The sequence below is a fragment of the Natrix helvetica genome (assembly GCF_964273705.1).
Source record: "Natrix helvetica genome assembly, chromosome: 14".
In the NCBI taxonomy this organism is placed as follows: Eukaryota; Metazoa; Chordata; class Lepidosauria; order Squamata; family Natricidae; genus Natrix; species Natrix helvetica.
The window spans coordinates 5,160,716-5,433,215 of record NC_138564.1 but is presented as its reverse complement, the minus strand read 5'-3'; the positions used below and the strand labels follow the sequence as shown (position 1 = coordinate 5,433,215).

At 44.6% G+C, this 272,500-nt stretch overlaps 6 protein-coding genes across 11 annotated transcripts in view; 2 read left to right on the top strand and 4 right to left on the bottom strand.

Annotated features, from left to right (window-relative positions):
* The window catches only part of ADGRD1 (adhesion G protein-coupled receptor D1), a 158,862-nt gene extending 116,235 nt beyond the window's left edge, over positions 1 to 42,627 (bottom strand). Inside the window, exons 1-15 of one of the 2 annotated variants that reach the window (XM_081966884.1) lie at positions 42,542 to 42,627; positions 37,452 to 37,676; positions 37,291 to 37,327; positions 34,394 to 34,477; positions 31,241 to 31,336; positions 29,561 to 29,683; positions 27,382 to 27,558; positions 22,950 to 23,204; positions 21,525 to 21,589; positions 19,748 to 19,903; positions 15,406 to 15,465; positions 15,190 to 15,307; positions 13,791 to 13,901; positions 12,294 to 12,369; positions 6,839 to 6,980 (exon numbers count right to left, since the gene is read on the bottom strand). In XM_081966884.1, coding sequence (XP_081823010.1) covers positions 6,839 to 6,980; positions 12,294 to 12,369; positions 13,791 to 13,901; positions 15,190 to 15,307; positions 15,406 to 15,465; positions 19,748 to 19,903; positions 21,525 to 21,589; positions 22,950 to 23,204; positions 27,382 to 27,558; positions 29,561 to 29,683; positions 31,241 to 31,336; positions 34,394 to 34,477; positions 37,291 to 37,327; positions 37,452 to 37,505 — 1,554 coding nt within the window. In that variant the 5' untranslated portion in view covers positions 37,506 to 37,676; positions 42,542 to 42,627. Of the gene's footprint in view, positions 1 to 6,838; positions 6,981 to 12,293; positions 12,370 to 13,790; positions 13,902 to 15,189; positions 15,308 to 15,405; positions 15,466 to 19,747; positions 19,904 to 21,524; positions 21,590 to 22,949; positions 23,205 to 27,381; positions 27,559 to 29,560; positions 29,684 to 31,240; positions 31,337 to 34,393; positions 34,478 to 37,290; positions 37,328 to 37,451; positions 38,159 to 42,541 lie in introns of those variants that run through there. The other variant, XM_081966885.1, reaches the window with a different exon arrangement.
* Positions 42,628 to 56,123: 13,496 nt separating this feature from the next.
* Positions 56,124 to 62,091, bottom strand: RAN (RAN, member RAS oncogene family). Of its 2 annotated transcripts, none has more exons than XM_081966706.1 (7): positions 61,851 to 62,091; positions 59,941 to 59,986; positions 58,598 to 58,682; positions 58,081 to 58,206; positions 57,509 to 57,696; positions 56,629 to 56,799; positions 56,124 to 56,532 (listed from the first exon to the last, which is right to left on the bottom strand). In XM_081966706.1, exons 2-7 carry the CDS (start codon positions 59,977 to 59,979, stop codon positions 56,488 to 56,490), a joined length of 654 nt encoding a protein of 217 aa, XP_081822832.1. In that variant the 5' UTR covers positions 59,980 to 59,986; positions 61,851 to 62,091; the 3' UTR covers positions 56,124 to 56,487. The 2 variants fall into 2 exon arrangements, with proteins under 2 accessions (XP_081822832.1, XP_081822831.1); XM_081966705.1 differs by lacking the exon at positions 61,851 to 62,091 and adding an exon at positions 61,504 to 61,573.
* Positions 62,092 to 65,866: 3,775 nt separating this feature from the next.
* Positions 65,867 to 91,687, top strand: STX2 (syntaxin 2). 2 transcript variants are annotated; one of them, XM_081966660.1, is made up of 11 exons: positions 65,875 to 66,163; positions 70,709 to 70,783; positions 73,749 to 73,848; positions 78,072 to 78,146; positions 79,115 to 79,188; positions 81,237 to 81,345; positions 81,494 to 81,567; positions 82,579 to 82,716; positions 86,462 to 86,572; positions 87,676 to 87,803; positions 89,211 to 91,687. In XM_081966660.1, exons 1-10 carry the CDS (start codon positions 66,134 to 66,136, stop codon positions 87,757 to 87,759), a joined length of 870 nt encoding a protein of 289 aa, XP_081822786.1. In that variant the 5' UTR covers positions 65,875 to 66,133; the 3' UTR covers positions 87,760 to 87,803; positions 89,211 to 91,687. The 2 variants fall into 2 exon arrangements, with proteins under 2 accessions (XP_081822787.1, XP_081822786.1); XM_081966661.1 differs by lacking the exon at positions 87,676 to 87,803 and having other exon boundaries at positions 65,867 to 66,163.
* An 11,068-nt stretch (positions 91,688 to 102,755) lies between these two features.
* Positions 102,756 to 207,510, top strand: RIMBP2 (RIMS binding protein 2). Of its 2 annotated transcripts, XM_081966847.1 has the most exons (24): positions 102,756 to 102,843; positions 123,289 to 123,423; positions 157,629 to 157,700; positions 159,367 to 159,489; positions 160,890 to 160,994; positions 164,822 to 164,872; positions 166,635 to 166,655; positions 169,581 to 169,785; positions 175,070 to 175,221; positions 177,707 to 177,783; positions 178,773 to 178,882; positions 180,121 to 180,930; positions 182,983 to 183,134; positions 184,697 to 185,155; positions 186,691 to 186,837; positions 188,080 to 188,238; positions 191,393 to 192,103; positions 193,949 to 194,066; positions 198,037 to 198,218; positions 199,164 to 199,332; positions 200,575 to 200,678; positions 201,465 to 201,536; positions 202,681 to 202,818; positions 205,671 to 207,510. In XM_081966847.1, the coding sequence occupies exons 5-24, from the start codon at positions 160,893 to 160,895 to the stop codon at positions 205,860 to 205,862; spliced, it is 4,131 nt and encodes a 1,376-aa protein (XP_081822973.1). In that variant the 5' UTR covers positions 102,756 to 102,843; positions 123,289 to 123,423; positions 157,629 to 157,700; positions 159,367 to 159,489; positions 160,890 to 160,892; the 3' UTR covers positions 205,863 to 207,510. The 2 variants fall into 2 exon arrangements, with proteins under 2 accessions (XP_081822973.1, XP_081822974.1); XM_081966848.1 differs by lacking the exon at positions 191,393 to 192,103.
* Positions 207,511 to 208,569: 1,059 nt separating this feature from the next.
* PIWIL1 (piwi like RNA-mediated gene silencing 1) lies at positions 208,570 to 230,084 on the bottom strand. Of its 2 annotated transcripts, none has more exons than XM_081966887.1 (21): positions 229,998 to 230,084; positions 226,856 to 226,940; positions 226,507 to 226,630; positions 225,659 to 225,784; positions 224,040 to 224,254; positions 223,494 to 223,615; positions 222,113 to 222,193; positions 221,492 to 221,689; positions 220,469 to 220,580; positions 219,777 to 219,903; positions 219,288 to 219,405; positions 219,011 to 219,125; positions 218,228 to 218,415; positions 217,020 to 217,092; positions 215,446 to 215,646; positions 214,192 to 214,295; positions 213,358 to 213,428; positions 213,010 to 213,163; positions 211,109 to 211,234; positions 209,941 to 210,088; positions 208,570 to 209,094 (listed from the first exon to the last, which is right to left on the bottom strand). In XM_081966887.1, the coding sequence occupies exons 2-21, from the start codon at positions 226,931 to 226,933 to the stop codon at positions 208,978 to 208,980; spliced, it is 2,598 nt and encodes an 865-aa protein (XP_081823013.1). In that variant the 5' UTR covers positions 226,934 to 226,940; positions 229,998 to 230,084; the 3' UTR covers positions 208,570 to 208,977. The 2 variants fall into 2 exon arrangements, with proteins under 2 accessions (XP_081823013.1, XP_081823012.1); XM_081966886.1 differs by having other exon boundaries at positions 229,902 to 230,053.
* A 27,214-nt stretch (positions 230,085 to 257,298) lies between these two features.
* On the bottom strand, positions 257,299 to 259,960 carry FZD10 (frizzled class receptor 10; the record flags this gene model as incomplete). The annotated part of the gene is made up of 1 exon (XM_081966801.1): positions 257,299 to 259,960. One exon carries the CDS (start codon positions 259,958 to 259,960, stop codon positions 258,197 to 258,199), a length of 1,764 nt encoding a protein of 587 aa, XP_081822927.1. The 3' UTR covers positions 257,299 to 258,196.
* Between the last annotated feature and the right edge of the window lie 12,540 nt (positions 259,961 to 272,500).

The following is a 272,500-nucleotide window of genomic DNA, read 5'->3' as shown; positions in this document are numbered from 1 at the left end:
AAGGAAGGAAGGAAGGAAGGAGAGAAAGAGAAAAAAGAAAGGAAGGAAGAAAGAGAAAAAAGAAAAGAAAGATAGGAAGGAAGGAGAGAAAGAGAGAGGAAAAAAGGAAGGAAGGAAGGAAGGAAGAATGAACTGGGAAACCCTTGGCCTAATTATTGAGGCGATGTTGGCGTGATAGAAACATCTCCCTCAGCTCCATGTGGCTGCAGGCAGCGGAGAAATTTATTTTTATAAGCGCTGTAAATACTCCTTATACTTAAGTCCATCCTGATGGGCTTCTTTTTCTTCCCCTGTCAAATGTCTCCTTACAGGTGGGGAGACAGAAGGCCCCATTTTCCTCCGTGAGAAAATCGACAGGATTTATTATTTGTTCATCAAAAGAAGACCTTGTAGCGAGTGCTTCAGACGGCATTCATACATCACCATGAGCCAGGAGATACAAGCTGGTTTGCTTTGGGTAGAGTGATGAAGCCCTTCTAGACAGATCCAGATTTTCTCCCGGCTCTGCCTGTAAGTTGGGGTGGGGTGGGGTGCAAAGCCTCCATTACAGAGGTTGAGGTGCCCTTGGGGTGGGAAAAGGTTGCATACGGCATCCCAAAAAGTAATTGGCCATATTTGTTTATTGTATGTCCAAGTGTCCTCTGTATTGAGTTCCAGAACAAATCATGAATCCTACTCCAATCAGTCTGTCTGTCTGTCTGTCTGTCTGTCTGTCTGTCTGTCTGTCTGTCTGTCTGTCTGTCTGTCTGTCTGTCTGTCTGTCTGTCTGTCTGTCTGTCTGTCTGTCTGTCTGTCTGTCTATCTATCTATCTATCTATCTATCTATCTATCTATCTATGGTGGGTTCCAGATCCCGGTGCAATCGGTACGGTGCAACGGGGCCGGGCGTCCACCACATGAACGCATGCAGCACACACATACGTACTTACCACCCATGATGTTCTGTGACGCCTCCGTGACGTTCCAGCTGCTCGGTGGAGCACTGCACAGGTGCTGTACGCTCCGTGCGCGGAAGCCCCCAAAACCTCAAATACCAGTAAGGAACACGGACGGACGGGTGGGCCCTCCGGAGCACCGTACCATAACGGTACCTGGTGCTCCCAGCAGGAACAGGTACGCCCATACAGAGGCGTGCCGGTCGTAACCCACCACTGCTATCAATCTATCTATCTATAAATAAATGGGTGTATGTGTGTGTGTATTCCAGCATAACTCTGGAACGCCTTGAGCAATTTCAACCAAACTTGGTACACAGATGACTTAATCTCTGGAAACAAATAATGTGGGGGGTAAGACACTCTTAAACTCCTGGGGGGGGGGGTGTTCTGTTAAGATACAGCCTGTTGTGCCTCAAAATGGCTTCTACCATACTGCCGTAAAATGGATTATACTGTACAGCGCTGTGGAGTTGCCATTGTAACAGCTTCACGGGTAGCCAGAGCGCATGTGTGCACTGGAAACGGGAAAATCATCTTCCTGTGCATGCGTACCGGGCAGCTGCTCTTCTGGTTCCCGGCACTCCCGCACATGTGAAGACGAGCTGGCTGGTGTGCCAGAACCCAGATGAGCAACAGGCAATAGCTCACGTGCCTGGAGAGAGGGCTCTGCGTGCCACTTCCAGCATGCATGCCATCGGTTCGCCATCAAGGCACTGTAACATTTTAGACAAATGGCTGTCAACTATCTTCTAAAAGCCTCCAGTGATGGAGCATTCACAACTTCTGGAGGCAAGTCGTTCCGCTGATTAATTGTTCTCACTGTTAGAAAGTTTCTCCTTAGTTCCAGGTTGCTTCTCTCCTTGATTAGTTTCCACCCGTTGCTTCTTGTCCTGCCCTCAGGTGCTTTGGACAATAGCTTGACTCCCTCTTCTTTGTGGCAACCCCTGAGATATTGGAAGACTGCTATCATGCCTCCCCTAGTCCTTCTTTATATTAAACAGGAACCGAGCAGAAAGTTTCCCAGTCACAAACTGAAGTGCTACTTCTAAAAAAAAAAAGGCATAACGTGGAATTAGAAAGAAGATGACGGGGCCAGACTGCCAGTTCAGCAGAAACAACCTATACTTAGATGAGGCAGGAATGGGGTCAGACAAAGGACGAGGGTTTGGAATCCATCTAGACGATTATGTCTATGTTTTCGGAGGGTCAACAAATCAAGAGTGGTGTTAGGCTAATGAGGAGTGACATCCAGAAGCAGGACTCGGAAGCTGTGCTTTGCCCCAGAGGCACAGATTCTCAAGGAATTCATAGCACCCAGCCTGTGCCAACCCAAAACCTCCTTCCCTTCTAGACCTGCCAGGAAGAAGTCTATCTAGGCTGCTGAAGTGATCTTTAATCAAGAGGGAGAAAGGAAGGAAGGAAGGAAGGAAGGAAGGAAGGAAGGAAGGAAGGAAGGAAGGAAGGAAGGAAGGAAGGAAGGAAGGGTTCACAATGCTTTTACAGCCCTCTCTAAGGGGTTTACAGAGTCAGCCTTTTGCCCCCAACAATCTGGCTCCTCATTTTACTGACCTCGGAAGGATGGAAGGCTGAGTCAACCTTGAGCCAGTCAGAATTGAACTGCTGGCAGTGGGCAGAATTAGCCTGCAATACTGCATTATAATCACTGTACAAGGAAGGAGGGAGGGAGGGAGGGAGGGAGGGTGGGAGGGAGGGAGGGAAGGAAGGAAGGAAGGAAGGAAGGAAGGAAGGAAGGAAGGAAGGAAGGAAGGAAAGAAGGAGGGAGGGAGGGAGGAAGGAAGGAAGGAAGGAAGGAAGGAAGGAAGGAAGAATATAGATTATAAGCCAGAAACAGTAACAGAGAAGTATGATAAATAGAATATATATTTAATGTTACATGTTTTGACAGCAGCAAGAATCGTATTTGGACAGCAGTGCGAAAATGAAGAAGATGTAATTTAAAAAATTATAGACTGCGCAGATATGGACAGATTGACATTAAAGATGAAAAAAAAGAATATTTTCAAACATGGGACTTGTTTTACCATGGTTGGATAATAGAGGTAGAAATTAGTAACTGGAAAAGGACTATTATGTAAGCAAACTGATTCAGGCAATACACTATTCACAAAGCATGCTTGTAAAGAGTAAATTTTGTAAAGAGAAAATGTATAAATAAATTGTTAAAAAAGGAAGGAAGGAAGGAAGGAAGGAAGGAAGGAAGGAAGGAAGGAAGGAAGGAAGGAAGGAAGGAAGGAAGGAAGGAAGGAAGGAAGGAATACAGATATAAATTAACAGAGTTGGAAGCAGAGGTAATATTCTGCCAGTTCGCCCAGATAGCTCATTCTAGCTCAGAACATCAGTACATTCCTCCATTATCAGAAAAATAACTGGCCGCCTCCCTTGTTTATCAAATATTTTCACCATGGGAATTCAGAAATCCCCCCCACCAACCGAGAGAGAAAGTGCAGAAGCATCAAATAGCTGAGATATCTGTAAGAGAATCCCTTTTTCCTGTTGATAAATCTGACCACGGTCCTCCGTTTGTGGTCCTCCGTTTTCCAAGAGGATGAGAGGATGAGTCTGTCAGGGGACGTTCCACCCTGAACTAATGAGGTGTGGATCGTTGGCTTTCCAAGCAGTATATTTCCGAATAAGCAGAAAATAAAACCCGAAAACATATTCTAATAAAAAAACTTTAATATAAAATAAAATAGAATACAAATCTTGCTAATTCAATTAACTACATTTTTGCAGAGTTAGGTCGCCCACCCTCTTGGCAGGTGAACGGAAGATCAGAAGGAAAGGTAAAGAATGGGTGACGTATTATGAGACATGCACATCAATCATTGTCAGATAAGAAACAATTCAGTCTACTGTATAACTCAGAATATAAGCACAAGTTGGCAAACCAATTAACGCAGTGACAGAGTCAACCTTGAACCTGGTGAGATTTGAACTGCCAAATTGCAGGCAGCCGGCAGTCACAGAAGTAGTCTGCAGTACTGCTCTCTAACCACTGCCACACCAAGGCACCGAGCAACAAAAGGAAAACAAGATCTGAAGCAAAAGGTGCGAAAGTTACATATTGAAAGCATTCCCAAATCCCTCCCCCCCCCCCGGCCAGGACCCAGCTGAATGTCCAATCCCCAACCCATATCATCAAAATGTCATCAAAAATGCACAACAAAGAATGTTCTTTCTGCGCCAACTCAGAAAGCTCAAACTGCCCTAAGAGCTGCTGATTCTGTTCTACAGAGGAATGATTGAGTCTGTCCTCTACATCTCCATAACTGTCTGGTTTGGGGACCTGCACACTGCACAAGTCAAAAAGAGGGCTGTGAAAATATCTACAGACCCCTCGCATCCTGGACATAAATTGTTTCATCTCCTACCCCCAAAATGACATTATAGGGCACTGCACACCAGGACAACTAGACACAAGGACAGTTTTTCCCCGAACGCCATCACTCTGCTAAACAACTAATTCCCTCAATACTGTCAAATTATTTACTAAGACTGCATTACTATTATTCTTCTCTTCCTTCCTTTATTTGTTTCCTAGTATAATTTGATTGTTTATTAGTAACGTATGACTATCCCTAAGTGTTGCATCATATGATTCTTGATGAATGTATTCTATTTTTCTTTATGTACACTGAGAGCATATGCACCAAAGACAAATTCCTTGTGTGTCCAATCACACTTGGCCAATAAAGAATTCTATTCTGTTCTGTTCTGTTTACTTATTCATTCTATATTCTATTCTATTCTATTCTATTCTATTCTATTCTATTCCATTCCACTCCACTCCATTCCATTCTATTCTATTCCATGTTCTGTTTTCTTCTCTTCTCTTCTCATCTAGTCTAGTCTAGTCTAGTCTATTCCATTCCATTCCATTCTATATGGTGTCAAAACTAGGACTGACGCCTGATAGCAAGCAAGCATCAAACAGGCTGACCAGTTGACTTATCCAAGACAAGAACTCGGCAACGGAGTTGTGCAGATGTTATGCCCTTTGAGCTGGTTAAAAAGGCATGCTGAGATGCCATTCATTTAAAAAAAAAAGCCTCCCATGCAATCACAAGGCAAGGAAGGGAGAACAACCACAAAAAATTAAAATCAATATCTGTGTTCTTAATTTACCCCCCTCCCATCTGAGAGTCAGCATCTGCAGCAAATCAATTAGTAATCCTATTATATTGCAGATGACAGAAAATATGTCTATTGAACCAGATGCCAACAACTTCTCCTCCCATAACAAAGCAGAGATGATACTGGAGGCCTTGTTTCTACTAACACAGCCTCTTGCCAAGATCAGAGGATTTGTAAGTTAACAACTGTGTTACTTAGAGCACTATTTTTATCAATAAATCTCTCTCTTTCTCCCTTTTTCTTTCTCTTTATCTCACTCCTGTTCTCTCTCCCTCTCTCTCTCTTCTCTTTTCTCTATCTCTCTCTCTCGTTTTCTCTTTTTGCTCTCTTTTTCTTTCATTTTTTCTTTTTCTTTCCCTTTTTTCTATATCTGTCTCTCTTTCTTTCTCTGTCTTTGTCTCCTTTTGTCTCCCTTCTTTTTTCTCTCTTTTTTCTCTTCCCTTTTTGCTCTCTCTCTCTCTCTTTCGTTTTTTCTTTTTTTCTTTCTCTTTCCCTCTTTATCTCTATCTGTTTCTTTCTGTCTGCTTCCCTTTTTCTCTCTTCTCTTTTTGCTCTCTCTTTCATTTATTCTTTCTTTCTCTTTCCCTCTTTCTCTGTCTCTGTCTCTCACTTTCTCTTCCTCTCCCTTTTTGCTCTCTCTTTTTCTCTTCTCTTTATTCTCTCTCTCTCTCGTTCATTTTTTTCTTTTTCTTTCTTTCTCTTTCCCTCTTGCTCCCTCCCTCTCTCTCTTTCTCTCTCTTTCACTCTGCCTTTGTCTCTCTTTTTCTCTCTCTCTCTTTCTCTCTCTATGTCCCTCTCCCTCCCTCTCTCTGTATTTTAATTGAATATTTCCAGAAGCCCACATTCTTTTTCAGACAAATATTCAAAAACCAAAAGGGAGAACAATTAAATTTTGATCAGAGAAAAATGGGCACTGTTTGACTTCATTCAAACATCCTAAATTGACTTTGATAGGTTTTGGAAATTGGCTTCTACAGAAATACAATCCAAGCTCTTTTAAAAAAAAAAAAAACATACCCAACTCTCCTTATGCTGCATTAAATTAAACATGTATTGAAACATTTAACGCTTAAGTCCAATTTCATCTTTGATATTTCTATAGTTGTCAAGCACTTGATCGCTGCCTAAAACTGATTTTTCAAAAAATGATTCTCATGGTCTACATACCGTACTTTTCAGAGTATAAGACGCCCTTTTTTGCCCCGCTAAGAGGATGGAAATATTGGTGCATCTTATACACCGAATACAGCCATTTTTGGCCTCCGAAAACGCTGCCTCATGCTTCCTGTTTTCACCAAAACAGATTTGTTTTTCACAAAAATGGGGTCTGCAGAGTGCTCCTGGGGGCCGGGGAGGGCAAAAAAATTGTTTTCTTATTTAACTCTTCCAAATCTTGGTGCATCTTATACTCCGGTGCGTCTTATTGTCTGAAAAATACGGTATTTAGCAAGATTGATTAAGGTAGGGTTTCAAGAATTTCACCAACTCAGTTCTTTTCCCTTTGCAACTAACAGCTACATATATGAGGGTAGAGGGTTCCTTGACTTTTTCACAGCTTACCTGTGAAACCTGTGAGAATTAAGGAATTTGCAAACGACGGTTTGTAGAATAAGCTCCTGAGTTTTATTTTATTGTATTTTTTTGTCGGTTGGAGAATCACACTTCATGGAAACATAGAGTGACCCCCTGCAGTTTTTTTGTCACTGACAGGAGGGTGGAATACTGAAAGATTAATCATCACTTACCAGTTGATGCTTCATATGGATGGTGATGAGGGGAGAGCTTGACAGATTGTGAGACAGAGTTGGGGGTGGCTCCATTGTCAAGGAGATAAGATAGCTGGTAGCAAAAATCGTACACTCCTTGCAGGCAGCAGCTTCAGGAATTCTGGGAAATTAAAGCAACAACTTATTAGTGACCTGTTACTTATTTTGTTTCATCAGACACCCATCATTATTTGGGGAAGGAGGGAGGAAAGACAATGGGAAGGAAGAAATGAAGATGGGAGATGAGAATGGGAGGGAGGGAGGGAGGGAGGGAGGAAAGAAGGAAGGAAGGGAAGATGTGAATGGGAGGGGGAAGTAGAGAGGGAGGAGATGAGAATGGGAGGAAAGAAGGAAGGAAGGAAGGAAGGAAGGAAGGAAGGAAGGAAGGAAGGAAGGAAGGATGCGAATGGGAGGGAGGGAAGTAGAGAGCAAGGAGATGAGAATGGGAGGGAGGGAGGAAAGAAGGAAGGAAAGACAATGGGAAAGAAGAAAGGAAGGAAGGAGATGAGAATGGGAGAGAGGGAGGGAGGAAAGAAGGAAGGAAGAAAAAAGATGAGAATGGGAGGAAGGGAGGAAGGAAGAACAATGGGAACGAAGGAAGGAAGGAAGGAAGGAAGGAAGGAAGGAACAGAATGGGAGGGAGGGAGGGAAGTAAGAAGGAAGGAAAGACAATGGGAAAGAAGAAAGGAAGGAAGGAGATGAGAATGGGAGAGAGGGAAGGAGGAGAGAAGGAAGAAAAAGATGAGAATGGGAGGAAGGGAGGAAGGAAGAACAATGGGAGGGAAGGAAGGAAGGAAGAAGATGAGAATGGGAGGGAGGGAGGGAGATGAGAATGGGAGGGAGGGAGAGGGGAGATGAAAATGAGAGGGAGGGAGGAGGAAGGGAGGGAGGGGCAGGGCAAGGCAGGGAAGGGAAGAGAAGGGAAGAGAACATCTCCAAAACATGTAGGTATGACAGCACATGCAAATCACAGAGCTAGACATATGGCAAATCTAGACAGCATCCTAAAAAGCAGAGACATCACCCTGCCAACAAAAGTGCATCTAGTCAAGGCTGTGGTTTTCCCAGTTGCAATGGATGGCTGCGAAAGTTGGACCCTAAGAAAGGCTGAGCGCCAAAGAATGAGGCCTTTGAACTCTGGTGCTGGAGAAGACTCCTGCATTGAGTCCCTTGGACTGCAAGGCCATCCAACCGGTCAGTCCTAGAGGAGATCAACCCTGAGTGCTCTTTAGAAGGCCAGATCATGAAGAAGAAACTCAAATGCTTTGGCCACCTAATGAGAAGGAAGGACTCCCTGGAGAAGAGCCTAATGCTGGGAACGATGGAGGGCAAAAGAAGAAGAAGGGGACGCAGAGAAGGAGGTGGCTGGATGGAGTCACCGAAGCAGAAGGCGTGAGCTTAAACGGACTCCAGGGGATGGTAGAGGACAGGAAGGCCTGAAGGAACATTGCCCATGGGGTTGCAATGGGTCAAACACAACTTTGCAACTAACAACAACAACAACACCTAGTCATCGTACGGTTTAGCTCTAGTCCCCTAATCGTCTTTGTTGCTCTTCTCTCTTTTCTTCTCTGCTCTTCTCTGCTCTTTCTAGAGTCTCCACATCTTTTCTTATCCCAGTGACCAGAACTGGACACAGTCTTCCAAATGTAGTCGCACGAGTGCAGAAGAGAATGGTACTACCACGATGAAATGGCACTTGATTCTTGATGGCTTCAAGAACTATCCACAAAGTTTTCTTGGTGATCTCATGGAAATGGTCCTCGCAGAGATGGGTTTCAACATCCTGCCCTATCTTAATCTTAGTCATCTACAGATGACTTCCCATCCACAGGCCAACCATGCTCAACTCTGCTTAGCAAACCACTTTCTGCCAAGACAGCTACATAAACATGACTCAACGGAGATTTCATGATTAGTTTTAATTAACGCATTGCTCTAATGCATATATATATTTTTTTTGACGAGCCATCCTGGCTCTCTTCCCTTCTTGTGACTAGCTAGCATTCCTTAGATAGTTGGGTGTGCTGTGTGTGTGTGTGTGTGTGTGTGTGTGTGTGTATTCACGCATGGTATAAAGCCAAACATTTTTATTTTTATGTTTTGGAATTATGAGGGCGGGTTTTTTTCTCTCCAAAGAACTGAATTTAACAGCTGGCGTTTGCCAAATACATCAGAAGCAACACTGCTATTTGATTAAGGGAATCTAAGGGGAGACTTAAATGATTGTTAACAGGGAAGAGTTGTTGCTAAGCCTTTTTTTATATAATGCAGGCGTTCGTTTCTGGGTTTTGCCGCGCACAAAAAAAAAATAGATTTCCCTATGGAGAAGTGGATTGTGGGTGCAATTAAAGTTTACCAGTTTCAGGATTTTTGAAGGAAGCCAGATGTTTCCATTTAAAAGTGGGAAAGAAGAACACACTCTGAGCTTCCTTGTTTTCCTGCAGATGTTTCATTACCCATGCTAAGTAAAACCATCAGGGTTTCCATTGTATACTATAGCATATAGCATAATATACTTGCAATACTCATAATTATATAATAATGGCTGTGTGTGTAAGTTCCAGCATAACTATGGAATACCTCGAGCAATTTCAACCAAACTTACTGTCTGGAGAAAAATACTGTGGGGGGTAAGACACCCCTAACACCCCTCGGGGTGTGTGTGTTCTGTTACGATATAGCCTGTTGTGCCTTCAAACGGATTCTACTGTACTGCCGTAAAATGGATTCTACTGTACAGTGCAGTGGAGTTGCCATGGTAACAGCTTCACAGTACTCCACAAGGGGGCTCCCTCTAGTAAGGGGGAAAACTCAACATTAGAAATTACGTTTGGTCCAGACTTTTTCCCCCTATAAATAAATACCCGGGTAATGCCAGGTTATCAGCTAGTAACTTATAAAAAGAAGATTGGGAAGTGACTTCTTATATTTTTTGTTTTTCTCTTTACTTTTCCTTTCTGGCACTTTTAGCTTTCTCTTTACTCCCCGTTTCCTTTTCCTATTCTCCCTTTATATTAATATGCATTAGTTTTTAATTTTCCTTTCTCGTAAAAAAAAGAAGCAACCATAATAAAAACTGCATTTAAAACAAATAATTCTCAGGAAAGGCGATACTGGCAAAAGAATTCTGAGATAAGAAGTCCAGACCTCTGAAATGTAGTCCAAGTTGCGAAAGACACATATTCCAAGTTACAAAGGTGCTTTTTCAAAAAGCAACTGGATAACCATTTATCTGAAGTAGTGTAGGCTTTCCTGCCTGAGCAGTGGGTTGGACTAGAAGACCTCCAAGGTCCCTTCCAATTCTGTTTATATTCTATATAAGAATAGAATAACAGAGTTGGAAGGGACCTTGGAGGTCTTCTAGTTCAATCCCCTGCCTAGGCAGGAAACCTTATACCGTTTCAGACAAATGGTTATCCAACATCTTCTTAAAAACTTCCAGTGTTGGAGCATTCACAACTTCTGGAGGCAATTTGTTGCACTGATTAATTGTTTTCACTGTCAGGAAATTTTTCCTTAGTTCTAAATTGTTTCTCTCTTTGATTAGTTTCCATCCATTGCTTCTTGTCCTGCCTTCAGGTGTTTTGAAGAATAGCTTCACTCCCTCTTCTTTGTGGAAGCCCCTGAGGTATTGGAAGACTGCTATCATGTCTCCCCTAGTCCTTCTTTTCATTAAACTAGACATACCCAGTTCCTGCAACCATTCTTCATATGTTTTAGTCTCCAGTCCCCTAATCCTCTTGGTTGCTCTTCTCTGCACTCTTTCCAGAGTCTCCACATCTTTTCTACATCGTGGCGACCAAAACCGAATGCAGTATTCCAAGTGTGGCCTTACCAAGGCCTTATAAAGTGGTATTAACACTTCAGGTGATCTTGATTCTATAGAACATTCTATATTCTATATTCTTTGTTTATTTCCTTGAAGACTTTTCAATTCTCATCCAAAGAAGCTTCTTCAGTTCCGTTCTTCGGTACTTCAGTTCTCCAGAACTGAAGAAGCTGCCTGCATGAGAAGCGAAATGTCTTCAAGGGACAAACAAAGAAAATCCGGTTGCCTTTTGGAAAAGGTCCTTTGGGTCAACCAGGACCTGGGTGACTGAGAATCTCCACAGACAACCCAAGTTACCTTTGGCCTATTCAACACGCAGAACAGGTCTACCCTCTTTAAAGAAACTTCTCTAGAACTTGTAGGTGAAGCCACAGCAGTGCAGGGAAAAATTCACCACTCCCTACGTGTGTTTCATTCAATAGCGATTGCTTCCATAAATAAATCGGTTTTGACAATTAATGTGGGTGGAAGATACCTTATTGAATAGGCTTGGAAATTTCCCAGGTCAGGGAAGAATTTGAGTGATATATTGCTCAACCTTTCCATAATTATTCCATAAATGCATGGTCAGTTTGCAAAAAGCAAACAGATTCTAAGGCCATTATCAGCTTTTGGCGAGGTGTAAATTAGACCTGAGCTTCTGGGGGGAAAGCGAAACAGGGAGGAGAGTCTATCTCGGAGTTAAATTAGCCTGAGCCCATCCCTTGATTTAAAGTTCAACCAGATAAAGCCTTTAAAAGGGAAGTGGAGAACCGGCTGAGGTTGGTGACGGAGCATTTCCAATGACAATCTTAGATTTCTTTTCGTTTGAGTGCCGTGCTGTCAGTCCAGATGATAATCAGCTTGGGAATATGGCTTAATCTAATTTCTCCCTCCCTCCCTTTGTCCCTTCCTCTCCTCTCCTCCCTTTCTCTTCTTTCACCCTTTCTTTTCCATCTTTTCCTCCCTCCTTTCCTCCCTTCCTTTGTCCCTTCCTCTCCTCTCCTTCTCTTCTTTCACTCTTTCCTTTCCCTCTTTTCCTCCCTCTGTTCCTCCGTTCCTCCCTTTGTACTTTCTCTCTCCTCTTCTTTCACTTTTTCCTTTCCCTCTTTTCCTCCCTTACTCCCTTTGTCCCTTCCTCTCCTCCCCTTGTCTTCTTTCACCCTTTCCTTTCCCTCTTTTTCCTCCTTCCTTTCCTCCCATACTCCCTTTGTCCCTTCCTCTCCTCCCCTTCTCTCCTTTCACCCTTTCCTTTCTCTCTTTTCCTTCCTCCCTCCCTTTGTCCCTTCCTCTTCTCTCCTCTCCTCCCCTTCTCTTCTTTCACCCTTTCCTTTCCCTCCATTCCTTTCCCTTTTCCTCCCTCCCTTCCTGCCTTTGTCCCTTCCTCTCCTCCCCTTCCCTTCTCTTCTTTCACTCTTTCCTTTCCCTCCTTCCCTCCCTCCTTTCCCTCCTTCCTTCCCTCCCTTCCTTCCTCCATACATCCGTCCATCTGGCAGGAAATTCTAGGAGTTCACACATTTTAAAATTGTTGAAGCTGAGAAACACTGCGTGAAGCCAAGCAAACCCATCCACTCTCGTATTCAGGAAAGCTACATGCGTGTTTGTGCTTTTAAAGGAACTTACTTCGTGTCCAATGGTTTGATGCTATGGAAATACTGATGCATGGAACGGTAGAAGAGACCCACAATTGTAATCCATGCTGTAAAAGAAGGCAAAAAAAATTGTCGCTGTCAGGATTGCAGTGATGCAAGAGACAAAATCCACAATTTAAAGTCCCTTTGGGTGCCAATAGCTTTATCCTTGTTCATCCTTCATCACTTCTGCTCTACCTGTTTGTAAGCCACCTGGGGTCCCTTGAATAGTCTGATGATATATATAAATTTAATAAGATCAATAAATAAATCATACCAAAGTTTGACTCTGAGGAGAGCCTCCTTTGTGGAAAAGAGGTTGAAAAAAATAGGAAGGATTGCTGTGAATTTGTCAACCAGTTGGAACAATCGAAAGAAGCTAAAATGCTCAATAATTCATTCCGCTGTTGGGAGATCTAGATTGGAGCTGCACAAATCATGATGGCCACTAGATGGCAAAGCAGTATGGGGGAAAAGCTAAGTCTTTGCCGCCTTCCAGTGGCCATGCCGATTTTTGCAACGCAGGGAACAACTCAGTTTCCCATTTCTTCTCCATTAACAGACTTCTCAGCAATCCAAACAGGGAAACCAGAGGTGGTATTCAGCAGGTTCTGACCAGTTCTGGAGAAGCGGTATTGGAAATTTTGAGTAGTTTGGAGAACCAATAAATACCACCTCTGACACGCCCCGCCCCCATCTATTCTCTGCCTCCTGAGTCCCAGATGATCAGGAGGGAATGGAGATTTTGCAGTATCCTTCTCCTGGAGTGTGGAGGGAATGGAGATTTTACAGTATCCTTCCCCTGGAGTGGGGAGAGAACGGGGATTTTGCAGTAACCTTCCCCTGGAGTGGGGAGGGAATGGAAATTTTACAGTATCCTTCCCCTGGAGGGGGGGAGGGAATGGAGATGTTACAGTATCCTTCCCTTGGAGTGGGGAGAGAACGGGGATTTTGCAGTAACCTTCCCCTGAAGTGGGGAGGGAATGGAGATTTTGCAGTATCCTTCCCCTGGAGGGGGGGAGGGAATGGAGATTTTACAGTATCCTTCCCTTGGAGTGGGGAGAGAACAAGGATTTTACAGTAACCTTCCCCTGGAGTGGGGAGGGAATGGGGATTTTGCAGTATCCTTCCCCCTGAAGTGGGGAGGGAATGGAGATTTTGCAGTATCCTTCCCCTGGAGTGGGGAGAGAACAGGGATTTTACAGTATCCTTCCCCTACCATGCCCACCATGCCACGTCCACAGAACCTGTAGTAAAAAAAATTAAATCTCACCACTGAGGGAAACGTGTATTTGACCCAATGATCGGAAGAAGGACAATTCAGGGGGAAAAAAGGCTGATTTCTCCTGGCCTCTCCTTTGGCCTACCAGATGGGCTGGATGCTAATTCCCATAATCCCCAGCCATATGGTGGAAAACCTCGGCTGGCGGGAGAAAGCCAAGGGCAGCAGATTCAACCTTTCTTTTCTCCTAGTAAATTATTCCCTTACCTGAATGTTGGAATGCTTCTCCGGGTATAGAAATATAACTTTGTCCTTGTAATGGGAAGCGATACTGGGGGACGTCTGGGAGCTGGGGAGGCATTTTAACCAGGGAATAATCTGTAGAATAATGCAAACATGGATTAAAAAAAAAAAACCCCAAAGGAAAGGGAGAGCAAAGCCACCAGTTAGTCCCTTTTCCTCCCGCTTAAACGAAGGGGCTGTTCAGTTCCTGCTTATTGTTGAGCCCCAAGGTCTGTTCTTTTAACATTTTGAGAAATCACAGTCTTTTGAAGCAAACCAGTGGGGGGGGGATATGCTAGAGCTTTAAGCAGCAAAGAAGAGAGAACTTCGCCCTTTTGCAACAGGTAAAACATTTTTCAAAAGGGAACCGAAGAGAGAGAGAAATGTGGCTTTTTTTCCCCCCTCCCGGTTCTCTGAGGTTTTGTGCCAACCGGCAGAGATACTCATTCCAGCAGCGAGAGCTCAGAGGCTCACGTTTTGATCAACGCTGCCGAGCATGAACTTTTAATCTGCTTCCAGCACAAGGGGAAAAGATCTGGAAGAACCATGGCTGATGTTTGATGCTGCAGATCAGGGGTGTCAAACTTGAGTTCATTGAGGGCTGCATCAGGGCTGTATTTGACCTCAGGTGGGCATGGCCAGCTTGACTTCACTCGTGTCAGGGGCACCTGTGGTGGCCAAGTGCTGAGGCAGGACTTTCCTCAGATCCCTACCTCCCTCTCATTATAATCTCCTTCTCCTTCTTCCTTCCTTACCTTCTTTCCTTTTGTTCCTTTCCTTCCTTCTTCCTTCCTTCCTTTCCTCCCTTCCTTCTTCCTTCCTTCCCTCCTTTCCTTCCTTTCCTTTCCTTCCTTCATTCCTTTCTTTCTTTCCTTCATTCCTTCCTTCTTCATTCCTTCCTTTCCTTCCTCCTTCCTACCTTTCCTCCCTTCCTTCTTCCTTTCCTTCCTTCCTTCCTTTCCTTCCTTCTTCCTTCCTTCTTCCTTCCTTTCCTCCCTTCCTTCTTCCTTCCTTCCTTTCCTTCCTTTCCTTTCCTTTCCTTCCTTCATTCCTTTCTTTCTTTCCTTCATTCCTTCCTTCTTCCTTCCTTCTTCCTTCCTTCCTTTCCTGGCCACTCTCCAAGACTGATAAAGGTCGGTAATTGTGAACTCTCTTGAAAGACTGTGGGAGAGGAAAGACTTTGCTGGAGAGGAATTCACTGTCAATTCAATAAAAGGGGTTTATCGGGACGACAACATGGCTTCGTGCTGCTGGGGAAGCCCAGGTCAGAACAGAAAGGAAAAAAATTCATGTCAGCAAGCAAAAAGCCACAGAAGTGACTTTGCTCAGTTATTCATCACCAGTGTCGGAGACCAAAACTGGACAGAGACCCAATAAATCTCACCTGCCACAGGTGAACTGCCTTGGACTGTGATGATTGAAGGGCTTCCTCCCAGGTTGTGTGCGATGTGCCATGTCACACTGTCAATGGTGGACACCAGCTCTCCGGCAAGGGACGCTGCCTGAAAGCAGAAATGACTAAGCTGGAGTGATAAGCAAGCGACGGAGGCCTTGACTCCAAGAGAACACCAGATAAGGTCTGGGAAAATATTATCCTTACCTGGGTCATGCTGATCCAAATAGGTAGCTTAAGAACGCCTTCCACCACTTTAAAGAAAATCTAGAAAGAAACAGAGACAGGGGATTTCCTGGGATGTAATCACCACCATCTATCACCTAGTGGGATTCTCCTGAAAATGATGCATTCCCACCAGACACCAGGGACGACTCTGCTTTGGGTATTGTCCAGAGAGATTTGGTTGGGAGCCACCCAGAGTTCATTGTATAATATGGGTGGCTATATAAACATTGAAATAAATAAATTGGTAAATGGTAAATGGATGGAGAGAGGGAGACAGAAAGGGAGAGAAATGGAGAAAATATTAGATAGATGATAGATAGATAGATAGATAGATAGATAGATAGATAGATAGATAGATAGATAGATAGATAGATAGATAGATAGATAGATAGATAGATAGGCAGGCAGGCAGGCAGGCAGGCAGGCAGGCAGGCAGGCAGGCAGGCAGGCAGGCAGGCAGGCAGGCAGGCAGGCAGGCAGGCAGGCAGGCAGGCAGGCAGGCAGGCAGGCAGGCAGGCACACACACAGAGGCAGACAGGATGGGCAGATGGATGGATGTGGGGATGGAGAGATGGAGAGATATGGGAGAGACATGATAGATAGATAGATAGATAGATAGATAGATAGATAGATAGATAGATAGATAGATAGATAGATAGATAGATAGACACACAGACACACAGACAGACACACACAGAGGCAGACAGGATGGGCAGATGGATGGATGTGGGGATGGAGAGATGGAGAGATATGGGAGAGACATGATAGATAGATAGATAGATAGATAGATAGATAGATAGATGATAGGTAGGTAGGTAGGTAGGTAGGTAGGTAGGCAGGCAGGTAGGTAGGTAGGTAAAGGTAAAAGTTCCCCTTGCACATATTTGCTAGTCGTTCCTGACTCTAGGGGGCAGTGCCCATCTCCGTTTCAAAACCAAAGAGCCAGCGCTGTCCGAAGACGTCTCCGTGGTCATGTGGCCAGCATGACTCAATGCTGAAGGCGCACAGAACGCTGTTACCTTCCCACCAAAGGTGGTCCCTATTTTTCTACTTGCATTTTTTACATGCTTTTGAAATGCTAGGTTGGCAGAAGGTGGGACAAGAAACAGGAGCTCACTAGGGATTCGAACCACCGAAATGCCAACCTTTCTGATCGGCAAGCTCAGTGTTGTAGCCACTGAGCCACCATGTCCCGCTGTAGATAGATAGATAGATAGATAGATAGATAGATAGATAGATAGATAGATAGATAGATAGATGATAGATAGATAGATAGATAGATAGATAGATGATAGATAGATAGATAGATAGATAGATAGATAGATAGATAGATAGATAGATGATAGATAGATAGAAAGAGATATGAGAGGAAAATGAGAGAGACAGAGATGAGAAAGATGATAGCTAGATAGCTAGATAGATGATAGATGATAGATAGATAGATAGATAGATAGATAGATAGATAGATAGATAGATAGATAGATAGATGATAGATAGATGATAGATAGATAGATAGATAGATAGATAGATAGATAGATAGGTAGATAGATAGATGATAGATAGATAGATAGAAAGAGATATGAGAGGAAAATGAGAGAGACAGAGATGAGAAAGATGATAGCTAGATAGCTAGATAGCTAGATAGATGATAGATAGATAGATGATAGATAGATAGATAGATAGATAGATAGATAGATAGATAGATAGATAGATAGATAGATAGATGATTCTAGTGCCTACTTTCCCATGCTCCACTTCTGAGACCTACATAAGCTGAAACCAAACTTCCATAAGGATTTCAGGCCTCCTTATACCAAAGCCTTTTTAGAAAATTCAGCCGTACAGCAAGGGGGGAATTAAGTTTCACTTTTTCTTCATTAATGTAAAAATGTTTCATACTTTCTCTTTATGCGTAGCTGTGCCCACAAGACATGACTGCCACATTTCCATAAAGCCAGTTTGTAGCATCCCCCGGAAATACTCAAGCTCTTTTAAAAAGCTTTGAAGCATCAAGAATAGAATTATGCTTTATATTTCTCACATCAAAATATTTTTTAAACCCCTAAATCCGCTGACACTGCTTGCTAATGCATATTCACGTACCCCTTTCCCATTTCGCAATCTTCAGAAACGGTTTGAGATCTGTGGATTTCCTAACACCCTAAATTAAACCTAGAACTAAGGAGAAATCTCCTAACAGTGAGAACGATTAATCAGTGGAGGTAATTAATCGGCTTCCTTCAAAAGTTGTTACTGCTCCATCACTGGAGTTCCTCAAGAAGAAATTGGGCAATCTTTTATCTGAAATCGCATAGGGCCACTTTTCAGCCATTTTCAGTCCGTTTTGTGGGGGCATTTTAAGGCTGTTTGTTTGGCCATTTTTCAGGCCAAAATCAACCCAGAAAATGGCTTGAAAAGGGTCAAAAATGGCTTGAAAAGGGCCTGGAAATGGCCTGAAAAACAGTCCAAAATGGCCTGGGTTTTTTTGGCCATTTTCAGGCCATTTTCCAGCACTCCAGTGCCCACGAAGACCAGCTGGTGGCATGCGTGCCCCACAGCGTGGGTTCGGCATGCCACCTCTGGCATGAGTGGCATAGGTTTGCCATCACGGGCATAGAGTCTTCTGCTTGGGCAGAGGGTTGGAGTAGAAGACCTCCAAAGTAACAACTCTATTAAAACTGATTCTTAAGACGGTATCTTCAAGTTGTGATATGAAAGCCATGCATTAAATACATGAATTCATTTCATTTGGAATCCAGTTGGAGTACATGAACCAGTTGGAGGCTGGGGCTGCCTCCCACTCCTCGCATATGCCTGTGTCCAGAACACCATAAATTGTGTGAAAGAGATTCATTTATATATGAATCTTTTAGATATTTGTATACGTCAGTTCTAAGTTGGAAAGAATTCGCTTGCTGGAATTCTTGTATAATAGCAACAGCCCTTAGACTTATATACCACTTCACAGTGCTTTACATCCCTCTAGGTGGTTTGCAGAGTCCGCCTCTTGTCCCCCAACAATCTGGGTCCTCATTTTACCCACCTCGGAAGGATGGAAGGCTCAGTCAAACTTGAGCCGGTTCAGAATCGAACTGTTAGCAGTGGGCAGAGTTTGCTTGTAGTATTGCTTCTGACCACTGCATACCATGGATGGATGGATGGATGGATGGATGGATGGATGGATGGATGGATGGATGGAAGGAAGGAAGGAAGGAAGGAAGGAAAGAAGGGCAATAACAATAGCACTTAGACTTATATACCACTTTACAGTGCTTTACAGCTCTTTCTAAGTGGTTTACAGAGTCAGCCTCTTGCCCCAAATAATCTGGGTCCTCGTTTTACCCACTTTGGAAGGATGGAAGGATGAGTCAACCTTGAGCCTGGGGGAGATTCAAACTGCCAAATTGCAGGCAGGCAGCACAAGTAGCCTGCAGTACTGCATTCTAACGATTGCGCCATCACGGCTCATAAGCAGTATAAGGTACTGCTTTCCTCTTCACAAATCTCAATAAATAAAAATCTGTGAAAGTCAGGCTCAGAAATAACTTTCAATCCAGACAGCTATCAAAGATGAGAACCTAAACATGTCTTGATTTGCACAGCTGTTCTATGCATTTCCTCTATTAGATGAGGGATGGATGGATGGATAAATGGATGGATGGACTGTAGATGTGATAGGTAGATATCCTGCTTCATAAATTTGAAAGGTTGCATTGCAATTTATCCATGCCCTCTTTCTAGGTATCTGTAGAAGTCATGTTGTTCTCCAGCACATCATGATGTCATAGCTCAAATGACATGCATTTCGCTAATCAATGACCTCATAACACCAATGTTGTCAATCGTCCCCAGGCAGATGCTCAAGGTCTCTTGAATTCCTTTTTTGAATGGAATGGAATAAAGAAGAGAGCAGAGCAGAGTAGAGTAGAGTAGAGTAGAGTAGAGTAGAATACAAAAATAATAAGAATAGAGAAGAGAAGAGAAGAGAAGAGAAGAGAAGAGAAGAGAAGAGAAGAGAAGATTTTTATTGGCCAAGAGTGATTGACATATGAGGAAAATGTCACTAGTACCATTTTCTAAAAGGTAGAAATCAAAACATTTTATTTGACTAAAACAAGATGGAAACCTGCCTGCGGTGCACTGCCTAATAACGAAAGCATGCTTCCCTCTATAAATGGATCAATTACCTTAGTAAGCTGATTAACAGATGAAAGAAACTTACCTTAGTAAGGTTGATTTTTAAAAAAAAAATGGGGGGAAATTACCTCTGTAAATTAGGAAATGGCCTGAATAAGCGGATTAAGGGAGGAAGAAAAATTACCTCAGTAAGATTGTAGGCCGTATTTGCTGTGAGAGATTCATTAGGCATGGCGCTTGAAATGTTTTTCAGGTAGTCCAACATGACATAGGGGTCGTGAACACTACGTTTTCCCTCTGTGAGATTAATTATGATGGATTGGTAGGCATTTACGGAAAGCTGTAAGCATAAAATAACAAGGCACTGAAAGGCACTTCTTCTCCTCATGAGTGATCGTCAATGAAATAAAATGTCATTTTCTTCAACTATGACACTGACTCAACACTTTACCAAGGAAACGAGCTCTTCTTTGACCTAAAGATGCATTTACTAGATAATTATTGTTATTTTTATATTGTGCATCTTTATTCTGAGGGACGCCGTGGCTCAGTGGCTAAGATGCTGACCTCGTCGGCAGTTCGGCAGTTCGAATCCCTGCGCCACATAATGGAGTGAGCTCCCATGACTTGTCCCAGCTTCTGCCAACCTAGCAGTTCGAAAGCATGTTAAAAAATGCAAGTAGAAAAATAGGAACCACGTTTGGTGGGAAGGGAACAGCGTTCCGTGCGCCTTCGGTATTGAGTCATGCTGGCCACATGACCACGGCGACGTCTTTGGACAGCGCTGGCTCTTCGGCTTTGAAACGGAGATGAGCACCGCCCCCTAGAGTCGGGAACGACCAGCACACATGTGTGAGGGGAACCTTTACCATTACCTATTTTCAAGATCTGGGCTGACAAGGAAATTTATTCTGCCAAGAGGTCCTCTCTCCAAAATTCAACTTCCTGGATAATTCACTGTATTCCGTTTATTTTGCAAATATTCTATCAGGCCTTCTGAGCCATCAATAAAAATGTGACACTTTAAATGGAATAAAAATGCAATTCAGATGCTGAGGGGAACCCAATTTCTTAACTCAAACTTCAATTACAATTTTTCCTTTGAAGAGATTCCACTGCCAAATTAGCTCATTTCTCTGACTGTCCTAACTTGGAGGAAGGTTTTAATCTCATAATGTCCAATAGTTGCCTCTATTTTCCCTTCAGCTCCTATCTACAACTCTGTTACCTGGGCATCTCTGGAACAAATCCATCGCCTTAACTAAAGGTAAAGTTTCTCTTAGCACATATGTGCTAGTCGTTCCCAACTCTAGGGGGCAGTGCTCATCTCCGTTTCAAAGCCAAAGAGCCAGCACTGTCCAAAGACGTCTCTGCGGTCATGTGTCCAGCATGACTAAAAGCCAAAGGCGCACGGAGCGCTGTGACCTTCCCACCAAAGGTGGTTCCTATTTTTCTACTTGCAATTTTTAACGTGCTTTCGAACTGCTAGGTTGGCAGAAGCTGGGACAAGTCACGGGAGCTCGCTCCATTATGCGGGGCTAGGGATTCGAACCATTGAACTGCCGACCTTTCTGATCGACAAGCTCAACATCTTAGCAGCTGAGCCACCACGTCCCTTAACTACCACACTACAATATGTACAAATTGTGCATTTTAGAGAAAGTAGCATGCAGATATGGAAAGACCAAGTCAAACCAAATGTAGCACATTCAGATTTCGACGTATTCCCCCCCCCCCCAATTCATAGATGGATCCAGAAATGGAGTGGAACATAAATGGGAAATATAATTTGGCACAGATTTTGACCTCAAAATTAAGCTTTACACGAAGACCAAAGCTTGTAGGTTACGTTTCTCCTTCTTACTTCAAGCTGGCTGGAAACTTGGAATGATATCACTTTTTCCCCCTCTAACATAAGCAACTTGGCAATGCCATGGAAAGCATTTAAGGAATGCACCTACCACGGGAAGTGTGGCCGTTGTTTGCCATCCCCAGGGAGATGTTGAAGGAAGCAGAGACTGGTCACCTAGAAACCACAGGGAGAAGCATTAACCATGACTTTCCCCTTAAGTGCAGAGAACTGGGGTGGGGTGGGGGGACATAATCCAGGGTAAAATTTGGTGTTATCCGGAAGAAAAGTTGTGTGGCTGAAGGTGAGTCTAGCTAACATTCTCCCCTGTGGAGAACAAACGGATGAGGACACAACTAGCATATCTTTGATAACAAAGTACTGTCCTGTAGACTAAATTTTTCTCAATTTTGGCTTTTAGGAATTAACCTCAGTATGTGTTGAGGCCAGCGGTGAAATTCAAAAAAAAATACTCCCGTTTCTGTGGGTGTGTCTTGGTGGGTGTGGTGTGGCTTGCTGGGCATGGCAGGGGAAGGATACTGCCAAATCTCCATTCCCTTCTCACTCCAGGGGAAGGATACTGCAAAATCCCCATTCCCTTCTCACTCCAGGGGAAGGATACTGCAAAATCTCCATTCCCTCTTCACTCCAGGGGAAGGATACTGTAAAATCTCCATTCCCTCCTCACTCCAGAGGAAGGATACTGCAAAATCTCCATTCCCTTCTCACTCCAGGGGAAGGATACTGTAAAATCTCCATTCCCTCCTCACTCCAGAGGAAGGATACTGCAAAATCTCCATTCCCACTCCTCTCCAGGGGAAGGATACTGTAAAATCTCCATTCCCACTCCTCTCCAGGGGAAGGATACTGCAAAATCTCCATTCCCACTCCTCTCCAGGGGAAGGATACTGTAAAATCTCCATTCCCACTCCTCTCCAGGGGAAGGATACTGCAAAATCTCCATTCCCACTCCTCTCCAGGGGAAGGATACTGTAAAATCTCCATTCCCTCTTCACTCCAGGGGAAGGATACAGTAAAATCTCCATTCCCTCCTCACTCCAGGGGAAGGATACTGTAAAATCTCCATTCCCTCCCCACTCCAAGGGAAGGATACTACAAAATCCCCATTCCTGCCCAGCTCTGGGGCCAGCCAGAGGTTGCATTTGCTGGTTCTCTGAACTACCCAAAATTTCCATTACCGGTTCTCCAGAACCTGCTGGATTTTACCCCTGGTTGTGGCCCACCAGTGGCTAGTGAAGCTGGTGGCAGACTCAGACAGTGAGAAGGTCGTGGAGGAACATGGGCCAGTCCTGGAGTCTGGGGAAGGCTCTGATAAGGGCTCAGTGTCGGAAGCAGAGAGGGGGCCAGAACCGTCCGATAGTTAGCAGCTGCCTTCGGAGTCAGACATCAGTGGGGCAGAAGAACAGCTGGAGCCTGTTCCCAGGGTGCGCATGCACAATATCATTGAGGACTTCCCCATTCAAGGTTCAAGCAAGACAAGATATTCAACTGAAGCTTCACTTGGAGTGAATCTTACCGATAGCGGCTGTGAAATACTGCTTGATCTCATTGGCGGTGAGCACTTTTTCCCATATGATGAATTCGTCAAAGGCACCATGGATGTGGCGTTTCCCTTCACGGCCTTCGGAGCCCATCAGCAAGTTGGAATTGGAGTACCCATAGTTGTAGAAATCTTCCCCGCGGGGGTCAATGTTGTTCAAAGTCCCGTTGATGTAGACCTTCAGGCCCTCCTTAGACTTCCAGGTAAAGAGCACATGAGTCCAATGGGGACCTGGAAAACAATGGATATTGAGGTGATGGGCAGCTCTGTCTCCACTCGTACCTTTAAGTGATAAGCGTTCCTTGGCTCCATTGGTTGAGAAAGGTATTGTTCTGATCCAGCTCCCCAAACACAAGCCCTATGACATGAACTCAAAAGAATCCTTTATTAGGAATGCCGACAACCCCGGCAAAAAGCCCATCCACCAGAAGATGAATAGTTGTCTACCACACTTATTCATCTCCAGGCCTTTTATCCCCAAAGCTAGGGTGGGTCCTCGCTAGCAGCGGTGGCTCTTCTGTCCCAAGGACCGGCCCATAGATTTCAACTGCTCTCCTCTCCTCTGCCTTCTGCGCATCCACACATCAGGCACTGGACCCAGATGTTCCTCCTCTTCCTCATCAGCCACGTCTAGACCTGGGGGCTGTTGACTTTCCATCTGAGGACTGACAGATGGCCCAGGCTCCGCCCCTCTCTCTCTCTTTCTCTGACAGCTCCATTCCCTCTTCCCCGTTGGAGCTCTCAGGTTGCCTTGATGCTGACCCTCACACCCATGCTGTCTCCTCCTCCTCTGATTCAGCTGCTGGAGGAGTCAACGGCTGACAGCCCACAACAGGTTTAGTTAACTAAAGATCAAATGGATAACACTAAAGCAAAGCCAGAGCTGAGGTTTGGGTGCACCAAAACCTTAGGTTTAACTTTCCCTTTCTCGGACGGACACACCCACCATCCAATCAGCTTCGAAGAAGATGTTTTTGAAATGGCCTCTCAGAATGCAAGTTGTCTTGCAACTCCCTCTCACCAGGGAAATGGTCTTGAGAGACTTTCTCCAAGCAGTATAGTCCCAATCAACACTTTCCCTTTCCTCGAAAGTCTTCCTGCTCTCTCTTTCCCGCTCCCCCCAGGGTTTATGGCAAACTGGCACCATGTTGTGGCCCTCCAGCAGCCATCAGAGCTGGCGGCAGATTCAGAGAATGAGGACGTTGTGGAGGAACATAGGCCAGTCCTGGAGGCTGGGAAAGGCTCTGATGAGGGCTCTGTGTCGGAGGCAGAGAGGGGGCCAGAGCCGTATGCCAGTTATCAGCTGCCTTCGGAGTCAGACATCAGTGGGGCAGAAGAACAGCTGGAGCCTGTTCCCGATGTGTGCAGAGCTGCCAGAAGAAGGGAACAGCTAAGGAACAAGGGCCGACTCGGGAGTAAAGGAACATGTGGACAGTGAATGGCCCCTCCTATACGGAATAAAGAGGAGCGAAAAGGGAGTGGAGTCTGCAGGAGACAATTATTGAATCCATTAGGGGGAAGATCTGTTCCTGACTTCTTGCCAAGGAATTGCTGCTACAGCGTGGCGTTTGGAAGATATCGGCCTGGCAGCTTTCCAAGCCTGATAAAGGTCTGTGGTTGTGAAATCTCTTGAAAGACAGTTGGCCGGGACTGGAGAGGAATTCCCTTTCACCTCAATAAAGGAGGTTTTATCGGGATGAGGAGTCGGCTTCGTGTACTTGGGAAGCCTAGGTCACAACACGCCGAATGCAGGAAAGTGCAGGTGTGAGGTGACGGTTCTAACAGGTGATGTCATTGTAATAGTATGTGAGAATGACCTTGGCAAACAGGAGGAAGACCTCAAGGCTAGGCAATGGTCTAGATCAGAGGCAGCTGTATCAACAGAAGAAATAAGAGCGTGGGAATGTCCCAGGCGGGAGCCTGCCTAGTTTCTTGGCCTGCAAAGGAGAAGGGGGAAGAGACATTCTTTCAGACTTGCAAGATCCCCTCTTAATGTAACCTCACAATAAGTAGCCGAAACCAGCAGTGGGTTTCTTGTCTTCCCTAGTTAACGTTTTGGCTGACCTGAGTCATTTTGACAGCTCAATGACTTTTTGTTGTTTTTAAGACTATTGCTAATGCCTCCTGAATCAGGAGGCTCGGTTCTCCATAGATATATAACGATAATTACGTACAAATGATTATGAATTTGGCAGTTTTCCAAATGAGTCACTGCATTTATTTCCACCCACTTTCAATTAAGCTACTTAATTTTGCAGCTCTGGTGTTATATATTTTTTTTCTTTGCCAAGGATTTGTTTGCTTCCACAGTTTGAGCCGTGGAGCCCGCTGCCAAGTGTTCGATCCTGGTTGGCTTCCGAGGTCAGTAAAATGAGGACCCAGATTGTCGGGGGGCAATAGGCTGACTCTGTAAACTGCTTAGAGAGGGCTGCAAAGCACTGTGAAGTGGTATATAAATCTAAGTGGTATTGCTATTTAAAGGCTTTCTGTCTTTAAAATACATTTGCTTTTGATCATGTACCATAAATACATTTGCTTTTGATCATATACCATAAATGAATTTGCTTTTGATCATATACTCAAGGTTTCCCAGCCTTGGTGAGTGGACTTCGGCTCCCAGAATTCTCTAACAATCATGCTTGGTTGGGAAAATTTGGGAGTTGAAGTTCACTGCAGAAACACTTCCGTAGCTATTAAGTAATAGCTACTAATTAATAGCTATTCATTAAGCTATTAATAAACAAAGATGAGTCTTTAACACATAAGGAACGGTTGCAGGAATTGGGTAGGTCTAGTTTGATGAAAGGAAGGACTAGGGGAGACATGATAGCAGTGTTCCAATATCTCAGGGGTTGCCACAAAGAAGAGGGAGTCAAGCTATTCTCCAAGGCACCTGAGGGCAGGAGAAGAAGCAATGGATGGAAACTAATCAAGGAGAGAAGCAACTTAGAACTAAGGAGACATTTCCTGACAGTCAGAACAATCAATCAGTGGAACAGAAGTTGCCTCCAGAAGTTGTGAATGCCCCAATACTGGAAGTCTTTAAGAAGATGTTGGATAGCCATTTGTCTGAAATAGTATAGGGTTTCCTGCCTAGGCAGGGGGTTGGACTAGAACACCTCCAAGGTCCCTTCCAACTCTGCTATTGTATTATTGGATTGTATTATTGGATAACCATTTAAATAGGAGCCAGCTGTGTGCAGCAGCTATCAAAAAAGCCAACACAGTTCTAGGCTGCATAAACAGAGGGATGGAATCAAGATCACATGAAGTGTTAATACTACTTTATAATGCCTTGGTTAAGGCCACACTTGGAATATGGCATCCAGTTTTGTTCGCCACAGTGTAAAAATAAAGATGTGGAGACTCTAGAAAGAGTGCAGAGAAGAGCAACAAAGAGGATTAGGGGACTGGAGACTAAAACATATGAAGAACGGTTGCAGGAACTGGGTATTCCTAGCTTAATGAAAAGAAGGACCAGGGGAGACATGATAGCAGTCTTCCAATATCTCAGGGGCTGCCCCAAAGAAGAGGGAGTCAAGCTATTCTCCAAAGCACCTGAGGGCAGGAGAAGAAGCAATGGGTGGAAACTAATCAAGGACAGAAGCAACCTGGAACTAAGGAGACATTTCCTGACAGTCAGGACAATGAATCCGTGGAACAACTTGGGCACTCCCAGGCAGAAATCTTGGGCACTCCATCACTGGATGTTTTTAAGAAGAGTCTAGACCAGTGATGGTGCAGAAATGTCGCATGCACATGCTCATCAGGGTCATGCTCCGGCAAAGCCAAACTTCTAGCATGCAAGCGCCCCCGATGATCAGCTGGCCAGCACACATGTGCACACTGGTTTTCGACACTGCCACACACACGAAGGACAGCTGATCGTTGTGCAACTGGAAGACAAACAGGCAAGGCTGCATGTGCCGGGCAACATGGCTTCGCATGCTACTTTGAGCATGCATGCCATAGGTTTAGGCATCACAGATCTAGGCAGTCATGTATCTGAAACTGTATAGGTTTGCCTGCCTGAGCAGGGGGCTGGACTAGGAGACCTCCAAGTTCCTTCCAGCTTGTTCTATTCTATTCTATTCTATTCTATTCTATGTTCTATCATTCTATTCTATTCTTTCCTATTCTATTCTGTTCTATTTTCTATCATTCTATTCTATTCTTTCATATTCTATTCTGTTCTATTTTCTATCATTCTATTCTATTATTTCCTATTCCATTCTATTCTATTCTATTTACTGCTCTATTCCATTCCATTCTATCCTATCCCAACCCATCTTATTCTCTTCTTCTCTTCTCTTCTCTTCTCTTCTCTTCTCTTCTCTTCTCTTCTCTTCTCTTCTTTCTATTTCTATTTCTATTCTAAAGAATGCATGTGTTTTAGGAAGAAAAATACCTGGAGAGATAAAACTTGCTGCCCACTTCTTGGAGGTGCGATGATTGAAGAGTTCCACTGAGCCTTTGTGTTCACCGAAGAAGACTTTAAATCTATTAGAAAGCACCTGGTCCCCGTATGCCGGGACAGGCTTCAGCTGATACCCTTGAGTCTTCCAGAAAAAGGAAAAAGTCACACCTAACAGAAGCAAAACACACAAAACAAGGATTGCCAGCTGCATCTTTTAGACCGAGAGATAGATAGATAGATAGATAGATAGATAGATAGATAGATAGATAGATAGATAGATAGATAGATAGATAGATAGATAGATAGATAGATAGATAGATACCGTAGATAGGTAGACAGACAGATAGATAAATAGACAGAAGATATAGATACAGAGAGAGAGAGAGAGAGAGAGAGAGAGAGAGAGAGAGAGAGAGAGAGAGAGAGAGAGAGAGAGAGATGATAGATAGATAGATGATAGATAGATAGATAGATAGATAGATAGATAGATAGATAGATAGATAGATAGATGATGGATAGATGGATAGATGGATAGATGGATAGATAGACAGACAGACAGACAGACAGACAGACAGACAGACAGACAGACAGACAGACAGACAGAGACAGACGGACAGATAGATATCATACAAATTGAGAGAAATACATATAGGTAGTCCTTGATTTACAACCACAACTCAGCTCAACATTTCTCTTGCTAAGTGAGACATTTGTTAAGTGAGCTTGACCCCATTTTACGACCTTTCCTTTCCACCGTTGTTAAGTTAATCCACACCGTTGTTAAGTTAGTAACACAACTGTTCAGTGAGTCTGGCTTCCCCATTGACTTATCGGAAGAGATTCCATGATCCCAAGACACGGCAGCCACCATAAATATGAGTCAGTGGCCAAGCCTCTGAATTTCGATCCATGGGGATGCCGCAGAGGTCATAAGTGTGAAAAGGGGTCATAAGTCACTTTTTAAAGAGGTAACTGGAGTTTCTGATTTTTCTTTTGATTATTTTTTTTTGTCTTCTGGTTTTTCTTTCTTCCTTCCATGGTGCGCAGCGGTTAGAAGGCAACACTGCAGGCAAACTCTGCCCACTGCCAGCAGTTTGATTCTGAACCAGGCTCAAGGTTGACTCAGCCTCCCATCCTTCCAAGGTGGGTAAAATGAGGACCCAGATTGTTGGGGGCAAGAGGCTGACTCCGTAAACCGCTTAGAGAGGGCTGGAAAGCACTCTGAAGCAGTATATAAGCCTTAGGGCTAATGCTAGTGTTCTACCTTTTCCCCTTCCTTCCTTCCCTCCTCCCTCCCTCCCTCGGTGTACAGTGGTTAGAATGCAGTATTGCAGGCTAATTCCACTGACTGCCAGCAGTTCGATGCTGACCGGCTCAAGGTTGACTCAATCTTCCATCCTTCCGAGGTTGGTACAATGAGGACCCAGATTGTTGGGGGCAATACACTGACTTTATAAACTGCTTAGAGAGGGCTGTAAAGCAGTGTGAAGCGGTATATAAGTCTAAGTGCTATTAGAAGATTTCCAGTGGAGAGAAACTCCCTCCGTCGCCATCTCAGGAAGAATGCCATGGATTAACGAGGCTGCTTTAACTTTGAAAGCAGATTTACTGGCTGTTAGCCTGGATCTCGATAGAAATAAGTAAAATGCAGATCCTTAGAGATACCCCCATGCCCAGAGCCAGCCCTGTTCCTATCCAGCAAAGTTTATAACGTGGCCCGTAAACAAGATAAGATGGTCCTAAGGGGAAACGCCTTGATGATACATTAAGACAGATCCAAGGGGAAGAGATTACAGCCCACAGAGGGGAACTGCTAAACCAAACCATTAGCTGCAAACTCTGGATGGACTCTTATCTAGGGAATTCCCGATTTCTTAGGGGCATTATTTTAAGCCGGTGGTTAGCTGCGGTCGTAAACAAATATGCATAAGTTATTCAGCAGGCTGCTTTGCCATTTCCTAAGCAAATAATTTGGATGTAAACCCGTACGAACTATTTGCATAAGCGCTAATGCCTGGAAGAGATTTTACGATGCCCTTAAAATGAGCCTCAGAGAAACCTCCTCCTCCTCCCCCCACCCTTTCCAGTCACGCTGCTAGAATAAAATTAATGAAATAAAATACGAACGCCTATCAAAAAACCACAGCGACGGGGACAATCTGAGACTCACCTTCTGGCTCGCAGAATTCTTGGTTAATAATGCAAGAGTTTTGATAGTTTTCGAAAAGGAGAAAAGTTGCTCCCTTGATGTTTGGGATATAAGCCCCTTTGTTTACGATCCCTTCCACCATATCTGAGGAAGGAAAGGGGATGAAAAGACATTACAAGAGGCAGCTTTTAAGATTTTCCATCACCACAGAAGGATAACCAGAACAATTTTACTTATCTTTTTTTTCCCCACCCAACACCAGGAATCCTGTCAAGGATGCTTTTTTCAAAAGGCAACTGGAGAAGGAGGAGGAGGGGGAGATTGGATAGCCTCTTGTCTGAAATGGTATAGAGTCCTCTGCTTGAGCAGATGGTTCGACTAGAAGACCTCTAACGTGCCTGAATTGAAAAAGACGTTTCGCTTCTCATCAAGAAACTCCCCCAGTTTTGACTGAAAGTGAAGAAGAACTGATGAAGATTCTTGGATGAGAATCAAAACTTCTTCTTCCTCAAGGAAAAAGCAGTTCAGTTGCCTTTTGGAGAAAAAAAAAAGCACCTTTGAGACAAATATGACCTGGATGACTTTGAATCTCCATATACCCCAGGAATCCTCCTTCTTCTTCCAGCCATTCATGTGGAGCCGTTCCCGAACTGAGGGGGCAGAGTTTCCCCCTAAATTTAGCAGAAAGATACGAGGAAACACTCTCCCAGGGGTGGGTTCTGGCGGGCAATTTTTTAAAGTGCAATTCAAATTTTCCTGCACATGCGCAGAACTGAAAAACAAGATGGCGCTTCCAGTGACCCAGGCTGCCAAACCATTACAGGTTCAGCTGAACTGGTCCGAACCAGTAGGAGCCCAGCACTGGTTTCTTCCAAGAAACAGGCTGGCTGAAAGGAGAATGAAAGATTTCAAGTCAATACGGGAATATGAGCAAAATCACAAAGTTGGATTTTCTTTTGAGGTTGAAGTTCTTGAAGGAGCCATCATTTTAAAGCCTAAATCAGGAGCATAAACAAATAAAGGCCGTGTGTTTTATCATCTGAGAGGATTTTGACAAGCCGGCACTAACAGCAGCTATGACAACGCTAGGTAACGGTAAAGGTTCCCCTCGCACATATGTGCTAGTCGTTCCCGACTCTAGGGGTCGGCGCTCATCTCTGTTTCAAAGCCGAAGAGCCAGCGCTGTCCAAAGACGTCTCCGTGGTCATGTGGCTGGCATAACTCAATGCTGAAGGTGCACGGAACGCTGTTCCCTTCCCACCAAAGGTGGTTCCGATTTTTCTACTTGCATTTTTTACGTTCTTTCGAACTGCTAGGTTGGCAGAAGCTGGGACAAGTAATGGGAGCTCACTCCGTTACGCGGCGCTAGGGATTCGAACCGCTGAACTGCTGCCCTTTCTGATCAACAAGCTCAGCGTCTTAGCCACTGGGCCACCACGTCCCTCGTGACAACACTACCAGACCATCAAACAGGTTGATGGACTCAAGAGAGCTTCTGTAAGTTTTCCCTTGGGTTGTTTAGTTTCTGTTCTCCAAGAACCGCCCCAAAGCTTCTTTCAGCTCCGTGTTAAAGCAAGAAAAGAAGCTTATCTTTCGACCCAATTGGATTTCAAGATCCAAAGCCTCTTCACAGTGGCGTAGAGAACGCCAAAGTCATACCTAAAGCTTGACACATAGAATAAGTTTGTTTAGAATTCTCACCTACGGTTGCGGAGACGTTAGAGTAGGCAGAATCATTGGTATAAACAAAAGTAGAGTTATGATAATGAAGCAGAGTGGAGCTGTGGGATCTTAGCACTGCATGAGACAAGAAAGAAAACAAACAAACATGGAATGGAAAAGCAACACCACGAATACATGCAAGGTGGACACGAAATCAACCAGATCATGTCTCTCAATCAACATCATTGCAACGCGTTCCACCTTCCTGGGTTTAGAGCTAAAAAGGAGACCGCTCCAATGGAAAATTAAACTGTCCCGTCTGAGAAACAATGGCTCATTAAAAAAAGAAAAGACTCTCACACATGGACAAGGAGAACATAGGCTTAAGACAGGGGTGTCAAACTTTATTTCATGAGGGCCACATCAGGGGTTGTGTTTGACCTTGAAGGATCAGGCTGGGCATAGCCAGCATGATGTCACTTTTGTCAGGGGGCGCCTAGGGGCGCCCGAGAACTCTGCCAGCCAAAACAGGCCCCCAAGCTCCGTTTTCAATTGCAACGGCCTCCTGCAGCCCTCTGCCAGTGGAAAAAGAGTTTGGGGACTTGCTAGACGTCACTGTTGAAGGACATACTGATAACTATCCATTCTTCATCTCCAATGTAGACAATACTGATCTAGAACCCACTGGGAATTTGATTTGTCCTAAAACTTCTTAAGGTTTCTTCAATCCCCTCCCAATCTTAAGTAATACCATATTTTCCCTAAAATAAGACTGGATCTTATATTACTTTTTGCTTCAAAAGACGCATTCGGGCTTATTTTCTGGTTAGGTCTTATATTTGGGGAAATAGGGTACTAAATGCATCCATCTGACTGACAATCTTAACTGGGCTTATTTTTGGGGTAGGGCGTATATTACGAGCATCCTGAAAAAATCATGCTAGGACTTATTTTCCAGTTAGGTTTTACTTTTGGGGGGGGGGAAACAGGGTAATATCACAGGAAAAGCACGTCCTGAAATATCCTTCTTACGAAAAGAAAAATTACAGCTGGGTTTCTGACGCTGAAGATTGACGTGGAAATAATAAGCAGGTGTGAACCGTTTGTACGTGGGAAAATAAATACCATGGCCACCAAGCCATCAGCACCCATCCCTTAAGCCATCTGAAATAGAAGGATGGTTGCTAATAGATTCGGAATCTCCCATTTATGTTTCAATCATTGTTAAAGCCTTTTACAGTTTATGCTAACCCAAAAAAAAATCCTGTTCTGCAATTTTTCTCTTGCAGGAAACAGGATAACATGAGTATCGTACGAGGAATCTTGTCTGGAAGCCAAGTTGAAAATGCCAACTCACCGCCCCGAGTCCCTTCCTGGGAGAGGGGCGGTCTAAAAATCTAAGAAAATAATAATAATAAAATAAATAAATAATAATAACTTCTGCCAAAAAAAAAAATATGGCATGCCATTGAGAGAGACAGAACTGGAACTGGCTTTGTGAAAGTGCCAAACACAAACACACACAATGGATAAACATGGCGGGCAAAGTGGACAATGGTTCAAGGATCAATGAGTGACAGGAGTGAACGGCATGAATGCTTGACGGAAAGACGTGACAAGGATGGGAAGAAATACCAATGGATGGTGCCTCCCAAAGCTGTAGAGGATGCATAATTTGGAGGGCAATATCACAACTAGGGATGGGTAATCTCTGGTAAACAATGGACCAAATCTTCCTCATCTCTGGGGTCCACTTTTATTGTCAAAACACGGCATGCAGTCCCATCTCAAGACTGTTCAGAAATAACTCAAGTGGCTTCCATGGTGCACCACAACAGTCTTGGAACCATCTAACCTCAAGAGACATCTAAAGGAAAATAGTTACATGGAATACAACATATAGCTCTGTATAACACATATTGGAATCTAAATGGTCCCCGTTGGTCTTCCCTCTCCATCAGCCAATTTGTGATGTGATAGCTCAAAAAGAAAAGATAATGGCAAAATTTCTCAAGTCATTAATACACCAGACTGTGACGAGGCAATGATACTCTCTCAATACAGTTGCAGTTTTACCCTCTTAACTGAGCCAAGGAAAATCTAATTGTCTAGATCAGGGTTGTCAAACCTACCTAGGAGGAGGAGGAGAAGGAGGAGGAGAAAAGGAAGAGGAGAAGGAGAAGGGGGGAGAGGAAGAAGAGGAGGAGGAGGAGAAGAAGAGAAGAAGAAGAAGAAGAAGAAGAAGAAGAAGAAGAAGAAGAAGAAGAAGAGGAGGAGGAGGAGGAGGAGGAGGAGGAGGAGAGGAGAAGAAGAAGAAGAAGAAGAAAGAAGAAGAAGAAGAAGAAGAAGAAGAAGAAGAAGAAGAAGAGGAGGAGGAGGGAGGAGGAGGAGGAGGAGGAGGAGGAGGAGGAGGAGGAGAGGAGGAGAAGAAGAAGAAGAAGAAGAAGAAGAAGAAGAGGAGGAGGAGGAGGAGGAGGAGGAGGAGGAGGAGGAGGAGGAGGAGGAAGAGGAGGAGGAGGAGGAGGAGGAGGAGGAGGAGGAGGAGGAGGAGGAGGAGGAGGAGAAGAAGAAGAAGAAGAAGAAGAAGAAGAGAAGAAGAAGAAGAAGAAGAAGAAGAAGAAGAAGAAGAGGAGGAGGAGGAGGAGGAGGAGGAGGAGGAGGAGGAGGAGGAGGAGGAGGAGGAGGGGAGGAGGAGAAGAAGAAGAAGAAGAAGAAGAAGAAGAAGAAGAAGAGGAGGAGGAGGAGGAGGAGGAGGAGGAGGAGGAGAGGAGGAGGAAGAGGAGGAGGAGGAGGAGGAGGAGGAGGAGGAGGAGGAGGAGGAGGAGGAGGAGGAGGAGGAGGAGGAGGAGAAAAAGAAGAAGAAGGAGGAGGAGGAGGAGGAGGAAAGGGGGAAGGGGGAGGAGGAGACTGGATAGCCAATTGTCTGAAATGGTATAGGTCCTCTGCTTGAGCAGGGGGTTGAGTAAGAGTAAGAAGAAGAGGAAGAGGAGGAGGGAGGAAGGTTATTATGTGATCCTTGGTGGTCTCTGAACTTGGTGTTTTCTTGTTTCCTAATTGGGTCATGAAACATCTGCCAGAAAACGCCAAGTTCAGAGACCACCAAGGATCCCGACCGTTCAACTTTCAGCTGCAAATATTCTTTTCTGTCAGTATCATATCTTATCCTTGGAGACCATTCCTTCTTCGGTCTACCTCCGTCGGTGTCCTTTAATTCGTGGATTCCTTCTACGGTCTCCAGAGGCCAATAATGCGATGCTTGAGCGAGAACACGGAAACCTATCGAGAAAGTACAGCAGGACCAAAGTCATTCCCTTTGTGAGAACTGAAACAATTGCGCATGATTTCTCTATTTATCTTCCCCTCCCCTCTGCTTCGATCCATTGTGGGTTCTCTTGAGTTAAAGTTTAAATTGAAAAATGCTCGGGACGTGGACCTTCCTCCGTTTTTAACTCTGGTGAGATCAGTTGAGAACTGACTAACTTTTGAGAAGATCCCACCCAACAAATTACTGAAGGTCTTTGGCTTTTCAAGGAACCATTTTATGAACTGAGGTAACCGGTATTGATAAGGAAAGGTATGTTCCTTATCAACTTCTACTCAGCACTGAAAGAACTCAACCCTAAGAAGCGGAGATTATTACAAGCCGTAGCTGTGAAAGCTGTGATTTTAATATTTCCTTGTGCAGTATAAACACTCAAGCACACAAGTGTTAAAACCAACAAGGGCGGTAGAAATCTTGAGCTGGTAAAGAGAAACGGAAAATAATAAATCTTTGCTCTCAAAGTGTTCAGTGAGAGAAACTCTGCCTGGTTAGAATAACAAAATACACTGCTGTAGGAAACAAGGGCTGTAGCACCCATCATCCCCCACCCTTGCGCATCCCGGCTGTGGCTAAGAGGAGTCGGAGTCCAGCAATATCCAGATGGCTGCAGGTTTCTCAACTTTGCCTAAAAACTGTGGGGCTTCCTGCGATGCATATTTTTAGCCTGCTCCTGAAACGAATCCACAAATGTAATAGATTGTCCTTAAATTTTGACTATGTTGCTTGCTCACTTCCTGGCAACTCAGAAAGGAGGGCAGACAGGGATAGAAAGCGTGCCAAAAATATGGTTGTGGATTAAAAGGGAAAAAAAGAAAAAAGACCTTGCAAACAAGTAGCACCAACGATGCCGCAATGAAAGCGTGCTTCCAAAGCATTCCAGAAATCTTGTAAAAATACAAGTCTCCAGTTCTTATAAACCACAACTTTTTTCTCTCTCTGATGACTGGACCCCTCCCTGTGATTTATGGAAACTGGTGCCTAGGAGGTAGGAAGTGAAGTGGTTAGACAGATCCTCTTTCAATTAAAATAGGTGTAGGGATCGTTAGCTTCTCCACTTTACATTGAAAAAGCTAGCTGCATTCTTGGGAAGGGAGTAAAACAACAAAATAGCAGAGTTGGAAGGGACCTTGGAGGTCTTCTAGTCCAACCCCCTGCTTAAGCAGGAAATCCTAGATAATTTCAAACAAATAGTTTTACAATCTCTTCTTAAAAATCTCCAGTAATGGAGGACCCATAACTTCTGGAAGGAGGTTTAATTGATCTCACTGTTAGGAAATTTCTCCTTAGTTCTAGGTTGCTTCTCTCCTTGATTAGTTTCCATCTCTTACTTCTTGTCCTGCCTTCAAGTTAGGGTTAGGGTGGCAGTCCCTTACACACTGGAAGACTGCTATCATGTTTCCCCCAGTCCTTCTTTCCATTAGACCAAGGTAAAGGCAAAGGTTCCCCTCGCACATATGTGCTAGTCATTCCTGACTCTAGGGGGCGATGCCCATCTCCGTTTCAAAGCCGAAGAGCCAGCGCTGTCCGAAGACGTCTCCGTGGTCATGTGGCCAGCATGACTCAATGCCAAAGGTGCACGGAACACTGTTACCTTCCCACCAAAGGTGGTGCCTATTTTTCTACTTGCATTTTTTACGTGCTTTCGAACTGCTAGGATGGCAGAAGCTGGGACAATTAATGGGAGCTCACTCCATTACTCTGCACTAGGGATTTGAACCGCCGAACTGCCAACCTTTCTGATCAACAAGCTCAGCATTTTAACTATTGAGCCACCGCGTCCTTTCATTAGACTAGACATACCCAATTCCTTAACCGTTCTTCCTATATTTTAGCCTCCAGTCCCCTAAAAGCTACTTCAACTTCTTGTAAGCGCTTATCAAGAAAAATATCATCATTCTTGGTTTAGGGGATTTAGGGCAGGGTGTAAAAGCTAGTAATTTTCATGAGAAAATGCAGTATTACTGGACTCTAACATCATCCAGTCTCAAAATTAGCAGCTCACGTTGCCTAAGGGTTGAGTTGTCCCCAAAGTAAATCAGTTTTTTTTAAACCTGTTGGTTTTCTATTGTAAAAATCAAATTGAGATAACAAGACAAGCTGAAAGTCTGAATTTCAAAGGAAAAGCGTTTTTAAAAATATATTAATACTTTGCAATTTAGCATTGGGATCCAGAATGGAAAATTTAAAAATAACTCCATGGTGGTGATTGCCTAAATTGTTTGGCCAGATGGATCTCGTGTGAGACAGAAAAGGCAGATATACAGTACTTCAGTCACACCTGAAAAGTTACCAGCTTGCCATTCCTGCTTTGAAATGAATTCTAGGATTTGGTTGCTAGCATTAACGGTTCCTTCATTTTTCTTGAGTTAGGACTCTCTCAAGTTGCTTAGTCTACCAACCATCCAATCTTTGCATATTGCCGAGTGTACACTGTGGTTGAGTAAAGAGTTGAACTCACAGCTCCTGGTAGACTACTACTGCCAGTACATCCCTATTTTGGGAGACCTTCTTGAGAGCTTTCCAAATTCCTCCCATGTTGACTCTCAAGCCCAAGGAACAAAGCCCCTATCTTGGTGAGACCCAACCCCAAGTGTTGACATCCCAGCCAATGCAACCTTCTCAACAACCTATTTCTTGTTGCAATTTGACGTTCTCAACCATCTATCTAAGCGTGTTTTTGCGGGAGATGGGAAAGACAAAGGAGAGGGATGCATCAGCAATCGCAAAGCAAACTTTCAAAAGTTTCGAGAAAGCAAAGATTCCTTACCAGGATGTTTTGGTCGCCAAGTATGAGTGCTGTAAACCTGCATGTTAAAAATATGTAACAGATAACGTGAATAGGATTCAGAGCAGCAAAGGTTTCCGAAGAAGAAAAATTTAAAAAAAAGAAAATTAATAATAAACGCCACAGGTTTTCAAGACCATTACCTGAAATAAAATCCACAACAAGAGATAGCCAAATTGCACCAGCCAAGTTGCCATGATCCTTTGTCTCGTTGCAAACCAGAAAAACGACGCTGAGGTGAAATCTCAGTTCACGGTGATCATAATATCATTAATAATGAAACTTCCAGTTCTCCATCATCATCTGGTCATCTTCTTGTGTTTTCAAAGGGTGTTTTCTAATCATCCATACAAGACCATTCCGTCCGACTGGTTTGGGGGAAGGAGAGGAGGGGAAAATGAAACAAAACCCAACTCTTCCCCGAGGTCTAAGAATTAAAGAGTTTCAAAACGTGGCTGATAAATCCATTCCAGGGAAAGAAAAAAGGAAAGAGGAATAATAAAGAGCGGAGGGGGGGGGATAAACTTGGGATGATGACAGAGGCAAGTTTTCTCTTCTCCAGCTTTCGCTAACGGCTTTGCCTTTTTAGATTTGTCTTCATTTGATCAGATGTCACTGGGGGGAAATGGAATTTGGCTTGCTTTCACACACACGCACGCACAGAAAGAGAAAGAGAGAAGAAGGTGCCTCGGAGAGTAAAGAGCTTAAATATTTCTTCCTTCGGGGCCAAGAGGGGGAGGGATTGTGTGGTGTGAAGCTGTTCGTTATTGGGGAGACCTGTCTCAGGCATACACACCTCCAGCCCTCATTCTCCCGGAGTGTGGAGCAAAATCAAAGTGATGTCAGACTTTCTCTTCAAACTTTGTCCCATTTGGGTATTCTATTTATATCACATTACCAACAAGTGGCTTCCTCTTCTGGGTCCTAGCACCAGTCAGTTAGAAAGAACGAGAGTCAGGAGATGTGAAGATAGCCAGAGAAGAAAAGAAAAACAACAACAACAGAGGGAGAGAATCAAGATCACGTGACGTGTTAATACCACTTTATAAGGCCTTGGTAAGGCCACACTTGGAATACGGCATCCAGTTTTGGTCGCCACGATAGAAAAGATGTGGAGACTTTAGAAAGAGTGCAGAGAAGAGCAACAAAGAGGATTAGGGGACTGGAGGCCAAAACATATGAAGAACGGTTGCAGGAACTGGGTAGGTCTAGTTTAATGAAAAGAAGGACTAGGGGGGACAGGATAGCAGTCTCCCCATATCTCAGGGGCTGCCACAAAGAAGAGGGAGTCAAACTACTCTCCAAAGCACCTGAGGGCAGGACAAGAAGCAATGGGTGGAAACTAATCAAGGGGAGAAGCAACTTAGAACTGAGGAGGAATTTCCTGACAGTTAGAACAATTAATCAGTGGAACAACTTGCCTCCAGAAGTTGTGAATGCCCCAACACTGGAAGTTTTTTAGATGATGGATAACCATTTGTCTGAAGTGGTGTAGGCTTTCCTGCCTGGGCAGGGGGTCAGACTAGAAGATCTCCAAGGTCCCTTCCAACTCTGCTATTCTATCCTATTCTATCCTATCCTATCCTATCCTATCCTATTCTATCCTATCCTACCCTATCCTCCCTTTCACTGCACCCCATTCACTCCCATCACCAGCCTCAGGTCTCCTTTCAATGCAAATGCCATTTAGGGAAATAACGGAATGAGGCCTTTAATTCCCATGTGGCTGGTGGAACTCCCTGCCACAGGATGCAATCAATGGGCTTTGGTGTTTTAGCCACGGCAGGCAGCTGGGTGACTTTGGGCCAGTGCCCCCCTCTGGAGACTAAAACATAATCACGAATAGTTGTGGGAACTGGGCATGTCTTGTCTAACAAAGAGAAGGACTAGGGGTGACACTATCATCCTCTTCCAATACTTGAGAAGGCTGTCAGAGAAGAGAGGGTCAATTTATTTTTCCAAGCACTTGAGAGCACGATAAGGAACAATGGGTGGAGATTCTCCAGAGGTAGATCCCCAACCTTGAACTCAGAAGAAATTTCCTGATAGTGAGAACAATGAATCGGTGGGATGACTTGACTCTAGAACTTCCATCACTGGAGGTTTTTAAGCAGAGATTGGGCAGCCATTTCTCTGGAATGGGTCATTAGGATCTCCTCCTTATGCAGGGGGTTGGACTAGAAGACCTCCATTGTCTCTGTCTCTCTTTTTTTTTAAAGGATTTTATTGATTGTCTATTGTTTACATTTTGTTAGTGCTTAATAAACATTGTGTTATCCGGGTTGTTCAATGCGCTTAACAATACAGATTGCATTCTTAATCTCCACCTCTTTCCCCCCCCCCCCCCAACCATTGGTAAAATAATGTCCACGTTAAATAATATTCTGTGTCTTCTTTCTGTTTAATCTTCAGCGTACGTCTGTCCATTTATTCACAATCTAGTATCTTCCTCATTATCTCTTCGTCTTGCCGTGTTTCTTCGTTTTTCCAATAGAGCAACAGCACTTTCTGAAAACTTATATACCGCTTCACAGTGCTTTATATCCCACTCTACGTGGTTTACAGAGTCAGCCTCTTGCCCCCAACAATCTGAGTCCTCATTTTACCCACCTCGGAAGGACAGAAGGCTGAGTCACCCTTGAGCCAGTCATGATTGAACTCCTGGCAGCCAGCAGAGTTAGCCTGCAATACTCCATTCTAACCACTGGGAAGGAAGGAAGGAAGGAAGGAAGGAAGGAAGGAAGGAAGGAAGGAAGGAAGGAAGGAGAAAAGGAAGAGCAATAGCAATAGCCTGTAGACTTATATACTGCTTCACAGGCCTTTCCAGCCCACTCTAAGCGGTTTACAGGGTCAGCCTCTTGTCCCCAACAATCTGGGTCCTCATTTTACCCACCTCGGAAGGATGCAAGGCTGAATCAACCTTGAGCCTGTCAGGGTCGAACTCCAGGCTGTGGGCAGAGTTAGCCTGCAATACTGCATTCTAACCCCTGCTCTACGATGGATGGATGGATGGATAGATGGAAGGAAGAAAGGAAGGAAGAGCAATAGTAATAGCACTTATATACTGCTTCACAACGCTTTACAGCGGTCTCTAAGTGGTTTACAGAGTCAGCCTCTTGCCCTCAACAATCTGGGTCCTCATTTTACCCACCTCGGAAGGATGGAAGGCAGAGTCAACCTTGTGCCTGGTGAGATTTGAACTGCCAAATTGCAGTCAGCCGGCAGTCAGCAGAAAGTAGCCTGCAGTACTGCACTCTGACCACTGCGCCACCACAGCTCTTGTATATTTGTGCAAATATATTCCTGGCTGCTGTTAAGACGTGCAATATTAAATATATAGTTTGCTCATCAGGTTTTCCTGATATTATACCTAATAAAAACAGTTCGGGTTTAAAATCTACCTGTTTTCCTATCATCTTTTCTAACCGCTTATGTATTTTTGGCAAAAAAATATATTGCTTTGACACAAGTCCACCACATATGATATGTCTCTTCTAACTCTGTTAGTCTAACAAAACGAAGGTAACAGGTCTTCCAATGTTTGATGGGTTCTCCTCACACAGAAGAGAGACTCCCCAAAGCACCTGAAGGCAGGACAAGGAATAACGGGTGAAGATCATTTGAAGAGAGATCCGGGCTGGAGCTAAGGAGGAATTTCCTGACGGTGAGAAGAAATAATCATTGGGACAACTTGCCTTCAAAAGTAGTGGGTACTTCATTGCTGGAGGTTTTCAAGAAGACATATAGCTTTTAGCTGTACAATTTGGGATGAAAACCCTTGGAATGGTGTGGGAGGAGGAATGGATTTCCAGAGGAAAAAAATGGGAGACTACAAGAACCATTTGCATCACTCAGGGGACCCTGAAGACACAAATAAACCTTCAAGTGCAAGTACACAGTATGGCTAGGGAAGAGAGGGACCAGGGGAGACAGGAGAGCAGTCTTCCAATATTGGAGGGGCTGCCACAGAGAGGAAGGGGGTCAAGCTATCTTCCAAAGCACCCGAAGGCCGGAAAAGGAATAATGGATGGAAAGTGATCCAGGAGAGATTCAACCTGGAAATAAAGAGATTTTTTTTTCCGACAGAACAATCAAGCGATGGAACAGAAGTTGCCTTCAGAAGTTGTGGGAGCTTCATCCCTGGAGGCTTTCAAGAAGAGACTGGATTGCCATTTGTCAGAAATGGTGTGGGGTCTCCTGCTTGGGCATGGGGGGGTTGGACTAGATGACCCCCAAGATCCCTTCCAACTCTGTTAATCTGTATTTGTATGACCTGGATGACTGGGAATCTCTACAGACTTTTAGCTATACAATTTGGGATGAAAACCCTTGGAATGGTGTGGGAGGAGGAATGGATTTCCAGAGGAAAAAATGGGAGACTGCAGGAACCATTTGTACCACTCAGGGGACCCTGAAGACACAAATAAACCTTCAAGTGCAAGTACTCAGTATGGCTAGGGAAGAGAGGGACCAGGGGAGACAGGAGAGCAGTCTTCCAATATTGGAGGGGCTGCCACAGAGAGGAAGGGGTGAAACTATTTTCCATGAAGGCCAGACAAGGAATAATGGATGGAAAACTGACCAAGGAGAGATTCAACCTGGAAATAAGGAGGAATTTTCTGACAGTGAGAACAATCAACCCACGGAACAGAAGTTGCCTTCAGAAGTTGTGGGAGCTTCATCCCTGGAAGCTCTCAAGAAGAGACTGGACTGCCGTTTGTCAGAAATGGTGTGGGGTCTCCTGCTTGGGCATGGGGGGAGGGGTTGGACTAGATGACCTCCAAGGTCCCTTCCAACTCTGTTAATCTGTATCTGTATGACCTGGATGACTGGGAATCTCTACAGACTTTTAGCTATACAATTTGTGATGAAGACCCTTGGAACAGTGTGGGAGGAGGAATGGATTTCCAGATGGAAAAAAACTGGAACCATTTGCACCACTCAGGTAACTCTGAGGGCTCAGATAAACCTCCAAGGGCTTCAACGACCCTCTAAAAGGAGGCAAATGACCAGCTCTCTGCAAGGAGTATAAATCCTTCCATTCCCCACCATCCAGTCAGAGCTGAAGAAGCTTCTTGGGTGAGAAGCAAAACGTCTTCAAAAGAAAAAACAAACAAACCAGAAAGTCCAGTTGCCTCCTGAAAAAAGCACCTTGGGGTGACTCCAAAGATGGAGCACCCACAACTTAAATCTGCAGATTTTCTGCTCTCAATGACCCCCAAATCCCAACTACCTGAAAAGCAGCGTGGTCCTTGCACGAGGACAACATCCTCGAAGTTTCCCGGCCTCCATATTGTTACATAAAGCTTGGTGTTTATTATCTGAACCTTTTGTCAGCTGTGGCTAATTATAATCCAAGCTGTGTCTGCTTCATTAGTTGCTCAAGATCACCACCTTCAGGCGGAACCATGTAGGTACACATTAAGGAAGCATTTTTTATTTATTTTATTATTATCAAGCATGAATTAGCTAACAGATAGAAGCATAAACATATTATGAATACATAATTCACAATCAGGTTATGGAAGCATTTATTTATTTTATATAATTTATTTATTTTATTTATTTTGCTTATTTTATTTATTTTATTTCATTTATTTTATTTTGTATTTATTTTACTTATTCATTTCATCAAGAACGAATTAGATAACAGATAAAAGTATAAACAGGTTATGGAAGCATTTATTTATTTTATATAATTTATTTATTTTATTTATTTTGCTTAGTTTATTTATTTTATTATTTTATTTTATTGACTGTACTTATTATATTTATTTATTTCAAGCATGAATTAGATAACAGATAGAAGTATAAACATATTATGAATACATAATTCATAATCAGGTAATGGAAGCATTTATTTATTTTATATAATTTATTTATTTTATTTATTTTATTTTATTTATTTTATTTTAGTTATTTTATTGATTGTATTTATTTTATTTATTTATTTATTTCATCAGGCATGAATTAGATAACAGATAAAAGTATAAACATATTATGAATACATAATTCATAATCAGGTAATGGAAGCATTTATTTATTTTATATAATTTATTTATTTTATTTATTTGGCTTATTTTATTTATTTTATTTCATTTATTTTATTTTGTATTTATTTTATTTATTTATTTCATCAAGAACGAATTAGATAACAGATAAAAGTATAAACATGATTATGAATACATAATTCATAATCAGGTTATGGAAGCATTTGCTTATTTTATCTTTTTATTGATTTTATTGATTTTATTTTATTGATTTTATTATTTTATTTTATTGATTGCATTTATTTTATTTATTTTATTATTTATTTATTTCATCAAGCATGAATTGGATAACAGAGAGAAGTATAAACATGATTATGAATACATCATTCCCAATCAAATTATGGAAGCATTTATTTTATTTTATGTTATTGATTTTATTGATTTTATTTTATTTATTTATTTATTTCGTCAGGCATAAATTAGATAACATATATAAGTATAAACATGATTTTGGATACTTGAAATGGATAGGAATGCAAGGGAATATTAGGACAGGGGAGGTAGGCAAATTGATGCGCTTATGCCCTTACAGACCTCTTAGGATTGGGGTGAGGTCAACAGTAGACAGTCTAAAGTTAAAGATTTTGGGGGTTTGGGGAAGAAACCACAGAGTCAGGTAGAGCATTCCAGGTGTTGACCACTCTGTTGCTGAAGTCGTTATTTTCTGCAATCGAGTTTGGAAAGTTTGTGGGCGAACAGAACCAAAATAGAAGCTTATTTTGCTTTCCTTATCCGGACAGGAAACCTAAGGAGTATCCAGGAGGCGAGCGGAAACAGGAAACGGCTAAATTCATGGACAGTGCAGTGATGATTCATGGTGGACAGAACTCACCACTGAGTTAGGTGTAGCACTAGAAGAATATAATAAGGGGGATTTTATATTTAATGTTGCACATTTTGATGGGAGGAAGAATTGTATTTTCACAGTATTGTGAAAATGAGGAAAGAAGAGAGATAAGAAGATGTAATTTTTAAAAAAAAAATTAAGATTGCACAGAAATGGATAGGCTGACATTAAAGGTAAAAGAGGTACAGAATACTTTCAAATATGGAATATAGAGATATAGAGATAGATGGGTAGGTAGGCAGGCAGGCAGGCAGAGAGATAGAGATGAGATTAGATAGATGGATATATAGATAGATAGATGGATAGATAGATGGATAGATAGATGGATAGATAGATAGATGGATGGATAGATAGATGATAGATAGATAGATAGATGGATGAATGGATAGATAGATAGATAGATAGATAGATAGATAGATAGATAGATGATACCTAGGTAGGTAGGTAGGTAGGTAGGTAGGTAGGTAGGTAGGTAGGTAGGTAGATAAAGGTAAAAGTTCCCCTTGCACATATTTGCTACTCATTCCAGACTCTAGGGGGCGGTGCTAATCCATGGTAAATGGATGGAGAAAGGGAGACAGAAAGAGAGAGAAAGAAAGAAAGAAAGAAAGAAAGAAAGAAAGAAAGAAAGAAAGAAAGAAAGGAAGGAAGGAAGGAAGAAAGATAGATAGACAGACAGACAGACAGACAGACAGACAGACAGACAGACACACACACACAAACACACACACACACAGAGGCAGACAGGATGGGCAGATGGATGGATGTGGGGATGGAGAGAAGGAGAGATATGGGAGTGACATGATGACAGACAGACAGACAGACAGGCAGGCAGGCAGGCAGGCAGGCAGGCAGGCAGGCAGGCAGGCAGATCTTGCCAATTCTCTGGAACAGTAATTGTTCTGGAACAGTAATTGCCTCCAGAAGTTGTGAATGCCCCAACACTGGAAGTCTATAAAAAGATGTTGGATAGCCATCTGTCTGAAACGGTATAGGGTTTCCTGCCTAGGCAGGGGGTTGGACTAGAAGACCTCCAAGGTCCCTTCCAACTCTACTATTATTGTATTGTATTGTAAGTGGTCACTAGGAGTCTATATTGAGTTGAAGGCACCAAATAACCCCCAAAACAAACTAATGCATTAATCTGGAAGATGTAAGGACTCCTACTTCGGTCAGGGGGTCAGACTAGAAGACCTCCAAGGTCCCTTCCAGCTCTATGATTGTACGATTCTAACATTCATGGACTCCATGGCCCATCCTGAATATGCAACTTGCAAACAAACATGCCAACATTAAAATGGGTAAATGTTTCCCTTGTACTTATGTGCTAGTAATTCTTGACTCTAGGGGGCGGTGCTCATCTCCGTTTCAAAGCCGAAGAGCCAGCACTATCCGAAGACGTTTCCGTAGTCATGTGGCTGGCATGACTCAACGGCGAAGGCGCAGGGGATGCTGTTCCCTTCCCACCAAAGGTGGTCCCTATTTTTCGACTTGCATTTTTTACCTGCTTTCGAACTGATAATAACAACAACAACAACAACAACAACAACAACAACAACAATAATAATAATAAACTTTTATTTCTAGACCGCTACGTGGCACTAGGGATTCGAACCGCCAAACTGCCTACTGCTTTCTGATTGACAAGCTCAGCCTCTTAGCCACTGAGCCACCGTGTCCCTCAATGTTAAAGTAAACACATCCAAATAATCTGTCTTCCTTTTCTTATACACACACACACACACACACACACACACGAAGCGAAGGAGCAAGCACTTGAGGTTTCGCTTGCAGTAGTTATTACACAACGGCAACTTCAGAGGCGCATAATTAGGGGGAAAAACCCACTTTCACGCTGATGCCTTCGTTTTCTGCTCCTTTCCAAAACCCGTTGCCCTTCTGCCCTCCGAGGGGAAAAGAACAACGTGGAAAGTCATTTCCCTAAGAAGAAAAATCCAGTAAATTGCATTAGAAATTCAGTTCCAGTAGACTGATTAGAAGAACTGGGGGGAAAAAACTGGGTCGGGAACAATCTGTAACAATGTTATGTGGGATGTTGGAAATAAATATGAAATAAATGCAGCCACATCATTGGCATGTTTGATTCTGAACTGTGGATCACGCACCAATTACCGTAAATAAATACAGTACCAATAAAGGAGAATATTTGTAGCTCAGGGTTGAAATGAGGGGTCAAATTGGATCTGGCCAAGAAGGAGGCTCAGCAGAAGCACCTCACTGAGGACTAGGAGCATAGGCTTTCCAAGCAGAGGGAAGACCTGCGGGAGTGCAAGGCCAGGTGCCGGCGCCTGGAGGCTCAGCAGGCTGAGATGGTCAGCCAGTTCCAGACCATGATGCAGTCCCACTGGAACGAGGCCCTCCGGCTCTTTGCCACCAGCGGCGCTTCCCTCCAGCCTTCGCCCAAAGCCCCCCACCAGGAGGCTGAAGCAGACCCCAAGTCGGAATTTATGCCCATCCCCCCAACCCGCACAAAAAGACCCCAAAGGGGGAGATTCTCTGCAGCAACACAAGCATTCATTGCACGTATCCAGCCCAGGTGGCATAGTTTGAGGACCTCCTGATTTAGTGCAATATAAAAAGAGGCAAATAATTTTTCTGCAGACTACCAAAATTTTCTCACGGACCACTCGTTGGGTGACCGCTGCATTAGAACATTGCCAAGACCCTGTGAAATGTTTGAGTCTTATGATTTCTGAAGTCTTTCTGGGGATGATCCAGTAGATTCTCTCTTCTTCCGTACCAAGAAAAATCTGAGCTTCCCTCCCTCCAAAGAACCGTAGAGCAGAAGTGAGCAATCACCCACAAGGTTTGTGCAACTAAGAAGTTAGTAACTTCTCGAGACTTTGGCAACACCCTGTTGGGTTTCAAAGAGAAATTGACAGTCATGGTGAGTGGCGTTTCCTGTTTATTTCTAAGAAACAAAATGCAGAAACCAAACCATAGTTCTTGTGTTAAGACTCCCTCAAACGCACCACTCCCTTTAGCCTTTTCGTCAACATCAGATTGATTACGTCAACACCCTCAGAAGGTACATGGAGACACTGAAAACCAAAACAAAAATGAGGGTTTTTTTTTTAAGGATACATATTCTGTCATTGGAAATAAGGAGGAATTTTCTGACAGTGAGAGCAATCAACCCATGGAACAGAAGTTGCCTTCAGAAGTTGTGGGAGCTTCATCCCTGGAAGCTTTCAAGAAGAGACTGGACTGCTATCTGTCAGAAATGGGGTAGGGTCTCCTGCTTGGGTGGGGGGGTTGGACTAGATGACCTACAAAGTCCCTTCCAACTCTTTTAATCTGAATCTATCTAAGATTATCAAAGGCTTGGATGCTAAAACATACAATGAATGGTTGCAGGAACTGGGCATGGCTAGTCTAGTGAAGAGAAGGACCAGGGGAGACAGGATAGCAGTCTTCCAATATTTGAGGGGCCTCCACAGAGAGGAAGGGGTGAAACTATTTTCCATGAAGGCCAGACAAGGAATAATGGATGGAAACTGACCAAGGAGAGATTCAACCTGGAAATAAGGAGGAATTTTCTGACAGTGAGAACAATCAACCTATGGAACAGAAGTTTCCTTCGGAAGTTGTGGGAGCTTCATCCCTGGAAGCTTTCAAGAAGAGACTGGACTGCTATTTGTCAGAAATGGTGTAGGGTCTCCTGCTTGGGTGGGGGGGTTGGACTAGATGACCTACAAAGTCCCTTCCAACTCTTTTAATCTGAATCTATCTAAGATTATCAAAGGCTTGGATGCTAAAACATACAATGAATGGTTGCAGGAACTGGGCATGGCTAGTCTAGTGAAGAGAAGGACCAGGGGAGACAGGATAGCAGTCTTCCAATATTTGAGGGGCCTCCACAGAGAGGAAGGGGTGAAACTATTTTCCATGAAGGCCAGACAAGGAATAATGGATGGAAACTGAACAAGGAGAGATTCAACCTGGAAATAAGGAGAAATTTTCTGACAGTGAGAACAGTCAATAAGGAGAAATTTTCTGACAGTGAGAACAGTCAACCAATGGAACAGAAGTTGCCTTCGGAAGTTGTGAGCGCCTCATCACTGGAGGCTTTCAAGAAGAGACTGGACTGCCATGTGTCGGAAATGGTGTAGGGAAGTGGTGGGTTTCCATTTTTTTTTTACTACCGGTTTGCTCATGCGCACTCAACACTTCTGCGCATGCGTAGAAGCATCCAGGAGGGTGGGCAGAGCCTCCCAGCGAGGCCACTACCAGTTCGTCCCATCCGGGCTGAACTGGCAGAAACCCACCTCTGGGGTAGGGTCTCCGGTTTGGGTGGGGTTGGACTAGATGACCTACAAGGTTCCTTCCAACTCTGTCCGTCTGTTAAATTGATTGGAAGAATCCGCCTGCGCTCCGCTTTCCCTTGTGAATCTCTAACACTATGCACAAGGACGCCTTTAGAGCTTGTACGGATCCTCTCGATAACACTGCATTGTGGAATTGGGAACGGCCGTGTTTAAAGCATTAACCAACCCCCCTCTCCCCCCTCTCCAGGAATTTCAGGGAGCAAAGCTAATCGGATGTGACACAAGAGGGCCTTTTAGAAAAATTGCGTTCCGCCACGAGTGGAGGAAAAACTATCTGCTTGCCATTATTCAGATCGGCTCGGCTCCCATCACATACAACAAACTCCATCGGCGGCCATCGCTAATTAAAATGGCCCGTTGTTTTGGGCATTAAAGGGGTGGGACTATCGGAGTCTCATTGCGGGAGGCGGCCCAAGCCAAATTCCACAATCATTTTTTGCAAGAGACTGCCCAAGTTCCAAGCATCTCCAATTATCTCCAGCCGATACGGCAAATGAGATTCTTTTAATTCGAGACATCGAGAGGTCAATGGGATGGCGAGGCTGACGACTCATTTTTCCTCTTAATGCCCCCTTGTCACCAATAGAGCGGCCTTCCTCCTTTTCTCCTGCATGGCCTTCTTTCTGTTTGCCATTGACGTTTCCAATCAAGCCCTATTTTATTCAATGCAATCACGCGCAATTGATTCTACTAATTCTTCGCTGGAGGGCAGCCCGTTAATTGTCAGGCAGACTGAATTTCTCCTGGGCCTTCAATTTCCTAAGTTTTGGGCCTGATGGGAAAACGGAACTGAGGAAATTGAGAATGGGCATTTGAGTTGCTATTGGTATCCATCCTTCAATGGCCAAGGATGCGTTGTTTCTATTATTATTATTATTATTATTATTATTATTATTATTATTATTATTATTATTATTGCATCAACAGAATTGTATCACAGCGGCCAGTTGTTTCGCCGGATTTGGCATTAATTACTAGTCGGGCCCCACCCGATTATTATTATTATTATTATTATTATTATTATTATTATTATTATTATTATTATTATTATTATTATTATTATTGTTATTATTATTATTATTATTATTATTATTATATACTTTATCACCCAAGTATCTTCTTAAAATATATAATGTCCAAGTAACACAGTTTTTTGTAGTTCCGTTGGTGTTATTGCAGGAAGCTGCTATTATTATTATTATGATTATATACTTTATTCATTAAACATGAAATGCAGCCACCTGATCATTCAAAAATACATCACAAATACCAGTGACTGCTGCCATTGGTTGATACGGGTTGCTGCCAGCCTCCTAAGTATCAACCAAGGACCTTCTTAAAATATAAGATGTTCCGAGTAGCGCAGTTTTTTGCAGTTCCACTGGGGTTATTGCAGGAAGCTGCAATTTGTGGATGTATCTTGTAAAATTCTTGGACATGGTACCAAGTGCCTCGATGACAATGGGTATCATTTATTATTATTATATACTTTATTCATTAAACATGAAACAATGATGATGATGATTGGCAAACATCTTTTTGACAAAATATCAAGTATTAAAGGAAAGCTGCCCGATGTGGTTATCATAGACATGGGCAGAACAGTAGAGTTGAAAGGGACCTTGGAGGTCTTCTAGTCCAGCTCCTTGCTCCAGCAGGAGATCTTACGCCGTTTCAGACAAATATCCAGGCTCTTTTTGAAAGCCTCCAATAATGGAAGGCCCACAACCATTAGTTGACTGCTTTCACTGTTAGGAAATTTCTCCTAATTTCTAGGTTGGTTCTCTCCTTGGTTAGTTTCCATCCATTGTTTCTTGTCTCGCCTTCATGGGCTTTGGAAAATAGTTTGACCCCCTTGTCTTTGTAGGAGCCCCTCAAATATTGGAAGACTGCTATCCTGTCTCCCCTGGTCCTTCTCTTCACTAGACTAGCCATGCCCAGTTCCTGCATGTCACGATGTTAAAAAGTTTGCTAGGCCTGAACTGCCTAAACTGACATTCAAGAGTTAAACTAAGAAAGCTTTATTGCGCAGGTCATAAAACAAAATGTTATCTGAAAGTGATTTATTGCGCACGCGTTACACATTCCAAAATTCCTCTCTTCTTTGTTCGGCAGCCAACTTTGGCAGACGTAGCTTTCATTATCAAAATGTAACCAATTAGTTATTTCTGTTTCATTTACTTTTATTATTTTATTATTAAAGTTTGTTTATTAATTAGAATATTTTAAAAGACTTTTATTTTTTCTCAATATCTCAAAAGATATGTGGAAGGGAATCAGCCACGGTCCATTGATCTCAGATTTCCCAGGGCATTTTTTTTCCCTGACACTGCAATCGTCAAGATTTTAGCTCACGGGTGTCAAACTCAAGGCCCGGGGGCCAGATTCAGCCTGCAGGGTGCTTAGATCTGGCCTACAGGGCTGCCCTGGAAACAGCAAAGGACTGGCCCACGGAGCCTCTGCCAGCGAATATGGAGCTCGGGGGTGGAGGGACTGTACACAGTCCTCCCGAGCTCCATTTTTGATGGCAGAAGGCTGCAGGAGGCCATCGCAGCCGAAAACGGAGCTCGGGAGTCTGTTTTCGGTGACAGAGCACTTGGGCCACCACGGGCATCCCCGATACGAGTGATGGCGAGCTGGCCATGCCCTCCTGCCCCCCCCCCCAGGCCAAACACAACCCTGATGTGGCCCTCAATGAAATTGAGTTTGACACCTCTGTTTTAGCCTCCAGTCGCCTCATCGTCCTGGTTGCTCTTCTTTGCACTCTTTCCAGAGTTTCACATCTTCTTCTTTTTTATAATCTGGTGTCCAAAATTGGATGACGTATTCCAAGGGTGGCCTTACCAAGGCATTGTAAAGTGGTATGAACACTTCACGTGATTGAGATTCTACCCTTCGTAAGACAGGAGGGAAAAATCAATTGGCATGCGGCTGTGTGATAAGCATTGGCTGGTATAAACTCTATAATACTGGGGGGTTTTTTTGCAGTTGGTGTTCTTAATGATTAATCTATGCTAATTGCTTATGTATCAGACTTCATTAAGAAGGATCTGTATTAATTGGATGCTTTTATCTAATGTTCCCAGCCAGTTTTAAACATTTTCACAATGTTTTGCACAGCAAGAAATTGCATTTTTTAAAAATAAAAATGCCCCGGTTGAACACCTCATTTACTCAGCTGCGTAAATACATTCACCATGGTCTGCAAGCTAGGATTGTTAGGTTGGGCCAGATGTGGCTTATTCAACCAATGTAATGAGTAAATCCTGTCCTGAAGCAAAAGGGAAGTTGATTGCAGGTTAAAAGCTGAAGATTCAATTCTTGATGAAATTGTTCTCCAGACGCATTGGGGACATAGATGCAAGCATATGCAAGCATTAAAAGCAGTGGTGTGATGCGCAAAACGTTACCTCCATACATAAATTAGACTTGGGGAAGGGACGTTTTGGGATAGCTAAAGGTAAATGTTCCCTTCGCACATTTGTGCTAGTCATTCCCGGCTCTAGGGGACGGTGTCATCTCTGTTTCAAAGCCTGAAGAGCCATCGCTGTCCGAAGACGTCTCCGTGGTCATGTGGCCGGCATGACTAAAAGCCGAAGGCGCACAGAATGTTGTTCCCTTCCCACCAAAGGTGGTCCCTATTTTTCTACTTGCATTTTTTAGGTGCTTTCGAACTGCTAGGTTGACAGAAGCTCGGACAAGTAATGGGAGCTTATTTACCGCCGAACTGCCGACTTTTCAATCAACAAGCTCAGTGTCTTAACCACTGAGCCACCCTGATTTGGGATAGTTTTGGGATAGAGGGAGGGAAATTATTTTAGTAAAGCAATTTGGAGATATATATGCAGAATAAAGGGGAGAAGGTAAGCTTAACAAAGAGCGATCCAACCGAGAATTAAAGAGAAATTTCCTGACAGTGAGAACAATTAATCAGAGCAACGGGTTGCCTTCAGAAGTTATGCTCCATCACTGGAGGTTTTCAAGATACTGGACAGTCTGGAATAAGGTTTCCCACTTGAACAGGAGGGTTGGACTAGAAGACCTCCAAGGTCCCTTCCATCTCTGTTATTCTCTCATTCTATATTTAAGGTCGGACGTTATCAGCCACCTGGGGCTGTGGCATAGGAGAACTCAAATTAGCTGAAAGTATTTGTGCTGCAACAGAGCGCATAATGCTTTGAGTGGAAGGAGAGCACCCCCGTGTGGTCTTCACAATATTTGCAAAAACAAAACTGCCACAGAAGCCACACCTTCTCCTCTTGTGATGCAGGAGCAAGAGAGGGGAAAAAATGATTGGCTTCTACAATGAATGCAATGGTTTAACGGAGATGCGCAGGGTCCATTAGCTGGAGAAGAATGATTCACTTCCAATTCCATGATGTAATATATATATATATATATATATATATATATATATATATATATATATATATATATATATATATATATATATATATATATATATATATATATATATATATATATATATATATATATATATATATATATATATATATATATATATATATATATATATACATACATACATACATACATACATACATACATACATACATACATACATACATACATATATATATATATATAAATATCCCAGAATCCAAAGGGAAACTGATCAAGAGGGAGGAAGTTGAATCACCAGTGAGTAAGTTTGGTGACTCCAACTGGAGACTCCAGATTGAAATGTTAGAAGAATTGAAGCCCATCAAGAAGGGAGAGTTATACAGTAGTACATGGTGGAGAGCAAGACTTCAACATTCAGGAAGACTCCTGGATAAAGCAGTATCTTTTTTATCTGGAGACCTGGCATTCGTTGACGTTGAGATTGTGCTGTCTTGGTGGGGATTGACTTCAGAAGAGAGTTTAGACCCGTGCTTCTCAACCATGGCAACTTGATGGGGTGGATATCAACACTCAGAATTTCCCATCTATGCTGGTTGGGGAATGATGGCACTTGAAGTCCACCCATCTTCAAGCAGCCAAGGTTGGGAAACGTTAGACATTACATGTGGTCTCGGTGGGCCATGAGTCTTAAAAGTCCTTGTGATGCCTAGAGGATGAGATGACCTTACACAGGTGAAACCTAAATATATAATATCTCTGGGATATCAAGTGTCCAATTCACTTTTCTCCTTGGTGGAATCTGTATTTTGGAACAAATGACAATCACAGGAAGCAAGTATTTTACCGAAGTTTAGGAAGGGGCTCAAAGAGATTTATTTCCCAAGGCCTTTTAAATGCTGCTGTTCCAGTTTATATTTTATTGGAAGGTATGTTTTTATTGGCTCTTAAGCTGCCTGGAGCCACTAGAGGAGTAATTTAGATCGTCCAAGTAAATAACTCTATTCCGTCATCGCTCTTTGAGTAATGTTCTGCTTTTAACTGACAGAACTGTGGGTCACTTCACAAAATATGAAGAGCTTGCCGTCTCTTAATGGTTGAATAATGGAAAAGTCCCATTTTCAGGATACAAACATTAACCTTTCCTATCTTGTTAGGAAGAGAGAGGGTGTCTTTTTAATTCAATTTTTGTTTAGTCCCATCTTTAAAACCATATCCAGTTCACCTGGAATTCTACCCCATTTCTAAGTTAAGATCAATTTATGACTGAACAATAACCATTGGGGAGGGGGGAAGGGATGGAGACAATAGTTTTAATCCCCTCCTCAAAACAGAATTCACTATAAACGGGGGAGAAAAATTTGAGAAGGGTGCAATGCTTCATCTCTGCTTCTCTAATTGAATCCCCCCCCCCAAACATTCTCCCTTATTAGTTGAGACACAACCATTTCCCACACACTTAGGCTCTGTGTGCTGATTTTTGTTTTCTAACAAAATAATTTATATCCTGCTGGTTCACCAATAATTTCAGGTAACTCAAGATGCAGAGCATGCACTAGGAACACAAGCTTCAGCTAAAACCCTAACCTGGTGTTATTTTGTGGATTAAGAGATTCAGTCTGAAATGACATCAGGTTGAGGCTGGGATCCAGTTGCGTGTGATATTAAAACATAGGACACATATATTTATCCATTTTTGGGAAGGCGATGAATTAGAAGCAAATCAGACTTTTTTCTGCCTCAGTTCAATTCAGATGTGCTGTTCCTGTTTTTCAACCTACAACCAGAATCCCAACGGCTGTTCAACTAAGGCACCTGGGTAGCTATTACAGGCAGTGAACGCCTGTTCCTCTTTAATAAAAGAAGTTTGGTCTCAAAACTGTATTTGCAGTCAGCAAGGCCTGCTTGGACCATAAACCAGGTGGTTTTTATGCCATTACACAGCAGAAAATGCACAAGGCTACTAGGTTGTAGCTGTGCCCACTCAACCTCTATATTTGCAACCTTCATCTTGGAAAAAAGTTTAGGCGAGCCAAGACTGGCCAAGAAGATTCCTCGTTCCTGCTGATGATGTGGTCCTACCTGATCAGTTTAGCCAACGTCTACAGAAGCAATCAGGTTAAACTCACAATGCTGCACAACTGTGCTTTCCCCCCAGCAGAAACAGTACCTATGGGCGTCCCCTTGGTGTCCATAAGGACCCATGCTTTAAAAAAAAAAAGGTTCGAAATGAGATGAGGTGCTGGCATGTTGGGAGGTCCCAGTCCTCAGCAGGATCTCTGAATTTATTTCTAGGGCCGGTAGTCACCTCTCTGGCCTGCAATGCTAGTTTGTTATCCTCCCTGTCCAGAATGGAGGGGGTAGCCATTAGAGAATAACCAGCCTTAAGAAAATGCACCCTCCCCCTTTAATTAGACATTAACAATTAGCAGCATGTCAAGTAGGGCTTGGTGGTTGCAGGTAGTCACCAAGGTAGAAGAAAAACATGTTTAAACCTAAGAATCTTCTTCTTTTAACCCCATCCCTTGTGGGGTAGTCTGGGCCATTGAGCGGAGCTGAGTGTTTACCGGCTAGATGCCCTTCCTGTCGCCAGTGTGGAGTTTGGTTCAGCAAATATATTCTCATTGTGCCCAGAGAGAGATCTGCCCCTACCTAGGATCGAACGCATGGCGTTCTTGATTGTGAGGCAAGAGCCCCACCTCGAGGCCACTGCACCACACTTTAGACCAGGGGTGTCCAAACTTGGGAACTTTAAGACTTGTGGACTTCAAACTCCCAGAATTCCCCAGCCAGCTATGCTGGCTGGGGAATTCTGGGAGTTGAAGTCCACAAGTCTTAAAGTTCCCAAGTTTGGACACCCCTGCTTTAGACCTAAGAGTGTTTCTTGAAAATTAATCTGACTGAAGCAGCCTATTTCATAATTTCATCTAGCGTTCAGTGATTTTCCTCAACTCTACAAATCCAGAGGGCGGCGTCTATTGTACACTTTGGATCTACCTGCAATTATTTAGGCCAAACCAAAATGAGATTTAGGCTTGTAAATTCATTTAGGCCAGATAGCTAGCTTAAAATTTAGATGCCAAACTATGAGCTTCAGTCACGACCTGAATGCAGAAATATTTTAGAAGAGAAGTGTGTGTTTTTTTTAAAAAAAAACCTTCCAAATCTTGCTCCTAAAAATAATTATCCTCTGAAAGAGCCGCTTGATTGGGTATTTGAAATACAACTTTATTATGATCTAAACAAAAAGGAATGGGAATGACAGTAACAAACAAGATTTACCACTGAATACTGTGATGAGACTGCAGCAGTCAGATCTGTAACTCAAATGTGGAGTAAATTTGCAGTCCAAAACAGCTAAATATGCAGGTCCAAAAAAATGAAGGAATTTTATTTTAACTGCCACATTCACACGCCAAACCCCCATTCTCTCTTTCAGCATCCCAAAGATTTAAAGCACATGTTCTGGTCAGCTAGAATAATAAAGTGGCAAACACGTTGCACCACTGACATCACAGGACAGTTGCCTATAAAACTAGACTTCTGACGCTGGGCTCCAGCTTCGTCCCCCTCACAGGTCGTCATCTTCGTCTGGCAGTGCGGTGGTCTGAGCAATCTGGAAGAGGGGAAAAGGAAGGGTCAAAGAGCTCCGAAAGAAATATCTAGGCCACAGGAAGGTGGCCAAGGTGGGTTTTTAAAAAAAAACGGTTACCTGTAAATCTTGCTCGTACTGTGCTGCCAATGCTGGATCCATAACAACTTCCGGGGGCGCAAGAGCAGGCATGGCAACGAATTCCAGGTTGGGATCTCCAATGAGCTTTCTCGCCAGCCAAAGGAAGGGCTTCTCAAAGTTGTAGTTACTCTTGGCCGAAATGTCATAGTACTAAACGCAAAAGGTTACAGAGAGGGAACTTGAGTTAGCAAGAGATTGAGGTATCCGTTGTCCTCTGCAGGTGACTTCTACTGTGCATTTGCGGTTTGCGTTCTGAGAAGACATCCTTCGCTGGTTTGACTTACTTTAAATCTTTCTATCACCCTTAAATAGGTGCCTACTTTAATTGGAATTGAGAGATCAGAGCGAGCAGATTCAAAGAGAAAAATCACTTCAGGAATCATTGCCAACTAAATGAAAACATTGATAGAACAGAATATTTTTAGTTCAGGGTTGAACTGGGGGTGGTGGTGTCTTTGATGTTCTCTCAGTTAATTTTCTTGCAAACCTTTCATTATCTAAGTAGATAACACTAGGTAACACAATGGCCAGGCTGGCACTGATGTTACCTAGCTATGTAAGGAAACGTCTGCATAAATCAAGTATGGTTGTTATTATTTTGCTTCAATCACATTGCATAATCTATAAAAAGGAAAGAGGATCCCCCCCCACACACACACACAAGCACTTAACAAATAGGTTTGTTGGATTAAAACCCAAACTATAAAGAATTAAAGCTGCAAAACAGGTACATTTAGTATGGGTGTGTGTGTGTGTCTGTCTGTCCCCTGGTGCTTTCGGAGCTTTCTTGCAGACGTTTCCTTACTCATAGTAGCTCACATCAATATTTGTTGAGCTAGAAGGGATGCCTTGTTCTTACCTGCAGGTTCTTCTTCCTGTGAAAGACAATGGACTTTGCTTTGACTTTCCTGTCCTTGATATCCACTTTGTTGCCACACAAAACTATGGGGATGTTTTCGCAAACCCGTACCAGATCTCTATGCCAGTTGGGTACATTCTTGTAGGTAACCCTTGATGTTACATCGAACATTATGATGGCACATTGAGCTAGAAGGTAAAGCCATGGGCATGATTAGTCAAGGGGGATAGAAGTAGCATCATGTACACTTCTCATATTAAAGCAATTTGTATATAAAAGCACTCCCAAACGTTTGCATTGTTACTTCAACAGTATCCTAACCTTAATGCAGATTCATTTTGATGTAGTTTCACATTAAGTTTCAAAATATAGGAAACTTGCAGGTAATAAATCTTCATTATCATCTTTTTAACATACGTAAATATAATTCTAACATTTTGATAGAAAACAGAAATGGGAACACTTAGGTTATTGACGTAGCATAGTTCTTTATTTCCTGTTCACAAATATTTGTTCAGATAATCAATTTATTTACAAAATGTATATGACACCCCTGTCACTCTTGAACTGACCTTGAATGTAGTAACCATCCCGCAGACCTCCAAACTTTTCTTGACCAGCTGTGTCCCATACATTAAATTTAATGGGACCTCTGTTAGTGTGGAACACCAGAGGATGGACTTCAACTCCCAGAGTAGCTACAACAAAATGAAATCTTAGTTGCTACACAGAATGTGAAGGCACAACACAAAGCTTTTAAGGACTATTTCTAAGTTATTTATCCATCCTGGGCCAGTCCGCATCTTGCCTACAAATTGTTAAGAAGCAACTTTTCTTTAAAAGTTATTTGTTTTTATTTTAAAGATTTCCCCCCCCCCCATCCACCAGGAGAGACGAAAAGGCTAATTATGGCTCAGATGTCTTTTCAGCTCAAATTGTATGAGACCCTAGGCCTTTCAAATATACAGACCATAACTGTATAGATATCTAGCATTTTACATTCGTTAGTTTAGACCTGGTCCTCTGAAAGGTAAGATAGCTATCAAAATCATTTTAAAGTGTCTAGATGACTTAAAACAGTTTACATACCTACATACTTCTTCTCAAATTCACCAGTCAAGTGGCGTTTCACAAAAGTTGTTTTACCAGTGCCACCATCACCAACCAAAACAAGCTGAAAAAAATTTAAAAAAAGATTTTTAAGAAAATTGTCTTATGCTAATATTCTTTTTCTACCAGTATCAATCTTACAAAACAGAAATATATACCAACAGTATGCTGTAATTGTTACAGGATAGGATAAAGATCTAGGGAAAGTTAGATGTAAATTTTTGTAAGCAGAAAATTGGCTAGGCTAGTAACTCAGATACTACAATTAACCAGATGTATCTACAAACTATTTACATAAGCCATCTCATCCAAAACAACAGGCTTATTTCAAAATTGAAATAAATTCAAAATTGATATTCAAACTTTCATATACCTTGCAAACTACTCCAGTTGTGACAATTAGCAGAAAAATGTTTCTTATAAAAAAAAAATTCTTATTAAAAATAAAAGGTAGCTAATTGATTTATGTTATGTATTTTCCCATCTTGATGTTTTATTGGCAAATTCATGACTTAATCTAAGGAAAAGCTAAGCAAAAGAATGGTTTATATATAATTAATTTTGCTTTATTTAAAACTTTATTTCCATGTCTTTGAAGTTACTCAAAAGGACTAGAAAACTCATATCCAATTATTTCTTATGTTCTCAAAATAAATTATACAATTTTACAATTAAAAGCACCCACCACTGCTTGGAATAGAATAGGGAATAACCACTATTTGGACAATATTAATAAAATTATAGTAGATATGTGTAATGTTTTCCATATTTACAAATTCAATCCAACTTTTAAAAAAGTTTACTAATCTACCAAAAGCACTACCTTCACTCTCCAGCAGGAATGCATCAAAAGAAACTCCTTCAATATAAATTATCAGAGATAACATGACTCATTAAAAATTACAATGTTTAGATAGCAATCTGACTTTTTGAGTTGGGACTAAACTGTATTAAAATCTACAAATACATAAGAAAACAGGCATACAGTGTAGGCCACAAGTCTATTTGGGAATCAGATTGGTCATATTTTACATATCTGTCTTCTAAAGAAACCATATCAAATTTCTAACCACACACTGTCAGCCCTCAACAGATTTAAAATAAATTTACGTTCCATCGAGAACAGGCATTTCTTTGAAGTGAAAGGGGGGGGGAGTCAAAAAACCAGTCAGCCCAAAAAGGAGATCGGCATAAGCCAGAAAAGAATTCCTGTGGATTTGCAAACAACAAAGAAAGCCTGGAGGCCCAGCTTGCTACGCAGGTTTCCTCCAGGACAAAATCATTACAAAAACCAGGGTGAAAAGGAGGCCACTCAGCCCTACCTTAAACTGCACTTGGGGTTCTCCTTGTGGGGCGGCCATGCTGCGTCTGTGGGAAAGAGCAACGCATGAGTGGAGAGGCGGCACTGCGGATGATCGTCTGCCCCACTACGACGCTCCAAGGCGCATGGCTGGCTGGCTCAACTCTCCATCCGGGTCGAGGAGGAAGCAGTAAATGGCGGCAGGCAGGCAGAGAGAGGGCTGGCAAGGTTTTGGTGTGTTTCTCCTCCCTCCCTCCCCCCTTCCAGCCCTTATAAAAACAACAAACACATACAGCTACATTCCACACAAAACTGCACAACCAGGGGCTTGTCAGAGGTGGTGAAAAACAGACTGGGCAGAGAAGGGAAAAGAGGGAGGCAGAGGAGAAGAGGACCCAGCTGCAAAATCAAATCACCTGTTTTCCTTTTATAAGAATATGCGCCCCCCACCCCCTCTTCCAGGCATCCTAAGTCTGAGGGCAAAAGAGAAGGGCCCACACCCACCTTTCTTGGCACCCCACCCAAGGCAAAAGTCGGGGGGGGGGGGTCTCCCTTTCCCTTTTCTTAGCATATCCTCTGGGGGAATAGAAGGGATTTTACAATTCCCCCTTAATGTGATCTCCCCTTAAAGACAAAAGGGGGGGACAAGATAACCCCATAAAGGCCCCCCTCACTTTCTTTTTTTTTTTTTTGAATAATTTTTATTCCCCCCTCACTTTCTTGCCTTCCCCCCACCAAGTCAAAAATCTGGAGGGTAGAAGAGAGTCCCCCTTCCCCTTTTCTTGGGATCTCCCCAAAGTAAAGATTGGGGGATTAGAAGAGATTCCCCTTACGTATTGGGGGGGGGGTCCCACCTTTCTAGGCATCTTCCCTATAGGCAAAACCCGGGGGAAGGGAGCAGAAGAGAGTGTTCCCCTAAAGGAGAGAGCTCTCCCATGTTTCTTAGGACTCCCTAAATCAGTGGTTCCCAAAGTGGGGCCCAGGCCCCACAGGGGGGGCAGTTTGATTTTGAATGGGGGCAATTTGAACCTTGTTTAAACCAAGCTAATGGCCTTTTAGGCTTCCTCCATGTGAGTATTCGCTTTTTGAGTAAAGTAAGAGTTATGGGGGGGGGGGGGATCAGGATTTTAGGTGGGGCATGGCCAAAAGGTTGGGAACCACTGCCGTAAATGAAAACGTCGGCGGGGGGGGAACAGAGACACCCCCCTCCAGAAGTAGGGCATCTCCTCCCACCTTTCTTGGCACCCCCCCCCAGGAGTAAGTCTGTAGGAAGCGATAAACAAGAGCCCCCACCCCAAGGAATACCTTCTTTCAACATATAAGAAAAAAGTCTGGAGGAGCAGAAGAGACCCCCCAAAAGCGCCCCTCCCCCACTTTCTTGGCATCCCCCAATAAGCACGTAGGAAGCAATAAAGAGCCCCCCCAAAAAAGCGCCCCTCCCCCACCTTTCTAGGCCACTCCCCTTAAGGGGGGGAAAGCCACATGGAGGCTGAAGAAACTCCCCCCTCCCAGAAAGCCCTCCCTTTTTTTCCACCCAGCATCCTCCTCTATCCATCCCCCCCCCCGACCTATTTTTTCGACTCACCTCCGAAGAAAGGAGAGCGAGCTGCGTTTGGGCGCCCATTCCACCCCCCCTCCCCGCGCATGCGCACAAAGCCCTCCTCGCGCTCTTCCCCCCCCAACCGCCAACGGCCTCCCGCCAACCGCCGCTTCGCTTTCCCCCCCCCTCCCCGCGCATGCGCCTCTTTTTCCTCGAGGCGGCGGCGGGGGGGGAATCATCCGGAAGGCCTTTCCCGCCCTTTTGGGGGGGGCGGTGTGGAGTTGGGGGGTGGGGTGAAAAGAAATGAGAGGCGGCCTAGCTGTTCCCGCGAGGTGGGCGAGCCCGGCCGCGGCCTGTTTTTTTTCCTTCCCTCCCTTCGCCGATCGGGTTACCTTTTCTCGTCCGCTGCTTTGCCTTCCTTCTTTCTCCGCTCGCGGCTGCCGCTGTGACTGAGGGGAAAAGCGAGCGGACGGGCGGGCTGTGAGGGAAGATGGCGGAAGCGCGCTCGTTCAAAATCGCCCTGAAAGAAGCAAGCAGCCGCAGCAGCAGCCGAGGGTGGGGGGAGCGCGCACGCCGGTGACGTAGCGGCGCCGGGAAGTAGCCAATCAGCGTCTCGGCGTAGCCGCGGGGAGAGGGGAGGGGCTTAACGTCAGAAGCTTGGGTTCGTCGCTCTTTCTCTTTTTCTGCCCTCGCTGCGCAGACCCACCCCCACCTTTCTCGGCGGAGAGAATGAATGCGCGCGGCTTCTTCGATAGCTCCGCCCACCCACCCGCGTTGGGGCTGCGCCTGCGCGATGGCGCACAGGCGTTCTGGCGCGAAAAGGGAGCACTCTTCTCCCCCCTCCCTCTTCCCCTCCCTGCGGCCGCCTCTATTTTAGACTTAAAATACACAAAGGAGGAAAATTATTATTATTATTATTATTAGGGATACATTTTTGAATTTGACTGAGTTTCATGTTTAATGAATAAAGTATAATAAAAACAATAAAAATAAAATTATTATAATTATTATTAGGGATGCATTTTTGAATTTGACTTTAAAAGCAAGCAATGCAAAGGGCGATGCAAAAGAGCCATTGGGCCCCAGCAAGGTGCTTCTTTCTTGCCACCTTGCCATTTGTCTGATTGCAAAACGAGGCTTTAGCTTGTCTTTTGGGGAGGAGATGGGCTATGTAGTCCAGCATTGCAAAAGTTAGGGAACATGCCCTGCAGATGGATTTGGGGGGGGGGGGGTTTGCACTGATTTTTCCCATTCCTGGGGCAATTGCAATGGTGAATCGATCCCAGGTGGCTGGCTGAAGACAAAGCTCTTAATAAAGTGGTTAATACCACTTTATAATGCCTTGGTAAGGCCACACTTGGAATGCTGCATTCAGTTTTGGTCACCACGATGTAAAAAAGATGTGGAGACTCTAGAAAGAGTACAGAGAAGAGCAAGAAAGATGATTAGGGGACTGGAGACTAAAACATATGAAGAACGGTTGCAGGAATTGGGTATGTCTAGTTTAATGAAAAGAAGGACCAGGGGAGACATGATAGCAGTCTTCCAATATCTCAGGGGTTGCCACAAAGAAGAGGGAGTCAAACAATGGGTGGAAACTAATCAAGCAGAGAAGCAACTTAGAACTAAGGAGAAATTTCCTGACAGTTAGAACAATTAATCAGTGGAACAGCTTGCCTCCAGAAGTTGTGAATGCCCCAACACTGGAAGTCTTTAAGAAGATGTTGGATAGTTATCTGTCTGAAACGGTATAGGGTTTCCTGCCTAGGCAGGGGGTTGGACTAGAAGACCTCCAAGGTCCCTTCCAACTCTACCATTGTATTGTATTATATGTTGCCCCGAAGATCATAATAAATGCAGTGCTGGTGAAATAGTGCAAAACAGCCAACAATGACACTAAATTGCCAGTCCGGTTTTTCCCTGCCTTCATTAACGCCGTTATTCACTATTTCATAAAGGAACAGACCCAAAATTTAATGATGGAAGTGATCCAATCAGTCCAGTCCCTTTTTTTTCTTACTTGGACATTTTAAATTGTAATGGTTGACCTTTTGATTAGAAACTAAGGATAAATTTCCTGACAGTAAAACAATTAACCAGTGGAACAACTTGCCTCCAGAAATTGTGAATGCTCCAACACTGGAAGTTTTCAAGAAGAGATTAGATAACCATTTGTCTGAAGTGGTGTACAGTTTCCTGCCAAAGTAGGGGGTTGGACTAGAAGACCACCAAGTTCCCTTCCACCTTTGTAGAATTCTATTCTATAATTTATTGTCATCAATTTAAATGTTTCTTTCTGGGAATGCCTCAGTTTGCCTCTTAGTGGTCAGAAAGGAAGTTTGCATTATATTTCATTTCATCCTCGCTGTACATAGTTCGAATCATTTATTTTTCTCTTCTACTTTTGTCCTTAGGATCAATCCATTGAAATGTGAATATTTTCTGCTGTGGCAAGGCACCAGTCCTGTACAGGTAGTCCTCGACTTACAGCATTTCATTTAGTGACCATTCAAAATTATAATGGCACTGAAAAAAAGTGACTTAGGACCGCTTTCCACAGTTACAGCCATTGTAACATCCCTATAATCATCATCATTTAATGACCCCATAATCCCTTGTGGGGTGGAATCTGGGTAATTAGTGTTTGAATGGCCAGATGCCCTTCCTATTGCCAATGCGGAGTTTTGTTCAGCTGATACATTCTCATTGTGCCCAGAGAGAGAACTATCTGCCTCTACCTAGGATTGAACTCACAGCCTCCTGATTGTGAGGTGAGAGCTCCACTTCTAGGCCACTGCAACCCCTCTGCAGCATCCCTATAATCGGATCAAAATTCAGACGCCGGGCAACTGGTTCATATTTATGATCGTTGCTGTGTCCCAAGGTCACATGATCACTTTTTGCGAACTTCTGACAAGCAAAATCAATGGAGAAACTGGATTTGCTTAATAGAAGGATTTCTAACTTACCAACTGCAGCGACTCACTGCAACTGTGGCAAGAAAGGTTGTAAAATGGGGCAAAACTCACTTAACAACAGAAATTTTGGGCTCCATTGTCCTATGTCAAGAAATACCTGTGCTTGATTTTTTTTTGTTCTTTCTGCAATAAGGATGCAGTTTCAAAAAGAGAAACTTTCACCTGTAAGCTTATTTTTTTCCTCACTGCTTCTCCTGATTTCTCTAGAAATGAGAAAAGAAACAGGAACCATCTGCTTGGTTTTGCTAAATGTTTAAAGTCAACCCCAATCTGTTTATTTTCTCTTTATATAAAAGCGAAACACCACTTACGCTTCATCATAAAATCTCCAGAACTGTAAAGCCTACAAACTTGAAATTTGGCACGTATATTCCTCTTGGCTTCTAGGTGCTCGCTGAGAAAGGATTTTTCGAAATGACAATCAGAGCATTAGTATTTCTTATATTATTATTAACATGGTCTGATGCTAAGCAGTTAGACATTCTACTCCCCCTCCCCAGCTGAAAAGAACCCTGTTCCAACTGCCACTTGGGCATAGGTGTGGCCAGTGTGTGACTCATCCAACCTGCGGGCTGCGATGAGGATCATTGGGGCAAGCCTGAGGGAGAGAAGGGGAGAGGAGAGGCTGATCATAACTACTCATTAATGTTCAAGCGTTAAACTGTGAATTTATCAAGCCCGATCACGTAATTCCATAGCGAAGCACAGGTATCCAACCGTTGAATAAAGAGATAAAAAAGATTTTTTTTAAAAAATGCAAAGGGTAGAGAAGTGCTCAAACAAATCACACACCTAGGTCATAACATGAACATTTTTATTTATTCAGTTTTTATGCCACTTATATCATTGATAAAACCACTATGGATGTCTTACAACATGATAAAAAAATTTCAAAAGTCCTACAAATTGATTAAAATAGGAGGAATTAAATAGAAAAGCTAAGAAACAATACAATGGGCATTAAATGTTTTTTTTTTAAATTTGAAATGTTAGGGTTTTTTTTAAAAAAAGCATCTCTAATATTCTAATAAGGATTTTAATGTGGTCCCTAGCCACTCCCTCCTGGCCTGGACTAAATAACTAATTTGCATAGCTCCGCCTTTCTAGTGTAGGCGGCCACGCCCATCCGTTGGTCCCTGTAGATCTCTCTAGCATTTCACAACGATCTTTATATGAGCTCCTTCGCCTGGATAGAACACTTATTTGCATAGCTCCGCCCTTTCTTTAACGCCCTTGGTCCCTGTTGTAATATTCCACATAAGGATCTTCATACGAGCTCCCTCGCCCCACCCCTCTTCACTTGGACTACACGCCATATTTGCATAGCTCCGCCTTTCCTCGATAAGAGGCCACACCCCCTCTCTTGCTCCCTCAGTGATATTCTTAATACGAGTTCTGTCGGCCCGGCCTTTTCGGCTTGGACCAGACTTCTACATTTGCATAACTCCGCCCTTCCTTTGTAAGCGGCCACACCCCTCCCTCGGTCCCCTCTGCCCGCTTCGGCTTTCTAACGGGAGGCGACGCCTGCGCCTGCGCACTGGGCGGCGGCCGGGCAGTGGTTGCCCTGGCATCGGCGAGCGGGGAGGCGGCGACCGGGCTGTGCCGCCGCTGGAGCCTCCCGGAGCCGGGAACCGCCTGAGGTGGGCAAGGAGCAGCTGAAACGCCCGGGGAGAAACGGCTGGAGGAGCTCCGCCAGGATGAGGGACCGTCTGGCCGAGCTGGCATCGGTGAGAGGCTGAGGAGGAGGCGGCAGCGGCGGAGGGAGGGTGACCCTTAGGCAGGAACAGCCCCCTCCGGGAGGTGGGGGGGAGAGGCCAATTAAAGGATGCGCGGCAGCATCCTTGCCTCCTGCTGCAACCTGGCGCCCGTTGCAAAGAAGGTGGGCGACGTCTTCCCGGGGGATGGAGAAGAGAGGATGTGGATGCTGGTGGCACGCCTTTTAGAAAAAGAGCCGCTTTCTACAATCCCATCCTCCTTATTTTATTTATAAATTAAATTTATATGCCCCCCCCATCCCTGGGTGGCATTACATTAGCCCAGGGGTGTTTTTGTGCCAGTGAATTTTTTTACATTTGTCTCCCAAAGGCTTTCGTCACCCCGAGGGCAGCCAGCTCAGAACAGCCTTTGGTTGAAACCAAATCAAATAATATATATATATATTTTAAAAAACAGCTGGGCAAAGCAAACGCCCCCATTCCCAGGTTGAGGAATTTTGCAAGAGATGCTTTTCCTACCAGCTGGCAATCTAGCCTTATCTAGCCTTTTCCTTTAAAAAAAAAAGCCTTTTTTTTTTTTGCATGAAGCGTTTGCCTTTTGGGGGGGGGGGAAGCATTGTTTTCTGCTCATTTGCTTTATTTTAAAAGGGAGCAAAGCAAAGTTGCCTAATAAAAATGCAAGCGTTTTGTGTTGTGGTACCAGGCAATCTACTGTTTCAGCAAAAAAAAGTTTGTGTAAAATGAAGCGGTGTTTTGAAAACATTGCAAATTTGTTTTGCTACTCGCTGGGAAGATACAAAGAATCAGGGTGAACAAACAACTCAGAACAAAAACAGGGAAGCCTTCTCCCTCTTTGTTAACTGTGTTAGACTGATGGAAATTAAAAGTTTTAAAACCTTAGGTGTGATAGAGTTTGGGCAGCCATGTAGGTGGGTGTTATTTTAAAGAAAGCATCTTGCATCGATGGTGCGCAGTTATTGGTCCATGCCTGTATTTAATATGTCTAATTAATACTTTAATTGCAATTTCAATCTTCTGACCTGCTTTGAGTTCTGTTGAAGAGAAGGATAGATTGTGCCTTTAAAAGAATATTTATTTAAAGCTATACCTGCCATATAGAGGCATGTATCTACAGGTAGTCCTTGAGTTATGAGCACAATTGAGCCCAAGATTATGAATGTATTTTATTTTCCTTATGTACACTGAAAGCCTATCCACCAAAGACACATTCCTTGTGTCTCCAATCACACTTGGCCAATAAAGAATTCTATTCTATCCTATTCTTATTCCTATTCCATTCCATTCCTGTTCTATTCTAAGTGAGACATTGCTAGGTGACCTTTGCCCCGTTTTACAACCTTTCTTGCCACAGTTATTAAGTGAATTGCTGCAGTTGTTAAGTGAGTCAGGCGGTTGTTAAGTGAACCTGGCTTCCCCACTAACTTTGCTTGTCAGAAGGTCGCAAAAGGGGATCGCCTGACGTTCCCTCCCCCCCCCCAGACATCGCAACCGTCATAAATATGAACCAGTTGCCAAGCGTCCAAATTTTGAACACGTGTCCATGGGGATGCTGCCACAGTCGTGAGTGTGAAAATCGTTCACTTTTCCGGTGCTGTTGTAACATTGAACGGTCACTAAACGAACCGCTGAAAGTTGAGCACTACCCTAGAGTGTACATTTGTGCAAACGTCTGAATGCCTGTCTCTATATGCGATACAGCCACATTTTCTGCATCATGGGTTTTTTGAGGGTTTTTTGACTCCCTTTTTCTCTTACTATCATCGTAACTGAGTACTGAATTTTTCGGACTATACCGGTGTATAAGACTCACCAAGATTTCGAATAGATAAGTAAGGAAAAAATTTTTTTTGCCTTCCCCCAACCCCTAGCAGCACTCTGCAGGCTTCAGCAGGGCTGGGGGGAGGCAAAAGCGGGGGCATTGTTCCCTTCCTCCAGCCCTGCTGAAGCCTGCAGAGGGCTCCTGGGGGCTGGGGGGAGGCAAAAGCACCCCCGTTTTGGTGAAAAACGGACCGTTTTTTCACAAAAATGGGATGGTGGAGGGCCTTCTAGAGGCCAAAAATGGCTGTATTCGGTGTATAAGATGCACCAACATTTCTGTGCTCTTTTATGGGGGGAAGGTGCGTCTTATACTCTGAAAAATACAGTAGGTTTTTCAGTAGTAGGGCATCCATTTTTTGTAGTAGTAGTGCCTTCCTCGTTGATTTCACTGCTACTAATGGTTTCTGCCATCGTATTTCTGCCACCTAATCGTTTGAAAGATTTTGCCTGCCAGTGAGTGCCTTTTTGAGATCAGCTTCTGGCTGGGAAAAGTTTAACCCGATCCCAGTTTTTCATCTTAATTTGTTTTCCTAGAAAGGGAAGGAAGCTCTATACTGCCTCTCCATTATTGTTGAGCACTAAGGCATTTCAAAGAATCCAGAGCCGGGCAAGCATATAAATTAAATAATAAATTTCCCCTGCCTTTCTTTTCCCAAGCAGTAATGAGAGAAAGCTGACCTCCCACCCACCCACCCCCGCAAACACCTGCCATGAAGAATTTTTTTCTTAATTTCAGAAACAACAAAAAAGACACTCGCATCAAAATTTTATCCAAACACAAAGTACAAAAATATAAATAAAAATAAATAAAGATAAAATAGGGGAGGAAAAGGAAGAAAAAAGAGAAATATATAGGGTAGAGGGGGGGGAGAAGAAAAGAAGAGGCATTGATTTCCAACTCATTTCGGTGTAGTAACATAGGGTTTAACAGATTTAAAAGGTTAACAGAGTTGGAAGGGACCTTGAAGGTCATCTAGTCCAACCCCCGCTCAAGCAGGAGACCCTACACCATTTCTGACAAATGGCAGTCCAGTCTATTCTTGAAAGCCTCCAGTGACGAAGCCCCCACAAATTCCGAAGGCAAGTCGTTCCATTGAATATAGAATAACAGAGTTGGAAGGGACCTTGTAGGTCATCTAGTCCAACCCCCTGCCCAAGCAGGAGACCCTACACCATTTCTTGACAAATGGCAGTCCGGTCTCTTCTTGAAAGCCTCCAGTGATGAAGCCCCCACAACTTCCGAAGGCAATAACATGAAACCTCAACTTTTTAAACTTTTACATAAGCAAAGGACTTCTCTGCAGAAATGTGGGCTATCCAGAAAGAGCGTAATTTTAAAATTATTGTTTTAACTTTTTACGCATGATAGGTGGCTTGTGGTTCTGTTGGAATGTTTACATTGCTTTCATTTTGTGCTGTCCAAGGCAACTTGCAAGAACAATACCATCAGTATTCCTCTGGCTACTTTTTGTTTTTGTTTTTTGGTATCGTCACAACTGGATATTTGAGTGTGTCTGTGCGCTTGTGATATGTTTTTCCTTCCTCTCATTCTTATCTCTTCCTGAGGCAACAAAGAAGCTTTAAAAGGAAAAGGAAGGTGTTTAGAACTAAAGAGCCTTTTTGCTTAACTTCAGCAACTTTCAGCGCGGGAAAATGGGTTGTTATATTTGATTCCACAATGCTTTCAACAATGGACACACCGTGAGCTGCATTCAACTTCCAGAATTTCACCGCGAGCTCCTCGCACTTGCTTTTAGAAGAACAATATGTAAGAAAACCCTTTCTGTGTTTTTCCTTGGAAGACCTTTCGCTTCTCCTCCAAGAAGCTTCTCCAGTTCCGATTGAAAGTGAAGAAGAACTGAAGAAGCTTCTTGGGTGAGAAGCGAAACGTCTTCAAGGAAAAACAAAGTCCACTTGCCTTTTGACAAAGTAAATTCGGGACAACCATGACCTTGGATGACTGAGAATCTCCATAGCAGATTCGCTTTCTCGGGTCTTTGGGAAAGATGGGAGGTCTCGTGGGAATTTAGATCAGCTTTTTCTTCCAGTTGATGTTCTCCTAAAGCGATCGTGACCAGCTGAAAGTGGAATTCTGAATAAGGTGTGTAATTGTGAAAGCATCCCACCGATTTTAGCGGGTTTTGCCTCCCAGCAGGCATACGTCAGGTTGAACTTTTAGCGAAAGAGCTAGGAAAGGTTTCTTTTAATTGGTGGGGGAAAAAGTCTTAATTTATTCTCCGAGGATCACATAGGAAAGTTTTTTGGTGCACAAATATTTCCGTTGTGTGCCTGTTTCTGGCTTGAAAAGCTTCTCCTTTGTCTTATGAATGAGTCATAAAAGAACGAGAAGACGCAGAAGGCCCAGCCCGATTCATGAATGGCATTTTTTGTCACCCATCTTTTAACGGCAGGAAAAGGCATCAATTATCATTTTATTAAGGAAATAAGCAGTCGGTGGAGAGGAGAAAAAAGATTGGGCTGAGCCGATCTTCCGATCTTCACTAGGCTAACTTGTGTTACAAGCCATCGCCATGAATCATGAATCAGAATAGAGCTGGAAGGGACCTTGAAGGTCCTCTAGTCCAACCCCCTGATCAAGCAGGAGACCCTTTCAGATAGATGGCAGCCCAGTTTTTGAGCCCGGTTTTACCTAATCTTGTGCTTGTAGCTTTTGAAAAAAGGATTACTCACACGGGGAAATATTTCTGCTTCTTTTAGCGCACTCAAAACGAAGATGGAGAAGCAACGGTTGTCGTCGAGAGCGACCATTACATGGAAGACTTTTTCCTACAGGTAAAAATCTAAGTTGCCAGAAGCAACTTTCTTAATGCAGGGAGTCCTCGACTTAATGGCCACAATTGAGCCCCACCTTTTTGTTGCTAAACAAGACAGTTGTCCAGTGAGTGTCCCCCCCCTCCCATTTGACAATGTTTCTCTTTTAACCATATATTTTGGTCCTATGACTGCAGAATGCTGCAAAATACCATAAATGCAGGCCAGTTGTTGAGTGTTTCAAATGTGATTGGAACACTCAACAAGGTGACCACAGTGTGTGTGTGTGTGTATGAGTGAGACAGACAGACAGACAGACAGAGGGAGTGAGGGAGGGAATCAGAGAGAGACTGACAGAGTCTGACAGAATCAAAGAGGTACTTTTAACTACCTGGCAGCGGCGTTTTTCCTTGGGGGGCTCCTCAGAACATCCCAAGACTTCGGAGGGAAGCTTACAGCCCGGAGCAGGAGCAAAGCCCCTTTTCCAACTGGCCTTTCCTCGCTTGGAGGGCTTCGGAGGGAAGCTTCTGCAGAAGCCCGGGCGAGTGACAACAAGTTCCCACCATTAAGTCTCGGAGGCTGTAATTTTCTGAGCTGTGCGCGCGAGCCTGTTTTCCACGGCATGGAGCAGCAACGAGGTTCTGTGTGGCCGGCAATGACTCCGGATGCCATCCGGGAAGACGAGGAACGCGAGGAATGCAGAAGCTTCCCTCCGAAGCCTTCCGAGGGAAGAAGGGCCAGTTGGGAAAGGGGCTTTGCTCCTGCTGTAATTGCGCCTATGTTTTCCACGGCGTGGAGCAGCTGCGAGGCTCTGCGTGGCCAGCGATGATTCCGGAGGCCATCAATGGGGGGCAGGGTCCCCCCTCGCGTTCCTCGTCTTCCCGGATGGCCCCCAGAGTCATTGCCGGCCACGCAGAACCTCACCGCTGCTCCACGCCCGGAGCAGGAGCAAAGTTAAGTGAGTTTTGCCCTGTTCTACGACTTTTCTTACCACATTGGTTAAGCGAGTCACTGCAGTTCTTAAATGAGTGATATAGTTCTTAAGTTAATCTGGTTTTCCCCAGTGACTTTGCTTGTCAGAAGAGGGATCGTGTGACTCTGGAATGCTGCTACCGTCATAAATGTGAGTCAGTGGTCAAGCATCCAAATGCAAATCATGGGGATGTGTTGTGGCCCACCAGCAGCCAACAGAGCTGGCAGCAGATTCGGACAGTGAGGAGGGTTGGGGAGGAACCTGGGCCAGTCCTGGAGTCTGGGGAAGGCTGTGACGAGGGCTCTGCATCGGAGGCAGAGAGGGGGCCAGGGCCGTCTGACAGTTATCAGCTGCCTTCAGAGTCAGACATCAGTGAGGCAGAAGAACAGCTGGAGCCTGTTCCCAGTGTGCGCATGCGAAGAGCTGCCAGAAGAAAAGAACAGCTCAGAAATCAGGGTAGACTTGGGAGTAAAGCCACAGGAGGAGGATGAATGGCCCCTCCCAAAGGAAATTAAAGAGGAGTGAAAGGGGAGTGGGCTTTTGCAGGAAACAATCCGTTGGTTTTAGGAGTGTGAAGATCTGTCCGTGAATCTCAGAGACTCTGTGCCCAGCCTTTCCTTGCACAGCACCTCATTTGGAAAATATTGACATGGCAGCTTTCCAAGATAGATAAGGTCTGTGGTCATAAATACTCCTTTGAAAGACTGTTTGCCAGGCCTTGGCTGAATGTGAATGAGAGGAATTCACAATCGTTTAATAAAAGGGCTTTTGTCGGGACCAAGACTCTGCCTAGGCCAGAACAAGATGCTGCAAGTGCAAAAAATGCTCCTAGGTCCCCTTTTTCAGTGCCGTCGTAACTTAGAACGGTCACTAAATGAACTGCTGTAAGTCGAGGATTATCTGTAATGGCTTTGCCTTGGATTTGCCCAGAGACAAATAGCAGTGTAGGCTGTCAAGCAGCAGAAACGACATTCAGGTGTGTTTGGCAGATTCCCTTGAGTTTCGCAATCCCTCGTGGGTGTCAGACAAGGGTCACACCTGGCTTCCCACGTTTTAGGGACCGTCCCCAATGTCTAGGGAGCTTCTCCGTCATCCAGGTCACAGTTGTCCCGAAGGTGCTTTTTCAAGAGGCAGCTGGACTTTTCTTGGTTTTTTTTCTTTTGAAGACGTTTCGCTTCTCCTCCAAGAAGCTTCTTCAGCTCTGACTGGATGGTGGGGAAGGGAAGGATTTATGCTCCTTGCAGACAGCTGGTCGTTTGCATTCTTTTAGAGGGTCGTTGAGGCCACTTGGAGTCCCGAAGGTGCTTTTTCAAGAGGCAACTGGACTTTTCTTGTTTGTTTTTTTCTTTTGAAGACGTTTTGCTTCTCATCCAAGAAGTCTTCTTCAGCTCTGACAGAATAGTGGGGAACGGAAGGATTTATATACTCCTTGCAGACATCTGGGCGTTTGCATCCTTTTAGAGGGTCGTTGAAGCACAAATGACCCTCTAAAAAGGATGCAAATGACCAGCTGTCTGCAAGGAATATAAATCCTTCCGTTCCCCCACCATCCTATTAGAACTGAAGCATCTTCAAAGGAAGAAAAAAAGAAGGAAGCCCAGTTGCCTCCTGAAAAAGCACCTTTGGGACAAGCATGACCCGGAGGACGGAGAATCTCTACAGACCAATGTTCTGTGGTTAAGAGAGCCCGTTGTTAAGGGAATTTTTGTCCTGTTTTACGACCTTTCTTGCCACAGCTGTTAAGTGAATCACTGCAGGATCAGGTGACTCTGGGATTTTGCAAGGGTTGTAAGTATGAAACAAAAAAAGAAACATTCCTAAGTCACTTTTTTCCAGGGCTGTTGTAACTTTGAATGGTCACTAAATGGGCTGTTGCAAGTCAAGAACTGTTTTGCATTTATGATTGATTGATTGAGTCAGCTTGGAGGCCCCCTATCCTCTACAGTAGAGTGCTCGCCACCTGTGAATTTAAACCTGCTTCCTATTGATGTCTTTTTTCCTGCTCTTCCAAAGGTCGAGGAAGTTAGGAAATACATCTCCAAAATCTCAGACGTTGTAGAAGAAGTGAGGAAGAAGCACAGCGTTATTCTCTCGGCCACACATCCAAAAGATAGTAAGTTTTTTTTTTCCCCCATCTCCGTGTAACTGTTTAAATATGATGGCTGAGGTTACAAAATCACAGAGTAACAGAGTTGGCAGGGACCTCAGAGGTCTTCTAGTCCAACCCTTTACGATTCTAGACTAAATGGCTGTCCAATCTCTTCTTTAAAAATTCCATTTTTAAAAAAAAACACATTTTAAAAACATCTACGTTGCATGGAAAGTCACAGTGAGTGGCTTATGGCATCTGTTAGAGCTAGCGTCTTTTTTAAAAAAAAGAATTCATCGCAATTTATAATGTCATAAGGATAAAGGTTCCCCTCGCACATATGTGCTAGTCGTTCCCGACTCTAGGGGGCGGTGCTCATCTCCGTTTCAAAGCCGAAGAGCCAGTGCTGTCCGAAGACGTCTCCGTGGTCATGAGGCCGGCATGACTCAATGCCGAAGGCGCATGGAACGCTGTTACCTTCCCACCAAAGGTGGCCCCTATTTTTCTACTTTCATTTTTTAACCTGCTTTCGGACTGCTAGGTTGGCAGAAGCTGGGACAAGGAACGGGAGCTCACTCAGTTACATGGCGCTAGGGATTCGAACCGCCGACATGGCAACCTTTCTGATGGACAAGCTCAGCGTCTTAGCCACTGAGCCACTGCATCCCAATTTTACCGTAGAAATTTACTTTGCTGCTAGGACTCAATTCTATTGCCCCTTGTAGTCCTGTTTATTTCTTGTCAGTTCCTAGTCCTGCTAACTGGCCTTTCATACAATATTCATATGCTGGCGTAGAAATCCAGAGGATATCCCATTGGCTGGGAAAAAAATAACTGCAAAGAATGATGTGAAAAACAGCAAAACCACAATTTAGCAGATCGCGATGCAATGGGCAGCAAAGGCAACAGATGAAATTCGTGTTGTGTTGACATAAAGTCACTATGAATGACGTGAAATGACCAGTGGATAACATACTGTGAACAGATAATTGGGAGTAAGTGACACCAACTCTCTTAATCAGGCTATTAAATTGAGACTTTACTATATATATATATGTGTGTGTGTGTGTGTGTGTTGCATTTGTGCTGAAAAATAAATAAAGGGAGACTAGTATAGATCTATTTCAAGCTATTCAAGATCTATACTAGTTTCCCTTTATTTATTTATCAGCACAAATGTAACAAAGGCAAAATAAAAAAGATGGTTTTCTGCCTGGATGGTCTCCTGGAGTGAGCCGAAAGACAGAAAAGGGAAACAGTGTTCTCCCTCCCATATTTGGGCATACCAGGGCTTGTGACACAATACATATACATACATACATACATACATACATACTTACATACATACATACATACATACATACATACATACATACATACATACATATTTTGTGGGGGGGGAGTTGTCTCCAATGAGTATATGGCCAAAAACTCAATTCCCCAAAAATCAAAGTTGTGAGCTATTTCTACACTATTCCACTCAAATACTTGATGGATGGAACGCAAGAATTGTGTTCCATTAAAATCTCTAAGCCTTACTTCCAAGAAAATAGTTCTTCTTCACTTTGGGAAGAATTAAAACACGCTATACCAAGACAGCATCCCATTATCGTCAGCTTTTTAAAATCCACTTGTTTTCTCTAGCACTTATAATTGTGGACTAATTTTAGCTCCCTGCTCTTGGATTCATGTATAAAAAGAGCTAAATATAGTATACAGAGGTCTCCAGTGCCATGCCAGCCGTGCTTGGTACGGCTGTTTGACTGAGGGTTGCGAAGGGACAAACAAAATGGACTGCTGTTGTTCTCCTGTATAATGAATTGAAATTATAATTACCGCATGCAAAGCGTCATAAATGTTGAAGGACTGTATAGAGATTTCAAGTTCAAATACTTTATATATGCACCCTAAGAACAGAGAGGGAAAGTCAGCATTGGGGATCTGCTGGATTCATTTAGTGGCTCAGCAGAGGAATCTTATAATACTGGGAATATTTTATTTATCCATTTATTTGTATTTCTGCCTTTCTTATGTTTACAAATAAACTAAGGTGGTGAACATATCCAATACATCCTGCTCGTCTTATTTTCCTCATCACAACAATCCTGTGAGGTGGGTTGAGCTAAGAGAGACAGAGGGACTGGGCCAAAGTCACCCAGCTGACTTTCATGCCAAAGGCAGGACTAGAACTCACAGTCTCCTGGTGATTGGCCCAAAGTCACCCAGCTGGCTTTCATGCCTAAAGTGAGACTAGAACTCACAGTCTCCTGGTGATTGGCCCGAAGTAACTCAGTCATTTTTCATGCCTCTAGTGGGACTAGAACTCACAATCTCCTGGTGATTTGCCCAAAGCCATCCACCCGGCTTTCATGCCTAAGGCTGGACTAGAACTCACCGCCTCCTGGTGGTTGGTCCAAAATCACCCAGCTGGCTTCTGTGTCTAAGGCAAGACTAGAACTCGCGGTCCCCCGTTTTCTAGCCTGATGCCTTAACCACTAGACCAAACTGGCTTTCTAATCATCCAAGAGTAATTTTTTTTAAAAAAAATGCAGTTGTGCTTCAAGAGATGTAATATTTAGAGCTAACCTTGCCTATAAATTCTTGCTGTTGGTCAACTGATCGATGGCTGGATGAGAGAGGATGCTTCTTGTGAACTCCAGTCGAAGAATGCTGGGCGATAAAGCTGAATTATTTTAGACAGGAAAAAGGAAACAGGTTTCCGTGAGTTGCAAGAGCTGGTGGGTGGAAATCCTTCCTCTGATTTGTTTCCAGAAGGAGCTTTAGTATGAAAATCCATCTAGGATTTCGAGCAGCTTACAGAGGCAGCGTCCAAAATGAATTGATTGATCAGGGTGCAACCTTTGCTAACTCTTTTCAACTTCAGTTCCGAAGACTACAGCTGGTCCAGAATGCGGCCGCGCGGGCTATCATGGGGAGTACGAGATACTCCCACATAACACCTCTCCTGCGCGAGCTGCACTGGCTACCTGTGGTTTTTCGGGTGTGTTTCAAGGTGTTGATTACCATCTTTAAAGCGCTCCATGGCACAGGACCTAGCTACCTGCGGGATCGCATCCTACCGCATACATCCCTGCGACCAATTCGCTCTCACAGGGAGGGACTCCTCCGGGTGCCGTCCACCAAGCAATGCCAACGGGCGGCACCCAGGAGTAGGGCCTTCTCTGTGATGGGCCCGACCCTCTGGAATGACCTCCCCCCCGACATTAGAACCATTACTGACCTCCGCTCCTTCCGTAAGAAACTCAAGACCCACCTGTTCCAATTAGCTGGCCTAGCCCATCTATAGTTCTATTTTTATCCTCCTGGCGGTTATTTTTAATTTTTAATTATTTTTAATTTTGGGGTAGATTTTAGGGGTTGATTTTAACGCTGTTCTTAATTGTATTTTACTGTACAGTTTGTATATTGCCTCTTCTATCTATATGTATGTATGGTGTTTTTTACCCTGACTGTACACCGCCCCGAGTCCCTTTGGGGAGAGGGAGCGGTTTATAAATTTAAATAAAGTTAAAGTTCAGAACTTCAGAGTCTTTGTCCTTCAAGAGCAGAAGGGAAAAAGAGATCAGAACTGAAGTTGAGAGATGGGACAGAATTTAGGGCATGGTCATCATTTGCTGTTCACCCATAGAAAACAGCCCGCTACGAGCTTGGGTGGCATGTAGAGGGGAAGGACAGACAGCGCCTGGTGGAGGAGTCAAGAGAGTGATCAGCCTAGAGTTGTTACATTTCCACCAATGCTTTTAAGTCCACCCCTTCTTGAATTCCGTCGAGGTATCTTAGCGCCAATTTCATGCTGACCAGATTCTTGCGTGGACTCTTGACTCCCTGATGTTGTCCATCCTAGTTCAGAGATTCCCTCATTCCAGAATCCTGTACGGGAACATCATTGAGTGGTGCGGTTGGCCTAGAGGTGGAGCTCTCGTCTCACAATCAGGAGGCTTGTGAGTTCAATCCTAGGTAGAGGCAGATATTTCTCTCTCTGGGCACAATGAGAATATATATGCTGAACAAAAACTCCGCATTGGCGACAGGAAGGGCATCTGGCCAGTCAGCTCCGTTCAGTTGCCTAGACTCCACCCCCGCAAGGGATTATGGGGTTGTTAAAAGAGGAGGAGGATGGGAACATCATTGTGTGCTCAGTAGAAAGTAGACAAGGTTTGTTTGGGAAGCATTCGCTATCATACTGAGCCCTGAAGCAGAATTTCCATTTCTCTTTTTTGTTAAAGAAACGAAGGAAGAACTCGAAGAATTGAACAAAGAGATCAGAAAAACAGCCAATATCATCCGTGCTAAATTGAAGTGTAAGTATACCCTAACTGTGAGCAAAAATAAAAGCGCCGAAGCAGTGAAACATCACTGTATAGACATTTTTACGAACGTGCAAGAAATATAGAATAGAATAGAATAGAATAGAATAGAATAGAATAGAAATAATGGAAATAGAATAGAAATAGAGTAGAATAGGATAGTAATAATGGAAATAGAATAGAAGGAGGAGGAAAGAAGGAAGGAGAAAATAGAATAGAAAAGAACAAGAAATATAGAATAGAATAGAAATAATGGAAATAGAATAGAATAGAAGGAGGAGGAAAGAAGGAAGGAGAAAATAGAATAGAAAAGAACAAGAAATATAGAATAGAATAGAAATAATGGAAATAGAATAGAAATATTATTCAAAAAAAAAAAAGAAATAGAATAGAAGTAGAATAGAAATAGAATAGAAATAGAATAGAAATAGAATAGAAATAGAATAGAAATAGAATAGAAATAGAATAGAAATAGAATAGAAATAGAATAGAATAGAAATAATGGAAATAGAATAGAATAGAAGGAGGAGGAAAGAAGGAAGGAGAAAATAGAATAGAAAAGAACAAGAAATAATGGAAATAGAATAGAAATAGAGTAGAATAGAAATAATGAAAATAGAATAGAATAGAAATAATGGAAATAGAATGGAATGGATTGGAAATGGAATTAGAATTAGAGTAGAACAGAACAGAATAGAATAGAATTCTTTATTGGCCAAGTGTCATTTGGACACACAAGGAATTTGTCTTTGGTGCAGATACTCTCAGTGTACATAAAAAGACAAGAGACATTCGTCAAGAATCATAAGAAAAAACACTTAATGATAGTCACAGGGTACAAATAAGCAATCAGGGAACAATCAATATCAATCGTAAGGATACAAGCAACAAAGTTACAGTCATGGATGGATGGATGAAGGATAATGATTATCATCTCTGAGAAGGTTTTGTCTGTTTCACAGCCATGGAACAAAGTTTAGCCCGAGAGGAGAACATCAACCGAACTTCCGCGGATGTCCGGATACGAAAATCACAGGTACATGTAGCAAAGGAAAGTCAGTCTTGGCAAACCACTGTCAAAGAGGAGAGACCCCTTGCTGGGGTGGGGAGGGGTATTGTTTAGAAATTCCTTGGGAGAAGAAAGGAAACTCGTGACGTGCCTTTTGTTTGGCCCAGTTTCGAAGAGAAGGATGCAGAAGACAGTTGCGCGCTGCATCTTGAGTTTGCTTATCTCCCCAGGAGGAAGGGCGTGGTGAGACATTTTTGCTTCCTCCCCTTCCGCGGTGTCCAGTGTGGCATTGAAAAGGGTGTCAAGGCTCTTGTTAAAAAGCAGACAATGGTCTTCGCTGAATTGTCTAAACAAGCAGCCCTGTTGGATATAGTTTATCATTCTTAGTGTGACCTATTGTTATGGGGAAGACTAAAAACTAGAGTGGCGCGTGTATGAATGAGACAGGTAACCCTTTGCACTGCTTATTCTTTTCCCTTTTACTAATAAAATGACTACAGGCCACACAGTTTAGGAGTTGTATTTTTTAGTATAGTTAGACCATGTATAATTGACAGGCTAGATTTTAACAAATCGATTTTACCTGTTGTTTATTACTCTATTCTAGAATTTTTAATTGTATATTTATGGAGTGTTTTTATTTGTTCTGGTCTATGACGGTAATAAACTGAATTGAATAAAAGAGATAGGTAGTCGGCAGGCAGGCAGGCAGGCAGAGAATAGACTTAGATTTAGAAAATACTTAGAATAACTTTATTGTCACTTTGAATGTACACTAAGCGACGTACATGAAAATGAAATTTTGTTGCCTACAGCTCTTAAAGGGTCACCACCTCCAATATGCACTACATAAACATGACAATATAAATAAATACAAAATTATGCATGTATCCACATGCCGCATTTTTCGGACTATAACACCGGAGTATAAGACGCATCAAGATTTTGAAGAGGCAAATTAAAAAAAAAAAGTTTTTGCACTCTGTAGATCTCCCCAAAATGGCCTGGTTTTTGCAAAAACGGCCCCGTTTTTTTTGTCAAAAAAAGTGCATGCATAGCCTTTAGGAGTCTTGTAGATGGTCCTGGGGGCTGGGGGGGGGGGCAAAACGAGCAAAAAATAGTCCGCTTTTTGTCAAAAAAGGGGCATGCATAGCCTTTAGGAGGCTTAGAGAATGCTGCTGGAGGGGGGGGCAAAAACAAGCAAAAAATGCCCCATCTTTTGCTCATTTTTACCCTCTCCAGCCCCCATGAGCTTTCTAGAAGCCTCCTAAAGGCTATGCAAGGACCCTTTTTGCAAAGGTGGCGCTGTTTTGGGAGGCCAAAAATGCTCTATTCAGTGTATAAGACGCACCCAGATTTTCACCCTCTTTTTTGAGGGGAAAAAGGTGCGTCTTATACTCCGAATAATACGGTATATTATATGACAGAGAAACAACACAGTCTAGTTCAGATGTATAGATGTACATGGCAAGAAAAACAAATCTTGCAAGTTTACCAGACAATAAATACACGCGTGTAGTCTGCATTCCCAGGAAGGGTAAACAACAACTCACCCTGGATATTATATGTTAGAGAAAAAAAGGGTGAAGATAACCCCTCCTTAATAGTATATACTTGATGTAGATAGTTAGAGTACTTTAGTTTGGCAAGATTCTTTCTATGGATTCGGAAACATCAGCTTGGAAAAGAATTGCCACGTGCCGTTCTTGGGTTTGCGGCTTGACTTAAGGTTATATTAACAGAATTTTGCAGGTTTGTATGTCCTCCCTCTCTTTATCTTCATGAACGGGAGGGGGGTGCGGGCTTTGGTCATGTATGAGACACTTTCTCAGGTTACATTTCTGCCCTAGACTGAGGTTTCTTTTATCCAACTGTTGTCTTGGTCGTGGCTCTTTCGTCTGTTCCTCAAGGCCATTCCTTCTGCCCATTCGATCTCTCCTTTCAATAAACACCTGCAACTGATCAGTCAGTTACCGAAACTGACTTATCCGTTTCAGTCATGTCTGCAAAGGCCTTTGCTACAAAAGAGAACTCTCTAACTTGTGCAAAACCCCTTGGCGTGTCGTCCTTTCCAGCATTCAGTGTTGACCCGGAAGTTTGTGGACGTTATGACGACGTATAACGGAACTCAAACCGTCTTCCGGGAACGCACGAAGGACCAGATACGCCGTCAGTTGGAGATAAGTGAGTGATCTTTCCTTGCTAATTTTCTCCTACCCTGAAGAACCCTCCCCACCTTGCCAATGCGTTATAGCAAAAATATGATGCTAGGGAAAGGGGGATGATGACGTACTTTGCGAGAAAAGTTTTTCCTCTTCTCGTTTTCCGCTAGCTGGAAAAACCACCACGGACGAAGAACTGGAAGACATGTTGGAAAGCGGCAATCTTTCCATTTTCACTGCGGACGTACGTATTTCAAATCTGCGTTTGTTGGGCTGGGTATGGCAAAAAAAAAAATATTGATTAAAAATAAAGCAGTGGCTAGAAGGAATGATAAAACAGCAAGTAGACCTAAAGCCATAGATGTTCTTGTTGGGTAACCTACCCGAAAAATATAATAAAAGAAATACAGATTTAATTTTACATGTGGTAACAGCAGCGATAATTGTGTATGCACAAAATTGGAAAAATGAAAATATACCTACAGAGGAAAACTTAATAAAGAAAATATTAGAATGTGCTGAAATGGATAGATTAACGTTGAAAATTAAGGATAAGGAGGAAACAGGATATTTTTAACTTGGGAATTATTTAACAATGGTTAGAAAACAGAAGCAGAAGTTAGCAATTTAAAATCAAGGAGGATATGTAAATAAAAATGAAGTAAGCGTGTAATTAAATAATGAATATTGAATAATTATGATAAGTAAACATGATTAATAGACAGAGGAGTAAGGTTACAAATGTGACATTTATAAAGTTTGATATTATTAACTAATTATAGTTAATAATAACTATTATTGCAACAACAGAGTGTTTAATTAAATAATGGAAATTGTTTACAAGGATAAGTGAAGATCATGGTGAATAGACTTTGAGAATAACGATTACAATTATTGTGTGTATAAGGTTTATTTTCTGTATTAAAAAGAGATTGTACACAGAGAGTACACTGCCATTGTGATATGGAAATTTTATATATAACAAAGGAAATTGCAAAATAAAAAATATTTTTTTTAAAAATCTGCGTTTGTTGACTTAAAAGTTTAGTTTAGTTTAATTTGCTTTATAAATTAGCCCATGGGTCATATCAAAGTGACTTCAATGCAGATTTGATCTTTTGGGTCCTAAAAGAATTTTGTGGAAAATACAAGCAAATCACATTAAAACCCAAATGCCGACGAGTTCTCTTCTATCAAAAGGAAATTAATAAGTGTACTTATTTCGTGTCTGTCCCTTCCTCCGACATCTCAAAAGATCATTTTGGACACCAAGCTGACCAGAGCAGCCCTCGATGAAATTGAGTCGCGTCATAAAGACATTATAAAACTGGAATCGAGCATACAGGAATTGCACGAAATGTTCATGGACATGGCGATGCTCGTGGAGGTTCAGGTGAGTCTTGACATCCTCAGGTATAAACTGGGTGGTGCTTTGTTAGGTTAGAACCGTGCTGGGATAATAACTTGTTGTTATTAAAAGACTGGCCTCAGCATGGAGGAAATGGCCTGATAAGATGGTAGAATCCCAGTTCTAAGCCAATCGTACCAGCTTAGTAGCTATGGAGATCACATATAAAATAGGATATACTGGCTTGGCACCCTTCTCTATTCAGTAGGAAAACAATAATAGCAGGTAATTTTAGAAAAAAGACCTTGAATCATAGACACATTTATGACACTTGTGTCATTTATGAAAAATTGGTGCAAAACAATTCTACTTATATCTTATCCAATTGTACTTATCCTTTCTCTCTGTCTCTCATGTGTCTATCTATCATCTATCGTTCTATCATACTATCGCTATCATTCTATCGTTCTATCTGTTGTTCCATCATTCTCTCTCTCTCTCTCCTCTCTGTCCCTCCCTCTCTTGCTCTATCGTCTATTTCTCTCTCTTTGTCTCATCTATCGTTCTGTCATTCTACTCTTATCTATATCTAATCTCTATATCAATCATCTCTATTTATCATTCTATCTGTTCTATCATTCTATCATGCTATCTCTATCATTCTATCGTTCTATCTGTTGTTCCATCATTCTCTCTCTCTCCTCTCTGTCCGTCCCTCTCTCGCTCTATCGTCTATTTCTCTCTCTTTGTCTCATCTATCGTTCTGTCATTCTACTCTTATCTGTATCTAATCTCTATATCAATCATCTCTATTTATCATTCTATCTGTTCTATCATTCTATCATGCTATCTCTATCATTCTATTGTTCTATCTGTTGTTCCATCATTCTCTCTCCTCTCTCTCTTTCTCTCTCCCACAGTTGAGTACTTCTCTCTCTCATAGATGAGTATGGACAAAATAACCATTATATGTGGCTTGTCAGGGTAAGAATGGGGGGGGGGGGGGAACCTAGAAATTAAAGACAGTGAGTGTGATTGGTTTGTTTCATTTCCTAGTTTTGGTAAAGCATCTTTTTTTAAAAAAAACTGCTCTTGATTATTATTGGGTGGTTTTAATTTTTTTTTTATTTTGGTTCTGTTTATTTGGTAATACCCACTTTGTATTTTCAATGTAAACTATCGAGATTTTTTTGGGTGGCATAAAAGTCAAGTGACTGAGTGATGTTTTCTGGGGCAGGTGGGACTTTGTTATAACGCTAAGAGCGATTATTATAAAATTATTTGAGAGGACTTTCCATGAAAATCCAGCCAATCGGGAGAATGAGTGTCACCTTTCTTCTTTGGATTCCCACCCCCCCTTCCATATACATTAGGTGGCGATAAATCAGATAAAAATTCCAAATAGTATTTTCCGGTTGAAAAAAGATTTCTTAGAGGTGCTCGTGGCCATGGTTGTTTTCTTGGGAAACCATTATAAGGGAGTTAAAATCATTTTTGAATTCTCTTCTCTCGGAAAGCTTTCCTCTCAACATTATCTAAAATTATCCCGTGCGATTACGGATATTTTTCGTCCTTTAGCACAGGATGAAATTAGTTTCCATACTGTCACGCTACTAGTCTGAATTTTCATGAGCTGAACCATTTTTTAAGTTCCTTTCTTGAAAAAGGCATGGAAGTGAATGTTGTAATGAGCTTTTTAAACGTTTTGCTGTTTATTGCTGCCTAATCATATCTGCTGCTGGATAGGACAACGAAAGGTAAACTCTCTTCTGTAATACATTCATCTTTTTCCCACGCCATTCACCAAATTGCTTCATCCAATCCACATTCATGGCATACACCGGCATTTTAATAGAGGTAGATTTGACTATTGTTAGTTGAATGGGCTTCGTTTTAGCTCCTGCTATTCTCATCAAGCGGGTGGGGAATTTATGCAGACCAGGTTTTTTCCCCCAACGTTGGCAATGTGGAGATGTGTGGCCTTCCACTCCCTATTAGAATGTCTATAGTGAGCAAGCTGTACAAAATAAAATACCGTATTTTTCGGAGTATAAGACACACTTTTTCCCACCCTTAAAGGGTGAAAATTTTGGTGTGTCTTATACTTCGAATGTAGCCCTTCAGCCTCCGCATGTCACATTTTAGACCTGTTTCAGGCTGTAGGGAATGCCACAGACCATCGCCCCCTCCATGGATTGCGTTTTTGGCCTCTGCGCCTTGCGTTTCCAGCTTCTGAACCAGTGGTGGGTTTCAAAAATTTTTAGTACCTCTTCTGTAGGTGTGGCCTGCTTTGTGGGAGTGGCTTGCTGGCCATGTGACCAGATGGGAGTGGCTTGCCAGCCATGTGACTGGGTGGGAGTGGCTTGCCAGCCATGTGACTGGGTGGGCGTGGCCAACTTGTAAAATGTGGTGAAACTCACTTAACAACGCTCTTGCTTAGCAACCAAAATGTTGGCTCAGAAACTCTGGTATTTGAAGCACGCAAGTCTTAAAGCTGTCAAGTTACAAGACCCTTGCACCTCTAACGCTTTAGGAAAAAAGAAACCCAGGGGTGTTCAAACTTGACAGCTTTAAGACTTGTGGGCTTCAACTCCCAGAATTCCTCCTCCAGTCAGGTTGGCTCGGGAACTCTGGCATTTGAAGCACGCAAGTCTTAAAGCTGTCAAGTTACAAGACCCTTGCACCCCTAACCCTTTAGAAAAAAAATACCCAGAGGTGTTCAACGTTGACAGCTTTAAGACTTGTGGACTTCAACTCCCAGAACTCCTCCTCTCGCTCTTCATCTTGATGATGTGCAGACGGGCGGGGCGAGGGAGCTGGAACTGGTTCTAAACGGCACTGCAGATTTGTGGAACCTCTTCTATAGAAGAGGTTAGAACTGGCAGGAACCCATCCCTTCTCTGAACGCTTCCGCTTGAGACCCGTTGAAGGCTGCGGAGATCGCCAGAGCACACTGACACCAATCGCTTCCTCTGCGCATCGCGTTTTAGGTCTCCCCCCCCCCCGTTTTTGGTCTCTGTGCACCGCGCTTTTGAGCGCCAATTGGCACCAATGTGCTTTGGCGATCCCCTCAGCCTTGAATGGGTCTCAAACGGAGCGTTTGGAGGCTGAAAATGTGAGGCCCAGAGGTCAAAATGGCAACCCGGAACAGCTGCTGCCTTGTCTGGCCACTTCCGTGATTTGCCTGCTTTGCTCACAGGAGCTCCCTGCGATGATCAGCTGTGTTTTAGAAGCTGCGTTTCAGCCCCAAAGAGGTGAATGCGTGTGAAGCGAGCTCACTCGCACGCTTGCAACCGGCGAACTAATGTGCCGAAGCTGACCAGGCTTGTTTGCTACGGACGGTAGCCAGATGAATACCGATGGATGCTGGTAGGCAGAAGCAGAATTTTCCCCCCTTATTTTCCTCCCAAAAAACTAAGGTACGTCTTATACTCCAGGGCGTCTTATACTCCGAAAAATACGGTATCATTTCATCTTTGCAATCCAGCTTTCTGTTTTTCCTCTCTTTCATTTTTCCTCCCTCCTGGCTTGTTGATGTGATTTCAACAAGCAGGAGAGCTTCCAACGTTTGAACGAATGAATAAAGCCAGCCTAACATTTGCGAATCTCTGTTTTCTGCGAATGCCCTCGTAACCGTCGGTCATCCCTCCTGTAATAATCCCATCCGTGATTCCAACGGGGTGTCATCTCCATTCTGGTGTTGTCGAAAGGATTCCAGAAGGTGACATTAATGGCCAATTTCGGCTCTTTGATTGCTTCTTGTGTTGTGTTTCTGGCTTTCACCCCGAAGGGCGAAATGGTCAACAGCATCGAGAAGAACGTGATGAACGCGGTGGATTACGTAGAGCACGCCAAGGAAGAGACCAAGAAGGCCGTCAAATACCAAAGTAAAGCTCGTAGAGTAAGTTTTTACCATGGAGAAACCCTGGCCAGTTGCTTCTCAATGTTGTTGTTTTTTTTAAAATATATATTGTGTATTGTCTTGCTTACCCACCGCAGTCCTTCCCGTACCACAATCCTCCCAGCATTTACAGAGTGTCCTCGACTTACAACCTCAACGGGGGAGCTGAATTTCTGTCGCTAAGTGTGTCGGTTTGAGTCGTCCCTGACTTTATGACCTTTGGGCCACCATGACTAAGCAAATTCCTACAGCTGTTAAGCGAACCATGCAAACGTTAAGCGAATCCACCTCCCTCCCCCCCCCCTTGTCGGACACCAGCCGGGAAAGTCGCAAATAGTGATCACGTGACCTCTCCCGGATGTCAGGGTTCCAAGTAATACACCCATAGCAAACAAAACTCCCAAGGCAGGTAGATTCCTCAAAGAAGAGTTTTATTTGGATATATCATATTGGCACATTTCTGGTGAAAACCGACTCTGAGAGTTCCCACGGTTTTCACCTAATTAAAAGTGACAGTTTTTCCCCTTCCCCAAACCATCAGTCACATGGTCCAATCAAGTCGCTCTCTGGTTGCCTGGTGACATCACTCCTCCTTCCGCCGACCAGGTGTGAGAATGTCCTTGATTCTCAAGAGAAAGCATTTTGTTTTGGCTACAAAATCCCAGCTATCCCTATTCCCCCCCCTCCCTCCCTCCCCATCTCTCTGCTCCAATGTGGCAACGCTGAAGCTCCGAAATGGCTTCGGTCGGGTCAGCTTCAGGGTTCACACTGGGACGATGCCACGATCGTAAATACACGCCGTTTGCCAAGCGGCCAAATTTCGATCAGGTGAATGTGGGGATGCACCAACCATCCTAATTGCAAGGACCGGTCGTAAGTCTTTCTCTCCCCCACCCCCAGTGCTGTTGTAACTTTCAGCCGTCACTAAACGCACGGTTGTAAGTCGAGGGATGCCTACTAATTTTGAGGCCCAGCCGCTGTATCCGAGATCCTCTCTCCTGCCTGTTGAGAATGGACTCCGGTTTCCATTTCGAAAACTCAAAAAAGAAAGAAAGAAAAGAAAACCTTAACTGAAAACAATCCGTCTTGTTTTCCTTCGGCAGAAAAAATGGATTATTGTCATTATTGTACTGGTCCTGTTGGCTCTCCTGGCTCTAATAATTGGCTTGGCTGTTGGGGTGCCATGATGCTTAGATAACTGTCCGTGAGCAACTCTCCCTGCTACCTCTCAGTAAGTACTAATTGACCAGCTGGCCTCGCCTGTTAACCTTTTTCTAAAACTCTCATCTGTGTCTGTATGCTTGCCTTCTTCCCAGCCTGTCTGACGGCAAAAAAAAAGGCAGATTTTGCATAGAGGCGTAGACCTCCAGTGGCTAACGGCCTCTTTATTTTGTTTTGCATGTCTTCTGGGCTAAAACCCACATTTTGTTTTGCTCTGCTTTCCTTTCTTTTTTGGGGAGGGGGGGGCTTGGAAGATGGACGTTTGAGCTTTTACAGAGAGTTTTTTCATCAGTTTATTGAAGAGGACGGGATGAAGGGAGATTGAGGATTAAGATCAACTGTCTGTAATCCCCTCCTGATCTAGGCGTGCTTGATTTCAGCAGATCTTTCGGGGCAGAGAGCACTCTTTAGATCAGTTGGCTACCCTGTTCTTCCTCGCTTTGAAATTGCTCGCCTCCGCATTGTTACGATGGGAAATGCCAAAATAGAAAGAGTGTGAAGAAGTGCAGCGAAGGTTGATTAGGGGACTGGAGGCCAAAACATAACGAAGAACGGTTGCAGGAACTGGGTATGTCAGTTTAATGAAAAGAAGGACTAGGGAAGACATGATAGCAGCCTTTTAATGTCTCAGGGGCTGCCACAAAGAAGAGGGGGGCAAATTATTCTCCAAAGCACCAGACAAGAAACAATGGAAACTAATCAATAAATTCAATAAACCTTAATCAAGGGCAGAAGCAATCTAGAACCAAAGAGAAATTTCCTGACAGTGAAAACAATTAATCAGTGGGACAACTTGCCTCCAGAAGTTGTGAATGCTCCAACACTGGAAGTTCTTAAGAAGATGTTGGATAGCCATTTGTCTGAAGTGGTATAGGGTTTCTTGCCTGAGCAGGGGGTTGGACTAGGGGTCCCTTCCAACTCTATTATTCTGTTAAATTCTGGAGTGGGAGCAGGAAGTTGAGAAGACATTCTGGTGAATCTAGTTTAATTAAAATAAGGACTAGGGGGGACATGATAGCAGTCTTCCAATATCTCAGGGGTTGCCACAAAGAAGAGGGAGTCAACCTATTCTCCAAAGCACCTGAGGGCAGGACAAGAAGCAATGGATGGAAACCTATCAAGGAGAGAAGCAACTTAGAACTAAAAAGAAAATTCCTGACAGTGAGAACAATTAACCAGTGGAACAACTTGCCTCCAGAAGTTGTGAATGCTCCAACACTGGAGGTTTTTAAGAAGAGATTGGACAACCATTTATCTGAAATAGTATAGGGGTTGCTGCCTGAGCAGGGGGTTGGACTTGAAGGCCTCCAAAGTCCCTTCCAGCTCTGTTATTCTGTTAATTCACATCTTTGGTTTTTATACATCTGTGCGTCACTGTTTGGGGATGAGCTAATCCTAGTTTCCCCTCTCTCTGCAGAAACTGATGTTCGTGCTAATTTGTGTCACTCTCTTGATTGTTATCGTTGGGATTATCCTAGCTGCACACTTCTCCTAGCCTTTTTTCGGAGGTTGGGAACCCTAGAAACTCTTCCAAGTTCTCATCAAGATGCCTTTTCTTGCCATCACGAAGATGCTGTTTTCCAAGATGGCAAAATTAAGTCGTCGTTTAAGGATCTCTTAGGACTCTTAACACTTTGATATCTGTAGACCTGAACCAAACATGAAGGAAGCCAGGACACCTCTGATGTGGACTCATTTAAAGGCTGCTATATATATAGCATTTGTGCTGATAAATAAATAAAAGGAGACTAGTATAGATCTATTTCAAGCTATTTAGCTCTCATCAGCTAGCTATACCCTTACTGGGATTTGAACCTGGGCTGTTTTTACATGTTAGGCACTTGTATTAACCTGGAAAGCTCCTAGAGTGGAGCTGAAAGGCAAAAGGGAAGCAGTATGCTCTTTCCCATATTTGGCCATACCAGGTGCTTTGACATAACACTTACTTACTTCCTTGGCTCAGCTGATAAGGGAGGAGAGCTTGTGGCTTAGTGGCTAATACAACTGCCTAACATGTAAAAACAGCCCAGGTTCAAATCCCAGTAAGGGTATGGCTAGCTGATGAGAGCTAAATAGCTTGAAATAGATCTATACTAGTCTCCCTTTATTTATTTATCAGCACAAATGCAATGCTAAAATGGTTTCCTGTCTGGAAATATATAAATAAATAAAATGAGTTGCAAAGCTCCCAGGACATCAGTGTTACCAGTTGGAAATGGGTAGATTCATCACCCAGAAAACAGAGGTCTTGACATTTGTCTTGTTTGAAACTAAAGCAGCCATAAATGCAATTGCTTGTAGTCCTAAGCGCTATGTTTCAGAGGTATGTTTCACGATAACAATTGCATTTTATTTTTAAAGCAAAGGTGATTTGAGATTGGCGGCATAAAATTGCTTTCTCTCCGGTTTTCATGCGTTTTTTAAATCGTCTTAAAACTGCTGCATAACAAACAAAATGCTTTTTAGCGTTTTGATCGCTTCAAGGCCACCAGGTGGGAATCTTAAGTGCCTCCTGTTTTTTAAGTGGCGAATCTGCAAACCGTTTTTGAGATACGTCCGCACTGTTTCTAAATAACGTTCGTTTACTCGTGGTCCCAGACTGACCTGGTTCACAAGTGAAGCTGGGGCAAAATCAGGGCTACAATTCAGTCTTCATGCTCACCTGTCCTCTGGCTGAGTAAAAACGTTGTTTCTTTTTACACAGAAGGTAGTTTGACATTACATTTGAGCCAGCGATCCCAGTTTACCGCAAACTCACTTAAACCGAGTAGCAAATTAGCCCGGGGTTTGAAATTGACACGACTTGACCTTGACTAAAGTGAGTTTGAAACCACCTTGTCCGCTGAAGTTCGCCAAAAGCCACTTTAGTTACTTCCAGAAATGAAATTAACCTTGACTGGAATCCTGTGAGCCTTCAGAGGACGAAGGAAGCGTGCAGGATCCCAATTCTAAGCTCTGTCCAAAGCTAACACTAAGCCCAGCTTTAGTGTCATGCGTGAAATGAAGTCTCCCTCGTCTTAAAAGATGTTCTTCACTGTGAAGTTTATTAAGCTATTTTGTTTTGTTCTAATTTCAGATTTTTCTTTCTTTCTAAACCTTCAGAAAGCATGGCATTGTGGAGATGAGTGTGGGGTGGGTTTCCCTTGATTTTTAAGCCCTTTTTTTGCTGCCTCTTCAGTCAAAGGACTGTGTTGTGTGAAGCGATGTGAGTTTGCAAACCTGTTTCTGCAGCCTCTCCATCAATTTAGCAAGGCAGCTGCCGAAAATGAATTTTTAGGTTTTGGCACACCAAAGTCTAAATAAGGGAGAACGAAGATGCCTTCAAGTTGAACTTTATTTTTTTTAATTCACCTAAACTGGAATATGAAAGGAAGGGAGTCATACTTGCTAATGGAGTAAAATTGGGATTGCATTACAGCTTTGTCTGAAGTGCATTCAGTCCTTACTTTCTAGTTGCCAACCCCCTGAGGGATTAAGACGAACATTGGCCATTATCTTTTTTAAGGCTTTCGTCGTAAAACAAACCCTGATTTTGATAGGAGTGGTGACTCCAAAAGTTGATGTGGTTTGCAAAGATCTCAGTTTAATGGTGGTTAGCTGCACTGAAGTCCCGCGGACTTTTAATGGGTGGGTGGGTTACATATTATTTCCCTCTAGATCTGAACCCGAAATGTCCAGCTGTTAAGAATTTCTAAAACAATTCAGAGGCAACCTACACAAGTTGTGTCTTAAACTCACTTTACTTTGTTTTTGTTTTGGAAGGGTATTATTCCTGTAAATATATGTACAAGTAACTGTGTTTTGCTTTCTTATGGTTAAAATACATATGTAGCTATTATTTATGCTGAGAATGAAATAAATTGTGATAGGTGCCTTACTTGTTTTTTAACAAAACCTTCTTTGACATTGCTTCTTTCGGCGTTTTGAGTCAAGTGTAATGTCAGGTTTATTTATGCAGTGAACTGTTTCCTAGAACGTACCCAGTGGTGAGATTCAAATAATTAACAACCGGCTCTCTGCCCTAATGACCAGCTGGGTAGGCATGGCTCATTGGTCATGTGACTTGGTGGGCGTGACCAACTCAACGTCACTCAGGTCGATGGGCGCTTCGCCTTAGCAGTTACAATGGAATACGGGTTAACTGGAGAGGCAGTTTCGGTAAGCAGGGCAATAAAGATGAGGGTAGAAACAACACCAGAATGTTTCCTTCCTGCCTTCCTTGCAGGATTAGCCCTGTAAAGTGGGGGGGGGGGGGAGGGAACAAAAGGGAATTTCTTCCAACAACCAGTTCTCCGAACTGCTTAGAAAGTTAAGAACCGGTTCTCCTGAATAGGTACGAACCGGCTGAATCCCACCACTAACCTTACCATTTTATTGGACACATTTCTGAGGGCACATTTTGTACGCCTTTAATGCCCTCGATGCTAATTTTAGGAAATTGCCATTTTGAAATATTAGCTCTTCTGATCTGCGTAACTTCTAGAAAGTTTTTAAATGGGAAATCTGGGCATTAGACGTTGACTTTGCTTGTCAATGGGTTTGACTTTGCTCATAAGAAGGCGCTATAAGACACACACTCTCTCCTGCTTTTCTTCCGTTCAGGGCTGTCCCAACCTTCTGCAGCTTAATGGCTGCTTCTCTGTTGCCGGAAAAAAGAGCTTCTCCTGGATCAATCAGGGACTTTGTGATGTCCCTGAGATCAGCAGGACGTGGCCTTCTCTATCACCGTCTCTACGGGACGGTTTAGTTCCAAAAGGACCATCCAGCAGCAGAGTTATTGACAGCAATCTTGGAGCTCCAAGATTGCATGTTGTGTCGTTACGACATCAGCCCCGCCCTCTCTGCCCTGTTTGATCCTGACTGGCTCAAGGTTGACTCACCCTTTCATCCTTCCAAGGTCAGTAAAATGAGGAGCCAAATTATTGAGGGCACTAGGCTGACTCTGTAAACTGCTTAGAGAGGGCTGTAAAAGCACTATGAAGCGGCTTATAAGTCTATTTGCTATTGCTATTTTTGCAAAAGAGGGGAAAATAAGATTATATTTGGTGACATTTTTCTGCCTGCATTTCGCCTGAATGCTGCCCCGATGAATCAGAGCTTGCTAAATGTAACCGGGGCACCCATGTTATATCAAAGGGTCAATCTCTGCACTCGTGAAACAACGTAAGCCCTCAAGGCCCTGATTGGTATCTTGGTTTATCCATGCGATTGGTCTGTTTTGTGACTCCGTTTGGGGGGCAGTATCCAAGGCATCCTTTAGAGTGGTGCGTCTCTCAATCCAAAGAAAGGCCAAGTCCTAGACATCGTTTTGAACCAAATCAATTCGCAGCTCACCTTGGCTAAGCTGGAAACAAAAATGGTAAGTGAGCCTGTCCTGCCAATTTTGATTGGGAGGGTGAGAAATCACACACGCTCCATCCTTGTTCGCAGGATTGAGAAAGACTTTGCATTTTTGAACAGCAAGACGATTGCCAGTCTATTGAGCATTGGAGAACGAATTTGATGTGAAAGAAAAAATTATCGTGTAGAAAAATGAAGTACAAGAGCAATCTCAAAGTTTTCCTCCATCTGATGTGGGCCGCCAGCGGCCTGCAGAGCTGGTAGCAGATTCGGATGGTGAGAAGGTTCGGGAGGAACATGGGCCAGTCCTGGAATCTGGGAAAGGCTCTGAAGAGGGCTCTGTGTTGGAGGCAGAGTGGGGGCCAGGGCCATATGCTAGTTATCAGCTGTCTTCAGAGTCAGACATCAATGAGGCAGACAAACAGCTGGAGCCCGTTCCCAGTGTGCGCATGCGCAGAGTTGCCAGACGAAGGGAACAGCTAAAGAACTTGGGAGTAAGGCCATAGGTGAACAATGAATGGCCCCTCCCAGAGGGAATAAAAGAGGAGCGAAAGGGGAGTGGAGTTTGCAGGAGACAATTAGTTTGCTTTATTGGTTCGTGACACTCCAAAACTCCTTGCCAAGTTCTGCAGAGATAGGCCTGGCAGCTCTCCAAGCCAGATAAGGTCTGTGACTGTAAATCCTCCCTTGAAAGACTTTGCTGGATGTGAATGAGCAGAATTCACAGAAAATTAATAAAAGGGTTTTCGCCGGACAAGGAGTTTGCTTCATGCTCTCGGGAAGCCTCGGTCAGAACAGGCATCCATCATTCTCATGTTTCTTGGGTTTCGTTTTTTGATTATGGTTTATGGTTACTTGCCTCCCCTTTATCGGTTGTCAGAATTCAGCAAGTTCTTGAGAGGCAGGAATCTCCTGCGAAATGAAGAAAGTGGGAGAAAGGCAGGCGGAGTTTGCCTTGCGATAAAGCATGGTGTTTTGTTTGTCCTTTCGAGATCTCGGAAAACATAAGTTTGGCAACAGCGTTCCTGCTTAGTTCTTTCTCTGAGATTCAGTGGGGAATCATAAGTCAGCCTGGTGGAAGAAAACTTTGCTATTAACTTGGTGAACCTAATTTCTTTTGTTCTCTCCCAAGTCCTTTGGAAATGCATTTTAGGTGGAAGGTTACTTTTATCTTTGGTTGTCCTGGATCCCACCTGAACACCAGTTCTCTTTAGGGCTACATGCATCTTACCAATCAATAAACATCTGAAGTTTAATGTGTGGTGTCTTTGGCTTTATCATTTGTTTGGCACGTCAAAGTTGGATAGGAACCTTGTTTGCGTCCCGTCAATCATCCCTGATTCGGGTTTTGGAATTCTGGAAAGCAGTGAAAAAACTGGACGTGGATTTCCTGGAGGTGCAAGATCATTTTCTCCAATTTTTCACTTTTATTTCGCTCATTTTTTTCCCCTTCCTTCCTACTATCACTCTGCTGAACACCTACTTCTCACAGCACACTCTGTCTATGCATATTTACGCATGAGTATGGCTGTAGTATTATTATCCTTATTATTATCTTCTTTACTGCCCCCTCTTATTATTATTATTCTGCTTTGCATGTACACTAAGAGCTTCAGCAGCAGATTCCTTGTGTGTCTAATCACACTTTGTCAAATAAAAGCTACTTTGTTTTATTCTACTCTACTCCACTCCACTCTACTCCATTCTAATTTCTATTCTATTCTACTCTATTCTACTCCATTCTATCCTAATTTCTACTCTATTCTACTCCATTCTATCCTAACTTCTATTCTATTCTACTCCATTCATCCTAATTTCTATTCTACTCCATTCTATCCTAATTTCTATCCTGTCTTATCCGATTCTATTCTATTCTACTCCATTCTATCCTAATTTCTACTGTTCTATTCTATTCTACACCATTCTATCCTAATTTCTAGTCTATTCTCTATTCTACTCCATTCTATCCTAATTTCTACTCTATTCTACTCCATTCTATCCTAATTTCTATTCTATTCTATTCTATTCTACTCCATTCTATCCTAATTTCTATCTTATTCTATTCTATTTTACTCCATTCTATCCTAATTTCTATATATTCTATTCTATTCTACTCCATTCTATCCTAATTTCTATTCTACTTCATTCTATCCTAATTTCTACTCTATTCTACTCCATTCTATCCTAATTTCTATTCTATTCTACTCCATTCTATCCTAATTTCTATTCTACTCCATTCTATCCTAATTTCTATTCTATTCTACTCCATTCTATCCTAATTTCTATTCTACTCCATTCTATCCTAATTTCTATTCTATTCTATTCTACTCTACTCTACTCCATTCTATCCTAATTTCTATTCTACTCCATTCTATCCTAATTTCTATTCCAGTGATGACTAACCTTTTTCTACAGGTGTGGCAAAATTGTGTGTCCGTGTGCTATCATGCACACACGCTTGCTCACCTACCTGTGCATGTGTGCACGACACCCCTCCCCACCTGTGCATGCAACACTCCCTGCGCGTGGGGGAGGTTTTTCCCTCCCCAGACTCCGAAGGCTTTCCTGGAGTCTGGCATGCCGGCAAATAAGGCTGTGCGTGCCACAGGTTCCCATCACGGTTCTGTTCTGTTCTATTCTCCTCCTCTGCTTCTACTTGTTCTATTCTCCTCCTCCTCCCTCTTCTTCTCCTTCGCCTCCTCCATTCTATCCGTTTTGATTTCTCTCTGTCCTTGCCAACCATCAAGGATGTTGAAGAAAGCCCGAGCCATTAGAAGAACGCAATAAAATACAGGCATAAATATACACGTTCAGCCAATGAATAATAAAGTTAACTCTTTTACACACAACCATTCTCAAGACCTTGGAGTAAAGACTTGGCTTGTAAACCTTTTTAATAAAAGAAGACTAGAAAAATCCCAACGGGCGACTTCAACAACGTGAAAGAGATTCAGGAACATGTCTAATATCCCTCGTCTCTAAAAATAATAACATCTTCAGAAGATCTTCGCCAAATTTGTAAGCGGAGACGGCCCCTGATTTTTTGTTGAAATACAGCTGTGGCCAAAATTGTGGAAACCTTTTGGGAAAAGTGTATTTTTGAGGTTTGATGGCTAATAACCCCACCTTTTTTCTTGAGTTTCAAGAAAATATATATATGTGTTTTCATAGATTTTCACGGGTGTAGGTATGCTGGTTTTGTTGTATTCAGGTCTTTTCCCGTGTAAAGTCAACTTTACACGGGAAAAGACCCGAATACAACAAAACAATAAAAACAGTATACAAAATTAAATATTCTTAGATACCCATAAAATCAAATTAAATACTAGGCTGTACAGTATAATTAAAAATTAAAACAACCTAAAAACCTACCCCTAAAAATTTAAAATACAGGCTAGAGGGACACAAAACTACAGTTAGGCCAGGCCAGCTAAGCTGAACAGGTGGGTCTTAAGCTTCTTACGGAAGGAGCGGAGATCGGTGGTTATTCTAATATCGGGGGGGGGGAGGTCATTCCAGAGGGTCGGGCCCATCACAGAGAAGGCCCTACTCCTGGGCGTCGCCTGCTGGCACTGCCTAGTGGACGGCACCCGGAGGAGTCCCTCCCTGTGAGAGCGAATCGGCCGCAGGGATGTATGGGGCAGGATGCGATCCCGCAAATACCCAGGTCCTGTGCCATGGAGCGCTTTAAAGATGATAGTCAACACCTTGAAACGCACCCGAAAAGCCACAGGTAGCCAGTGCAGCCCGCGCAGGAGAAGTGTTACATGAGAGTACCTAGTACCTCCCATAATTGCCCGCGCGGCCGCATTCTGATAGATAATCCTATTCCACTGCTGGAATGGCCTGGGAAATAGCCCAGACCTTAACCCAATTGAAAATCTACAGAGCCGACTAAAGAAATTTGCAAGACCAGTAAATAAATAAAACCCAGTTAATAGAAGCCATCATTCCATCTTGGTTTCACATTAGAACAGCTGCAGAGCTAAAAGACTTGGTTCACTCCATGGGAAGACCTTGTAAGGCCTTAATTCCTGCTAAAGGTTACCCAACTTAAGTATTAACTGACATGGGGATCATTTTTCTATACCTCATTTTTTTCCTGCGGTGGTCCTTTTTGTATATCTCGTTTCCCTTGTCTTCTTTATAATTGCCATTTTAATAGCAAGCCCTTCATAAAAGTTATTGCATTACGTTCTTGATTAAATTGTCTTTCCATTGATATATAATCTTGTGGTACTATTTTTAAAAATGGTGTTATTCGCGAGTTTTAGCAAATACACTTTTGCCAAAAGATTTCCACAATTTTGTGTGTGTGTGTATGTGTGTGTGTGTAGGAAACAAGTCAAGTGAACCCTCTATGATGCTCTCAGGGTTTCACCTCAATAGCTAGATCCCCAAGGAGCTAGGATTATATCTGGAAGTCTGAAAAGTTCTTGTTCTTGGGTGTTCAGAATATCTGCATGGCTCCATCAGAACTCCTGGATTCACTTAGTTCCAAGGGACTTTAGGAGCTGAGAAACTGGAAGATGCGTGTTTTCTTTGGCCTTTCCAGTTAATAATCTGAACGATAATTCAGATTTATTGATGATTATTTTTTTGCCTTGAAATTCTTCACCCCTTTTCTGAAGGTATTTTATCATTCTCCCCTTTCCATTTTGGGCTGAAACAACTTTTGTTAGTTTCACAGATCGTACATGAACAGTAGAGGGCATCTGGACTCTTCCCCCCCACACACACACCGCCCTTGCCTCAAAGACATGTCCATTTAGTCTCCTTGACAATAGCATGGAGTTGATTTGTCTTGCTTTCTTGTCCTGAAAGACTTCTCACCCATCCACCAACCCAAAACTTTTCAGACTATCAAGACATCCATGGGATTTTTCTGGCAGTCTCCCATCTACAGATAAAGTGGGTCTGCTTCAACTTGGCTTTTTTGGACCAGCCGAGGTTTAGCCAAGAGCTACCATCTACTGTAGGCCTTCGCTCATTTCGACCAATCAAAAATACAATCAGTTCACAGCAAGCAATAGCTTACTACTCCTAATTTGGGAGGGATGCCATCTTTTGACCAGAGTTTGGAATCCCTCCGCAGTGAGATTAACAGAATTGGAAGGGACCTTATAGGTCATCTAGTCCAACCCCCCCTCCCTCAAGCAGGAGACCGTACACCATTTTTGACAGATGGCAGTCCAGTCTCTTCTTGAAAGCCTCCAGTGATGAAACTCCCACAACTTCCGAAGGCAACTTCTGTTCCATGGGTTGATTGTTCTCATTGTCAGAAAGTTCTTCCTTATTTCCAGGTTGAATCTCTCATTGATCAGTTTTCATCCATTATTCCTTGTCTGGCCTTCAGGTGCCTTGGAAAACAGCTTGACCCCCTCCTCTCTGTGGCAGCCCCTCAAATACTGGAAGACTGCTCTCCTGTCTCCCCTGGTCCTTCTCTTCACTAGACTAGCCACGCAACTACTTCCTGCAACCGTTCATCGTATGTTTTATCCTCCAGTCCCCTCATCATCCTGGTTGCTCTTCTCTGCACTCTTTCTAGAGTCTCCACATCTTTTTTTAATAGTGCGGTGACCAAAACTGGATGCAGTATTCTAGGTGTGGTCTTACTAAAGCTTTATAGAGTGGTATTAGTACCTCACTCGATCTTGATTGTATCTCTCTGTTAATGCAACTTAGCATTGCATTGGCTTTTTTGGCTGCCACTGCACACTGCTGGCTCATATTTAGCTGGTTGTCCATTAAGAGTCCAAGATCCCTCTCACAGTCACTGCTATTAAGCCTGGTTTGATCCAGTTTATACGTGTCGTTTTGTTTTTTCTTACCTAAGTGTATGACTTACTAGCTTGATATCTGTAAAGAGATAGCTTTGCCTTCTTGGTTGGCCTTACTCCAATATCCCATGGATCAATTAGAAGATGTCATCTTATTGAAAAGGGATGTCCTCTCATTCACTTATGTCCAGAGACGAGGTAGGAACCTTTCTCTCCAGATGTTAGAGAAGACTCAACATTTCTGATCATCGGTCAAGATAGTGACATCTGGGATCCTACCTCCATCCTCAGTTACAGAAAGGGGACATGCTAGTGTCTTTTGCCAAAGTTCCCCATTTAGGTAAGGAAAAATCTTGGATCAGCCCAGCATCTTCTGATCTGATGCATACCATATGTGCAAGAATGCTTAAGAAACTGAAAAAAATTACAACGGTCTTCAAGGACACACTCAGAAATGAGATGACCAAAAAATGCTCAACTGAAGAAGAAAATGGGATTCCCCGTCGATGGAGATTCTCCGTGTTTAGGTTTCTTGTGCTTTCTAAGATTTAGAGATCAAGTCTGATTTCAAAATCAGTTCAGACGTGCGTAGAGTAAATAATGATCTCTAAAGCGGTTGCCATCTTTTTAAAAGGGAAAGTCTGCGAATGTTTAGAAATCATGGTAGTGTTTTAAAAATAATAAATTGCAGGATGTGCATCCAAACAGAGTCTTTTATTAACAGTTTAGATCCTACTTTAGAAGTGTATGCTCGTGATTTCTGAAAGCTTGCTGTTCAGGTTCCAGAACTCCTCAAAAAGTTTTATTTTGTTTTAAGATTGGGAAGACAAGTGTAACGGCATATGGGAAAGACCTTGAAAGATTGGGAGAAGGGATGCTGCCAAGGGGAATGGTCAGATTAGAGATGGTGTAGCCAAGAGCTGCATAATACAGCTAGTCCTCGACTTACAACCACAATTGAGCCAAAAATGTATGTCACTAAGTGAGACATTTGCTAAGTGAGGTTTGCTCCTTTTACGACCTACCTTGCTACATTTGTTAAGTGAATCACTGCATTTGTTAAGCTAGCAACACGGTTGTTAAGTGAACCTGGCTTCCCTATTGACTTGGCTTTATCAGAAGGTCGCAAAACGGGATCCCATGACCTTGGGACACTGCAACTGTCATCAATGTGAACCAGTTGCCAAGCCACTGAATTTTGATCACACGGATATGGATAATGCTGCAAAGTCCGTATCTGTGAAAAATGGCCCTACGTTGCTTTTTTCAGTGCCGTGCTAACTTTGAACGGTCACTAAATGAGCTGTTGTAAGTCAAGAACTAATTGTTGGTAGAGAAAGATGCTCAGAAGGGACCCTCCCTAGTTACTCATTCAAGGAGGCAGCTGTAATGGTATATGGCAAAGACCTTGTGAGATGGGGAAAAAGATGCTACCAAGGAAAGAGTCCGATAAGAGACCGCATGGCCCAGAGCTACATAATAGGTAGAGAAAGATACTCAGAAGGAACCTTCCTTAGTAGGTGGGAAAGACCAAGAGAGAGCAAAGAGATGTACATATGGAATGGTCAGATTAAGAGACAGCATAGCCCTCAGATGTCTAATGGGTGGGAAAAGAGGCTGAGAAAGTAGAATACCCTCCCCAGTTTCTTGGGCTGTAAAGGAGATGGCTGGAATGGTATGTGAGAAAGACTTTGGGAGACAAGTAGAAGAGAAGCTCCCTAGGGAATGATTAGATAAGAGACAGCATAGCCCTCAGCTGTAAAAGGGGTGGAGAAAGAGGCTCAGGGTTTCTTCCTATGTGATTGGTAAAGGTGACATTTGCGGCCATACGTTGAGGACCACTTGTAATTTAATGATAGCAGGAGCAAGTGTCTGCTGAAGGAATGTTGTGACCTTATAGAAACGTCTGGTGGAACCACAGCCAAGAAATATGGAATGGCCCCACAAGGAACTATTATGGCTGCAGAGCTTACCCTCTATCCAACCCACTGGGACATCCAAATCCATTTTATGGACAAGCCTGTGTACGTAAGCTTTGGGAAGTACCTTCCATGGTCTCCCGCGTTGGAGAATGTCGCTTGTAAAAAGGCACGCAAGGACATGGCTGTAGAAAAGCCACACACTTGAAATAAGGACAGGGGCTCTCGCGTTGATCGTCCATTCTTAAAAATAGCTGTGGCAGGCGTGCAAGAAAAGATCTGAAATATTTCTTTCTATTTTCTTCTGCTTCTTTTGAAATGGCTCATCTCACCTGGCCTGAGCCAAACATCATCAGACCTTGCTTTAGTAACGGATAACAGCTTTACAGAGTTGGAAGGGACCTTGTAGGTCATCTAGTCCAATTCCCCACTCAAGCAGGAGACCCTACACCCTTTCTGAACAGATGGCAGTCCAATCTCTTCTTGAAAGTCTCCAGGGATGAAGTTCCCACAATTTCTGAAGGCAACTTCTGTTCCATGGGTGGATTGTTCTCACGAAATTCCTCCTTGTTTCCAGGTTGAATCTCTCCTTGTTCAGCTTCCATCCATGATTCCTTGTCTGGCCTTCAGGTGCTTTGGAAAATAGCTTGACCCCTCCTCTCTGTGGCAGCTCCTCAAAAATTGGAAGACTGCTATCCTGTCTCCCCTGGTCCTTCTCTTCACTAGACTAGCCATGCCCAGTTCCTACAACTGTTCATCGTATGTTTTAGTCCCCTAATCATCCTGGTTGCTCTTCTCTGCACTCTTTCTAGAGCCTCAACATCTTTTTTATAGCATGGTGACCAGAACGATGTAGTATTCTATCTGTGCTCTTACTAAGGCTTTATAGAGTGGGATTAGTACCTCCTTTGATCTTGATTGTATTCCTCTCTTAATGCAATTTAGGATTGCATTAATACCGCGGTGTTCTCATTCCTATTTTTCTTTTCTTTTCTCCTTCTCCTCCTAAAAGGGCTAAAAGATTTGGTTTCCATCTTCAAGAGTCCGTGTTCCATTTAGCACAAGAAGAGATCTCTCTTTTCATCCTCCTCCTCTTTCTTCCAGTTGCTAGGCAGCTGCCTGATCACCGGGCGAGAAGAAGTTGCAAATTGGGAATGCAAGTTGATTGCAGTCTTCTTTTGTCGGGGTGGGGGGGGTGGAGGAGGGGAAAAGGAGGAGGAGGACCCCTTGGTAGGAAACGTCCACCTCACCCCTCCGAAATACCTTCCAGAGGATTCCTTGGAGCTGAGAAGGAGGGGGGATTTCAAAGGTAGCGTTATGCTTGGGCCCATCGGGGTCCTGGATGCCAGGGAGGACACCCACCATCCCATCCCTCGATCTCCTGGTAGGTTCTCCCCAAGACCTGTTGAAGTCCTCCTGGACCAGCTTTGGGCAGGGAGGAAAAGCCGAAGCCCTTTCCATACAGCTAGCTCTCCCCCCACCCCCCTGGCCCACCTCCCCTTCCCCACGCTTCGTTTCCCTGCATTATGCTGCTGCTCTCTCTCTCACGCTCTCTCTCTCTCCATCCATCCATCCACCCCACCAGCAGGTGGTGGGCCTTCTCCCAGCCTGATGCTCGGGTGGAGGAGAGTTTTCTCCGCCGAGCCCAGGAAAGCCATCTTGGTAGGTGTCCAGGGCGTGCGTGCATTTGAGCTCTCTGCACAGCACACGCGCGCGCCAAAGTGCTGCTGTGCCATAGGCTGTGGCGCCTGCTGCATGGCCAATGATGCGCCCTCCCTGCCTCCCCGCACAGAGTCCCAGGAGCCTCTGGACAGCTCACAGGCGCACGGGGGGTTGCCAGCTCTTCTTCTGCTGCTCCTTCCTCCTCTTCCTCCTCCAGCCTCCTCTCCTCCTCCTCTCTGCGGCCACCCAGGGCTCGTTCCTCTTGATTTTATTTTCCAATTGGTTATTTTCTCTTCCCCCTGTCTCTTCTCCGCTCTGGTCTGCGAGGATAAAGGCTGCATTTCTGAAGGTAAGGCATCCGGTGATTGGTTTTGTTTTACGTTTTTGCTGACCGGTCTGTTCCCATTTGACTCCTTCCTCCTAAAAATAGATTTATCTGCTTAACTGGCTTAAGAGGGTCACCCACCCTTTGCCTCCCTCCCTCCCTCCCTCTCTCTCTCTCTCTTTCTCTCTCTCTCCCCTGGCTCCCTCCCTCCCTTTCTTTCTCTCTCTCTGTGTCTCTCCTCTCTCTGTTTTTAATTTTCTCTTCCCTCTCTTAACCTCTTTCGGGGCTGACCAGCCACCACTGCAAGGGAGGCCATCCGGATAGCAGCCAAACTTTGGTATTCTGCTGGAATGTAGCTGCTGGGGGTGGGTGGGTGGGGGGCTTTGATGGCCTTCAAAAGCTTCCCAGATAAAGGGAGAGGAGCTTGGACAGTCGGAAGAAACGGGCTCTGGGTCTCTGAGGCCGGCAGCATAAGATCTGCACCGGATTAAACCCTTTTGCTAGATTATTCCCCCCCGCTTTCCTCTCTCTCTCTCTCTCTCTCTCTCTCTCTCTCTCTCTCTCTCTCTCTCTCTCTCTCTCTCCCTTTTGCTACATTATTCCCCCCTTTCTCTCTCTCTCTCTCTCCCTTTTGCTACATTATTCCCCCCTTTCTCTCTCTCTCTCTCTCTCTCTCTCTCTCTCTCTCTCTCTCTCCCTTTTGCTACATTATTCCCCCCTTTCTCTCTCTCTCTCCCCCCCTTTTGCTACATTATTCCCCCTTTCTCTCTCTCTCTCTCTCTCTCCCTTTTGCTACATTATTCCCCCCTTTCTCTCTCTCTCTCTCTCTCTCTCTCTCCCTTTTGCTACATTATTCCCCCCTTTCTCTCTCTCTCTCTCTCTCTCTCCCTTTTGCTACATTATTCCCCCCTTTCTCTCTCTCTCTCTCTCCCTTTTGCTACATTGTTCCCCCCTCTCTCTCTCTCTCCCTCCCTCCCTCCCTCCCTTTTGCTACACTATCCCCCCCCCTCTCTCTCTCTCTCTCTCTCCCTTTTGCTACACTATTCCCCCCTTTCTCTCTCTCTCTCTCTCTCTCTCTCTCTCTCTCTCTCTCTCTCTCTCTCTCTCTCTCCCTTTTGCTACACTATTCCCCCCTTTCTCTCTCTCTCTCTCTCTCTCTCCCTTTTGCTACATTATTCCCCCCTTTCTCTCTCTCTCTCTCTCTCTCTCTCTCTCTCTCTCCCTCCCTCCCTCCCTCCCTCTCCCTTCCTTCCTTCTCTGGAGCTGCTCTGCCCTTTGGCCATTTGCTCTCCCCTCTGTGCCCCTCTCCTGCCCACTCCCCACTGCCGTCCTCTCTTCGGGGTGATGCATCGGGAGGAGAAAGTACGTCCATCTTTTTTTTTTAAAGGAAAAGAAAGGAAAAGTCTGTGTCATCTCTTCTCCCCCACACACACACCAATCCCGGATTTGATCTTGGCCTCTTCTGAAAGCTGATGTTGTGGAAGCTGCTTTGCAGCCGCGGTCTGGAGGTCTGCACCAAGGGGAAACTTTGTCATTCTGCTAATCGATATCTTTCTGCCCCCTCCCCACCTCCCCCACCCCTCAATTCTCCAGTTTCATTTCCTTCCTCTTTGATTTCATGGGACCGTGGTTTTTCCAAACAGCCTTTGAGCCTTGAAATGCCTGCTCTCGTTATGCCTCTTTCCCTCTCTCTCTTTCTCTTCCTCCCTCCCTCTCTCTCTTTTTCTCCCTCTCTCTTTCTCTCTCTCTCCCTCTCCCTTTTTCTCGCTCCTTTTCTCTGTCTCTCTCTTCCCCCTCTCTCTTTGTCTCTTCTTCCCCCTCTCTCTTCCTCTCCCTCTCTCCTTTTCCCTCCCTTTCTCTGTCACTCCCTTCCCCCCTCTCTTTCTCTCCCTCTCTTCTTCCTCCTCTCTTTCTCCCTCTCTCTCTGCCTCCCCCTTTTTCTCTCTCCCTCTCCTTCCTTCTCTCTCCCTCTCCCTTTCTCTCTCCCCCTTTCTCACTCTCTCTCTCTCTCTGTCTCTCTCCCTTCCCCCTCTCCTTCTCTGTCTCTTTTCTTCCCCCCTCTCTTTCTTCCTCCCTCTCTCTTCCTCTCCCTTATTCTCTCTCTCTCCCTTTCTCTTTCTTCGTCCCCTCTCTCTTTCTCCCTCTCTTTCTCTCTCTGCCTCTCCCTTTTTCTCTCTCCCTCTCTGCCCCTCCCTCTCCCTTTCTCTTTCTCCCTTCCCCCTCTCTCTTTCTCTTCCTCTCCTTCTCTCTCCTTCTACCCCTTTCCCTCATTCTCTCTGCCCCTTTCCTTCCTTCCCTCTCTCTCTCTCTCTCCCCCTCTCTGTCTGTCTCTGAAATGTTTGGGATGAAATTCACCATGGGTTTCCCCCCCCCCCCCCAAGTATCTCTTTGCCTTTTTGCATCTTGGCTGCCTCTGGGTGGATGATGATGATGGGTGGTTGGGAGAAGGGGTTGCACCAAACCTCGCTTGGAGGAGGATGTGATGGGAAACTCTCTTGCATTTCCAAGTTATCCCTCCCTGGAGTTTGGCAAGCTGGTTCTGCCAATGGGAAGGATTCATTGGTCTAGATATATCCTTTGGGGAGCTTCTGAATGTGTGCAAGTGTGTACATGTTTGTGTATGTGTACAAGTACAGTTATGGTACGTGTATACGTATAAGTATTGGTATAGTTGTTAAGGCACAAGGCTGGAAACCAGGTGCCCATGAGTTCTAGTCCTGCCATGAAAGCTAATTTGGTAAGTGGGCCAGTCACCAGGAGACGGTGAGTTCTAGTGCTGTCTTAGCCATGAAAGCAGGCTGGGTGACTATATATCAATCACCAGGAGACGGTGAGTTCTAGTCTCCTCTTTGGCATGAAAGCCGGCTGGGTGACTTTGAGCCAGTCCCTCCCTCTCTCTCTCTCTCTCTCTCTCTCTCTCTCTCTCTCTCTCTCTCTCTCTCTCTCTCTCTCTCTCTCTCTCTCTCTCTCTCTCTCTCTCTCTCTCTCTCAGCCCAAGCCGGTTCTTAAGTGAATTACGCCTGATTTTGTGAATTCTTTGCCCTGGTTGTTAAGTGAATCACTTAACTGTAAGCGAATTGTGTGCGGTCATTAAGCAAATCCAGCTTCCCTCCCCCCCCAATGAGTTTGCTCATAGGAAGACAACTGGGAAGATCAAGCAAATGGCAGTCATGTGACTCTGCGATGCCCCACCAATTGGTCGTACTAAAGCGCCTGCATTTTAATCCCAGGACCGGAGATGCTGCAGTAGTTGTAAGTGTGAGGACCGGTTTCAAGGCACTTTTTCAATACCGTTGTAACATGAAATGGGCCGCAGAACCTCTTCCTTTCAACGTCTTTTGAATTGTCAGCTGGCCAGAGTCCTTCCCTGAGATAGCAAAAGCACCTAGACATATATACCGCTTCATGGTGCTTCCCAGCCCTCTCTAAGCGGTTTACAGAGTCAGCCTCTTGCCCCCCAACAATGTAGGTCCTCATTTTACCCACCACAGAAGGATAGAAGGCTGAGTCAACCCTGAGCTGGTCAGGATTGAACTCCTGACAGTGGGCAGAATTAGTCTGGAATACTGCAACCCTTGTGCACCGTGGAAGGAGGGAGGGAGGGAGGGAGGGAGGGAGGGAGGGCAATAGCCCTTAGACTTATATGTCACTTTACGGTACTTTCCAGCTCTCTCTAAGCAGTTTACAGAATCAGCCTCTTGTCCCCCAACAATCTGGCTCCTCATTTTACCCACCTCGGAAGGTTGGAAGGCTGAGTCAACCTTGAGCTGGTCAGGATCGAAGTTCTAGCAGTTGGCATAGCATGTCTGCAATACTGCATTCTAACCATTGTGCACCATGGAAAGAAGAAAGGAGGGAGGGAGGGAGGGAGGGAGGGAAGGAAGGAAGGAAGGAAGGAAGGAAGGAAGGAAGGAAGGAAGGAAGGAAGGAAGGAAGGAAGGAAGGAAGGAAGGAAATCAGCATATTGCCCCTAACAATCTGGGTCCTCATTTTACCCACCTCGAAAGGATGGAAGGCCGAGTCAACCTTGAGCCGATCAGAATTGAACTGCTGGCAGCCGGCAGAATCAGCCTGCAATACTGCCTTCTAACCACTGCGCCACCACATGAGCAGATACAGAAAAACATACATACATACAATCATACATAAATAAATGTTAGATGTCAATTCATCTGGGACCTTCTATTCCTTACCACCACCCCTTTTGGGGTGGGGGTGGGGTGGGGAACAAGACTCATCCTTCATAGCTTCGCATTGCCTGCTGTTGTTAAAACTCATCATTCCATCTTAATGTCTTTGTAACCCCCATCAAGCGGCCCCTGAGAAGTGAAGTGCTGGAATCAATAAGCAAAGACAATCGCTAAGTAGCAGCAACCCAGAGGAGAGGCTCCCCCCCCCTTCCAAAGGCATCCCTGAGATAAAAGCCGCGAGCTATCCGGTCTACCTAATAAATAAACATGTGGGCATCTTAATAAAATCGCTTCCACCGCAGCCCCGCGAGAGCCGCGCAGGGCTTCTTCAGACGTGCCACGAACCATCGTGGCTTGCTTGTCCATCAGGGAAAGGCGGCTGAGCGAAGGGGAGGCGGAGAGCTGGGAATTTTTAAGTAGACCATCTCAGCTCTGTTTTGCCATCTTGGGGTCTTCTCGGTCTTCAGAGCCTTGGACGTAGGAGTTAAGCAGACCCTCACCCAGTTAGGATCGGGATGAAAGACCACCAGGAACCTTCAGCATTGTAAGAGGTCAAAAAAAAGGGGGGGGGGAGGAAATATGCTAAAAGCAAGCAGCGGGATTCTCTTCCCATCCCGTTGCCAAGGAAACCCTATGCATCCATGAAGTTCACTTGATGTGAAGCAGACTTTACTTTGTATAGCCTAAGCCTAAAATAGGCCTAGCAGATTTATTTATTTATTTATTTTAAAAAAAGAAATCTGCTGTTGTTGTTCAGTCGCTAAGCCGCGTTTTTGCGACTTCACGGACCCCAATAGCACGCCGTGTCTCCAGTGGTGGGATTAACAACCAGTTCGGGGATTGCGCGCCGCACCACTTAACCTGCATTTTTCGGAGTATAAGACGCACCTTTCTCCCCTCTCCACCCCCAAAATAGGGTGAAGATCTGGATGCATCTTAGACACCGAATGCCCAAAGCCCAAAATGGATATGCAGAGGGTTTGGGAGGCCTGCAAAGGGCTCCTGGGGGCTGGGGAGGGCAAAAAAATGAGCATAAAATGGGTCATTTCCTCTCCCCCAGCCCTCAGGAGCACTCTACAAGCCTCCTAAAGCCTATGCATGTCCTGGGTGTTTTGTTTTTTGCAAAAAATGGGCTTGTTTTTGCAAAAAACAGGCTACTTTTTGCTCAGTTTTGCGCTCCCCCCCCCAGCCCCCAGGAGCACTCTATAAGCCTCCCAAAGCCTATGCATGCTCTGGGGGTTTTTTGCAAAAAAATGGGCCCGTTTTCATGAAAAACAGGCTGTTTTTTGCTCATTTTTGCCCCCCCCCAGCCTCCAGGAGCACTTTGCAGGCCTCTCAAACTCTCTGCATCCCCGTTTTTCACACAAAAAAACAAGGGGTGCAAAGGGTTTGGGAGGCCAGCAGAGTGCAAAAACCTCTTTAAAAAATTTACCTCTTCAAAATCTTGGTGCGTCTTATACTCCGGTGCGTCTTATAGTTGGAAAAATACGGTGCCTTCTGCATTACTGCTGGGGGGGGGAGGGGGACGGACAGCTGAGTCGAGGCGAATCAGCCGAGAAGATATAGGTGAGGGGCGCAGGGGCGGGTGGACAGGCCCACCTGATCGTTGGAGCGAACCAGTTTGCACACACCAGTCCTCCTGTCCTCCACTATCTCCTGGAGTTTGTCCAAATCCACATTCATTGTGTTGATGACCCTATCTAACCATCTCCTCCTCTGCCCGTCCCCTTCTCCTTTGGCCTTCCGTCTTTCCCAAGATCGGGGTCTTTTCTCCAAGGAGTCCCCTCTTCTCCTTAGGTAGCCAAAGCATTTGAGCTTCAGCTTCAGGATCTGTCCTTCTAAAGAACAGAGTTGACTTCCTATAGGAGGGTCTGGTTTGCTCTCCTTGCAGTCCGAGGGACTCTCAAGAGTCTTCTTCAACACCACAATTCGAAAAAGGACTTGGCTTCCTTCCGCCAAATCCAGGAAAAAAAGGTCTACCTCTCTCGGTTCCCTCAAAAAATAGGTGGGATGGGCCTTTTCAGTAATGGCCCTCATATTCTCCAGATCCAGTCCTATGGAATGCTTGAATCCATGTGCAGAAGAGTAGTGGGCTTCTTAGGGAGGGGAACTGTTGAAGCTGAGTGTTGTGGCCCACCAGCAGAGCTGGTGGCAGACTCAGACAGTGAGGAGGTTGGAGAGGAACATGGGCCAGTCCTGGAGTCTGGGGAAGGCTCGGACGAGGGCTCTGCGTCGGAGGCAGAGATGGGGCCAGGGCCGTCCAACAGTTATCAGCTGCCTTCGGAGTCGGAGATCAGTGGGGCAGAAGAACAGCTGGAGTCTGTTCCCTATGTGCGTATGTGCAGAGCTGCCAGCTAAGGAATAAGGGCCAACTCAGGAGTAAAGCCACAGGTGGATGGTGAATGGCCCCGCCCATAGGGAATAAAGAGGAGCAAAAGAGGAGGGGAGTTTGCAGGAGTTCAAACCTTTAGGGTGAAGATCTGTTCCAGACTTCTTGCCAAGGAATTGCTGCTACAGCGTGGCATTTGAAAGATATCGGCCTGGCAGCTCTCCAAGCCTGATAAAGGTCTGTGGTTGGGAAATCTCATGAAAGACTGCTGGCCAGACTTTGCTGGAGAGGAATTCCCTTTAATCTAATTAAAAGAGGTTTTATCGGGACCAGGAGTCTGCTTCATGATCTTGGGAAGCCTAGGTCAGAAGGCTGAGAAGATTCCTTGGTCTTCTAAGATCTCCTAATCCAGAACCAAGCACTGGAGATAGGACTTGACCCATCTAATTATTACTATTATTTGGAAAAGGACCAGCTTTTTGGTAAGAGTCTCAAAGCAGAAATGCAGATTAGAAGCTCTGAAAAGGGCATCTGAACAACAAAATAGAATGGGCATCAACGCAATAAAAATAGGACGCAGGAATCGAACAGCTAATAATTTGCTGCTCTTTTGTGACTTCTTGAAGTGGGGGGAAGAAAAGAAAGAACTTGGATGGCTTCCAGAAGCTGAATTTCTACTTAGTTGGCCAAGGTTTTCTGGGGTTGGGAGTGGTGTTGCTCCCAACCCCAGAAAACCTTGGCCAACTAAGTAGAAATTTTTGTTGCTGCTGCTGTTGTTGTTTTGAAATGTGGGGAAACAAAAGAGGAATTGGCATCGCAAACCAGGTGGCCAGACGATCCTTTTATTCGCCTGCAGTTCCTAAAGGGATGGACTGCAGCTTTGCTGGACAGCCAGGAGAAGCCTGCGGTGAGCTGCCATGCCTTCTGTTGGGCCAGGCTGCTCGATTAAAATCCTTTGGCTGCAGACGGTGGCTGGGAGCCAGTTGACTTGGGACCATGATCCGAGCGGAAAGTGGATGGGAAACACAAGAGCCGCTATACGAAGGGATGGACCATGGGTCAGCGAGCCTGGCTAAGGCCATCTAGGAGGTTTCAGGGTTGCTACTATGTTTGTTGACCTGAGCAAGAAGAACTTGGTGAACTTGGCTTTAGAATAGAATAGAATAGAATAGAATAGAATAGAAGAGAAGAGAAGAGAAGAGAAGAGAAGAGAAGAGAAGAGAAGAGAAGAGAAGAGAAGGTCAGGACAGGACAGGACAGGACAGGATAGGATAGGATAGGATAGGATAGGATAGGATAGGATAGGATAGGATAAGAAATCAGAATAGATAGAATGTAGAGTGGAGTGGAGTGGAGTGGAGTGGAATGGAATAGAATAGAATAGAATAGAATAGAATAGAATAGAATAGAATAGAATAGAATAGAATAGAATAGAATAGAATAGAATAGAATAGAAGGTCAGGATAGGATAGGATAAGAAATCAGAATAGATAGAATGTAGAATAGAATAGAATAGAATAGAATAGAATAGAATAGAATAGAATAGAATAGAATAGAATAGAATAGAATGTGTGATTGGACACACAAGGAATTTGTCTTTGGTGCAGATGCTCTCAGTGTACATAAAAAGAAAAGATACATTCATCATGAATCATAAGGTGCAACACTTATTGAGAGTCATAGGGTACAAAGAAGAAATCAAATCACACTAGAAAACAATCAATATAAATTGTAAGGATATAAGCAACAAAGTTATAGTCATACAATCATAAGTGGGAGGAGATGGGTGATAGAAACAATGAAAAGATTAATAATAATAGTAATGTAGACTTAGTGAATAGTTTGACAGTGTTGAGGGAATTATTTGTTTAGCAGAGTGATGGCGTTTGGGGAAAAAAACTCTTCTTGTGTCTAGTTGTTCTGGTGTGCAGTGCCCTATAGCATCGTTTTGAGGGTAGGAGTTTAAACAATTTGTGTCCAGGATGTGAGGGGTCTGTAGATATTTTCACAGCCCTCTTTTTGACTCGTGCAGTGTGCAGGTCCTCAATGGAAGGCAGGTTGGTAGGAATTGTTTTTTCTGCAGTTCTGATTCTCCTCTGAAGTCTCTGTCTGTCTTGTTGGGTTGCAGAGCCAAACCAGACAGTTATGGAGGTGCAAATGACAGACTCAAGATAAGGCAAACTTTCCCTCTGCCCATTGGCCATTGTTGAGCTCTGCAGACACATGAAACGAGAGCTAGGATACAGCTAGTCCTCGCCTTACAGCCGCTCATTTAGTGACTGTTTAAAGTTACAAGGGCGCTGAAAAAAAATGTTTGACTTAGCACCATTTTTCACAGCTGCGACTGTGTCTCGTGATCCCCTTTTGCGCCCTTCTGACAAGCAAAAAAGGGACGTGGTGGCTCAGTGGCTAAGACGCTGAGCTTGCCAATCAGAAAGGTTGGCAGTTCGGCAGTTCGAATCCCTAGCGCCGTGTAATGGAGTGAGCTCCCATGGCTCGTCCCAGCTTCTGCCAACCTAGCAGTTCAAAAGCACGTTAAAAAATGCAAGTAGAAAAATAGGGGCCACCTTTGGTGGGAAGGTAACAGCGTTCCGTGCACCTTCGGCGTTCAGTCATGCCAGCCACATGACCACGGAGACGCCTTCAGACAGCGCTGGCTCTTTGGCTTTGAAACGGAGATGAGCACCGCTCCCTAGAGTCGGGAACGACTAGCACAGACGTGCGGGGGGAAACTTTACCTTTGCGACAAGCGAAGTCAAATGGGGAAGCCCGATTCACGTAACAACTGGCTTACTGACTTATCAACTTCAGCAATCAACATAACCACCCTGGCAAGAAAAGTCGCAAAACAGGGCAAAAATACTCACTTCCCACGTGTCTCACTTAACGAGAGAAATTTTGGGCTCCGTTGTGGTCGTACGTCGAGGACTACCTGTACAATACGGGCAATCCCCAAGCTAAGGACATCTGAGGTATAGAGAGCTCCTCTCTCCAAACAGACTCCTCTTACTAAAAATGGACATATGGTCTTCTCCTTCCTTGAGCCACGAACTGCTGAATCTGTACAATCTTTTTATGAACTTCTCCAGCCGGGTGTTTTGAAGGCACAAACCTGTTTTCAGCAGTTCATGAAAACATTGCTCGGCCAGGGGCCGTTGGAGAACGCCAGCCATCATTTTTAGAAATTGTTTCTAAGTAGGGGGTCCCACCGTGGATAGACACTGGAGTCGAAGAGCGAGTTAAGAAGGGGACTCGATGGAAGTGTCACAGAGAGACCTAGCCTGCAGTCTTTGTTTTTGAGGACCAGACAAAGCTGAGCGAAATGAAACCAGCACAATTGTTGAGAGAGGAGGGGAGAGGAGAAGGGAAGGGAAGAAGGGAAGAGGGGAAGGGAAGAACGAAGAGAAGTAGAATAAGAATGAGGACAAGCAAGAAGAGGAGGGGAAGGGAAGGGAAGAGAAGCGTGAATAGAAAGAGAATAAGAGGAGAAGAGAAGAGAAAAATAAAGATCCTCTTTATTGTCATTTTTTACTGTGAAGACACTGGCACACATTAAAAATGAAATTCTATTGCCCACTCTCAAAAGTTTGTGTGTCTGTGTGTTTGTGTGTATACTCTGTAAACTGTTTAGAGAGGGCTCTAAAGCACTGTAAAGCGGTATATAAATCTAAGGGCTATTGCTCTACCTTCCTTCCCTCCCTCCCCCTTTTTCCTTCCTTCCTTCCTTCCTTCCTTCCTTCCTTCCTTCCTTCCTTCCTTCCTTCCTTCCTTCCTTCCTTCCATCCATCCATCCATCCATCCATCCATCCATCCATCCATCCATCCATCCATCCATGGTGTGCAGTGGCTAGAAGGCAGTATTGCAGGCAAACTCTGCCCGCTACCAGCAGTTCGATTCTGAACCGGCTCAAGGTTGACTCAGCCTTCCGTTCTTCCGAGGTGGGTAAAATGAGGACCCAGATTGTTGGGGGCCAGAAGCTCTGTAAACTACTTAGAGCGGGCTGTAAGGCACTGTGAAGCAGTATATAAATCTAAGTGCTATTGCTATGAGAAAAAGTCTTTGGTTTTGGCAAACACCTGCAGAAGTGTCCTTGGCTCCCATGGGTCATCGTCTTCATGGTCTGGAGCCTTCGTTTCAATTCACCCTCCCCCCTGGTTCTTTGGCAAGCTGAGAAGTGATAATAGTCAAAGCAACAACGTAAGTGTGCTTTGAACTTGACACAGTGCTTATATGCCAAATGTCCTGGATAGAAGGAAGTGAACTACTTTGCCAGAACTGTCACTGTTAGTTTGGCACATTTGATTAAATGTACAACAACATGCCTCCTTGTTATTGACAAATTAATGCTGCATCTGTCTTAAAAGCTCCAGGAACCTTCTAATTCTCTAGCAGGCACGTAAGAACTTAATGCATCCCCCCCCCCACTCCATATATTTGTTTTTTTTCCAGAGTTGCTATGACATCCATGGAGAAGCTTGCTGGGTTTATTCAAATGAGTGTCCTTCCCCCCCCCCCTCCGCTCTTTCTTTCTTTTTTAGTCTGCCAAACTCTCTTATCTCCATGCATTCAAGGTACTCTAAGCTCTCTGATCCATTATGAGTAGATCCCCCATTTCCCGACCTTAAAAAGAGAGAGAGAGAAAGAGAGAGAAAGAAAGTGGATGGGGAAAATAATTGGACGTGATGTGAAATATAGAAACAATTGCCTTGTTTGAAAATGGGCTTTTAATGACTTTTCTTTTGGTTATTAAGAGGAAGGTTTCTTTGCTGGAGGGGGAAGTATTGTTGGCCTATGGAAAATGGGAAGAAATTTGATTGGGGCTAAACACAGTAGACAAAATAAGGCTTCTTTTGCCCTTTAGAATCATCATATTTGGCCCTTTACTCTTCTCAAACTTCTAAATAAGGGAGAGGGTGGCCCACTTATTTCCTAGGAATTCCGTGGGGCTTCAGAGCACCTTTAAATGTCTAGGGAGATTCTCAGCGCTCCAAGTCCTGGTTGTCGCAAAGGGCCTTTTTTTTTTCCAAGAGGCAAATGGACTTTTTGGTTTTTCTTTGAAGATGTTTCGTTTCTCATCCAAGAAGCTTCTTCAGCTCTGACCTGGATGGTGGGGAAGGGAAGGATGGATGCTCCTTGCAGACAGCTGGTACAATGCAGTGAGCCAGTGGTGGGTTACGACCAGTACGCCCTGGTACAGGTACCGTTCCGGTACGGTGCTCTGGAGGGCCCACCTGCCTGCCGACCCTCCTTACCGATATTTGAAGTTTTCGGTGCTTCCGCGCACAGGCACGGAGTGTACGGCACCTGCGCGATGCTCCACTGAGCAGCTGGAGCATCGCAGAGTGTTGCGGGCGGTAAGTAGGCATGCGTGCGCTGCACGGGTTTATCTGGTGGGCGCCCGACCCCGTTGCACCGGGATCTAGAACCCACCACTGCAGTGAGCCATATGTAGATCCCTTCCCTTCCTTGCTCCCTCTTTCTCCTCCTCCCTCCCTCCCTCCCTCTGTCTCTTTCCTTCCTTCCCCTTCCTCGCTCCCTCTTTCTCCTTCCTTCCCCTCCCTCCCTCTTTCTCCTTCCTTCCCCTCCCTCCCTCTTTCTCCTTCCTTACCTCCCTCCCTTCCTCATCCTCTATTCCTTCCTTCCTTCCTCTCCCTCCCTCTTTCTCCGTGCTTCCTTCCCCTTCCTCGCTCCCTCTTTCTCCTCCTTCCTCCCTCCCTCCCTCTGTCTCTTTCCTTCCTTCCCCTTCCTCGCTCCCTCTTTCTCCTTCCTTCCCCTCCCTCCCTCTTTCTCCTTCCTTGCCTCCCTCCCTTCCTCAACCTCTATTCCTTCCTTCCTTCCTGTCCCTCCCTCCCTCTTTTTCCTTCCTTCCATCCCCTTCCCCTTCCTTGCTCTCTCTTTTTCCTTCCTTCCTTTCCTTCCCTCTTTCTCCTTCCTTCCCCTACCTCCCTCTTTCTCCTTCCTTGCCTCCCTCCCTTCCTCATCCTCTATTCCTTCCTTCCTCTCCCTCCCTCCCTCTTTTTCCTTCCTTCCTTCCCCTTCCCCTTCCTTGCTCCCTCCTTCCCCTTCCTCCCTCTTTCTCCTTCCTTCCCCTCCCTCTCTCCCTCTTCCTCCTTCCTTGCCTCCCTCCCTTCTTCATCTATTCCTTCCTTTCTCTCCCTCCCTCTTTTTCCTTCTTTCCTTCCTTCCCTCTTTTTCCTTCTTTCCTTCCTCCCCTCTTTTTCCTTCCTTCCTTCCCTCCTTCCTGTGTTCTAATCTTCTTCGCTTCCAACATGCCATTCCTTGCATTCTTCCACCCATGGTCCTCAATTGTGGTTTGGTTTGACATTACAAGAATGCAAAGAGACTCAATTCGAGATTGTTCAGGACGCAGAAGGTGGCGGCGCCTTGCTTTTAATCCCCCACTGCATTGGGCTGAAATATAACCCCCCTCCCCCTTGGGGGAATTACTGCTAATAATTGGGGGCGGGAAGACCAACGGCGTCATTTGTCTTCAGACCTGCTAAATAGAACTTCCCCTGGAGAATCCACAACACGGCATGACACAAATTGAAAAATGCTCTCCTTCTCCCAGCTCATGCACAAAGGCGTGGACGATGCTCGGGGATCTTTTTGAGATGCTGTACAAGTCAGAACCAGCTCTGCCGTGAAGTGATGTGACTTGAATGATTTCGAGCATTCCTGGAGGTGCTAAAAGAAATGAATGAGTCTCTTAAGGGGAATGGACATCGTAGCCTTCCCATTAGCCTAGCATGACTGAACATAAATCTGAACATGAACTCTGGAAAGAGTGCAGAGAAGAGCAACCAAGACGATGAGGGGACTGGAGGCTAAAACATAGGAAGAACGGTTATATGAACTGGGTAGGTCTAGTCTAGTGAAAAGAAGGACCAGGGGAGACATGATGGAAGTCTTCCAATATTTGAGGGGCTTCTACAAAAAAGAGGCAGGGGTATTCAGAGCACCTGAGGGCAGGACAAGAAGCCATGAATGGAAACTAATCAAGGAGAGAAGCAATCTAGAACTAAGGAGAAATTTCCTGACAGTGAGAACAATTAATCAGTGGAACAGAAGTTGCCTCCAGAAGTTGTGAATGCTCCAACACTGGAAGTCTTTAAGAATATGTTGGATAGCCATTTGTCTGAAATGGTATAGGGTTTCCTGCCTAGGCAGGGGGTTGGACTAGAAGACCTCCAAGGTCCCTTCCAACTCTGCTATTGTATTGCATTGCATTGTATTGTATTATTATTGTCTAAGAATAACTTTGCGGCAGTAGAACCATTGCTGGAAATGCAAGCGAAGCGTGAGCCTAAGGTGATCAAAAGTTAGAGCAAGGAATTTGGAAGGCCCCCAGAAACAAGTTGGTAGGTTCTTTCAAGCTTCTTCACCCTAATCTCAAATCAGTATCTAACCTATGGTACACCTTTTCCTGGGTTATGGCACTCAATCAACAGAGATGTTAATGAAATAACAGAATTGGAAGGGACCTTGGAGATCTTCTAGTCCATGGGTCAGCAACCTTTCGGACCTCAGAGACCACTAAATTCATAATTTAAAATCCCGCGGACCACTAATATGATCTGCCTAATGACCGGCTGGGTGGGCGTGGCTAGATGGTCATTTGACTGGGTGGGCGTGGTCAATTCAATTTCACTCACGTCGAGGGGTGCCTTGCCAGCCTCTACTCGCCACTCCTCGCCTGCCCTCCCGGGCTCCTTAGGGCCCCCAACAGGAAGCCGTTGCTGGAGCTAAGCAGCCACCAGGAGAAAAGAGTTGGCAAAACAGGTCAGTTCAAATTGGATCTGTCCGAGAAGGAGGCTCAGCAGAAGCACCTCACTGAGGACTAGGAGCATAGGCTTTCCAAGCAGAGGGAAGACCTGCGGGAGTGCAAGGCCAGGTGCCGGTGCCTGGCGGCTCAGCGGGCTGAGATGGTCAGCCATTGATGCAGTCCCCCTGGAACAAAGTCCTCCAGCTCTTGCCTCCCGCCTTCGCCCAAAGCCCCCACCAGGAGTCTGAAGCAGATCCCAAGTCGGAATTTCTGCCCCTCACCGACCCACAGAAAAAGACCCTAAAGGGGGAGATTCTCTGCAGCAACACAAGCATTTATTGCACCTATCGGTCCTAGGGGACATAGTTTGAGGATCCCTGATTGAGTGCAATGTAAAAATTGCAATTATTTTTTCTGTGGACCACCAAAATTTTCTCATGGACCACCAGTTGGTGAGCGCTGTTCTAGTCAATTCCCTGCCCAACTAGGTGACCCTGTCCCATTCCAGACAAATGGCTATCCAACATCTTCTTAAAGACTTCCAGTGTTGGGGCATTCACAACTTCTAGAGGCAAGCTGTCCAACGGATTAATTGTTCTAACTGTCAGGAAGTTTCTCCTCAGTTCTAAGTTGCTTCTCTCCTTGATTAGTTTCCACCCATTGCTTCTTGTCCTGCCCTCAGGTGCCTTGGAGAATAGTTTGACTCCCTCTTCTTTGTGGCAACCCCTGAGATATTGGAAGACTGCTATCCTGTCTCCCCTAGTCCTTCTTTCTCTTAAGCTAAACACACCCAGTTCCTGCAACCGTTCTTCATGTGTTTTAGTCACCAGTCCCCTAATCCTCTTTGTTGCTCTTCTCTGCACTCTTTCTAGAGTCTCCACATCTTTTCTACATCGTGGCGACCAAAACTGAATGCAGGATTCCAAGTGGGGCCTTACCAAGGCCTTATAAAGTGGTATTAACACTTCACGTGATCTTGATTCTATCCCGTAAATAAAATGGAGAATGATGGCTGCGTCTGAAATCTAGTACTTTGCTTGCCCTTTCTTTCTAAGGATATTTTGGGATGGGCCACGCCCACCAGAGGCCATCTTGTGAGTGTGCCCATCCCGTGCCCTATGCATTCCAGGTGGATTAATGCTCCCAAAAATATTAGCGAGCGTTATTTTCTCCTCATGACATCCAGTTGAGAATCATGGAATGAACCACGTTTTCTCTGAATCGTAGAATATCTCATCTTGGTTGCCCCCCAAAATATGGGAGATATTTTTGCCCTGCTTCTGTTTTCTTTTTTTGTAAAAAGTTTTTTTTATTTTTCCTTTCAAATTCATTCTTAGATATACATTCTTATCATTGTGATTAAACATATGTCAATTCATATCATTTCCCCCCCCTGTATATTTACATTTTGATATTTTCTTATTTCGCCTCCCCCTATTTTAATCATGTGTCATCTGAGATATTTATTTCATGTTTTGTTCCTTTTTCTTTCTATTGATATCTTTTTTCGAGCCACTCCTAAAATCGCCCCCATGTCCTGTGGTACACTCATTCCTCTTTCTCCTTTATTCTCAATGTCAGGCTATTCATTTCTGCACAGTCTACTATCTTCTTTATTACCTCCCCTTCCGATGGGATTTTGTCTGCTTTCCAGTTTTGTGCAAATACAATTCTAGCTGCTGTTATTATTTCTACAATCAAATATGAATCTTCTTTACTGTATTTCTCTGGTAGAATACCCAATAAAAATATCTCTGGCTTAAACTCCACGGGTTGATGTATCATTTTCTCTAACCATGTTTGTATTTAAACCCAATAGCTTTTTGCATCCCTACACATCCACCACATATGATAATATGTCCCTGGCAATTGGTGACATTTCCAACATTTAGTTGATTTATCTTTAAACATTTTTCCTAATCTTTCAGGTATCATGTGCCAAATATAAAACATTTTATATAAGTTCTCTTTATATGCAATTCTCTTCAGGGGTGGGTTCCTGCCAGTTCTAACCTCTTCTATAGAACAGGTTTCACAAATCTACAGTGACGTTTAGAACCGGTTACAGCTCCCTCCCCCCCGCCTGTCCGCACATCATCAAGATGAAGAGCGAGAGGACGAATTCTGGGAGTTGAAGTCCACAAGTCTTAAAGCTGTCAAGTTTGAACACCCCTGGGTATTTTTTTTCTAAAGGGTTAGGGGTGCAAGAGTCTTGTAATTTGACAGCTTTAAGACTTGCACACTTCAATTTCAAAGTTCCTGAGCCAACTTGACTGGAGGAAGAATTCTGGGAGTTGAAGTCCACAAGTCTTAAAGCTGTCAAGTTTGAACACCCCTGGTTTTTTTTTTCCTAAAGGGTTAGGGGTGCAAGGGTCTTGTAACTTGACAGCTTTAAGACTTGTGTGCTTCAAATGCCAGAGTTTCTGAGCCAACACTTTGGTTGCTAAGCAACAGCGTTGTTAAGTGAGTTTCACCACATTTTACAAGTTGGCCACGCCCACCGAGTCACATGGCTGGCAAGCCACTCCCACCCGGTCACATGGCCAGCAAGCCACTGCTACCCGGTCACATGGCCGGCAAGCCACTGCTACCCGGTCACATGGCCAGCAAGCCACTGCTACCCAGTCACATGGCTGGCAAGCCACTCCCACCCGGTCACATGGCCATCAAGCCACTGCTACCCGGTCACATGGCCGGCAAGCCACTCCCACAAAGCAGGCCACACCTACAGAAGAGGTTCTAAAAAAATTTGAAACCCACCACTGGTTCTCTTTATACGCAGAGCCATTTCTGAGGGCATTGCCCTGTCAGCTCCAGCGCGTGGCTGGCCAGCTGATTCTTGGCCTTGACCTTCAGCTCTTTTTTGCCCTCAGGAAAACTTCTCAAATTTCTGGTTTGCGCATTGCGCCATTTTTCGCCCTCCCCAGGCTCCTAGAAAGCCTCTGGAGCCTGGGGAGGGGGAAAAACGGACATACCGGGTCCACCCGAAGTCGGAAAATGGGCCGTTTCCAGCCTCCGGAGAGCCTCCAGTTGGGTGGGGAGGCCGTTTTCACCCTCCCCAGGCTCCAAGAAAGCTGTGAACTTTCAGGGGTGGGCATGCATGCTTTTGGCATCCTATTCTATTCTATTCTATTCTATTCTATTCTATTCTATTCTAATATTCTATTCCAGTGATGGCGAACCTGTGTGGCACGCGGAGCCATTTGTCAGGGCACGCGAGGCGCTGCCCTGTCAGCTGGCCAGCATGCATGCGCGCGCTTGCTAGCTGAGTTCACCATTTATAAAAGCCATTTTTCGCCCTCCCCAGGCTCCAGAGGCTTTATAGGAGCCTGGGGAGGACGAAAAGAGCCTCCCCCACCCGTCCGGAGGCTTCCCAGAAGCCTTCAGAATGCTTAAAACGACCCTCCGAGCAAACCGGAAGTCACTTCCGGTTTGCTCAGAGGGTCGTTTTAAGCGTCTATCCCTGAAGCCTCCGGAGGGCCTCCTATAAAGCCTCTGAAGCCTGGGGAGGGCGAAAAAAGCATGTAAAAAAGGGGGGAGTGGCTGTAGTGCGCGCATGTGTACTGGGGGGGTTGCGCATTGCATTATGGGTGCGGCACGCCCGCACACGCCCCCCCTGCGCTCCCCCCACTTGTGGCACGCGAGCCAAAAAAGGTTCGCCATCGCTGTTCTATTCTATTATTCTATTCTATTATATTAGATTTATTGTATTATATCTATTCTATTCTATTCTATAGATTAGATTAGATTAGATTAGATTAGATTAGATTAGATTAGATTAGATTAGATTAGATTAGATTAGATTAGACTAGACTAGACTAGACTAGACTATTATACTATACTATACTATACTATACTATACTATACTATACTATACTATACTATATTATATTATACTATATTATATTATATTTATTATATTACATTCCACCTCCTTTTCTTTACCTCCGATACAAATGAAAAAGGAGCCCGTTCCTTGCTGTGGAAGCTGTAAGTCTGCCTCTGAATCTTTCAGTAGGGCTAAACAGATCGCAGGGTTTAAATTTCAGTCTTTACTCAGAAGTGGGGAGGAGAACTACCAGGGTTTCCATACAATGATGCCCTTGGAACAAATAGAATTGTTTCGGGTCTGCCGTCGGTGTTCCATGCTTTTCTCTCTTGTAGTTCTGATTTATCATTTTTAATCAGTTTTTTGAAGATGGGCTGGTGAGCTGCAAATGTAGGAACTATTGGGTGGTAAGTATTGGCTTTGTGGGTTGTCCGAATAGTTAGCATCAGGGAGAACGTTATTGTGCTTTTCTACGCTGTGGTTTTGTTCGGTTCCTGCAAACAGTACCATGTTCTTCAGCGTGGAGATATTTCCTCCAGTTTGTCTCCGAAACTGACAACCTGATAGCTTCCTAAAAAGTCCATTTTGTTTGGAGAAATAAAAAAAAACAGACCTCAGTACGCAAATGCGTAATTATTTTTCTTTCATTGAGCGAGAAAGGTTGAAACCTCAGTCTTGCTGTTCTGGGGTTGCAGGCAAGGGAATATAAATATCAAGCGTGCAAAAGATTTGCAGCCGAGCGAGAGGAAAGCCAAAACCAGCATGAAACAGGAATAGCAATTGGATCCCAGCCTGGATGGTTAAGGATGGCCGACTCTTCAAACGCTTTGCTAAAGTTAGCTCCTGATGCCCTGAAGGCTGTGAAGTCCGTGCCAAGACGGGCACGGTTGGCCCCTGGCACAGCTTCCGCAGCTAACAGAATAAGAATAAGCACCCACAACCTCTGGAGGCAAGACATTCCGCTGGCTAATTGTTCTCACTGTGGGTTCCTTGGTACTGTCTGAGCTTAGCTGTTTTCTTGCAGATCCTTCCTTCTAGCAGTGATGATGTTACCTAGTTAGGCGATGAAACGTCTGCAAGAAAACCACTAAGCTCTGAGAGCACAGTTCAACCCTGAGCTACCAATATTACCTGCTGTTAGAATACAGGCTTTTTATGAGTCTCCATTCCTCATCAAGGACGGTGGCTCAGTGGCTAAGCTTGTCGATCAGAAAGTTCAGCAGTTCGAATCCCTAGTACAATACAATACAATAGTAGAGTTGGAAGGGACCTTGGAGGTCTTCTAGTCCAACCCCCTGCCTAGGCAGGAATCCCTACACCGTTTCAGGCAAATGGATATCCAACATCTTCTTAAAGACTTCCAGTGTTGGGGCATTCACAACTTCTGGAGGCAAGCTGTTCCACTGATTAATTGTTCTAACTGTCAGGAAATTTCTCCTCAGTTCTAAGTTGCTTCTCTCCTTGATTAGTTTCCACCCATTGCTTCTTGTTCTACCCTCAGGTGCCTTGGAAAATAGTTTGACTCCCTCTTCTTTGTGGCAACCCCTGAGATATTGGAACAATACTATCATGTCTCCTCTAGTCCTTCTTTCTCTTAAGCTGAATATACCCAGTTCCTGGAACCGTTCCTCATATGTTTTAGTCTCCAATCCCCTAATCATCTTTGTTGCTCTTCTCTGCACTCTCTCCAGAGTCTCCACACGAGTCTCCATAATGGAGTGAGCTCCCGTTACTTGTCCCAGATTCTGCCAACCTAGTAGTTCATAAGCACATAAAAAATGCAAGTAGAAAAACAGGGACCACCTTTGGTGGGAAGGGAATAGTGTTCTGTGCACCTTCGGCATTGAGTCATGCCGGCCACGTGACCACGGAGATGCCTTCGGACAGCACTGGCTCTTCGGTTTTGAAACGAAGATGAGCACTGCCCCCTAGAGCTGGAAACGACTAGCACATATGCATACCTTTACCTTATTCCTCATCAGTTGCTTTTTTCTATCTTTTGCCCCTAGATAAGGAATTTGAGATACTTTTGAATTACAAGGGTCAAAAGCCACTGAGAATTGGAATAGAATAGAATAACAGAATTGGAAGGGACCTTGGAGGTCTTCTAGTCCAACCCCCTGCCTAGGCAGGAAACCCTACACCACTTCAGACAAATGGTTATCTAATCTCTTCTTTAAAACTTCCGGTGTTGGAGCATTCACAACTTCTGGAGGCAAGTTGTGCCACGGATTAATTGAATTTTTTTTCCCTTCCCCGTTCTTGTCATTTTCATCCTTGGGGGAAAAAAAATGGCGAACAATCGCCGAAATTGTTGCAAAAAGAGTACAAACAGTGACCATTTCTCGTTTTCAGGTTGGAAATGAGTTGCCATCCAGACAACCTGCAGCAACACAGAAAACATTGGAGCGAGTCCTTTTTTTAAGAAGAGAGGGAATCGCAGGAGTTTCGGTCTGATGTCATCAGCCTAAACCGAGAGAATCACCGTTGGTAAGTCATCCACGTTTGGTATTCATTTGGCATTCGGTTTGTTTGTTGGTTTGGTTCCAGACCTCCTGGATGATCTTGGAGAGAAAAGGGGGGGGAGGGGGAAGACAATATAGGATACGAGGACTCTGTGTGATGATACCTTCCTTCCTTCCTTCTTTTCCTGTCGGTTTCTATCGTGTTTGGATTCCTTGTGTTGGATTTTGGATTTTGGACATGCCAAATAGGAAGTTTGCATCTTTACATTCCTCCCTCCCCCCCTCCCTCCCTCCCTCCCTCCCTCCCTCCCTCTCTCTCTCAGTGCTGAAATGCATTTTTGGTTTATTGCTCAGTATGGATTAAGGGCACAAGTAATGAACAGCATCAGCATAGCTGGAAGTCCAAATTCTTTCTGTAGCAATAGCAATATATACCGCTTCACGGTGCTTTTCCAGCCCTCTCTAAGCGGTTTACAGAGTCAGCCTCTTGTCCCCAACAATATAGGTCCTCATTTTACCCACCTTGGAAAGCTGAGTCAACCTTGAGCTAATGAGAATCGAACTCCTGGAGTGAGCAGTGAGTTAGCCTGCAGTACTGCATTCTAAACACTGTGTACCATGGAAGGAAGGAAGGAAGGAAGGAAGGAAGGAAGGAAGGAAGGAAGGAAGGAAGGAAGGAAGGAAGGAAGGAAAGAAAGATGCAGTACTGCATTCTAAACACTGTACCATGGATGGATGGATGGATGGATGGATGGATGGATGGATGGAAGGAAGGAAGGAAGGAAGGAAACATGCAGTACTGCATTCTAAATACTGTGTACCAGGAAGAAGGGAAAGGAAGGAAAGGAAAGGAAAGGAAAGGAAAGGAAAGGAAAGGAAAGGAAAGGAAAAGGAATAGCAATAGCAATAGCAATAGCAATAGCAATACAATACAATACAATAGAAGAGTTGGAAGGGACCTTTGAGGTCTTCTAGTCCAACCCCCTGCCTAGGCAGGGAACCCTATACCGTTTCAGACAAATGGCTCTCCAACATCTTCTTAAAGACTTCCAGTGTTGGGGCATTCACAACTTCTGGAGGCAACTTCTGTTCCACGGATTAATTGTTCTAACTGTCAGGAAGTTTCTCCTCAGTTCTAAGTTGCTTCTCTCCTTGATTAGTTTCCACCCATTGCTTCTTGTTCTACCCTCACTTGCCTTGGAAAGTAGTTTGACTCCCTCTTCTTTGTGGCAACCCCTGATAGTACTTAAACTGATAGCAACGGTACTTAAACTTATATACCCCTTCACAGTTCTTTCTAGGCCTCTCTAAGCGGTTTACAGAGTCAGCCTCTTGCCCCCCACAATCTGGGTCCTCATTTTAACGACCTTGGAAGGACGGATGGTTGAATCAGCATTGAGCCGGTCAGAATCGCACTCCTGGAGTGAGCAGTGAGTTAGCCTGCAGTACTGCATTCTAAACACTGCGTACCATGGAAGAAAAGAAGTGAGGGAGGGACGGAGAGAGGGAGGGAGGAAGGACGGAAGGAAGGACTGACAATAGCACTAGCGCTTAGACTTTCATACCGCTTTACAGCCCTTTCCAACCCTCTCTAAGCAGTTTACAGAGTCAGCCTCTTGCCCTCAACAATCTGGGTCCTCATTTTACCCACCTCGGAAGGACGGAAGGCTGAGTCAATCTTGACCCTGTCAGGGTCGAACTCCAGGCTGTGGACAGAGTTAGCCTGCAATACTGCATTCTAACCCCTGCTCTACGATGGATGGATGGATGGATGGATAGATGGAAGGAAGGGAGGAAGGAAGGAAGGAAGGAAGAGCAATAGTAATAGCACTTATATACTGCTTCACAGTGCTTTTACAGCCATCTCTAGTGGTTTACAGAGTCAGCCTCTTGCCCTCAACAATCTGGGTCCTCATTTTACCCACCTCGGAAGGACGGAAGGCTGAGTCAATCTTGAGCTGGTTCAGAATCAAACTGCCGGCAGTGGGCAGAGTTTGCCTGCAGTACTGCCTTCTAACCACTGCGTAATATGGATGGATGGATGGATGGATGGATGGATGGATGGATGGGAGGAAGGAAGGAAGGAAGGAAGGAAGGAAGGAACGAACGAAGGAACGAAGGAACAAAGGAACGAAGGAACGAAGGAGAAAAGGAAGAGCAATAGCAATAACACTTAAGACTTATATTCCACTTCACTGTGCTTTCCAGCCCTCTCTAAGCGGTTGACAGAATCAGCTCCTCATTTTGCCCACCTTGGACGGATGGAAGGCTGAGTCAACCTTGAGCCTGGTGAGATTCGAATTTCCAAATTGCAGGCAGCAAACGTAGCCTGCGCCACCACGACTCATACCTCTTTGTGCACTTCGGAGTTTGTGGTTTCAGCCAGAGTTCCACAACCTTTCCAGCTAAGTGGACTGGCAGGGGTGGGCTGGTGGGTGGGGAGGAGAGTTGATGGTCTCATGCGTGCGGCTGACGTGCACGCAACTCCATTTGCACAAGTGGTGCGCACGCACATGCACACACCGGCCACTCACGATAATGGAGCACACATGAAGATGCTCGCCCACTGCTCACACCAGTGGGGATGCGCATAAGTGCACCTGCTCACTCTCTGTTTCCAAGGGTCTTCATCCCAAATTGCATAGCAAAAACTCTGTAGAGATTCTCAGCCATCCAGGCCATGGTTGCCCCAAAGGTGCTTTTTCAACAGGCAACTGGACTTTCTGTTCCTGGATGACTGAGAATCTCTACAGACTTTCAGCTGTACAATTTGGGATGAAGACCCTTGGAATGGTGGGGGAGCAGGAATGGATTTCCAGAGGAGAAATTGCAGATTACAGGAACCATTTTCACCACTCAGGGGACCCTGAAGACACAGATAAATCTCCAAGTGGCCTCAACGACCCTCTCAAAGGATGCAAATGACCAGCCAGGGATATAAATCCTTCCGTTCCCCACCATCCAGTCGGAGCTGAAGAAGCTTCTTGGATGAGAAGAGAAACGTCTTCAAAAGGAAAAAAAAACAGAAAGTCCAGTTGCCTCTTGAAAAAGCACCTTTGGGGCAACTATGGCCTGGATGGCTGAGAATCTCTACATAATTTTTACTATGCAATTTGGGATGAAGACCCTTGGAATGGTGCGGGAGTAGGAATGGCTTTCCAGAGAGGAAAAAACTGCAGACTGCAAGAACCATTTGCACCACTAAGGTGACCCTGAGGACACAAATAAGCCTCCAAGTGGCCTCAACGACCCTCTCAAAGGATGCAAAGGACCAGCTGTCTGCAAGGAGCATAAACCCTTCCATTCCCCACCATCCAAGTCAGAGCTGAAGAAGCTTCTTGGATGAGAAGCGAAACGTCTTCGAAAGAAAAAAAAAACAAGAACGTCCCATTGCCTCCTGAAAACAAAGCATCCTTGGGACAACCGTGAACCTGGATGGCTGAGAATCTCTAAAGTTTCTTCACCCTCATCCTCACCCTACACCCCAGCTACAGATCTCCGCCACTGCTGACGAACAGCTGTGTTTGTGCGTGCAAAGGGACACTGCCAAACCGTCACTACCAGGAGGCCTCTCCTTTATCCTTGGCCATTAAGCATGCAGCCTGCGAAGGAGACAGGTTCGCTGGCTTTCTTACCTGGCCGTTACTAGGCAACTGCAGAATTTACCGCGTTGGGTGACAGCTGTTGGGTACATGCACGGAAGCCTAAATGGAAGGGGAATTGCTGGGTTGGAGCGGGGAGGGGAGAGGATTGCAATTGATATCAATAAAAAGATTGGGAAGCCAGGAGGCAAATGTCACTTCGCTGGGAGTGCCTGAACGGAGCTCTCGAGCCTTTGGGCTGGTGGGTGTCATTTTGTTAAATATTTTTTCAATTAATTCATTTATTTCCCACCTTATTTTGCAAATGGCTCGAGGCAGCTGGACCAGGAGTGAGATCCAGCAGGTTCTGACAGGTTCTGGAGAACCGGTAGCGGAAATTTTGAGTAGTTCGGAGAACCAGGAAATACCACCTCTGGCTGAATCTAGACTGGGGTGGGAATGGAGATTTTGAAGTATCCTTTCCCTGGAGTGGGGAGGAAATGGAGATTTTACAGTATCCTTCCCCTGGAGTGGGGAGGGAATGGGGATTTTGTAGTATTCTTGCCCTGGAGTGGGGAGGGAATGGGGATTTTGCAGTATCCTTCTCCTGGAGTGGGGAGGAAATGGGGATTTTGCAGTATCCTTCCCCTGGAGTGGGGAGGGAATGGGGATTTTGCAGTATCCTTCCCCCAGGAGTGGAGAGGGAATGGGGATTTTACAGCATCCTTCCCCTGGAGTGGGGAGGGAATGGAGATTTTGCAGTATCCTTCCCCCTGGAGTGGGGAGGGAATGGGGATTTTGAAGTATCCTTCCCCTGGAGTGGGGAGGGAATGGAGATTTTGCAGTATCCTTCCCCCAGGAATGGGGAGGGAATGGAGATTTTGCAGTATCCTTCCCCCAGGAGTGGAGAGGGAATGGGGATTTTACAGCATCCTTCCCCTGGAGTGGGGAGGGAATGGAGATTTTGCAGTATCCTTCCCCCTGGAGTGGGGAGGGAATGGGGATTTTGCAGTATCCTTCCCCCAGGAGTGGAGAGGGAATGGGGATTTTACAGCATCCTTCCCCCTGGAGTGGGGAGGGAATGGAGATTTTGCAGTATCCTTCCCCCAGGAATGGGGAGGGAATGGAGATTTTGCAGTATCCTTCCCCCAGGAGTGGAGAGGGAATGGGGATTTTACAGCATCCTTCCCCTGGAGTGGGGAGGGAATGGAGATTTTGCAGTATCCTTCCCCCTGGAGTGGGGAGGGAATGGGGATTTTGAAGTATCCTTCCCCCAGGAGTGGGGAGGGAATGGGGATTTTGCAGTATCCTTCCCCCAGGAGTGGAGAGGGAATGGGGATTTTACAGCATCCTTCCCCCTGGAGTGGGGAGGGAATGGGGATTTTGCAGTATCCTTCCCCCTGGAGTGGGGAGGGAATGGGGATTTTGAAGTATCCTTCCCCCAGGAATGGGGAGGGAATGGAGATTTTGCAGTATCCTTCCCCCAGGAGTGGAGAGGGAATGGGGATTTTACAGCATCCTTCCCCTGGAGTGGGGAGGAAATGGAGATTTTGCAGCATCCTTCCCCCTGGAGTGGGGAGGGAATGGGGATTTTGAAGTATCCTTCCCCCAGGAGTGGGGAGGGAATGGGGATTTTGCAGTATCCTTCCCCCAGGAGTGGAGAGGGAATGGGGATTTTACAGCATCCTTCCCCCTGGAGTGGGGAGGGAATGGGGATTTTGCAGTATCCTTCCCCCTGGAGTGGGGAGGGAATGGGGATTTTGAAGTATCCTTCCCCCAGGAATGGGGAGGGAATGGAGATTTTGCAGTATCCTTCCCCCAGGAGTGGAGAGGGAATGGGGATTTTACAGCATCCTTCCCCTGGAGTGGGGAGGAAATGGAGATTTTGCAGCATCCTTCCCCCTGGAGTGGGGAGGGAATGGGGATTTTGCAGTATCCACACCCACCAAGCCACGCCCACAATACCGGTAGAAAAAAAATGAATTTCACCACTGGGCTGGATGGTGTACAATAAAATTATTAAAAGGATAGAAACGGGTGCCTGAATGGGTGGGACAGGCTGAAGTAGTAAACAGTAACAGAGTTGGAAGGGACCTTGGAGGTCATCCAGTCCAACCCCTTGCTTACACAGGAGGCCTGTACTAGGGATTCGAACCGCTGAACTGCCGGGACAATGACAGTTTCATAAGATAATGTTCTCAGGCTGTGGTCTAGGGCTGCAGTTCTGCCTCCTGCCTCCCAAGGTTATCCTCACAGCCCGTTGCAGAAAACTCTCCACCTCAGCTCTTCTGCCATCAATCCAGATGCGATAAAATGCCTCCCCACCCCCTCTATTCAGCTGAGTAATTTTATGGCGATGCGTTTTCCCGGCTTCAGAAACAGCCTTCGCTCAAAAGGTTAAACATCAGCTAAACAAAAACTTCCAGCTCCATGTTTGGAAAAACCCGATGGAAAAAAAGCATGTGTAAACATTAAAGCTGTTTGCAAGTTGCTCGTGTTGCAGATTCCCTTAAAAACACTCAACGGAATGGACCAAATATTTACTGGAGGTGCTAAAGCAAACACACAACACATCTGCTCCTCTTCACAATTTCGCGGAAGCCAACGGCAGTCTTCCACAAACACGGCCGTCTAACCCGCACGGCAAAATGTGATGGGGTTTGTGTTTTTTTGGCTTGAGCATTCTTGTTTGAGGTTTCGGGAACTATTATTTAAAGGTCAAATGAAACTATCCACTTGTCTACTATTTCTCTGCTATCTCAGTGGGTTCAGGGCTAACGTCCTGCTAGATCCTATGGAAAGGAGCTCCATATTCCTGTCTCCCAGGGACTGATGCAGAAAAGGCCCTGCTTTGTGTGTACAGCTGGTGGCACCCACAATAGGAAAGTCCCCAGTCCTCAAGAGGAGATGCGATAGATGATAGATAGATAGATAGATAGATAGATAGATAGATAGATAGATAGATAGATAGATAGATAGATAGATGATAGATAGATAGATGATAGATAGATAGATAGATAGATAGATAGATAGATAGATAGATAGATAGATGATAGATAGATAGATGATAGATAGATAGATAGATGATAGCTAGATAGCTAGATAGCTAGATAGATAGATAGATAGATGATAGATAGATAGATAGATAGATAGATAGATAGATAGATAGATAGATAGATAGATAGATAGATGATAGATAGCTGATAGGTAGGTAGGTAGGTAGGTAGGTAGGTAGGTAGGTAGATAGATAGATGATAGATAGATAGATAGATAGTAGGTAGGTAGATAGATAGATAGATAGATAGATAGATAGATAGATAGATAGATGATAGATAGATGATAGATAGATAGATAGATAGATGATAGATAGATAGATAGATAGATAGTAGGTAGGTAGATAGATAGATAGATAGATAGATAGATAGATAGATAGATAGATAGATGATAGATAGATAGATAGATAGATAGATAGATAGATAGATAGGAGGTAGGTAGGTAGGTAGGTAGGTAGGTAGGTAGATAGATAGATAGATAGATAGATAGATAGATAGATAGATAGATAGATGATAGATAGATAGATAGATAGATAGATAGATAGATAGATGATAGATAGATAGATGATAGATAGATAGATAGATAGATACATAGATAGATAGATAGATAGATAGATAGATAGATAGATAGATAGATGATAGATAGCTGATAGGTAGGTAGGTAGGTAGGTAGGTAGGTAGGTAGGTAGATAGATAGATGATAGATAGATAGATAGATAGATAGATAGATAGATAGATAGATAGATGGTAGGTAGGTAGGTAGGTAGGTAGGTAGATAGATAGATAGATAGATAGATAGATAGATAGATAGATAGATAGATGATAGATAGATAGATAGATAGATAGATAGATAGATAGATAGTAGGTAGGTAGGTAGGTAGGTAGGTAGGTAGGTAGGTAGATAGATAGATGATAGATAGATAGATAGATAGATAGATAGATGATAGGTAGGTAGGTAGGTAGGTAGGTAGGTAGGTAGGTAGGTAGATGATAGATAGATAGATAGATAGATGATAGATAGATAGATGATAGATAGATAGATAGATAGATAGATAGATAGATAGATGATAGATAGATAGAGAGAGAGAGAGAGAGAGATAGATAGATAGATGATAGATAAGATAGATAGATAGATAGATAGATAGATAGATAGATAGATAGATAGATAGATAGATAGATGATAGATAGATAGAGAGAGAGAGAGATAAATAGTTAGATGATAGATAGCTGATAGGTAGGTAGGTAGGTAGGTAGGTAGGTAGGTAGGTAGATACATAGATAGATAGATAGATAGATAGATAGATAGATAGATAGATAGATAGATAGATAGATAGATGATAAATAGGTAGGTAGGTAGGTAGGTAGGTAGGTAGGTAGGTAGGGATAGATAGATAGATAGATAGATAGATAGATAGATAGATAGATAGATAGATAGATAGATGATAGATAGATAGATAGATAGATAGATAGATAGATAGATAGATAGATGATAGACAGACAGACAGACAGACAGACACAGTGCTCAGTGGCTAAGACGATCAGAAAGGTTGGCAGTTCAGCAGTTCAAACCCCTAGCGCTGTGTAACAGAGTGAGCTCCCGTGACTTGTCCCAGCTTCTGCCAGCCTAGCAGTTCGAAAGCACGTAACAAAATGCAAGTAGAAAAACAGGAACCACCTTTGGTTCCCAGCATTCCGTGCGCCTTTGGCGTTGAGTCATGCCAGCCACATGACTACGGAAACATCTTCGGATAGTGCTGGCTCTTCTGCTTTGAAATGGAGATGAGCACTGCCCCCTAGAGTCAGGAACGACTAGCACATATATGCGAGGGGAACCTTTAGCTTGAGGGGGAGAGGGAGAGATGGAGGGAGGGAGGAAGAGAGAGGGAGAGGAAGAGGGAGAGGGAGAGGGAGAGGGAGAGGGAGAGGGAGAGGGAGAGGGAGAGAGAGAGAGAGAGAGAGAGAGAGAGAGAGAGAGAGAGAGAGAGAGAGGAGACATCTGAGTCCAAAGCAGGAATGGGGATGGAGAAAGCATCTCAGATGTGACCCTCCCTCATTCTCTGGAACATAAAAACGGGAGGAGGGGGTGTAGCATTGTATAGTATTGGTGAGTTCTAGTCTGGATTTAAGGACTGTAAATTGCTGTATTCCCCCCCCCCTGTCAATTTCTTCATCAGGCCCCATAAAATACATGAATCTTTGGTATCAACCTATATCAGGAATGGTGAACTTTGTCAGCCCCGAGTGCCCAAACCAGAATGCCCGTGCACCGTAGCCCCAGAAACTCAAAGACAAGCTGGCCAGTGTGCATCCTCATGCTGGCCAGCTGGTTTTGGGCTTTCTCACCATGCGCATGCATGCTGGCCAGCTGGTCTTTGTGCATATCGAAGCGCCCGAAACCTGAAGATCAGATGTCTTCTGCATATGCCTATGCACCGGCCAGCTGTTCTTTAGGTTTCCGGGGCTCCGGCATGCGCAAAGATCAGCTGGCTGGTGCGCACGCGCACTCCAGAAACCAGAAGAGCAGCGTACGTACCATAGGTTCGCCATCAGGAAGAGCAGCGTACGTACCATATGTTCGCCATTATCAACGGAGCTGATGCCCCCATTTTCCTTCTGAGCAAAGTGGCGTGATGCCATCCTTGGACACGCTTAAGCCAAACGTACCACGTCCGATCTTCATTAAGAGCCTTGGCGAAGGACATTAGTTCAGAGAGGGGAAGCATTCTGTGAGCAAATGACATCGCAGGCCTGAGATGTAATGAAATCGAGACTAATTTGGTTTGTAGCGGATTTACCTAACTTTAATGCTTGGAGGAGGGAGAGAAGATATGAAGTGAGTTTTTTGCCCATCGCTTCCAGGTAGAGCTGATAAGACCGGTTGAACTAATTCAGTTTTTCTTTAAGGCTACTGTCAGAGTTCCAAATAACATCCAAAATTAAATCAGAGTCCGAGGCAAAGGATTCCTCAAAGTTCCAATTGATGAAGAGAGCCATGTTGGCACATCTGGGAAAACCCGAATCTGAAAGCTTCCCGGTTTTCCCCACCTAGTTGAAAGTTCAAGATCTTGCCCCCACACCCCCAAGTTCATCCCATGGTCCAATCTCCCACTGCCATGCTGGCAGTTCCACCTATCCAGTTCCGGTCATGTGCAGAGGTGCAGAGACAAAGGATGACCTTGGCTTTCTAGAAAGAATGTTGTTATGGCTACCTATCATCTAACTCCGTACAATCCCCCCTCCCATTTTCCCACCATAGAAAATGCCTAGTAGAATAATAGAAAGTGTGGCAGGCCAGAGATCCAAAAGGAAAGATGGCTGCAGGCCTGACAGGATCTTGCAAGCTTGACAGTGCAATCCTCACACCCTCATCTTTACAAGCAATAACTTGGGGAGAGTCTCTTTGGAGCCTCTTTGCTCCATCTACTAGGCCAGTGGTCACCAAGTAGTGGTCCGTAAGAAAATTCTGTGGTCCGCAGAAAAATTATTTGCATTTTTTATATTGCACTCAATCAGTGGTCCTCAAACTACGGCCCCTGGGACGGACACGTGCAATGAACGCTTGTGTTGCTGCAGAGAGTCTCCCCCTTCGGGATCTTTTTGTGTGGCTCAGAGGGGGGCAGAAATTTCGACATGGGGTCTGCTTCAGCCTCCTGGTGGGGGGCTTTGGGCGAAGGCTGGAAGGAAGCGCTGCTGATGGTAAAGAGCTGGAGGGCTCCGTTCCAGTGGGACTGCATCATGGTCTGGAACTGCAGCCTGCTGAGCCTCCAGGCACCAGTACCTGGCCTTGCACTCCCGCACGTCTTCCCTCTACTTGGAAAGCCTATACTCGTAGTCCTCATTGAGGTGCTTCTGCTGAGCCTCCTTCTGGGTCAGATCCAATTTGAACTGAGCTGTTTTGCCAACTCTTTCTCCTGGGGGCTGCTTAGCTCCAACAACTGCTTCCTGTTGGGGCCCTAAGGATCCCGGGGGGGGGGGGGGAGGCAAGGAATGGCTGGGATGGGGAGGGATGAGTAGAGGCCGGCGAGGTGCCCTTCGACATGAGTGACATCAAGTTGGCCACACCCACCCAGTCACATGACCACCTTGCCACTCCCACTCAGGCGGTCATTAGGCAGATCGTATTAGTGGTCCGTGGGATTTAAAATTATGAACTTAGCGGTCCCTGAGGTCCGAAAAGTTGGAGACCTCTGCACTAGGCAACTGTGGGCTATGTTAACTCTTATCTGACTGACATTTCTTTCCTGGTCTCCCAAGGTCATTCTCACACATTTTTACGGTATTTCTCCAACTTGCACCTTCGAGGGAATGTGGACTTCAACTCCCAGAATTCTCATCCATGACCATGTTGGCTGTGGAATTGCGGGAGTTGAAGTGCGCACACCCGAAAACGGCTGTAGTAGGGAAGCAGTGTATTAAGTGGTTGGTTATTTCTCGCATTGTCTCTGTTTGCAGTTCTTGTTGGTTGCACTTAATAGACGTCTGTCTCTGGGCCTTGTTGACTGTGACGAACTTGGGAACGGAAGGATACTGTTGAAATCACTTTTCCTGGAAGTCAATTGTCTGCACGTCACTCAAAATCGAAGGCCTGGTGTTCCAACTAGAGCCAATTCCTTACTAGGAATTGCTCAGTTTGGCTGAGCAACTGAAGGGTGGGGAGGTTTGGAAACGGGCCCCTGTGCTTCGTCTGAACGGCTCGCTCGTTCGTCCCACCTCCAGACGTTATTAAAAGTTCATCTGCCTTGCTCTCTTGCTGATGTGCTTTTTCACTGTGGGAGCTTCCAACACTGTGGTTAATAATCAAAGGCAATTAAAAACAGGTATGTTAAAGCCGTGTGATTTTGATTGGGTTGGTTTTGATGGCATAATGAATGCTTTGTCAGTTTCTCTTGGAGGGCTTTCGTGCCTAAGATAGATGATAGATAGATAGATAGATAGATAGATAGATAGATAGATAGATAGATAGATAGATAGATAGATAGATAGATAGATAGACAGACAGATAGATAGACAGACAGACAGACTCACTGTCTCCTGGTGGTAGACCTAAACTCACACAGTCGGCTTTCAAGACTAAGGCTGAACTAGAACTCACCGTCTCCTGGTGATTGGCCCAAGGTCACTGAACTGGCTTTAATATCTAAGGTAGGACTAGAATTCACTGTCTCCTGGTGATTGACCTAAACTCACACTGTTGGCTTTCATGCATAAAGTGAAACTAGAGGTCACAGTCTCCTGGTGATTGAACCAAGTCACCCAGCTGGCTTACATGCCTAAGGTGGAACTAGAACTCACTGTCTCCTGGTGATTGACTTAAACTCACACATTTGGCTTTCATGCCTAAGGCAGGACTAGAATTCACTGTCTCCTGGTGATTGACCTAAACTCACACTGTTGGCTTTCATGCATAAAGTGAAACTAGAGGTCACAGTCTCCTGGTGATTGAACCAAGTCACCCAGCTGGCTTACATGCCTAAGGTGGAACTAGAACTCACTGTCTCCTGGTGATTGACCTAAACTCACACAGTTGGCTTTTATGCCTAAGGCAGGACTAGAACTCATTATCTCCTGCTTTTTAGCCTGATGCCTTAATGACTAGACCAAGCCAGCTCCCTTTTGTATAGTATTTGCGATCCAAAGTAAAACTACTACTAGAAACTGCTTTAAGGGACCACAAACGTGATGCCTTTTCCTTCTACATGTATTAAAAAAAATAAATTATCAAGAGCTCTGATTTCTCCCAATCTGCTGGGATCGCATATAACCAGACCCTTTTCCTATGCACGATGTGGGTTTATATGGGATCCGCTTGAGCCGTTGGGTAGATATATTCCCTACCTCTGAGATTGGTTGGTTTTTTCTGCAGACGTTTTGTGACCCAACTAGGCAACATGATCAGTATTAGAAGGGAATGGGGTTTGCAGAGAGGAGGAGGAGGAGGAGGAGGAGGAGGAGGAGGAGGAGGAGGAGGAGGAGGAGGAGGAGGAGGAGGAGGAGGAGGAGGAGGAGGAGGAACTGTGTGGTCATTGGTACTCTCCGAGCTTGGTGGGTTTTTTCTGCAGACGTTTCATGACCCAACTAGGCAACATGATCAGTGTTAGTAGGGAATGGGGTTTGCAGAGAGGAGGAGGAGAACTGTGGGGTCCTTGGAGCTTCCCAAGTTTGGTTGTTTCCTTGCAGACATTTCATGACCCAAATAGGGAACATCATCAGTGCTAGAAGGAAGTGGGGGTTTCCAGAGATAAGAGGGAGGGAGGGAGACAGAGGAGGAGGAGAAACAATGACTGTGGGGTCATTGGTGCTCTCTGAGCCTGTGTGGTTTTTTTTTTTTTTTGCAGACGTTTCATGACCCAACTAGGCAACATAATCAGTGTTAGAAGGGAATGAGGTTTGCTCTATAGACAAGTAGCTTGCCCTGACACTGTTATTGGGAGTGTTGAAAGAATGAAGTCTTCTGTGACCCATTTATTCATCTTTAGTCCTGGGAGTAATTTAATTTTGTGAAAGGCAAACCTTAAACGGCCATTTCCCCATTTTGAGCCGGACCTGCGAGATCAAAATTCGGAGGGACAGAAAGTGGTGGAATTAAATTTTGGCCTTTCGTGCCCTTTCGGCCGTGTTGTTTGCTTAAGGAAGGTAATTGAGTTTGGCTGTGATTACATCAGGTAACCAGAGTGCAGTGTTAATGTTGCCTGCACAGCAGGAAATGAGAACATTGATTTTATCTTTTTAATCATTAGCCTGTGAGCTGATGCTGGAATAGGCAAATTTTGAATCTTCTTTGCTTCTCCATTCCACCCCGCACCCACCAACTTTCTTGAAGCTTCTCTTCTGGGAAGAGGAGACCGATAAGAGTTTTGCAAGAGATAAAATATAAGCTATCGGATAGAAAGTAGGACCCTCTTTCTAGATCTCAAAAAAGGGTCAAGAGATGGGAAAGGATCTCTCTGTGGGAACTGTATTTTTGTTGCATTTAGCTACTAACTAGAACGGGTGTCTGCAACTTGCGGCTCCGGAGCCACATGCGGCTCTTTGGGCCCTCTGCTGTGGCTCCCTGTCAGGTGATCCCACCACTGGCTGGCCTCGCCTTCCCCTCCCAGTCAATCCTGGCCTGAGAAGGCAAGGGCAATGGTGGGGGATGGAGAAGCAACAGGAGAGAGAGAGAGAGATACACAGAGAGAGAGAAAAACAGAGAGGAGAGAGATACAGATAGAGAGAGAGATGAGAGAGAGATACACAGAGAGAGAGAGAAAGAGTGAGGAGAGAGAGACACAGAGACAGAGAGATACACAGAGAGAGAGAGTGATACAGAGATACAGAGAGAGAGAGGAGAGACAGAGAGATGCAGAGACAGAGAGAGATACAGAGATAGAGAGAGATAGAGAGAGGAGAGATATACAGATATATATATGTGTGTGTGTGTGTGTATAGATAGATAGATAGAGAGAGAGAGAGAGAGAGAGAGAGAGATACAGAGAGAGAGAGGAAAGAGTTACAGAGAGAGATATACAGAGAGAGAGGAGAGAGAGATACAGAGTTACAGAGAGGAGAGAGAGAAAGAGAGAGAGGAGAGATACAGAGAGAGAGAGAGGAGAGAGATACAGAGAGAGAGGAGAGAGAGATACAGTGAGAAAGAAAGAGAGAGAGTGAGGAGAGATACAGAGACAAAGATAGATACAGAGAGAGAGTGATACAGAGATACAGAGACAGAGAGAGATACGGAGAGAGAGAGTGATACAGAGAGAGAGAGTGAGTGAGTGAGTGAGAGAAATACAGAGAGAGGGAGAGAGAGTTACACACAGAGAGAGTGACACATAGATACAGAGAAAGAGATGTCAAAAGGGTTTTGTGTTCTGGGTGTTTTTTTAACAACCCGTTCTCTGCCCTAATGACCAGCTGGGTAGGCATGGCTAGCTATCATTTTCATACCTATCTCTGCATGGAAAAACTGACAAGCAGAAAAGGAAGAGACAGAAGTGCATTGCCCATGACCTTTGCATCCCTCTTTTCAAAAGACAATTTTACCCCTGTTGAGAAATCTTGTTCTTTCTCCAATAAGCTGAAGGCCGCTGGATTGTCAAGTCAACCCATGGTCCTCCACGGAAGTGAGAAACCTTGAATGAGAGCGTGACACCTCTTTTGTCCCTTCCGTTGATCAGGAGAGCTTTCTGTTGCCATAATCGTGAGACATCTTACATCCGTAAGGTTTCATTGGGCTGAGTAACGCTCCCTCTCTCCACGTTGAATCGGTTTGCAGTTTCTGTCAGAAATTAATGGCTTCTCTTTTGGGGAAGGTCCTCTCTCCTTTTGGCTACTAGGGTCTTAGCAGGCTGAGATGTGAAATTCTGAGATGGAGAACATCAAAATGATCCCTTTAAAAAGAGGATTTGGCTTCTATTTTGGCCGAAAGGGATTGTTAGATGGGTGAAAAGACAGCTACCCAAAACTGGATCCTTGTGGGAAATTGCTACGTAATTGAGCCAGGTCTTATGACTTGCCAAAGATTAAGAATCAAAGTTCACCACCAGGTGGTGAAATTCATTTTTTTTACTACGGGTTCTGTGGGCGTGGCTTGGTGGGCGTGGCAGGGGAAGGATACTGCAAAATCCCCATTCCCTCCCCATTCTGGGGCCAGCCGAAGGTGGCATTTGCTGGTTCTCCGAATTACTCAAAATTTCCGCTACCGGTTCTCGAGAACCTGTCAGAACCTGCTGAATTTCACCCCTGGTCTCACCTAAACCTTGGCAACTTTAAGACTTGTGGACTTCAATCCCAGGATTCCTCAGAATTCTATTGCCTGAGGAATTTGGGAAGTTGAAATCCACAAGTCTCAAAGTTGCTGTCAGGTTTCCGAAAGATGCCCTAATTAATTCATGAGCCTCGAACCAAGTTTCAAAAGAAAACCAGTCATTTATTAGGAAGACCATTTTGGCAATACCGTATTGCAGTCAGATCTGACCTCATTTGAATTATGGATGAACTTTGCCCCTGTTCCTTCCCTCCCCTCAGTCTGTGTCATAAATCACCTTTCCCAATGAGGTGCACCCCTCCCAAGTCTGCTTATTAAACATGCCAATGCTTTATGAGTTGACAGTTCCCAAGGTTGGTGACCCCAGCCTCAACCACAAGATGGGCAGCAAATAAGTGTGATACATAAATCAGCATCCATGCAGGTCTAAGAAAAGGGCAAAAACTAACTAGAGCAGTGATGGCGAAGTGCCAAAGTGCCGAAAAGAGCACGTGCATGCGCTCGTTTGGGCCGCAACCTGGAAGGGGACATGCCCAGGGCGCATGTGAACGCCTGAACAGGACTTTTGGTTACCAGCACACACACATGCACGCTGGCCAGATAGTGTTCCTGGTTTCTGGCACGCATTCATGCACGACGATCAGCTGGCCATCCAGGAAAACGGAAGACTGGCTCTTCCCATTTCCAGCACTGCTGCACACACGAAGGCCAGCTGGTTGTCGCACATGCATGCGTGCATATCAGAAACACAGAGGAGGAAGGGGTGACACAGCACATGCCAGGCAACATGGCTCCAGGTGCCACTTCAGGCCCGTGTGCCATAGGTTCACCATCATGGAACTAGAGGACCCAATAGTCAGTAAGCCAGTAATCGGGCATTATCTACCAGCTGTTCTTCACCAACCAGCAAATCTGGATTTTGGCCGGATTCCTAAATCTACCACAATAGAGATATACATACAGGAGAGTGATGTCATCTTCCTTGACTGCATGTTCTCTAGTCCTTCTATTTCAGGATCTTATAGGCAATGGCCCTGCAAGATTTATGATACTGCAGTACAGCAGGAAAGAGAGACATCTCTGCCTCTTTATCCAGCTTGCAACAATAAAAAAAAAAAGCTCAAATTTAAACATTGGCTAAGAGTTGACAAATGCCTTGATGTCACATCGTCCATCAAGGTGTTGGTGCAATTGGCTCGAAGAAAAACCAACATACAAAACTTCATTTTGAGTGAACGTTCTGTCTAGTAGTTCACCAACTGCAGACACAGGTCCCTTGTAGGCACCAACGGTAGATACAACCAACTGGGGTCACGGTATGCCAAAATGCCGATGTCCTTAAACGTGTTCAAGAGACGGGAAGAGAGGCCAACTTTTCAGGAACTCTGTTGTGGATCCACTTTGATCATTCCTATCTATCTACAGTGTCTGTCTGTATCTATCCATCCATTCATCTATCTTTATCTATCTGACTGTCTGTCTGTCTGTCTGTCCGTCCGTCCGTCCATCCTTCCATCCATCCATCCATCCATCCATCCATCCATCCATCTATCATATCTATCTATATCTATCTATCTATCTATCTATCTATCTATCTATCTATCTATCTATCTATCTATCTATCTATCATCTATCATCTATCTATCTAATCATCTACACCTACCTACCTACCTACCAATCATCTATCAACTATATCATCTATCGTCCATCCATTCTTTCTTTCTATCTATCTATCTTCTATCTATCTATCTATCTATCTATCTATCATCTATCTATCTATCTATCATCTATCTCATTCTATCTATCTATCAATCTATCTATCATCTATCTATCTATCTATCTATCTATCTATCATCTATCTATCTATCTATCTATCTATCTATCTATCTATCTATCTATCTATCTATCTATCTAATCATCTATACCTACCTACCTACCAATCATCTATCAACTATATCATCTATCTGTCTGTCTGTCTGTCTATCTAATCATCTATACCTATCTGTTTATCATCTATCGATTGTCCATCCTATCTATCTATCATCTATCATCTGTGTGTCTGTGTGTCTGTGTGTCTGTGTGTCTGTCTGTCTGTCTGTCTGTCTGTCCGTCCGTCCGTCCATCCATCCATCCATCCATCCATCCATCCATCCCATCCCATCCCATCCCATCCATCCATCCATCCATCCATCCATCCATCCATCCATCTATCTATCTATCTATCTATCTATGTATACATACCTACTTATATACATATACCCATTTGGTCATCCAGCCATTGATCTATCAGCCATCCATCCCTATAGCCACTATAATGCTAGAAAATCTGAAAGTAAAACTATTTTATGAAGAAGATCATGCTGAGAAACAGTGGCCTAGTCTGCCTGAAATTTCCCTATTCCCTCCTTCTTCCTGTGCCTGAAACAGCTGAGAAATCTTTCTGCCTTCAAGCTTATGGGCCACATGGTCTTTAGAGTACAGTTAAGAAAGCCAAAATGGTTGTTCTGACCCAGGCTTCCCCAAAAAGCAGGAGGCAGAGGTCCCGACAAAACCCCTTTTATTAAACAAATGTGAATTCCTCCCATTTACATTCAGACAAGGCCCGGCAAACAGTCTTTCAAAGGAATATTTATGACTACAGACCTTATCTATCTTGGAAAGCTGCCATGTCAATATTGAGGTGCTGTGCAAGGAAAGGAAAAGAAAGGAAAGACTGAGCACAGAGCCTCTGACTCTTGTTTTAAAACTATTGTTGATTTCACCCCATTCCTAAGAGGTCTGTAGGGGGCACGCATAAGCGCACCAGGGTGCCTACCATTTCTGTCCTACTGTCTCCATTTATTCATACCCATTTACTGTGTTTATATTTAGGTTTATACTTATAACTGTTATACCTATTTATGTTTATACTTATTATCTTTTACATGTTTGGCAAACTAAATAAATAAATAAAAAGATTCACAGACAGATCTTCACACTCTTCTTTATAAGGCCTTGGTAAGGCCACACTTGGAATACTGCGTTCAGTTCTGGTCGCCACGATGTAGAAAAGATGTGGAGACTCTAGAAAGAGTGCAGAGAAGAGCAACAAAGAGGATTAGGGGACTGGAGACTAAAACATATGAAGAACGGTTGCTGGAACTGGGTATGTCTAGCTTAAGAGAAAGAAGGACCAGGGGAGACATGATAGCAGTTTTCCAATATCTCAGGGGTTGCCACAAAGAAGAGGGAGTCAAGCTATTCTCCAAGGCACCTGAGGGTAGAACAAGAAGCAATGGGTGGAAACTAATCAAGGAGAGAAGCAACTTAGAACTGAAGAGAAATTTCCTGACAGTGAGAACAATTAATCCGTGGAACAGAAGTTGCCTCCAGAAGTTGTGAATGCCCCAACACTGGAAGTCTTTAAGAAGATGTTGGATAGCCATTTGTCTGAAACGGTATAGGGTTTCCTGCCTAGGCAGGGGGTTGGACTAGAAGACCTCCAAGGTCCCTTCCAACTCTACTATTGTATTGTATTATTGTACTCCTGAAATGAACGAATGAACGAATTGTTTCCTGCAAAAAACCCACTCCCCTTTCGCTCCTCTTTTATGTCCTATGGGAGGGGCCATTCACCGTCCACCTGTGGCTTTACTCCCAAGTCGACCCTGATCTCTGAGCTGTTGTTTTCTTCTGGCAGCTCTGCGCATGCGCATGCTGGGAACAGGCTCCAGCTGTTCCTCTGCCTCACTGCTGTCTTGCTCCGAAAGCAGCTGTGGCCCCTGTCTCTGTCTCCAATGCAGAGCTCTCGTCTGAGCCTTCCCCAGACTCCAGGACTGGCCCATGTTCCACCCCCAACCTCCTCACTATCCGCCTCTGCTGCCAGCTCTGCTGCCCGCTGGTAGGCCACAACATCGGTGTCCACTGCAGTATGATGAAAGCTCTTCCTTCTTCCCTATCTGGGAGCAGATTTCTCCCGAGACACCCCCCACCCCACCCCGCGACCAAGTCCCCTTCAAAGCAGCGAGATCTTTGGCTGTTCTTGCCGGTCTTGCTACATCTTACGAAATGAGAGCCTTTCCGTAACAAGATCCAGAACTCCCCAAAGGGAGATAAGTCTTCTCGAGCAGATAAATGGTAGCAGGAATTGTTTTCTCCGTGAAATGGAGCAGTGCTCAGCCATTACATAAGAGCGATGCGAGAGGGGGAGGGGGAGGAAGGGGGTATATCAACGCCGTGCGATCTCTCCAATTCAATTTCAGATCCATTTAGGCCAGGCGCTGACATTTTGCCAGGGTGGAAAGGAAAGGAAAGAGGAGGTCATGAGTTCTCTCCCAAACTTAAGAAAGGAACATCGGGGTACCTTTGGAAGTGGGGTGTACCCTTGAGATGCTGTGGAGGAACAGAGCAGTCTTACTCTTCTTCTGCTCCAAGAAAGTGAATTGCCAGGAGCAGGGGTGTCAAACTCAAGGCCCAGGGGCCGGAGCCGGCCTGCGGGGTGCTTAGATTTGGCCCAGGGGAGGGGGGCTGCCCTGGAAACAGCAAAGGATCACCCCGTGGTGCCTCTGCCAGTGAAAGTGGAGCTTTGAGTGCAGCCCTTCCGAGCTCCGTTTTTGCTGGCCGAGGGTTGCAGGAGACTGTCGCAGCCAAAAATGGAGCTTCCAACTCTATTGTTATTCTACTCAACTCTACTCTATTTCTGTTATTCTGTTTTATTCTATTCTATTCTATTCTATTCTACTCTACTCTACTCTACTCTATTTCTGTTATTCTGTTTTATTCTATTCTATTCTAGTCTAGTCTACTCTACTCTACTCTACTCTATTTCTGTTATTCTGTTTTATTCTATTCTATTCTAGTCTAGTCTAGTCTACTCTATTTCCGTTATTCTGTTCTGTTCTGTTCTGCTCTATTCTATTCTACTCTACTTTATCCCAGTAAGGGTATGGCTAGCTGATGAGAGCTAAATAGCTTGAAATAGATCTATACTAGTCTCCCTTTATTTATTTATCAGCACAAATACAACACACACACACACACACACACACACGCATGCATTTATATTATTTCATACATCTTTTTTCTTCATTCTATGTATAACATTCTATATATTCTATGTATAACAAGCTTTACTACATTTGACTAATTTTGTATCCATTTCCTATTATTTATTTGCTGCAGTCTATTTTGTATTTCTATCTTTTAATCATTTTCCGGTTTTGTAGTTGTTTTTTTTAATTTGTTGATCTTTCTTCCTTTCTTTTTTGCGTGCCTACTTTCCCCTCCTTTCCTCTAGGCAATGATACCATGAATCCCATGTGGGGTAACATTCAGATTCTTCTTTCTCTTTTAATTTAATAAGACCTGTGACACCATCAACCACTCTCCTTAACCTTGATTAGAATGGCCAACGATAGAAAATAGAAGCCTAGCCTCTCATTTTCCATTCCGTTAATTCTTCAAGGGTAGTGCTATTATTTTATTTTTAAACAATTAAAACCTGACAGACTTTGTCTCCAGTCTTTTTTTACCATCATCTGTGTGTGCTAGTTTGGGCAATTAAATTGGAGATGGTTGGTAGGAAACGTCAATTTTTAGGAAACTGACTTGGGACGTCTCTGTTTCGGAAAAAGGATGATTTTTCTAACTGCTTTCTCCCCTATGCGCGATAGAACGAGCCCCAGGATTGGTAATTGTCTCCTCCGTTCAGACAAAATACAACAAAACGCTGTCTTGTAAAAGAAATGAGGTTTTTTATTAACGGAGACGGAAACTTGTCTAATTAAAGGATGAGTTGTTGATTCGGTGTAAAAATGTAATGGATTTATTGAATCATTTCACTGAATCGCTACGGATTTGCGGAGCCGCTGAATAAATGCAGTTTCGAATGAAACACAGTTTTGTTTAACCAAAGGCCACCTCTTTAGAGCTGTGCTTCTTTCTTTGCAATCGATCCTTGCTCCTGGTGAGTTTATGAAAGGACAGGAAGCATGTACAATATTTGACCAAATTTAAAAGGAAATGTGTGCGACTGTGACTAAAGACAGAATGGGAGGCTTGATCCTTTGTACGGCCCAGGTGACAATACAGTATAACAGAACTGGAAGGGGTCTTGGAGGTCTTCTAGTCCAACCCACTGCTGAAGCAGGAGACCCTATGTCATTCCAGAAAAGTTAGCTGCCCAGTCTCTTCTTTAAAACCTCCAGTGATGAAGCACGCATAACTTCTGGAGGCAAGTCATTCCGCTGATTAAGTCATTCTAACTGCTAGGAAATTTCTCCTTAGTTCCATGTTGGATGCCTTTTTGTTTAGTTTCCATCCGTTGTCTCTTGTTCTGCCTTCAAATGCTTTGGAGAGTAGGTTGACTTCCTCTTTGACAGTCCCTCAAATATTGGAAGACTACTATCATCTCAGCTCTACCCCTTCTTTTCACTAGACTAGACATATCCAATTCCTGCATCCATTCACTGTGTGTTTTAGCCTCCGGTTCTCCACTGGACTGAATTTTAGGCATTGCCAAGATGGCTCAGTGGTTAGAGTGCAATACTGCAGGCTACTTCAGCTGACTGCTAGCTGCAGTTCGGCAGTTTGAATCTCACCGACTCAAGGTTGACTCCTCCTTCCGTCCTTCCGAGGTGGGTAAAATGAGGACCCAGATTGTTGGGGGCAAGAGGCTGACTCTGTAAACTGCTTAGAGAGGGCTGCGAAGTGGTATATAAGTTGTGCTATTGCTAGTGTCCTTCTTTCTTTCTTTCATTTCCTTCCTTCCTTCCTTCCTTCCTTCCTTCCTTCCTTCCTTCCTTCCTTCCTTCCTTCCTTCCTCCCTTGGTCCACAGTGGTTAGAAGGCAGTACTGCAGGCTACTTCTGCTGACTGTGGGCTGCCTGCAATTTGGCAGTTCGAATCTTACCAGGCTCAAGGTTGACTCGTCCTTCCGTCCTTCCGAGGTGGGTAAAATGAGGACCCAGATTGTTGGGGGGCAAGAGGCTGACTCTGTAAACCGCTTAAAGAGGGCTGTGAAGCGGTATATAAGTCTAAGTGCTATTGCTATTGTTCTTCCTTTTCTCCTTCTTTCTTTCCTTCCTTCCTTCCTTCTTTTCTTGCTCCGTAGTGGTTAGAAGGCAGTACTGCAGGCTACGTCCGCTGCCTGCCGTCTGCCTGCAACTTGGCAGTTCAAATCTCACCAGGCTCAAGCCTTCCATCCTTCCGAGGTGGGTCCTAGATTGTTGGGGGCAAGAGGCTGACTCTGTAAACCGCTTAGAGAGGGCTGGAGAGCACTGTGAAGCGGCATATAAGTCTAAGGGCCATTGCTATTGCAAAGAAACAGTGTTGAACTGAGGCTTCCCAAACCACCGTTGACCCAATTCCTGGAGACCTCGTAAGCCATGTTATGAAGGGCTAGGTAAACTTTTCAACATCGCCCCTAACAAAGGCTCCAACAGAGCTTAGAAGTTTTGACTTTTGCAACTGTGTGTCTGTGTTTGTGTGTGCTGGTGCAAATGTGTGCGTTTTTCCCTCTCCCTGCTCTAGCGCTCTCTCTCTCTCTCTTCAGCCCCCAGGCGACTAACAAGCTGTTTCCAGGCACTTACCGGAAAGGTCAACCCCAACCGGGCAGCAAAATTAATTTAAAATGAACAGCAGGCACCCCACACCAGAGCAGGAGGTCTGACCCTTTGGGGGGGGGGGGAGGCTGTTTCTATGGGAGAAACCATGTGGGCAGCTGGGTGGATTGCTTATGGAGAAACAAAAGTCCCAAGACCAGATACGGTTTTCGTAGCGATTGTTTAGAACCGTCATTTAAGGAATCAGCACTTCCTGGCCCTTTTCTTAACCCGTCTTGGCTCAGTCCCCGCCAATGCATCTCCTTGTCCATCTTTCAGGAAGACATTTCAGCAGGTAAGTCTTTTTTGCTTTCCATTGATTGTTTCCCTCTTATGCCCCTTTGCAAGGCGTTCTTTGCCATCTTCCAGCAACGTCCTGCCAGCACCTTCTTCGTCCTTCCATGAATTGCTTGGCTGTGGGAATAAAAAGCAGAATGCATTTATTATGGTGGTAGATCAGCTCAGAAAAGAAAAGAGATCCTCAATTCAACAGGCAATTGCTGTGTCTATTGGCGCATTGCACAGCTAGCAGGAATAAGCCAGACCCATCAACTTGTTCTGACAAACGGTTGACATGTTCTTCTTTCTTTTCTTCCGTTCAACCGAGTTATAAAGTATTATAAAATACAAAATGCAAAGTAAATAGGAAAGCAGTGGGGGGGGGGAAAGGGAAGTGAGGAAAGGAAAAGAAAGGGAAGGCAAGGCAAGGAAAGAAAAGGAAAGGAGATAGATGGAATGGAAAGGAAAGGAAGATAGAAAAAGGAAAGGAAAGGAAGATAGAAGAAGGAAAGGAAAAGAAAGGAAGATAGAAGAAGGAAAGGAAGGAAAGGAAAAGTAAAGAAGACAGAAGAAGGAAAGGAAGGAAAGGAAAAAAGGAAGAGAAGAAAGGAAGGAAGAAAAGAAAGGAAGATAGAAGAAGGAAAGGAAGCATTGACTTCTGACTCTTATAATAAAATAAAATCACCAAATCACAACTTTTTTGTTTTTTCATAATAATATGAACCAGCCATTTTTATAAAGATCTATCAGTCTAATTGGTAAACCCCAAAGTCAAGAGTTTCATTCTTTTCCACATCAAGCACCAAGTTCAGAAGTGGTACTTATGTTCTTTTCTTTAATCATTCTTTCATCCAAGTGCTCAATTCAATCATGTCTGATTCTTGGAAAGTTTTGGAAAGGCTTTGGGGGAGGGGGGAGTGTTTTGCCCTTGCCGTATCTTTCTTAGGATTCAGGGAGAGGGACTGGACCCTCGCCCAGCTAGCTCTGTGCCTCAAAGTGGACTAGAACTCACAGCCACTTAGTTTCTAGCCTGTTGCTTTTAAGCTCTACCCAAACCTGCACACAAAATGTAACCAGTTTAACACAAATTCAGAGGCTCTGATTAAGAAAGGAACTTCTAATAGACACTACATTAAAGACTGTACCTGTGAGCCTCACCTGGGGATAAAATATAAAACATTAATTGTAGTGTTTCTTCCTTATGGTGGGTCAGTATCATGTAGGGATTGAGGAGGGGCTAAAATTTGGATTTTGCACTAAGCTTTCCTTCATATATAAAGTTGCATTAATAGAGGGATACGATCAAGATCAAGTGAGTTACTAATTCCACTCCATAAAGCCTTAGTTAAGGCCACACGTAGAATACTGCATCCAGTTTTGGTCACCACACTATTAAAAAGATGTGGAGACTCTAGAAAAAGTGCAGAGAAGAGCAACCAGGATGATGAGGGGACTGGAGGCTAAAACATATGATGAACAGTTGCAGGAACTGGGCATGGCTAGTCTAGGGAAGAGAAGGACCAGGGGAGACAGGAGAGCAGCCTTCCAATATTTGAGAGGCTGCCAGAGAGAGGAGGGGGTCAAGTTATTCTCCAAAGCACCCGAAGGCCAGACAAGGAATAATAATGGATGGAAACTGATCAAGGAGATTCAACCTAGAAATAAAGAGGAATTTCCTGACAGTGAGAACAATCAACCCATGGAACAAAAGTTTCCTTCAGAAGTTATTGGGAGATTCATCACTGGAGGCTTTCAAGAAGAGACTGGACTGTCCTCTGTCAGAAATGGTGTAGGGTCTCCTGCTTGGGCAGGAGTTTGGACTAGATGACCTACAAGGTCCCTTCCAACTCTGTTAATTTGAATCTATCTAAGATGAACAAAGGCCTGGAGACTAAAACTTGTGAAGAACAGTTGCAGGAACTGGGCATGGCTAGTCTAGTGAAGAGAAGGACCAGGGGAGACATGATGGCAGTCTTCCAATATTTGAGGGGCTGCCACAGAGAGGAGGGGGTCAAGCTATTCTCCAAAGTACCCAAAGGCCAGGCAAGGAATAATGCATGGAAACTGACTGAGTCTTTCAAGAAGAGATTGGACTGCCATTTCTCAGAAATGGTGTAGGGTCTCCTACTTGTTGGGAAGGCATTGGACTAGATGACCTACAAGGTCCCTTCCAACTCTGTTAATCTGTTAACTAATATTCAGTTGACACGTCTTCGATTTGGGAAGGAATTGAATTCGACCTCGAGAATACGGCTAAGGCAGTGGGTCTCAACCTTTCTAACGCCGCGACCCTTTGATACAGTTCCTCATGTTGTGGTGACTACCCAACCATAATATATGTGTTTTCTGATGGTCTTAGGTGACCCCTGTGAAAGGGCCATTCAACCCCCAAAAGGGTCCCGACCCACAGGTTGAGATCCGTTGGGCTAAGGAGAGAATGTTTGCTGCGTTAGCTTAACAAACTTCTTCTGACAAAGATCGTCTTTGTGTTGAAAAGGAAACATTGAAAGGAAAACAAAGGTTCCAACGCCATGCTGGGCATGGATTCGTTAAATATATCTCTGTCACGATGTTTTAAAACATCTTTGATTAATAAAATATGAGTCCGGATCCTCACAGCTTGCTCATTAAGTAAAGGCCAAACTATAAGATTTAATCCCTAGCTGTGCAATAATTAACTTAGCAACACAAATGCCGCGTAGGGTGGCCATTGAACGTTCTCTCAAGTTGGTGTGTGTGTGTGTGTGTGTGTGTGTGCACAACTTATCAAGTCTTCTCCCACCGCCCACCCCCCAATCCAAGGTGACAAATTCAGCTGGCTTTGTGAAAGACAAGTTGTGCACTTGTGTCTTTTAGCCGATGGAAGCAGCCCCGAGAGGAAGCATTCCAGATTTGAAAGATTGAATCTTTTGTCAATCTCTGGGGAAATTGAGCTCTTGATGATCCTGCAAAATTAATTTTAGAACTTTTATTTTCACCTCTTTAAAGACAGGGCCCATATTCCTTCATGTACATGGGAGGCTGTTGTCCTGGCAATGGGTGATGCTCTCCGGGTTTGCTCACCTCTTACGTCTCTCTTTTTGCTCATGGCAATCGGGCCAACTTTTGAGAATGGATTTTCCTCTTTGAAATTCTAATGTTCTGCAAAAAGGAAGGGGATGGATTTAAAGCTGAGCTGTTTCCTTCTTTTGGTTGATTGGGATCTGGTTGTCATGCCAACCTCTGTAGATTCACAGGGGGAATTTTCATTCAAATTCTTCTTCCCCTCCTCTTCCTCTTCCTCTCCTCCTCCTCCTCCTTCCACCTTCTTACTCCTTTCTTCTTCCTTCTTCCTCTCTTCTTCTTCTTCTTCTTCTTCTTCTTCTTCTTCTTCTTCTTCTTCTTCTTCTTCTTCTTCTCCTTCCTGTCCTTCTTCCTTCTCCTCCTCCCCCTCCCCTTCTTCTCCTCCCCCTCTTCTTCCTCCTCCTCCTTCCTCTTTTTTCCTTCTTTTTTCTCCCTCCTTCCTCCTTTCTTCCCCTTCTCCTTCTCCTTCTCTTTCCTCCACTTCTCCCTTCTCCACCTTCCCCCTTCTCCTTCTCTTTCTTCTCTTCCTTCCTCCTCCTTCATCTTCCTTCCTCCTCCTCTTCCTTCCTTCCTCCTCCTCCTCTTCCTCCTCCTCTTTCCTCTTTTTCTTCTTCTTTACCAACACTAGCACCCATGTTGTATGGGTGTCTGCTTCATCTGGTCTCACAAAAGCTTAAATTCATTCTGCCCCAGCTCTCTTGAGGTCTGTAGGAAACATCTCCTTGTAGAAGATTAAAAAGCAAAAAGTAAGAGGGACACAGACTTCAGTTAACATTTTTCTATAAAAATGCATTTCCTCCCATCTAGCACCCCAACAATTTTGGGGTGACTTAAGAATCTAGTTTTCTACTGTAATGTCTGGCACTATCAAATGTTGGGAGTGGCTAAACATCTTTAGAACAATAATCAGATAAAAAGAAGGAAGTTGACTGACAACTTCTTTGGGTGGAAGAGTGGACACCCACCCTTATGTATTTCCTTATCGTGTGTGTGTGTGTGTGTGTGTGTGTGTGTGTGTGTGTGTGTGCGCGTGTGTGTGTTCCAGCATAACTGGAGCGCCTCAAACAATTTCAACCAAACTTGGTACACAGATGATTTACTCTCTGGAAACAAATATTGTGAGGGCAAGGTACCCCTAACGCCCCTCAGGGTTTGTGTTCTGTTAAAATACAACCTGTTGTGCCTTAAAATGGCTTCTACTGTACTGCCGTAAAATGGCTTCTACTGTACAGCACAGTGGAGTTGCCATGGTAACGGCTTCACAGTACTCCACAAGGGGGCTCCCTCTGGTAAGGGGGAAAATCCAACATTAGAAATTGCGTTTGGTCTGGACATTTCCCCCCTCCCCCCAATAAATAAATACCCGAGCAACGCTGGGTTATGGGTTAGTTTACTATAATTCTGTCATCTTTCTGAGCAAATGTATTATGAAATGGAAAGGAAAAAGTCAGTTTACTGTCTTTGAGGGATTTCCCCTAGTTTAGGGAAGTGCAGGGAAGAAGGGATTTGAAAAGAGTGCTTCCTACTCTACACTAAATTAAAAATAAAAATAAAAACAGGTGCCCTCCGCATGCTATCTAATTAATATCAACTCATACGTTAACCCAGTTTGACATCTACCAAGTGTTTAAAACTTAAAGGGCTTTCTCAATAATAAGTATAGTTATTAATTTGTCAAGCTGAGAGAATGCCTTTGTCACAAGGTTTAAAGATATGGAAATGTCAGGAAAGTTGATTTTAAAAAAACCACCAAAAGAGATACATTTGTGGTGATATATCTCTTCTACATGTTTTCCCCCCCGTGTTTTATTTATTTTATTTATATTGTTTTCCATTTCCACCGAACAGTGTGGTATCAGGGTTTTAAACAATCAGAATCCACATATTTGTTACAATATTCATCACAATACTATTAATAATATACAACTATATATATCCATACAGTTACAATAATGCGTAATATCTTCATCGTCGCATTCTCTCCACATTATCATGTCCTCTTTTTTATATCTCCTCTTTTCTAACTTCTATTTCTATTATCTAACCATTCGTAAAATGCATCCCACATCAAGAAATACTCAGTTCTTTCTTCAGCTTTAATAATAAGAGTTAATCTGTCCATTTCTGCATAATCTAATATTTTCTTAACGACACTCTCATCTGACGGTATTTCATCATTTTTCCATTGTTGAGCAAATACAATTCGAGCTGCAATTAATATATGTAATACCGGATGTCTTTTTATCATATTTTTCCAGTAGAATGCCCAACAAAAATATTTCAGGTTTCAAATCAATATGCTTTATCATTTTTTTCCAACCAAGTATGTATTTTCATCCTGATTTTTTTGGCTTTTGGGCATGTCCACCACATATGATAAAATGAACCTATTGATTGATTGCATTTCCAAACTTCAGCAGATCTATTTTTATACATTTTAGCCCATCTTGCTGCTGCAAAGTGTCCTTTATAAAACATTTTAGACACGTTTTCTTTATATGCAGTTGACATAGTCAGTTGAACATTTCTAACCCATAGTTTCCGCCACTTAACTAGCTCTATTGCGTATCCACTCGTTTTATACACCCTTCTGGATGTATTTCTGGGGATAAGGAAGAGCCCACTCCCTTCCCATTAGAAGGAGATATATATGGAGTAGAGGAGGACATCTCCAATTTTTCATTTTGGATTGCTGTCAGCTTCCCACTTACTCTACTCTTAATCAGTTTCATTAAATAGATTGGATTAGCAGTGGAAGGAATCCCCTTGGGATACAACTGCAACCCAGAGTAACTGAAGAGAAGCAGATTGATGGCGTCTAACCTGACATATTTAATTCAGTCTTTGGCCCTTGAAATCCCCAGATTCTTTGGGAAGTTTAATGGGAAGGCAAAGGGACATCTCTACACAATTGTCCACCTTTAGACGTGTTGATGCAGGTAGAAATATCTGGCTAATTTATGCCTTCAATGCCGGAAACCAGAGAAGGGATTAATTTAGTAACCAGGTTTCATGTCTAAAGCAGGAATAGAATACAACAGAATAGAAACAGAACAGGACAGAACAGAGCAGAATAGAATAACAGAGTTGGAAGGGACTTTGGAGGTCTTCAAGTCCAACCCCCCGCTTAGGCAGGTAACCCTATACCATTTCAAACAAGTGGTGGTCCAATCTCTTCTTTAAAAATTCCAGTGTTTGAGCATTTACAACTTCTGGAGGCAAGTTTTTTCCACTGATTAATTGTTCTAGCTATCAGGAAATTCCTCCTTAGTTCTAGTTCAACAGACAAGCCTATTGCTTCTTGTCCTGCCCTCGGGTGCTTTGAAGAATAGCACTCACTAGACTAGAACTTGCCATCTCCTGGGGATTTGCCCAAAGTCACTCAACCATCTTCCACATCTAAGAAAGCACTAGAACTCACCATCTCCAGGTGATTGCTCCAAAGTCTCCTATACAGCTTTCATGCCTAAGGTGGGACTACAACTCACTGTCTCCTGGTGATTGGTCCAAAGTCACCTAGCTGGCTTTCATGGTTAAGACGGGACTAGAACTCCCAGCCTCCTGGTTTCTAGCCTGGTGTCTTAACCACTAGACCTGACTGGCTTCCCCCATGAAGGATATTGATTTCCCTAAGGAATACAATTAGGTATCACCCATCCTAACTAAAGAACATCCTAACTAAGGAACTAACAAGGAAAGATTGAAGGCAAATGAGGTGCAGGAACAAGAAGAACGTCATGGCTTAAAAATCTAAGGGGCCCATTTGGACAAAACTCAACAGCACTTGAGTAGGAGGACCACCAATGTCTGATGACAGATATGGCACAATAATAATAAGAAGGATCCTAACTAAGGATGGAGGCTGATGGTGTTGTGGTCCACAAGTAGGCAGTGGAGCTGGCAGCAGATTCGGACAGTGAGGAGGTTGGGGAGGAACCTGGGCCAGTCCTGGAGTCTGGAGAAGGCTCTGATGAGGGCTCTGTGTCGGAGGCAGAGAGGGGGCCAGGGCCGTCTGACAGTTATCAGCTGCCTTCGGAGTCGGACATCAGTGGGGGAGAAGAACAGCGGGAGCCGGTTCCCTGTGTGCGCATGTGCAGAGTTGCCAGACGAAGGGAACAGCTAAAGAACAGGGGTCGACTAGGGAGTAAGGCCACAGGTGGATGATGAATGGCCCCTCCCAGAAGAAATAAAAGAGGAGCAAAAGGGGAGTGGAGTTTGCAGGAGACCATTAGTTCACTTAATTGGTTCGTGACTCTCCGAGGCTCTTTGCCAAGTTCTGCAGATCTCGGCTTGGCAGCTCTCCAAGCCAGAGAAGGTCTGTGACTGTAAATCCTCCCTTGAAAGACTTTCCTGGGTGTGAATGAACAGAATTCACAGCAAATTAATAAAAGGCTTTTTTGTCGGGACCAGGAGTTTGCTTCATGCTCTTGGGAAGCCTCGGTCAGAACAGATGGTGGGAAGGCATCGCTAAATGATGGAAGTTACCGCAAGGGGTGATGAAATGGATGTTTATTCTGTCTGGATTCACGAGCATCCCAGACACATCTGGACGGATGCTCTCAGAAACAGTATGCTGGTTAGTTAGTCCCTTGGATCGGTCTCTTGGGGCTTAACCTAGGTAGCCTTGAAGGGGTCCACCTGCTGGACTCTTGTATGGCACTTTAACCGCAGCGAACTCTTGATGGCAGAAAAGGCTTGCTGGTGGCTCTGAATCTCAGATAGGCAGTTTGTTTATTTCCTCCGTGGCTATTTTTACCCTTTTGCATCTCAAGCGCTCTGTTCTCAGGCTATCATTAAAGAACAAACTCCAATCGGGCAGCCGTGTTGATGCTCTTTTTTATGAGGACATGTTTTAATTTGCATCTCTAAAAAAGAAAGAAAGAGTCTAATTGCGGAAGGGAGCTATTTAAAATGCAGATGGTTTCTCAGCCATCATACATAACCGGAATAAAACCGGTTGGATGGTTGAGCTGAAAACCTCCCCTTGGCTTTTAACAGCTGGCACTTTCTGGATGTCACAGTTTCCTTGTCTTTGGATGGCCTGGCACCGGTGGTGAAATCTAATTTTTTTTCCCTACTGGTTCTGTGGGCGTGGCTGTGTAGTCACGTGACTGGGGGGAGTCAAAAGACAGAAACTCACTTTAACAATGTCCTGCAGGAGCAGGGGGTTGGACTAGATGACCTCCAGGTCCCTTCCAGCCCTGGATTGCTGTGCTATTTCAAGGTATCCTCTGAAGCTGCATCTCGTGCCAGGTTTATTGTCCTTCCGCCCTCTCCTTTTTCCCTCCCTCCCCCCCTTTCTTTCTTTCTTTCTTTCTTTCTTTCTTTCTTTCTTTCTTTCTTTCTTTCTTTCTTTCTTTCTTTCTGTTTCCCAAAGAAAATACTGGGAGCCACAAAACCTGTGTGGGTATGGCCAACTCGACATCACTGACTCCCACCCAATCACATGACAACACCCCCCAACCATGCCTACCCAGGTTTTGTGGCTCCCCCCTACCCCCTCTCATCTCAGGCCAGGAGTGACTGGGAGGGGAGGGCGAAGGGTGGGCCAGCCAGTGGTGGGTTCAGCCGACAGGGAGCCACAGCAGGGGGACAAAAGAGCCACAAGCAGCTCCGGAGCTGCAGATTGCCAACACCCACTCCAGGCGATACAGGATCTTGCTCCAGAAACAATAGTGGGTTAAATTTACCGGCTTCTTCTTTCTTCCTGCATTGAATTTATTTTCTTTTCTATTTTTTTTTTTTTTTTTGGCTTATGGTGGCCTTGTCTTCCCTGGAAGATTTTTATGACTCTTGCGGTGTTGTTTTAAATTGCATTTATTTCCACTCCTAGAAGAGCTGCTGGCATGGATGGGGAACATCAAGGGAGCATCAAGACACAACTGGGCTTAAAAAGGCAACTTGTTCTATTTAATTCCCCCCCCCCCAAAAAAAACATTTGTTCTACCCCGTGGATTATTATTATTTTTTTGCTTTCTTCCTGTTGGAGATCACAGGATATTAGCTAGTCGTAACAGTTCAATGGACTGATTTCTTATTAAGCAGGAATGCTGCAAGGCAGAGACGGGGAAAGGGGGAGATTGAATTTTTGATGAATTGCCATATCTCACAGATGCTTTATTAAAGAGAGATATCTCAGAGAAGATGCAGAAGGTCCTTGGGAGATGCTGCCTGAGATATTTTTTTGTACAGGTAGTCCTCGGTGGCTCAGTGACTAAGATGCTGAGCTTGTCGATCAGAAAGGTCGGCAGTTCGGCGGTTCGAATCCCTAGCGCCGCGTAATAGAGTGAGCTCCTGTGACTTGTCCCACCTTCTGCCAACCTAGCAGTTCAAAAGCACGTAAAAAATGCAAGTAGAAAAATAGGAACCACCTTTGGTGGGAAGGGAACAGCATACCGTGTGCCTTCGGCGTTTAGTCGTATTGGCCACATGACCACGGAGACGTCTTCGGACAGCGCTGGCTCTTGGGCTTTGAAACGGAGATGAGTACAGCCTCCTAGAGTCAGGAACGAGTAGCACATATGTGCAAGGGGAACCTTTACCTTTAGTCCTCGACTTAGGACCACAATTGGAATTAGAATTTCTAAGCAAGGCAGTTTAGCGAGTGCCGCCTTTGGCCATGGTTGCTAAGCAAATGGTTGCACTTGTTAGAGGAATCGCTTTGGGCCAATGAGCAGGAGACTGTCAGCCCTAGGTCCCACTTAGCCATGAAACCAGGAGGCAGTGTGTTCAAGTTTCGTTTTAGGTATGAAAGTGGACTGGGTGACTTTTGGCTAATCACCAGGAGACTGGGAGTTCTAGTCCTGCCTTAGTTTTGAAAACCAGCTAGATGACTTTGGGCCAATCACCAGGAGACAGTGAGTTCTAGTCCTGCCCTAACCTTGAAAGCCAACTGGTTGACTTTGGGCCAATCACCAGGAGACAGTGAGTTCTAGTCCTGCCCTAACCTTGAAAGCCAACTGGCTGACTTTGGGCCAATCACCAGGAGACAGTGAGTTCTAGTCCTGCCTTAGTTTTGAAAACCAGCAAGATGACTTTGGGCCAATCACCAGGAGACAGTGAGTTCTAGTCCTGCCTTAGCCTTGAAAGCCAACTGGGTGACTTTGGGCCAATCACCAGGAGACAGTGAGTTCTAGTCCCGCCTTAGCCTTGAAAGCCAACTGGGTGACTTTGGGGCAATCACCAGGAGACGGTGAGTTCTAGTTCTGCCTTAGCTTGAAAGCTGGCTGGGTGACTTTGGGCCAGTCCCTCTCGGTATCAGCCTAACCCACCTCACAGGGTTGTTTTTGTGGGGAAAATAGGAGGAGAAAAGTATGTTGGATATGTTCGTTGCCTTGAGTTATTGGTAAAAATAATAAAGGTATGTATGTATGTATGTATACATACATACATACATAATACATACATACATACATACATACATACATACATACATACATACATATGTCTGTGTGTGTGTATGTTCCAACATAACTCTGGAATGCCTCGAGCAATTTCAACCAAACTTGGTACACAAACGGCTTACTCTCTGGAAAAAAAAACACTGTCAGAGTAAGACACCCCTAACAACCCTCTGGGTGTGTGTTCTGTTAAGATACACCGTGTTGTGCCGTAAAATGGCTTCTACTGTACTGCCATAAAATGGCTTCTACTGTACAGCACAGTGAAGTTGCCATGGTAATGGCTTCACAGTACTCCACAAAGGGGCTCCCTCTGATAAGGGGGAAAACCCAACATTAGAAATTACATTTGGTCCGGACATTTCCCCCCTATAAATAAATACTCGAGCAACATCGGCTAGCAAATGAATAAAACCCTCCGTTTCTTTACAGGACATTTCCCATCTTATCCTGGCACCATCCAACCTACCAGCAGCATTTGAACAAAATACCACTGCAATGCTTGAGTCCCTCTTTGCTTTCCTTGCAGGAAAATGAACTGGAAAATGTCGGGGATGGAAAGGATCCTTTGAACTTCCAATATGCAAGCGTATCACCCAAGGTATTACAAGTACACCTAGGGAATTTGCAAGATGAGGGTTTAAGTCAAAAGAAGGGGCTGCACTTTCAAATCAGAGGCAAATTTCTTTGAATTGGCTTTGTTGTGGTGATCTGTGGAGCTGGCAGCAAAGTCAGACATGGAACATAGGCCAGTCTTGGAGTCTGGGGAAGGCTCGGACGAGGGCTATGCATCGGAGACAGAGATGGGGACAGAGCCCTTTGGGAGTTATGTGCTGCCTCTAGAACCTCTAGAGTCTGACATCAGCGCACACATGCACAGAGCTCCCAGAAGGCAAGAACAGTTAAGACAAGAAAGGTGACTCGGGAGTAAGGCTTGGAGATGATTGGACCCCCCCCCCATAAGACATAAAGGAGGAGCAAAGGTGAGCCTTTGCAGGAAGCAACTTTGTTTGTCCTGGTCGGTTTAAACTCTGACGCTCCATTCTGACTCTGTGCTCCTTGTGACCTTGCAAAGCTAATTGCCAATTAGGTCTTTGGCAGCGTTTCAAGGGAGATAAAGTTGGGTGCTTTTCAGCCTTATCCCGAAAGACTTTGGCAGACTTCTGTCGGACTCTTTACAAACTATTTGCGACTCATTATGGGATGTGAATGAACATAATTCACAGCCGTTGACATAAAAATAGGCTTTGGGGGATTAAGCATGTGCTCTTTTACTGTCTCAGGAAGCCTAGGTCAGAACAGGCTTAAGGCTGCAACCAAGCTTTGGAAACTTGAGGCACAAAGCGTCATTCTCTTCTTCTTGGTTGGTGAATTTAATTCTGTGATGCCCCCATGCTGCCAGGCTCATCTTTTGCCCCCGAATGTCACTGCCAGAGCCTAATATTGGGGCTATCGAGCATCCTCAGACCAATGTTTATCCGGATCTCCTTCGTTCCTCATTTGTGCGGTTCTTGGTGATCTCTGAGCTTGGTTGTTTTCTTGCAGACGTTTTATTACCCAAAGGGTTAACATCATCAGTGCTAGAAAGGAGGGGAGTTTGCAGAGTGGAGAAGAAAGATGAAGGGGAACAGGGAGGAGGAGGAGGAGAGTTGTGAGGTCCTTGGTGCTCTCTGAGATTGATTGTTTTCTTGCAGATGTTTCATTGCCAAATTAGATAATATCCTCAGTGCTAGAAAGGAGTGGGGTTTGCGGGGGGGAGAGGAGGAGGAGGAGGAGGAGGAGGAGGAGGAGGAGGAGGAGGAGGAGGAGGAGGAGGAGGAGGAGGAGGAGGAGGAGGAGGAGGAGGAGATCCTTGGTGCTCTTTGAGCTGGGTGGTTTACAGACATTTCATTACCCAACTAGGTAACATCATTAGGGCGTGGGGTTTGCTCTCTGTTTCTATACAACTGGCTTGCCCTGTCGGTGTTGGTAGAAGTGTTCTTGGTGGCTCCTTGATTAGGTTGTTATTTACTGTTCGATTGTTTCCCTGAGATGATAGTTCCTTGACTTTGGGGTGTTGTCCTTTGTGACTCTCACATTAAAATCTATCCAACTGCTACAATGGTTGAACTTCAGAACTTCTCCTGTCTTCTACACTTGGGGGATAAATAGAGTAGAAGGAATCTCATTCAGAGACAATTGTTCACCTTCTGTTGACAAGAACGTGAGTATGGAAAGGGGTTTTTAACCCTCATTTTCCCCCCACCCCCTTCCTGTTTGCTTCCTAGGTGTAAAACAACGATGACCGGCTTAGAGAAGTCCTTGCTGTAGTAACCAAAGAACGAGATTTGGCTCTCTGGAGGAAACACCATCTCCAAGCCAAACTGGAGAACTTAGAGCAAGTCCTAAAGGTAGGGTTGGTATTACTACGAAAGCCCTCAGTGGCTAAGACACTGAACTTGTTGATCAGAAAGGTCGGCAGTTCGGCGGTTCGAATCCCTCGCGCTGCGTAACGGAGTGAGCTCCCGTGACTTGTCCCAGCTTCTGCCAACCTAACAGTTCGAAAGCACGTAAAAAATGCAAGTAGAAAAATAGGAACCACCTTTGGTGGGAAGGGAACAGCGTTCTGTGCGCCTTCGGCATTTGGTCATGCCAGCCACATGACCACGGAGACGTCTTTGGACAGCGCTGGCTCTTCGGCTTTGAAACGGAGATGAGCACCGCCCCCTAGAGTCAGGAATGACTAGCACATATGTGGAAGGGGAACCTTTACCTTTAGAACAGGACAGGCAGTCCTTGACTTACAACCATTAATTTAACAACCGGTCAAAGTCATAACGGCACTGAAAATAAGCGACCCATCCTTGTACTTCAAACCATTGCAGCCTCCTCACAATCATGTGATCAAAATTTGGGCATTTGTCAACCACGTGTATTTACGAGGGGGCACGATGGCTCAGCGGTTAAAGACAGGGTTTGAGACCCAAGCGTCATGCAGTGGGGTGAGCTCCCGTACCGTGCTCCAGCTCCTACCCACCTAACCATTCAAAAGCATGCGAATGCGAGAATCAGGAAACAGACTCGTTGTCTCGCAACACCCCCCTTTTTTTTGGGGGGGGTAATGTGAATTCCTAACATTCACATCCAGAAAAGTCCCGGCAATAAGTCTTTCAAGGTTTAATTGCAACAACAGACCTTATCAGTCCTTGGATAGTTGCCAGGCCGAGAGCTTCTTGTCGCAATGCTGTACAATGAAATAGCTGACTCTCGGTGAGGCATAAACTCAGCTAAGCAAATCTTCCCAATAATAAACAAACTAATTGTCTCCTGCAAACTCCACTCCCCGTTTGCTCCCACTTATTCCCTATGGGAGGGGCCATTCAATGTCCACTTGTGCTTTTACTCCCGAGTCGACCCCTGTTCCTTAATTGTTCCCTTCTCCTGGCAACTCTGCGCATACACACATTGGGAACAGGTTTCAGTTGTTTTTCTACTGATGTCCGACTCCGAAGGTAGCTGATAACTGGCATATGGCCCTGGCCCCTTCTCTGCCTCTGATGCAGAGCCCTCATCAGAGCCTTCCCCAGACTCCAGGACTGGCCCATGTTCCTCCCCAACCTCCTCACTGTCCATCTCTGCTGCCAGATCCTCTGGCTGCTGGTGGGCAACAACAGAGCAACGCCTATAACTCTTAAGGACCCTAACCTTTAACCACCATCCTCCTTAGCAATGCAAATTCTGCTTATAAGTCAAGGACTCCCTACAGCTTGCTAGCTTCATCCGCTGTGGTTGTCTTCCTTTCTCTCCCCAGCATATGCGAGAGGCTGCTGAACGGCGGCAACAGCTGGAATTAGAGCATGAACAAGCCTTGGCTATTCTCAACTCAAAACAGAAGGAAATTGAACTGTTGCAAAAGGTAAGAGAAGGGGTGGCCGGACCTCAGTAGCCAACAGAAGGGTAGAAATTGCTGCAGAGAATGAAAAGAGATGATCTGGTTGATGTGTCCTCTCTCTCTCTCTCTCTCTCTCTCTCTCCCTCCCTCCCTCCCTCCCTCTCTCTCTCTCTCTCTCTCTCATTTGTCTCTCTCTGTCTCTGTCTCTCTCTGTCTCTCTCTCTCCCTCTCTCTCCCTCCCTCCCTCCCTCTCTCTCTCATTTGTCTCTCTCTGTCTCTGTCTTTGTCTCTCTCTCTCTCTCTCTCTCTCTCATCTGTCTCTGTCTCTCTCTGTCTCTGTGTGTGTGTGTCTCTCTCTCTCATCTGTCACTGTCTCTGTCTCTCTCTGTCTCTCTGTGTGTCTCTCTGTCTCTCTGTCTCTCTCTCATCTGTCTCTCTGTGTCTCTCTCTGTCTCTCTGTGTGTGTGTTTCTCTCTGTGTGTCTCTCTCATCTCTCTCTCTCTCTCTCATCTCACTCTCTCTGTCTCTCTCTGTCTCTCTTTTTCTTTGTCTCTCTGTCTCTGTTTCTCTTGTCTTTCTCTCTCATCTCTCTCTCTCTCTCTCTCCTTCTTTGGTTTATGAAATTCTCCACTTGCAGGCCAGTAAATTTAATAACCGTCTGTTCTCATTGCTCCTTAACAATATGATCGGAACAATTATCCAATTACGGAATATATGAAATGTCTCTCCTGGCCAGTTCTTCCTAGCCAGCTTCCAAAACCAGACAGAACCTTAATAGTGTCCTTCAAGAGGAAATGGATACTGATAAGGAGATCCAATAAGGATAACTATGTCATTCAGGAAACCAAGATTGCTGTCTCTCTCTCTCTCTCTCTCAGTCTTTCTCTGTCTCTCTCCTTTATTACTACAAGCTTTAATTTCAAAAAGTATTATTATGGAAATCTGTGATACGAGGTAAGATAGTCACTTCTTATTACATTGCCAAGGACATTTCATATTGCAAACCTCAAGCTTAACTTCTCGCCTCTCTGGATCTGATTGTTTAGTTTAATATATAGTTTGGCATACAGACTGAATAATCCCAGATCTAGGATCCGGTCTTGAGGTCATAGAGAACAAAGATGGGGATGAATGGTTAAACTTTGACCCAGGATTTGGGTGGAATTTCTCAGCTACCTAGTGGGACATCACTTCTAGTTCCTGAAGTACACCAAAACACACATACACACACTAAACTATGCCAAAAAAACCCTTCCCCTCTGCCCTCCAATTTCCAAAAAATTTCTCTCTCTCTCAGAAAAGGCTTCTTCTTTTTTTTAAATTTTAAGACGCATTTACATCTTACAACCATTCATTTATCAAGCTTTCAGTTGGTCATGTAGCCATTCAGTTACAGCAGGCCCTGAAAAAAAGTAACTTACGACCAGTCCTTGCACTTACGACCATCACAGCATCCAAGTACCCGACTTTGGGAAAAAAAGGTCATAAAACCAGGTCATAAAAAGAAAATGTATATTTCATTATTTCTATTATAACAGCAGCTAGGATTCTATTTCCACAATATTGGAAAAGTGAAGAGGTCCCCACAGAGGAGAATGTGATTAGGAAAATATTAGAATGCGCAGAACTGAACAGATTGATACTGGCTATCAAAGAGAATGAACAAACTGATTATTTTACAATTTGGGAATCTTTTTACCGGTGGTTAGAGAATAGACATAAGAATTAATAGTAAAAGGAGTTATCTAAAGTATAGAAAATTTATTAATAGCCAATATAACTAATAGAGTTAAATAAATTACAATGGGATTGTGTATTTTAAGGTTGGCACAAAATATTTGTACTCAAGACGACAGACTGGCTAATGGAAAATGGATCGTTTATATAAAAATTTAAAAAAAATTAAAAACATTTAAAACAAAAAATAACACCTCTTTGCAGAGCCATGGAAATTAGAGTCCCAAACAGGGTCATAAGTCACCATCTATTTGATGTGTTTGGGGAACTTCTTTTATGGGGAAAGACACGGAAGTTATTTCTTTTCTCTTTGATTTCCCCTAATTTTATTTTTTATTTTAATATCCAATTGAGAAACGTCATGTAGAATTTTCTTCTGATTTTTTTCCCCTTTAAATCAACCCACTTCCAAGTTCAGGTGAATGTTTAAGAGATGTATTTCCTGCGTTAAATCTTCTAAAAAAACCTCTGCCAAAATCAAATCTGGTCCAAGACACTTTGATATTTATGACGTATGATGACTGCCAAATTCCTGAAAATCGCTCCTCTTGTCTGAGCGTTAGGAAGAGCATTTAAAACTCAACTCCACAAATGATGGCATCATTTATCTATGGAGATTCTCAGTGATCCAGTTGTCCCAAAGGTGCTTTTTTCAAGCGGCAACTGGACTTTGAGACATTTCGCTTCTCATCCTGGAAGCTTCTTCCGCTCTGACTGGATGGTGGGGGAATGGAAGGATTTATACTCCTTGCAGACAGCTGGTCATTTGCATCCTTTTAGAGGGTCCTTGAGGCCACTTGGAAGTTTCCCTGTGTCTTCAGGGTCACCTGAGTGGTGCAAATGGTTCCTGTATTCTGCAATTTTTCCTCTGGAAATCCATTCCTCCTCCCACACCATTCAAACAGTGTTCATCCCAAATCGTATAGCTAAAAATCTGTAGAGATTCTCGGTCCTCCAGATCATGGTTGTCCCAAAGGTGCTTTTTTCAAGAGGCAACTGGACTTTCTGGTTTTTCTTTGAAGTTTCGCTTCCCCTCCAAGAAGTTTCTTCAGTTCTGACTGGATGGTGGGAAATGGAAAGATTTATACTTCTTGCAGACAGCTGGTGATTGGCATGGGTTTGAGTACAATGCAGTGAGCCATGTGTAGATCTGTGTATTGGGGAAACAAACAACCACTTCATAAAAATATGACACAACATAGAACAAACCCATCAGGACTCGATTCAGCCGCCCACCTGCATTTAAAAGACTAAGGCCACTCCGTTGAAGACAGCAAAGTCTACATTTTGGATGGAGAGGACCACTAGTTTGAATGAGGGGTTGAAGAGACCATCTGTGTCAAAATTGAACAGCCTTCTCTCAACAGGGAGGGAGGAATACAACATTGTCTATCTCCGGTCTACAATACAGGAGTCCTTTCAGCAGTTCCAAGAAGGCTCCATACCCATTTGCACCACTCAGGTGACCCTGAGGACACAAATAAACCTCCAAGTGGCCTCAACGACTCCCTAAAAGGATGCAAATGACCAGCATCCTTTTGCAAAAAAATCGGTAAGGAATATAAATCCTTCCATTTCCCACTATCCTGTCAGAGCTGAAGAAGCTTCTTGGATGAGAAGTGAAACCTCTTCAAAGAAAAAACAAAAAAGCCCAGTTGCCTCCTGAAAAAGCCACATTGGGACAACCGTAACATGAATGGCCAAGAATCTCTACAGACTTTTAGCTATACAATTTGGGATGAACGTCCTTTCAATGGTGCAGGAGTATGAATGGATTTCCAGAGGGAAAAATTGCAGGCTACAGGAACTATTTGCACTACTCAGGTGACCCTGAGGACAGAGAGAAACCTCCAAGTGGCCTCAACGACCTTCTAAAAGCATGCAAATGACCAGCTGTCTGCAAGGAGCATAAATCCTTCCTTCCCCCACCATCCAGACAGAGCTGAAGTAGCTTCTTGGATGAGAAGCGTAAGGTCTTCAAAGAAAAACCAACAAAGTCCAGTTGCCTCTTGGGGGGAAAAAAGCACCTTTGGGATGGCGGCATTTCTACAAAATTTATTGCAGAGCAACATAAGTTAATCATCCTGCCTTTTCCTCTTTCTCTATTTTTTAAGGCTCAGGTTGAGGCAAAGAAAGAACATGAGGGAGCCATCCAGCTGCTAGAGGTAAGGCCAGTCTTCATTTACTTTGCCACTTGGAGTTGTATTATTATTAAGTACTGGTAGTCCTTGACATAAAACAGCTCGTTTAATGACCATTCAAAGTTACAATGGCACGGGGGGGGGGGGGGGAGTGACTTAGGATCGTACGCCATTACAGCTTTCCTGCGGTCTCGGGGTCAATGTAGAGGATGGGAAATCAATCCAGCGACCCATCGGGACAATTTTAGTATCTTTCTATTGGTAGTGAGACAGGGAAATCAGCAGAGGTGAACAATTTTAGCTCCCGGTTTTTGTTTCTGGTTGCTTCTACATGCTTAGAACCAACATTGGGGATTGTGAATTGCGGCAAGAATGAGTTGTAGTTTTTTTTAAAAAAAATATTTGATAGAGCTTTACCAGCAAAACGTCCCTGTGTGTTTTACTGTTACCGTTCAACGTATTGACATCCGTTTTTTTTAAAAAAGGAAAAGCAAAAAAAAAAAAAAAGCAAAAAGAAAAGGGTCCAAACGGCTCAGACATTTTTAGTTGCTTGCAAAAGGAAATTAGTTCGGTCCCAAGAGGGGGGGGGGGGGGGAGACGTGCGTCTCTTATTAGGGTAAATGATTTTTCTTTTTTCCGATTCAACCTGCCGTTTCGCTCCTCAGTGATTTCCTGATCAATCTGTCCCCAGCTTGGGAACCTGATTAAATTTTTCCCCAGATGTGTTTATTTAATTGGCCCGTAGAGACTGCAAATCGGCAACCGTATTGATTTTTCTCCCTGCCCTGGAAATATATTCCTTTTGATGCATGTTTTCCCCCCTCGGTTGCCTTTCTCTTCCCCCCCCCCCCCTTTAAAAAAAAGCGTGGTAGGTGTACTAGCGGGCGTATCTCTGTTACTCGCTGAAAACTAGTTCCAAAGCTTGTGTTTGCCTCGCTGGATGGGGGTTGTGAAATTCCAGCCCCTGCCTTTTCCCAACCTGCAAACAGCAAAACAGAAGATTACTTAGAGGCAGTTCTGTTAAACTTGCAAAAAAGCTTTGTTGTTTGGAGGAAGGAAGGAAGGAAGGAAGGAAGGAAGGAAGGAAGGAAGGAAAAGAAAGAAAGAAAGAAAGAAAGAAAGAAAGAAAGAAAGAAAGAAAGAAAGAAAGAAAGAGAAACAAACAGACAATTCCAGAAGCTTTCGAAACCATTGCAGATCTGCAGCATAGACAGGCTCAATATATGTATTGCTTTCTTTAGAGGCAGTTCTGTTAAACTTGCAAAAAGCTTTGTTGTTTGGAGCAAGGAAGGAAGGAAGGAAGGAAGGAAGGAAGGAAGGAAAAAAAGAAAGAAAGAAAGAAAGAGAAACAAACAGACAATTCCAGAAGCTTTCGAAACCATTGCAGATCTGCAGCATAGACAGGCTCAATATATGTATTGCTTTCTTTAGAGGCAGTTCTGTTAAATTTGCAAAAAGCTTTGTTGTTTGGAGCAAGGAAGGAAGGAAGGAAGGAAGGAAGGAAGGAAGGAAGGAAGGAAGGAAGGAAGGAAAAAAAGAAAGAAAGAAAGAAAGAAAGAAAGAAAGAGAAACAAACAAACAATTCCAGAAGCTCTGAAACCATTGCAGATCTGCAGCATAGACAGGCTCAATATGTGTATTGCTTTGTAGAGGATGTCTCTGTTGTTTGGCTGTGTTTCGGCTTTTTGTAACTCTTTCTTTTAACGCACAACTTTTTTTTCCCCCATCCTGTGTCTTTGTTTTTTTGTTCTTCCTTCTTCTATGTATTGCTTTGCTACTCATCCAGATCACTTTGGACAGTATGCAGGTATTTTTAGAGGGAGGGGAGAGGGAGGGAGGAGGGGGGGAAAACTTTCTCTGGGTCTTCTTCTACCCAACCTCTTACCAGCTTGCCCCTTGCCAAATGCCCTTGGCCTACCTTTGCATGGCACCCTAACCTTGATTGTTACTCAAAAAAGCATGCCGAGTTGCTTGATGCGAATACTGGCGCATGGCTTGTTGGGATGTCCGAGCAAATGGGAGATCCTTCAGCCCATAAACCTACAGGCCCAAAATGCTCTGTGACTAATAACTTCTGGAGATCATCTGCTTGGCGGGTTGGCCACTAATCCAAAAAGCATGCCTTGGCAGAACCGTGCAAAATTGCTCTCCATGCAAAGTAGAAAGTTTCTTGTGTCTGTCTGTAGACGTCTGTCTGAATTCACAGTAGATGGTCTTAACCCTAACCGTAGCTGGAAGAGATTCTGGAAGGATCTTGGCTGCAGAGCAGCTGACAACTCTATTCTGACCTAGGCTTCCCAAAATCACGAAGCAGACTCCTTGTCCCGACAAAATCCCCTTCTTTATTCAGCTCATGTGAATTCCTCTCATTCACCTCCAGCAAAATCCCGGCAAACAGGGAATTGACAACCACAGACCTTATCAGCTTGGAGAGCTGCCAGGACAGTATCTCCTAAATGCAATGCTGTACAAGAAAATACTTGGCAAAGGAGTCTCTGAGAGTCGCGAACAAACCTTCACACTAATTAAGCAAACTAATGGTCTCCTGCAAACTCCACTCCCCTTTTGCTCCTCTTTATTTCCTCTGGGAGGGGCCATTCACTATTGACCTGTGCCTTTACTCCCAAGTCGACTCCTTTAGCTGTTCCCTTCATCTGGCAACTCTGAGTTTGCGCGCACTGGGAACAGGCTCCAGCTGTTCTTCTGCCCCACTGATCTCTGACTCCAAAGGCAGCAGATAACTGTCAGACGGCCCTCCCCCCCTCTCTGCCTCTGACATGGAGCCCTCATCAGAGCCCTCCCCAGACTCCAGGACTGGCCCATCTTCCTCCCCAAACTCCTCACTGTCCAAATCTGCCACCAGCTCCGCTGGACGCTGGCGGGCCACAACAAATTCTCACGATGACTTTGATTAAACTTCAAAGATGTTTCGGAGTTCCAGACCTGGTTAGAACATGGATAGGAGACTTCTTGAAATTGCCAGGGTTTAATCTAGATAGTTAATGGAAGGGTATGGAGACCTGTTGACCTGTAGCAATCGTACAAGAGTGGTTTGGGGGGGGGGGCTACCATTCACCCACCGTTGATGGAGGATGCTTTCAGACATTTCTAGCGCATTCAGCCTACATGTAGCAAGGGCAGTGACTCGTTTCAGCTTCCAGGCCATGCCTCCTCCTGGCACTTCACATTTGTCCCACATCTGAGATCCCATGGAACCATAATTGCAATTCATGGATCTTCATCGAGATTAGGGGCTTAGAAGAGGTTGCACGGAGGTTCTTCTTCAAGGGAAATGTGGTTCAACCAACAACTTTAGAAAACAATTCAGTCCTAGATGGAACCACGAAGAAAATAAGGAGCTCAACCATACCATGAACGATGGAAGGAACTAGGTATGTCCGGTCTAATGAAGAGAAGAATTGGGGATGATGTGATAGCAGACTTCCAGTACTTGAGGAGCTGCCACAGAGAAGAAGGGGTTGAGCTCTTCTCCAAACCACGTGAAGGCAGGACTTTGGAGGCTTAACAAAGAGAGATCCAACTTAGAATTAAGGAGAAATTTCCTGACAATTAGTGGAAACCATTAGTGGAAGAGCTTCCCTCCGGAAGTCGTGGGTGTTCCCTCTTGAGGTTTTCAAGAAGAGACTGGACAACCATTTGTCTGAAATGGTATAGAGTTTCCATCTTCAGTGGTGAGTTGGGCAGAAGACCTTCAAAGGCCCTTATTCTATGTTCTATAATTAGCTGGATAAATTAACGTGAATTATGGGTGATCTATCTCTGCAGGTTCTCAAGATGAACCTGGACAGCCATTTGTCCAGAATAGTAAAGGGTCTCCAGCTTCAGCAGTGGGGTGGACTAGAAGGCCCTTCAAGGCCCTTCCAACTCTTTTATTCTATGGTCTATAATTACGGTATTTTTCAGAGTATAAGACACACCTTTTTCCCTCGAAAAAGAGGTGCATCTTATACACTGAATACAACATTTTTGCCTCCCAAAACCCCACCCCCTTCACCAAAATGACCATGTAGAGGCTTTAGGAAGCTTATAGAGTGCTCCTAGGGGCTGGGGAGGGCAGAAATGAATGAAAAACGGGCCATTTCTTTGCTCGTTTTTGTCCCACCCCCCAGGAGCACTCTACAATCGTGCTAAAGGCTATCCATGTTTTTTTTTTTAAAAAACGGGCCCATTTTTGCAAAAAATAACCATTTTGGGAGGTCTGCAGAGTGCAAAAACTTCTTCTTTTAATTTGCCTCTTCAAAATCTTGGTGCGTCTTATACTCCGGTGCGTCTTATACTCTGAAAATGGTAGCTGGATAAATTAACATGAACTACGGGTGGACGACTTCAAGACTGGATAGCTATTTGTCTGGAATGGTAGAGGGTCTCCTGCTTGAATAGGGGTTGGAGCAGAAGGTCCCTTCAAGGTCCCTCCCAACTCTTTTAGTCTACATTCTAAACTTCTGACCCAACTCTGCTAGGTCTCAAATCTGCCTGTTCCCGCCGACAGTAACAGAGGGCGACTAAACATTTCAAACCAGGTCCCAATCCAAAATTGCCATGTTTGCCCTATTCCCATTTGTCCATACGGATTGTTCCTGGGAAGGATTTGGAAGGGGAAATTGCCCATTTTTCAGGGCAGAGGCGGGAAACATGGCACTCCTTTGCTATCCCGGTGTACCTTTGCCCTTTGACAAGTCTTGCAGTTCTTTTCTCCTCTCTGTTTGCCCAGGCCAAAGTCTGTGAGCTCGAAGAGAAATGTCGGACGCAGAGTGAGCAATTCAACCTCCTGTCCAAGGAACTGGAAAAGTTTCGGCAGCAAACTGGGAAGTTCGATCTTCTAGGTCCTAACCTGTTGGTCTCCTCGGCTCTTCCTGGCTCTCCTAGCAAAACTTTAGCCCAATTGATGAACGGAATTGCCGCCTCTTTGGGTCAAGGTAAGAAGGAAGAGAGGGGGTTCAACCTTACCAGGTAGATCAGACAAGAAACACTGCTAAATGAACTACCGTATTACCGTATTTGGAGTATAAGATGGGCTTTCTCCCCCACCCCCCCCAAAAGAGGGTGAAAATTTGAGTGCATCTTATACACCAAATGTAGCCCCTCCCCTCCCTTCGGCCTTTGCCTCCCAGCAATTTGCCTCCTTGCAGCAAACAGCCTGTTTCCGTTTCAGCTGCAGCACAGGCTGATTAGCACAAACAGCTGATTCTCAGTTGGATTGGCCTCCCGACCACCAGCTGTTTCAGGCTGCAGAGATTGCCATTGCCTATTGCCGCCTCTGCGCACCCCATTTTTTGGCCTCCACGCACCCCATTTTCCACCCCTTCCGATCCCCGCTGCCCAGACTGGGGGGAGGGGAGAATGGGGCACACAGAGGCCAAAAACGGGGCATGCTGATGTTGAAAACGGGATGCGGAGGCTGAAAACGGAGTGCACTGAGGCAGCAATAGGCTATGGCAATCCCTGCAGCCTGAAACAGCTGATCATCAGGGGGCCCAACAATCAGCTGCTTGTGCTAATCAGGCTGTGGTGAAACTGAAACTGAAACCATCCTCTTGTCGGCATCTCTTGGTCCTGTCCTCCGAGGTCTTTCCCAGATACCATTATAGTCACCTGCTTTTCAGCTTGAGAAATTAGGAACGGTCCCTTCTAAAGCCTCTTTCTCCACCCATTATGCAGCTGCGGGCTATGCGGTCTCTTATCTTATCATTCCTTAGGGAGCTTTTCTTCTACGTGTCCCCCAAGGTCAACCATTACAGCCATTTCTTTACAGGCCAAGAAACTAGGGAGGGTCCCTTCTGAGCTTCTTCCTTTGCCCGTTATCCATTTGTGGGCTAAGCAGTCCCTTATCTGATTGTTCCTAGGGAGCATCTCTGCTTTTCATCTGTCACGTGGTCATTCCCACATACCATCACATCAGGTCATCGGATCCCGGGAGGACACTTATCCTTCTAAATGTTTTCTAGAGATCCTTTTATTTATTTATTTTAAAAAAGGAGTATACCTTGTGGCAGAAGAAAACATCAGTATCCAACGTAATTTTTTATTGGCAAGAATGCCTCTGGGGTACCCCAGCTGGTATTGTTAGAGGATAAACACAATCAGTGCTTATCTGTCAGCCGTTTGTTCATCCGTGCTGAAATGAAGTTGAAAAGCAAGGTCTGGTCATGAGCAGCATCTTCTCCAGCTTGTCTCCAAAGAAACGGAGAAATGTAAGTTCTCAGTTGTGCAATTGGCTTCAGGCAATAGTGCAATTCAGGCGGTTCTGTCTGCTTCGGGCGAACCAGTAAGTGGCAGCGGTGGGAGGATCTGCCCACCCACCCGGATGTCACCACGCCCCCTTTTTGACGCTCTGCGCATGTACCAAAGATTTTGCACATGTGCGGAGGTGACCCGTGCACTCACATTTGCGAACTGGTAGCGCAGGTGAGTTGATTTCACCCCTGCTGTCAGGTAACCTATAGAACTGTGATGGCAAACCTATGGCACTTGTGCCAGAGGTGGCGCACAGATCCCTCTCTGCTGGCATGCGCCCCGTTGCGCCAGGTCAGATCTCCGTGGTGCTTCTGTTCCATGAGCTTCTGTTTCCCTGCAAATGACGAAACAGAAGCTTGCGAAAGAAAACGATATTACCTCTTGCCGCGCTGCCGGTGTTGTTGGGATGCCACTCCTCCCGCCGGCCAGCTAGTCTTTGGATCCATGCTGTGCATGCGGCATAACACATGTAAAGACGAACCTTTCGGTTTTGGTATGCGCCGCATGAAGTTTGGGCACTCAGTGTCTAAAAGCTTCAACATCACTGCTATAGAATGTTTTTGCAAATTCTATCCTGTTGCAACACCAACGTTAAATCAAACTTTATCCAGCTTGGAGACTCCTTTTCCCTTCTCCGGGAAAACCCAGATGGAATTCAGGTGACAGAACTTCTCTTTGAGTTGATCTCTGTTTGATGTAAGGACGCGACAGACTGTGGAACTAAAAACAGAGCGATTAGCATTCATGTAATGGGGAGGAACAAGGGTTTTCGGAAAGGGAAAATATGTCATCTGTCTGAATCATTTTGAAGAGTCATATTGAAATTGAGTGGCTATGGTTGCCTGGATTATTTCAAGGACTCGGAGTAGCTCTGACAGTTTGATAGCTACCGTTCTTTGAAATGTGATCTTCTAGAGAAAAGGTTGTTTCTAGGCAACTTGGCGAGTTGCAGTAAGAAAAATAGAAGTTACAATTGAATAGCGTGGAGATATTTTTTTTTACCCGGATGAATGTTTAAAGCAGCTTTTTCCAATTCGCCTAGCATTCCCGTTATGCTGATCCTACAATTCTTAGTATCCTTGACCATGTTAGTTTTAATCTATCTTCATATGTATGTATATATATCATATCATATCATATCATATTCTCTATATATAAAAGGATGTATGTATGTATGTTCCAGCATAACTCTGGAGCGCCTCAAGGAATTTCAACCAAACTTGGTACACAGATGACTTACTCTCTGAAAACAAACACTGTCGGGGTAAGACACCCCTAACGCCCCTCAGAGTGTGTGTTCTGTTAAGATACAGCCTGTTGTGCCTTCAAATGGCTTCTACTGTACTGCTGTAAAATGGCTTCTATTGTACAGCACAGTGGAGTTGCCATGGTAATGGCTTCACAGTACTCCACAAGGGGACTCCCTCTGGTAAGGGGGAAAACCCAGCATTAGAAATTACATTTGGTCCGGACATTTTCCCCTTATAAATAAATACCCGGGCAACGCTGGGTTATCAACTAGTACAGAATAAAAACCATCACTTTAATAACCATCTTGCTTGGAACTGCCTATATTCCTAGATGCTACCTCAATAATAGATGGCTAGCGCTTGAATTGTTAAACTTGCATTCATCATAATAACCACTTGAACACCATTGGCATTGATAATCAATGGCGAAAGGCAGCCCTAGTTGGAACAGCTTACATCCCGCAACAACACCATCTGCCTATCTCAGGTCCTTGGGGAGACGTGATAAGGCGAACAAATTCAGTCTAAATAAACCACTAAACAGCAGGCTGGCGGGGTATTCTGGGAGTTGAAGTTCCAGTGATGAAGCTCTCACAACTTCCGAAGGCAACTTCTGTTCCATGGGTTGATTGTTCTCAGAAAATGTCTCCTTATTTCTAGGTTGAATCTCTCCTTGTTCAGTTTCCGTCCATTATTCCTTTTCTGGCCTTCGGGTGCTTTGGAAAATAGCTTCCCCCCTTCCTATCTGTGGCAGCCCCTCAAATATTAGAAGACTGCTTTCATGTCTCTTTCATGTCTCTACAGTTCCTCATGTTGTGTGTGTGGGGGGGTCACCACAACATGAGGAACTGTATTAAAGGGGTCGCGGCGTTAGGAAGGTTGAGACCCACTGCCTTAGGCGTATTCTCGAGGTCGAATTCAATTCTTTCCCAAATCGAAGACGTGTCAACTGAATATTAGTTAACAGATTAACAGAGTTGGAAGGGGCCTTGTAGGTCATCTAGTCCAACACACACACACAACAAGCAGGACACCCTACACCATTTCTGAGAAATGGCAGTCCAATCTCTTCTTGAAAGTCTCAGTCAGTTTCCATGCATTATTCCTTGTCTGGCCTTCGGGTGCTTTGGAGAATAGCTTCACCCCCTCCTCTCTGTGGCAGCCCCTCAAATATTGGAAGACTGCCATCCTGTCTCCCCTGGTCCTTCTCTTCACTAGACTAGCCATGCCCAGTTCCTGCAACCGTTCTTCACAAGTTTTAGTCTCCAGGCCTTTGATCATCTTAGATAGATTCAAATTAACAGAGTTGGAAGGGATCTCGTAGGTCATCTAGTCCAAACTCCTGCCCAAGCAGGAGACCCTACAGCATTTCTGACAGAGGACAGTCCAGTCTCTTCTTGAAAGACTCCAGTGATGAATCTCCTAATAACTTCCGAAGGAAACGTTTGTTCCATGGGTTGATTGTTCTCACTGTCAGGAAACTCCTCTTTATTTCTAGGTTGTATCTCCTTGATCAGTTTCCATCCATTATTATTCCTTGTCTGGCCTTCAGGTGCTTTGGAAAATAGCTTGACCCCGCTCCTCTCTGTTGCAGCCCCTCAAATATTGGAAGATTGCCATCATGTCTCCCCTGGTCTTTCTCTTCCCTAGACTAGCCATGCTCGGTTTCTATAACTGTTCTTTATATGTTTTAGCCTTCAGTTGTCCCCTGATCAAAAGCAAAGGCAGATTGAGTTGCAGCTTTACAGATGAAACCCCAGAAGCTTCTGAGCGCTGGACCTGGAAGACTCTGCATTGTTTTAATCTGGGCAATCACTGTAATTAAATATGGAGGGCAGGGAGATCCATTTTCTCCAGGATCTAGTGGAGCTCATAACTGATGGATCGATACTGATATGACTCGCCTTGCATAAACGTTCTTTTTTAAGTGCCAGCGATTAATATGTGCTTGGAGACCTTTAAATTAAGTCTGTCACCCTGGAAGCTTTTTTATTTTCGTGGTTGCTTTGTTTTGATGAAGGCTTCTTCTCTCCGCGAATGGTTTGTTCTTTGAGCTGTTGGCTTGGAACTTGCTGCATTGGCAACAGGAAGGGCATCCGGCCAGTAAACAGCTCCATTCCGTTGCCCCAACTCCACCCCGATGCAAGGGATTATGGGATCATTAGGTAAAGAAAGAGAGAGAGAGAGAGAGAGAGAGAGAGAGAGAGAGAGAGAGAGAGGCAGGCAGGCAGGCAGGCAGGCAGGCAGGCAGATAGATGGACAGGCAGACAGACAGATAAGAAGAGAGAGAGAGTGGCAGAGAGAGAGGCAGGCAGGCAGGCACATAGGGAGAGAGAGAGAGGCAGGCAGGGAGATAGATGGACAGACAGACAGACAGATGAGAGAGAGAGAGCGGCAGATAGGCAGGCAGGCAGAGAGAGAGGCAGGCAAGCAGGCAGATAGATGGGCAGGCAGGCAGGCAGATGTATAGATGTGTGTGTGTGTGTGTGTTTTATTCCATTTGGATGTTGCCCAATTCTGTATTAATCCAGTTGTTTTCTATAATAATAAATAAATAAAGGCAAACGTTGCAAAACCAATGAGAAAGTCGGTGCCTGTTATCTCAGAACCGCCGGAGATTGTCGCTACGTTCGTTATTTAGCCTCAATTCAGCTACAATTGCTGTACAGGGCAGCTAGTGTGACATTGAATTGTGTGGTCTGCTTTTTCCTTGCAGATCATGAAAGTCCCTCCCGAGGCCAGTTTGTGATCTCCGAGTATACACGTCCCCTGCAGCTGTCTGGTGGCAAACCAGAGCAACCCTCCACCAAGCCAGCTTTCCTGGTCCGCTCGCGTTCCGGCATCCCAAGATGCAGATTTGAATCAGACGTACGTAGACAATATGCCTCCCTCAACGGCCAGCAGGTGGCTTTGCTGAAAATGAATGAGAATAAGAGAAAAGTCAACAGATAGAAGAGAATATGTGTTGCTCAGGGTTGAACTCCCGGGGACCTTGGTGCTCTCGGAGATGGGTGGTCTTCTTACAGACGTTTCATGACCCAACTAGAGAACATCGTCAGTGCTAGAAGGGAGTAGGGTTTGCAGAGTGGAGGAGGAAGAGGAGGGGGAGAAGGACAAGAAGGAGGGGGAGGACTGTGGAGTCCTTGGTGCTCTCTGAGTTGGCTATCTCCTTGTAGATATCCCATGACCCAACTGGGGGAACATCGTCACTGCTAGAAGGGAGTGGGGTTTGCAGAGTGGAGAAGGAAGGGGATGGGGAGAAGGAGGACTGTGGGGTCCTTGGTGCTCTCTGAGCTGGTTGTTTTCTTGCAGATGTTTCATGACCCAACTAAGGAACATCATCAGTGCTGGAAGGGAGTCGAGTTGTGGAGGAGAGGAGGAGGAGAACTGTGTGGTCCATGGTGCTCTCTGAGCTTGCAGACATTTCATGACCCAACTAGGGAACATCATCAGTGCTACATGAGAGTGGGGTTTGTGGAGAGGAGGGGAGGGAGAGGATTGTGATCTGTGGTGCTCTCGGAGCTTGGTTCTTTTCTTCCAGATGTTTCATTACCCAACTAGGTAACATTATCAGTGCTAGAAGGGAGGGAGGGTTGCTTTGCTCTCTGTTTTTTATATAAGAACCTTGCCCTGCCAGGGTTGATGGGAGTGACCTTGGTAGTTCCTTCATTAGGCTGCTGTTTACCATTTGTTAACTTTAAGTCAGTAGTTCCTCGATTGGGTATTGTTCACTGCTTGTATATAAACAGAGAACAAACCCTTCCCTGCCAGCACTGATGATGTTACCTAGTTGGGTAATGAAACATCTGCAAGGAAGCCATCAAACTCTAGAGAGCACCCAGACCCATGAGCGGCCTCCTCCTCCTCCTTTTCCTTGTCTTCCTCCTCCTCACTCCCTTTCCTCTATTCCACAAGTCCTCACTCCATTCTAGCACTGATGATGTTATCCAGTTCGGTAATGAAACATCTGCAAGGAAGCCACCAAGCTCAGAAAGCACCAAGGATCCCCCCAGACAGTAAATAGTGCATCACACCTTAACTTAATGTCCTCTGTGTCTCTCTCGATGGATGCTCATGAATTTTCGCATGCAGAAGACTCAAGCAGTACTTCTCAGAATGCCCGATGAATCAGCGACCGTTGATGGTCCTCTTCCACTTCCAAAATTACTTTGCCCATAAGGGTCGTGTCAAGTTATAAGCTCAGGGGTTGCAACATCTAGCAATTCTCTTTGCTAGGAAAACCTTTTTCCAGGCTTCAAAAGCCTACTGTCCATCTCATCGCTCTTCAAAGGCTAGAAGAATGATTCAGGAGAAAAGTCACCAATTTATGGCCAATGCAATTCCAAAGGTGCTTTTTCATGGCAACTAGACTTCCTTGTCTTTTCTTTCGAAGACGTTGGGCTTCTCCTCCCTCCAAGAAGCTTCTTCAGCTGTGACTTGGATGGTGGGGAGCGGAAGGATTGATATTCCTTGCAGACAGCTGGTCATTTGCATCCTTTTTTAGAGGGTCCTTAAGGCCACTTGGAGGCTTATCTGTGTCCTGAGTGGTGCGAATGGTTCTTGTAATTCTGCAATGTTTTCCTCTGGAAATCCATTCCTCCTCCCACACCATTCAAAGAGTTTTCATCCCAAATTATATGGCTAAAAGTCTGTAGAGATTCTCAGTCCTCCAGGCCATGGTGCTTTTTCAGGAGGCAATGGGACTTTCTGGTTGTTTCTTTGAAGACGTTTCTCTTCTCATCCAAGAAGCTTCTTCAGCTCTGACTGGATGGTGGCGAAGAGAAGGATTTATATTCCTTGCTGGTCATTTGCATCCTTTTAGAGGGCCATTGAGGCCACTTGGAGGTTTACCTGTGCCCTCAGGGTCACCTGTGTGGTGCAAATGGTTCCTGCAGTCTGCAATTTTTTTCCTCTGGAAATCCATTCCTCCTCCCACACCATTCAAAGGGTCTTCATCCCAAATGGTGTAGCTAAACATCTGTAGAGATTCCCACTCATCTGGGTCTTCAGTTTCCTCCTGAAAAAGCACCTTTGGGACAACCATGGCCTGGATGACGGAGAATCTCTACAGGCCAGTGCAGTTCATTTTAGCACATTTCCATTTCTTATTAGCACCTCTGCATGGGCTGCTGCGTTTAATCTCTCTCTATCTGTCTTTGAAATTATCACTTTCCTAAAAATATAAGATGTTCTTCAGACTTTCACACATGCTTAATCTCTCCTGAGACACGGTTTTGGGATTTCCACCGCCCCCCCTTTCTTTGATGTTAAGAGGAATCCCATGTTGTGTAAGTTGACGTGTGTAGGTGGACGACTCATCCTGTTTAATATCTTGTCCATGTTCTTGTTGCAGATGGAGAACGAACGGAATTCTAATACCTCAAAGCAGAGATATTCGGGGAAAGTCCATCTTTGCATTGCCCGATATAGGTAAGGGTCTGTCCCATAAACGCTTTCAATATTATATTTATACTAGTTTTAAAATCTTTTTTTAAATATAATTTATTTTATTTTAATTCAAACATCATCTTTCATTAAACAGTGTGTCGTCTGGGTATGTATATTTTTTGCAAATATTTTATACAATAGCAATTACAGATTACAGCCATTTTAACTACTTTATCTATTCTTAACTTAATACTAATATACATACCATACCTAATACTATAACAATCCTCTTCTTAACTTGTTTAACTTTGTTAAAACATTTTCTCTAGTTCGCTCTTCTGCTTTTTTCCATTTTTCATATTTATTCTCTAACCATTGCTAAAATAATTCCTATATATTGCAATAATCAGATTGTTCCTTCTCTTTAATTTCAAGTATTAACCTATTCATTTTTGCACCTTCTAATATTTCCCTAATCACATTCCCATCCATAGGGATATCTTCATTGTTTCCAATTTTATGCAAATACAATCCTAGCTGAGTTTTATTACATGAATTATCAAATATACATTTTCTTTACTATAAGTTTCTGGTAAAATCCGCAACAAAAATAATTCAGGTTTCAGATCAATTGTTGTATCATCTCCTCCAATCATGTACATGTTTTTATCCAACATTTTTTTGGCGTTTACGGTAATTGGGTGTAATTTTTGAAGGGGCAATTGAAGATCTTTTTTATGTATTAAGATAAAGTGAGTATGAAAAATGGAAAACAATGGAAGAAAATAATTTGGCTGAAAGTGAAAACCAAGCTATGATGTAAAATAGATTATGTAAATGAGAGGATGTAAATAGGAAAGATCCGGTCAACGCTTTGTTCCGATAATATGTATAAAGTTGTATTTAAAAAAATAAAAAATATCTTTAGATAACGCAGGCTCCCTTGGTCAAGAAACAGAGGTGAGCACTTTTACCTTTACCTCTTTATAAAAGATCCTGAAAACAGATCACAAACCTCTGTTTTTCTCCAGTTACAACCCGTTTGATGGGCCAAATGAAAACCCAGAGGCTGAACTTCCTCTCACCGCAGGAAAATATCTCTATGTGTATGGAGATATGGACGAAGATGGCTTTTTTGAAGGTTTGTGGGAGATGAGGGGAGCCCTAGCGATCCCTTGATTTAAATATTTTTATTGAAATCGCTCCACCCTTGAGATAACAGAAGCTTTGTCAAACTTGAGCCGGTCAGGATCGAACTGTTGGCAGTGGGTAGAGTTAGCCTGCAATACTTCATTCAAACCAGTGGGAGGGAGGGAGAGAAGGAAGGAAGGAAATAGCAATAGCCCTTAGACTTATATATCACTTCACAGTGCTTCACAGCCCTCTCTAAGCGGTTTACAGAGTCAGCCTCTTGCCCCCAACAATCTGGGCCTTCATTTTACCCAGTATTTACAGTATCCTTCTTCTGGAGTAGGGAGGGAATGGAGATTTTACAGTATCCTTCCCCCTGGAGTGGGGAGGGAATGGGGATTTTGCAGTATCCTTCCCCTGGAGTGGGGAGGGAATGGGGATTTTGCAGTATCCTTCCCCTGGAGTGGGGAGGGAATGGGGATTTTGCAGTATCCTTCCCCTGGAGTGCGGAGGGAATGAGGATTTTGCAGTATCCTTCCCCTGGAGTGGGGAGGGAATGGGGATTTTGCAGTATCCTTCCCCTGGAGTGGGGAGGGAATGGGGATTTTGCAGTATCCTTCCCCTGGAGTGCGGAGGGAATGAGGATTTTGCAGTATCCTTCCCCTGGAGTGGGGAGGGAATGGGGATTTTGCAGTATCCTTCCCCTGGAGTGGGGAGGGAATGGGGATTTTGCAGTATCCTTCCCCTGGAGTAGGGAGGGAATGGAGATTTTACAGTATCCTTCCCCTGGAGTGGGGAGGGAATGGGGATTTTGCAGTATCCTTGCCCTGGAGTGGGGAGGGAATGGGGATTTTGCAGTATCCTTCCCCTGGAGTGGGTAGGAATGGAGATTTTGCAGTATCCTTCCCCTGGAGTGCGGAGGGAATGGGGATTTTGCAGTATCCTTCCCCTGGAGTGCGGAGGGAATGGGGATTTTGCAGTATTCTTCCCCTGGAGTGGGGAGGAAATGGGGATTTTGCAGTATCCTTCCCCTGGAGTGGGGAGGAAATGGAGATTTTGCAGTATCCTTCCCCTGGAGTGCGGAGGGAATGGGGAATTTGCAGTATCCTTCCCCCGGAGTTGGGGGGGGGGATGGAGAATTTACAGTATCCTTCCCCTGCCACCTCCACCAAGCCACGCCCACAGAACCAGTAGTAAAAAAAAATCGAATCCCACCACTGCCTTTTCTCATATCTCTTTCTCCCTAAGGTGAACTTCTAGATGGACAGAGAGGTCTGGTCCCATCCAACTTTGTGGATTTTGTGCAGGACGAGTCTCATTCATCCAGCGGGTTGGCCGGCGAGCCAGAGCAGAACGTTGTCAACCACAGCAGCCACCTGGTCGAAGGAGAAGGCCTCCCGGATGTCCATTTACCAGTCCAGTTAGACTCCAGCGTCCTCAATAACAGTGCCGGGACTCTGGATGTGAACATTGACGAAATCGGCGAAAACATTGTGCCTTACCCTAGAAAAATTACCCTTATCAAACAATTAGCCAAAAGTGTCATTGTGGGCTGGGAAGCTCCAGTCGTGCCACCTGGATGGGGGACCATCCATAGCTACAACGTCCTAGTCGACAAGGAAGTGCGCCTGAGCGTCTCCCTGGGGAGCAAAATGAAAGCTCTCATAGAGAAATTGAACATCGCTACTTGCACTTATCGGATATCGGTTCAAAGCATCACCAGCCGGGGGAACTCCGACGAACTGCAATGCGCCCTGTTGGTTGGGAAAGATGTCATTGTGGCACCTTCCCACCTGAAGGTCGACAGCGTCACCCAGATTTCGGCGGAGATCAGCTGGCTCCCCACGAACAGCAACTACAGTCACGTCATCTTCCTCAACGAAGAGGAATTCGACATCGCCCGGGCTGCCACCTACAAGTATCAGTTTTTTAACTTGAAACCCAACATGGCCTACAAGGTCAAAGTGTTGGCCAAGCCCCATCAGATGCCCTGGCAGCTGCCTTTGGAGCAACGGGAGAAAAAGGAAGCTTTCGTGGAATTTTCGACCTTGCCAGCAGGTAGGCCTTGAGTCTCACAAAGACCCCCACAGTCATCCTCCTCCTCCTCCATCTCCACCTCCTCCACCTCTTCTTCCACCTCCATCTCCTCCTCCACCACCACCTCCTCCTCCATCTCCAGCACCACCATTTCCTCCTCCTCCATCTCCACCTCCACCTCTTCCTCCACCACTTCCGCCTTGGAGAATATTTGACCCCCTCCTCTCTGTGGCAGCCCCTCAAGTATTGGAAGACTGCTTATCCTGTCTCCCCTGGTCCTTCTCTTCACTAGACTAGCCAGGCCCAGTTCCTGCAACCGTTCATCGTATGTTTTAGCCTCCAGTCCCCTCATCGTCCTGGTTGCTCTTCTCTGCCCACTTTCTAGAGTCTCAACATCTTTTTTATAGTGTGGTGACCAAAACTGGATGCAGTTCTCTAGATGTGGTCTTGCTAGTTGTCTGTAGCTCCATCTGTGTCCCTAAAGCCAGTTGCTGAGTCAGCTGGGATGCTCTTCTCTATGAAAGTTTTCGCCGCTTGCTCAGTTCAGGTTGCAAAAACCATGAGAGAACGCATGAAATGTACATCTCCTTAATCATTGAAGTAGTTATTTTTAGGCGATTCTTCCACCTCGCGCCCTTCTATTTCCGGACGGGGGATTTATTTAAAGAGCAAGGGCGCGCTCACAATGCCAAGTTTTTCAAAAACAGTTCCCAAAGGACTAGGATCCTTCACAGTAGATCAAGCCTGGCCTGGCTTTATGAATGGAGGAAGTGTTTGTGAATGTAGGGGCTCTCTGGGGAATATTATTTAATTTAAACCAGGGGTCAGCAACCTGCAGCTCTGGGGCTGCACGTGGCTCTTTGCTCCCTCTGCTGCGGCTCCCTGTCGCTCAAAATATGTGTCACAACTGCCAATGTGCGACACGTGATTTGTTGAGCTTTTCGACCCCCGGTAGGCCAACCATGGATAAATCCAAGAAAGGAAAAGAAAACAGAATGATGAATTCAACTACATATGCTAGTTTTGTGACTGCTCAGGAAAAAGGCACGGGAAGGATTTTTGTGTTTTCTTTTCCGTGGGAAACGGGTCCAAATGGCTCTTGCTGACCCCTGGCTTTGTCTGTTCAGTGGATGGGTAGGAAAATTCTGGCTGAGTTCTTGCAGAACCAAAGGAGAATCTCTACCAGATGCATTCTCATCACACGTCAGGCTTGGTTAGAGGTTTCTGTGGTTTTCATGCAAGCTGTTAGCTGATTGGTCCGAGATATTACAAGATCAGCGTGGTGTAGTTTTTACAATGGTGGATTAGAGTTGATAGAATGCAGGGACGAATCCAAGGGTTTAGGAAAAGAAGCAGTGAGGTGAAGGTAAGAGAACCTAATAGATGCGTTTGTACAACGAAGTGTTTGATTTGTCAGGGAGGAGGAGGGAGGACCAGGAGGAGGAAGAGGGAAGCAAGAGGAGGAGAGGAGAAAGGGAGCAAGAGGAGGGAGGGAGAGCAGGAAGGGAACAGGAGGAGGAGGAGGGGACCAAAAGGAGGAGGGGGAGGAGAGCAGAAATAGGAGGAGAGGAGAAGGAGCAAGAGGAAGAGGGGAGCAAGAGAAGGAGGAAGGGAGGAGGAGGAGGTGAGCAATAGAAGGAAGAGGGGAAGAGGAAGAGGGGAGCAAGAGAAGGAGGAAGAGGGCAGCAGGAGGAGGAAGGTTGCTGGAGGAGGAGAAGGGGAGCAGGAGGAGAGCAGGAGGCGGAAGAGAGAAGCAGGAGAGGAGGAAGAGGAGACCATAAGATATTAGAGGATTTCTATGAATCCAAGAGTTTAGGAGAGGAAGAGATATACTCTAAGCTCAAGGTAAAGTCCTAGTAGGTATAAACGTACCACCAAGAATTTGGTTTGTTAGCAAGAAGAAGAAGAAGCTATGAGATATTTCAGGATTCGTCTGATTCCAAGGATTTAGGAGAGGAAGTGAGATATTCGGTTTAAAGGAAAGACTTAATTTGTCCCGCCAAAAATGTGACTTGTCAGCCAGAGGAAGAAAAAGAGGAAGCTATATAAGATATTCCGTGTGTTCAATTCCAGGTCCACCAGCTCCCCCTCAAGATGTCCGAATTCAATCCGGTCCAACTCCTGGAACTATCCTGGTTTCTTGGAAGCCACCAGTCCTCACCGCTGTGGGGACCTCCAACGGAGCCAATGTGACTGGCTATGGTATTTATGCAAACAGCCAAAGGGTAGGTCTCTGCACTTAGAGAAACCTTACATTGTTGGGGCTTTTTAAAAATAATAATAATCTAAGGGCGATAGGGAAATTTGCTGGTTAAGGGGCAGCTGTTCAGCATCATCCTAAAAAGAGACGAAGCTATCCTGGTCTAGATATCAAACGAATGACCCATTGGGACCCCCACGGGATAACCTGGGGCACGGCACAGAGGCAACATGGGCAGCTGGCAGTTCAAACCACCCCTTTATCGCTCCAAATTGCCCCAAACGCTCCCACATTTCTGGCAAGAGCAAAGTGATCACACACACACACACTCACACACACACACACACACACACACCAGTGGTGGGTTGCTCTTACCGTCGCTACCGGTACGCTGATCGCGGCCTACTTGTGCACGAGCCTGAAGTGCGCTGCGCACGCATGCGCAATCCACTGCCCCTACGACACCCAGCTGCTTGTTGGGGCGCACACAGGCACCGCATGCTGTGCGCACATGCGCAGTGTGCCTTTTGGCATAAATACAGCTATAGAAGGTGGGTGGGCAGGGTGGGCCAAATGAGCCAGGAACCCGGAAAGAACGCAAGGAACCCGGAAAGAACGCAAGGAATCCAGAATCAAAACAATTGAACTTATGAGCGACCAGAACCTGAAAATCACATTTAACACAACACAGTACTTGAGCAAAATGGTTCGGTTGAGATCGGCATGCGTAGGACTGATTGGGGTCGATTCAGTGGTGGGTTTCAATTGATTTTACTACTGGTTTGCTCATACGTGCATTCATGCCCACCCGACACTTCTGTGCATGTGCAGAAGCGGGGGGGGGGGGGGAGGCAGGTGGGCGGAGCCTCCTGCCACCACCACCACCACCACTACTACCAATTCGCCCGATCCGGGGTGAACGGACAGAAATCCACCTCTGGGTAGACTGCAGGACTGACCCCAAAATATAATTTTATCGTATTTTATCTACATCTTACATGATTGCATTTTGTTCCATTTTCATCTTAGATTGTATTTTATTCCAATTTCATTTTAAATCCTATTTTATTCCAATTGAATTTTAAATTGCTTTTGTCAAATTTCAGTAATCATTTGCTTTTGGAACTCTGCTCTTTGATATGGCCCAAGGGCCAATCAATCAATCAATTAAAATAAATAAATAAAAAAGAGAGACATTTATTCTGATGCGGCCTAGAAAATGGAATTTATTATCCATTTCTGGCACAATCGGACATATTTTTTTTTTGAAAGCAAGGGAACCTTTTGCTTAATTAATTGATCAAGCAATTCTTTACTTAATCGATCAATTAATTAAGCTACAAACTGGCAAATTTACACTAGGTTTCCTTTGACTGGATTAAAATCTCTTGCTTTTTTGTTTGCTTGTTTAGATGTGCCAATTTTATTTTACGGTGCAATAAAGCGCCTTTCCTCAATTCTGCATCATTCTAATTCACTTAATCCTGGCTTGTTGGGCAGGTCATGAAATATCAGCAAAAATGACCCCGAGCTACGAATAATCCCCTTTATTGTTCCTAACGTATTTGCATCTATCCCTGCATTCAGGTGGCAGAAGCGATGTTTCCAACTGCAGAGAACAGCACCGTGGCGCTAACTAAAATCCAGAGCCTGGATGCCAGAGAAGTCCTCGTCCGGACCATATCTGCCCAAGGGGAGTCCGTGGACTCGTTGAGCGTTCCCGTCCCACCTGACTTACTGGTGCCTCCTCGCCCTCCGCCAGCTCCCAAATCTAAGCCATTAACAAGTGCCAGTATCCCAGATACCAAAGAAGAACATTTGTGTCCCCACGGAAAAAGGGACGACTCCTGGGAACAGACCCGCGCGGCCTCCCCCATCCGCGGGCACACTCTGGAACCGCCCAACTTCCACAGCCCACTTCACGGACAGCGGTCGCTGTCTCCCAACCGGATCCTTCCGCAGCCACAGGGCACCCCTGTCCCTAACACAGTCGCCAAGGCCATGGCACGAGAGGCAGCTCAGCGGGTGGCGGCCGAAAGCAACAGGGTGAGCAGAGTTGCATGTTTCCAACAGCCGCCAGGCGACTTCCCGAGTCTGTTTTGGGCTGGGTGTGGGGTTTGTTCGTTCATTGGAATAGTTTCAAGGGTTAGTTTGCTTCCTGTTGTGGCCCGCCAGTGGCCAGCGGAGCTGGCAGCAGATTCAGACAGTGAGGAGGTTGGGGAGGAAGTTGGGCCAGTCATGGAGTCTGGGGAAGGCTCTGATGAGGGCTCTGCGTTGGAGGCAGAGAGGGGGCCAAAGCCATATGCCAGTTATCAGCTGCCTTTGGAGTCAGACATCAGTGAGGCAGAAGAACAGCTGGAGCCTGTTCCCAGTGTGCGCATGCGCAGAGTTGCCAGATGAAGGGAACAGCTAAAGAACAGGGGTCGACTTGGGAGTGAGGCCACAGGTGGATGACGAATGACCCCTCCCAGAGGAAATAAAAGAGGAGCGAAAGGGGAGGGGAGTTTGCAGGAGAGACAATTAGTTCCTTTAATTGGTTCGTGACTCTCTGAGACTCCTTGCCAAGTTCTGCAGATCTCGCCCTGGCAGCTCTCCAAGCCAGATAAGGTCTGTGACTGTAAATCCTCCCTGGAAAGACTTTGTTGGATGTGAATATCAGAATTCACAGCAAATTAATAAAAGGGGTTTTTGTTGGGACCAGGAGTTGGCTTCAGGCTCTTGGGAAGCCTCAGTCAGAACACCTCCACTGCAAGGCAGGGATTTTGAGAGGGAGGAAAAATGGGTTTTGGAGGTAGAAACAAAGAAGGAATGGGTGCTAATTGGGGGAACATTGAAGTCCTCAATTCAACTTTATCAAAAGTGCTAGGGCAATGGAACTCATACATACTATACATTCATACATATTTATATATTTATTAGCATTAGAATTCTTTATTGGCCAAGAGTGATTGGACGCACAAGGCATTTGTCTCCAGTGCATAAGTTCTCATTGTACATAAAAGCTACACGTGATAAATCACGATCCTAGTTATCATAAAAATAACCATCGTAAATCATCAAGATACAACGCTTAGTGATAGAATCAACATAAATCATACTGGGAAATTCAATAAAACAGTATAAATCTTAAAGATACAAGGAGCAGAGTTACAGTCATAAGTAGAAAAGGATATAGGTAATAGGAAAGATGAGAAGAATAATAGTAATACAGTCTTACTAAATAGTTTGACAGTGTTGTGGGGATTAGTTGTTTAGCAGAGTGATGGCATAGGGGGGGGGGAACTGTCCTTGTGTCTAGGTGTGTGTGTCTGTATATGTATATATATTTGTGTACACACAAACACATGAACCATTCCCCTGGCTCAGCTGAAAAGGGGGGAGAGCCTGTGGCTTAGAGGTTAATACAACTGCCTAATATGTCAAAACAGCCCAAGTTCGAATCACAACAAGGGTATGGCCAGCTGATGCAAACTAAATAGCTTGAAATAGATCTATACTAGACTCCCTTCATTTATTTATCAGCAAAAATGCAACACAAAAATGGTTTTCCTCATTCCCTTTTCGCTCCTGGAACCCCACAGATGGAGAGGAGGCCCGCCTTTCCAGAAAGTAGCAACGCGTTGCAGTACCCCAACTCGGATGAGGAAGAAGATGGCTACGACTCGCCCAGGGTCAAGCGAAGAGGAGCTTCGGTGGACGACTTTTTGAAGGGTTCCGAACTTGGGAAGGTAATAGGCATCTCCTTGGCAATGGGGCCAGGAGAGCAAAACCAGAATTCCTAAGAGAGATGCTTTATTTTTTCCCCCAATTTTTATTTTTTTATTCTCTTACCTACCACTGTAAGTATACATTCACCTAATTGTTCTTCTTCTTTACATTTGTCATTCTTATACATTTGTTCTTCCATTTAATAGGTTATAATATACAGTTTGGGTTGCTTTATTTAACATCCCTTCCGTCTGTTGTAACACCACTTTATTCTCCCTTTATTTTCTTCCTCCCTCCCTTCTCTACTTCCTTCCTCCCTCCTCTCCTTCCTTCTTCCCTTACCTCTCCCCTACTCCTACTCTTCCTCTTCCCCTTCCTACCTTCTCTCCTTTTCTTTCTCTCCCTTCCACCATCCTCTCCTTCCCTTTCTTCCTTCCCTCCTTCCCTCTTCCCTTCCCTCTCCCCTACTCCTACTCTTCCCCTTCCTACCCTCTCTCCTTCTTTCTCTCCCTTCACCTTCCTCTCCTTACCTTTTTTCCTTCCCTCCTCTCTTTACTCCTACTCCCTACTCCTACTCTTCCTCTTCCCCATCCTACCCTCTCTCCTCCTCTTTCTCTCCCTTCCACCCTCCTCTCCTTACCTCTTCCTTCCTTCCTTCCTTCCTCTCCTTACCTCTTTCTTCTTCCCTTACCTCTCCCATACTCCTCTTCCTCTTCCCCTTCCTACCCTCTCTCCTTCCCTTTCTCTCCCTTCCACCCTCCTCTTCTTACCTCTTCCCTAAGAAAGATGCTTTAGAGGTTCAGCATCTCTTTCCTCTTTAATCTGTTTTCGAGAAAGAGGGAGAAGATTTACCAAAAAGATCTCAACAAACTTGAACAATGGGCCCAGTCCAACAAGATGAATTTCAGTGTGGAGAAAAACAAAAGGGGGGGGAAAAATCATGATTTTTTTCAACCGGAAAAATATGATTAAAAGACCCTATATGTAGAATTGTATTTGCAGAACAATGGGAAAACGATGAGAGTCCATCAGAGGGGAACATCAGAGGAGAAATGTCCTGGCAGTGAAAATGATTGATCAGTGGAATAACTCAGCCTCCAGAAGTTGTGATGTCCCATCACTGGAGGCTTTGAAGAACAGACTGGACAGGCACTTGGCCAAGATAGTATAAGGCCTCCTGCCTTGAGCAGAGGATTGGATTAGTAGACCTCAGAGGTCCCTTGCCACCCTATGATTCTCTGTTATATGTTCCTCTCTCACAGCCCCACTATTGCCATGGGGAGGAATATCACACGGAAAGCAGCCGAGGCTCCGATTTGTCGGACATTATGGAAGAAGACGAAGAGGACTTATACTCAGAGATGCAGCTGGAAGACGGTGGGCGGAGGCGAGTTAGCGTCACTTCGCATAACACCCTAAAGGTAAAAAGAAACAATGACCCAAAGGTGCTTTTTTTTCCCAAGAGGCAAACGGACTTCCTTTGTTTTTCCTTGAAGACGTCTCGCTTCTCATCCCAGAAGCTTCTTCAGCTGTGACTGGATGGTGGGGGAATGGAAGGATGGATACTCCTTGCAGACAGTTGGTCATTTGCGTCCTTTTAGAGCAGTGGTTCTCAACCTTCCCAATGCCGGGACCCTTTAATGCAGTTCCTCATGTTGTGATGATCCCCAACCATCAAATTGGTGTCTCGGTTCCTAAGACCATTGAAAATACGTGTTTTCCGATGGTCTTAGGCGACCCCTGTGAAAGGGTCGTTCGACCCCCAAAGGGGTCCTGACCCACAGGTTGAGAACCGCTGTTTTAGAGGGTCATTGAGGCCACTTGGAGTTTGATATGACCAGCTGCCTCCAAGGAATACCAATCCTTCCATTCCCCCACCATCCAAGTCGGAGCTGAAGAAGCTTCTTGAATGAGAAGCGAAACGTCTTCAAGGAAAAACCAGTTGCCTCTTGAAAAAAAGCACTTTTGGGACAACCCTGACCTAGATGGCCGAAGACCTCCACAGACAGGGTGAGCCCAGTTTGAAACGACGGTGTTTCACAAGCCATGATTTAAAGACCAGTTACCCATCCGTGGTTGGTGTCTATCCTGAGCCACAACTGGCAAACCATCCCAGTTTAAGTGTCGAGCTGGTTGTGTTAGCTAGTCCCTATTGTACACAAAGAGATGTTCAAAAGTCTACTTTGTGATGGACTATGTTTTTCCTCCGCTGCAGTTCTGGTAGCAGAGAGAAAGAAATCAACGGTTGCATGACTAGAGTGGTAAATTGGGGCTGTCAAACGATCTAGATAAGTTGAGAGTCTACGTAAGCAATGCAGGGCCCTCGGGAAATTTTCAGAGACTTCCCATCGCGTCTCTAGGCTTGGATTTGGCCAGGGTGTCCTAAACCATTGACATCTTCTTCAAACCTTGTTCTGACCTAGGCTTCCCAAGATCATGAAGCCGACTCCTCGTCCCGATAAAACCCCTTTTATTCAGGTGAAAGGGAGTTCCTCTCCAGCAAAGTCCTGGCAAACAGTCTTTCAAGAGATTTCACAACTGCAGACCTTTATCGGGCTTGGAGAGCTGCCAGGCCGATATCTTCAAAACGCCACGCTGTAGCAGCAATTCCTTGGCAAGAAGTCAGGAACAGATCTTCACCCAAATGAATTGAACTAATTGTCTCCTGCAAACTCCACTCCCCTTTCGCTCCTCTTTTATTCCCTATGGGAGGGGGCATTCACCGTCCACCTGTGGCATTACTCTCAAGTCGACCCCTGTTCCTTAGCTGTTCCCTTCATCTGGCCACTCTGCGCATGCGCACACTGGGAACAGGCTCCAGCTGTTCTTCTGCCCCAGTGATGTCTGACTCCGAAGGCAGCTGATAACTGGCATACGGCTCTGGCCCCATCTCTGCCTCCGACACAGAGCCCTCCTCAGAGCCTTCCCCAGACTCCAGGACTGGCTCCAGGTTCCTCCCCAACCTCCTCACTGTCTGAGTCTGCCACCAGCTGGACGCTGGCAGGCCACAACAAACATCTAAGAACTTTCCCGTGGCATCTAAATGCCTTTTAGTAGACAAAATATGGCGTGCCGTCCTCGAAAACTGAGGTCTCATGGGATGTCAGGTGGCTCTCCCCAAAGTTGCAATTCAAATCTTGAATCCTTCCACCGAATGGAACGTCTAAGTTTATAAACAAGGGATCTTCTGAAAAGCAAAGGGATACATTTAGAAAAAGAGCTTTCCTTCCGCCTCGGAGTTCTCTGTGTGGTATCACGTCTCCTCCTTTTTTTTTTAAAGGGGCGTCCTCTCCATCTCAGCAGGTATCACGTTTTCCTTTTTCTTTCTTTCAAAAGTAGGCAACGTTGCTTTGATCTTGCAAGGCACTTTAGTAAAAAAAAAAAGGAGGATTGTTTTTAGGAAGTCTTTAGGGTCTAAAAAGTAAAAAGAAAACAACAGTTAATAGGATTGGAAGACTTCTGGTGGATCTGGGGTGGCTTCCCCACCATGGGAGGAGAAGGAGGACCTTCAGAGAGACACGCACCCTAAAGGGTGTGTGTGTGAGAGACTTGTTCTTTTAATCAATAGTGAAGAGATTTTTGTACTGAACAAAGACAAGGTATTAACATTGAGAAAGAGAGAGAGAGAGAGAGAGAGAGAGAGAGAGAGAGAGAGAAAGAGAGAGAAAGAGAGAGAAAGAGAGAGAGAGAGAAGGGTTAACCTCCAGCAGTAGCCGATTCTGAGATGAGATTTTCCGTGTAGGGTCAACCACTCGTGTTCTCTATGCCTGGCCAGCGTCTTCTCTTGACTGCAGTAAACATGCCTGCTAAAGTTGACACCTCGCCCGATAGACCATGCTAGGACAGCTGTTCTAATCATCTGTTTTATTTTCACAGATTCCCATTCAAAGCATGACATACTAGTTCTTCCCTTGAGTAAGAGCCGCATGCTTTCAGCTCACCATTGCTGTACAACTAATTCTGTCTTTATTTTTTCCCTTCCTTTCCTTTCCCTTCCTTTCCTTTCCTTTCCTCTCCTCTCCTTTCTTTCCATTTCCCTTCCCTTCTTTTCCCTTCCCCTCCCTTCCTTTCCTCTCCTCTCCTTTCCCTTCCTTTCCTTTCCTTTCCTCTCCTTTCCTCTCCTCTCCTTACTTTCCATTTCTTTCCCTTTCCCTTCCCTTCCCTTCCTGTCCCTTCCCTTCCTCTCCTCTCCTTTCCCTTCCCCTCCTCTCCTCTCCTCTCCTCTTCCCTTTCCCTTCTATTCCCCATTCACACCTTCCCCATTCATCCTTTTCCTTCTACTCCCCATTAATCCCTTTCTTTCTACTCCCGATTCATCCCCTTCCCCATTCATCCCTTTTCTTCTGTTCCCCATTCATCCCCTTCCCCATTCTTCCTTTCCTTTCCCTTCACTTCCCTCTCTCTTTTTAAAAATTGCACACTGTTTGTTCTCTTTGCCTTTCTTTCTTTCTTTTTCTTTCTCTCCCTTTTTCTTTTTCTTTCTTTCTTTCTTTCTTTCTTTCTTTCTTTCTTTCTTTCTTTCTTTCTTTCTTTCTTTCTTTCTCTTTCTCTTTCTCTTGGTGGTGACTCTTAAAGGAATGCTGTCACCACAAAACCACAGAAACAGCTTTCCAGGAGCCTCCCAATTTTGCCCGCCACCGTAAAAAACTGTTCAGTATCCCTGAAGTGGCGGAAGAGGAGGGCGATCACTCCGAACGTTTCCACAAGCAGGGATTACGGAGGCCCCACCAGGCCCGGAATGCCCTCACTAGAGAGGGTAGATCCACCAAGGCCTCCTGTCAAGAGCACCTGACCTTCTGGCACCCTGCCACCAAGTCACGGAGTTCGGAGGACACCGAAGAACGAGGTTGTAGGTCCAGCAGGCCTTCCACCCGAAGCCCAGACAGTGGTTTGGACTGTGGCAGCGAAGAAGAAGAATTGCGTTTTAATTTCCCCCCGGCGCACGAGACCCTCGCTGTCCATATGTCCCCCGCCTGTGGTCAGGATGAGGAAAGCTCTTCCTCGTCTTTACGGCCCCTCTTGGCCCGTCGCAAGACTCTAGTCCGGCAGAGTAGCGTTGAAGAAGATTTTGGAGACCCCATCCAGCTTGTTGTGGATCCCCCAAAGCAGGAAGACCTCCCAGCTTGCTACAAGAGGAAGCCCGAGCTTCACAGATGCTGTAGAGCAGAAGATTTGATCCATGAAGACGCTGAGGGAGGTTGGAGTAGCCCCTTGGTAGAGAACGAAACGAGACTCGCTTCTCTTCCGCTTTCAAAGCATCCCTCCCGAAAGTCTGAAGCGCCTCCGGTGTGTTGCCATCCAAACTTCCTTCTGCTATCTGCCTGCCCAATCACTTCCTTTGTTTTCAAACAAAAATCTTCATTTCTCTCTTTCCGTTTTGAGTTCTTCTCTCCCATATGCACGTGACTCTTCCTTTCTTTTTTCCCATTTTCTTCTTCTCCTCCGCCTCCCGATAATTTATTCCCCATCTTAATTTGCGTTGCTTCATCGGCTTCCTAACACTTAATTTCACTTTGGTTTCGTTTTCTTTCTTTTAATTTTGTGCCTATATGATTCAATTGCTTGTCAGTCCTTTATGATTTCATTGTTCCCCGCAGGCCACAAATAAATACCTAAATAAACAAAAAATTTAAAACACCTGCCTCTTTTCCCCCCCTCTGTTTTCTTTAAAAGGACAACTGAAACGACGTTTTAATTAAGGGTTAGCTGAACTGCCATTGTCCTGACATTTGGGAATCGCTCTTTGATTTAATTTCTCTTGTTTTCCCTTCTTTATATTTGTGCTTTCGATCTTGGGCTTGGTAGAATAGAACCATGTTATAATGTGATGCACACCTTCGGCAAGAACAACAAAACACACACAGCCAAACAATGAATGTATTTCCATCTCCTCCTCCCGTCTCCCTTTCAATGTCTGCTTTCAATCGTTTTTATCTTTTTTTAAAAAAAAAAAGTTTCTTTTTAACCTCATTCCAGATTTTCAAGGATGGACATTCTCGGCAATCCTTGGAGTGCTCGAGCTTCTTTCTATCCCTACTTTATTTTTCCATTCCTGCTTGTTTCTTCCTTTCTTTTTTTCCTTTTGAACAAAATCAGAAACCACCTCTTCTTGCCTTTGAAGTTGCAAACTCTTAACTCTCTCCGCCTGCGGGAAGACCCATCATCCACTCCCCAGGTTTTAGCCTCTTTTTTTTTTCAAGACAACCTAAAGACGGGAACCCTTGAGTCATAGATGGATGTTGTGTCTTACTTATGGAATGTGATTTTCTCCAGTCGATCCACAACGTGGTTTGCTCCCGGTGTAGCAAACTAGAGACATCCCAAATATTCCGCTCTGCGTAATACGGAGATCCTGCGGCCCGTTATTCCGAACCCAGTGTCCTCCTTCGTGGAATTCTTTCTTCTTTTTTTTCAAAATTATCCATCGACTAAATTGATGTTCCCCACCCCCGCCGCACCGATGGTTGGTTATTTGCAAAGCCATTCTGCTGAAAGTCCTCGATAGAATTTGGAAAAGCCTCTTTAACAATTTTTTGTAAAGTTGGGAAGCGGCAGGCAAAGTAACAAATAGAGAAAAGACATTGTAGGCAAAAGATGGCAAATATTCTGCAAATAGGACAGGCTTAAAACGCTCCGAAAACCTACCAGCTCATCCAGATTTCATAGTTCCAAGGAATGGCCGCATTCTCAACAAAAAGACGCAACCACAAAGGCAAAAGAAAACGTTTAATGCTCCTTTTTGTTGTTGTTTGAATGTGTGACTGTTGTCCCCAAATATGTGCCATGTCTGGATGGCAATTTTTCTGTCTCTCCGTCTGTCTCTCTCTCTCTCTCAATCTCTCTGTGATTTTCTTTCTCAGATTTAATGGCATCTGTTCCCTCTCCTCCTTTTTTTCTTCCTTCTTTCCTGTTCTTTTTCAGCTAACCTTTCAGTTAAAAAAGAAAAGTTTAGTTGCCTTTAGAACGTACGTTTTTCGGAGAACGATTCGTTTGATTTTTCTTCCACGCAATTGTGTATGCCTCCCTTGTTGCCTTTCACACCTTCTACGGGGCAGCGGGGTAGCTTTTAAACATCTTTCTCTTCCCCCAACCCACTTCCCTCTTTTATTTTCGGCTGGTGTGGACCTTCAGCTCTTAAGTAATCCAATGTCATCCAGGCGGCCGGATCGAGGGGAGCATCCAGATCGAAGATCATCCCATGGGACTTCCGGTCCCCAAAGGTCACGTCCCATCCTGGTCCCTCCTATGGGTGAGTTGGCGATGATCCTTCTGCGTGGTTGGTTGGAGGGTTACCGAGTTTAGGAGGAGAAGGTTGATTTTGAAGACCTGATTTGATGCGATGGAAGGGAATGACTGTTTTTCCAGTGGGACCAGTCTATTTGCATATTAGCTAGATGTATTAACCTCTAAGCCATGCGTTCTCCTCGCTTTGTCAACTACACCAGGGAAGAGATTAAGTGTTTTTTCCCAGTGGGACCGGTCCATCAGGGCAACCTAGTCTACCCAAATATGGGATGGAGCTTACTGCTTCCGCTTTCACAGGCAGTCGCTTTCATGACAAACATTTTGTGTGTGTTGAATTTATATATTTTATCGAGAAAGAAATAAAGGGAGACTAATATAGACCTATTCCCAGTTATTTAACTCTAGTCAGCTAGCCACACCCTTTCTGGGATTTGAACCCGGGCTGCTTACACATTAGGTAGATGTATTAACCTCTAAGCCACAGGCTCTCTTCGCTTTGTCGGCTACACCAAGGGAAAGATTAAGTGTTTTTTTTAAAATCAGGGCAACCTGGTCTATCCAACTATGAGAAGCAGCTTACTGCTCTCACTTTCACCTTTCAGCCCCAATCCAGGAGCCTTTGCAGGCAGTTGCTTTCGCGACAAACTAGTTTTTGTGCTAAATTTATATTTTAACGACAAAGAAATTTTAAAAAAATAGTTTGTCGTGAAAGCGGCTGAAACATTTTAGTAGGTAACGACTGCGAGGAAGGAAGGCAAGCTGGGGAAAAATTGCTGTAACCAATCTTTATAGTTTTATTAACACAGGACTTGCACATGGTTACCCTACACAATTTGAGCAAGCGCATCGACTTGGTTCACCCTTGCTTACGTCAAGGGTCAGCTGACACTTCTCTCTTGCGCAAAGTCTCATAATTAGAAATGACTTTAAATAGTTCAAACTTCACACAATTTACACCTTTGTGTGTGTGTGTGTGTGTGTGTGTGTGTGTGTGTGTGTGATTTAAATAGCCGCCTTATTTTTAACAGTTCCGAAGAAGGAGAGTCCCGCATGGAATAGGGCTGGTGTAGATGAGTGACAGTTTTATTCACATCTTGTTAAAAAGAAAAGGACCGAATGTTTCAAATAGGTTTGAATACAGGACAAATTGGTCTGAGGTTTGGTTTAATTTTTAAATAAAGTTTTTATTTTTTTCATTTTCATAACAAATAACCACATGTATACTGTTACATAACCAACATTATTTTGTATTATTAAATATTTACATCAATTCGTCTTACCATCAAGCCCCAAAAACGATTATTAATCTTCTGCTCTCCATACACCATATTTATATCTTATCTGTCATTTTCTTCTCCCTCTCTCCTCCACCTCCCTACCTCCATTCTTCCCTCTGCCATCCCTCTCTTCTCTACTTGCCCTTCCTCTCAACTTCTCCTCTCTCCCCTTTCCACTCCTCCTTTCTCTCCTCCTCTTCCCCCCTCCCTCCCATCCCTCTCTTCTTCCCTTTACCTCTCTTCCACACTCTTCATCTCCTTTACTTGGTGTATTTCAGCCTCTGAGCGGGCTCCATTTTATGTTGATGGTATTTATAGTTCCATTTCAATAAACACCTTTAATTTTAACATATGTCCTCTTTCCGAATTGGTGTGAGGTTTAAAGGAGACATCTTCGTGGTCTTCCTTGACTTACGACCACAATTGGGAGGGCAAAAAATTGGTCGGTTAGCAGTGTGGAGGTTAAATAGGCATTATAGGACTTCCCCCTGATTTTATGACCTTTTTTGCCACAGCCATTAAGTGAACCGGCTTGGTTGTTAAGCAAGACGGCCCGTGACTGCAACTTGCTAGCTTTCCTGCAGGCTTCCCCACTGACTTCGTTCATTGGAAGCAGCTGGGAAGGCCTCAAATGGGGATCGCGTAACCCCAGGAGGCTGCAACCGTTGTAACTGTGAGCTGGATTGTGATCACGCGACAATGTCAGTCATAGGTTACTTTTTTAAAATGCCATCCTAACTTCAAACTATCCCTCCCTCCCTTCATTCCCACCTTCCTTCTGTTGGAGGAAACGTCCATCTGGATTCAGTTCCAAGTGGGGGAAAAGATTCATGGAAGTTGCTTGGAAAGACGGTTTATTGACAATGGACAGGATCCCATGGTTTGAGACCCTGGGCAAAAAAAGGGAAGAGATGCTGAAAGTTGCCTGGATTTTATGGCCTCTGTTGGGCTTTTGAATTCGAGCTTGTATGCTGATCGGCTGTCAGACTCTGCAGTAGGCTGTCCTGAGTACCAGGCTTGGTTGAGCCTTGCTGGGTGATGATGTAGTGAAAAGGCGTTGGGATTCCTATTATGGCTCTGCCTGAAGGGGGATCATTGTTATGTAGAATAGACTGACCCAGGCCTTAATGGTCCATTGACAAAGGTGGGAGAGGGGGCTGAGTTTCTGCCTCCCTTTTAGGGGAAATATTCTGCCCTTTTAATATTTCCTAAAATGTTTCATTTTTCTAGAAGAGGGGTGGGTGCTAACTTCCTATTCTTCCTTCCTTCCTTACCTCCCTGCCCCTCCTTCCTTCCTTCCTTCCTTCCCTCCCCCTCCTTCCTTCCTCCCTCCCTTCCCTCCCTCCTTCTTCCCTTCCTTCCTTCCTCCTTTCCTTCCTCCCACTCTTCCCTCCCTCCTTTCCTTCCTTCCTTCCTTCCTTCCTTCCTCCCTTCCCTCCCTCCTTTCCTTCCTTCCTCCCTTCCTCCTTTCCTTCCTTCCCTCCCTTTCTTCCTCCTTTCCTTCCTTCCTTCCTTCCTTCCTTCCTTCCTCCCTTCCCTCCCTCCTTCCTTCCTCCATTCCTCCTTTCCTTCCTTCCTACCTTCCCTCCCTCCTTGCTTCCTTCCTCCCTCCCTCCCTCCTTTCCTTCCTTCCTTCCTTCCTTCCTTCCTTCCTTCCTTCCTTCCTTCTTTCCTTCCTTTCTTCCTTCCTTCCCTCCCTCCCTCCCTCCCTCCCTCCCTCCCTCCCTCCCTCCCTCCTTCCTTGGGAGATATGTATCTATGATTGGGGCAGTCCTGGCTAGGACATTGGATCACTTGGGACTCTGCCATCAGCAGTCTGGGTGATGCTGTTTTATTTCGACTTCAACCAAGGAACAAGCTAGGGTCAAAATCCACATGCAGTCCTGCAGTGCCATCTAGTGGCAGGCCCCAGTATTTATTGTGTTGTAACACTAGGGGGGAAGAAAGCCCACCAACTGGGGGATTCTGGGAGTTGAAGTCCACACATCTTTAAGCCGCTGAGTTTGAGGAACATTGTTCTAAACAGCTGTTCATAAATGCACACCAGTTATGCCTAAATTATGATCCTATGCGTGTGCAGATGTTCTGACCGTAGCGTGAGGACCTAAGATGGAGTCACCAAACATGGTTATGTTACGACAGTTCGTTTAGTGACGTTCAAGGTCATAATGGCACTGGGGGGGAAAAGACCATTTGTTCGCAGTTACATCCTTTGCAGTGTAGGAAATTAGCACTCTCCTAGAAGAATGAAATGTTTTAGGAAATATTAAAAGGGCAGAATATTTTCCCTAAAAGGGAGGCAGGAACTCACCTTTGGCAATGGGACATTAAGGCCTGAGCCAGTCTATTCTACGTAACAAAGATCTTCTCCTTCAAGCAAAGCCATAATAGGAATTGCCCAAAGCCCCTTCGTTACATCATCACCCAGCAAGAGTCAACCAAGCTTTGGATTCAGGACGAGCACAGCCAATGGGTAAATCAGATTCACTTAATATCTGGATTACTAACTGATCAACTGCGCGATTCGCTTAACAAACGAGGCAAGAACGGTGGTAAAAAGGGGCAAAACTCACTTAAGAAATGTCTCAACAGACATTTGGGGCACGATTGCGGCCGTAAGTTGAGGACTACCTGTGCTCCTAATGGCTCTTACCTCCGTAGAGACAATTTTCGGATCCAACCTTTCTCCTTTTCCAGATGGGTACGGTAGTCGTGACCGCCTGTCTCCAGAGATCTACGAAGAATCAGAAACGGACCCTGGAGCAGAAGAGATGACCACGCGCATCTTTGTCGCCCTCTTTGATTATGACCCACTGACCATGTCTCCAAACCCCGATGCAACCGAAGAACTTCCCTTTAAAGAAGGACAAATTATCAAGGTAGGGTTGATTGAAAACTAGGCGATAAGCCAGCATTGCTCGAGTATTTATTTATAGGGGGGGAAATGTCTGGACCAAATGTAATTTCTAATGTTGGGTTTTCCCCCTTACCAGAGGGAGCCCCCTGGTGGAGTACTGTGAAGCCGTTACCATGGCAACTCCACTGGGCTGCACAGTAGAAGCCATTTTATGGCAGTACAGTCGAAGCCAATTGAAGGCACAACAGGCTGTATCTTAACAGAACACACACCCCGAGGGGCGTTAGGGGTGTCTTACCCCCCATAGTATTTGTTTCCAGAGAGTAAGTGTGTAGCAAGTTTGGTTGAAATTGCTTGAGCTTAACAGTCGATAGTAAGGAGAGTTTTCCAAGCGGAGTCTAAATTCAGATGTATGAACTCCTTGAGAGTAGAGAAGCATTGTTAGGGTAGTAGAATGAGGGTATTCACTGGAGAAAACAATTCATGTTTTAGTCTCCAGGCCTTTGATCATAGATAGATTCAGATTAACAGAGTTGGAAGGGACCTTGAGGTCACCTAGTCCAACCCCCCGCCCAAGCAGACACTACAACATTTTTTGAAAAGATGGCAGTCTTGAAAGCCTCCAGGGATGAAGCTCCCACAACTTCCGAAGGCAACTTCTGTTCTGTGGGTTGATTGTTCTCACTGTCAGAACATTCCTCCTTATTTCCAGGTTGAATCTCTCCTTGTTCAGTTTCCATCCATTCTTCCTTGTCTTGTCCGATTCACGTAACTGTGGCAAGAAAGGTCGTAAAATGGGGCAAGACTCACTTGACCATCTTGCTTAGCAACAGAAATGCTGGCCTCGATTGTGGCCGTAAATCGAGGACGTACATGATGAATGACAGCTGAGCTCTTCTTAAGCTTTGCGATTTCTAACCGGTCATCCTTTGATTGTTTTCCGCATCGTCTCTTTTCTGCATCTAAGGTTTATGGGGACAAAGATGCCGATGGATTTTACCGGGGCGAAACGTGTGCGAGACTGGGCCTTATTCCTTGCAACATGGTTTCTGAAATCCAAGCGGACGATCAAGAAATGATGGACCACCTTGTGAAGCAAGGCTTCCTCCCGCTGAATACCCCCATCGAGAAACTCGGTAAGTATCGGCCCGTGGACATGCATGGAACTGGCGGCTTCACCACGTTCCTTTGGACACGTTATTTTTACAGTTGGGAAATGTTAACAAGAGTTGGAAGGGACTTTATAGGTCATCTAGTCCAACCCCCTGCCCAAGCAGGAGACCCTACAGCATTTCTGACAAATGGAAATCCAATCTCTTCTTGAAAGCAATAAACAACATCCCCGTTGAGGGGCTACAACACTCCCACCAACACTGAGAGTATGAACCACTTGTATATAAACAGAGAGCAAACCCCTCTCCCTCCTAGCACTGATGATGTTGCCTAGCTGGGTCCTGAAACGTCTGCAAGGAAACAAGCAAGCTCAGAAAACACCCAAAGACCACCCAGTCCTCCTCCTCCTCCTCCTCCTCCTCCTCCTCCTCCTCCTCCTCCTCCTCCTCCTCCTCCTCCTCCTCCTCCTCCTCCTCCTCCTCCTCCTCCTCCTCCTCTCCTTCTAGCACTGAGGATATTATCTAGTTGGGTAATGAAATGCCTGCAAATCACCAACCAAACTCCTCCTTCCTCTCTTCCTTTCTTCCTCCCTCCCCCACTCTTCTTCCTTCCTTCCTCTTCTTCCTCCTCCTCTTCTTCCCTTTCCCCTCCTTTCTTTCTTCCTTTCCCCCTCTTCCTCTTCTTCCTCCTCCACAAACTTCACTCCCTTCTAATACTGATGATGTTGCCTAGTTGGGTCCTGAAATGCCTGCAAGGAAACAACCAAGTTCAGAGAGCATCAAGGACCCCACAGTCTTCCTCCTTCTCTTCCTTCCTCCCCCTCCTCTTCCTTCCTCCTCTTCCTCTTCTTTCCTTCCTTTATTTTTTCCTCTTCCTTCCTTCCTTCCTTCCTCCCCCTCCTCTTCCTTTTTCCTCTTCTTTCCTTCTTTTATTTTTTCCTCTTCCTTCCTTCCTCCCCCTCCTCTTCCTTCCTCCTCTTCCTCTTTTTTCCTTCTTTTATTTTTTTCCTCTTCCTCCCCTTCCTTCCTTCCTTCCTTCCTTCCTTCCTTCCTTCCTTCCTTCCTTCCTTCCTATTCTTCCTCCTCCCCCCCCTCCATTCCACAGACCCCCACTGCCTTCTAGCATTGATGATGTTCCCTATTTGGGTAATGAAACAACAGCAGGAAAACAGCTGACCCCCCAAACCGCCAAGGACTCTACAAATGAATGGCTTGTTGTACGCTTAAAGACAGTTGCAATTGCTTTCTCTCTTTGCGTTGGAACAGAAAGAAGCCGAAGAACCAGCTGCCCGCCTGGGTCAACCACAAGGAGAATGGTTGCGTTGTATGACTACGACCCAAGAGAAAGCTCTCCCAATGTTGACGTGGAGGTATTGTGGTCATGGAGACAAATCCAGAACATTTTGTTTTATGATAATAACAACTATGGGGAATGTGGCCACAGCATCCAACGAGGGGACAAAATGGGTGGGTTGAAAAGGATGGCGTCTGTCCAGAAACTTTTCCTGGACCACTGGCTACTTAGAAGGTAGAATCATGGGGCTGGAAGGGACCTGGGAGATCCTCTGGTCCAACTCCCTGCTCAAGGTACGTAGGAGAACTTATGCCCCTGATGGTGAACCTATGGCACGCATTTCAGAAGTGGCACACAGAGCCTTCTCTGTGGGCATGCGTGCCATCGCCAGCTGCTCTTCCAGTTCTATTGCGCGCATATGCACCGGCCAGCTACTCCCTTCTGCGTTCCGGCACGCGCATCTTCAAAGACCAGCTGTCTGGCATGCATGTGCATGATGGAACCCGGAAGGGCAGCTGGCGATGGCATTCATGCATGCCAGTCCAGCCGCATGGGAGCCCGGAAGAGAAGCTGGCCGCCGCACGCATAAGCACCTCTTCCAGCTGCTCTCTTCCAGGTTCCCATGCTCTGGCGCATACGTGCACATGCTCCAGTTTTGGCACTCAGTGCCACAAAAAGTTAGCCATCACTGCCTTATGCCATCCCAATCAAAGGATTGTCCAGTCTAATTTTTAAATTGGGGGGTGGGGCAGTTTCCTCGGAGCAAAAGATTTGAGAAACACTGGAATAAGAGCATTTAGGAATGGGATCATGAGAAAATGATGTGGTTTTTTTTCCCTTTCTTTTTAATCATTTTCCGCAGACTGAGCTCACATTTTGTACTGGAGACATCATTACTGTCTTTGGAGAAATTGATGAAGATGGTTTTTATTATGTAAGTGCTCTATTGATGCTCTTCCCCTGATCTTGTAGGGATGCGGCGGCTCAGTGGCTAAGACGCTGAGCTTGTCGATCAGAAAGGTCAGCAGTTCGGTGGTTCGAATCGCTAGCGCCGCGTAACGGAGTGAGCTCCCGTGACTCGTCCCAGCTTCTGCCAACCTAGCAGTTCGAAAGCACGTTAAAAAATGCAAGTAGAAAAATAGGAGCCACCTTTGGTGGGAAGGGAACAGCGTTCCGTGCGCCTTCGGCATTGAGTCATGCCGGCCACATGACCACGGAGACGTCTATGGACAGCGCTGGCTCTTTGGCTTTGAAACGGAGATGAGCATCGTCCCCTAGAGTCAGGAACGAGTAGCACATATGTGCGAGGGAAACCTTTAACTTTTTACCTGATCTGTATTAATGGTGCGAAAAACTCTGTTGGTTGACAAGCAGGAACCTGAAGAATGGATGTCACCCAAGAAGGATGGTGGGTCAAGAATGATCTTTAGGGTGTTTTTTTCTTGACTCCCTTAAAGTAGTGTCCTTCAACTCTTGGCCATGGAGATAAGAATCTGCTTTACCTTTCAACATCTTTCAGTGACATAATTTGAATCAGTGCTTTGGGGGGAACTTCTAAAGCAGCGTTTCTCAACCTTGAGAACCTTAAGTTAGGTGGACCTCAACTCCTAGAAGTCCCCAGCCAGCTGTGATTATAATGGAAGATCTCTAGAGTAACCTTGAGAACTTTAAAATAGGGGGACTTCCAGAATTCCCCAGCAGGTCTTGATCGAGATTGAGAGCTCTAAATTAACCTTGATAACTTTAAAATAGGTGGACTTCCAGAATTCCTCAGCAGATGACCGAGAGCTCCAGATTAGTATTTCTCAAGCTTGAGAACTTTAGGATAGGTGGACTTCAACTCCCAGAATTCTCCAGGCAGCCATGATCAAGACCCAGAGTCCTAGATCAATGTGTTTCTCAAGTTCTTAAGAACTTGAGAGTTACATGGGCTTCAACTCCCAGAAGTCTGCCAGAGCTGACCAGGAGTCCCACCATTCTGGAAGTCCACCTATATTGAAGTCACCCTGGTTGAGAAATGTTGTCCCAGACGCTCCTTGTTTGTTCGTTAATTTCTCCTTTCCGTTTCCATGTTTCAGGGGGAACTTAACAACCAGACGGGTCTCGTTCCTTCAAATTTTCTTGAAGAAGTGCCTGATGATGTCGAAGTCTATTTATCCGACGCGCCCACCCGGTACCCTCAAGATGCACCCACCATGCGTACAAAAGCAAAAAGGGTAAGCAAGCATTGAGAGAGAGAGAGAAAAGAGAGAATAAAACAAAACACAACTGTTGTTTTCGCATTGTTTCCCTTGCTGACCATTTCAGATTCTGTTTGGCTTGAATGTGTTTGTGTACATATGTATATGTATGTATATATAGATAAATAGATAGATAATATTAAGAAACACGTTTTTTGAAACCAAGTTTTTAGATCGCTCTGAAGCTGGGAGACAAAAAAAAAAAAAAACGAGAAACAAAACAGCTCCTCGCTCTTAACCAATTGATTCCTTCCATCAATGATTGATCTCGTGCTAATTTAAGAGCCACTAATTCAAGATTTTCAAGGTGGGAAACATACATATATACGTCCCCCACCTTGAACAGTTTATATTTGTAAATTATAGACCTGATGTAGAAATTACTTAAGATGGTAGATTTGGGGATGGATGGATGGATGGATGGATGGATGTAAAACTTCAGGCACTTCCTTTTTTGGGGGGTGGGGAAACATCACCCCAAAACTTCCAAATTTCAAAGCGATGTTTTGAGCTGCCGATCAGTGCTCCCTTCTGAAGGGTTTCATGTGTCTTTTCTCATCCTTGCAGTTTTTTTCCCCCCTCTTATTATATTTTACGTATCTATATATTTTGTTTATTTCTTTGCTCATCTGCTTGGGAACAGAAGAAGAGTGTTCATTTCACACCTTAAAAAACGGGCAACGTTGCCTTCACGTAAGTGTGCAACTGAAGATACCAGGAGATAACTTGGATTCCTATACGGTGGCCTCCCGTAATCCCAGCCATCTGGGGACAGAAAAAGAGAAATATGTCTCCAAATTCCATAAGTCCTGGATCCAAATCTTGTGTTTTTTTCTTTTTAAATGTGGGCTTCCCTTTCCCAATCTGATGCCTTCCAACGACGGTGGACTACAAGTCCCATCCCCTCCAGGTGGCCAGCTGCTAGTCCAGCAGCCATAGAAGGCACGATGTTAGGAAGTGAGAATTTCTGATTTATAAAAGAAACGCAGAAGGGATCTTGTATCCAGGGCTTAAGGCTCGTTTAACCCACCCAGGGAGAAAATATTGGAATATTTGGAGCATATTTCTTCCTAGCCTTAATGCTTGTTTTGCATAAAGAGTGTTCCCACTGTCTCATTCCAAAGAAAAGCTGCATATTGCATTGTTAAGCCGAAAAAGAACAACACCACAACATTTGTTGCCGAGTAATCTGGTTGTAGAGGGACGCGGCGGCTCCGTGGCTAAGACGCTGAGCTTGTCAATCAGAAAGGTCGGCAGTTCGGCGGTTCGAATCCCTAGCGCAGCGTAACGGAGTGAGCTCCCGTGACTTGTCCCAACTTCTGCCAACGTAGCAGTTCGAAAGCACGTAAAAAATGCAAGTAGAAAAATAGGGACCACCTTTGGTGGGAAGGGAACAGCGTTCCGTGCGCCTTTGGCGTTGAGTCATGCCGGCCACATGACCACGGAGACGTCTTCGGACAGCGCTGGCTCTTCGGCTTTGAAACGGAGATGAGCACCGCCCCCTAGAGTAGGGAACGACTAGCACCTATTTGCAAGGGGAACCTTTACCTTTAATCTTTTTGGACTAAACAACCCGGCCGACAGTGGGAAGAGAGGAGTTGAGCTCCTTCTTTTGAAACTTTCAACATCTGGTGGTCAGTTGGCCTTAAAAGCTCTCCTGGTGTATGGTTGCCCATCAACATCTCAGCAGCCTTTGGTTGACCAATGCAATAAGCTGAAAGGAAAGCGTGCCACTCAGATCGGTGGGCAAACGCATTAATGCTCCACAGATGGTATCTTCAGGTGTATGTTGGGATTGCACTGAGGGTCCCCTTTGGCTTCTCCCCTCCCCTTCCCCCCATTAGACAAGACCTTGATTGAAGATCAAAGCAAGCTTGGGACCTCCTTGGCTGAACGAACCCACGGAGATGTCCAAACAGATGTAACATGAGGGACGTTGGGTGTTGTTAGGAGTTCCATTTTGGCTTTTTTCCCTCACGGTGTTATCCTTTGCAATGCCATTGGGCATGTGCAGAGTGCCACCCAACCCAGAAACGTTCAACCCAAGGTCTTGGAGAGCTTTCTTTGATCGCGATTAAGGTTCGTTTTAGTTTAGTTTGTTTGGGTTCCTTTTCCCCTTTTCCGCCAGCGTGCCATCTTCTCAAAATACGTCCCGACAGAACGTTGAAAGTTGGCGAGGGAGGCGGGGTGGATTAAGCAGCATGGAGGAAAACAAGAATCTTGGCTAGTCTTGAATCCCGGATGAATCTTCCCGGAAATGGGTTAGTCGACTTAAGACATATGCCACGCGAGAGTCCCCAGATTCCCTCCTTGGGAAGCAAGGGAATCCGGCCCAAATCCAGATCCCAATGTTAAAAGTAAAGTCGTTTTTTTCAGAGGCTGCTCTTCCAAAATAGGCAGAAGATTTGAGCGATCTTTTAAAACATAAATCAAGCCCAATTCAATGGAAATGTCTTTTGACACCCTCGGGGGGAAACGGAAGGGGTCTGTCTCATGGCATATTTTAAAGAAGGAAGAAACAAAAATTTTCCCGCCCCTTAAAAGGTGTGTGTGTTTGCGTGTGTTTAATGCAGCGTTTATCAACTTTGACCCCTTTAAAGACAGGTGGGCTTCTAACATCCCAAATCCTTCATCCAGCCGTGGTGGAGATGGAGTTCTCTAGATCGGTGCGGGCTGGGGAATTCTGGGAGTTGAGAGTCCACCTGTCTTTTAAACAGGCCATGATTGACAAACCCTGGTTTAATGAATGAATTTTTTTTAAAAAAGAAAGCTTTCTTGTTTGTCCGTGACTGCAATCCTTCAGTAAACTTAACAACTATACCTATCAGGTTCCTCCTGAGAACACAGGTACACCACCAAGGAGAGCACCAAGCCCTACGGCCCATCTCCACTCGGGGTTACCTCTGCCAGTTATGGGATCTGGTAGTCCCAGGCGAGGCAGGGAGCTGTCTTCACGGAAGACAAAGGGTCTGCTTTCCAAAGGGAAGAAACTTCTGAAAAGACTTGGTGCCGTGAAATGAAACTTACAATCATCTGGACATCCTCTAAAAAAAAATAAAAAATAAACCATCAGACTCTTTTTAAAAAAAAAAAACCACACAAAAATAAATAAATACCCATATGCAGACCGATCTAGAAACGCTCAAAAACTAGGGATTTCAGGACCCCCAATCTCCCCCCCCTCCCTATTTATTATTATTTATTTATTATTATTATTAAGAGCATTCGGTTGTCTCCAGAAATTTCTCTTGTCTGGATTGGTCTTGCTCAGCGTGGCAGTGATGCTAAAAAAAAAAAAAAAGCATTTTGCTAACTTTCCCCCCCCCAAAAAAACATTTAGCAATAGCACTTATATACCGCTTCACAGCCCCTCTCTAAGCGGTTTGCAGAGTCAGCCTACGACACCCCCCCCCCCAACAATCCGGGTCCTCGTTTTACCCACCTCGGAAGGACGGAAGGCTGAGTCAACTTTTGAGCCTGGTGAGATTCGAACTGCCAAATTGCAGCTGGCAGTCAGCTGAAGTAGCCTGCAGTGCTGCACTCTATAACCACGGCGCCACCTCAGCTCTCTATTTAGAGAAGATGGGATTAAGGAATTTAAACCTGCAGCAACAACCCTACGGGGCTTCGTTTCCTATTCCCTCCTTTCCCTCCCACTATTCCTAAATTCCTATTTCCACTTTCCCGGAAAGTGGAAAACACAGAAACGTAAAAATATTTTTTTTCCCCAAAAAACAAAAATCCTGTTCTTTGATCCCCGTATTTATTTACGTTGACACGGACATGGTCTTGAAACTCCTAGTTTGCCAGAAGCCTTGATGTTTGCCTTATAAATGCACAATTATTGTACTGTCTGAACTCTTACTACAGCGTAAACTTTCTATGTACTCTGTGTTGACCTACAAGCAGTTCCATTCTCACCAAGATGCCCATCATTTAAAAAGGCGATGGAATCTAATTTGTGTCCGGTATTAATTCCCGGGAGTGTGAAAATGTCATGCAAATGTTTCATTATTATTATTATTTTCAACCATCTGCGTAAGTGCTGCTCTTCAGCTTCTCAAGTACGCTTAAAAAAAAAAAAAAGGATAAGATTACGGCAGAAACCACCCTGCAGATTTAAGGTGGGCGTTGCTTGGGGGATTCCGTATTGTTGAGCACCGAAACGGTGTTTGAGTCCAATACGCAAAAGGAAAATAAGACACAAAAATGTTGTTATTCCTGGGCCACTGCCAGCAAGAAGCCTCTCGAATTAGAAAAGTTGAATTTGGACCCCTTGTTGTGACTGAAAGACGGAATCACACCACCACTGCGTACGTGCCGGGGGGAGAAAAAGAAGAGATGATTTGGCTGTTTTAAGACTTTTGTAACCATTTGTATATTCTTTTTACTGTTTATACATACTTTTCAGACTGCCTTTGTTTTATAATTGATGGAAGGTTTGTAATATGGATGATCAAAGCTTTTTCCCCATTGTGTCTTCAAAGAAATATCAATGTAAATTCTTGTAAAATAATACTGTGCTAGATTTATGTAAAGGAAAAAAAATAATAATAATGGCCTAAACTCGTGGTTATAAAAGTATTGTGTGGGCGTGTGCAACTGTGCATGTGTACAGTTGTTAATGTGTAAATTATTTTATATAAATAAATTTGATATTTTGTAGAAGGGTGTGGCTCCTGAGTTAACCAATGAGACACGTGTAAGCAAATTCAGACATGCTGGCTAAACATAGTTTACCAAGAGTAGCAGGGAAAACACAGAAGTGCAACTGGTTAGTCAAAATCTCATGTTAGTCTATGAAACTAGGTTTAATTTTAGCCTACTTCTTACATGCCAATCATTACTATAGTGAGGATTTTAAAGTACCTGCTAAGTTTGTTTTACGTGTCTTTGAATCTATATTTTTTCTTGTTACAATTTAGCTAAAAGGAACAAGACTTTTTGCACAGTGAATACAGATAGTCCTCGACTTATGACCCCAGTCAAGTCCCAAATTTATGTTAAGTGTTCTGATCTAGGCTTCCCAAAAGCAGGAAGCCGACTCCTCGTCCCGATAAAACCCTTTATTTAGTTTTGAAGTGAATGCCTCTCCAGCAAAGTCCCGGCCAACAGACTTGAGTTTTCACAACCACAGACCTTTATCGGGCTTGGAGAGCTGCCAGGCCGATCTCTTCCAAACTCCACGCTGTAGCAGCAATTCCTTGGCCAGAAGTCAGGAACAGAACTTCACCCTAATGCATTGAACTAATTGTCTCCTCTTTATTCCCTATGGGAGGGGCCATTCACTGTCCATTGTGCCTTCTTTAGCTGTTCCCTTTGTCTGGCAAATCTGTGCATGTGCACACTGGGAACAGGCTCCAGCTGTTCTTCTGCCCCACTGATGTCTGACTCCGAAGGTAGCCAATAACTGTCAGACAGCCATGGCTCCATCTCTGCCTCCTACACAGAGCCCTCCTCAGAGCCTTCCCCTGACTCCAGGACTGGCCCATGTTCCTCCCCAACTTCCTCGCTGTCCGAGTCTCTCACCAGATCCGCTGGTTGGCCACAACATTAAGTGATAAATTTGTTGAATGAATCTTACCCCATTTTACAACTCTTCTTTCCACAGTCAAAAGTCCCAGCAAAGGTGAGCAGCAGCTTGTCTAAGTCACCATCTCCTTATTCCTTGAGCAAAACACCTTACATGATACTACACTTTGTGAAAAACTGATTCCAACACACAAGTTTTATTGACGTTAAATGAACTTTATTCTTAACACCCAGCCTCTGCTGATGAAACCACTATTTTGGCAACAAAACTGTAACATGCTCCAGTAAAAATTGATCTGGATGAAAAACTTAACTTACAGGCTCAAATGATGATGATGATGGATAATAATAATAATAATAATAATAATAATAATAATAATAATAATAATAATAATAATAATAATAATAATAATAATAATAATAATAATAATAATATAACCTTGGCATAGCTATCACTGATGTGTGTAATACAACAGTACCAAATCTCTACTCAATTGAGTTTTAAGGCACTTTGTTGGGGAGGGGAGGGGGTTTCCTAACAAAAGAACTCTCTCTGGTCCAAAATCTCTTTCCGTTCCATTATACCGTCTCCTCTTGTTAGTCTCACAGATAATAAAGTTTTTCCGACAGGGTTAAATTTGGCTCTCTGTGGATACTTTGCCCTACGAGGAAAGCCAGTTTATGGGCATACTGGCAGGGAGCTGGCACCCGGATGACTCCCTGCGGAGAAAGGAAGAAAACAGCCCATCGGCATCAGTGTTAAGGTAACAGCCATATTCTGGGACGCAACAAATACTCAACCCTTGAAGCCTTTGGATCAGGAAGGAATTTTTAGGATACCCTTTCAAGAGTGGTTGAAAAGGCCTATGGACTTTAGGAATGAATGGAATTTCACCTCCTTGGACTTTTTAAGCAGGGAAAAAAAACGGAATAGAAATTCGACAGGAACAGATCCAGCAAGAAGATACAATCTAGATACACTAAATGGAGATATATATATCCCCACCGGTGTGGGGGATTAGGATAAAACTTAAGATTTCCCAAAGAGGTATCCCTGTGGTTCATCTCATTCAAACCCAGAAAAATTGATGTGAGGCTCCAGGTAATAAATTTTTTTAAAAAATCTGCAGATGGGTTAGGGATCATCAAAAACTCCTTTTGAACTTGATGGGAGGCGTAACTCAGCTACAACAACGCGGGAAGTGTTGGTATGTACAGTCCTGAGCTGCAGAGCGTAACAATATCCAAATGCAACCGCTTGGTTGTTGGTCCTGTTATATTTTCATATGACTTTATTGACTCAGTCCAACTTGAAGACATTTAGGGAATTTTCTGAGGCTAAAACCACTACTGCATTCATTTTTTCTCTCCTTTCCTATTAATACAGGTAGATAAAACCCATTCCTTACCCAGGTTCAATATTCAGCTTTTGGGCAACAAGATAGGACTGGAATAAGATATAGGAAGTTTCTTCCCTTGAACGTTGAGGCTAGTAAGAAGCCTACAGCTCAATTGGTGTCAGTCTAAGTAATCATGGAAGGTTACTTAGGACAAGTTACTACTTACCGGCCAATTGTAGTACATATGACACAGCTTATATGTGAGCCTCTGCATGTAGTCAGGCTTCAGGGCACTGCTGTCATAGATGACGTTGTAATGGGTGGGTGCAACTGTGCCGCTTTTCACCGACTGACTCACAATGAAGAAATCGTACCTAGGGGAGAACCAGATCAAAGCTGTCTTGAGATATGTTCAAGAACTTCCATCTTCTTGGAAATCACAGATCCCATCCAGTGATGGTCTCGGGATCAGCCTACTGTGCTCGGAACAGGTCCCTTCAATGGGTAATGGGAAGTCCTTGGGTAGATTTTAAGGTAAAAGACTTCCTATTATTTTAAATTGTTCAGGTTGCATGTGTCAACATTTGTCGCCTGGTGGCTAACGTTTCTTGACCATCACTGGGCTTAACTTCTCTAAGGAGCAGACCCTGTTTCTTTTTGCGTCCTGGAACTCACAAGGAACTATGAAACAAACAAACAAACAAACAAACAAACCCAAACCCCACCCTACTTTCTTCTTCTTTTCTTGCTCTCATCTCACACCAGAAATCTTAGCTTTCACTGAAATCTGGCGTAGAGGAGTACTGTGAAGGCTCGAAGAAGATATTCAACAACTGTTGGGAAAACATCAACCTAACCCCGGAAGGAAGGAGAAAGAAACTCAAGGCTGCCCTATCTTGATGCTCTTTGGTATAAGTACGAGGAGAAAGAATCAAGATTGTTTTGAAATAAGACTTCTAGTCAGGTTTGAAGAATGGAAGATAGGCAATTAAGAGCCCTTCTTTCCTCAACGAATAAGAGTTGGGAGGGGCCTTGGTGATCTTCTAGTCCAACCCTCTGCTGAAACAGGAGACCCTACACCCATTTCAGACAAATGGCTGTCCAGTTTCTTCTTAGAAACCTCCAGATGGGGCAACTACAACCTCTGGAGGGTCCACTGGTTAATTGTTCTCACTGATAGGGAATTTCTCCTTAGGTTCTAAGTTGCTTTTCTCCTTCATTAGTTTTTTCATCCATTGTTTCTTGTTCTGCCTTCTGGTGCTTTGGAGAAGAGCTTGAACCCCCCCCCCCTCTTTTTTGTGGTAGCCTCTTAGATATTGGGAAAAAACCACAAGAATAGAAATCTCCCAACTTCCTATTTTTAAGAACCTGTATATTTTCCCCTTTCCCCTTACCATTCTGGTCTAGTAACTTCTAAGTCAATAACTGTGCCAGGTGGTGGATTCTGTAGTTTTCCTTCAATTTCGGCAAAGAATCTGCTATTGACACGCTTCTTCACCACGATCACTGTGAGTTTGGGGCTTGAGAAGATTGCATAGGGTGGGTTAGTTTGCTTAAAGGGCTCAACATTTCTCAAGAGACAGAGAGAAATTAAAGGCAACTTCCCTCCTTTTAACCAATCATCCCCTGCTGTTCTCGGAAAATTAAAATGGGCACCTGTTCAAAGGCAACCTGTGCGTAAAATTGCCCTTGCAAGCAAGCCAAAAGTGATATACAGAATCACAAATACACTGAATTGGTGTCAGCAACTTTTGTAGCCAAGGATTTATATGCAGATTATTTTTTAAAGTGTGATCTCTTTAGTATTTTTTTTAAATTATTATTGCTACTTCTTTGGCTGTCCTTAAAGGTAAAGGTTCCCCTTGCACATCTGTTCTAGTCGTTCCCGACCCTAGGGGGCAGTGCTCACCTCCGTTTCAAAGCCCAAGAGACAGCGCTGTCCAAAGATGCCTCCGTGGTCATGTGGCCGGCATGATTAAATGCCAAAGGTGAATGGAACGCTGCTCCCTTCCCACCAAAGGTGGTCCCTATTTTTCTACTTGCATTTTTTATGTGCTTTCAAACGGCTAGGCTGGCAGAAGCTGGGACAAGTAACGGGAGCTCACTCTGTTACACGGCGCTAGGGATTCGAACCACTAAACTGCCGACCTTTCTGATTGACAAGCTCAGCGTCTTAGCCACTGAGCCACCGCGTCCCACTAGTGTTTGGCTGTCCTTAATGTTGCCCAGTCATTTCTAGTTGAGCAACTCAGTAAATTGAATAAAGTAAGACTTGAGACGGCTGCTTCATTCACAGAACCTGCGATACAATACAATTATACAACAGCAGAGTTGGAAGGGACCTTGGAGGTCTTCTAGTCCAACCCCCTGCGTAGGCAGGAAACCCTATACCGTTTCAGACAAATGGCTATCTAACATCTTCTTAAAGACTTCCAGTGTTGGGGCATTCACAACTTCCGGAGGCAACTTCTGTTCCACTGATTAATTGTTCTCACTGTCAGGATATTTCTCCTCAGTTCTAAGTTGCTTCTCTCCTTGATTAGTTTCCACCCATTGCTTCTTGTTCTACCCTCAGGTGCCTTGGAGAATAGCTTGACTCCCTCTTCTTTGTGGCAACCCCTGAGATATTGGAACAATGCTATCATGTCTCCCCTAGTCCTTCTTTCTCTTAAGCTAAACATACCCAGTTCCTGCAACCGTTCTTCCTCTGTTTTAGCCTCCAGTCCCCTCATCCTCTTTGTTGCTCTTCTCTGCACTCTTTCTAGAGTCTCAACATCTTTTTTACATCGTGGCGACCAGAACTGAATGCAGTATTCCAAGTGTGGCCTTACCAAGGCCTTATAAAGTGGTATTAACACTTCACGTGAACTTGATTCTATCTCTCTGTTGATGCAGCCTAGAACTGTGTTGGCTTTTTTGGCAGCTGCTGCACACGGCTGGCTCCTATTTAAATGGTTGTCCACTAGGACTCCAAGATCCCTCTCACAGTTACTACTATTGAGCAAGCTACCACCTATACTGTACCTGTGCATTTCATTTTTCTTGCCTAAATGTAGAGCCTTCCTTTTTTCACCCTTGAATTTCATTTTGTTAGATGCGATGCGCTGCCTTATATACCTGCCCTGCACCCAAATCGCCTTTATTCTAGAAATCCTTTTGCTTCAAGGAATTACAGCCATACAAGTTTACAAAGCGCCTTACGGGGTCGAAGCGAACTGCCCCTTTGGGGGCATGGTGGCCTACCCAACCGAAGCCCTTTTTCTCCCAGGCAACTTTCCACAGGCCTCTAACTTACCGGTAGTCAGCCCCAACTGTTTTCAAGCACTCCAAAAATTGTGGGATTTCATAGCTCACCAAGGTTTTTAACTGACCGTCACCAACACCGTCGCGATAAACGATGATACGAGTAGGCATGTGTTCATTGTAGGAGTACCATGTCCTCAGTGCCGCTAAGGAAAGATGGGGCAGCAATTTAGGAGAATTAAACTGGATCCCCTACCCAAAGGAAGAGCTCAGCCTTAACCCTCCCCAAGTCATCAAAGAAGTGACTTTCTTTTCAGATTATCACGGTTCAAATGTCGTTTGCTTTTTTTTTTTTTTAGTAAAACTCTCAAGCGTTGACCCTTTGTCACGGCTGTTTTACCTTGTAGGCACACTTTGAGTCCATCCACAATTTCTTGGCCACGATCCTGAAGCACACAGCGTGAATACCAACTGCCAAGAGAAGGCAAAAAGGCTCAGATCCCCCCGAGACTTCCTGCCCTGCTGCCAATAACAATACAGGAAGTCCCCGACTTACAGCCAAAATCGGGACCTGAATTTTGGCTGTAAGGTGAAGCACTTATGCGACTGGACTTGATTTTGCAGTGGTGATTGAGCAAATAATGTGGTTGTTAAGTCAGGATCATCTAAACATAAGACCCGATATGCCATAGTCTCCCTGGAACGGAATGGGGCAACTCGTCGCAGCCAAATCGCCCTGGGACAATTTGACAATTCAATTTAATTATTTAATTTAAAAAAAAAATGTTTTAACTTTGTCATTCATGTTTCATTCTGTCCCTCCTTTTGCATTCTTTCTCTATTCCACCATTTTCCTGATATTGTCCCACAGCGAATTGTCACAGACCCTCCTGTTGTTCCCCTGAAATCAGCAAAAACTGTCGTGATTCAGTCACGTGACCACAGGATGCTGCAACTGGTCATAAATGTGAACCAGTGCCCCAAATAGGGCCATGTGATAGCAGGGCAGGAAGGAGGACAGTTTGCAATAGCCGGAAGTGCTTTGTACGTTGCCAAGTGCCCTGTCTGAGGCCGTTTTAACTCCGAATGGTCGTTAAATGATGATAAGTGGTAACTTGGAAGACTGCCTGAAAGAGCAAAACAATCCCTGAATGGCAACATAGCCACTTGGGTGAAACACATCTGTGTTTCCCTAAAAGATTTGTAGATCTTGAAAATGTCTGAACAATCCTACCGGGTCATTCCATGATTCAAACTCGCAACAAACGCCGCCACTGATCGCCGTCCAGCCGAAATGTCATGGTAACAGTCAATTCCCACGATCATGAGTTGTTTCATCTGGAATATTGGAGGATTATTGTCGTTAAGAGAGCCAGTTTGGCCTAGTGGTTAAGGCACCAGGCTAGAAAGTCCCATCTTGGGCATGAATGCCAGCTGGGTGACTTTGGGCTGATCACCAGGAGTCTGGGAGTTCCAGTCTCACCGTAGCTACGAAAGCCAGCTGGGTGACTTTTGGCCACCACCCCCTCTCAATCCCCCCCCCCCCACCTCACAGCATTGTTGTGGTGGGGAAAATAGAAGTCTATTCACCACCTTGTGAAAAATAATTTGTATTAAATGTTTTGGTCTTTAAAAACAACAGGGAAGACACAGCAAAAAAAACACAACATAATAAGACAAAACAAAACACAGAACATACATAACAATATACAGTAATTTTACAGCTTTCTCTATCGGCTTTCCTTCTTAGCTTTTATAATTCTCCCTTCTGCATTGCCTTCCTCTCATTTAACCTTGTCCTATGATTTAACAAATATAGTATTAACACTTATAATAGTATTCATTATTTATATCCATATATTTGTATTCTCTATTTTCTGTCCTGGCTTCTGTTTTCTAGCCACTTGTACATTTTATTCCATAGTTGGCTTCCTCAGGGTGCCGTCGGCCAGACAGTGTCGGCTGGCGACCCCCAGGGGGAGAGCCTTCTCTGTGGGAGCACCTTCCCTCTGGAATGAGCTGGCCCCGGAGCTTCGCATAATCCCCGACCTCCGGTCCTTCCGACACGCCCTAAAAAGTTGGCTTTTCCAGCAAGCCGGCCTGGCCTGTTAATTTTAACTTATTTTAAATGTAGTGTCTTTTAAATTCGGTTTGTTTTTTGGGATATGGATTTAATTTTTTTTTTAACTTTTGGGATGTGTGTTTTTTAATGTTGTACGCCGCCCTGAGTCCTTTTGGAGAAGGGCGGCATATAAATCCAAACAAACAATACTCACCACCTTGTGTTACTTGCAAAAATAAAGGCGGGGTATTAATTGATCCATAAATCAAGCACAGATTGTCAGTGAACTGGGGCAAAACACCAAGACTTCCCCCAAACAAACTAAGCTATGTTTTAACTCTCATGTGAGTTTTTTTACAGGGCTGCTAAGCTAAACACTCCTGGAAGGACAGAAAGAAAGAAAGAAAGAAAAAGAAAGCTACTTACTGGGATTTCAACACTCCAGAGTTCTCCCCCCATTTTACAGTTCATCTGTAAGGCGATTTTGGTGGCTATTGCCATGACAGTTTGGGGCTTGCTCAAGGTGCGGGCCAGGACACACTGGCTGGGCGTGGGACAATCAGTACACAAGTATTTCTTGATTGCATCGTATTTGTCTTTACGGTTACTGGACAGGAGACAGACCACCTTGAAGAAGGACAGACAGTCAGGGCATCCACCCAGGCTTTAGAACCTCAAGAGGCCCTGTTCTACAGTGCAGGGGTCCCCAACCGTTCGGACCTCAGGGACCACTAAATTCATAATTTTAAATCCTGCAGACCACGAATATCATCTGCCCAATGATCGGCTGGGTGAATGTGGCTAGGTGGTCATGTGACTGGGTGTGGCCAACTTGATGTCACTCACCTGGAGGGCACCTCTCGCTGGCCTCTCCCCTCCCCACCCAGGCGCCTTAGGGCCCCAACAGGAAGCGGTTGCTGGAGCTAAGCAGCCACCATGAGAAAGAGTTGGCAAAAGAGCTCAGTTCAAATTGGATCTGACCGAGAAGGAGGCTCAGCAGAAGCACCTCACTGAGGACTAGGAGCATAGGCTTTCCAAGCAGAGGGAAGACCTGCGGGAGTGCAAGGCCAGGTACCAGCCCCTGGAGGCTCAGCGGGCTGAGATGGTCAGCCAGTTCCAGGCCATGATGCAGTCCCACTGGAACGAGGCCCTGTGGCTCTTCACCACCAGCGGCTCTTCCCTCCAGCCTTTGCCCAAAGCCCCCCACCAGGAGGCTGAAGCAGACCCCAAGTCGGAATTACTGCCCCCCCCAAACCTGCACAAAAAGTCCCCAAAGGGGGAGACTCTCTGCAGCAACACAAGCGTTCGTTGCACGTATCCATCCCAGGGGGCGTAGTTTGAGGACCCCTGATTGAGTGCAATATAAAAAATGCAAATAATTTTTCTGTCGACCACCGAAATTTTCTCGCGGACCAGCACTGGTCCATAGACCCCCAGTTGCTGACTGCTGATATAGCGTATTGGGAATTGCATCGTGGGTTACTTTAGCAGAGTTACCCTGGAGAAGCCAGCATGGCCTTTCGCCTTTTACACGGGGACGTTAAAGGCAAGTAAATCTGGGGTGCTCTCAATAACCCCTGCAGTCCTATATTTCCATCCTTCCAAGGACACCCAAAGGCCATGGAGATGGTCCAGTTAGAGAATGTTAGCCCATTAGCATTTAAGTAAAGAACGAAGTTCCTGGTTTCTGTGGGTTTCCTGTTTATAAGCCTTCGAGAGGACTTGCCCCCTACTCCATTTCCCAATCACCTTCACATGTGCCCTCTTTGAAACTTACAGATCGTATTTAATTCTGATCTTGAGAGATCGACCGATCAGAAAAAAATGGGATCTGGCAGGGTTGCTTCCCCGATTATTCCTAGAGGCAAAGCTCCAGTCAAAGCTCTTTAACCCCTTGCCCTGAAGGTTGAAGCCTCTTGGTTCCCTGCATCCTGGATTTAATCAGGGATCAGACAAACCAAGTTGCCATTCCAGTCCATGGGATCACACTGGTCACATACCATCTGAGTATCGGAGGTGATCTTCTGCTTCAAGGTTCTCAGGTAGGACTCTGTTCTGTCGTCGACTTCAACCCTACAAGGAAAGACCATCTCCTTTTACCACTAACTGCATAAACGGATATTTCTCAACCTGGATAAGGTGAAGAGGTGAGGGCTGGCGGGGGAATTCTGGGAGCTGAAGTCCACAAACCTTAAAAGTTGTCCAGGTTGAGAAACACTGGTAGAAATACTGTCCTTGGTGCCAACTGATGCCAGATAGGTAAATCCTCATCTTTTGACCTCAATTGGGACTAGAACATCTTGTCATTCAGTGATGAGGTCATTTAAGTGAGGAGACATGCCCGGTTTTACGACGTTATCGTGGTTTAGGGACCATTGCTGTGGTCACTAAATGAATCCAGCTCCCCCCTCTCCCTTGGCTGCAAAGGTTTCAAATGGTACCCAGGTGACCCTGGGACACTGTAGACGTAAGTACTTGCCAGCTGCCAAGCACCTGAATTTTGATCGTGATTGCAGGGATGCTGCAACTGTTGTAAGTGCAAGGACTGGTTGGAAGATGTTTTTTGAGTACAACTGTAATTTCAAATGGCCATTAAAGGAATGGTTGTAGGTTGAGGACCGTGTGTGTGTGTGTGTGTGTGTGTGTGTGTGTGCCTATGCCATCCATCCATCCACCTACCTACCTACCCTTCTCTCTCTCTCTCTCTCTCTCTCTCTCTCTCTCTCTCACTCACTCACTCACTTTATCTGCTTACATGGCTGTTCTAGACAATGTTACAAACCTCACCTTCAAAACACTGTATTCCTTTCCGAGAACTACCATATTTTTGGAGTATAAGACGCACCTTCCCCCCCTAAAAGAGTGTGGAAATGTTGGTGCATCTTATACACCGAATGCAGCTATTTTTGGCCTCCCAAAGCCCCACCCACACATCCCATTTTTGTGAAAAATGGGTAAAAAACGGGGGTGTTTTTGCCTTCCCCCACCCCTCAGAAACACTCTGCAGGCTTCAGCAGGGCTGGAGGAATGGAAAAATGCCCCCGTTTTGGTGAAATAGGGGGCCAGGGAGGACAAAAACCTATTTTACTTACTTGCCTCTGGGTCTTATAGTCCGAAAAATACGGTGAGTCGCGGTTTAAATTGGCAAAATTCGGAAGCCCTGCCCCCTCCGCTTCTGGAAAATAGCCCACGACTTGAGGGTACTTACATGACGGCCTTGTTCATTCTTATGCCCATTGCGGGTGTGACTTTGAAAAGATTTTGGACCAGAATATTAGCGGCGTCATAATTCCGGCGGGTGTAGATCAGCAGCCAGTTGTCCAGGGGTTTTACGCTGGTGAGGGGGGCACCCCTCGTCTCCCTGGACCAGTCTGCAAGGTGCGGGTTGTAGTCAAACTGAAAGGAAGCATTCGGAGTTCAGCACCTAACGAATCGGACAAGTCTCTCTTTTCTCTTCTTTTTCTTTAATGTCAGATTTAACCCGCCCGTATTTTTTTCCTCGGGGATGGAGGTGATTTTTTTCCCCCCCAGAAAATTTTTCTTTTTTTATTCTCTTACATACCATTTTAAGTATACATTCATATAATTACTTTTCTTCTTTGCATTTATCATTCTTATACATTTATTATTCCATTTTATAGGTTATAATATACTTATAACGGTGTGGGTTGCTTTACCATCCCTTCCTCCTGTTGTAACACCACCTTATTTTCCCTTTCTTTTCTCCCTCCCTTCTCTACTTTCCTCCTTCCTCCTCTCCTTTCCCTTCCTTCTTCCCTTCCCTTTCTCCTACTCCTACTCTTCCTATCCTCTCTCCTTCTCTTCCTCTCCCTTCCATCCTCCTCTCCTTCCCTCTTCTTTCCCTTCCTTCTTCCCTTCCCTCTCCACTCCTCCTACTCTTCCTCTTCCCCTACCTACCCTCTCCCCTTCTCTTCCTCTCCCTTGGGATGGGGGTGATTTTGACCCACTTGAGGAAGGAAAAGTTACCTACCGCCTTCCCTCCCTGGCGAATCTTTTCGGATTGGACCACTCGCCCCGAAAAGGAAAGCAGCTTAGATTCAAAGCTTAGCCCCCAATCGTGTAGCTCTTTCTGAACGTTGTCATCTCTGCAAAAATAAAAACAGAGCTGGTGAACAAGGGTGTGTCCAATGTGGGCAGCCTGTGGAATTCAACTCTCAGAATTGAAGTCCACAAATCTTAAAGGTTGTCCACCTTTTTTGGGGGAGGGTGGTGGTGGTAGGAAAGGTGGGAAGATTCCAGCAACCTACTTATTAATGTAATTGATAAGCCGTCCAACTTCACGCATTCTTTGTTCTGGCGCAAGCCTTGTGTGAACAGACAGATCTTTCATGACGTTAAAATCGCTTCGCATCTTATTAGTCAGGCCTACAAAGAGGAAAAAGGACAATGCCGGGGTGTGTGTGAATGGGGGGTGAAATAAAATCAGGAAAGACCAGCACTTGGACCCAACTCACTTATTATCCCCCAAAACGAATTAATCTAAAAGCTAAAACTGCTCCCTTCTTACAATTGTCGAGGCACCGGTAGCCGGAGGTTATGAGGATCATTTTCGCTAGGTCATTCTCATAGGTAAAAAGAAACTGCCTCCTTTCCAAATCAGAAGGCGAATCATAGAATTACAGGGCTGGAAGGGGCCTTAAGAGGTCCTCTAGTCCAACCCCCTGCCCACTTTATGCCATTCCATTGATTAAACGCCCACTCTTGGGAGAAGAAAGGCTATTTTTGAACGATCAGACCTGTGAGATAGCAGAGTTCGGGGATGAGTATCACTGGTCCCGCCAAGGCACCGGAAGGGCCTCTCGTCCTCTTTGGCTGGCTAATCAAAACAGGTTGATTCAAATCGGTGATATCTTGGGTGTATTGCTGTTTGGAAAAGCAGACACATTGTTCGAATCCAGACACCCAGAATAAGGAAAGAGGCAAGTCTTGAAAACTACGTAGGCAGAAGCAGCTTCGTGAGATGGGAAAGCAATGTTTGTAAATTGGAAAGAAAAACTGCTTTGGGAAAGTCGAGGCTGCGTTTCGCCCATAATCATAATTGATCAGGGTCCCCTCTTTTCCTTTCTAGGATCCCTTTGCCATTGGGTCACATTTGAAAATTATTATTATTATTTTGGGGGGAGAAGGGAAGAGCAACTAGTTTTAAAAGGACTTTTTTGTGGCGGGAGGCTTATCCTTGCAATTGAATTTCAAGAATTATACAGGCAATGGGTAATCGAACAGAGACGCTTGCACAGCCATTGAACGTATCAAATTCGCCAGAGGCGGTTTCGAATTACAATGTGCTGATCAATGACTTTTACTGATCAAAATCTAGCCTTAGCATTACATTATGGATCTTGCTGACTTGAGGGGTGGGGGAGACAACCCCCCACCAACCAACCAAGGTCCTTTTCATCCCCCTCCCAAAACCTCAGCCACTCCGTACCATTTTGTAGTAGTCCACAAAGCTGATCTCGCTTCCGTCTGCTTTCTTGAAGGAATTTTTAGGACTTGATTCCCAATCAATATCGTCTACCCGGTACGTTTTGTTGTTATACCTGGGCAAAGGTGGGAAGGTTTCCTTAATTTAAATCACCTTAAATCTTAATCTTAATTTCTTGACGACTCTGCTTCCCAGGGATGGGGGACCATCATTTGTGATCTTCTCAACCAGCTTCTGAGGAGCCTTGTAACTGTTTTGACCGAGGCTTCCCAAGAGCCTGAAGCCAACTCCTGGTCCCTACAAAAACCCCTTTTATTAATTGACTGTGAATTCTGCTCATTCACATCTAGCCTTTCGAGGGAGGATTTACGGTCACAGACCTTATCTGGCTTGGAGAGCTGCCAGGCCGATATCTGCAAAACTTGGCAAGGAGCCTCAGAGAGTCATGAACCAATGAAGTGAACTAATGGTCTCCTGCAAACTCCACTCCCCTTTTGCTCCTCTTTTATTTCCTCTGGGAGGGGGCATTCATTGTCCACCTGTGGCCTTACTCCCACGTCGACCCCTGTTCTTTAGCTGTTCCCTTCGTCTGGCAGCTCTGCGCATGCACACACTGGGAACAGGCTCCAGCTGTTCTTCTGCCTCACTGATGTCTGACTCCGAAGGCAGCTGATAACTGTCAGACGGCCCTGGCCCCCTCTCTGCCTCCGACACAGAGCCCTCCTCAGAGCCTTCCCCAGACTCCAGGACTGGCCCATCTTCCTCCCCAACCTCCTCACTGTTCGAATCTGCTACCAGCTCTCCTGGCCGGCCAGAACAGTCAATGGGGGAAGCTGGGCTTTCTTAAAGACTGTGTGATTCGCTTAACAACTGCAGTGGCTGCCTGAAACCTAATGACCACCTTGCATAGCAGTGGAACTGTTGATTCCCCCACCCCACCCCCAATTGTGGTCGTAAATCAGGGACTAACTGGGAAAGCAAAAGATTTTGAACTCCACCATTTAAATCAAAACGAGTTGAGTTTACCGGGTAAGGACAATCACACCAATGAGTTCCTTTGTGCAAAGTTCTCGGAACCGCTGTTCTCCGACTTGATCGTACAAGGTGTACATAAAATCCAGGACGGTCTCGCTTCGGAGAACTTTGTGGCTCACATCTGTGCAAAGCATGATGCTGGTCTCGTACTGCAGAATGGAAGTGGTGAAGCCAGGCCAAATCATCAGCCTGTCAAGACAAAAAAAAAAAAAAAAAACATAAATTTTTTTACAGTAAGTTGACTCTCGACATCCGCCTGCTCTCTTTTAAACCGAGTCTCCTATCGCAAACAAGTTCTGCAAAGGCAACCATCTGCAACTCCAATACAGAAACCCGCTTTATGTGGGCGGTTTCAAACCTAGGTCCACGGGTCAGGCTGATCCCCTTAAAATTGATTATTTCAAGTCACACTCAGCAAAATCATCTTCTTGGGTTTGCAATCCCAGACCTTTAAATATGAAAATGCTGCAGGCACCAGAATAAACATCTAAGGCAGAAATAAATGCTAATCTTTGCTAGGAGAGGCAGAATGTTATCTAGAAACTTCCAAAAGAAACAATGGATTGATTTTGAACCCAGTTGTGGCCATAAAGGCATTTCCAGTTTTGTTACCTGTGCTTAGGAATGTTGATTGGGTCACTTGGATTGTAGTAGTTTCGTCCAATCTGCTGTAAATTCATTATTTTCAACAATCTGAAAAAGAGCAGAAACGGAAAAGTAAGGTTATACACAGGGATCTTAGCAGGAAAAAAAAAAGGTCTGATTTTGGTCACTGGATGATGGTTTTATTTTCTTCTCTTCTCCCACAAGGCTTTTCTTAAGAAATCGTCGTAATTACAATTTCTGACTTCCTGAACAATGAGAGGCAATAATTCACCTGCCTGGGTGAGAAATCATGCTCACATTTGAGCTAAGTGACCTGTTCCAGGTGATTGATCAACAAACTCCATGCCCATCACAAAGTCCCTCCAATTAACCAGGATGCTGAATGAGAGCAGCAGTAGAGTAGGCTTGAGGGAGTCATTAGCAAACAGAGGCCCAAGTGCTGCCGGAGCAAAAACACACGGCCGCTCTGTTGCTGACCTGGTGCGCAATGGTAGAGTGACGGCGAAACAACCTCCAAAAAGCGCCTGATTGGCTGCCGCTATGTCTTCACCGCTGCTTCCGGCGCGTAAACGACAAGCCGTTAACTTCCACTGAGGAAGAAGGCGCGGATTTCAAATTTTTCAGTTAAAAAGGCTGCCCGCCGAAGCTAGGGAAACCTTCGGAATGGCAGCAGCGGCTCAATTCGCACGTAATTAATCTCCGAGCAACGCTCCTCCATTAAGTCGAGCACGCCTAAGCCAAAGCGCGGGGGTGGCGAACCAACCCCCAACTGCGGCAGAAAGGCGGACCGCAACGCGGCTCCATTCATCCCCGGAAGAAAAGCCTCGGCTTTTAAAGCTGTAGCCGGCTCAGTTGCGGATTTACGCTGCAGCCAACTTCTTCACATCGCCTGAAGCCCAGAGGGCAATCCGGCACCGGACCTTCTAAGGAGCGGCTGTCCGTCGGAACGGCAAGCCACCCACTCAAAGCAACACAATCAATTGCAGAAATCAAGAAAAAAAACAGATGAATTAATTGCAATGATAAAGAAACAAAAGGTGAAAGCGAAATTTTATTATTAGTTTGAGTTAAATGATTGTCTATTGTCCTAGAGAAAATATATGTCTCTTCAGGCTGGACTGAGTTAAAAAACTGAACTCTTCCAGTCGCGTGGTCAACAATTTCCTAACTCAGTCTCTAGGCTAATGGACAAAGTTAACCCATGCTTGGATTCTCCAAGCAGCGCACAGGAGAAAGACAATTTCTACAAATTGTCTAGAAGAAATGTGACTGACTTCTCATGCAGTCCTTTAAAAGAAAAAGAAAAATGTCCTGGCTCTCTTAGCCACAGATCCTAGTAATCCCAGCTCTCCCCCCAAAATAAAAAGCTTATGCAGCAAAGGCTAACCTTCTAAAAATGATGTTGTAGAACTGTAGGCATGTTGGCGAAGTTGATGGAAGCTCGTTGGTTAAAGTGATGGTAATCTTCACCACCTCTCCCTGCCGTGTCTGGCTTAACACCTCCGTAACCTAAGAGAATCACCAATGGTTATTTTTAGGATGGGATAATTTTAACCTCCGGAAGCCTTAAGGAAACTGACTAGAATCAAGAAATGGACAAGACGACTTCGTAATTTCTAAATGCTTCTCATGCCATCTGCAATGCCCATCCTCAATGCCACCAGAAGTACGGTAGCTAAAATGTAGCATTGCAGGTTGACTCTGCCAACTGCCAGCAGTTCGACCCTGACGGGCTCAAGGTTGACTCGGCCTTCCATCTTTCCGAGGTCGGTAAAATGAGCACCCTGTAAACCTCTTCGCAAGGGCTGTAAAGCATTGTGAAGCGGTATCTAAGTCTATTGCTATTGCTCAAGCGCAAAGACTCAATTTTCATGATTCTAACCAAGGTTGTATCTCAACTATTCAGACTAGGACAGAAGAATATCGCAAGTACCTTGTTTTCCAACTTCTTCGGTAAGAACAAAATGGACCCATCGAAAGCATGCGTCTTGCCAATCAAGTTCTCATGTTGGAATAGCAAGGCTGCCCGAAGACGGCGGGCTTCCATCTGTGGGTTGTAATCAATGTGGTACTGGTACAAAGCCCATTGCGGGCGAGACGTCAGCCGGAAGTGGTTGGTGCTTAATCGGATTACATTCCCTGACACACCTGTGGAAAGGTATTCATCTGTCAGCCGTTTATTATCAGAGCAGAATAGAATTAAGAGTTGGAAGGGACCTTGGAGGTCTCCTAGTCCAACCCTTGTCATGCCTCCGTTGGAGCCTGAAGATGAGCTGGAACAAGAGCTGTTAAGAGATCAAGGGGCCGGCTCCGTTGGCCTTGGAGGAGACTGGGGAAGGGCAGAGTCAGTCCGGGCAAGGCTTCTCAGGATTAGAAAGGCTTGCAGAAAGGAAAGAGGAGGAGAGACAGCGCTCAGGAGAGGAGCAAGGACCATCCCCTCCTGATCCTAGAGCACGGAGAGAACAACGCAGACTGAGCCAGCTATGAGGGAGGAGAGTGCCCCGTCCCCTTTCACAAGGCACACCTGGGGACTAGGATGTAAGGAGGTGCCGGTGGGAGGGGCATTTGTCGGGAACCAGCGACAAATCTGTGGAGCCTCGTGTGCACTTGCCAAAAACTGGAGATTGCTGTACTTTGCCTTGTGGGGCTTGCCAGTTTGCCTGTTTCACTGAATTTCTTGCTCTGGTTTCTGTTTGGCTAACCTGGCTTATTGGACTGCTGGCCCTGGTTAATGTTTGGGCTAACCTGGCTTATTGGGTCTGCTGGCCCTGGTTGCTATTTGATTAACCTGGCTTACTGGATTTCTTGCAGCCAGAGGCTTCTGAAGGTGCGAGAATTTTGCTCCAGGACTTGTAGTGAAGGTGGGGAACGTTTAAGGGCACAGTTGGAGCAATAAAGGGAAGTTAGACCTGTTCTCTGGTTGTGTTGCTTATATGCCACACCCTGGGTCATCACAGCCCTGCTCAAGCAGGACACCCCCTACAATTTCAGACAAATAGCTGTCCGTTCTCTTCTTGAAAGCCTCCAGTGATGGAGCTCCCACAACTTCTGAAGGCAACTTCTGTTCCACTGGCTAATTGTCCTCCCTGTTAGGAAGTTTCTCCTTAATTCCAGGTTGCTTCTCTCCTTGATCAGTTTCCATCCCTTACTTTTTGTTTTGCCTTCAGGTGCTCTGGAAAATAAGTTGAGCCTCCCACTCTTCTATGGGGCAGCCCCTTAGATATTGGAAGACTGCTATCATCTCATTCCTAGTCCTTCTCACATGCCACTACACAGACCCAATCCCATTCACCATTCTTTAACAAGCATTTATTAAGCAAGCATTTTTAACAGCTCTGCCACTGACTGGCATATGTTCAATCCATCAACAGTAAGAGCGCTATCAACTGCCAAGGGCAGGACGTCTACGGGTCTTCATGGAGATTCATTAACAGATTGTTGGATGTTGCTCTAACTGGAAGGGTGTTTCTCCCCAAATAAAATGCCTCCAGGGTGACAGAAAAGGCACTCGAGAGAAACACAGGTTTCTTCCCCTAAGAACTCCTACAGTACCTGTTTTGGATTCTCTGACATGTTCCATTAAGTGACGGGTGTTCACACCAAGGTCATGGTAGTCTCTGCGGCGTCCACCTCGTTCTCCCAAACTCATTTCCTGAAAGCCTGCTGAAATCTTACATTCTGTAGAGGAGAAAAAAAAAATATCAGTCATAATCTGCATTTGTGGTTAATTCTGGACTAACCTGCCTCCTGAACTCTTATTGGACAAGTTAGTAAGCTGTTGCTAAAGATCTAAAGTGACCCACTGGGGATGACATAGAAGTAAGAAACCCTGATCCACTGGATCACAAGACTTGCCTCTTAGCAACCCAGAGAGGAAGCACCATATCAATTTCATGGTTAGTTGAGTCAGCTCCTAAAGCTGCTTCTTAAAGGGAGGCATTAATAAAGAGATCAACAAATTGTTTATAAGATTACTATCGTTGAAAGGAGAGGTACGGGACTCCTGCCAGATCAGGGTTTATTTTTTTAAAGTGTACTAAGATTGATAGAAAAGAATATTTGTAGCTCAGGGCTGAACTGTGCTTGGTGGGTTTATTTGCAGATGTTTCATTGCCCAACTTGATAACATCATCAGTGCTAGAAGGGAGGGGGGGGTTTGCAGAGGGGGGGGAAGGAAGAGGCTGTTTTCCTGTTTCATTACCAAACCAGGCAGTGCATGATGGCTAAGACTCCAGGATGAATATATACAGCGCCCTAGGAATTCAACAAACATAAAAGGCAGCAGACCAAAGAAACAGCTGCACTCCCATCTTATTTCTATTTCAGCAATGCAAATTCAACTTTGGTTCGACTCCAGGAACGTGGAGAGGATAACCTGCCGTTGAACCACCAATCCCTACCTTCCGATTTCAAAACCGGGGGTCCTTTTTGTTGGCCATGCCCAACCTGAGATCCATTTCCTGCTTCAGCTTGCCGCGCTGGAGGCAGCTGGGGAGTCATTTGGGGGTATCCAGGCGCAGTAACCTAGAGAAGGCAACGGTGATTTAAAAGGGGGCTGCTCATTATCAAAAGACAAACATTATGGTAAACATCACGGACCAAAGAGACCCTGGAAAACCAGAATTATAATTCTCATCAGTTCACTGAATCGGCTAAATGGGCCTTCCTGGATATCGGTGATCAGGTGAGCACTAGTAGCCCCATCCTTTTTTAAAAGGTTTTTAAAATGTCCTCATTTTTAAAACTTACAGGAGTTGGTCCCACGGTTGCTTCTTGACCACGGGCTCGGCCCCTCGCCCGGGACCTTGCTCTTGCTCTCCCAGTCATTGTCTCACTGAATGCAACGACAGACAAACATGTTTTTATTCTTTTACACATTTACAGGGGTAAAAAAAACACAGCCTGCTTTAAACTGAACCCATTTCCAGTACATCTTTTCCTGAAATGAGATTAATGAATACATCAGGGCAACCTTCCCCACGTTTAAGTAAAGGTTCCCATCGCATGTATGTGCTAGTCATTCCTGACTCTAGGGGGCGGTGCTCATCTGTTTCAAAGCCAGAGAGCCAGCACTGTCCAAAGACATCTCCGTGGTCATGTGGTCGGCATGACTAAACACCGAAGGCCCATGGAATGCTGTTCCCTTCCCACCAAAGGTGCTTCCTATTTTTCTACTTGCATTTTTTACGTGCTTTCGAACTGCTACGTTGGCAGAAGCTGGAACAAGTAATGGGAATTCACTCCATTACACGGTGCTAGGGATTCGAACTGCCGACCATTCTGATCAACAAGCTCAGCTTCTTAGCCACTGAGCTATGTTTAGAAAATGCTAAGATGACCTCAAAGATGTCACTCTTAGCACAGAAGTAGCGTATAAGCAAGGATTTGAGGCACATCCTGCCTTAAGGTTCCCCAGCTAATTCACAGGATTTCAGAATTGACCCAACAAGATCCAAAGTAGATTTCGTGCAAGCTAAAATTCCAAGGTGGATTTTTGAAGCTGCAAACCTCTAGGTGGGACTGTTCAAACTGGATTTCATCTACAGCAGGGGTGTCCAAACTTGGGAATTTTAAGACTTGTGGACTTCAACTCCCAGAATTCTGGGAGTTGAAGTCCACAAGTCTTAAAGTTCCCAAGTTTGGACACCCCTGATCTACAGCATATATTTAAGCTAGTATCAAATGTTTGATTTGACGTGAGCCAATTTGGAGATATCAATCCAGAACCCATAAAGGGTAGCAAATAAATATGGAACAGTCCCAGTTGAATGGCACTATGGAGTTTTGCATTCCAGATACAGCAATGTGGATCACAGAGACACACAAAAGCAAAATACCCGAACACTCCAAATAACATTCTTCCCTTTTGGACTACAACTCCCCTCATCCCCAAACAACCAGGAAAGCTAATCTAGTTTTTAAACAATATTCATTTGTCTAATGGTATGTCCCTTGGTTAAGTGTTATTATCTCAGTAGGACCTATCCTTACAAAGACACTTTAAATAAACAAATTCTTCACTGCACTGTCTAGGTAAACAAAATCTGTTTTCAAAAATGTACACAAAATAATTAACAATGTTAAATTCCCCAACAAGAACAACAACTATTAGTAAGTGGAAACAACTACCAATAGTGGCTTGCAGAATTCCTCCCAATAATTCATAATTTTTGTGTTGGGGGGGGGGGTTTCCTCACTTTTCTCATCTCTTTTTAACAAAGATATATACTCAATTTAAGATTACCCTGAATGAACCTAGTTTGATTCATTGAAACCACTCATTAATGACATGAAAAAGACTGATAAAAACGCAGTCTTGAAAACACTAGGATAATTAACATATTAACTCAGTTGTTAGTGACCCATTAAATTAAATAATGTACTAATGAATTTTAGATTTTAGGAACATTATAAACAATTTGCTCCTTTATTATTGTTTTAAATAAGGCTATTAGTTAAAAAATAGCAGTTTTAAAAACACCAGAATTAAGCTATTAACTCCCACATTAATGACCCATTAACTCAATTGTTAAATAATGAACAATGTTAACCTCCCCAATGAGAACAGGTGTTAGTAAGTTTGGAATTAATTGTATATTTTAGGAGAGTTGTAAACTCTTTGCACATTGACTAGTAGGGTTTCCCCCCACGTTTTTCTGTTTATGAGACTATTTTTAACAAAAACAGAAACGTAGTCTTGAAAACACTAGATTATTATTCATTTGCAAGTATTTTCCTTTTTTCTCTCTCCTCCCCTCCATTTTGTACACACGTTGCAAAAACATCATTTTTGCTTCTTTTTTTTAAAAAAGGTTCAGACTAATTGAAGCTATTTTATGGGAAACAGTCCAGCAACCTTTGCAGTATTATATGAATTATTATTTTCTATTTTAAAAAATAGTATTTATTGAATTTTCTAACATTTAAAAGACAAAGTACGAAACACAAATTTACATTTATTCCATGTGTAAATACACTTTTCCATATTTTTCGTAACAATCTTATTTACAATACATACATACATACAATACATACATACACATATGCATATATACATATATATATATTTGTGTTACAACCCCTGGTATGCCCAAATCTCCCTTTATTTATCAGCACAAATACAACACAGACACAGACACACACATATATGTGTGTGTGTATATACATATGCATGCATGCATGCATGCATGCATACATACATATGTATTTGTGTTACAACCCCTGGTATGCCTAAAGTCTCCCTTTATTTATTTATCAGTACAAATACAACACACATATATAACCTCAAAAAACAAATATATATATACCATCTATCAACCTTTTTGTTATTATATGAATTATTTCCACTATCATTTGAATTTTCATTATATATAATTTCATTATAATATAAAATTATATTAATTATATAGTCGTCTAACCTTTTCATTATATGCATTATTTTCATTATTATTCTTTTGATTATATGAATTATTAATTTCTATTCCTATCTATATATATATGTTATATAACTGTCTCGCAACCTTTTCATTATTATTATTATTATTATTATTATTATTATTATTATTATTATTATTATATATTATAAGAGAAACACATTATAAAAATATAATTCTCTATTAACTCCATTAACAAGAGCAATTCAGGGCACAAATTAGTAAAATTTACTATTATGAATAAAATAAGTTAAAAATTGGGAATTAGAAAAAGAGGAAGCAGCCAAGGGATAACCAGAGCAATACCGTAGCAGGCTTTTAATAAAACGACAACCAAAAATTAAATTAAAACAAGCACTAACCAAAGAAAGCTTCGAATAATTAAAAAAAAAAAGAATGAATAACAATTTTCAAACGGCGCTGCCTTTTCCCTCCAACGGTGAAAGTAGCCCGCTCACGCGAAACGATCCCTCCGCGCACTGCATCACGTGACACGTCTTGCTTATTTAAAGCGGAAGGAGCCGGGAACTATTTTCTCTCCCCACCCGCTCTCGGAGGGAGACGGCACGATGGCCGCTCGTGGCCGTTGCTTCCAAGGGTGCGCTGGACTCCCATTGGTGGAGCGGAGCCTCGCGCGCTGCCTCCTCCGCCTCCTTTTTTTTTTTTTATCCGGACGGAGCCGAAAACGGCCGAAGCTTCTGAGATTCGGAAGCTTCCGAATAAGCCCGAAAACTCCCGAAGGCTTCTTTAAAGTAACAGATTAACAAGAGTTGGAAGGGATCTTGTAGGTCATCTAGTCCAACCCCCCACCTGAGCAGGTAAGAAACCTTTTGGCTTGCAAATGTGCTTTTTTAAAAAAATAACTTTGGGATGCGAGGATGAAGCTGCGTTGGATTACAGTGAAGGAATATTGTAGGTTTTTTTTGAACAAAAATGTTGTTTGGCAAGTACCTCAGGATGTTGGCTTGTATTAGGTTAATTGCAGGTTTAACCTCGACGTACCCCTACAATTGAGCCCAAATGTTTTTTCTTGCTAAGTGAGACCTTTTTTAAGTGAGTTTTGGCCCGTTTTACAACCTTTCTTGCCCCGGTTGTTAAGCGAATCCTTGCGGTTGCTAAGTGAGTCACACGGTGGTTAAGCGAATCTGGCTTCCCCATGAAGTTTGCTTGTCGGAAGGTTGCAAAAGGGGAGTCACATCACACACACACACACACACACACACACACACACAAACATACTGCAACCGTCATAAGTACATGCCAGTGTCCAAGCGCCTGAATTTTGTTCTCCCAACTACGTGGTAAGTATGAGGAAAAAAGTCCCTCAGTCACTAAATGAAGTGTTGTTAAGTCCGGGGCTACCTGTAGGAGTGTTTTAGAGTATTTTATAGGTTGGTGTTATTTTGCCTTCAGTTCGTGGTGTTATTTTTGTAAATTCTGCATTGTTTGGAGAATGTTGTTACATCTGTTACAAAAGTCACAGGTGATTTTGGTTTGGTGCCTTTTTTTCTGCCCTTGAATTGGTTTAAGTTCATTATTCTAATGAATAAATGAACTGTATATGACTATATATGTATACTTTGACTAATGACTGTGTATGTATACTTGGTTTTCTCTCTTTTAAAAAAAGGAGGAAGATATATGTTAAAATTAAATATGTATATTGAAAAGGAATGATAAATACCATCAACATAAAATGGAGCTCGTTCAGAAGCTGAAATACACCAAATAAATGAAATGAAGAGTGGAAAGTAGAGGAGAGAGGGAAGGGAAGAAGAGAGGGATAGGAGGAAAGAGGTTAAGGGGGGGGAAGAGGAGGAAGAAAGGAGGAGTGAAAAAAGGAGAGAGGGGAAGGAGAGAGGAAGGGGAAGTAGAGAAGAGAAGGATGACAGAGGGAAGAAAGGAGGTAGGGAGAGGGAGGAGAGAGGGAGAAGAAAGTGATGGATAAGGTACAAATATGGTGTATGGAGAGCAGAAGAGCCAATAATCGATTTTGGAAGTTGATGGTAAGATGAATTGATGTAAACATTTAATAATACAATACGATATTGGCTATGTAATAGTATACATGTGGTTGTATGTTATGAAATGGAAAAATAAAAAGAAACTTTATAAAAAAAGAATTGGTTTAAGTTGTTTTTTCTTAGTTTGTATTTTAAGTTTTTTTTAAAAAGAGTTTTATTTTATTTTAATTCCATACATATAACCACAAGTATACCATTACATCTGAACAGATTTTTTTTCATTATTATATCATTCCCTCAATCCAAAACAGCTGTTTGCTCTTCTGCTTTCAATACACCATATTATACCCCATTTCACCACCGTCCTATCTCCCTTTCTCCTCCTCCCTACCTCCTTTCTTCCCTCTGCCATCCCTCTCTTCTCTACTTCCCCTTCCTCTCTCCTTCTCCTCTCTCCTCTTTCCACTCCTCCTTTCTCTCCTCCTTCTCCTCTCCCTTCTATTTCCCTCTCTCCTGTCTCCTCTCTTTCTCCTTACCTCTATCTTTCCTTTCCACTTGCTCCAATTAATTTACATGGCGTATTTCAGCATTTGAGCACACTTTATTTAATATTTCCTGGTACTGATAATTCCAATAAACATCTTTCATATTTATGATTTTCTTTTTAGTGGTATACATATTACAAATTTCCATTATTTGGTGTCCCCCCCCCCCCCCCAAAAAGCCTATTTTTTGGACAAAGTGTGAGCTGGATTCGAGTTTCCTGCTAAACTCATACTAATTTTACATAGTTATATATCGTTAATCACCCCAGATTTTTAACTCTCTCATTAGCACTTCACTTAATTATTCTCATTGGGCATATTTTCAATTCCCATTGTAACAATCCCCACATCTCAGATATCTTCTCTACTTAAGAAGGGGGGAAAAGAAAATTATCTGTTCAGTTAACCACGCTTATTTCCTCTAAATATCATTACTAATATTATATATATATATATCATTCCCTGTATTTTAAATTTTGATGTTATGGTAATTCTACATCAAGTCTTTTGCAAACCCCAAATGTCTTATCTTCTTTATTGACTTAAGTAAATAACGCTTGATTATGATATATTTTTTTGGTGTACTGTATATTTATTTGATGAGATTGCCATACTGTTTTCTGTTGGAGATTGGACTTCTTTAACTTTCATTCTCACTCTAAGCAAAAGCCTCAACAAACAGCCTTGCCTATTTTATACCGAAAGAGCAGCTATTTATATGGGGAGGGATGGATCAGACAGTGAATGGTGAACAGTTCCAAATAATATACATTTCGACTGATCAGAAGTGGAATTTATTTATTTTTAATCGCTAGATCTTTTGGGGAGATTCCACAGAGGTTATCAATATAACTTGGGACAGAACATTTCAAAGCTTAAAATATCAGTCATATGAAATGTTTTCCATAATTTGTTCACGTTATAAGGCACAGATTGCATAATTTTCTATTTCTTTATAAAGTTCTCCATTTGCCTTCCACCCCCCCCCCCAAGCCAGTAGGAACCTTTTCTTGATTATGATAAATGATGTTAACGGGACCAATTTTAGAATTATAATAATTAGCTGGACAATGAATAAATTATTAACTGGAATAGGTTAATATAAATTATGATAAATTGTGGATGTTCCATCACTGGAGGCTTTCAAGAAGAGACTGGACTGCGACTTTTTCTGAAACGATATAGGGTCTCCTGCTTGAGCAGGGGGTTGGACTAGAACAGGGGGTCCCCAACCTTTCGGACCTCAGAAAGCACTAAATTCATAATTTTAAATCCCGCAGACCACGAATATGATCTGCCTAACGACCAGCTGGGCGGGCGTGGCTAGGTGGTCATGTGATTGGGTGGGTGTGGCCAACTCAATGTCACTCACATCAAGGGGCGCCTCACCAGCCTCTACTCTCCCCTCCCCTCCCAGCCACTCCTTGCATGCCCACCCGGGCTCCTTAGGGCCCCAACAGCTGTTGGAGCTAAGCAGCCACCAGGAGAAAGAGTTGGCAAAACAGCTCAGTTCAAATTGGATCTGATCGAGAAGGAGGCTCAGCAGAGGCACCTCACCGAGGACTAGGAGCATGGGCTTTCCAAGCAGAGGGAAGACCTGTGGGAGTGCAAGGCCAGGTGCTGGCACCTAGAGGCTCAGTGGGCTGTGATGGTCAGCCAGTTCCAGGCCATGATGCAGTCCCACTGGAACGAGGCCCTCCGGCTCTTTGCCACCACCAGCGCTTCCCTCCAGCCTTCGCCCAAAGCCCCCCACCAGGAGGCTGAAGCAGACCCCAAGTTGGAATTTCTGCCGCCCCCCAACCACACAAAAAGACCCCAAAGGGGGAGACTCTCTGCAGCAACACAAGCGTTCATTGCACGTATCCATCCCAGGGGCCGTAGTTTGAGGACCTCCTGATTTAGTGCAATATAAAAAATGCAAAAAAAATTTCTGCAGACCACCAACATTTTCTCACAGACCCCCAGTGGTCCACGGGCCACCAGTTGGTGACTGCTGCACTAGAAGACCTCTGAAGTTCTTTCCAGCCCTGTTATTCCCTATGTTATAATTATCTGGATAAAGCAGCATAAATTATGATAACTAGGTGGGTAAATACCATCGGTTATGATAATTTGATGGGTTTCCTCACGTTGCCAATGTAGTTTTGGATATTTTGAATTGTTGAAACTCAGTTCTGTTCAACTCTGTTTAACGACCGCAATAGAATCGAGCATCAAGTCACTTCTGTCCAGCCAGCCAGCCAGCCAGCTCCATGGGTCTCCCAGCAGAGGGCAGAAAATCTCCAGAAATCAATCTTTGCAAGCTGGAAACCAAAGATCAGATACTGATCTTTGCTGTTCCTGGATTTGGGTGGGTGGGTGGGGGGGAAGTGGGCCTCCCTAGTTTGCTTTTCAGTTGTCAGTAATGAAAAGGTTAGACGATTATATAATTAATATAATTTTATGTCATAATGAAATTAAATATAATGAAAATAATTCAAATGATAGTGGAAATAATTCGTATAATAACGAAACGGTTGCTGCCTTCAGAAGTGGCCGGACACTTTATTTCAAGAGTTTCTCTCCATCCTGGACCCTTTGCGGTTTCCTTTTCCAGTTTTAAAATTAAATGTTTAATTTTTTAAGAAACAGCTGCCAGGCCATGCAAGGAAGGACCAACTTTTCTGCAATCCATCACTTCAAATAAGGGGTCGGCTCTTCCCTCCAAATTCCTTATAACAGTCCGTCCCCAAAATTTGGGGCACTTTTTTAGGCGGCGATGGGAAAGAAACAGATGCAGGGAGCTTTCTTTCCAAAGCTCAAGTTGTTGGTTTGCATCCCGCCTTTAGTATTTTTAGAGACACAAATACATTCAACACTCTCTCCTATTGCTATTTTCCCCACAACGACATCCTTGCGAGGTGAGTCAGGCCGAGAGCTACAAATTGGATAAGATGATCCCTCTTGGATGGCACAATTTTCTGATTTTTTTGCATTCCCAGGTGGCTTTATTTGTTTTCAGCATTTCCGGTGGTTTCCTTCACATGTTCCCTCAGCTTTGTTTTCCTTCCCTTCTTCCTGTTCCTTCTTTTTTTTCTTTCTTCGTCCCTTCAGCCTTCTCTTGATGAAAAGGTTGTAAAAACCATGTTTAAAAATGAATCTCCAGGGAGAAGCTCACAAGGAGTCAGATGTATAAACTGGCTTTTGGCGATTTGCTCATTTTTCAAAGTCCTGATTTTCACAACCTTAACAATCAATGGCTTTTTAAAAGCCATCTGGCGTCTCTTCAATCCTCTTAAACTGTGAGCTGCCAAAAAGTTTGATGTACGTGTTTATTTATTAAATTTATATGCTGTCCATCTCGCCGCTGCAGCGACTCTGGACAGCTTACAAAACGATACGCAGTTTCACGGAAGCGACATTTGGGGGTTGAGTTGTGCAAAATATCAAAGCAATTTTTTTTTTAAAAAAACAGCTGGGTTACCCCCCCACACACACACAGGATACATGGGATAAATTTATCCATAATGCTGGATTTCTGCCAAATCCTTCACTTTGGGGGCTTGGATTCCCGGATTAGCCCCGGATCTAATCCTAGACTAAATTGCGATCATTTTATCACTATGATTAATTTTTTTAGAGGATGCTTTGCTTGCTCCTGGTTTCTATGCCCACGTTCAAGGGTTTATATAAACATAGAACCGGTGGGTGAGGTAATGGGTATTGAAGGGCATTTTTCAAAACAGTTGTGTAAAACGCAAAGGCTTTTGTTTAAACATCTTTGAGACCAACCTTTTGGCATCCTTATTTGCAGAGTCAAAGGCACAAGGGTCGGATCTGAACAGAAGCTAGTTTTAAGATAATTTTAAATCTGGTTTCTGTCCAGATTTATATATTTTCATGGTGTGTACCCTGGAGATTCATTTTTTCTTCTGGTTTTATCCCCTTTTTTAATCAATACTTCTTAAAAACTGCCATCTGCTGCCAAAAGTTTGCTTTTATTTCTGTATTTATTTAATTGATATGCCGCCTGTCTCATTCTTGCAGCGACTCTGGGTGTCTTATTTAAAGGATCAAAAGAGGACACCGAACAATTGAAAATAAAAGATGAAAAGGATTAGGATTAAAATTAAGAAATATTTCAAGGTTTAGAGGGTTTTCTGGCTATTTTTTTTCCAAAAAATATTCTTTTGCAGATTTTGTACTCTATGCTGGTCTTTTGCTGTCATTGGTCTTGGGCCGTAAATAAAGATAGATTTTTTTTTTAAATCGAGGGATTGGATTTAATTTTTCCGGGGTCTTTATGCGTCTTTTTGTATGCGATGCCAACAAACCAGGATGATGCAAGATGCTGGGCTAAACTACGGTTGGCTTGTTTTGCGATTCAAAGCCTCAAGATAAATGTGTGACAGTCCCCCTAGTCAAGTGGGGGCCCGTAAGGGTGAGCTTTTAATTTGCACCTGAAAATCCAGGCCGTCTCGCCCCCCCCCGCCCCCTCCCCTTCGGGATCTTCCCGGGAGACAAAGAGCATCAAAGCAAGACAGCTCAGCAGGACTGTCGTAAGCCTGAAGTTATAACTTAGGCATGCAAGCTTTTAAAAAGGGGGAAAAAATATTGGTCTCCCTCTGTTTCTCTCTGCTATGAGTCGCCTCTAGTAATTAAGAATTTGACGCCTGCTGTTTTATCATCTCATTAGCAAAAGGGGGCAGGGAAGGTGGGGGGGTGGGGGGGTGCGTGACTTTTATCCTGACTTGCTAGGAATCCAGCCTACCCCAAGATGATCAATTCATGAAAGGGAAAGTTAAATTTCTGAATAAACCGAATTGGCTCACAATGCTTTGCCTTGTGTTCCTTTCTTCTCCTTCTCTCCTCTCTTTTCCTTTCCTTTCTTCCCCTTTCCCCCTCTCCTACTCTCCTTTCCTTTTTCCTTTCCTTTCTTCCCCTTTCCCCCTCTCCTACTCTCTCCTCTCCTTTCCTTTTTCCTTTCCTCCCCTTTTCCCTTCTTCTTTCCTTTCCTTTCCTTTTTCCTTTGCTTTCTTCTCCTTTCCCCCTCTCTTTTTCTTTCCTTTTTCCTTTCCTTTCTTCCCCTTTCCCCCTCTCCTACTCTCTCCTCTCCTTTCCTTTTTCCTTTCCTCCCCTTTTCCCTTCTTCTTTCCTTTCCTTTCCTTTTTCCTTTGCTTTCTTCTCCTTTCCCCCTCTCTTTTTCTTTCCTTTTTCCTTTCCTTTCTTCCCCTTTCCCCCTCTCCTCCTCTCCTCTCTTCTCTCCTTTCTTTTTTCCTTTCCTTTCCTTTTTCCCTCCCCTCTCCTCCCCTTTTTCCTTTCCTTTCCTTTTCCTTTCTTCCCCTTTCCCCCTCTCCTCCTCCTCTCCTTTCCTTTCCTTTCCTTTCCTTTCCTTTCTAAATGGCTATAAGTTGAAGAACCACCTGTAATAACCAAGTCAAAGGAACCCTGTTTCTGTGAAATCCAGCAGGTTCTGACAGCTTCTGGAGAACCTGTACCGGAATTTTTGAGTAGTTCGGAGAACCTGCAAATACAACTTCTGGCTGGCCCTGCCCCCATCTAGTCTCTGCCTCCCAACTCCCAGCTGATTAGGAGGGAATGGAGATTTTGCAGTATCCTTCCCCTGGAGTGGGGAGGGAATGGAGATTTTGCAGTATCCTTCCCCTGGAGTGGGGAGGGAATGGGGTTTTTGCAGTATCCTTCCTCCAGGAGTGAGAGGGAATGGAGATTTTACAGTATCCTTGCCCTGGAGTGGGGAGGGAATGGAGATTTTACAGTATCCTTGCCCTGGAGTGGGGAGAGAATGGAGATTTTGCAGTATCCTTGCCCTGGAGTGGGGAGAGAATGGAGATTTTACAGTATCCTTGCCCTGGAGTGGGGAGGGAATGGAGATTTTACAGTATCCTTGCCCTGGAGTGGGGAGGGAATGGAGATTTTACAGTATCCTTGCCCTGGAGTGGGGAGGGAATGGAGATTTTACAGTATCCTTGCCCTGGAGTGGGGAGAGAATGGAGATTTTACAGTATCCTTGCCCTGGAGTGGGGAGGGAATGGAGATTTTACAGTATCCTTGCCCTGGAGTGGGGAGAGAATGGAGATTTTGCAGTATCCTTGCCCTGGAGTGGGGAGAGAATGGAGATTTTACAGTATCCTTGCCCTGGAGTGAGAGGGAATGGAGATTTTACAGTATCCTTGCCCTGGAGTGGGGAGGGAATGGAGATTTTACAGTATCCTTGCCCTGGAGTGGGGAGGGAATGGAGATTTTACAGTATCCTTGCCCTGGAGTGGGGAGAGAATGGAGATTTTGCAGTATCCTTCCCCTGGAGTGGGGAGGGAATGGGGATTTTACAGTATCCTAATAGGGATTTTACAGTATCCTTGCCCTGGAGTGGGGATTTTGCAGTAACCTTCCACTAGATTGAGGAGGGAATGGAGATTTTGCAGAATCCTTGCCCTGGAGTGGGGAGGGAATGGGGATTTTACCTTCCCCTGTCAACCCACCAAGCCACGCCCACAGAACTGGTAGTTTTTTTAAAAAAAAAAGGATTTCACCACTGCCTCTTGGGTTTTGAATTCCAACACGGAGCAGGCGTTTCCCAAGCATCCACATTTCTCTGGCAGCCTCCCAACAACCTCAATCAAGCCTTCCCTGACGTCCGAACCACGCGTTCCTTCTCTTGTCATCTCGCCCGTCCCAATTCCGTTCTGTCTCTTTCCCCCCCCCCCAGTGTTTTCTTCCCCTCTTTAAAGTCCCCCGAGGTTGCTTTGTTCAAGAGAACAAGAAATTCATACGAGGAGGAGGAGGAGGAGGAGGAGGAATAGAGAGAAACCCCTTATGTAAACTGCAATCTGGTTCCTGCGCCAACATATTAACTAATTTCTTGCGGAGCCTTTGAAGTTGGCAGGGGGTTCCCTACTTATAGAGCAGAGAAAGAAACGCGGTTTTAAGTGATTCTTTTTCATCCCCTTAGCTTAATGAAAGATTAATAACCTTGTTATTTTCCTGGGTCGGCTTTATTTTCTTTTTGAGAGGGGGGGGGGAGGCTGTTTCGGCATTTGCTCAAACCATCACTTCCCTTATCCAGACGGCACGGGCCTGGCCAACTCACTAATTTTTGCATAATCGCTTTCTGGCCTGTTATTCATCAACTCCCTTTAGCATCCGGATTGTTAAAGCTTAAGCGAAAGGTGGTTAAGTCCTGGCTTTGTCTCGGGAAAAATATTGATCTAGGTTTAGTGTCTAGGGAGATTCTCAGTCATCCAGCGGTGTTTTTTTTTTTTTTTTTTCAGGAGGCAATTGAACTTTCTTATTTTTCTCTTTGAAGACGTTTCACTTTTCATCCAAGAAGCTTCTTCAGCTCTGACTGGATGGTGGGGGAATGGAAGGATTGATATTCCTTGCAGACAGCTGGTCATTTGCATCCTTTTAGAGGGTCCTTGAGGCCACTTGGAGGCTTATCTGTGCTGTGGGCGGCCAGGAGAGCTGGCAGCAGGTTCAGACAGTGAGGAGGTTGGTGAGGAACATGGGCCAATCCTGGAGTCTGGAGAAGGCTCGGATGAGGGCTCTGTGTCAGAGGCAGAGTGGGGGCCAGGGCCGTATGCCAGTTGTCAGCTGCCTTCGGAGTCAGACGTCAGTGGGGCAGAAGAACAGCTGGAGCCTGTTCCCAGTGTGCACATGCGCAGAGTTGCCAGACGAAGGGAACAGCTAAAGAACAGGGGTCGACTTGAGAGTAAGGCCACAGGGGGACGATGAATGCCCCCTCCCAGAGGAAATAAAAGAGGAGCGAAAGGGGAGTGGAGTTTGCAGGAGACAATTACTTCGCTTAATTGGTTTGTGACTCTCCAAGACTCCTTGCCAAGTTTTGCAGATCTCAGCCTGGCAGCTCTCCAAGCCAGAGAAGGTCCATGACTGTAAATCCTCTCCAAGCCAGATAAGGTCTGTGACTATAAATCCTCCCTCCGAAAGACTTTGCCGGAAGTGAATGAGCAGAATTCGCAGTCAATTAATAAAAAGGTTTTTTTGTCGGGACAAGAAGTTTGCTTCATGCTCTGGTGAAGCTTCGCTCAGAACAATCTGTGTCCTCGGAGTCACCTGAATAGAACAGCGCAAAAGGTTCCTGCAGTCTGGAAATTTCCCTCTGGAAATCCATTCCTCCACCATTCCAAGGGTGTTCAGCCCGAATCGTATCGCTAAAAGTCCGTAGAGATTCTCAGCCATCCAGGTCACGGCTGCCCCAAAGGTGCTTTTCCAAGAGGCAGCTGGACTTCCTTTGCTTCTTTGAAGGTGTTTCGCTTCTCATCCAAGAAATGGTACGGTATAAGTGGTACGATGCAGTGGGCCATGTGCACATTGGGGAAACAAAACAACCACTTCATAAACACATGGCACAACATAGGAGAAACAAACCCATCAGGGCAAGATTCAGCAGTCCATCTGCATTTAAAAGACAACGGCCACTCTTTTGAAGACAGCAAAGTCCACATTCTGGAGAGACAGGACCGCTGGTTTGAAAGAGGGGGTCAAACAAGACATCAGTGTCAATTGAACAGCCCCCTCTCAAGAGGGGGAGGGATACAACCTCATCTATCCCCGATCTACAACACAGGAGTCCTTTCAGCAGTTCCAAGAAGGCTCCACTCACAATTGCACCACTCAAGTTGACCCTGGAGACACAGATAAACTTCCAAGTGGCCTCAACAACCTTCTAAAAGGATGCAGCTGTCTGCAAGGAATATTCTCCACTCTCCACTCTCCTGTCAGAGCTGAAGAAGCTTCTTGGATGAGAAGCGAAATGTCTTCAAAGAACAAACGAAGTCCAGTTGCCTCTTGAAAAAGGTGCTTAAAAGGATTAGGTGCCTACCGGATGGATGGAAGGTAGAAGGTAGAACCTACTCTGGTTTCACTTGCAAATATGATTGGATGTTGACTTGGAGATATTGTTTTTTTCCCATCTATAACAACTTTCAATCATCACATTAACATTGTTGTGTCATCTAAGTATATCCATCTTATATCGCTTCTATATTCATATACATTCATTTACAGTTCTATACATTTGTCTACTGCTTCTTGGCTAAATTAACTTTATTTCTGTCATACAACCATTTACACCAATCACCCCAAATTTCAAAGTATTCCGACTCTTCTTTGCCTTTTAATCTTAATGTTCATTTATCCATTTCTGCGCAATCTCGAATTTTCTGAATCACGAATTCGTCTGGGGGAATATTACTCTGTTTACAACATTGGGCAAATGTTAATTCTGACTGTGGTCAGTAAATACATTAATATATATTTAATTTTCTTTCTATATTTCCCCTTGGTTATTCCCAGCAGAAAAAGTTCCTGTTTATATTCTATTTGTTCCTCTGTAATTTGTTGTATCCATTCCCAAATTTTTATCCAATACTTTTGAGTTTCCGGGCAGGTCCACCACATGTGATAGAAAGACCCTTGCAGGGGTTTTTTTTTTTTGCACTTCCAACAGGTCGGATTCATGTTCGGATCAAAAAATTTCTGTTCTTAAGTGAGACATTTGTTAAGTGAGTTTTGGCCTATTTTACGACCTTTCTTGCCCCCGTCGTTAAGTGAACCACTGCAGTTGTTAAGTTAGTAACATGGTTGTTAAGTGAGTCTGGCTTCCCTGTTCACTTTGCTTGTCAGAAGGTCGCAAAAGGGGATTATGTGACTCCAGGACACGGCAACCATCGTAAATACGAGTCACGTGCCAAGCGTCTGAATTTTGATCCTGTGACAATGGGGATGCTGCAACGGTCATCCGTGGGAAAAGCGAGATTCACTTAACAACCGTCCTAACGTAACAACTGCGGTAGTTCACTTAACAACGGTGGCAAGAAAAGTCACGAAACGGGACAAAACTCACTCAGCAACTATTTCGCTCAGCAACGGAAATTTTGGTCATAAGTTGAGGACCGCCTGTAATTAACTTTGGAATTTGGGGGGTGGGGTGGGTGGGGTGGGGGCTGAAGGCTTCCCACCATTGTACAGAAAGAGAGATGCTGGCTGCATCAGAGCTTGTGTCAAATACAGTGGAAATTAAAACGGGATTTTTCTGCCATTATCCCGAACAGCCTACTTAATAAGTTGGGTAATGAAAAAGAATAATTTATTACGGGCTTGTGAGTTTTGACAGTTCTAAAAAGATATCCTTAGAGTTTTCTCCCGAAGGAAACGGAGATGAAGCGGGTTGCCAGGATTTGGTATAATTTTTCTGTCTGTAGAATTTTGTTCAGCGGAAATGTTTTTACGTTTTGCCAGACCTTTGGCCCATCAACGTAACCTATTTTAGACTGGGATGCTTAGAATAAATCTTCTTTGCAAACCCTCTTTGCAAAAGGTTGCATTGCCTTCCCACGTAGGCGGTCCTCGACGTATGGCCAAAATTTCTGTTGCTAAACGGGGTAATTATTAAGAGATGTGTGCCTCATTGTACAGTCCTTTTTTTTTGCCAGAGTTGTTAAGCGAATCACTGCGGTTGTTAAATGAACTATGCGGTCGTTCAGCGAATCCGGTTTTCCCCATTGACCTGGCTTGGGGGAAGCTGGCTGGGAAGGCTACGGGTGGTGACACCCCAAGACACTGCAATACACGCCAGCTGCCAATAGGAGCGCTGCAACGGTCATAAGTGAGAAACCAGACACATGTCATTTATTTCAGTACTGTTTTAACTTCGGTCACTAAGCAAATCAAGGGGGAGAGAGAGAGAGAAAGAAAGAGAGATACTGTAGATAGAAAGATAGATAAGAGAGAGAGAGAGAGAGAGAGAGAGAGAGAGAGAGAGAGAATGATAGATACTCTAGATGGATACTGTAGATGGCTGGCTGGCTGGCTGGCTGGCTGGCTGGACGGATGGACGGACGGATGGACGGACGGACGGACAGACAGATAGACAGACAGATGCAGTAGATGGATGGATGGATGGATGGATGGATGGATGGATGGATGGATGGACGGATGGATAGACAGACAGACAGACAGATCTGATGGATGGATGGATGGATGGATAGATAGATATGGATAGATGGATGGATGGATTAGATACAATAGAGGTAGATAGATAGATAGATAGATAGATAGATAGATAGATAGATAGATAGATAGATAGATAGATGATAGATAGAGATAGGTTGGTAGGTAGGTAGGTAGGTAGGTAGGTAGATAGATAGATAGATAGATAGATAGATAGATAGATAGATAGATAGATAGATAGATAGATAGATAGATAGATATAGATGGATGGATTGATTAGATACGATAGAAAGAGAGAGAGAGAGATGGATAGAGATGGATGGATGGATGGATGGATTAGATACAATAGATAGCGATAGATAGATAGATAGATGATAGATAGATAGATAGATAGATAGATAGAAGAGAGAAAAGGGAAGGAGGGTGGGAAATAGATTAGACACGATAAGATTAGATACGATAGATTAGATATGATAGATAGAGAGAGAGATACGAGAGAATGATAGATAGATATTTTGCATAAATTGATTAAAGTGGCAAATTAAATGCATTTTTCTACCTGGTTTCTGATCAGTTAAAAGGCTCCTCATTTTAGTGTGATTGGAAGGGAGAAAAAAGTATAAACAGTTTTAAAAACAAACAAAGCACATTTTCCCCAGACATGGAACTTATGGTATGTAAGTATAGGTCCTTAACTTATGACCACAATTGAGCCCAAAGTTTCTGTTGCTAAAGAGATCATTGCTAACTGTAGTTGCTCCATTTTACCACCTTTCTTGCCACCGTTGTTAAGTGAATCACTGCAGTTATTAAATTAGTAACATGGTTGTTAAATGAATCTGGTTTTCTGGTCAAAAGGTCGCAAAAGGGGATCACGTGACACCCCCGGGAGACTGCGACCGTCCTAAATATGAGTCAGTGGCCAAGCGCCTGAATTTTGATCACATGACCACGGTCGTAAGTGTGAAAAATGGTCATAAGTCACTTTTCGCAGTGGTGTTGTAACTTTGAACGGTCACTAAACGGATTGTTGTTAGTCAAGGACTACCTTCCCTACCAAAAACCACATTTTCCCCTGGATCTGCTTTTTTGGAAAGCCTCAATTATAGGGAAAAAGCATTTCAATCCGGACATCTAGAGAAAAGAGACAGAGAGAGAGAGAGAGAGAAGGAGAGAAAGAGGAAGAGGGAGAGAAAAAATAGATGCCAGATGGGAGGCGATGAATCTTAACATCTGGGAGGTGGATTTTCAAACGATACACAAAGAGAAAAGGTGTCCCTGCTGTTCGGCTTCCCTTTAAGTTATAAAAGTTCTGTTTTCACTTTGAAAGCAGCTTTTTTTTCTTTCAAACAACACAATCAAAGCGGCAGCGACTTTAAAAAGCACGCTGGAGCATCTCGCGCACTTTTCTTGGAAATGATGCACACGTTGCCCCCAGGAATTGCGTGATGCACGCATGCCTCATCCTCCTGGGATGTGAAGGCTGCGGCAGATACCCCAAAAAACGGGGCAGGTGAGTTTTGTGCGCAGATCGACAAAAAAGGAGGAGAGTCTCCTTTGATATTGGGAAAGGAAGCGACTGAAGGCTTAGTTGTCACCTGGGGAGAATCTTCATGCTCTCTCTCGTTTGGCTTTGATTCAAAATACAGCAGGTTTTTAGACCTGATGGTTGCTGAAGACCAACGTGGGAACACCTAACCAGCACTGGGTGAACGGGCGAAAAGTTGGGGTTAAAGGCCTTTGTCTCTGCATTGAGGCTGTCTCCAATATGAATGGAATATGGAATATGGAGAGTAGAGTAGAGTAGAGTAGAGTAGAGTAGAGTAGAGTGTGGAGTGGAGTGGAGTAAGGAGTGGAGTAGGGAGCAGAGTGGAGTAAGGAGTAGAGTAAGGAGTAGAATGGAGTAAGGAGTAGACTGGAGTAAGGAGTAGAGTAGAGTGGAGTAAGGAGTAGAGTAGAGCACAGTAAGGAGTAGAGTAGAGCAAAATAAGGAATAGATTACAACAGAATAGAATAGAATAGAGCAAAATAAGGAATAGATTACAACAGAATAGAATAGAATAGAGCAAAATAAGGAATAGAATAGAGCAAAATAAGGAATAGATTACAACAGAATAGAATAGAGTAAAATAAGTAATAGAATAGAGCAAAATAAGGAATAGACTAGATTAGACGACTAGAATGAATAAGAAAGAAAAGAATGGATTAGACTAGAATGAATAAGAAAGAAAAGGCTAGAACAGAATGAATAAGAAAAAACATTGAATAGAATGAATAAGAAAAAAATAGAATAGAATGAATAAGAAGGAATAAAAGAATAGAAAGAATAGAATACCATGTTTTCCCCAAAATAAGACAAGGTCTTATTTTCTTTTGACTCCCGAAATAAGCGCTTGGCCTTATTTTCGGGGAGATCTTATTATTTTTGAGGTGCAGGAGGCGGCAAGCGTGGTCACCTCATGGCTGCTGCTGTGTTGCAATATTTTCAGGGAGGGCTTATTATCCGGGGAGGTCTTATTTTTGGGGAAACAGGGCAGAATGAATAAGAAAGAAATAGAATGGAATAGAATAGAATGAATAAGAAAGAAAAAAAACAGGTTTACCATAGGGAACAAAGCTGTTACAGAATCGCCCTGCTCTAGAGACTTCAGTACCCAATGGAGCAAGAGAAACAGGCCGTGGAATGAGTGTGTGGGATCTCTAACAATATCTATCATAGGGTCACCTCGTTTTGAATAGAATTCTGCATGCCATAACATGTTTAGACCTTGGAGACTCCATTCTGGGCTTGCTCAACCCTGGAAATGTTCAGAAAAAGGCAAAGCCGAATCCTGAGTCCAAGAAAACGTGAAGATATAGCTGTGGAGATCACCAGGAGTTGGTGCCCTCCCTAGGAGGACCTCTTCAGTTGTTTGATGGGAACAGCTGAGCAACAGAAGAAGAACTCAGGACACTTTGGATCCCAAACTAGATTAGGAAGTTGAAGAAATATCTGAGAAGAAGACTGGGCCCAAACCTTTCCATAACACTCCCCAAAACACCAAGGATATCATGTGTCCATGAATTCCCCAGGAGCTGAACAGGACTAAAAGCCATCCTTATCTTAGTGTGCAGTGTGACCCCAATCCCAAAGGTGCTTTTTCAAGAGGCAACTGGACCTTCTTTATTTTCCCTTGAAGACATTTCACTTCTCATCCAAGAAGCTTCTTCAGTTTTGACTATGTTCAAGGAAAATTTAAAAAAAAGAAAGTCCAGTTGCCTCTTGAAAAAAGCACCTTTGGGACAACCATGACTCTGATGACCGAGACTCTCCACAGACAGGGTGAACCCAGTTTGAAATGACTGTGGTTCACAAGCCATGATTTATAGACTAGTTATCCATCTGTGGTTGGTGTTGGCCCTGAGCCATGACTGTCAAACTATCGAGGTTTAAGTGTGGGGTTGGTTGCATTAACCAGTCCTTATTGTACATAAATAGGGGCTGAGTGGCTAAGACACTGAGCTTATCGATCAGAAAGTTTGGCAGTTTGGCGGTTCGAAACCCTAGTGCCGCGTAACAGAGGGAGCTCCCGTGACTTGTCCCAGCTTCTGACAACCTAGCAGTTCTATTTGCACGTAAAAATGCAAATAGAAAAATAAGGACCACCTTTGGTGGGAAGGGAACAGTTCTGTGCGCCTTCGGCGTTGAGTCACGCTGGCCACATGACCACGGAGACGTCTGTGGACAGTGGTGGCTCTTCGACTTTGAAACAGAGATGAGCACCGACCCCTAGAGTCAGGAACGACTAGCACATATATGCAAGGGGAACCTTTACCTTTACCTATTGTACACGAAGAGATGTTCCCAATTTAGTTTGAGATGTACCATGGTTTTCCTACGCTGCAATTCTCTTCCTTTTACATCTGTAAGAATTTTACTACTTCCTCATCCCATCCTCTGCTTCTTACCCCCTCTAGGTATCATTATATAACCTGAACATGTGAATTTCTTTTATCTCCTATTTTAAGCGTCCTGGAATTGCTATTGTTCCACTCACCTGTTTTCACGTGAGAGCTTTTTACCAGAAGCAAACCTGTTTTGGTGAGATACTTGCTAGAGGTTTTTGGGGCGGGGTGGGGGAAACACAGCTTAAACAAATGCAAACCTCTCTCACGCTCATGGCCCTCACCTTCCTTTCCAGTTCTCCCACTTGATCTGTGAGAGAGAAGAGCCAGAAACTATTGTATGGGGTTACTCTCTGTTGCCTGAGAAAAAGAAAAAAGAAAAAACAGGAAGGAAGGAAGTCAAGAAGAAAGGAGAGGTTTCTTTTTCAGTAAAGCAAGGAAGTAAGAATGCAACAGCTGGATCTGGGGTCTCTTGTGGGATGTGAGGTACCGATAAGGAATACAATACAATAAAACAATACAATAGCAGAGTTGGAAGGGACCTTGGAGGTCTTCTAGTCCAACCCCCTGCCTAGGCAGGAAACCCTATACCCTGAGCAATGAGCAATGGTCTTTATGGATTACGATGGCCCTGTGGATTTTGTAGTGTTGGAAGAAATGTTCCGAGTGGAGGAAAAGACACCGGCTAAGAGACGGGGCTGGCTGCTCTCTCCACCGTCCGGAGAAAGGACGTATCAGGTAAGGACCAACCAACGCCCATTTTCCCCAGTTGGTGGAGACAGCAGCCAGAATGGGACATACCAAAGCTTGTCCATAATGTTAAGGGTGGCCTGAGGCTGATTGTCCAGTTCTGACTTGTTAGAGTACCTTCCTGCCAAAGGCAGCATCTGCTGACCCGTATCTGTAACGGCTTGCAAATAGAGATGGTGAAAACCACGTGGCCGGCTTGCAGATTTCCTCGATGGAAGCTTGTGTAAACCACGCTGCCAAGGTGGCCATCCTTCATGTTGAATGCGCTGTCATGCGTGGAGGGATGGGCAGTCCTTGAGCTCCACAGGCGTTCAAGACGCAGGACCTGATCCAACATCCGACAGACCTGGAAGAGTCTTTGGCACCCATGTTAGTTTGATGAAAAGAAACAAACAAGGCCTCCGAGCACCGAAAGGAAGCAGTTCTAGAGATGTAGATGTTTGTTTGTTTGTTTGTTTGTTTGTTTGTTTATTGGATTTATATGCTGCCCTTCTCCCAAAGGACTCTGGGCGGCGAACAACATTAAAAAAAACACATATTACAAAAGTTAAAAAGGAAATGAGATAGAGTATCCAAAAACAAACCCAATTAATATTAACAATAACATTTTAAAAATTAGATTAAAATTAACAATTAAATCAATCATTTATTTTATTTTGTTGCTGGAAAACCCAAGTTTTTAGGGCGCGTCAGAAGGACCGGAGGTCAGGGATTATGCGAAGCTCCGGGGGCAGCTCATTCCAGAGGGAAGGCGCTCCCACAGAGAAGGCTCTCCCCCTGGGGGTCGCTAGCCAATACTGTCTGGCCAATGGCACCCTGAGGAGGCCAACTCTGTGGGATCGCACTGGACGGTGGGAGGCTACTGGTGGCAGTAGGTGGTCTCGCAGGTACCCTGGGCCTAAGATGCGGAGTGCCCGGCGCACGTCCAGCTTGTGCTATTGGCGCTCAAGTCTACGGGCAGGGGAAGGACAAAAATTGACGATCTCCTGGGCCCTGTGAAATCTGCTATTGCCCTTCGGGATGAAAGCTGGGTCAAGACGAAGCACCGCCCTGTCCTCATGGAAAATACGAAGGACTTGTCTCGGGGACAGGGTGCAATTTCCGAGATGCGTCGCGCAGAGGTAATTGCCACCCAAAAGGCAACCTTGAGGGACAGGTACCTCATGCAGATGGTGCGAAGGGGGATGTAGCGAGAGCGTCCAGAACTCTGCCCAGGTCCCGAGTGGGGAATCTGTGCACCATGGGAGGGCTGATGTTGGCGGCTCCCCCCCTGAGAAATCGAGTCACTAAAGGATGGTGTGAGAGGGTCTCCAATGAGGGCGATATGAGAACTGCCACTTGCCTTTTGAGGGTGTTGATGGAAAGCCCAGAGTCCAGTCCTTACTGGAGGAAGTCCAAGATCGCCGGGACCAATGCCAAGGTCGGGACATTACCGTGACTTTCACATCAGGTGATGCGATTGGTTGAGGCGCGCCTGGAGGTTTGGAGAAGTTGCTTGGAAAGAAGGTTTATTGATGATGGACAGGATCACATGGTTTGAGATCCTGGAGGGGAAAAGAGGAAGAGATGCTCAGAATGTCCTGGTTTTATGCCCTCTCTAGGCTTTTGAATTTGAGCTTGTGTTCCGATTGGTTGTGAGACTCCCATGGGGCCATGCAGGGGCAACTCTGTAGGCTGTCCTGAGTTGCAGGCTTGGTTGACTCTTGCTGGGTGATGATGTAATGAAAGGGCTTTGGGCAATTCCTACTATGGCTCTCCCTGAAGGAGGTACGTAGATCTTTGTTATGCAGAATGGACTGGCTCAGGCCTTAATGCCCCATTGACAAAGGTGTGTGTGTGTGTGGGGGTGATTTTTCTGCCTCCCTTTTAGGGGGAAATATTCTGCCCTTTTAATATTTCCTAAAATATTTCATTTTCCTAGGAGAAGGGTGGGTGCTCCAGCACTGGAAGTTTTTAAGAAGAGACTGGACAGTCACTTGTCTGAGATGGTATAGGTTCTACTGCTTGAGCAGGGGGGCTGGACTAGAAGACCTCCAAGGTCCCTTCCAGCTCTATTCTATTCTAAATTCTAAAAGCAACCCAAAACCCCCACCTGATTTGATTGCTTATTTAGTGTCCTATGACTGCCACTAAGTGTTGTATCTTTTGATTCTTGTTTCTTGTATTTTGATGTACACTGAGAGCTCATATGTACTGAGGACAAATTCCTTGTGTGTCCAATCACACTAGAACGAAGGAGAAATTCCTTGACTGGTTATTGGGAGGGGCTTGGGACCCCTCCCCAGCCAAACATCACTACCCCCAGTCTGCATTCGGTCCACTTCGGTGCCGTCTCTGTTCCTCCCTCATCCTCCTTGTAGTATTGTTCATACTTACTCACTGTAACCCAGAGACAATGGAGCAAGGACTTGCTCATAGCTAGTAGAGTCTGGCTGATTTAATTCTCCCCACCCTCCCAAATCCAGGATTAGGATGGAGGAGGAGTTGGGGGGGGGGAGTGTTGAGAAGAGAGGGTGGTTGGAGAAGGAAGCTTAGCTGGGTTAGACACACCACCCCCACCCCTTGCAAAATGGGGGCTATTTCCTTTTTTCTGCTTTGAGATGGATCTTCAAAGCGTTTCCTGCAGTCTGGTGTCTGCAAATTCATTTCAAGTCAAAAGCTTCTGGTCTTAGGCCTCCTCCTGAAAGAGGTGGGGGGGAGAGGAAGGGGAGGAGAAAGAGAAGGAGGAGAAGAGGGAGAAGGAAAAGAAAAAGAAGAAAAAGAAAAGAAGAGAGGGAAAGGAGGAAGAGGAGGAGGAGGAGAGAGGAGGGGAAGAAAAAGAAGAAGAAGAGGAGGAAGAAAAGGGAAAGAAAAGGGGGAAAGGGAGGAGGAGAGGGAGAAGAGGAAAAAGAGGAGGAAGAGGAGAAAGAAGAGGAGGGAAGTGGAAAGAGGAGGAGGAGGAGAAAGAAGAAGCGGGAAAAGGGAGGAAGAAGAAGAGGAGAAAGAAGAGGAGTGAAGGGGAAGGAGAGGACGAAAAGAGAAGAAAAAGAAGAGGAAGAGGAGGAAGGAAAGAGGAGGAAGAAAAAGGGGGAAGGGAGGAGGAGAAAGTAGAAGTGGATGAAGAAAAAGAGGAATAAGAAAAGGAGAGGAGGAGAAAGGAGAAGAGAGAAGAAAAAGAAGAGGAAGAGTAGAAAGAAAAAGGAAGAAAAAAGAGGGAAGGAGGAGTAGAGGGAGAAGAGGAAGAAAAAAGAGGCATAGGAGAAAGAAAAGGGACGGGGAGGAGGAGAAAAGGGGAAGAAAAGAGAAAGAAGAGGAAGAGAAAGAGGAGGTGGAAGGGAGGAGGTGAAAGTAGAAGGGGAAGAAGATGAACAAGAGAAGAGGAAGAAAAAAGAGAAAGAAAAGTAGAGGGAATGGGAGGGAAGAAGAGGAGAAGAAGGAAGAGGAGGGGAAAGGAGAAGAAAAAGAAGAGGAAGAAGAGGGGGAAGAAGAGTTTCTTTGCAATTGCTTATCTGAATACTGTACTTGGCATTTGAATTAGCTCATCTTGGCTTTTTCAGCAAGCTAATCAGGGCCAGAGTTGGCTGGTTATTGGAAGGGAAACCACTTGGAGATCTCCAAGCCACAGGCTGGATCGAAGAGTTTAAAAAAACAACAACCCAAAACTAAAGGAAAAGAAAACTATGTTGACATTGGGAGTTTCTGGGAGGCTCCTTCAAGGCTTCCCCAGCCTTCCTTGCCGACTCGTTTGGGTGGCGTGCTTCTGTTTTCAGCCAGCTAAAGAAACCCATCCGGAACTTCATGAGGTCATGCACCTTGCGACATCAGCTCGGAGATGGGCCAGGAGCCAGAGCGTCTCTGCAGGGTCTCTGCACCATCACCGATGATCCCTAGCTTGTCTTAAAACAACTCCAGCCCAAAATATCTGATGCTGTCGGTTTCGAAGCAGGTACAGCGAGTAGAAAGGAGTTAATTGGAGGTGGAGGCAGATAATTGGAGTGTGAATCAACCTCTGGTACCTGCACTTGGACTGATGGAGTAAGGCAAGCATCCTTTCATTTTGGAAGCACATCTTCACCTAACAGAACAGAATAATAGTTGGAAGGGACCCTGGAGGTCCTCTAGCCCCCTGCACAAGCACTAGGTCTAGACCTAATCCATCCCATCCGATCTCTTCTTAAAAACCTCCAACGTTGGAGCACCAAACTTCCACTGATGATTTGTTCCCTGTGTCGAGGAAATTAGTTCTCTCTCTTTCTCTCTCTGTCTCTCTCTCTCTTTCTCTCTTTCTGTCTCTCACCCTCTCTGTCTGTCTCTCTCTCTCTTTCTCTGTCTCTTTCTTCTCTTTCTCTTTTTCTGTCTCTTTCTCTGTCTCTCTTTCTCTGTCTCTCTTTCTCTGTCTCTTTCTGTCTCTCTGTCTCTCTCTTTCTCTTTCTCTGTCTCTCTCTTTCTCTCTCTGTCTCTGTCTCTCTTTCTCTGTCTCTTTCTGTCTCTCTCTCTCTCTTTCTCTGTCTCTTTCTCTGTCTCTTTCTGTCTCTCTGTCTCTTTCTCTTTCTCTCTCTCTCTCTGTCTCTCTTTCTCTGTCTCTTTCTGTCTCTCTCTCTCTTCCTCTCTCTCTCTCTCTCTCTCTCTGTCTGTCTGTCTCTTTCTGTCTCTTTCTCTTTCTCTGTCTCTTTCTACTGAAGCTACAACGCAACCTGAAAAAATGACTTACAACCATTTTTCACACTGATGACCATTACAGTATCCCCATGCTCACATCAAAATTCAGGTGCTAGAGAACTGTCTCATATTTATGACGGTTGCCGTGTCCCAGGGTCACGTGATCCCCTTTTGTGACCGTCTGAGAAGCAAAAGTCCACAGGGGAGCCGGATTCGTGAACAATTGTGTTACCAACTTAATAACTGCCATGTTTCATTTAACAACAGTGGCGAGTACGGTCATAAAATGGGGCAACATTCACAAATGTCTCACTTAACAACAAGTACGTTGAGTTCATATGTGGTTGTACATCAAGGACTACCTGTATTTTTCTATCTCTGTGTGTTTCATGACTAGCTACAGTAGATCTATCATATCTGGCTATCAAGCATCTCTCCCTCTTTCTCTCTCCCTCCCTCCCTTTTTCTTTCCCCCTTTCTTTCTCTCCTTTTCTTTCCCTCCCTCCCTTTCTTTCTCTCCCTCTATCTCTCTCACATCCTCTCTAACACCCTTTCTCCCTCCCTCTCTCCCCTTTCTCTCCCCTCTCCCTCTCCCTCTATCTTGCTCACATCCTCTTTCTCTCTCCCTCCCTCCCCTCTCCCTTTCTTTCTCTTCCTCCCTTTCTTTCTCTCCCTCCCTCTCTCTCCCTTTCTTTCTCTCCCTCCCTCTTTCTCTCCTTCCCTCTCCCCTCTTTCCCTCCCTCTCTCTCTCTTACACCCTCTCTCATACCCTATTTCCCCCTCTCTCTCCTTCTCTCTCTCTCTCTCTCTCTCTCTCTCTCTCTCTCTCTCTCTCTCTCATTTCCTCCAATTTAAGGATGTCTTGTGGTTGCTATGATTTGATCAGGGAAAAAGAAAAAAAAAGATGCTGGCATCAGCTGTCCAAAGTTTTAAAAAGTTTTAAGGTAGACTCTGAACACACGCTGAGAGCCATTGTTGTCCCCGGCTTCCCCCATTTCGTGTGTGTGGTGTCTGTGTGTGTGTTGTTTGTGTGTGTGTTCCCTGCTCTCAGTTCCTCTTCCATTGACAACAGAGAGGATTGTGCGCTTTCAAAAGCTCTGGCCTTGTTCTGAAATCTAAGGACCTTTTTGTGATGCAAATAAAATTAACTCGGTCCTTGTTGGCTCCTTTCTTTTCTTTTTCTTTCTTTCTTTCTCTCTCTCTCTCTCTCTCTCTCCCTCCCTCCCTCCCTCCCCCTCCCCCCACTCTGGGGTGCAAGAGAGAGGGAGTTGCAAACACAAAGTATAGGAAGGAACTTCAAGGCAGAGGCAGATTTTGTTCCAAAAGAGGAAATGAGATTCTCTTCTTTTTAAGGATGGTTTTATCCCTGGCAAAAAGAAAAAAAGAAAGAAAGGATGGGAAATTGGGAAAGTGGTCTGACCTCTCTCATCATCCTAACTAAACATCCACACCAAAAATAGTGATTTTATTATTTTAAAAAAGCTCCCAAGCACATTGGAGAAAACAATCAAGAATCAGGGAAAGTACTTTTTCATATATACAGTATATTATTTCATACTATTTGATAAGTATCCAAATATCTATCTACCCATCCTCTCTCTCTCTCTCTCTCTCTCTTTATCTATCTATCTATCTATCTATCTATCTATCTATCTATCTATCTATCTATCTATCTATCATCTATCTATCATCTATCTATCTATCTATCTATCTATCTATCTATCTATCTATCTATCTATCTATCTATCTATCATCTATCCACCCACTCTACCCTCTATCTGTGTCTGCCTGTCTTATGTTTGTCTATCCACTCTATCTTCCTTCTTTCTGTCTGTCTGTCTGTCTATCCACTCTATCTTCCTTCTGTCTGTCTGTCTATCCACTCTATCTTCCTTCTTTCTGTCTATCTATCCACTCTATCGTCTCTCTCTCTCTCTCTCTCTCTATCAATCAATCATTCATCTATCTATGCACTTTATCTTCTGTCTGTCTGTCTCTGTCTATCCACTCTATCTTCTCTGTCTGTCTGTCTGTCCGTCCATCCATCCATCTATCTATGCACTCTATCGTCTGTATCTATCTATCTATCTATCTATCTATCTATCTATCTATCTATCTATCAATCTATCTATCTATCTATCATCTATCTATCATCTATCTATCATCTATCTATCTATCTATCTATCTATCTATCTATCTATCTATCTATCTATCTATCATCTATCTATCATCTATCTATCATCTATCTATCTATCTATCTATCTATCTATCTATCTATCCATCCATCTATCATCTATCTATCTATTGATCCTGTAGACAGACAGACAGACAGACAGACACACAAACAGAATCCTGGACTTACGACAATAATCGAGCACTAAAATTTCTGTTGCCAAGCAGGACAGTTAAGTGAATTTTGCCCCATTTTACAACCTTCCTTGCCACAGTTGTTAAGTGAATCACTGCAGTTGATAAGTTAATTGCACGGTCGTTAAGCAAATCTGGATTCTCAGTTGAGGTGGCTTGTTGGAAGGTCACCAGAGGGGATCATGTGACCTCGGGGACCCTTGCAACCGTCATAAATACGAGTCTGTTGCCAAACGGCTTCAATTTTGATCGCATGACCCTGGGAATGCTGCAACGGTCGTAAGTGTGAAAAATGATCCTAAGTCCATTTTTTTTCCAATGCCGTTGTAACTCTGGTCACTAAATGAATTATTGTAAGTCGAGGACTACCTGTATATCAAATTTAGAGACCGTCCATCTCACCAGAGCGATTCTTGGTGGTGTCAAGTAGACAATCTAAAAAGTTTCTTCCTGAATCTCCAATGACAGGGAAAGAGGAAGAATTACTTTCACCTTGAACCTCCCTGCCCCATTTCCACTTCCTGGCCAACTCCAGAAGAGAGTTCAAAAGTCCCTGCTTTAACCACTGCACCAGACTGCTTGACTCCTAGAGTTGTCAGAGGTAGTGGCTATTCATCAGCTGTGTCCTGCCATCCCTTTTTCACCCCTGCACCCAGAGCTGTCCTCTGCACTCAGCTGGATGCAGGTATTCCTACTACCGTGTTATAAAGCCTTAGTAACGCCACACTCGGAATATTGCATCCAGTTTTGGCCACCCCCAATATAGGAAAAGTGTTGAGATTCTGACAAGAGTGCAGAGAAGAGCGACAAAGATGGTTAGGGGACTGGAGGCTAAAACATATGAAGAACGGTTGCAGGAACTGGGCATGGCTAGTTTAACGAAAAGAAGGAAAAAAAGGAGAGACATGATAGCAGTCTTCCAATGTCTCAGGGGTTGCCCCAAAGAAGAGGGAGTCAAGCTATTCTCCAAAGCACCAGAAAGCAGGATAAGAAGCAATGGGTGGAAACTAATCAAGGAGAGAAGCAACTTAGAACTAAAGAGAAATTTCCTGACAGTTAGAACAATTATTCAGTGGAACAACTTGCCTCCAGAAGTTGTAAATGCTCCAACACTGGAAATTTTTAAGAAGATGTTGGACAACCCTTTGTCTGAAGTGGTGTAGGATTTCCTGCCTAAGCAGGGGGTTGGACTAGAAGACCTCCGTGGTCCCTTCCAACTCTGTTATTCTATTTTATTCTAAATTCTCTTCTCTTCTATAGAGGAGAGGGTCAAAGCACCTCCAAAGCACCTGAAGGCAGGACAAAAAGGAACAGATGGAAACTTATCAAGGAGAGGAGCAACCTAGAACTAAAGAGCAATTTCCTGACAGTTAGAACAATGAATCCATGGGACAACTTGTCTCCACAAGTTGTGAATGCTCCAACACTGGGAGTCTTTAAGAAAAGATTGAATAACCCTCTGTCTGAAGTGGTGTAGGGTTTCCTGCCTAAGCAGGGGGTTGGACTAGAAGACCTCCAAGGTCCCTTCCAACTCATTCTATTCTATTTATTCTTATTATATTCTATTCTATTCTAAAGACTTTGTGTAGGGTTTCCTGCCTAAGTAGGGGGTTGGACTAGAAGACCTCCGAGGTCCCTTCCAACTCATTCTATTCTATTCTATTCTATTTATTCTTATTCTATTCTATTCTATTCTATTCTATTCTATTCTAAAGACTTTGTGTAGGGTTTCCTGCCTAAGTAGGGGGTTGGACTAGAAGACCTCCGAGGTCCCTTCCAACTCATTCTATTCTATTTATTCTTATTCTATTCTATTCTAAAGCCTTTGTGTAGGGTTTCCTGCCTAAGCAGGGGGTTGGACTAGAAGACCTTCGAGGTCCCTTCCAACTCTATTATTCTATTCTGTTCTCCAAAGCACCTGAAGGCAGGAGAAGCAGCAATGGATGGAAACTAATGAAGGGGACAACTAAGCAGAAACTTCCTAACAGTGAGAACAATTAACCAATGGAACAACTTGCCTCTAGAAGTTTGTGGGTGCTCCAGCCATTTTCTTCCTTCCATTAAAAAAGAGCTGTATAGTACCTTTGGCTACTTCACCACTGTGGCATGCCTTAAATGCCCATCAAATTGGTGCCAACCTCCATTGGCATTCCCCTGGTCACCCAAAACTCCCACCCCATCCCACCTCCCCCCCAATGATAGAATGCCGAGGGAGGATCCTCGTTATCAAAGTAGAAGTCGTTTTATTTCTCGCTCGTCATGTTTTAATAAAATAGGGCATGAAAAACAGCTGTATATTACAAATAGAGAAAGCTAAATGTACAAGCCAAGCACACACCTCCATGTGCCCTGGTTTCCCTTTGGGGCCTGGCGGGGGGGGGGAGTGGAGGAAGATGGGAGCGTTTCCTTGATCTATTCATGGATTGAATCTATTTAACAATGAGGAAAGAGTCAATAAGCCCCTTTGGATTCTTTTCACCAACCCGGCCCTCCCTCTCTGCCTCCCTCCCCTTCTCTAAACGTGTCCGATTTCCATTAAAAAGCCACAAAGTGTAACTCTGAAGGGTTCCTAGGGACTAGAACCCCTCTGTTCTTTTGTGAAAAGATTCCCTTCTGTCGCTTTTATGTCTGGCATGGATCTGGGTTGTGGGGGGGAGGGAAACAAGGGGACGAAACGCGGCCGGGGGGGGGGGGGGGAACCTGTATTGCACATTATTTTTCATGGAAGAGACCATTTTGAGAGCCCGTCTTGAGTGATAAAAGGCAAAAAAAATAATAATTATTGAGAACAGGTTCTGCTTTTGCAAAGATTTTAGGGTGAATATAGACTTCTAGTTTCTCTCTGATGTGGCTGCTCCCCTAAAATTCTCTTTCAAGTTTTCTCTTAAAAAACACACACACACACACACAAAAATAGCTCTACAAATACAGTACTTAGGTCTAAAGGGTTAGCAACCTAAAGCAAATCAAATTCCAATATTTACAAGTCAGAACGGCCCAGGTTTTTCATTTTCCAGAAGGCTTGGCCAAACAATCAACAGGGGAAGGAAAGAAGGAGAAAGAAGGAAGGAGAAAGGGAAGGGAAGGAGGAAGGAAGGAAGGAGAGAAACGGGACAAGGGAGGAATGGAAGGAGAAAGAGATGGGACAAGGGAGAAATGGAGGAAGGAAGGAAGTTTTAGTAAAGTTTTTCAAAGCATGTAAAAACTATCAAACTAAGAGAGAGTAGAGAGGGAGGGAAGGAAGAAAAGAAAGGAGGAAGGGAAAAAGAAATGAACGAGAAAGAGTGAAAAAGAAAGAGTATGCTTATGTTTGTTTCACATTCGAGGCACTAATTTTTTTCTCCTGTCTCCTGACCTTGAATTTTATGATTTCAACTCTCTTTTCTTAATTTGCTGTTTGGCAAGACAACAGAAGTTCTAAAAGCATTGAAAAAACCCCACATCTTTAGTCTTGAATGCTATTCTGACTGCTTGGGCATCTCAGTTGCTTTCCAAGTATTCCGATTCATAACATTATTAGGGTCTTATGGTCCACTCTGGTCACACACAGGTCGGTGGTTGCAAAGCCGGCTCGTACTTTGCGTGATGAACTTTGGGCAAAGGCTGGCTGGTCTTTTTGTAAAGACTCCCACTTGCCACCATGCTGGTGGATTTCCGCCGAGTCCTCTTCTTGATCCTCCGGCTAAAAACCCCTTGCCAGGATTGCAGCGTTTTGGATGTCCAAATCCAAACCCCGCTGGTGATGCCCACCACCAGAAGCATAAAGATTTTGACCATAAAGATCTCCACGGCCGGAACCGAGTCACTCATGGTGCAGTCCAGATGCTTGGCGTGATTGTTGACTTTGCATTTTTGCTGGGTGGCCAAAACCTTCCAGTAACCCATGTTCAACCGCTCGTAAAAGTAACAGGCGATGACACACGTGGCCGGCACAGTATACAAGACCGAGAAGACGCCGATCCTCACCATGAGCTTCTCCAGCTTGTCGGTGTTCTCCCCGCCAGTTTTCATCACCCTCCTGATGTGGAAGAGGGCCACAAAGCCCGAAAGGATGAAGGACGTCCCCAGAATGAGATAGCAAGCCAGGGGGACCAGCACAAAGCCAGTCAGCGCATTGACATCCATGCTGCCGACGTAACACAAGCCCGTCAACTCGTCCCCTGCAACGCGGCGCATGACTAAGATCATAATAGTCTTCACCGCAGGGATGGCCCAAGCCGCCAAGTGAAAGTAGCTGCTGTTGGCTTCAATGGCCTCGTGGCCCCACTTCTTCCCCGCGGCCAGGAACCACGTCAAAGTCAGGATCACCCACCACAAGGAGCTGGCCATGCCAAAGTAGTAGAGGATGAGGAAAACCAAGGTGCAGCCGGTGCTCTCCAAACCTTCCTGGATGACGTAGAGTTGGCCGCTGTCCGGATTGCAGGCGATGTTCTCCGCTCCGGAGAAGAGGCGGATGATGTAGCCCAAGGAGTAGACGCAATAGCACATGGACAAGAAGATGATGGGCCTCTCGGGGTACTTGAAGCGCTGGGGGTCGATCAGGAAGGTCAGGACGGTGAAGGCACTGGAGAAGAAGCAGAGGATGGACCACACCGCCATCCAGATGACCGCGAACCGCTTGTCCTCCCAGCTCCAGTAGACGTCCACCCCGGTGGTGCAAAGCGGGGCGCAAGAACCACTCTTCTCCACGTGGTGGAACTTTCCGGGGTTCTCACAGGAGAGCCGACCCAGCCCGTCCTTCTGCTGGGTCAGGTCGTGACCGGCGTTGTGGGGCCTCTGGGGCCAAAGCATGGGAGGGAGCATGCTGGATCCCCGGGGCGGTTCCTCGGAGCCGTTGCTGGGGGCTTCCATGCACAAATAATTGGGGTCGTTTTTGTTGGGCAGCTTGCTGCAATCCAGAGAGTCCGGCCACCTGAAGTTGAACTGCTCCATAATGGGCGAGCACTTGAGCCGGGCCTGCTCGCACATCACCCGGCAGGCCGGGATGGGCGTGGACACCTGCTCGGTGCACATGGGGGCGTAGAGCGAGCAGAGGAAGAATTTGAGGTGGCCATGGCAGCCGTACTCCACCAGCGGGGCGAACTCGTGCAGCTGGATGGCTGCATCCTGCTGGTCCTCGTGGCCCATCAAGTTGGGCATCCTCGTCATGTTGTAGCCGATGTCTTTGCACATGGGGATCTCGATGGGTTGGCACCGGCCGTCCCCGGGCCGCTCGATGTCGATGGAGCTGATGCCAAAACAGGAGCACACCAAATGCAGCACCACCCCCAGAGTCGGTCTGGAGCTCCGCCGCCAGCAGCTCATGTTGGCCAACTGGGAAGCTGCCCCACCGCTCCGCGGAACCCCGAAGTCCTGCTGCTGGTGGAGGAGGGCAGGGAAGGGCGGGAGAAGTGACCCACCGGGAGTGGGGGACGGTCAGATCACGGGCCCCCGACTCTCCTCCGAAGCCCTCTTCGGAAAGGACTCAAGCCTCATCCAATCCGGCTTCATGGCGATCGCCGCGCTCTCGAATCCCACCGCAAAACAAAAGCTTGGGAAACTCCGCTCACTTCCAGCAAAAGCGGGACATTCCCACGCTAGTCCGGCTCCGTCGCCCGGGTTGGAGGGTCTCAAGCTCGGTGGGGCAAGGGGAGAGGAAGCGGACGCGCGCCTCTCGCGGCGCTCCATGCGCGGGGTGACTTACAGCGGCTCGGCATGCCGGGGGACCGTTTTCAAAAAAAATAAAAAATCTTCCACGCCGCCCTCTCGCTCGCCGGCAGCCAGGGAAGCAGGATGCGAATTTCCCCGGCTCCTTTCTCTGTAGGGTAGCTGGAGGGGGGGGAATCCTCTGCCCCCGTGCTGGCCAGTGCCTTGCTTTCCCCGGGCGGCTGCCGGCACCCTTCTCCGGCTGCTTCTGCGGAGCTTTCTGCTCCGAGAAATCGGGCGCTCGGCTGACTTTGCGTCTCCGCCCCCCTTCGGGTGGAGAAGGGGGGGGGGGGGCTCAGCCGGGCTGGGTGGGGAAAGAGAGAGGGAGGGCAGAATAAGCGGCCAGCCGGAGGAAAGGGAGAGTCGGGGCCGCCGCCTGAGCTCGAATCGAGACGGAGCGCTGGGTGGCCAAGGCGCGCGTAAAAGCGCAGCGCCCTCTCCAAAAGCGCTCGCTTTCTCCAGAGCGCGCGCTCGCCAAAAAAAAGTAAGTCCAGGGTTTTGCAGCTGCTAAAGTCGGGAGGGGGAAAGTCGGGAGGGCTTAGGAGGCGGGAGCAGCAGCAGCAGCAGCAGACCGTGATGCGGACCCGCGCACGCGCACAGATCCGGCCATAGCCCCCCTCCTCTTATTCCCTCTCTCACTTCCACTGGGCTCCCCTCCGCCTCCTTTGCGCGCCTCTCTCTCGTTTTGCATGAGAAAAGAGGCGAAGCCGGCTGTCCCTTTTGCGCCGGCACCTACGGGGCGCCTTGGAGCTGAAGAAAGGAAGCCCGGGTGGGGGTGGGGGGTACGGGGGGGGGGCTGAAGAGAGAGAACAAAAAAAAAAAAAAAGAGAGAAGCCCTTGATCGGCGCGCGTTCCCAAAACTTCCCTCCCCCCTCCTTCCGCCCTCTTTAAGACTTTTTCAACTTTCTCCCCTGATCCTTGCAAATAGGGGGGGGGGCGTTGTTGCAAGGATGGAGTAAAAGAGGAGGAAGAGCTTACAGCCCATCTGAGTTGCGTTTATTGATTTATGTGATGGTTGTAACTCTCCCTTTTTTTCCAGAATGTGGACTGGGGTTATCCCTAAAATGACCCGGTGAGGGAGGTTGGGCGGAGAATTTGGTCCCCATCACTCCTTCGTCTGGATCTCCTTGATCTGCTCTGCTACACTAGCTGCCATCCTCTTCATCCTCTTCAATCATTCTCATCATCCACCCCACCTTTGTCTCCCAGAAGCAGAAGCTCCTCCGTGCCCCCTTTTGGACCCATCCTCATTTCATTCTAAAAGGTTGCCAAGCCACCTGATTGGAAATGATGGACTTTGCAACATTCTGGAGGTTCTGGAACTCTTTGAACCTCCTGGTAAGCCTTGTCAGCTTTTAAGATGTGTGGACTTCAACTCCCAGAGGTTCCCCAGACAGCATCGGAGGTGAATTTGTTGAAGCGTGGCTGGCTGGGGAATTCTGGGAGTTGAAGTCCACCCTCTTGATGCATTCAATAATTCCTAGGGTGTTTTTTCCCCCCAACGTGGAGAGCCACATTTGGTTTTGAAATGGTACTACAGCAGAAGCTTCCTCTCCAAGCCCAACATCTCCTTTTAATTACCACTTAATTAAGATTAAAATGACATGGCATGATTCAACATCTGATAACCTCTGGCAAATGACACAGTTTGTGCTAGATCTAGAGATCCTTTCAAAATTACAACTCCGTGTGAACTTCTGGAAGCTAGAAGTTGTAGCAACTAATGGAGAATCTGAACTAAGGTTTGGGGTGGGGGTGGGGGGGTTCCAGTTGGGTTTGTCTGGGCCTTTCCAGCTTCAGTTGGAAGAAAATGGCTCCTTTCCCAGCTAACCCATCCTCTCTGTCGCTGCCTCTAGCACCATGAAAACAGGCCTGTAAAAACTTCCACAATTTAACCTGGCTGGCTGTTATTTTTGTACATGTAAAAGGAAAGCTTTTCTTGGAAATGTCTTGAGTTCCACAGAAAAAAAAAAGAAAGAAAGAAAGGAGGGAGGGAGAAAGAAAAAGAAAAGAAAGAGAAAATAAGAAAGAAAAAGAGAGAGAAAAGAAAGAAAAAAGAAAAGAGAGAAAGGGAGAGGGAGAGAAAAAAGAAAGAAAGAGAAAAAGGAAAGAAAGAAAAATGAAGAAAAAAGGAAGGAAAAAAAAAAGGAAAGGAAAAAAGAGGGGGGGAAAGGATTTGTTTAAAAACAACAGTGGAGGTTTTAAAGGGATTGTATTTGAATGCTTTTTATTGCCTGGGTAATAAAAAGTCTGGCTCAAAAACTCATAAAAACCAAGTTGGCTCAGAGGTTTGGGGGGGGGGGTTCTCTCTGTTTATGGAATGGAAGCTTTGATGGCAAAAGGAGACGATTCATCCCAAATCTGAGCAACCAAATGTTAGATGCCTAGGTCTTTTCTGGGGGGGGGGGGGCTAAAGAACTTAAAGTACACCCCTCCCCCACCACCCAAACAATAGGGAGATAAAGTGAAAATATCCTGAAGAGTGAGACAGAGAAATATTGCATTTCTTCAATTTTTTTTTGGGGGGGGGGGAATATGCAGATCGCATTTGGAAGGGGGGGGGGAAACAAGGAGAAGTCTGCAGTGATTTGTCTATGGAGATTCTTCAGAGCTGAAGAAACTTCTTGGATGAGAAGCAAAACGCCTTCAAAGAAAAACGAAGTCCAATTCTTTTCTTTCCTTTTCCTTTCTCTCCTTCTATCTCTCTTTTCTTTCCTTACCTTCCCTCTCCTTCTTCTACCTTCCTTTCTTTTCCTTTCTTTTCCGTTTCTCCCTTCCCTTCCCTTTCCTTCTTTCCTTTCCTTTCCCTTCCCTTCTTTCTTTTCTTTCCTTTCCCATCCCTTCTTTCTTTTCTTTTCCTTCCTTTCCTTCTACCTTTCCTTTCCTTCTTCTATCTTCCTTTCTTTTCCTTTCTTTCCTTTTCCTTTCTCTCCTATCTTCCTCCCTTCCCTTCCCTCTCCTTCTACCTTCCTTTCTTTTCCTTTCTTTTCCGTTTCTCCCTTCCCATCCCTCCCTTTCCTTTCCTTTCCCTTCCCTTCTTTCTTTTCTTTTCCTTCCTTTCCTTCTACCTTTCCTTTCCTTCTTCTATCTTCCTTTCTTTTCCTTTCTTTCCTTTTCCTTTCTCTCCTATCTTCCTCCCTTCCCTTCCCTCTCCTTCTACCTTCCTTTCTTTTCCTTTCCTTTCCGTTCCTCCCTTCCCATCCCTCCCTTTCCTTTCCTTTCCCTTCCCTTCTTTCTTTTCTTTTCCTTCCTTTCCTTCTACCTTTCCTTTCCTTCTTCTATCTTCCTTTCTTTTCCTTTCTTTCCTTTTCCTTTCTCTCCTATCTTCCTCCCTTCCCTTCCCTCTCCTTCTACCTTCCTTTCTTTTCCTTTCCTTTCCGTTCCTCCCTTCCCATCCCTTCCTTTCCTTTCCCTTCCCTTCCTTCTTTCTTTCCTCCCCTTTCCTTCCCCCTCCCCCTCCCCAAAGTGCTTTTTCAACTGGACTGACTGTTTTTTTCTTGGAAGACGTTTCGCTTCTCACCCAAGAAGCTTCTTTAGCTGAAGAGGCTGAATGAGCTGAAGAAACTTCTTGGGTGAGGCTGTGTGGCTAAGCGAGACAGCAGCTAAGTCAGTTTGGCCCCATTTCATGAACTTTCTGGCCACGGCTGTTAAACGAACCACTGCAGCCGTTAAGTTCGTGACACAGTTGCGAAGTTGAATCTGGCTTTGCTTGTCGGAAGGCCACAAAAGGGGGGTCGCATGAGCCCAGGACGCCTGCAACCGTCATAAATACGAGTCAGTTGCCAAGCGCCTGGATTTTGATTGCATAACCATGGGGAAAACTGGTGATGAGTCACTTCCCCACCCACCCCAGTCCTGTCGTAACATTGAATGGTCATTTAATGAATGGTGGTTACCTCAAGGATCACCTGTATGAAAGAAATGCAGCTAAACAGATCGTAGTTTTGCAGAGTGTATGAATTGGACAAGCCACACTACGTTGAGACTCTGGAAAGAGTGCAGAGAAGAGCAACCAGGATGATGAGGGGACTGGAGGCCAAAACATACGATGAACGGTTGCAGGAACTGGGCATGGCTGGTCTAGTGAAGAGAAGGACCAGGGGAGACAGGAGAGCATCTTCCAATGTTTGAGGGGCTGCCCCCTTCCTCTATGGCAGTCCTTCAAATGTGAGTTACTAATACCACTCTATAAAGCCTTAGTAAGGCCACACTTAGAATTCTGCCTCTAGTCTTGGTGACCACACTATAAAAAAAAGACGTTGAGACTCTAGAAAGAGTGCAGAGAAGAGCAACCAGGATGATGAGGGGACTGGAGGCTAAAACATACGATGAACGGTTGCAGGAACTGGGCATGGCTAGTCTAGTGAAGAGAAGGACCAGGGGAGACAGGAGAGCAGACTTCCAATATTTGAGAAAGGGCTGCCACAGAGAGGAGGAGGAGGTCAACCTATTCTCCAAAGCACCCGAAGGCCAGACGAGGAATAATGGATGGAAACTGAACAAGGAGAGATTCAATCTGGAACTAAAGAGTTATTTCTTGGCAGTGAGAACAATCAATCCATGGAACAGAAGTTGCCTTCGGAAGTTGTGGGAGCTTCATCGCTTGAGGCTTTCAAGAAGAGACTGGTCAGAAATGGTTGAAGGTCCTCCTGCTTGGGTGGGGGTGGGGGGTTGACCTACATGATCCCTTCCAACTGTAATCCAGATTCTGGGTCCCTGTATATATGAAGTAAGTGTATATGTATGTGTGATTTACGTCTTTATTTGGGAATGGAGTTGGTTGCATTCCTGGGCATTGGTAGAGGTCTTAGCTACACACACACACCTACTTATACGCTCCAGAGTCCGGACCTCTTTCTCTGATTCAGCATAAAGCAACCCCCTCTGAAAGTGGATTAATAAAGAATTTCTATTCTCTCTGAAACAAAGCTTGTTTTTCTTAGCCGTCCTCTGCACTGTAGACCTTTCTATGTGCCACTCAGATGGGGGGTCACGGAAAAAAAAAAGATTCACACAGAGGGAAATTTATAAAGACACCCCCCCACACACACACCTCTCTCTCTCTCTTTCTGAACAGGGTTCAAATGACGGTGGTTTGGCTAACATGTCCCAGGCTGTCCGTCCTGCCGCTATCGCCATCAGAAATAAGTTTTTAAAGAAATTCTAAAAGTTTGGACTGAAACTTTTGGGTCTTCGTTCTTGTCCGAAATGTGGCTTGTCCGTCCCTCATTCCTTCATCTTTGTCTTCATCTTTGCTGGGAGGGGTGGGAAGAAGTGAAACATACAACAGTCACACACAAACTCAAGAGATTCCCCTGGTAGAAATTCCTGTCTCTTAATGGGTCTGACTTCGCTTGTGGAAGTGAAGGGTTTTCAACCGCTTTGGATAATTGGCTAATGTCTTTCTTTCTTTTTCTTTCTTTCTTTCTTTCTTTCTTTCTTTCTTTCTTTCTTTCTTTCTTTCTTTCTTTCTTTCCCTTTCTTCCCTCTCTCCCTCCTTTTTTCTTTTTTCTTTCTTCATTCTTTCTCCCCTCCTTCCTTCTTTTCTTCCTTTCTTTCCCTTTCTTCCCACCCGTCCTTCTTTCTTTTCTTTTTCTTTCTTTCTTTCTTTCCCTTTGTTCCCTCCCCCTTCCTTCCCTCATTCCTTCCTTATTTATTTATTTATTTATTTTCTTCTTTCTTTCTTTTCTCCTTCCTTCCTTTCCTTTTCTTTCTTCCCTCTCTCCTTCTTTCTTTCCTTTCTTTCTTTCTTCCCTCCTTTCTTTCTTTCTTTCTCTTTCTTCCCTTCTTTCTTTTTTCTTCTATCTCTTTCTTTCTTTACTCCTTTCTTTCTTCTTTTCTTTCTTTCTTTTTTCTTTCTTGAAAAGATTGTGGTGATGGGAATTAAAACAGCCACTTTCTTGAATTAGCTTTCATTTCGGTATGACTGCTTTAAAGGAGAGGGTTGGAGGGAACAGATGGAAGGAAAGGAAGGAAGGAGAGAGAGAGAGCAAGAAAGAAAGCAAAGGAAGAAGGATAAGGGAAAGAAGGGAAGAAAGAAATGAGATACAAAGTAAGCAAGAAAGAGACCAGGAAGCAAAGGAAAGGAAGGACAGAAAGAAAGAAAGAGGGATAAGAAAGGAGGAAGGAAGGAGATAAAGCAAGTAAGAGACAAACGAAGGAAGGACAGAAAGAAGGAAAAGAAAGGAAGAAAAAAAGGATAGAATCAGCAACTGGGAAATCAATAATAAATACAAAGGCCCCTGTGATGGCTGCTGCCGAAGAAAATATATATATTTATAAATGTATTTCTTTCTTTAAAAGCTCCTTTCCCACCCACCCCCACCAAGGAGTGTTATTTGGCACAGCGGGCACCCCCACTGGGAGACTTTTTCTGGCCTTGGCCTCCCCCCCCCCCCAACCCTCTGGGCAAATGTTATAGAGAACCGAGGAAGAATTTTCTGCTTGCCTTTTTTCCCCCCTCCCTTGTCTTCTTCGCCTTTGTCTTCTTTGAAGAATGACTTTAGACATTTTATTTACATATTTAACCATGGATGAAAGGGGGGGGGGCTGGGGCTGGGGGAGCCGAAAGCATGTACATCCCTGGTGGAAATTGCAAGATCTTGAAATGCATGGAAACGGGGGGGGGGGGGAGGGTTTTTTTTGGGGGGGAGGGGGACATTGGAAGCCAAGTTTTTTTTTTTTTTAATGAAGCTTTGTAACTAAACATGATTTCAAATAATGACGCAAGTTCAGCCTTGGAAATATGTTTTAGCCGTAACTCTGCCCTCATGTAAATTCTCCCCAACCTTCCTTCCAAATGACATCATAGAATCCCTTCCAGCACTGATGATGTTCCCTAGTTGGGTAATAAAATGTCTGCAAGGAAATAACCAGGCTTGGAGACCCACAGTCATCGTCCTCCTCCCCACTCCCTTCCTGCCTCCTCTCCCTCTCCTCCTCCTCCTCCTCTCTGCAAACTCCACTCTTTTAGCACTGATGATGTTACCTAGTTGGGTAAATGAAATGTCCTCAAGAAAGAGAAGCAAGCTCAGAGATCACACAATCCTCCTTTCCATTCTGCAAAGCTCACTCCCTCTCAGTGCTGATGATGTTCCCTAGATAGGTCCTGAAATGTCTGCCAGAAAACCACCAAGCTCAAGGAGCACCAAGGACCCGACAGTTCCTCCTCCTCTTCCTCCTCCTCCTCCTCCTCCTCCTCCTCCTCCTCCTCCTCCTCCTCCTCCTCCTCCTCCTCCTCCTCCTCCTCCTCCTCCTCCTCCTCCTCCTCCTCCTCCTCCTCCTCCTCCTCCTCCTCCTCCTCCTCCTCCTCCTCCTCCTCCTCCTCCTTCTCCACTCCGCAAACCCCACTTCCTTCTAAAACACTGATGATGTTACCTAGTTGAGTAATAAAACATGTGTAAGTAAACAAGTTCAGAGAGCACTGAGGATCGCACTGTTTTCCTCCTCCTCCTCCCATCTCCTCCACTTCATAAGCCCTACTCCCTTTTACCACTGATGATGTTACCTAGTTGGGTAATGAAACGTCTGCAAGAAAACAACCAAGCTCGGAGAGCATCCATCCTTTTAAACCCGAGGGACAAATATTCTCCTCTTATCGGCATCATAGAATCATAGGGCTGGAGGGGACCTTAGAGGTCTTCTAGTCCAACCCCCCTTCTCAAGGCAGGAGACCCCTTATGTGTCTTAAAAGTCCCCTCCCTCAAGCAGAAGCATCTTGCAACTCCAGAGAGCAATTAAATCGTTTTTGTTTGTTTGGGGCAACTGTGGAAGGCGGGCTGCCCTGTGTACACTCAGCCCTGGGAGGATCGTAACAGATCCGGATTACTGTCGTAACGCAAAAGAAGATTCATCTCTCTGATGCATGTCCTATTCCCCAGAGGCAGGAGGAAAGGAAGAGTTGAGGAAAATCCTTTTCAGTTAATTGGGAGGCCGGGAACCAACCCTCTGTAGATGAGAGCCGGAAAAACAAGATAGGGGAAAGCGAAAATCATCTCAAAAAATCTAGATAATGCTGCGGCCAGTCCTTGAACTGGCTCCTTCCAACGCCCCACGCTTCAGGAGTGACATGCTGTACTCTCCAACTTGCCACGAAATCTTCTCCCAAGGTTCAATCGAAACCAGTGACAGCAATACAGGCATATCAAGCTAAAGGTTCCCCTCGCACATATGTGCTAGTCGTTCCCGACTCTAGGGGGTGGTACTCATCTCCGTTTCAAAGCCGAAGACCCAGCGCCGTCCGAAGACGTCTCCGTGGTCATATGGCCGGCAGGACTCGACGCCGAAGGTGCACGGAACGCTGTTCTCTTCCCACCAAAGGTGGTTCCTATTTGCCTACTTGCATTTTTAACGTGCTTTCGAACTGCTAGGTTTGCAGAAGGTGGGACAAGTCACGGGAGCTCACTCCGCTATGTGGCGCTAGGGATTCGAACTGCCGACCTCTCTGATCGACAAGCTCAGCATCTTAGCCAGTGAGCCACCGTGTTCCCACATCACCGCAAGTGGAATTGAACCCCAAATATATGTTGTACGCTGTAAGGGAGACCTTTCTTTTTTCTTTTTTATCTCCCAAGTTTTAAATTTTTTTACAAAGACATCAACTCAATGTGTGAACAGTGTGGCCCCTGGGTACCTTACATTCTATGACAAGCAAAACTAATAAAATTACTCATAATTATTGCACTCAATCAACTTACGTTCTTTCTAATAATAATGCACATTTATGTTGCAATCTATCGTTATTCAATTCTTCCATCTTTCCTCTTATTGTTACTTTTATTATATAAAAATGTATGCACTAGTATTCCCCCTTCTCTTATTTCTGATAATATTCTTAAGCTCCACCCCTTTTGTTCCCCCAGCCCCTGGTAAAATAGATGTCCACAATTCATAGTATTCGGTATCTTCTTTCTGCTTAATTTTGCAATGACAAATCTATCCATTTCTGCACAGTCCGCGATCTTCTTCATGATCTCTTCATCTCACGGCGTTTCTTCATTTTTCCAATATTGTGCGAATATAACACACACACATATATATAATATGTATATCCTCGCTGCTCTTACAGCATGTTATGTGAAATCCATACTTTTCTTCTCTGATTTTTCTGGCATCGCACCGAATAAAAACAGTTCAGGTTTAAAATTGTTAATATTTAAGTTAAAAAATGATAATATTAAGAAGCACCCCTCCCCTCTCCAGGGGTTCTTAATATTATCGTCCCCACCCACCCGCTGATTTTTCAAGGGATCCTTGTTTCAAAAGATGGATCCCGGTGACATCTAAGGGGCTGCCCCAAAGAAGAGGGAGTCAAACTATTCTCCAAGGCACCTGAGGATAGGACAAGAAGCAATGGGTGGAAACTAATCAAGGAGAGAAATAACTTAGAACTGAGGAGAAACTTCCTGACAATAAAGAATTCTGTTCTGTTCTTTTTACATTCTATTCTATTCCATTCCTTACTCTGTTCTACTCTATTCTATTCTGTTATACTCTATTCTACTCTATTCTATTCCATTATTTCATTCCCTATTCCATTCCATCCCATTCCATTTTATTCTATTCCATTCCATTCTATTCTCTATTCTATTCTATTCCATTCCATTCCTTATTCTGTTCTGTTCTGTTCTATTCTAAATTCAAAAAAGGCTGAGAGATGATGGATAGATATAAAATTTTGTAATACTGGGAGGACATTAGGGGAAGACTAAATATTAAGCATATTTAAATGTATCATTATGATTAATAATAAGCAAAACATATTGGAATTGATAGCTTTAAGGATTACTAATCCAGGGATTTTAGAGACATAACTTTGGGACCAATTTTTTAAATTAATAAATGGTTTTATTGGTGATTACTGAGATATAAATTTGGTGAAATATAAGTAATATTTAAAATACTAAAATATTGGTGATCTTACAGGGGTCAAGAAACATATTGCAAGGCATGAGATTGGTGCTTAAATATATCTTTGGCAAAAGCAGTAAAGAAGCATTAAGATAGAACAGTATTGTTTAAAGATAATGGGAGGAATGTGGAAGAACCCCAATAAATGGGGCTGTGTGTGTGTTATAAATGGGGAAAAATAGCATTTTATAAATCGATATAGAAAAAAGAATGTTTTCTACCTATAATAAGTTTATTAAGTTAGAAGTCAGAAGACAAAAGCTGTGTATATGTAATTGTAGTATTATTGTTAGAGTCATGTAAAAATGTATTGACCCAGACATCAATCTGTCCACAAAAGATATTGGCTGTTAAAGGAAAACTGCAAATAAAACCTAAAGAAAACCAATCAACCTTGGGTTTGTGGGTAAGCCGAATTGCAAACCCACCATCTCTGCCCAGCTTGAATCTCACACAACCCACAAAGAAAGTTGGTTTGGCTGAAAGAAAGTGGCAGTCGCACAGGGGCAGATGGGACGGCGCTCCAGAGGGTCAACGTCATTGCCCAGAGGATCACGGGTTGCCCCCTCCCCTCCTTGGAAGAGCTTTATAGCTCCCGCTGCCTTAAGAAAGTCCAAAACATCCTTAAAAGATCCATCTCATCCTGGGCACCCCTTTTTTTTTTTTTTGAACTATTACCATCTGGCAGCCGGTACAGGGCAATAAAAACAAGGCCAAACAGGCTGAAAAACAGCTTCTACCCCAAAGCAATAACTATATTGAATTCTACTATATTGTTGCCGAAAATGACAGGCTTAGACGTCTCGGGATACAGGAAAAGTTTATTTGGCAGCCAGGTTCAGAAACTAGCACACGGCTAACATTGCAAATTCTGAACCCCCTTCATTATCGAAGCACGCATTCTTGTACATTCTCAAAAGCAGCGCAACGCGGAAATACTTAACTCATTTCTTATTGGTCATTTTGGGGGAAAAGCCTTGTAAGTAGATGGGGGTCTTACTTCTCCTTTTGTTCTTGGGACACAGGTATGGAGTACGTGTCATTAACAAACTTTATTTGAACCTTGTGGTTTGGACTTTTGACATAGGGGACGTTGGCTGGAACATCTTGTGATTGGAGGCTGATGACATTTCCCTGTCCCTTTAAAAGCAAGCTTCTAACTGTCCCTTTTATGCCACGTCTTCATTCTTATATTTTAATCCATATTTTATTCTACTTTAATATAGTGTAGTATTAATGCAACACCAGGGGTTTTCAATGCAGTTGTATAGGATGTGAAGCATGTGTGTTTGCGTTCTATTTTTATAGTTATAATGTACACTTAATTTCGTTGCACAAGGTGCAATGACAATAAAGTAATTTAATAAACGAACTAACAAAGCAATGAGGATCTCCCTCCTCCCGGGGCCTATTTTTGGGGGTTTTTTTCCCCCCAGTTTTCCCACCCACTTTTGGGGCCAAAAGGATGGCCCCTGTGAGAAGGAGACTTCCAAAGGATGCCCAGAAGTTTTAAAAGGTTTTTTCCCCTGACGATGTGGAACTTCAGATCCCCAAATGACTCTTGCGTTCTTTCTTTTTTTAAACCAGTTTTTTTTTTAAATCCACCCCAGCAAACAAAATGACTCTCTTTTCTCTCTCTCCCCATCCCCTCCTCCTTCCACCCAAACCCACTCCTCTCTTTTAATACAATTTTGGCCGGCCTTCGTATTGTGTTTTTTTCCTTTTTCTTCTCCCACCCTCCCTTGCAAAAGGGTCTTTTCTCCTTCTCTGGAACCAAGTTTGAAATATTACTGCCTTTCCACAGGGTGCCAGGGTATGAAATGCACATCTGAGCGTCCCTTTTTAATCCCTTTTCTTAGCCTCGCTTTGGATCAGGGACGGGGCCGGAGGGACACCCCGCTGTTTCTGGCTGCAGGGAGAGAATTTGCTCTTCCTGATCTTTCCATTCCCACAGTCTTGAAAACAACACCAGGGGCGGACCCCCTCCAATCAAATTAGATTAAGCTCCATCTCTTTTTCCCAGCCTGATTGCCTTTTCACTGTCCAAATTTCCCCGGTTCAGCTTCCTGCTAGCTTAAAGACACAGGCTGCTGCTGCTGCTGCTGCTGCTTCTTCTTCTCCTTCTCCTTCTCCTTCTCCTTCTCCTTCTCCTTCTCCTTCTCCTTCCTTCTTCTTCTTCTTCTTCTTCTTCTTCTTCTTCTTCTTCTTCTTCTTCTTCTTCTTCTTCTTCTTCTTCTTCTTCTTCTTCTT

What these genes read in the sequence shown, in the direction of transcription:
- RAN (XM_081966706.1), bottom strand. Translation starts at nt 59,979, where the DNA reads ATGGCCGCCCCACAAGGAGAACCCCAAGTGCAGTTTAAG. An exon ending in GGATGGTTACTACATTCAAG is followed by an intron (nt 57,697 to 58,080) that starts GTCAGTTCAAGA and finishes TTTACCTTCTAG; the next exon opens with CTCAATGTGCCATCATAATG. An exon ending in ACAGGAAGAAGAACCTGCAG is followed by an intron (nt 56,800 to 57,508) that starts GTAAGAACAAGG and finishes TTTTGCGTTTAG; the next exon opens with TACTATGACATTTCGGCCAA.
- STX2 (XM_081966660.1), top strand. Translation starts at nt 66,134, where the DNA reads ATGAGGGACCGTCTGGCCGAGCTGGCATCG. An exon ending in CATCCGTGCTAAATTGAAGT is followed by an intron (nt 78,147 to 79,114) that starts GTAAGTATACCC and finishes TCTGTTTCACAG; the next exon opens with CCATGGAACAAAGTTTAGCC. An exon ending in ACGCCGTCAGTTGGAGATAA is followed by an intron (nt 81,346 to 81,493) that starts GTGAGTGATCTT and finishes GTTTTCCGCTAG; the next exon opens with CTGGAAAAACCACCACGGAC.
- RIMBP2 (XM_081966847.1), top strand. Translation starts at nt 160,893, where the DNA reads ATGCGAGAGGCTGCTGAACGGCGGCAACAGCTGGAATTAGAGCATGAA. An exon ending in TGGCGGCCGAAAGCAACAGG is followed by an intron (nt 185,156 to 186,690) that starts GTGAGCAGAGTT and finishes GGAACCCCACAG; the next exon opens with ATGGAGAGGAGGCCCGCCTT. An exon ending in AAGAAGGACAAATTATCAAG is followed by an intron (nt 198,219 to 199,163) that starts GTAGGGTTGATT and finishes TCTGCATCTAAG; the next exon opens with GTTTATGGGGACAAAGATGC.
- PIWIL1 (XM_081966887.1), bottom strand. Translation starts at nt 226,933, where the DNA reads ATGACTGGGAGAGCAAGAGCAAGGTCCCGGGCGAGGGGCCGAGCCCGT. An exon ending in TGTCAGAGAATCCAAAACAG is followed by an intron (nt 224,255 to 225,658) that starts GTACTGTAGGAG and finishes ACCTTTCCACAG; the next exon opens with GTGTGTCAGGGAATGTAATC. An exon ending in ATATGTACTACAATTGGCCG is followed by an intron (nt 209,095 to 209,940) that starts GTAAGTAGTAAC and finishes CTTTCTCCGCAG; the next exon opens with GGAGTCATCCGGGTGCCAGC.